The sequence below is a fragment of the Aulonocara sp. 'chitande type north' Nkhata Bay genome, linkage group LG5 (genome assembly GCF_057382095.1).
Source record: "Aulonocara sp. 'chitande type north' Nkhata Bay isolate Kocher_YH1m ecotype deep benthic linkage group LG5, A_spYH_male_GT1.1, whole genome shotgun sequence".
NCBI classification, from domain to species: Eukaryota; Metazoa; Chordata; class Actinopteri; order Cichliformes; family Cichlidae; genus Aulonocara; species Aulonocara sp. 'chitande type north' Nkhata Bay.
The window spans coordinates 28,569,010-28,806,156 of record NC_141348.1 but is presented as its reverse complement, the minus strand read 5'-3'; the positions used below and the strand labels follow the sequence as shown (position 1 = coordinate 28,806,156).

The window sequence follows — 237,147 nt, the reverse complement described above, 5'->3', positions numbered from 1 at the left end:
CAGCAAAGGAGCCTAAGTTAAAGATCGAGTAAACAGGGCCCCAACTTCGCTTCTAAAGTAGGAAGTGGTAATCATGATTTCAGTACAGTACTGTAGGGGGGGGCATTTGCTCAATTTCAGGAGCTACACCCAGGCCTGATTACTGCCAGACCTGCAGAATCAAGACATCAAGTAATTAAATAGCAAGTTAAAAGGTCTCAAAAGCAACCCAAGAATAGATGATAAAGCCACTCACATCTATGATTCTGGGTTACAAATCCATTTCCAAGATTTTTTTTCCAGTCAACCACGGTGAAGGCCATTATCCACAAATTTAAAAAACGTAGAACAGAGGTGAACCTTCCCATGAGTGGCCGATCTGTCAAAATTACTCCATGAGTGCACCAACGACTCATCCAGGAGGTCACAAAGAACCCATTACAACATCTAAAGAACTGGAAGCCTCAGTTATTGCACTTAAGGTCAAAGTTCATGATTCAAAATAAGAAAGCAACTGGGGAAAAAACACTCACAAAAATTGTATGATTACTTTTTCAACATATGCCGCGATGCAATGCAATTTTCTGCTGGAAAATCTTGTTGGTGAGCATACATATCAATGCTACTTTGATTGCACCAGCAGCCAAAATGCTCTTGCAGAGTGAGTATACACACCCTAGCAAAGACACAATGACATAGCTGCTACTTGACCCTGCCTCAACATTCCATGAATCCCTAACTGATAGAGTAGGGGGTAGGTAAGATTTTTTTTCCCAGAGGGCCGCACAGGCTTAAAAAATCCAAATGAAAAAGTTGTTATATACATTTTAAATTAGCCTACATCTTGCCAGTTGTATGATATGTACTACTGCACTACTACTAGGTCACTGATATTAAAAAAAAAACAAAAAAAAACAGCACTGAATTAAAATTAAATAGCTGTGTGGACCCAGTGCAGTCATTCACCTCAAGATTCCTTCATCAGTGATTACACTCTGATTTCACTGGCATTTGTTTTGCTTTTCTCTTAGGACATCAGGGGTTAGATTGAGATGGTTCAAGGCTGATCCCTGCCCTCGAGCATTATTTTACCCATGTGAGCTATAGTGCATTTGTGAGATGGCATGAAACAAACCTTATCTGTTCCCACCCCACAATCCATGGGACCCAAAGGATCCCCCGTCAACTTCACAGTGCCAGATACCACAGGACACCCCCAGAGGTCCCGTTTCATGACCTGACAGAATAAAGCTATTTTGGTGGCATGAGCGGTTTTGATATTTAATTTAGTCATACTAAGCAGTCATCTGATGCACAAATACACTCGTAAAAAAATCCTAATTGGACCCAGTTCATGTAAGAAATACATACTAGACAAACTAGAATATAACAATCCAATTAATCCATACCAGAAAAAATAAGTAGCTCAGGAATGTCATACAGAAAAAAAAAAACCTGCAATGGATTTGGTTGAGTAAATGTAGTAAAGACGTTAACTAAAGTTCCACATGTAATCACCTGTCAGGCAAATTTCTTAGCTACCTAGTTAGCGACTACCAACCTCTTTGTCTCACTTGCCTCACAAATTCCATCTTATTCATACCCGTCACCACATCCTCTCATTATCTAAGCCCTCGCTGCATCTTGTCCATCCTTCCTCTTTCAATCAGACTACTCTCCCTTCTCTCCATTTTCAAGATACCATCTGGAGCTCAAAGTAGGCTCAGATGACATAAGACCTGATCTTCCTACATTCATTTCCTTCTCGCATCATCCATTCATCATCCATCACTACCCTGCATAACTAAACCTTGAAAACCTTGAATCGATTATTGGTACTGATGGTCCACATATATATAAAAATATAAAGACAAGATGGGAATCGGTTGCATTGAAAATAGTGTTTGACAAATCTCTTCTTAATACACAGCATGTGAAAAGCCACTGTGTTTACCTTTCCCTCTTTATTTTTGTTAGACTCACATTTTACGACAGGATTTATCTACTATAATCTTTGCCATCAGCAAAACGAAGAATACATAGAATCTCTTTAGTACCATACCTCTGAGTGACCCCGTGGAATAAAAACAAATGGCATAACATTTGGATTATCATGACCATCTTTATTATGGCTTGTCAGTATCATTTTAATATTACATTTTGATCATGAATGAAAGCAGTTATTTGATTTCAACATGCAGATACAGAAAGAAAAGTATTCCCACATTGCTGTGTAAGTTATAATTCAATGTATGTGAATTCTCCCGGTCATATTATTTTTATTTGCAAATGTCACAATGATCTATTAGCCATGTAATTGCTTAACTAGAAGGACAGGAACCTGGTAAATTCAGCTCATGAAATTCACCTGACAGCTGGTAGTAATGTTTTTTTTAAAAAGTAACTATTATTTCATTGCCTATTACCTAATCTACATATTAAATGCTAATAGCTTCACATAACTTTTAATTTTGATTTCTATGTTGTGTCCTTTTAAATTCTGCACTCTGCACTGAATTAGCCCACAAGAGGAATGAGGTGTACACTGATACACAGCTCTTTCACTCAGCTAACAAATGTGAAATTCTTAATGTTCCCATTGTAATGTTGAAAATAACATCTTGCAGTTGAGTGCCTCCTTATTTGGATGTCAGCTTTCATAAAAGTCACCGGGGGGCTGTGCAAACACCTGCTAATGGGCCACACTAAGCTAATTGCAGTTCCCATAACTGTGTCGTCATGTGACACTGAGGTCACACAAAAATGCATCTGATTGTTTACAATATTTTGCTGCGTTGCTGTTACTTTCTCTAAAAATACGGATATTTGACGAATTTAAAGCTATACAAACTAGTTATTTTCCAGTGTAGCTGTGTTGCATTTGATGGGTGAGATCAGTATCAAATTATTCCTCATGGGTGATTAGCAAGTCCACCCTCTAAGTGCCATAAATGGTCTTCTGGCAGGCTTTTCTAAACTCTGGGGAAAGAGCATTAAACATTTAGAAATGATGAGGCTAAGACATCCTCTTATTGTGCATTAAGTGTTTTTGGTACACACAGTACTTGCACTGACTCGTTTCTATATAATCCTGAAAAATTGGTGAGTATGCTATCTTGAGAATTAACTATTAATAGTTATTAATTTGAATAATATCTAAAATGACTAACTTGAAATGAGAGGTTTTAGGATCATGATTAACAATCCTCTAATAAATATAGTTGGCAGCATAAAACTGCAGCTTCTTAAAAAGTTTCCCCATTTTCATTTCCTTCCAGGTCAGCAAATTATCACAAGATCAAAAAATACAATGTAATTTTTGAGATGTTTGATGAAGAAGGAAATGGAGAAGTGAAGACACAAGAGCTAGAGAGGATGATGAGTTTAACTGGAATCAATCCTACCAAGAGCGAGCTCATCCAGATGGCCAAAGATGTGGACAAAGAAGATACCTGCAAAATTCCTTGCTATGGGAATAAAAACCCTCTGTCTTACTCTGCAGAGTTCTTGAGCTACCCATAATTTCTCCATATGTTCTCTATAGTGATCTTAGACTGAAGAATAGCAAATATTTTCTTTGGCCATTGGCTGCTTTTTCACTCATTTTCAGCCCAGTTCTTGCCCCTGACCATTTTCATAGGATTTTTCTTTTGTTTGTTAAACCATTTCACCTCAACATACATTCAAGCATTAAAAAAGCACCAAAGTCAAGAGGTGAACCAGTGTTGTGTCTACATGTAACAGACAACGTATCTTTGGGCACTTTGTTACTAGCAGCTCTTCTCAAAAATGCAAAATTTGTTCTAAAAACGAACTTTGAATGTCCTCCAAGAAGCGTGGAAAACATTTCTTGAAGACTTCTTAAAGAAATTACAAGAAAACCTGGCAAAGAGAGTTCAGGCTGTGTGGAAGAATGAAGGTGGTCATACCAAATATTGACTCTCAAGTGTACAAACACCGTTTCTGCCTTATATACTAAATTTCAAATTATGTTTGAACATGTTTCAATAAATCACTGCACCTATTCATCATTTTCTTAGCAAAACATGCTAGGTATGGCATGGCTCAAGACTTTTGCAATGTACTGTATCTATCTAGCAAGTGGACATAGAACTTTCTAAGGTTCTACTTCTGTTGTCTGCTGATTGAGCTTTAATCAAGTTGTTGCAGTTGTTATGCTTTATTATACTGTGTTGCACGTAAACCGGTTCTATTTACATACTTTAGAAATGTCTTTTTCTACATCCACTGCACATTAATGTGCGCATTAGTGGAAGCTTCATCTCTTTAGAATCAGCCCAAACCAGACAAGTAAAATGCTGTAGCGATAATGTGGCTTATTCAACTTAGGAAAAGTGCTGATATGAAATTGCTGTTTGGTGTTTGTTGATCTGATAAATTAATCTTAAGATATTTGTGGTATTATCCTTTGTGCCTATTCGGGCCCAGAATTTTAATACACATCTTAATCGATTAAGGATTTATGAAGCAGCTTTCCCAGAGAACAATAATATTCCAAAATGCATTTAAAAACATTATGTATGCCGCAGTCTTACTGCAGGTTTCTCTGTGAATCACTAGGTGGCATTGTTTTACAGTGTGTAACCTGAGAAGTGTCTAGTGGTTTTATGATTATTTGCATTGCCGAATCTCCCAAGCAACCGAAAATACACACACACACACACACACACACACACACACACACACACACACACACACACACACACACACACACACACACACAGAGTCCAACATTTAAACTATTAAATTATACATTTATTTGTTAATTTTTGTAGAAATGAAATGCTCATTGTTCCTCAGTTGTTCCTAGTGTGATTTAAAAGTTTCTTGCATTTGTGAAATGAATGATATAATGAATTAACCATTATATGACCTGTGATGCACTGAAACACTGCATTCCTGGGATTTAACTTATGCTGAAGTATAGTTTTCATGTCACTTTAACTTAGCAAAACTGTGTTAGTTATGTTATGTGTCATTTCATCTGAAGAACTGGAGGAAATATTGCAATTTCCTTTCCTGTTTCCGATTTCCTATTGTCTTCCCTGCTCTCTTTACACCTCCCTCCTCCGTTTTCTGTCTGAACCAATGCAAGCTGAGACATACCCACAATTTTGATATATATCTGTAGAATACATCCCTTTAAAGGAGATATATTGCTTGGAGAGGATCTTCTTTAGGTGTAGTTATTATGTACTGTGTAATTAAAAGGGTATATGTAGCCCCTATACATGTAAATGTATTGATTTTTTTTATGCATAAAAATCACACATGGAGCAGATTAAAATGTATTATTTTTGCGATGTTTCAGGAAAAAGAGTATTTAACTATGAAAGCTTTCTGGGTCTCATGGTTCTATACCATGAAAGAACAAAGAACCAGGATTCTGAACTCAGAGCTGCTTTTAGAGTATTTGATAAAGAGGGTAAGAAATATATTGCCTGAACACGCTCAAGTAAGTAAAACACAACAAAGTTGTAACAAAGACATCATACTTCTCCACTCTTGTTACACGGCACAAAAGTTCCCTAATTCAAATCAAGCTATAACATATTCTGCGAAAAACACAGTAAGCATGGATATGCTAATCAGACTGTTTTCTACACGGGAGTGTTAGGGTCACATTAAGAATAAAAATATTATTGTTCATTTTGAGCATAAAGGGAGGAAAAAGGTCAAAATGTGGAGATTAAAGTTGCCACGACTGCTATACGCTCTACAAAATGCCCTGTGTAGACAAGCTAGTGAAATCATACTTCGGGATCAGTATTAGTAAAAAATAATTATTATTTTTAGCACATACACACAGTGTGAGAAGTATAACACCATTGAAGAGATGGTGCAGAAAGCTGCTTCTGGTCAGAAGGAAAAAACACACAAACTTGAATGAGTTGGCCAGGTTTGCAAAATAAAATTACTGGAAATGGACAGATGCAAGGGTGTCGATGGTCACACTCTCATCCAGTCGTGTTGCGTCACAAGACACAATAAGACAGCTCATCAAGTTGTTTCACTAACTCATCATACACAAGGTATTTTGTAGAGGGTATATCAGCCATGGCAGTGTTTGACTTGAAAAAAACAACAACTTTAACCTCCACATTTCATCTTCTTTCTCAAATTGGACAATAATTTATAATTTTCTTAATGTGGCCCTAATACGCCATCGTAGTTTCACTTAGTGTTAATTGGAATTTGTCTTTAGTATTTTTTTCATGTTTAATATCAATGTAGGCAGATGGAGACTGATTATGAAGGCATGTTATATGCATTCTCTTTTATATTTTATCATTTCAATGATTGTGATAAATTTTATTTTGTTCAAATCAATCAGAAAATGTTTAGTGTATCAAGTCATTATTGCTTTTACACATTTTATCTAAATCTACAAATGAGCTTCCTCTGAAGGGTGGCTGCCGGGTCTATTAGACATTGAGTTAGGAACTCAGTAATTCATGAAGGGTTTGAAACTCCTAACAGTCCACAATTAAAAGGATCCGGCTTATTTAGTTTTGGGATCTGACTAGGGTCCCTCTTGGGTGCTTACTCTGTGAGGTATTTTAGGCATATCCAACTAAGAGGAGATCCTGAGACAGATCTGGGTCCTTATTTTTATTTTTTCAGAATTTGTGGCAATGATGACTGGAAACTTGTTCAAAATGACCTGAAGAATCTACAGATTTTCTTAAAATCGACAAAAAAATGGAAAATAAAATGTGTTCAGTCACTTATCTGTGTGGTGATTTTTGTGCAACTGTGCAAATCCTTACCAGTGAAACAAATTTTTAATGCTAATTTCTTTGCTGGTTTCTTCTTCTGTTCATGTGTTCCTGGGGGAATTCGGGTCATTGAGGTTCGGACAGAAGACATCACAGGGTTAATTTCCTCAGACCTGCCACCCGGATGCAGTCATTCACACGGGTCTGACAGCATCTGGTGTGCAGTCCCATTAAATCCCATTCTCATCCTTGCAAAGCCAAACAGACAGCTGAGGGAGCCAACCACATTTATCATCTTGAAGCCATTAGACCAATTGCAGGGTAAAGGGGGAGGGAGCTTGCCGCACTGATCTCTGTTTGCAGCATCCCCAGAGCAACCTCTGCTGTGTGAAATACAAGAAAGGGCAAGACGACGGGAGTAGATCCTAGGAGGCTATCAAAGAACTGGAAAGGAAGATCTTGGGGGTTACCAGGGTAGGGTTTCTTTGACGTGTGGAAACCATCTTCAGAGAAAATGGCTGTTTTGTCAATGTAAACAGCTTGTCCAATACCTGCATTGCTAAAGGGGGAAGCAGAAGAGGAGGAGGGGCAAATACTGGAGCAAATGTTGCCTCTTACAGTGAAAATTCTCTGTCTTTAGCTGCCCCTAGTCTGCCGCAGGTCACCTCTGAGCATGCATGTTGTATGTTAAGGTACGTATGGATCTCTAATCTGAGAGGACACATGAGTAAGACCTGGTCCTGGTGGCAGGATTATTAGCTTCAGCTGTTAGTGCAGGACAGCTGAGATCCACTACACGTTAACTGAACATAACACGCATCCGTATCACATGGTAATACAATCATACAATCATCCTCACAAAGACCATGTAAAATGTTGCATGCTCCGTCTTTGTGGAGTGTAGGAATTGCTAACTGGACAAGAGCAATGACTGAATCCAGTCTTTGTTTTTCATTGGTTGGCTTCAGTTGCACATGTTCCTCATTAAGAGCACAAGCAGACAGGATGAGGAGGGAGGAATGGATCATATGTCTATGCCTTTCTGTGTCACCATATAACAAAATGGAAAGCATGTTCGTCTTTTAGCACTCCTCATATAATGTAAATCTTAAGGAAAAACTGCTTTGCACTCTCATGGGATGTGCATAGTACATGTACCAAGTCTTGGATGCAGAGGATATTTATGGAACCTGTGTGTGTGTGTGTTTGTGTGTGTGTGGGGGGGTGGATGTAAGTTGATTTTGATGTTAGAATACGCTGCCAACACATTTCCTCACAGTGCATATTGAAGTTTGAACGCTTACCATTCCGCTGAAATTCATGAAGCTTTTTTTTTCTGCATACCGATTTCCTTCTGTGCGTTTACGACCCACATCCTGCCCAAAACACCTACCACAACCCACTGGCACAATCACCATGGTTTGAGTAAATATGAGGGTGAGGGTTCCAAAAGTGAAATGTTAATTCTTTGCTTCTTCTTTTTTTTTTTTTTTTAAAGATCTAACTAAATCATGAGTAAAAAAGCAATAAGAAAATAGGATGTAAGCATTTTCATATATATGGTTATGGTTCATTCAATTCATTTTATCACATGAAACCTTCTACAGATTCATTGTAGCAAAATAGTTATCAGCTTCTCCTTCGTGTGTTAGGTTTTATTTTACAGATCTTATGGCCAAAGCACCGTCGATGCCTCAGGAGACGTCGGACCAGCACGAAGACACTTTTGCTGATCATGACACACACTAGAAGCTGAGCAGTATAACAGCATCTACACAAATAGTGAAGATCCACACTCCAGTTGGAACAGCTACACTCGAACATGGCTGCAAATGGAACTAGGACAACTACAAGTTTTTTCTCAACAACTGCCACAACCCCTACAACCTCCACGATCCCCTTCCTCTCGACAAGTCCTGGAAGCAGAGACAATATCACCTCAAGAATGTTAATGACTGTGACTATAACGACAAATGAGACCAATTTGAATGCCACCGCGTTGCCAGAAGTCGTGATTGAGAGCTCAGGCATGGGAATGTTGCTTGTACCTTTTGGCATCATCACAGTCATTGGCTTAGCAGTGGCAATAGTAAGGAATCATTTAAACATGGTCTCTTCAAAACCATTTCACACAGTATAAAACATAAAAGTTATTTAACTTTCTCCGTCATATCTTTGCTTCTCCATTCCAGATGCTGTATATCAGGAAACGGAAGCGGTAAGTTGCCACAACCAAGCAAGGCTGGATTACCATCTGTTTTGAGTCTTCACAAAAGGAAAATAATCAATTAACTCAACTAAAACATATCTTTATTAGGTATTTCATGGGTTTAAGCTTACATTGAGATCTAGTGCATAATCATTCCTGAAAAAAGCAAATCATTTGCTCAAATTAGTACCACTAGGATCACACAGAGGGCACCAAGTTTGGCTCAGTGTGTGTTCAACATGATTATTATGTTAATTTCAAAGTCTTTCCTCCCCCTTACTCATCTTTAACCTGTCATCACACAGGTTGGAGAAATTGAGACACCAGCTCATGCCCATGTACAACTTCGATCCAGCTGAAGAACAAGATGACCTGCTGGAACAGGAACTACTGGATCACGGTCGGGAAGGCAGCATCACAGGGCCCAACGCCAAGGTAGGACTGACAGTTTTTCTTTTTTTACTGTTTGTGTTTATTTTTATGTATAATCTGAAGATTTCAGTGCAGATTTTTTGTATGTTTTTCTTATGACATTGCTTTCCTGTTTAGTGTTTTCGCTGTCATAATTCTTTATTTTCTTTAATTCCTTTTAAGTTTTGACAATGGCATAGTTATAAAAGGCAAAAAATGGTAAAGTATGGCCTGTGTGTCGTTTCAACCATTTCTCTAAAACCCCCTTTTCTCACTACCCTTATTCTTTCATGCTGTCTTTGTATCTGTATCTCAAATAAACTACAACCTCTAATTCATTGACCTAATCTGCATTAGAGTATGTACATGGAGGACAAACAGCGCTACATCATACTGCCTTTTCCTTTGAACCTACATTCATATTACCTTTCACATCCTTTCCTTCTCACTCTTTCAACTAAATCCTTACACATAAACTACCCCAGGGGCCACATGAAGCAAACACATTTTCAGAGTTTTCAGATGTCGACTAAATCTATCCCACTGTGTCCTTGTTGATGTTGTGCATTAAATGCATTTGAAAGCCTAAAAATGGCTTTCAAACCTTAATATTTTTTTCAAAACTTTATTTTGGCTGTGTAAAACAACCAGGACAACGGCATCAATCAGTTTTATAACACATGCCGGTATTTTCATAATTCCGGATTTTATGATTTACATCATCTGTGGTCTGTGGCTTCTGGCACAGTCTGTGTAGGTGATCTTATTGTTCTAAAAGTAGCAAAACATTACTGGGAAAAGAATAATTTAGTTATTGTTATAGTTTCCTTCTGTCTTTTATTACTAATGACACTATAAAGCTTGTGTCATCACATGATCTTAATGTAACGGTTTTCGCTTTCCTGCTTTCTGCTACCGCTTTCCTGCAGACTCTTACAAGCTCCCAAGGGACAACACAAAGGCCCAGTCGTCTTGTCTTCACAGATGTAGCCAAAGCTCTCAACGCTTAACAGCTCTCTTCCATTGGATAAAATCAGTTTGCGAGGTTTGCTGGCCTCTATAAAGGGAAACCAGACTGTGTGGCGGAGCAACTGGAGCTCTGATGAAGGTTATCGTCACCATGCGTGGAACGGCAGCGGTTGCATGTATGGTGGAGAAGGGCAACGGGAAGCATCACGTATGATCTTGCACTGTTATCATATGGGCACACAAATGAAGTGGGATGCACTTTTTTTAAGGGAAAAAAATCATGTCATGTCATTGCTGTTAAAATATTCGGTAGCTTGTCAGGAAAGTTCTTCTGAGCTTCAGTATCTACGTCTATGTTTCATAAAAGAGAAGTGTATATCTGTGTTCTAGTGATTTTTTTTTTTTGGTCCTACATTCCTGACAAGATTCAAAGCTGGATGTGTTTCCATCCTTAAGTAAAGTGTTTCTCCCCAGTCGGTTTATTCTTTTGTGAGCGTTTAAGGATTGTCTCTCTGCGTGTGTGTACATTAAAGTTATTTAAACCTTTTTCTAATGAAATGTTCTTGTTGTACAAATCTAGAACAAAGGAGTTGATAGGTGATATTTTATTAATAAGTGATGCGCAGACGTTGAGTAACACAAATCACAAGGTAAAGAATCAAAACAAAATATATATCACAGGTTTGTGAGTTCTATTAAGGAAGTGGATGAGGACACATCAACACATAACATAACTACAAAATGGTGTTAAGAGTAAGGCATAAAAAGTTGATTTCTCAAGTTACACTTCAACCTTTTCAAGAGTTGAAAATGGATCAAGTACTGTATGTAACTATATAACTATCAGTAAAATCACAAAACATTGTCCCCATTTAGAGAGTAAATATCTAGACAGCTCTTGTAAAATAACACACATTGACTCAGCTGTAGTTAAATTAAAAGGCACCCTTTAAGGCTGACTTCCATTCACTTATGGTCATATGAATGTAGTGAGATGAGTGATGTGGACTACAACAGTACTAGTTTGACAGTTACTTCAAAATTTCATGATCCACATGACCTGCAGGTCTAATGGGAACTATTAGACATATTTAACCAAGAGTTTCCCCCAGAGATGACCCCGGTGTGTTGGTTTTCAGAGGTAGTCCAGGGAGCATAGTCAAAAAAAAAAAAAAAAAAAAGCAAAAACAACCCAAAAGCAAAAAACAAAATTAAAGTCAATGCAGATGAACACTGAATCAATATCTAATCCGGCTGCAATTTTGTCAACAATGCTGAAATACATGAAATGACTGAAATACAAAATATCAGTGATAATATGAGTACATTTTACGTGGAAGAAACATATATACAGTAAATAATGGTGATATTCAAGTAATGTGCAGTAATTAGCAACTTGTAAGTGATATCTAATTTGGATAAATGTTCACAAAACGACTTCTCAAAACATTTTTTAAACTACATGGAGGCAGGAAATTTCTTAACCTCTGATGTTTTAGACATAAAGGATTCAGTCATTTGTATGAGAAACATCTCCATGAGGGAAAAAAGACATCCTGAGCTCTCCAGATTATTCTATATATCTATGTGGCTACTTATGTTGATTCATGATAGAAACCAGATTTACTATCTACGAACATATATAATATATATATATTATATATATATATATATATATAAAATACCTTTAACGTTCAATTACTTTTTTTTTTGTAAATTTCATTTCCCTGCATTACTGTCTGGTGCCAGAGACAGTGCTGTGCAAAAGTCACTCATTTCTTTAAATTTTGCTAGGAAATTTGGAAATAAGTGCACCAACTTACTGAAACATTTAGACACATGGAAATACAGTTTCTAAGGAAAAAAACTCAATATTTGGTATGACCACATTTATTCTTTACCACAGCCTGAACTCTCTTAGGCAACCTTTTTGTAATTTCTTTAAGTAGTCTTCAGGAATAGTTCTCCGGGCTTCTTGAAGGACATCAAAGCTCTTCTTTTGTTCTGTTCTCTTTCAAGATGAGCCCACAATGCTTCAATAACGTTGAGGTCTGGGGTCTGAGGAGGCCAATCTATGACTGATAGTGTTCCTTTCTGTGATTTGTACCCAAAATTTCTAATTTGTATTCATCAATCCATAAGCCCCATTGACACCGATTTTTGGTCCAGTTTTTGTGTAATTTGGCATACCTCATCCTTTTCTCCTCGTTTCTGCCTTAAGAAGGGCAGAAAACCATTTCTGATGAGGCTTGAACACTAAATAAATCAGCTAAAGCATAGGTGTCAAACTCTGGCCCGCAGCCTAATTACATTTGGCCCGCGAAGCCATACCAAATTATTATTAGAGATGGCCTACTGGTATTATACAGCTAATATATATATCGTTTAGTATTAAGCTTTGCTTGTTCCATATTCAGTTTTCCAGCAAAACTTATTTGATCCATAAGAAAAGATTCATTCTTATATCTGGAGGAAGATTTTTTTTTCAATAAATATTAATGTTAGCCTGCAACTTTGTTCCAGTTTTGAATTTTGGCCCACTGTGTATTTGAGTTTGACACCCCTGAGCTAAAGGGTCAGGTATACCCTTCAGGTCCTGTATCAGGGCTTTGCTGGATTTTCTTTCTAGTAGATCTTTAGGAGTCACCTTGTTGGAGCAAAACTAGTATTTGCCTGAAAAACTGTTATATTTTGTAGATTCAACTAAAGAAGTCTTTGTTCTTTTTAAGCGCCCAAAGATACTTACAAAGAACTTATAATTGGTTATTTGCCAAGTTGTCTGTTATGTGTAGACACAGCACTCTTCATCCCTTGAGTTAGGTGCCTTTTTTATGCGTGAATGATTCCCAGCACAGCGTTTAGTGGTTTAACGAACAAAAACATTTCTATATAAATGGTCAGCTACAAAGACTGGATTGAAAGTAGCCAATATCCAAAGAAAAACTTTGAAAGACCTTCAGAAAACCTGGAGAACTATTGCTCAAGTCCACCTAAAAAATTACAAGAAAGTCTGGCTCCTTGTATGCAAAATATAGAAATGATGGTGACTTTTGCACAGTACTGTATTCATGGTGAAAAATACTACATTCACTTTTTCTGGTGGCATGCAGCTAGTTCTGAATTAATGTTTCTATTTGAAAATCTCCCATTTCGTTTTTTTTTTTTTTTAAAGATTTCTGAATGCAATGGAGATGAACTGAGTTTTATTTATAGAGTTCTTACAGACTGGGAGTTACCACAGTATGTTAGTGTGGACAAGTCTTAAACCACTTTGTTAACATTTTCTTAAGTAGAAAGTAGCTTCAACAGAAAATGTTCATTAAGCACCACAAAATAAATCCCATGCACTTTGTTGCATTGAGGTGTACGTACTGTAGCTATGTAGCTGCATGCTTTTAGAGGTAAGTGAAACAATCCTTTAAAGGAAGACTGTAAAATTTGCAACAAGATATGATGCACTTCCTCTCTATGAAACTAAATAAAGTTAAACTTGTTTAATTGATAGACCATAAAATGCACTCCCAATACCTTCAGTACAACGAGGTGTTTTGTTGCTATAGCCTTAGTCGGTCTGGTATGGCCGGTGCCTGAAGTTAGCCATAACGCTTATGTATTTCAGCACTTTGTGGTTATTTGCTGCCATGTATTAAGAGTGTCACACATACAATTTACAGTGTAAGAATCAGAAAATACATGATAGAATAAAAATGAGAAAAGAATAACAATCCCCACCCCACCCCCAAAAAACAAGTATTTCATGAGGAACTGCACCCTAAAAAGCAAGTATTTCATCAGGTTGTTGTAAACTATTGGCTGCATTTTATTTCCCAGGAGAGCAAACAAACAAAATCTCACTTCAGTTTATATCAAATACAGTTAAAAAAAAAAAATTATACTGATGCTTTTATTTGTACTCCCCGACTGGAGTGTAACATCTGCTTCCACATGTTGGCCTGCAGCCCTGAAAACCTCGTGTTTAATCGTACTGTATATCTGCACAAAAACCTGTGTGTGTTTGCGCGCGTGTGTGTGTGTGTGTGTGTGTGTACAGTAATTGTGTATATCACTGTTGAGGGAGCGAAGGATTACTTTGCAGGAGATCATTTTGTGTTACTGAGGTAGAATGAGAGATTAAGAAGCTGAAGGTAACTGAGGTTTAAATGAGGTCTTTGTGTCAAGGCATACTGGTAATGTCAAATACAGATCAGAAATGCACAACAAACACAGCACCATAATTATTTCTGAGTAGACAACATGTTCCTGAATAGTTTTGTACCTGAGGTTTCAATATGGTGTAAAAGCACTGTTAATAGTGAAATCCTGAGTGAAAAAAAATGACATGTCAACATCCTTGTTGACTAAATGATGTGTGAAGGGTTTCTCTTTTCTAAATGAAATATTCAAACAATTTCTCTCAAATCAGCTGCTGGATTGAAGAAAAACAAAACCCTGGATCCAATTTAATCTTCTTTTTTTTTGTAAGGAGCCCCTGCCCCACACCTCAAATAATTTGATATTTCATTTTCAGTTTAAACCTTTCACACAACTTTCATCATAATGACTTCAGCGCACCATGTCTATATTGTAACGATGTTTCATACGAGGGTTTGTGATATTTGATTTAGAAACATGTTTCAATAAAAACAATTCAGTTTGGTTCCTTTGTTTTTCTTAACCAGTCTCATTTCAGCCAGCAGCCTAGTCCCCTCTCCATGCAACCGCCGCACATACGCGCTCACACGCAACCATGCACACTAAGGGGCTCAGGAAAGCTGGCATACTTGTAGGAATAGTTCAATTTTTATGGGAAATGCACCCTTTTTGTTTTTCCTTTACTGCTTAAAGTCACATGAGAAGCAGGCACGTCTAAAACGACCACAAAAACTGCTTTTACATTTTTAGATTTCAGAAATGAGACAATATGTGTGTGCGAGCTTCAGAGATGCTGCAGGTATGAACGGCATATTTATATGTGAAAATGGTATGTCTCAAGTGCATTTCCCAAAAAGTGGAACTATTCCTATTCAATAAACCTTACTGAAAGATCAAATACTCCAATGTTAAAACACAGTTTGCTCACCAAAAATCCAAAACTCTTAAAAAATTTATAACAAATCCAAGGTATCACATCAGGAGAAGAAATTACTGACTGCAATTACTTTTGAGTGTGTGTGTGTCTGTGTGTTCCTGAATCCCCATCACAGATAGGAGTCAGATTTAAACCCCTGTTTATCGGAGGCCAAACCTTGAGGTAGGTAGAGAGGTGCCCTATCTACTCCCCTTCCTCCTGTGCTGCCGCCTGAGATGACGAGGGACCCTCCTCAGCCTCTTCTGAAGCGCCCTGGAACAGCAGGACACCCAAAAAAAAAACAAAAACAAAAAAAACCCAAAACACTTTTTCACTTTGTTGTTATCTCTTTTGGTCTACTGACTCATGATGCTCAAGCACATGAATCAATACTAGAAAACGCACGAGAATACAAGAATGACTGTTAAAATCTCATGGAGCGATTGCGTGCGAGGAAGCAGGTTCCAGCTGTCAGACCCAGAAATGTGAGGAAGATGACGGTTACATCAGGAAACCAAAAAGACAGGGGAAGAGAACAGTTAGAGCAGGTTTCCCCTCACTATATTGACTCATTCTTCCCCTTCATGTGTGTGCGTCTGAGAAATGGAGTCTGTCTCAACGGTTTCAGTTCTTAAAGCATCTCAACCCCTTTGACAAACTGCTTAGTGGAGAGGATGCGATAAGACACACGAGGGGCATCAAGAGAACTGCCCCGCTTCGGTGAGAACTGTTGTGCAACTTCATTTGAAATTCAAAAAAAAAAAAGAAGAAGAAAAAAAAGGGCTAAACGAACCAAAGTTACAGAGAAGCACTTGGTGTCACAAGATGATGTTTCTGGCGGTTTATCTGGGGAATTTAGCAACGGCATCTGTGAATTTTCAAGAATTTGGCATATCCTCATGAAGTCAGTGTACATGAAGCGCAAGAAGCATGTGCATTGGCAGCTTTGCTATCAAATGTGCTAAGGTAATGACTTTTTAAGTGGTTTTATAGTTGCATTTTAGTAAAAATGTGCCAAGGCCTGAGAAGGTTATAACATACACAAATCCTAGGAGTACTGAACTGAAACACAGCATTGCGCAAAGTGAAATCCATATATTTAAAAAGAGCAGATACGCAACATGCAGGGGAGTAAAAAGGATTCATTAAAGACAATGTGCTTCAGTACCCTGGAAACAAGGCAGTTTCGCTTCTTGAAAGTCTTTCCCTTTTACAATTGTTAGATTTTGGGGCACTTTTCAGAAGATGGAATTATTTGGGATGTTCTTCCATGAACAGATACAGAAAAATATAAGGAAAGGCTTTATTTTGACACTAAGAGGCATTTCTGTTCTGTCACTGGTGTCACTTGCTACTTTACCAGTACTGCAATACAGATCAACAGTACTGCAAATTTATCAGGCAGCTAACTGGACACTTTTCAGAATATGGACCATGAGCGTTATGGTGACACTTAATGCATTAAGTGGCAGCTGAGTGTATACATATAGCATAAAGGACTTTACTGTTAAAATGACAAAGCCAGAGGATGGGATTCTGTGCCACGACCAGTTTAAAGTCAACAGGCTGCACATCACTAAGCCTAATTTTATATAACCCGCGGATCCTAGTAGATTAGCGGCTGTGTTTCCATCATGTCTCTCTCTCTATCTCACTTTTATTGCTATCAGTAAATCCTACCAGGACTAAAGGCAGCTTAAAAAAAATAGTATCTGCAGCATCATGGAGGACATGTCAACACCATGTCATTTTAGGGACTTAAGTTTGTAAGTTACTGAGTATACTATATTAAATATCTTAAAGGGGGCAAATAACATTTAGTAGAAAATATTTATTTGTATTATATAAATATTCATCACTAGCTGGTGCAACTTTCTAGAAACCTTTATCTACTAGTTTCAAGCAGATTCAATATTTTAAAACTTAATGTTAGACATTTTTTTGTATTTTGCTCTTCGTTTTAGATATTTATCAATACTTGTGAGTAGACTGGTTATGTAAATGTACAGTGCATACACTACTTGCGCAACTGTTAATGTTTTTGTTTTGTTGTTTTTTACTCACCCTGTAGAGTTTGCAGGCCAGATTATAGCGTGTTGTTTTAGTTGCAGCTTCACTAAAAAGTACAAGGGACTTTTGAATGTAGTTTTTCTTTGATGATGAACTTTTGATATTAATAAATAAGATAAGCTATGCAAATCAGCACTGCAGGTCTCACAACATAAATGTAACTGACATTAGTCAAAAGGTAAATGTATGACACAAAATGAGATTTCTGCCCAACTGAAGCAGGGCTCACATTACACCACAGTCACAAACTCTGAAAGGGACTTATAATAATGCAGATTACACTGCAAGAGACTTCAATGATTTGATGATTGTAAATGTTTTAAGGATTCCGCCGCAAAGCCACTGCTAAGTTTGTTAAGCCATAAATTTGATATAGTGGGGAACGCGGCTGTGAATGTTAAGTGGTTTACTTTATTTTGTGAAGTTGTCTCAAGCGTATCTTAAACACAGGCCCTAATTCCATTATTCAAACAGCGGCACTTTCACAACAACAACAGCGTTTCAGTTGTGGGAACCTGCGTCTCAAAGTGCTACATCAAAACAAAACCGGACCACCCTACTGCCCTTTAAAGATTTCGTTTTCCTCACCTGCTGTTCTTCAGTTACTTCTAGCACTACTTTCTGGGGCTGTGAAAAGAGAGGCAGCAGAATTAATTAAACATGAAGGAAAACGAGCCCTCAAGGACTGCTCAGCTCCAGCATACACAGACACCTTGGAGGCTTTGGACACACATTTACAATTAACTCCATGAATGTCAGTGATTGCTTCATACCCATTTCCTTGGTCGCCCACGTGGTCGCTTCTCTCCAATGGGCTCTACTTTCTGCAGAGGAAGAGAAAAACGGTTGAAAACACAAATCCTGTGGTTTTCTTTAGAGTATTGTAGTTTTTCAATCTTCAATCCAGCAGCCATATTTATTTGCTAGATACAGTTTCCTGTAGGTCAAGGGGGGAACACCCCTCTCAGGAGTGGCACCATTTCCTTAATTAAAGAAACATTTTGGTGAATACTTTGATGGGGCTGTACAACTCCTGTTGGTAAAGTCAACAGTTGAAACAAAACTTCAGAATTTAGGAGTTGTATGCATGTACAGTGCCTGCACAGATGAACAATATGCCAAATTAAAGTTTTCGCAGGCATCAGCATGTGCAAAGTTTACTTGGCAACCAAGTAAAATGATTTTAAACAATTAAAGAGGAACGTTTAAATTAATATTCGTGGAGTTCTTTTCTTTAAAATCATTCTGTTTTGAGAAATGTTCAGGTTGAAAACACAAAGGATGGATTTGTGTGATTTGCCATGTCTAATTGCAGGCTTACACATGAAATACCTCTCTCTGCCATGTTGTAACAAGTTTAACAAGCTCAGTTGCCTGACAATAACACTTCCCCCTCACAGCTAGTGATGAAGAATAAAAAAGAAATCTTGTGAGTCTGATGTCTCCTGACAAAACAGAAAATTTTCAAATGATATTTTTCAGCATATTTTTGTATGATTAGCCAAATAGTTGATCCACTACAAGATGTGGATCAATGATGATGATGATGATGATGATGTCACACCTTCTACAGCAAGTTTTCTTTACTTTATTTTTAAACTACAGTGAAACCTAATTTTTTTATATGCACACAAATTTCTGTCTAATTTTACAAGCAGCAAAACGATGAATATTGGTTGGTTTATATGGGAAAAGACTAATCAAATCATTCACGAGTCTATTGCCAGAAAATTGCTGATCTTTACAGTAAAATAAGTCTTTAAAGCTGGTGTAAGCAAGGTGGTGTAAGGAAGTCCATCCACTCTGATACTTCCAACCACTTATGTAATGTAATCGTTGTTCCTGACAAGACAATGTTTTATTTGTCAGAATAATAACGCATGAGGCATAAAAACTGCAGTGATTTAACTTGAGCTTGTCTTTCTTTCTGTCTGTTTTGCAACCTCATTTTTGCCCCTGTGATGGCTGCTTTGTAGCCACAAAAGTATAATTGAATTAAATTGTATTACACACAAAAAACCCCTCACTAACACAGGTACATTGCAAAGTTAAGCCCACTAAGATTGCAAAGTCTGAATTATTTTTTAAAAAGTGCAGACACTGCCACTAAACCCTAAGCATCTGCATCCATTTCAGCTTTCTTATTATGCCAATTTCAATTATGTAATGTTTGGTTATTTGAAACAAATTAACTGTGATGAAATTATACTCTGATCAGTTTCAACCTTCAGTGCAGTTCTGGGGCCTTTGTTCTTGCTGCCTTTTGGTCGTCCTCTTGGCCGCTTTGGAGTTGGTGGTCCAACAGGCTCCTGTGAAGAAACATTAGATGCGGATCTAGTAGATGTAAACACGCCATCGGCTCAGTAAGGCAAAGCTCATCACATTCACATGCTTAATAAATGGAGTCCTACCTGCTGCTGTTTCCTTGGTCGACCTCTGCCCCTACGCTGAGGCTCAGGAGGTGACTGGGCAGTGCTTGGCTGAGGAGATGGCTCTTTGGTCCCACTGTTACTCATGCCTGCGTCTGTCCACCTGCTTCAAACTGTGTGGGCATCAAAGCCTGGAGCAGCGGCCTCGAGGGCTTAAAGAGGAGCAGAGTTGAGTATCAGGAGCTGGAGATGCGAGCAAAGGAACCTGGAAAAAATGACTCGTTTTGAATGCAGCGCAGCAATCGTCTCTGACAAATTTAGCATAATCAGCTCTATTATACCACTTCAAATAATTTTCTTTTTGCACAATTACCACAATGAGTTCCAATCAGTGCTTAATGACATCATTAACAGGATAATTCAGGATCACACAGGACTCTTTTCCAAGAGCAAGCGTGGGAACTGCTTATACATAAGCCTTGGCACCAAGTTCATCGGAACACAGACAGGGGTCTGGCAAATGCAAGGAAACATGAGAATGGTGTGCAGAGACTAAAAGTAGCACAGATATTCACAACTCAATCTACCATCCAAAATCTGCATCTACTGTACTACACTCCCCACTTCCATCTGCCCTCTGCTAGGCGTTGCATGTTGTATGTGTGGTGATGCGACATAAAACTTGTGCAACTCAGACAATGATTTGCAAGAAATGAAAGACGCTACATGCAAAAACTTAACAAAAAGAATTGAAACTGCTAGTAAATTTACAGTTTGGAGCCTGTAGTGCAAAACTGGGAAATAAAGCTACAGCTATTTGGATAATGTAAGAGTCATTTAATTTCTTATAGTAATGTGTAAGGTTTAGGTGAATGTATTTGGTTTGGTCAAAAAGATAGATTTACAAAGTAAATCTGTAATCTCTAAATAGGCCTTTACAGCTGATTAACTGTCTACTCAATAAAATGGCGAGAAATGGCCCTCACAGCTCCTGCAGCCCTTCAGGACGTCTTCGTGTCGCTTGGACTGCCTGACCAACATTCAGGTGGCTATAACGTTTGCATTATATACATTTGCAAAAAAAAAAAACTACTTTTCACGTTAAATCGATTTTCACAACAATTGCCAGTTAAGTCTTTGTAAAAAATAAATTAATAAATTAATTTTTAAAAAATCAATTGGTGAATTATTTTGTCGACTGACTTGTTTCAGCTCTAGTTGCAGCCCATCACGGGCCTGATTAATAGCACTGGTACTGTAAACATTGTATATTCCACTTTGATCACTGGTCGAACCATTTGTAAACGTGATGGGTTTATTTCCATGGGTAGAACAAACAATAAATAACCACTTAAAACTGACTTTTGGTAATGTCCCAAGGTGGTCGCTTACCACAACGGGCAGCTCTGCGAGGAATGTGCCAAACACTAATTGCCAACACAGCCTATCAAAAACGGCTGCACCGAAGCAGGAAGTCGGAGTAATTTGAGAAATACGTCCTCGCTTGAAACGATTTAAAGCCAAACGAGACGCACGACGTCGTTTCGTCGCTTTTAAAACTCGTTTCCAAACAGCTCAACAGGCGACGTGCACTTCTCTTGCAGCAGCAGACCGTCCGCTCAACTAGTCCGCGTTTGGCAGTCAAGTACGGGACTGAATGTACTTTTTGCATATGGGCGGCAATTGCAACCATAAAAACACATTCTTTTACAGCGTTTACCAAGGTGCGCGAGGCGCTCCTGAAGCGAAGCCGTGAGCCCAAAGCGTCGACTTGAGTTTGGTAACTGGCACATGCAAACGCCAAAACAACAGTCGAGCAACAGGCCAGCAGTGTTTTAAAGCGTAAAGTCGACGCTGACCAAACAACATCCCCCTGCTTCCATCACTTGCGCAATCGATCTCTAATGTGTTTGGGTTTTTGGACCGATAACAGGTTCGCCAAAGTGGATGAACCGTGTGCTAGAAAGAGCTGGAGGAAGAAGGAGGAAAAAAAAACATTGCCAAGGACAAAGGCAAGCAACACAGGTGCAAAACCTCTGCTTTCAAAAGCAGGACATACATTTAGGCTATAGGCTCCGTGTTCTGGCTGAGCAATCCTGCCCATGCAGCCAGCGCCAAATAACAGAGGGAGCAGAGGCGGTTCGACTTACCTTAAGTTGGTTTGCAGTTTTACCTGGAAGTTCACACACACTCACTCCACTTTGTGCTCCTGCACAACTATGAAAATCTTAGTGTATCGACCGTCTCATTGGCTGGAATGAAAGGGTAATCTCTCTCTCTCTCTCTCTCCCTCTCTCTCGCTCCCTCGCTCTCTCTCGCTCTCTCTCTCTCCCTCCCTCCTCCTAATCGGAAATGTGTGTGATCCCCCAGACGTCCAGTCACGAATACCCCAGATGCAGTATAGTGGGGGGTTGTAGCAGAGCTGTATGCATTGCATACTTTCTCTATTAAAGCATGTTTCAAGAAAGAACGAGGGTAGGAGGGTTGAAACAGCGGACCCCGCCCCTAAAAGCTCCCTGGACCACCCACTTAAGAGGGAGAAAGTCGGGCATCAGACAGGAGGGTCTGGTTCCGGGGTTCCCAAAGTGGGGTTTGGGGGCTGGGAAGTTCCCCAAAGAAGGGAGGAAAAGGTTCAGTTTGTTTCAGCAGAACAGAGTTGTGAGAGCAGACTGTCTGCACTGTTTCAAGCAAAAAGTTTCACTCTCTGTCCCTCTGTTATCTCCCCACCTACAGTGCTAAGAGATGTTAACTGTGTCATAAAGGAATAAAACATCAAATGGAGTTTCAGAAGAACAAAGTTTGCTCAGCAGCACTATCATATACATTTTCTTTAGGGGAAAATGTAACCCCGGCTCAGCTCATTTCAAAAACTGTGCAAAGAGCATTTGAAGTCATCAGCAGAAAAACTTATAGAGCACGCAAAAAGTTGCGATTAGATGCAATCTTTGGATTTTGTATTCAAGTACTTTTAACAAGTGTAGCCCAGTTATTAAAAAAATTATACAACTGTTTATTTTCAAATAATAATAATGAAATAATAATAAGTCAACATGGAGCATTTTTAGATTAAAAGATCCCTTTCTGTGTGGATTTCTGCTTTACATGCTGCCTGTGTGCAGCTGGAAAAAAAACCCTAAAAATAATATATTTTCAAGATGTAACTTTTTGCATTTACACAAACTGATAAAAATTGGATGGAAATGTTTGAACCACCGCAGAGAATACACATTCCAGGGGCAGCTGCTGCTGCCACTGGACCGCTCACGGAGTCATGTCAGGTGAACACGTTGGCGTACGACCAAAATATAAAGCTTTAAGTTAAAAAAAGATGAAGCACGGAGATTAGTTTGGGTGATTTGCAGTGTCACTTTCATCATGTAATTAATACATTCTTAAACTGAACATCTTGCAAAACCAGATAAAAATAAATAATAATAATTCAACCAAACGTAGCCTATATGTCTCAGGTTATTACCATAAAATGCACAAAAGCAAAATAAAGAAGAAAACATCTGCATGTTTTTTTATGGCAGCATTTATTACAGATTTCAGTCGGGTTTCCCAGCAGCTTTTGTCAACAGTTACTTAGAACTGGTAGTCATATACAAATTTTCATTAGTCATCTACTATAAATATTACTAAATGAAAGTGAACAGGATGACTCTGAAATCACAACCGCCAGTCTGCTGTTTCCAAACACTCTATAGAACAGGAGCATAACTGGCCATCATCAGTTAGACAGGAACGCGGTCTAAGCTTTTCTCTTATCGGGTTCTATTTCTGCAAACAAATATAAACATAAATCTTGGGATTATCTGAGATAAAAAAAAAAAAGTTTACGTTTTACTGAGAAAGACACAGAAAGATAGAATGGGGGAGAAGGTAGAGGTAGGGGGAGGAGGTGGTAGTGGTGGTGGTGGGGAGGAGGGGGGGGTCGCGAGAGAGAACTTATGCGTGTGTGTGTGTCAATGTATGAGAGAGTTCACTGGCCTTCCGCGGCGTGTGGTGTGTCTGAGATTCGGTTGGACTCTGATCTTGAGGTTTATTTAAGCTGAATTCCGTGGGCTCATCAGGACCGCGTTACAAAAATCCTCCTATAGAACTAGAAAGAATGTGCAGCGCATACAGTTCTGCATAAGGCACAAAGGCATGTCTTTAGAGGTGGGGGCAGGCATCAAAAGACAGGCAGAGGAGGGATTTCTTTAGAGGCTGGGGGCAAAGAAGGTATTTCGGAGTTCCATTCATTGCCAGGGAGAGCAGGGGAGGCGTACAGTTTTGCAATAAAGGGTGCATTTCCAGGGGATGTTAGGAACTCCGAAACTGTGCCGTAAACCTCTGCACCCCTGCTCTAACTGGAAGTTAATTAGGGACGATATTTTCCTCTGACTCTTCGGGGGCTATATTTGATTTGATTCATTTGAAAGCTTTTAAATCTTTTTAGAAGTTGGTGCAAAAACGGGCAAAATTAGAAGCCCTTTAATGCCTGTTTGCGATGCATAAACATTACAAAAAAAGGTTTTAAAAAAAAGAAAGAAAAAGTAGTTGTGAGCAGATAAACATTTATCAGGGTAAAGGCGAATAAAGACTGGAAAAGTAGTGGTAATAAAAATGAAAAATCTCATCGAAGTAAAACTGAAAAGCAGCTCACATTTTTATGATGAACCTTTTCCGCATGGCTTTTTATTTTGCATGTCAGCGTGCGTGATTATTGAGTTCTTATCATTTTGGCATATCTGTTGGTTTCTGGCTGCCAGCAGCAACAAAAAAAAAAAAAAACGAAAAAAAATGGATTCTGATCCACCTAATGTTAGTTATTGCGACTGAAAGGATTCATTAAATCATGCAGATGTAATGCAGACATAACAGAAGAAATCCCGAAAGATGCATTACTACAAAACATTTTTTTCATAATATAGTAATGTAATAGTAATACAAGTCATATAACACATTCTAATTATAAATCTGGATTTGTGTTAGGAATAGATTTTATAGACAAAGAGGCATCTGAGAAGAGGAAACGTGTACATGTTCAGCGCATGAAAAGGTCTCGCAAGTTTTGATAACACTCAGAATAATCAGTTCTGTGTTTAACGGCGCTCTCTCTTTCTAAGCCATCTCCATGACTTTCTTTATCCAGTCCACGTACATAGACACGCGGATAAAGATGTTGGGCTGCCCCGGGTGTCCACAGCGCCTCATGGGGATGATCACCCCCTCGAGTACCCAACAGTCCGTGTTCTGACACGCCAGAGGTCCGCCATAGTCTCGCTGCAGACACACAGGAACAACACTCCGGGGTCATTATTTGTCTCTGTTATGACTGACTGTCACTGCTGAAGTTAGAAACATCTTGCAGTCACATCTTGTCCAGTTCACTTCCATTATCCAACTGGTGACTGTGTTTGATTTATAGGAACATATAAATAACTGTATGCGCTTTGCTTAAAGTAACTTTCATTATCAAACAGTTTTCCCAACCATCAGTATTTGAAGCGTTAAGTCCTAACACGTTACGCCGTTATTTTGTGGCACTTAAGGAACATAGTTTGACACTTTGGGAAGATACTTGTGTTCACTTTCTTGCAGGGGGTTTCAAGTATCTGCACTTTTAACACAAAGCTAGACAAGCAGTTGGTTAGTTTAGCTTAACACAAACAGCGGCGGAAACAGCTGGTGGAACCAGCTGGATCGGCTCTGCCCAAACGTAATGAAATCCACCTACCAGGACCTTATAAACTCACAGCTTAAGAGAACATTTAAACAGTGTCTCTTAAACTCACAGTTTAAGCACGTACTTTCCCATTTTTAAACATCAAACTATTCTATTAATTTTTACAGCTATTAATACCAAAGATGGTCAGTGCTGTGTTTCTGTTATGACTTGGTTAAGAAACCACTTCAAGCAGGGGACCTTGCATTTCTCCTGTAACATCACAGCGGCAAAGTTTTGAAATGGTCCACCACTTTTACGCAGATACGTACCTCGCACGCGCCTACTCCAGCTTGGAAGGCGTTTGTGCACATCTCATTTTCACGAACACGACCTCTGAAGTATTTGTTGCACTCCTTGTTACTAATAACAGACATGTGGGCCACATTGAGGACAGCCTCATTACCAGTCCCTTGAAAAAGATTAAGAAGAAGGAATTAGTTAGCAGCTAATGTATTTAGAGGCACAGTGAAACGAAAAGGAAGTTGGACAGCTGTTGAAAGATTTTGAAAATAGCAGTGCCATCTGTTGCTCAGTAGCCTGGATAGCCCTCATTTAGAAGAAACATTACTTCAAGGGCAGAAACAAGATGCTCGTTCTAAGGAAGACACCTTTTATTAATTATTCGAAGTAGAAGGGTACTGCATGAAGTCGGCACTTCCGAAGGATTATACTTGCCTCTTGTCTCGCCCCATCCTGCAATTTCACACCTCGTCCCCTCGCTTACAATGTAGCGCTCAGGAGGGAGGCAAATCTGAGAGACACGCGCATTAAACTCGGCCGGGCTACAGAAAGGGAGGAGGAAAAAGAGTCAGGAGGACTTTTAGGTATATGTCTGTGTACATATGCATGCATGTGTGTGTGTGTGCTGGTGGGACTTGACAGTACACACTATTCCAGTTGTAGCATGACCAGTTGAGACTCAGAAGGTCCGCAAACAATCTTAGTGAGAGGGATGGTTTGCACACCGGGTTCTCCTTCTTGAGGATCACGAAACAGAGTTCCCATCTTGGCTGAATATCCAGGCAGGTCAACGTAGCTATGCACACATTCAGATGATTAAGCACTATCAATATATATTAAAGCATTTTTGAGTTTTGAAAGTTTGGAAATTATTTACTTATTTACTTTCCTGATGAGATTTAAATGAACGGCTTTTTCTCTCTATCATATCTGGATGGTAAATCTGAAGCTTTGTAAACTGAGAAACTGAGAAATTTAGACATGTCTTAGAAATATCCAAAGTCTAACAGTAAGTCAGACCTATTAGAGATTTAATTTAAATTTCACACTTTTACATGCACTCACCAACCACTTTATTAGGTAGTAATTAGGTTCCTAAAACTGTGTTAGGACCCGTTCTGCCTTCACCACATTCAGATTCTATTGGATTAAGTTCTGGCGACTGTGGAGGGCATTCGAGTAGTCTGAACTCACAGTCATGTTCAAGAAACCAGTTTGATCAGAAGATGGACATCGTCAGCAACAACATTCGGGTAAGCTGTGGTGCGTAAATAATGTTCAGTTGGTATTAAGAGGCCCAGAGTGTGCCATTACATACCACTACCAGCCTGAACCGTTGATACAAAGCAGGATGGATTCAAGCTTTCATGTTGTTTACTCCAAATTCTGACCCTACTATCTGAGTGTCACTGCAGAAATTGAGACTCAGCAGACCAGGCAACATTTTTCCAATCTTCTGTTGTCCGGTTAGGGGGAGCCCGTATCAATTGTAGCCTCAGTTTCCTGTTCTTAGCTCACAGGAGTGGCACCCGGTGTGGTCTGCTGTCGACAGGCTGCTGTGTGTCTGCTGCATACCTTGGTTGTTGTAACAAGTGATTATTTGAGTTACCGTTGTCTTTCTATCAACGACGTCATCTGGACCTTGTCCATGTGTAAATGTATTAAATTACTGCCATGCAATTGGCTGATTGAATATTTGTGTCAAGAGCAGTTGAACAGGTGAACGCTGCCTCTCTTTACTGCTCTAATATCTTTGCATGAATGTTTTGCAATGATCCCAGTCTTCTTCATGCTCTCGTGCTACTTTAAACACACAAACACCAAAATAATCTCTGGTCTTTTGCCATTGTTGTTCTCTCTGTGGTATTTTACACAAGTAAGAAAACCTCTGCATCTGGTTTAAACCAGTACAGACAAGCTGCACGCTGAAATGCTAACGTGGAGTTGTTTTTATTTGTGACTGGACATACAACTGGAATCAGTTTTCTCATCTAACGCTTATTAAGAATAAACATTTGCAAAAATGCCAAAAACTTTAGATGTGTGAAATCAGAGAGCACTTTTAAAAGAACCAGACTTACCAGGAGGAGAAACACTGTTTGGTGCTGATCACCCATCTAGCATTAACCAGGGATCCTCCACAGAAGTGGTTTCCTTTTCTGCACACACACAGGTCAGAGGTTACATCCAACATAGCAGAAAGCCTTTTACTATAACTGTTAAACACCATCAGCTGTCAGACTCACCTGTCTCTCAGGCTCACCGTCCAAGGTGAGTTCCCAGGAATCCCATTCACTATACGCATTATGGGACTCGAATGGGCCCGGTCTTCTCTCTTTCCACACTCACTAAACTCCACGTTTTCTGTGATCACAAAAAGGCGACTCAATACTGTAAAACATATTTTGCAGATGTTTGAAATATATTAGAAAGCCTGCTCAACTAACCTACTGGTTCAGTGATAGACACTTTCTCCCCAGCTGTGTAAAAACACCAACAGACTGAATGTTAAACTCAAACTCTGGATGAACCATCACCACACAGCCCAATAAAGTGCTACAAGAGACAGGTAGAAAAGATCTGTACCGCACTGTTTGATGGCACAGTAGTCAAACTCTGTTTTGTGGTCTGTGGTGTAGCACCAGGGTCCGTGATGGTCACCATCTGGGTTGCGACAATAGTTTTCTGTCAGATTGGCATCTGGATGCGTTCTTGGGTTTATCCTGGAAGATCACACAGATCTCTTAAAATATATAGGCATGCTAAAAATGCTGAAAACACGACAGTCCTTCTGTTTGTAACAATATTATTCTTTTTTTCTTGCTCAAGACACTGTTACCAGCTATTATGTTACAGACCACCTTAATAAAATATAAAGTATAGAGCCTATTTTTTAATAGTACATTTTCTAATGTATTCATCGGTTCGAACAGAAAACAAAATCCACTCGATGTTAGTATGAAGTGCAGATACACTTTCAATATAAAGCCAATTAGTGGTCATAGTCATACATGTGCATAAAATAAATCCTCTGCTGTTTAATAGCTTAAATGTTTATCTTACTTTGTCCTGTGAGGCGTGTTAACGTTCCATTTCTGGCAGGTTATGCCCTTACGAGTTTTACGCACAGTGCCTCTGTAGTTTCTTCCGTTTTCATGGTAACAGTCTGGAAAGAAGACGAAAGACTTCATCATCATTGCAACGGCCATTACTAAGTATGGCAGACTGTCAAATGAGCATAATGGGACAGAACAACACTGCACTTTGTCTTCATTTAGAATCAAAGCTACATTTGAGGTGAAGTCTGGGCATTACAAAGTTTCTTATTTCTGCCTTATAATAATGGTATGCAGAGAAATTATTTAATTGTTTAACAGAGAAAGAATTTTTCAACATGGTAGTTTTATTTACAATGCATAAATCATTTCTTTTAGCACACGGTAATTAAATTATTAAAGGGAAAAAAATGAATGACATATTATGAGCCCCTGAAAACTGACCTTTTTGTTGAGCCATAGCACAAACCGCTGCTGTGCAATGGTGTGATTTAACTTTTATATTACAAGCTTTGAGCTTTATAAAGTTAAACCTGAGGTAAACCTCTTCCAATTTACCCATAAGTGAGCTGCCACTTGAGAAAGCATTGTGCCAAAATCAAAGTTAAAACAAAATGGATTCACAATCTTTCTAAGTGTCGAGAATTAGAGTGAGAAGTATCATCAGGAAATTCAAAGAGCCGCACAGAACAAGCCTGGCAGAGGGAGAAAAGATTTTAAAGACTCGTGAGAGATGTCTCTAAAGATTTACAGTGGGGCAAAAAAGTATTTAGTCAGCCACCGATTGTGCAAGTTCCCCCACTTAAAATGATGACAGAGGTCAGTAATTTGCACCAGAGGTACACTTCAACTGTGAGAGACAGAATGTGAAAAAAAAAATCCACGAATCCACATGGTAGGATTTGTAAAGAATTTATTCGTAAATCAGGGTGGAAAATAAGTATTTGGTCAATAACAAAAATACAACTCAATACTTTGTAACATAACCTTTGTTGGCAATAACAGAGGTCAAATGTTTACTATAGGTCTTTACCAGGTTTGCACACACAGTAGCTGGTATTTTGGCCCATTCCTCCATGCAGATCTTCTCGAGAGCAGTGATGTTTTGGGGCTGTCGCCGAGCAACACGGACTTTCAACTCCCGCCACAGATTTTCTATGGGGTTGAGGTCTGGAGACTGGCTAGGCCACTCCAGGACTTTCAAATGCTTCTTACGGAGCCACTCCTTTGTTGCCCGGGCGGTGTGTTTTGGATCATTGTCATGTTGGAAGACGCAGCCTCGTTTCATCTTCAAAGTTCTCACTGATGGAAGGAGGTTTTGGCTCAAAATCTCACGATACATGGCCCCATTCATTCTGTCCTTAACACGGATCAGTCGTCCTGTCCCCTTGGCAGAAAAACAGCCCCATAGCATGATGTTTCCACCCCCATGCTTCACAGTAGGTATGGTGTTCTTGGGATGCAACTCAGTATTCTTCTTCCTCCAAACACGACGAGTTGAGTTTATACCAAAAAGTTCTACTTTGGTTTCATCTGACCACATGACATTCTCCCAATCCTCTGCTGTATCATCCATGTGCTCTCTGGCAAACTTCAGACGGGCCTGGACATGCACTGGCTTCAGCAGCGGAACACGTCTGGCACTGCGGGATTTGATTCCCTGCCGTTGTAGTGTGTTACTGATGGTGACCTTTGTTACTTTGGTCCCAGCTCTCTGCAGGTCATTCACCAGGTCCCCCCGTGTGGTTCTGGGATCTTTGCTCACCGTTCTCATGATCATTTTGACCCCACGGGATGAGATCTTGCGTGGAGCCCCAGATCGAGGGAGATTATCAGTGGTCTTGTATGTCTTCCATTTTCTGATGATTGCTCCCACAGTTGATTTTTTCACACCAAGCTGCTTGTCTATTGTAGATTCACTCTTCCCAGTCTGGTGCAGGTCTACAATACTTTTCCTGGTGTCCTTCGAAAGCTCTTTGGTCTTGGCCATGGCGGAGTTTGGAGTCTGACTGTTTGAGGCTGTGGACAGGTGTCTTTTATACAGATGATGAGTTCAAACAGGTGCCATTCATACAGGTAACGAGTGGGGGACAGAAAAGCTTCTTACAGAAGACGTTACAGGTCTGTGAGAGCCAGAGATTTTCCTTGTTTGAGGTGACCAAATACTTATTTTCCACCCTGATTTACGAATAAATTCTTTACAAATCCTACCATGTGAATTCATGGATTTTTTTTTCACATTCTGTCTCTCACAGTTGAAGTGTACCTCTGGTGCAAATTACTGACCTCTGTCATCATTTTAAGTGGGGGAACTTGCACAATCGGTGGCTGACTAAATACTTTTCTGCCCCACTGTAAGAACAACTACCAAGACACTAGTAAATGACTTAACCAAGTTAGGAATTGTTGTTTAAAAGAAGACAATTACTAGAAGCCTGCACAGGAATGGACCCCGTGTGGCAGATCAAGTAATAATGTCACTTCTGGTGAAGACTTCGCTTTGTCTTCCAAGATGACAACAACTTAAAACAAACGTCGTTTTTCGAGAAGACCAAAGTGAACTTCACTGAGTGGCCTGCACAAAGTCCTGACTTTAATCCCACTGAAGGTCTGTGGAGAGAGAACTGAAGACCAAAGTGAATAATAATCCTGCCCCTAGTAGTTTTGGCTTTTTGAGAAATAATTTCGTTGTTTTGTTTCAGAGTAAAATAATGTAAGCATCCAAAATTGTCTCTTTGCTGTTTTTTTTTTTTTTTTAAAGTATATTTGCATAGGAGGGCTAATAATTCTGTCCTCATCTATAGTTAAATGTTCAAACAGAGAAAAAGAAAAAAAGAAACAATTTCTGGCGACTCGTCAGATATTCCAGGGATTTGGGGCTCTCGCTGGAGGGGTCTTCATCACATTGATATTACAGCCCTGCACGTCCTCATATGAATATTCATACAGTCGATGCATCGTAAGGTCATCTTTATTCATTAATGCCAACAGGAGCCTGTTTGCTGGATTCATATTAAAATGGAGAAGAAGGCTAATACCCTCAGCTTCTATGTCGTCTGCACAGCGTTTAATTTGCAAGCAGAGAGCAGTCCTCATCGCTGGGACAGATGTGAAGCACCAGGGAGCCTCCGACCCATCTGGGTTACGACAGTAGTTCTCCTCCAAACCCCTGGATGAAATGTAAGATTCAGCTCATCATTGATGCATTAAATTATTGGTCACTGACACTGTGCCGGGTTAGTGTAGAGACACAGAGATCACGCTGAAATAACTAAGTTCTTGTCCCCCCACCCTTGAGTGAATGAAATGCTGCTAATCACTTCTGGCATGATGAGCGATCACAGCATCACAAAGAAGTTTAATATTCATTTCACATGCATGCTGCCACTCTGAGAGCGATCTGCTTTTAATGGAGAATTACTGACTATCCATCATCTACTGCCAACTGTCAGCAGAGAAATAAGATGCAAGAAATCTCACTGCAATGACGTTTTGACATTAATATTCATGTGCAATGCAGCGAGAGCACTATCAAACTAACAAGTTGTGACAAAAAAAAAAAAGACTAAATGAAAAGGTTAACCTTAACAGCGATCAACGCTTACTTGCACTCATATATGTTTGGGTAGAAGGGGTGCTCATGGGGTTGCTGGGCATCCCACCGCTGGCAGGGGATGCCTGACGTGGTCTCGTTGACTCTCCCGCGGTAATCCTCCCCGCGCCCACGGAAACACTTGGTGGTGAAGCTGGAGCGCTGGCGCTTCTCTACGTGAACTTCAGCTGGAGAGAAGGAACAGGTTAAAGATGACATAAACATCAACAAAATGCAGGAGAAAACGAAAGTTTGTTGGAATAGTCTCATGAGATAAAAGAACAACGTGACCTCATTTTTTAATGAATCACCTTTAAGGACCAAATGATGCTGATTTACAGCGGCAGAGAGAAACTACGCGGAGGATCAAATAAACACAGATATAAAAGAGGAGAATAATTACCTAACGAAACAGGATAAAAATCATGAGAAAATTAAGATGTGAAAGTGACGGTGAAAACACAAGAAGCTCAGGAAAAAGCCGTGGTTTCCACGTGTGAAGGATAATAACATGTTACATAATACTAATCACACCACAGGATGGCACTGTTTTATCGTGATCTTCTCTTGTGTCAATGATTCTCATTGGAAATCCCCAGGTTACACAACTTCTGTTGAAATTTTTGGGAGAACACTAATGCCCTGTTTATTTGATTTGTTTTGCTGGTTGTTCACGTTCTCTCTTAGTCCTTGAGTGTATAAAAAAAAACACACGTGGCCATCATCTACCTGCTTTAGAATTACAATTATTTTTTAAAGTATGGGCCTGTATGTCATGAATGTAATTTAAAAAACAAACAAACAAACAAAAAAACCCAATAAAACTCTTAGCTATTGTTAAAAGTAAGCAACATTTTAAAGTGCCTTTCATAGGCAAGAGTTACAAAGACCTACAAAAATACACTGGAATTAAAAGCAGTACAAAAAGGCATAGAAAAAAAAGGCTGGGGGGGGGGGGGGGGGGGTGTAATAAAACTACTATTACTACTACAACTGAAGCCACTATATCTGGCAAACACAGCCTGTTATACAGCCTTAAATCAATGAAAAAACACTTTTTAAAATTGATTCGTTTAAAGAGAATCATCGTCTGCCCTGAAATGTCTCACATTTCTGAACGCAATTTGTACAAACACAGAAAAGGTGATTTTTCTAGATTTAATTACAGCAACTTAATGAGACTCTCTAATCCCACCGTCTCAGAGTACTACAGGAATCAATTTGGCTTCCTCTTTCTTGCCTGAGGGACCCACTGACAAGAACAGAACAAACAAATAAGCCACAAGTTTAATCCAGTAAATTTATACAGTGAGAGAAAACATTACAGTAACATCTAGTAATTATCTTACTCGCTATATAAGCCAGCAATTTTGCTTATAAACATTTCCAAAAGATACTGAATTTTGGAGAAGAAAGAAAGGATGGAGATTTTTTGCCTTTCCTTTTTCCTCTCTCTGAAAAAGTAAAAGTAAAGACTCTACTATAGGATTTGTTCCAGTAAAGGTCCAATAAATGCAAGCTCTTACTACATCGGCTGATGTCACAGTTTTCCCTTTCCACCTCAGGGTCAGTGGTGTAACACCAAGGCACCGGAGAGGCATCAGGGTTACGGCAGTAGTTGTCATCTAAACTCTTATCAGGGTACCTGAAAAATACACATAGGCAGGTTTTTAATCACCTGGAAATGGAAAAAAGAAATGACTTAAATAGTTCAGGTGCAACAGCAAAATATGTTGTACAATGCTAACTCAGGTGCAAACAAAACAGTAGTAATGATTGCATACTTTTCAGGTTGGTAGATGTGTTGGTGAGGGTACTGCTGGTCCCATCTCTGACACTCTCTGCCATTCACAGTGTGGTCAACCTGGCCCCTGTAGTCCTCTCCATTACATGTGATGCACACCTCTGCAAGCAGAATGACTCACAAAGTGAAAGCTGCTTGAAGTAAAGAGAAACACACATTTTTTTAACAGCACTTTTTAACAGCTTCTATAATTGCTGAATAATTTTCTTAAAGCACATTTAAAGAATGAAACTTGAAGCTATTCATGAGGCAACTTGAAACAGTAACTATTGTAAGTGCACTGCTATCAGCAGGTAAGCCAAAAAACGAGTAACAAGTTTTCCAGTTCCACCAAATTAAAGTGCTAATTACGAGACATTTGGAGGAAATAAAGCTTACGTAAGGCTTTACAAATCTCACATTTGCAGTTTAGATAAGCAGGATGATGTGTGGTAATTTATGGGATGTACCATCTTTGCATTGGGGAATGTTGCAGCTTTCATAGCGTCGCTCCGGGTCGGTGGTGTAGCACCACGGACCGATCCGATCCCCATCCGGATTCCTGCAGTAGTTCAGCTCCAGACCATTGGTAGCTGTAGGAGTCCACCTGAGAAAAAAAAATAATTTTCAGTTAGTCAAACACTTTGGTACAACTGGTCGTTTAAAATAAAACAAACAATGCAGTTGAAGTGACAACTCCGAAATCTGGGAGTGTCAACTTCTAGTGTGGATGAATAATATAGACGCTGCAGCTGTTCTTAAGCCTGAGGGATGGATTCAGACAACTATGACAGAAAGTGACTGGGTTCAATCTTAAACACTTACAGATGTATTAATGGATTTTTACAAGCTGAAGAGCACACATATCTGACATAAATTTGTTTTGGTTATCACATGTAAATCTGCTATCATTTGCAGTTTTATCAGGCACACCTGTACACCTCCTTCACGGTGGTGTAGTTAGAGAACTGCTGGCCACCTGATGGCTATTACTCAGATATTCATCACGATTTAATCGCCGTCAGGTACAGAGAAAAGATCTGGCTCCTTACTTTGCTCTGAAGACTGCTTATGATATTTTGCTTATCAGTTTTTCTGAAGAAAACAGGCACCCACACTGGTGGAAATAAGGCTTAAAAACAGTGAAATTTAGAGATACCACAACAGTGAAAGGGGTACGAGCAGTAATGCACTCTGGCTTTCTGCCTTCAGTCTGGCTTTAAGGGAAATGAAAGACATGGTTATTCAGGAAAGTTTCTTGAATTTCCCACCTCTTCATCTCTCTCCCACAATTGGAAAATAATTATAAATAGAGCTGTGCTGTTGTTCACCTCTGAACTGAAAGTGAAATGCAGCACTTTATCTTCACAATGTTTTTTTCCAGTACAGTGAAGATGTAACTCACCTGTGATCGTGAGGAAATTTGGACCACCACTGTTGGCAGGTGAGTCCGCTTCTTGTGGTGGACACTTTGCCTCGATAGTCTTCCCCTTTACCCACAATGCACTTCCTTACATAGACTGCATAAAAAAAAGCAATCAGTGGTTACAGTATCGATGGGAAGCACTGATCTCTGTGATATCACCGATGTGAGTCTTACCCTTCTTCTCATAAAGATCACAGTTCACGTTTCTCTTCACTTCTGCATTGGTGCCATCACCCACCCAGGGCAGATGTTTACAGGTGACAACTGGACGAGTCTCATAGTTGAAAGCTCTAATGTTGAGAAATATTTTCACGTCAAAGCTCTTTACTTTCAGAGGATAAACCTGATGTCTGCAAAGTGTTTTTAAATTAATTGGCGAACATTTTAAAGTTATTTTTAAGAATATTATGTTTAACATTTAACAGACAGTATAATGAAAGCCCGACTGATATACTGGCAGGGATGACATGTCAGCTGATTGCCGATATATCTGTGTCAGCATTATTAAATAAATGCTGTCTTAACTAGACCCCGATTGGTAAAGATACAGATTTTAATATTGATATCAATACCAATATTTAATCATTTAAGACTATTCTGATATATCGGTTGATTTCTTTTTCTTTCAGGGACACAATTCACTGTTTGTTGTGTTTCTGGTGCTCCAAACATGTGTTGCAGACAGTTAAGTTCATATTTAGAAACTATGAAACAGCAACATGATGTGTTTGAAGAGTGTTTCTCCCATTTCTTCTTCTTTCTTTTAAATTTATTGGCATTTATAAATGTCGATGTTGCTGGCGATTACCTAATATCAGTAGATAGTAATGGCCCGCCATTATTATCTACTGTTCTAGTCTTAAGATGGCAAAACTATGGGGAAAGAAGCTGCAATGACAATGTTGATAGTCCAGACTGAATAAGGACTCATTCTGTGGTGGAAAGCCTCACATCATCTAGCCTTTTACTAATAAATATCTACAAGGCTAGACATTCATTCCAGGGTGGAAAGGTTGTGCAGCATACATCTTTAATGGCTTTAAAAAACAAGAATTGGGTGCACAGGTTTTAATTGACTCTAGATTTCTCAAAGCCCTGAGTCCATTAATATTTGGTTGAATGTCCCTTAGCAAGTTGCACCTCAACCAGATGCTTTTGGTTTCCATCAACAAGTTTCTCGCACAATTCTGGCTGAATATTTGACCACTCTGCTTGGTAGAACTGGTAGAGCTCATTCAGAATGGTTGGTTGGTTTCTTGGCATGGATCCGGCTTTTAAGCATAGTCCACAAATTTTTATAGTCCAGGAGGTCAGGACTTTGTTGTGGAAAAACATTCCAGAAGTTTAATGTCAGCCTGCTTTATCCTTCCAAAACTTTTCATGTGAATTTGTCCTGCTGGTAATTTCAACCATCTAGTTGCTAATTTGAGCTGAAGAATTTGGTGGTAGTCTGCCTTTTTCATTATTCCATCCACTTTTTGCAATGTGTCAGTTGTACTGGCAGTAAAACAGCACCAGAGGATGATGCTAGCACCACCTTCTCCTCTTTGTCATACTAGCCAAACAGCTAAATTTCTGTATCACCTAACCATAAAACTTTAATCGAGAAGGCATTTGGCTCGTCTGTATGGAAAGCTGCACATCTCAGTCAGCATGAAAGCGTCAATTTTGAAACGGGGGCTTCTTTCTTGGTTGACACTGTTTCAGTCCTTGGCGATATAACTGTGAACGGTGAGTCAGGTGTTCTTGGCGGTTCCTGGGTTGCTTCTGAACATCCTAATTAATTTCCTTTCATCTAAGGATAAGAGTTTAGGTATTGTTCTGGACCTTAGTAAAATTGTGACACATCAGAAAAGCTTGTACTTATGTGCAATTGTTTAAACTGATGATCTTAGAATGTGCAGTTGTTTGGCAATGGCTCCGTTAAGCTTCAGGAATGGACTTTCCAAAGCCTTGATGTTAACCCTACTGAAAATTTGTGCACTATGCTTAATCAGAAAACTTGAATAATCCCTAAGGAAATCAAAAGCCTTGGCCGTACCAAGAAGTCAGCTAAATGAACTCCATCATTTATGCCAAGAACAGTGGTCAAATATTGATCCAGAATTATGCCAGAAGCCTGTTTCTTTTACAGATGATTTTTTTGGCCTTTTAGCCTTTATTGGATAGAGGCAGGAAAGCAAGGAGAGGGCTGTGGGACTCGAACCTCGGTGTACTTCTCTGCGGTCATACGGGAAATGGTCGCCTGCTAACCCACTGAGCTAAACCAGCACCCAGAAGCTTGTTGATGGCAAAAAAACAAAAAAAGCCCCTAATTGAAGTGCAATTTGCCAAGTTGCACTTCAATCAGAAGCACCTTCTATTGACTAACTATTAATGGGGGTGTATACTTTTGACCCTGTGTGAATTAGAGAGAATTCAAAATATATCAAAAAAAGTTTTTTGCCCAATTCCAAATTCCCAAAGTGACAATGACATCCATATCTATTATGAGAATATGTTTTAAGTTCTTGGCCAATTTATAAGCAAAGTCCTTTTGCAAACTGTAATCTTTAAGTAGTTTAAGTGTGTTGTTTACCTGCAGTCCAGTGACTGTGAGCAGCGTGTGGCACAGTCCTCAAGGTTCAGGCCTGGTAAAATCTGCACTCGAGCAGAGTTCCAGGAGGTAGGAACGAGCTCTCGGCCCTCCGAGCGCTGGAAGTCATTCAGAGGACTGCGGTACCCTGTTCATGTATAACAAACCACAAACATAATGCTTACAGACTGATGTGGGGACCATGCAGTATCTGCATCTGTTTAGTCCTGGTTTTAACTGGAGAGCAGTGGCACCACATGGAATATTTGGGCAGGAGCCTGGACACATATAACCTTTGGACCAACGCTCTGCTGCTAGTTTGAGACAGCAGATATCCAGAAAAGGTTTGAACAGCAACAGTTACACTACTGGTAACTCAAACAGGCCCCCGTTAACACAGATACTGCCAGTATACACTAACGAAATGATAAAATCCATCACATACTAATAGTGGTGCTGTCAAAATGAAAATAGCTGTCTTTTAAAATAGTTTATTTGTTTTGAAAGTGCTCATCAGTGCAGCTTTAATTTCCCCCTCAACCATAAATCGATGGTTTTTCAACGTGATTGTTGTCACCTTGTCAACTATAAATAGATCAACAATCAACGATGACAGAACAACAGTGAATCAATGTTATTTCAATGTCAGTGTCAGGTTTCATCAGTATTTCAATGTTGTTTCAACATTGGTTTTGTGTTGACATTTCAATCCTGACGATTCTGATGGTTCCGATGGAAAATCAACATCTGTTCAATGTCTCCTTGCTATCTGGGCAGTCAGGCCTCATCATCTTTAACCAAATAGATTTAAACAACCAAAAATAATGAAAGTAGACAGAATAACTAAGAAATTAATCAAACTTACCAGTGACCACTCCGACAGTCAGGAGAATGCACTGCAGAAACGGTTTCATTGTTTGAATCGGTGGAAAATAAAACTATTATAATCACGTTATGGGGGTCAAAACGAGATCTCTGCTCTAAAATCTCCTGTATTTTGATGCCGTGGTCAACTTCAAACAACGAACAGCTCGACCTGACAGGCAGAAAAATACCCCCAGAAGCTCAGCACGATGTTAAACATCCACACAAAAAGTCTAAATCACGACCACCCACACGCCAGCGTCGCGCCTTTGCTCAAACAGTGGCCCTAATCCCCAAAACACAGCCGATCAATACATGTATTAATCATTAATGAAGAGTGGCACATTGGTCCTTGTTCATGAACCTTCTTCATGCCCCTCAGATATATAAATATTTGCATCAGGATTACGCTCAATATCCTGAAAAAAAAAAAAGAAAACTTGTGATTTTCTTTTCTGCCACAATGAACGCAATTCTCGCCACAAACGCTAGACGTCAGTAGGACGATTTCCAAAGGTTTTTCTCTTTCTCTTGTTTTCCGGGGGAGATAAACTGAAGCTAAGCTGCAGCTGGTTCAAGAACCTGTCTGACTTTCTCTGTTTTGCACCTTTAATCATCGGGGATTCACAGTCGGGTAAGAAAAGGGAAGGAGGGGGTTGTTATTCTGTCGCCACGTGTGTTTTGAATGATGAGCATAAAGCACCTAGATAGGCGAGTTCGATGTAAAATAAAAATGATCTAATCTGGACTTTGATCCGACTTGTTTAACCCGCAGCTGCGCACACACTTCTGTCTGCTGATTATGCGTCCGTGGAACATCCGATTAAGTCCACGCTGATCTTTGAAAGCACGGGGATCGTGGACAAACTTCTTTAAATAGTCTATTAATAGTTCTCCAGGCTTCTTGAATGACATTCAAAGCTTTTCTTTGGATGTCGGCTTTTGTTCTGTTCTCTCTCGATCGTGATGATCTCACACTGCTTCGATAATGTTGAAGTCTGACCAATTCATGACTGATAGTGTTATCAGATATGCTTTTACCAGACTGACAGTGTGTTTGGGATCATTATTGTGCTGAAAAATGTTACATAAAGTTACATGAAGTTTATCTTTCTGTGCTTGCACTTTGTAAGGAAAACAAAGCAAATGAAGTTACATAATTGCATTTTTATGGCGTACACCCATTATGGTTGGGAATTTTATTTTTTAGCATCTCCACAAGACTTTCTCTCTCTGCAAAGAAATATGGTCCTCTCTTGGAGTGATCTTTAATTCTGTCAAGAGACAAGAGAAGAGCTTCACAGAAACTGGCGGCATAGAAGATGATTGGGTTTTCCACCTGAAGGAACTAATATTGTTAAAGAGAAGGAAAAATGGGAGGTATAACAGAGTGGAAACCCATGTGAAACAACTGCTTTCTCTTTCTTCTGTTGTTGTTCAGGATGGCAGCTGTTAAAATGACGGAGGGTACAGTGCAGGTGGAGAGCTGCAACGCGCCACTGTTTTACAGACAAAGCGAACCTGTGACAGGAGGAGCAAAAGTGTCGGTTCTGCTTCTTCACGGCATACGCTTCTCTTCAGAAAACTGGCTCAGCATCGGCACTCTGGAGACGCTGGCCAAAGCGGGTTGCCGCGCGGTCGCCATCGACCTGCCAGGTGCGTTTGTCAGGGAACAAACACCATCTCCTTCCGTCACTCAGCTTTTAACTGAAAAGTCAGCATGACCAATGAAACGCAGCAAGGCAACAGGCTGCCACCGGCACATAAAGAGCTCCTAAAAGTCTCAGGGTCAAACTTTTGGCTCTTCGCTGTTTTGAATGCTCGCAAATATTAAATTGGGACTATTGACAGTAATACCTAATTGTGTGGCCCTATGCTAACCCTTCTGAAAATGAAAAACAAACATTAATTAAATATAAGCTGGGATATATGAGTTATAACTTGTTTTAATTTTTTGTTTGCAATTTATTGCTTAAAACTTTTATTTTAAAAATGTAAGTTTTTCAACAAAAAGTCTCAAAAACTCTGTTTCTTAACTTTCTTATTGTTGTTTATATTCTAAACTTTTTATGAGAGCTTTTTTTAAGCTAGCTGTGTCCTGTCGTTTTACCTATTTTCATAGGTGAAACTTTAACTTTTTGCATTATATTTATGGATATGTATTTGCAGTTGGCATCAGGACTTTGGCTTTGTTTGGAAAGTCAAATGTGCATGGGGGCTCAAATTTGAAGTGAACTGAATTGCTTCCATGAGTCATTGTTACAGCCCGTGTTCTGCTTGTTTTTAGAATCTGGTATTTTTGTCTCATGCTTTGACAGCCTCTAGTGATGATCTGGCAGGCACTCTACAATTTATATAGATCACTGAGGCAGCATGGGCCCAAAAGAAAAATGTTTGCCTTGGGGACAGTAATTACGTTAATAAGTCAGTGTCCATCAACAAACCTTACTCCTCTCCTCCTCTTCTTTTCTCGTGCCTCCCCTCTCTCCACAGAACTTGGTCAGTCTAAATCGGCCAAAGCCCCAGCGGCAGTGGGAACACCCGCCCCTGCAGGTTTCCTCAAAGAGGTGTGTGAGCAGCTGAATCTAACCCCGGCGGTGGTGATCAGCCCATCCCTTAGCGGGATGTATTCCCTGCCCTTCCTCCTCGAGCACCAGGCTCTGGTGCGAGCCTACATCCCTGTCGCTCCCATCTGTACGGACAAATTCACAGCGGAGCAGTACCAGAGCGTAAAGGTAGAGTCTGTGTGTGAGGATATGCCTCTGCTTGATATTCCTTTGTAGGTTCCTCTCCTGCAAAAGTTTTCTTTTTTTTCTCTTTTTTGGTATAGTATATGCACTGTCATTTCCTTTTTTAAAGGATAACTTGAGCAGCTGCGAATATCATCCAATTTTCCAACTCTTCTTTTTAAAAGAGACAGTGACTTTACCTGCACAGATGCCACTGGCTTTCATCCAGCTCAGAATTGTCTTAATGGGAAATCAATTGTAGGCACATTAGCCTGAAAAGCAATTTGTCTAATTTACTTATTTAGAACAAGCACTTAACAAAATTTGCTTTCCTTTATAAACAGTTTAAATGCAGAAGTTGTACATTCTTTTTTTATTTTAATCCAAACAATATTCTAAAGACTCAGCTCACACATTAAAGTCTCAGCAATTATAACGCAGCAAGAAGATTGGCACGAACAGGAGCAGTTTTTCTGTATAATGAGTGTTTTTAGTTTTAAAGGATGTTTTGCAGAGAATACTTTTGGATATCATATTTAATCTTTTATTAAGTGTTTTAAAAGGCACACTGTTGGTTTTATAAATAACAGTTAAACAGCTAACGGGGAATGTTAAGTGACCAAGTTTTACTTTACAAGAAAGATCCTAAAGATTTTAAGAAAAAAAATCAGATAAATGAAATTTAGCTATTTTAGAAATAAGATGGAGATTAGAAAACACTCATCATAACTGCTTAAGAAATTACAAAGAAGCTGGTCAACCCAGGGAGCAGAGCAAATCTGGTTCTGACAGTATGTTTGCGCTAATGTTGTAAACCTGCTCAACATTTGGCAATAAAACCCTTTCTGATTCTGATTCTGAAATCATTAAAAACCCAAAGGGTCTCTGCGCTTGATACAAAGAACCTGCTCCTCTGTCCTTTTTGTGACAGGTTGTTACAGGCCTCTGTATTTGTATCTCCACTTTCAGCAATCTCTTAGCAAACAAAGAGACATCGGAGCAGCAGAGTAACTCAAAAGATGGACAATAGAGTAATAAATGCAACTTACTGATGATAAAAAAGCATAAAACAAACATTTATGCTGTCATTAAGTGTCAAAGTGTGTTACAACTAAAATAACTAAGCCGGAGTAACTGCATTCATGTGTATTTCTGCAATGATGCAGTGAATATGTGGGAAACGATTAAGTTGTATTCACAAGTTCTTCAGGTTTTCTGATGAAGTAATCTGATCGATGTTTTGTACCAGTTAAACAAAAACTGGTACAAAAATAAATGCTTTTTATAACCTTTTACTTGTAATAGAGTTTGTTCATATTGCTGTATTTTTTTTTTAATAAGATGAGAGATCTGAACGTCTCTTCTCAGGCTGGAAAAACTAAGACTGTAGTTTTTCTCACTTTTATAATTCTTATTGACTACTAGACACATAAATCTGTTACACCTAAAATCTTTTAGTCTTAGCTTTTCACAGGACTTGTTTTGATTTCCTTCTTTCCGATTTTTTTTTTTTTTTTCCAGCTTGAGGTGAAATTTAGGACATCTGCAAAATCCCTTTAGCTATGGGTTTGAATTTAAAAACAAATAAAAGAGAGACAGATTTTCAAATGCCAGAAAAAGGACAGTGGAAATCACTCTGCAAAGGGCTCTTTTTTTTTCTTTCATTATTGTTGTGATTTTTGTGTCCAGGTCCCATCGCTGATCGTTTACGGTGACCAGGACCATCAACTCGGGGAGGTGTCGCTCCGTAACCTGAGCAATCTGGCCAATCACAAAGTGGTGGTGATGAAGGGAGCAGGCCACCCCTGTTACCTGGACGACCCAGACACTTGGCACAAAGCTCTTACAGACTTCCTTAACACGCTGTGAAGCTCTTTGCTGTGCATTAGCAGCGCGATCGCCAAGAATGCGGTCACGCATAGGCAAACACATTAATCACTTGGGAAGAATTGAACTCACGTATTCCCAATGCTTAACCTGATTTGTATGTTTTGATACGTCTGCAAATCGGGCCTTTTCTAATGGTGACAGCAGTTGAACTTTTCCTTAAAAGGTTGAAGCCTGAAGCTTTTTGAGAAATATTGTTTCTTAAATGAGAAAACCTGATGTCAGTCTTGAATCTGTACACTAAACACAAAGCTCAAGTCTGCAGCCGACTACTGAACCCAGGCGTGTAGGATTACGACACGTGGTTCACCCACATCACTGAACAGCGTCCAGTATTTCCACTCTGGAAACTTTGTTTCCTGTTTCGTTGTTGTAAAATATTTCGTTTGAGTAATTTTGGTTTAATTTAGGTGACTGAAGCTACAGTTCACTAACATCATATAAAATGACCGTGGTTGTTTTAGTGTTTGAGTGCACACAAAACTGCAAGTCTTCCAACGGTCACCTGGTCAAGGCTGCGAAGCAAGATAGAAATGTGTTAAACATGTGTCGCTTTTATGTCTCAGTGTTTCTGTCCTAATGCAGTTTATCTGACTTTGCAGTAATCATTACAGAACTGCCTGAAATCAGCACGAACGATGCCTTAAATTCGCCAAAGACCATTTTTCAATATAACTGAACCCAAGTTTTAATAAAAGAATGACACTTTATGCCTCACACACTGAAACTCTGTAATTATGAAGCAATCAGAAGGGAGCATGTTATGAACATGGAAATGTTCGTGATGTGTCTAAATGGCACAAACAGAATAAAGTTCAAAGAGAGCAGGCTGCAGGTCACTTTCATGTCTCTGCACCATGTTACGTTTGCCAAATGCTAGCTGCCTACACATTGCACTCATACACACCAGGGTTGTATTAATCGTCTCATCCCAGCGTTAGAAGTGAATATTTTTAATAAAGCATCATAATTATTATATATTTGCTTGGTTCTCAACAGACTGTGTTTTCTATTTAACCGAGGAGTTAAAGCAGGTAACGTCAAACTGATTTTACATCACGGGCCACAGACAGCTTCGACTTCAAGTGGGTCAGCCCAGTGAAAGTACATGAGAAACATGTAAAATTACAGTTTAGTTCATTACCCAGCTGATGTTTCTATAGATAGATGGGTAGATTGTGGAAAAGCGGGAACTTTTCTGTCATTTAATTGTTTATCTATTACTTAATGACTTTAGAATAGTATGAATAGCAATGTGGTGCTGTCTTTATCAATAGGAAAATCTGTAAAACCCACAAAAAACAGTTAAAAATCTACGCACTCGTTCACATTTTCCAGCCAGATTGGAATTTTTACTGGGGAATTTTTCCACCCCCCCCAAAAAACAAAACACCACACAATAAAATGAAGTGAAAAATATGAACATTATTTAATAACTGATTCTCTGTAATAAACAATTTGAAAATATTTTACAAGGAGTCACAGACACAATATTTTACAAATTTTGCCCTCTTCTTTTTTGTTTTCTTCTTCTTTTTTTTAAGCTTCATCTGTACAAAAGAATGGAGCGACGACATGGACTAGTGCCCAGAAAAGAAGGAGCTAAATCTTCCACACATACAAACATTCACACTCACACACGTACGAGGAAGAAAAGAAAAACCAAAAAAAAAAAGAGAAAACATTTTGACATCAGATCTCAAACTTATCAACAGTGCTGTATTCCTATATTTTTTTAAACTTCACTGAAAGTTTGACTGAATTTACTCTTTTTTTTTTTCTCTCTAAATTGTTGCTGTTATTTTTTTCACACACGTGTCAAACATGGTCACATAGCACCAGACTACAGACTACAGAATCACATACACACGTGTCTTTCCCACATAGACGCACCAACACAAAGGGTCGCAGCGAGGGTCGGTGGAGGGGAAGGGAGACGCTTCGTGAAAACCCGCATTAATCTACTTTAGGGTGATGTTTTAAAGCTGACCCCTCCCTCTCGTCCCCCAAGCTGGTCCAATTATCTATTTATGTTCCCTTTTTTTTTGGCAAAATTAAATTTGTCAAACCACAGAAATCAGACATGTGTGTCCCTTCGGAAGCTATTTTCCATCAGGATGCACACACAGACGTCACTAGATGTCTCTCCCACGACCTTCTGTTTACCAGGCTCGTGATGCTCTGTGGAGACCCACTCCCTGAGCTTGCCTCTGACATCCCGTCCGCTCACGAAAAAATAAATAAAATAAAATAAAAACACCTGGAAGGTGACGTCCTTGGCTTACTTCTTCCTGGTGTTTGACATCTCCCAGCGGGGGATGAGTCAGTGTCATTACATGGTTGCTTATAGGTGTGTGCGTGTGTGTGTGCATAATGTCTGAGTGCAGGTGCACAGAGTGTATTCAGTTTGGGAGTGAGATTGTGTGCGCACACAGTCAGGAAAAGGAGAGTAAGTTGCAGGGGGTACATTTCCACAGGCACGTGTAGCGTTCATTTACAGACAGTGGAAATAGAGAAATACAGACAGAATAGTGGCACAGGACAGAGACAAACAGATGGCAGAAAAGTGAAACTGCATCCAGCATCAGATAGTAACGGGCCACATTGGAAATGCTCATTCTGATTTTCATTGTCTTTAACAGTATGAATTTTGTTTTTCCTCTGATTTGTCCAGAGCTGAGCTGCAGTTACTGTGCCAGCAACATTTGTCACATCAAATAGTACCTACGACTGTACAGAGTGTCTAGTTAAGCTTCAAAATGTCAAGTGAATCATCCCACCTGAGCAAAACTACGGCAAGTCTCGGGTGGGATGTGAACATCGAAGGTCAGAGGCTTTTTTTTCTTTGTCTTGTTTTTTTTTTTAATTTTAAAAACTTCCACCCACTTTCAAGCATTTAATCAAACAGGCATCGATCGATAACTAATCATTCCGAGACGTAAAAATATAAAATTAGAGCTCACTATATTTACTGCATAACACCAAGAAAAAAAAAAGCCCAGGGGAGGGAAATACTTCAGGATCGATTTGTGTGTGAGAAAGAGGGTTATGTAGGGGTATCGGAGCTCCATACGTGTAACACTAAGGCATTTAGCGAGGTTTTGAAACAGAAAACACTGATGAACTACACATTCTTTCTGCCTCCTCTGCCCCCGTATATTAATATTTAAGCAGTCAACATGGATCTCCTTTTGTTTTCATAAAATCCCCCCCTTTTCTCCACAGCAACACTGGATTTGTTTTTTGTCTGTCGCAACACGCCGAGGAAAAACAGTTACACGGGCATCCCCCGAGCACTCCACGACTCATTTAAAAAGACATTCCCTTTGAGGGTTTTTAAACTAACGCGCATACATCCACACACAAACACATACGATTCAGGCAGAACTATAGCAGTCAGGTGGCCCTAAAAGAAAGGAAAAGAAAACAACACAAAAAAAAGCTCTATGGCCAGTTAAGTCGCTGTATACTGATAGTGTAGCTCTATACATGGCTTTGTAAAGGAACGGTATAGTAACTCCATATGATGACAGTCAGGTGGCGTTGGAGGAGTACAGCAACAACAGCCAAGAGGGGAAAATACATTAAGCCGAGCCAGTCAGTTCGATGGCTCTGTGTAAAGCTATTTCTTTAGCCAACAGATTCAGTCTTAGGCTCCAGTAGTGTCCAAAGCCTCAAAGACGGCTGCTTTATAAAGGTACTATACAGTAGCTCTACTCTTATACAGCCGGTGCGTTCCAAAACAAAGTGCATCAAGGCACTATGAAACAGAGCGGCTCCTAAACATGGGAGTCTAAAATGACTTTTCACACATGATCAAATGACGGACTGCGATGGATTACAACCACACTACTTACTGCACATGATCACCATATTTAGTGGCCTCTTCTGCACTTTTGTTGGAAATGTTGATAAGCCCCTATCCCCCAGCAGCGAATGGTTTTGAAGTTTGAACAGCATCATTCAAAGGTAATACAAGCACACACCAAAAGAAAAATGATTAGCACCCCCCCCCCAACCCAAGCACAGATGAGGAAGAAAGGAAGGGACAAAAAAACTGGAACTACTATGGCGGGGAGATTTGAGTGTTTGCTGTGTGACAAAAGTAAAGCACGAATACAAATCGCGGTTAGGAGCGTTAGTCGAGGTTGTTGGAGAAGCCTCATGAGGAGTGGCAGAGGTGAGCTTTTTCATCAGAGGGTGCAGAGATTTTTTTTTTCCCCTTTAAACATCAGTCCAAAGCCGAGGTCAGCGTGGTCGATTAATCGTAAAGGAGAATACTACACAACAAGTTCCTGCAGCAACCGAACACTGATTCATATTTTACAATAAAAGCCAGATAGCACTAACCTCAAATAGTAAGTATGAGGAAAAATACTTCAAGAAAATGAGATTACCATCGTGTAATTACATTAATCCCCAGTGGATGTCTTTTAAAAGCATTAATCTGTAATTATGAGTCAGCATTCAGCTGCCGAGTGTCTCCTCTTCCTCTCGAGCTTTATCCTAAATCTAAATCCATTTCATCTTCGTGTTTTGGCTATAAAAATAAGACCACACGAAAGTATATCTCATTTTGGCAAGTAGATATAGCGCATAAACTAATTCTTGTCTTTTTTACACTTAACTTCCTTTTCATGTTAAAACCTAAATATACTGTATGTTTAGAATACTCATCACTTCAGCAGTTTATATGTGACATTTTGTATACTTAACAGTTCTTTTATTTTTCTGCTATTTTTCTTCTATGGTGGCTATTACTGGCTGAATGGTCCACAGCCTCTTACAAGAGGCAAATGACAGAGCGATGAGACTCTGAGATGGAGGAAAGGAGAAGGAGGAGGAGTCCTGCTGTCCCTCTGACAGACAGAGGTGAAGGTGGACACGCAAACTCAGTTCTCCAGTCTGTGGTGGGAGGTCTTTGACGAGGACATCGGCCTGTCCTTTTCACCCTCCCTTGTCTGGATGGAGAAGGTGGTGGGATGGTTGTAGGCTTGACGGGGTGGTTGGGTGGCTTGATATCTTTTTTCTGACATTGCCTCTGATGATCCAAGTGGTCCAGCACCACCCTAGCTCATCTCGCAGATGAAGGTGAGGACGCAAATGTCTCTGTTTTCACAAAGCAACACAGACCAAAGCAAGCTGGGTAGCGCAGCGCTCAGGGCTTCCAACTCACCATGATGGGAAGTCCCATAATTACCTATGACTATACCAAGGTGGAGGGCGAAGGGGCTAGGAGGTGGATGAGGGGGGCTTAGGATGGGACAGAAGCTGAGGAGGGTGAAAAGGAGGACAAGTGCAGGAAAATGAAATTAATGTAGTAGGGAGAGAAGGTGAGGACTGACAGCTGGATAAAGCAGAAGCAGCTGAATGAGCAGTAAAGTGTAGAGGGATGGGCGGAAGGAGTGACCTCGCCCGCAGTCCGACGTGTTCTCCTGCAAAACCACAGAAAGGAAGCTTGAGTTATAAACTGAGTTTATATGAAAGTTCTTCCACCATCAAATAAACACTTACATTCAATAATCGCTCTCTGGTAACACTTTTATCTTACCTTCTATCTGCATCGAGCTCTATATTGCCAACAGAGTCTGAACAAAGTAATTTTCATTTAGTTGACTATACAGTGCTGTGAAAATGTAATCGCCCCCTTCCTCAGTTTTTAGTGTCGTTGAAGTGTTTTTGTATTTGCCACAGTTCATCAAACAAATTTTAGTATTAGATAAAAACTATTTTATTAAATGAAGATTTCATTTATTAAGGGATAAAGGCTATCCATACCTACCTCGCCTGATGTGAAAAAGTAATTCCTCCCTAAACCTAATAACTGGTTGTGCCACCTTTGGCAGCAAGAACTGCAATTGAGCGTGAGCGAGATGTAAATCTTTAAAAGTGTACACACAATTTTTGTTAGTTTTGCCTCAGTACACTTAATGCAACAAATTTCACAAAATCCCTTGAATTAAAGCATCTTGATTGTTTGATTTTTGAAATCCACTGCTGTGGTGTACAGAGGCAAATCTACAAAAACTGGGTCTTTATCCAGCAAATAATGGGCCTAACGGCATATAATTACCAGGTCAATACTTGATCTCAGAATAAAAATAGGATATTTTTTTGTGTTACATAATGAACCAACTGTTACCAGCTGCATTAGAAAATCAGAGAAAGCTCAAAACCCCAGCTGGAGCCAACTGAACATAGCGATAGGATTTTAGCTATGCTCTGGTGACAAATTTTAAACATAGTATATTTAACTAGCAAGCACCAGGATTCAATGCTAAATAATGTTTTTGTTTTTCTTCACAGTAAGGTGGATATTCATGTGTTGTGTTATCTGAAAATCTTACAGCGATGTTACTGTCGAAGCAGGTGGAGGGTCCTTTTCGATAGCGTGCCTCAGGCGGTTCTTTACATGGATCCTCCTCCTTGACTGAAAATTGACTCCATTAAGGAAAATGAAACTCCTTTGTATTTCTTTTTCTTTCTTCTGTGCAATTTTTCATTATCCGCCTGAGCACCAATTCCTCATGCAGCCCTACACATGTAAATGACTGGCTATAATTCATGCCATCAATCTTAAAAATAGCCTTAAAATGAATGTGAAATGTTCGCGTTTCCACAGGTATGGTGATGAGGAGAGAAAATCTAGAGATGACAGAGTGTTTCTTCTCCAGTGCCAGCTGGTGTACAATGTGAAGGGAAAAAAAAGGATACACTCCTTCTCCTCCTGGGATAGCTTCTCTATCTCGCAGGTGTTGCATGGCATCTTTTCTGCTACCACAAACAGCAAGTTGGTGTTGTTTATCCTCTTGGCATGAATCAGCCTGCAGAGAGAGACAGCTCTGTCAACAACCCCCCTCTGCTCACTTACATCACAGACTCATTTGCTAATGGATGAGCGAGATTCATGAGACAGTCTTATAAGGCTCATTTAGCCAATGATACGACGATTTCATTAGAGCTGATATGGGTTAATCATCAGCAGAGTTTATTAACTCCAACAGAAAGATGAATCTGTCTCACTAACTGCGTCGCTGTCACACCGCGATTCTTCATGCTACTTGTCTAAGCATATGCATGTCTGATTATGTGTGAGTGTTAAAAGTACTACGTCACGCATACAGACCTGGAGCAGTTGCCACAGTCCTGCAGTATGTAGTAGGAACTGCTGAGATTACTAAAGAAGTACTGGGTCTGGATCATTACACAGCTTCTCTCTTTAGAGTCGATTCCTTCGGCATCCACCTCATCTGCATGAAAAAAAAAGAGATGATTATCTCTTTAACTCATTTCTCAGATCTTATTTTCAGCTTAATGCCCAAAGATGTATGTCATGTGTAATTTTTTCACTACATTTGGATTTAAGGTTTATTTGCTGTTGGCTTAAAGCTCCAAATAGATTTAATCAAAATCTACTTTTAGCACTTTTAAACCTTTTTTCCAATATTGTATAAAAATGGTATCGTATAAAACATGTCACCCACCTGTGACAAACCAACTGTGGTATGCCAGTCCATATATGAACTGTTGGAATAAAGACCTGAGGAGACAGGATTTGTTTTTAATTCAACTTGTGGACAAAAAAATGTAACATTGTGCAATGATTAAAATCATGAGTCAAGCTTTTTTGTTAGCAGGAATACTGCACATGCTGCAGTCCAGGTAATGAGTATGGCAGGCCGTAAAACTTTACAAAACGAGTCACAATTACCTGACCACAGAAATAACTATGAAAACGATGGCAGTGCAATACAGTACAGTATAACATGTGATTGAAATGCAGACTTTCAGCTTTAATTCAAGTAATTTAACAAAAATATGTGCAGTAACTGTTCAGGTATTATACACATTGTTTTACATAGTCTCAAATTTTGAGAGGCATAAACTAACATTATTTTAAATATAAGGACTGTTTTAAATGTAGTCATTCAGCCTTTTTTAAGTGTGTGAAAAATACGCTCTGTTGGGCTGAGATCATTGAAGAATATACCATTTCTTTCCTTGAGAAATTCGTGTTTCTGCACTATCCTTCGGGTCATTATCCATTTTCACCCCAAAGCGCTGTCTGATAAGTTGTGCAGCATTTAGCTGAATCTGAGATTGAGAGTGTAGCCCTGTACACGTCACAGCTCATCCTGCTGCTTTAGCAGTCACAGCATCATAAAACACTACTGGCCCAGTTCCAGTGGCAGCCAAATATGTTCATGCCATAATACTGCCTCCACCATGTTTGACAGATGATGTGGCATGCTTTGTTTCCAAGTTAATGTTTGTTTCATCTGTCCAAATCATGGTCTTTGGGTATTTAAAATAACAGTGAAGAGAAGTAAAATATAAATTCAACACTTTGAATTAAATCCAAATATTATGTGAGGAGGGTTCACCTGGCCCAACCTTTTTCTTTTTTTTTTTTGTATTAACAAATTATGGATCTATGAAATAATGCTGGCTAATAACAACAAATATTATCAGTTTGTAATAAGTATAACACTTGCTGTATGTTACTATACATTAATAATCTTACCATGCAGCAGCTGATGTCCACCAAGCCAGGTTGGCAAAATCTGCAATAGTGGGCTACAGATACAGAGGGAAATAAAAAACAAAATCAATATTTAAGTTCAATCAAACACCCATTAGGCTACATTCGGGCTGCTTTTGGAATCAAACTATTCCTGCCATTGACGCCATATCCACTGACACCTGTGTGGAGAAAGTCTATAAAGTAAATGGAACCCACTTTAATATAAAAGTGATATCTCTCACTAGTTCACCCTGGAATCTGATATTAGTCCAATTAAACAAAAACTAATTCTTAAAAAGTCAGTAGCTGATCTGATTTTTGCACACAGACTTGCAGTGTGAATGCAGCTATAGTTTCCCCATACGTCCATGCATTGATTAAACTAATTGTCTTCTACTCTGCCTCCTTCATTTCACTCACGGTATCTCTCTTTCAAGTGTTATCTTACCACGAACACTCCTCTGGGTGCAGCTCCGGCTTCGCTGTTGGGCATCCGTTCACAAACAGACTGGTAATCAAATGATTGTTTGCTGTTGTAGAAAGAATTGTTGTAGAGCGCGTACATCAAGTAGGGGTCAACATCACTGAAGAACATGCCCACCTGTGGGGGTAAAAAAAACGAGGGCAAGCTCAGTGTAAAGCTAAGCGCGAGGCTACGATCAGCGGAAGAACGAATTCTTTTTTAATAAAACCTTGTTCCAGTCGTCCTTCTGATTGGACATGATTAGGAATCCGCCGTCATCTACTAAATAACACAGCAGATCCTGCGGACAGACACAGAAACGCACTGCTAACTGGAAGTACAGAGATAAGCTGGGGAGTGCTCAGATTCAGAAGGTCCAGTTAAAATTTGCATCAATACTTACATCACTGTTGGCTTCACAGTCCATTTCACAGCCCCTGTTTGGTCCACACTGTCACAGACAAGGAAAAAAAACAGTGTTAGCCAAATAAAAAAAGATTTATATATTACGTATATTATATTAAACATATGTATTTTACCGTATTTGAGCCTTGTCGGCTGTCTGTATGGTTGCTGGCAAGAATCTTAAACTTATCCGTCCAGGCTTCGAGGTCTAGCTTCACTCCGACAACTGAGGAAAGAAAGTTTAAAAGCTCACAGAAGAAAACGACAGGTGTGTAAAAAGAATAGATATATGCAGGGCAGAGACATGCCAACACAAAGTGACAAAATAACAAACTCAGACGTGTAATTATCTCGCTCCGAAAGCTTTTCTCTATCATTATATCTCAACAATTTGTTTCCTCTTTCAGAAGAGTACCCACCTGCAGGTTTGATGGTCTTCCCTCCTATTGTCATCTCCAAAGCTGTGCTGACCAGAATACCTACGGTGTCATTTTCTGGGTTCAGCTGCTCGTCCCTGGCTACAAAAAAGGGAAAACGAGCCAAGAGAGCGAGGTTAGAAACAAACAGCCTTTTCTATTACGAGGCGAGTTATATAACTCAAGACTAAGAGCATCATTCACCTGTTCGATAAGGCGCTCGGAAGATGTAACCCTTGTTGTCGAGGCTGCGGCGGTAATAGGTGGCATTAAACGGCTCAGGGTCTTCCTCCCAGGTTTCTGCAGCCCTAAGGTTTAAAACGAGAGATACCAGAGCTGTAATTGTCTCACGTATAAGCTGCCTGCTTTGCCTATCCCACATGTTTTTTGAAACTTAACAGCATACCACTTCAAAAGAGAACAAAGAGAAAAATGTATCAGAACTACAAAGCAGCTGGAGTCCAGACACATGGGCCTCGATGAAGAGTGCACTCACTTGTTTGGAAACACTCTTGTTATACCTCCATCTGTTGCAGCAAACACAGCCAGGAAGCCGTATCTAAATGTCAGGTGGAAGCAAAGACAGAAAGGGGATTCAAATCAATATCCAAAAATCTTAAAATGCACTTCCCTCAATACTGGCTGGTCACACTCACGTGTTCAAATCTTTATTCTTCCACACTTTCTCGACCAACTGTCTGATGATGCCCGTGTCCAGAATGAGGTTGTGAAGGAGCAAATTGTCACCTGGCATAAGAGAGATTAGAGAGTTTAATCCACATTAGGGGTGCTGCCATATAGCAGCTGATGATAGTCGTTATATTCAAAAAATGAAATATAGAGATTGTGTTAACACCACGGTAGTAATCCAGGACTGGTAACTGTCTGATTGACAGTGATGGTGTTTGAGGTGACACTGCATTAATAGCAGATGTCAGGTATTCTGGATCATTAGTTCAGCAGTTCTTCTACATTTAAAACCCGATGAAAAAGCGTATTTTATGGTTCTTGAAAAGAAGAAAAAACAACAACAATTTGGGCATATTTGACAGCTGCACTGAGGCGACACATGGTCTATATCAGATGCCCAATGTGGAACGTGTGGACCAAATCCCGATTTTAACTCTTTCCTCCTTGAAAGCCTACTAGGACTAACCCTTAGCACAAACAGGAAGCCCTCAGATAAGGGTTAAAATCAGATATGGGTAGCAAGACATTCGCTTACTTCGATTACACAAACATTATGTATGAGTAGGTAATGGATAATAGGCACCACTAGGCAGCTCATTGTCCTTCTCCTGAAAACACTTGCAGCACATTTTGTGGTACATTTGAAAGAAAGGCAGGTCAGAGTGAGGTCAGAGGTCAAACATAAGATGATTTGGATGCAAACTGAAATGTGATATATAATTCCCTATTTACCTATATGCTGTCAATACAAACAACCACAGGTAGAAACAAATATTTAAATAGCTCTATATATTGTTATTAACACTTTGGCATTTTTGACCTTGAACACCAGGTCAAAGATCAAATGTGATATATTTTTAATTGTGGTACTTTTTATATGTCGATAATGCACACCACACCTTTAAATAGGCTTTTGGTCAAAAAATCATTAAGTCGACTTTGAAGACTTTAGTGGATGTAAACAGAATTATGCTGGATTTTTTAACATGACCGCACTCTGCACCGCTACAAACTTCTATCAGAATTCATTCAAAACTTTTCCGGCCATCGTATTTACAGACACAAAGACTGCCAAAATCATAACCTCCTTGGCAAACAAAACAAAACAACCTAACAACTTTCTTCTACTGAGCTGCTGTGGTTATTACTAAATATTTCTCACCGAAAGCTTAATATTGCATTTGTTACGTACTATTTACAGCTGTGAATTAATACACATTTTCATCATTGGAGGATTTGCGACAGCAGGATAAAGCATGTGGGATTATCTCGAAATAAACTGTGCTCGTCACAAGAAAGAAACATGTCATCAGGTGCAGAAGTGAGGCTTGCTGATGCTTTTTAACTGTATCTAGGCAACAGGCAATAGGTTATATCAGATTCTGGCTACGAAGAAAATACCTATTAGTTGGATCACTGCTGTTTATTTTGCCTTTTTATGGGATATGTTTACAGAATATCACTAGACGAGCTCATGGTGAATTATTTAATGTAGAACAAACTGTGACTTTACTGTGTGGGTGAAAAGAAAATGAAACTCACATTGTTTGGAGTCTGGTGTCACCTTCTCCATTAGAGCAATGAAGTTGAGCAGGAACTCAGTGTTGTTGTTGGACAGTTCCAGATCATTGCAGTACTCCCTGAGGAGGAGACGCAGTGTTTTAATTCAAAGAGAAGGCAAAAATAGAGCTCGTTACTCTTATTCTGCCTCACTTGCTCCTCATAGATGGACACACAATGGAGATGAAGATGCACAAACCCATACACACATTACTTGATGCTATTGTGTGCCGCATGCACATGGCAAAGCTTTAATGTGCTATAGTGGTGTCAGTCAAAACAAAAGGTGGACTTGTACTGCAATACCGAGCATATTATAGGCTGTATGCACATGCAGATGATATTTTTTGCCCAATAGCTTCAGTAATCCTTACAATACATTGTGCAAATGCATTAATAATGCTTAATTTGTGTAAAACATGCAGCACCACAGTAGCAGCAGGCAAGAAGGGTTGATGTGTCTTCAGTGGTCTCGTGTAATGAGTGTAACTTGGGGAATACAATTTATGAATAATATATGAAAAAAAAATCAAAACCAGATGAATTTTATTCCTCATAAATGTAATTTTTGTCAAATGAACTTTTAACTATGAGTAAACACACCACTCAAAATGTAAAATCAAACCATACAAGAAACTTTGAAATACGAGGTGGAAAGAAAACAGGATGCAAAGACGGCACCGAAAACCGATGACCATTAACGACAGGCAGCAATCACAGACAAGGCTACCTGGGAGCAATGAATACATGTCCTTCAGACTCAAAAGTGTTTGGCAGCAGTGACTCAAAATCTGCAACAGAAAGGGGAAGATTATCCAGGAAGAGCAGTGGGCAGAGCAGTGGGGAGTTGTGGATAAACAGCAGCTGTTCTTCAGAGGTGCGGGGACGCAGAAGGGAGTTTACCATAGCAACACTGAGGTATCATGGGAACACTAGCGTTAGCCAATATGGTGCCTAAAAAGGAACCTGACTCAATGGAAGACCGTTTTACTTTCAGAAGCACTCACACTTTTGGTTTCTGGTTTGTTATTTTGCCGGCAAACATTTTCTGATTGTGTCGGGTTTCAATCTAACATATTTGGGATGTCGGAGAACTGACTTGATTTGTCAGGAAGTGAGTTCTCAGACAGGTTATCCACGGTGAGTGCTTTTAGATCAGGCAGGCATCAACATGGCCAACTATTGCAGGGGGGGTGGGTGAAGGTCCTGATGGAAGTGGTCACCCCTCAGACTGGCAGGAGAGAGGACTCGGAGAGACACATAATCAGAGGAAATGCATTGCATTGTGAAGGGCATGTCAAAAGGGCAACTTCAGTGAATCTATCACAGACAAAACAGAACACAAATATCAACCAGCAGGTGAGTCTGCGATGAATCCGACATGTCATTTTCTCATTAAGTCGTGACCTGCAACTGTGTCCAGAAGAGGAATTAAATATTCATTTGAAGAGCTAAAATAGAGTGCCCAGGTAGTTTTCCGCCCACAATGCCATGCACATCCGGGGTCAGCTTTATTGAGGAAGCGTTGGGCCGTGCACCTGGCAGTCTGAGGGGTGAGGAGGGAGGGAGACAAGCTGATGGAGATAGGGGGTACAGAGGGACGACATAGAAGTGAGGTGCCATGCCGACTGGCACCCTGACACCTGACAATATGGGAGGACCTGAGAGGGCAGGACACAGCTCAGACTGTAGGTCTGCAGTCTGCAAGCTGCAATGCTCCCAGTCATGAGATACTGCTGCAGCTAACAAACAGTGTATTTATATATAGATGCCTTTAAAAAAATCATGACTTCAACATATCCCTATTATACTGTAAAAAATGCCATCACTATCAATAGCTGATATATTATTATAGCTAGTAACTTGCACAGACTTACATTGAATAATTACAGATCTTTTAGTAGGGCTCGATGTGCCCAAATAACAATAGATATTCCACAAAATGTATACATATTTATTTATTTAATTAAATATCTATCAATACCTGAGTCTTAGTGTTAGACTTACTTAAGACGTTTATAAACTACACTGTAAGAAAAATACGGAAAGAGAAGAAGAAGAGAGCCAAAGAGAAATGGGGAAGGTGAGGAAGAGAAAAATGAGGGAAAGAGAGAAATGTAGTCAAAGCAAATGAAGTGGAAGAGAGAGGCAGAGGAAAGAAGGTAGACAACGTGTTTGGAGCTATCTACAAAAGGAAAAGGACTGAGGTGCAGGGAGCAAAAGACAAGTTTTAACAGAAAACATGAATATCTGTCTTCCTCGGGTACAGCTGTTTGTTTAATTATTTATTTATTTCTGATTCTGGAGCAGTGGATATGAGAGAAGGTGGTCGAGGTTGGGGACTGGAGGAGCCACTGTGAGAGATGTGGGATCTGAGCTGCAGCAAGAGAGTGAGAAGGAAGAGGAGGAAGGAGGGATTAGAGGAGAAAGTGGAGGAGAAAAAAAGAGGGAAAGGGGAGGAAATCCTGAAGGCAAGACGGGCAGGAACAGAGGCAAGCAGGCTAGGATGGGTGAGGGAAGGGAGGGGGGGGGGGGGGGGGTGTCAGCGGGAGAAGGTTTAGGATGAGAGGTGTAGGAAAGGGGAGGAAGCGGTAGGGAGTAGGAAGTAGAGGTAGGGAACGTGGACCAATATGGAGTATACTTGCCCTTGGTGTATGACACTGTGTGGATCCATCAGAGAAGGAGTGAGCAAGAAAAGAAACAGGGGATCGGGTGGGAAGGGAGGATCACAGACAATATTTTATTCAATTACTGTTTGAATAAAAATATTGTTTTCTTGAAAAAAAGAAACCAATTAAAGTCAAACAAGACAAGAGAGAAAAAAGAAATGAAGAGCAAACAACTTATTTGCAAGAGCAAACGAGGAAACGGAAACCAACGGAAGAAAGGAAAAACAAAACCAAACATGACAATCTAGGAAAAGAAAAAAACAGCAAAGACAAACCAGTAATTATGAGAGATAACCATGGGGAAAAAAATCAAATGCACCAGGAAAAGAGGGAAGTAATGGGGTCTGGACAAAGAAAGAATGAGAGAGACAACACGTGTCCCCATTCAGACCCACAAAAAACCCAAACTCCCACAGTTGACAAGCCAGTATCCCAGGCCATGTGGGAGTTTATCAGTTGAATGATTCCAAAGCCGAGAAACATCTCACACAGTCTAACAAAAAAATTAAATCAAATCAAAAATAACACACATAACACAAGGAAAAGTTCCCAAAATTATTTTTAAAAAATCATCATAAGGAGTGAAAAGCATGCATGTTTTCACAGTTATCCATAACATCAAATACTTTGAACACAGACGCTTCAGAATCATTACTTGGTGGAAGAAGAGGCGAGAGCATTTGGCAAAAAAAATAATAGCACAAAGGTCACCATTATTTTCACCTGAGTAACACAGTAAGACCACAGCTTTCACCTTTCTGTTAGTTCAGTTGTTTTTTTTCTTCAGCCAGTGTGAAGAAAAAACATCACCGTTTTTACAGCACAGCATGAAGACAGGAGGGAACGGGGGCAGAAGAGGAGTCGGGGGGACTCAGGAATGATCCTGCCTATCAGAGAGCATAGATAGAGCGAAGACAAGGAGTGAAGGAGAGGGGGAGGGGGGGGACTGGGCAGGTGCCTCCGCTCGGACACTCTCTATGATGATGTTGAAGACCCGGGACAGAGGACTGAACCAGAGCGTAAAGGTCATATTGGGCGGAGAGCAGAGAGGCAAGAGAGACAGAGTAGTAGAGACAGAGAGTGAAGGATGTTGGGTATACCCAAGAGTACTTACACTGCACCTGGAGGATCTGGTCACTTAGATTGGCCTTGATGTGGTTCTCACTATATGTAGGCAGTACCAACCCTAGACTGAGGTGAAAAGATCCAAAAAAACAGGAACACTTAATGCAAGATTATGTTAAAAGCCACAAATACACAAAATACATATGTGCTTTACTGCACGCCTAGTTTGCTTTTGCTTATTTTCTGTTCTCAAAAAAATCAAGTCTGTGCATATGCAAGAGGAAACCACTCAGTTCAGAAAAGGATTTTTAAGGCTGATACAAGTATTTGGTGATTTAATTTTCCAATATTCTGATACATTGGCCGACATTTTTTTTTAAGACACACAAAATTTAAAAAGATAAAAAAATCCTAGCATCTTTTACCTGCATCTAGTAATTTAACGATCAGCATTTATAGCTAATATTGATGATAATATCGGCCTGCCAATAAATTGATAAGGCTCTAATGCTCAAACAGACAGCTCTTTGTACTGTCAAATACACAACTCTAGGTTTCAGTAAAACAGCGCCATCTGCTGTGTTCAACCCTTCTGTTAGAGAGGGGTAGCCAATCGAAAGAAAGGAGCGGAAAGAGCTCAAATGACTTGTTTCAGACAGTGGATGGGGCTGTTAAAGGTAAATAAGGATTATTTGGAACTTTGAATCATCCAAAGCTAGTTTGGTGTAGTCCATGATTAAAAATATAGAGTTGGAAACCAGCATCACAATCAAATTCACGTATTGGCTGGAAACTGTGAGTTTGCTGTATTTCTTCTTGAGTTAAAGTGAGGCAGCTAATGGGAGTTTTGACACTATAGATTGTTGGCAATGATAACAATTACCATTAAAACTGTGGCCAACCTTCTTTAGGGAAAATCACTAGTTTAGCTGATGAAGATCCACTATATTCACCAGCCACTTGCTTTCTTTGTTTACTGTTTATTTGAATTCCCCTTAATCTATAAAAAAGATGGAACAGTCCTTCCTGGGCTCCACATAAATAATAATTACATTACAATATAAAATCTCACATAATCAAATAAGATAATAAAATCCAAGGCATAAAAAAGAAAAACAATAAATAAAGAACAATTAAACTAATAATAATCATATCGCCAAGTACCCCTGCATTGTATGAAATGCTAATGAAACAAGAAATACAGGAAGCATTTGTCTGCTGAGTGGCTCTGAGCAGTTTGTGTACAATCAGTTCATCAAAGCTTTTTCTCTGGGAAACAGCTGCCATCTGAAGCTACAAATGACGCAGGTAAACGCAGTAAGAGTGACCCTAAACAATAAAGATGGAAAAAATAGAAAACACCTCAGAGAGCCTGATTTTTATCCAATACTAGTGAGGCCACTGTGAAAGTACGTCACTTTTACCCTGCAATACATCACCATTAAGACATAATAGGTCATAAATTGTACAAACAGTCATCGCCGAAAGCAGAATTTAAACGGGACAGAGATGTCCCATTTCTTGATCTTTGTTGCCACGCAAGCCTAAAATAGAAGTCTTCACAGATATAATAGGAAGAGATTAAAACTCAAACAGAAAAAAAATTCTATGAGCCTTGAACTGCACAATGTAGGATACACTACTGTGCAGAGCTTTGGATGTCGGTTTATTTGAGTTTCACACAGATTCTTAAATACACTGGAATAACCATTTGAGTTGGATATTAATAGGACTGTGCAGCGAGAGCCTCATATGCACTCTGCCAGGACTAGGCACGCAGCCAGCAGACGTAATAAAAAACACAAATCAGGCATTTGTAGGACTACCGAATGTCATAAACTGTAATTTGCAGAGTGTTGCCTAGAGGAAATGTCATTATGATACAACTTCAAATGTTCAACCGAGTTTTGAGATGAGTAAACTAAGCAGTTAATTTACGCTACTCCTCAGAAATGTTAGCAAAGATAGAAAAAGAAGTGGCTTTTTAATTTTCAGTCAAATTCATTAGCGAGCCGCCATTAATTCAGGGAAGCCACTGTTCACAAACATTCATAGGCAGAAGCTGTCAAGCAGATATCTGAGACTTGTGACTCAACAATTTAAAGTGTAAAATCTGGACTTCACTCACAGGTTCAAGTTGCGCCATCTTTTTCTCTGACGGTCAGGTGATGCATGTTTGCATTTCCAACCTACCTGTAATCTGTACCCTCCACAGGGGTCCACGTGTACGTCCGCACGGCCTCGTCGATGTACCTCTGTTGGCAACCACAAAAAGGTAACCTTCACACCTCCTCCCATAATCGGAGAGTAACAACAGACACTAAACATACCGAGCGCTTCAAATTCATTACAACACCAGTAAGGTGCTACTTCGGATCATGATTGAGTTTCATATATTGATGACTTGCCTCATCAACTGATTTAATGAGCGTCTTGATTTTCCTTTGCCCTGATTTGCCATCAATCATCTGTCGGCGGATCTGAAAGGCAAGCGAAACACAGAGGCTGTGGCGTGAGTGTTCATAATGAAAGACAAAAATGGTTGAAAACAAGTGACAGTTAAAAGGTTAAATGTAACACAAATTGCATGAGACACAGGTGGTGACAGTCATGATATTGCACGGGAATAGTTCTGCACCTCCTCTTTGTTGCTGTCTTGCAGTTCTGCATCCAAAAAGTCCAGAGTGACGGGCTCCCTGAAGTTAATGATCTGCACAGAGAGACAAAGCAGTGGAAGATGGAGGAGGAGGCTGAACGTCAGTCAGCAGGAATAATGTCCAAAATTTTACATTGACAACTCTTTAGATGCACAGAAGTGTTAATAACTGGGTCTACCTTAGGCCGAAGGTTGGGATGCAGCAGTACATAACCATTTGGATCGATGGCAAAGGTATAGCCATTAGCTCCAAGCTGCACAGCACAAAAGGGAATTTTGAAATTATTAAAAAACCACACATATCTGAAAGTAACACAAGAGACATCTTCAGCGACATGCTCACTCTGTATGTAGGTGTCTTCTTTTTGATTTCGTTGATTGCAATGTCTACTCCCATGACTCCAAGGATGAGCTGGTTCTGTATGCAGAAGACATAAAGCAATTATAAGCATTTTATCCACAGCCGCCGCTAGTATCAGAGAATCAAACGGGGCTGGTGGCTGTGCCGTGAGCGTGCTAAGAACATCTCTATGCCATCTCTGACTTATCACTTTGTGCGCAATCTGATTAGCACATATTTTCACAGTCTATCTTAAACTGAGTCGGTTTGCTGCTTTAAGCCTTTGTGATAAGCTCAGAGTAAATACTTTGGTCATGGATACTGAAAGCTGGATGCATCTATGGATGTTAGTAGATAGTACAGATGAGTTGCTGTGATGTCTGTCGTCACCTCAGGGGGGAGGTGTTGCATAGAAGAGCAGCTGGGCGGACACCGTTACAAATGATTGATGATGGTCAACAACAAGAAATAAAACCTCAAATCCTTCTGCTCCTCCAACTTGTGTCTGTTTTTAGTAACTTTACAGCCCTACCTGCCTGGATAGATGTAAAAAAAACAAACAACCCAAAACATTATATTTACTAAATAATAATGATAAAGTGCAAAAGCACAGCTATTTTAAGGTCACATGCTATGTTGCAGTGTTGCTTTTACCCGAGAGCTTGCAGTATCAGCAGTGAGGTTGAAGACCGGCATTGTGCCGGTGATGACAAGGCCCAAACCCTAATAAAACACATTAGAAATCAAATTAATTGTATCCTTAAAGCACATGCCCAGATATAGATGACAACAAAAATATGAAGAACACTGTTTACCAGGGGCAAATGCAAGAGGTGGCCAGATGGGTGACTAATCCCACCATAAACCAAGGTATGGACACCCCACATAGACGACGTCATAGCCCCCTTTTTTTGTTTGTTTTGCAAAATTCCATTTCTTTCTCGCTGTTGTTGCCACATGAATTCTTTTAACGGCAAACTCATGTTTTCAGGAACATGAGTCCTGAGTTCCAACATATCTCGAACGCACCGTGTTTCTACATACCAGTCATGCCCGATTTAGTAAATGATAAGACCTCCCACCCCCAACAGGTTGCGGCAGATGGCTGGTCTTCCCAGAGAAAACTTCTGTCAGAGGTTTCTTCCTGTGAAAAACTGGACTTTTTCTTTCCCCCTGTCGCCAAGTGCTTGCTCATAGGCGGTTAAATGCTGTGATTTGATGCTATATAAATAAAACTACCGGTACAGTGAAATGGAATTGAATAAAAGTGTACTGACGATTTACAGCGATTTGCAAAAAATAAACCACTTTATATGCCAGCCAATGAAAGTACCCCCTGCTTTAAAAATAGTATGACTTCACCACTGCTTTGTACTGTCAGTGTATCAACTCCTAGCCTATACGTGCACAGGATATGCTTATAAATTCATTATGATTATAAATTCTTGCTTACCAGTGCATCCTGGTAGACGTTTGTCCACTGCACCTGCTTGGCTTTAGTCCCGGCGAGCACCATCGGACGGCCCAGGACATCCAGGTACTCCTGCACCAGCAAAACCACAAATGCTAGTACGACTGCCTACAGTATTCACACATAATCAAACAGCCATTTATAGTGCGTGTCATGTACTGCCATTAAAGCAGAGAACTTGAAGAGCCTTCCGACGTTCATCTGTCATAAAACTACAAGACCCTGACCGGCCTCGTCTCTATCACCACATAAAGCAGCGGGCCACCAGCAGCAGCCGTGTCCCGGTCCTGCCGCGCCATAAAGCCTCCAGTCCTGAGCCGCTCAAGGCCGTTTTTCATCATTATGAAGGAGCTATTAAAAACACATTAAGGGTGTCAATGGCACGACGTGCAACCATGCCATTTTCCCAGAGGCTTTCCTGTCAATGCTAGGAATGTGATAGCGTCCCACAGCAATTGTGAATAGAGGTGAGGGGTTAAGTCTACTAGTAATACATCATATTCATTATTTTCTTTTTGCCGTCTGAAGCCACCTCAAACAAAAACTGGGATGTCTTTTTTGAAAACAACTGATTGATCTGTGTCTGTTAGGAGATGCTTAACTGGTTAAAAAGTCACCTTATGACAGAGGAAAGAAATGGATGCCAGAAATATAATCTCACAGAGACCAGAAGAAGAAGGCAAAACTGTTGTATAATTAAAACTAACTGTATACTTCTGCCATAATAGCTTCTTTTTTCCTGAGTATCCTACTCAGCAGTCAGTGAGCCATAAAGTCATGTATCACCACAATATAATTAAGTGTAACAGGATCAGCAAAAAGCAAACAAAAAAAAAACCCAGCAGGTCATCTGGGTTAAATGTTAATTTAACAGTTTGCACATAACGACAAATTTCCATCCCTTCAGCAGCCAAAGGGGAAATGATATTGCAAAGGTCTGACCCCTGACACCATCTACCCTTGAAACACAAAAGGCGTGACCTGTATAAGCATGCAGCTACTTCAGTATCGTGATTTTGACCAGTTGTTTTCCAGCGTCTGAACAGTAAGGTGCTGACAAGCGTAACCTATTCTATTATTAGCTCAATAAAAGTCCGGTTTAATGCGCCACAGGGAGATATTCCATCAGGACAGTGACAGCCAGACCTCTTCACAGGATAGAGAGGGGGAATTTTCTGCCCGGCTACAACAATCTGGGAAACATAAAAAGTCAGCAACTGGAGATATCTGGTCCCCCACACACAAATGCAGACAGTGAACTCACCAGTCTGGTCACACAGAAGCCAAACATCCAAACTAATGCCTGCACTGTTATTGTTGCTCCACTGAGATCCCATACAAAGAAGCCAGGATATATAAGTCAAAGTATTTCCAACTATTCATTCATAAAAGTATGACTCAGGATGGTGAGTATAATAATAATTTTTTGCCTTCTGTAGTCCATCTGCTATTTGAATAGTACTATCATATTTAAGCAAGACTACCCGATGAGTGTGTGATACTGAAGGGCAGACGGTGGTTAAATAACATCTGGCCCCAGTGTGTCTTCTGGGCCTGCACAGAAAGCTGTAGTCACCCACCTTCAGAAAACCTATTAGAGTAAGTGGCGGCTCTCAGAATATAAATATGCCAGAGTTAATGGAACAGCTGACAGTCTATTCTAGGGCCTGATCACTCACCGGCACTGGGGGTGGGTGGGAAGCGGAGCATAGGGGAGGAGGGGTTTGGAGCAGCTCCCCCAAACAATGGAGTCAATTTCTCCAGCTATAATGAGGTTATCCCGAGGGCCTCTCGAAGCCCAAAGTGCCTTAAGCAAATGTGTATGTGTGCGTGCATGGGGTGGGCAGGGGACGTCTGCGGGCCTTCTACTTTACTTAGCGTTCAGGTATGTTCTCATGGAAAGACCACATTTGTTATCGGTACATCTAAACTCGTGTCACTTCCAATTTATTGCCATCCAGCTGTGCTTTCTTCTGTTCCTCAGGAACTCTTGAAAGCAAAGCTACAGTGTAATTATCATCAAAGCCAGCATGGCAGAAAAGTAAACTAAGTTCTTCATTTAAAATATCGTTTTGTGGACTTTTGAGTCCATGAAAGGATTCGGAGAGTCAGTAGCAGAATTATATAATTAACCTACAATTAACCTTTCTGAGCGAAAATATGCATCTAAATTAAAGTAAAGCTAAAGTACAGATCTTTCTGGAAATCTGCATGTATAAACATTTGCATCCCTTTGCTGTGGCAGATTGTCTTCTTCTTCTGTACAGGTGGATCAGCAAAAGCCATTTGATCAAATTTACGAATCAAATTTTAGGGTAGGATATCTTACACGGAGCTAGATTGGTTCCTTTCATCTGGTAGGATGTTTTTAAGCAACGTTCTGAATTTGCACAGCTTTTTATCTGCCAAATAAACATCTGCTGCTTTAAGCAACTTAAACTCAACAGGCGTGTGACCAGCCACACACGCTAAGGCTAGTGGTCAAATTATAGGATAAGAATGACTTTCATTGTTAACGTTTTAGTAGCATTTTTCTTCTAACATCAGAAACAGGATTTCACATTACTGTTTTCTTCTCCTTTCATTTGCTTCCTTTAGAGGACACCACAGCAGATCATCTGCCTCCTTCTTACCCTCTTCCTGACATCCTCTACAGTTGCACCAACCCTCTTCATATTGTCATTCACTACATCCAAGAATTTTCCATGATATTCCTTCAAATTATTACACAAAGATCTTTTGTGCTCCTATTGTCAAAGCTGGTGAAGAATCAACAGCCTGTAGAAGTGGTGCCATTACTAACTTTTAATTTTAAAAGTAGTATTCCCAACACCATTTTGCAGCTAATACAAACTCTTTATATCTTACCTGAGTGTTGATTCTGATGGCTCCAATAGATGGAATTTCAAAGTAGTAACCTGAAGATTAAGAGGAGAGAATTAATGCACTATCTCCACGCCGAGCTTGCATCCAGTCTGCTTCATGGAGCAGCCCGTGTCATACATATATTTTCAAAAATTAAACAGTCACAGTGTGCAGTAAAGTGATCCATTAAAGATTGGAGTCTAATCTCTTCATGTTATGAGGCACACTTAATAACACCATCTTCAGCTGATGATGTTGGGCACTGCAGGCATGGAGGAGCCTGTAGCCACTGACCCTTTCAGACTCGTGGCTGCGTTGCAGGATGTAAATGTGGTGGCTCATTGGGAATGCTGAGCCCAAGGCTCTGCTTCTGCTGATTAGGAATGGAGGAGAATGCCCGACTGGGTCAATAACCACGCTGCTCCTCAAGTTATTAAAGCCATGAATGTTTATACAAAGAGCTGCGAAATGGAGGCAGCATCCCCAGAATGTTAAAAGGTGGAGATAACTTTCATTATTTTGATACATTATGCGGTTTTTTTACTCGCCTGGTCTGCGTTGAAATTTGTCTCCTGTGTCTCATTCATTAGCGCACGTGCTCATCCGTACACATCTCTGCACCCTCAGACTGAGGTTCACATGTGCACACACGCAGGGCACAGCCATTTGTTACTGCTCTGTTAATAACAGCCATTGTCCAAGTGATTTCTGACTGTGTGCCAGGGAAGTGGTTATGGAGCAAAGCACGGCAAGGGGTGAAAAAAGGAAAATGTGTGCAGTGACCAAAATGTAAATCTCCGCTCTGCGCTGCAGGTTCAGTGAAGATTTTCAGTTACGGGCTTTATCAATCATTTATTTTCTTTGACTATAATTCAGTTTTCCTCAAACTCCTTCTTCACATTTAGGAAGTAATTTGGGTCTCTGTTAAGCAAATACAGTGCTTGGTGATAACACACTTTTTTATTCCCCTGCCATAAAAAATAAGAACATGTAAATGTTTTAGAAATGTGCCAAAAACTTATTTAAAATGAAAAAAAAACAAAAAACACTGAATTCACTGAACTGAGTTTGTGTTTTACACACAAATTTGAGCTGGTATACTGGAGTGGTCAGAAATTACTCAAGCACTCAAACTAATTTTTCTGTTCAGGAATCTGAGTAAATAACTGTAATTTGGCATCTTAGTAAAAAATAAATAGTGTGCTCTTCTATTCATTTATTTTAATATTATTATTATTTTGCTTTTTTAAATGGTGAATTTCAAAAATCATGTATTACAACAATAATCCAACAATAATTCGATTTTAACATGTGCTTGTGCATAACGGGGAATTAACAATCACAGAAAAATACAAAAATGATTTTGTTAAATACCAGTAATGTAAATTTAGGGCAGCTGTGACATTTCAAACCTTATGTTTAGTCATGGTCTAATACATGTTTTAAGTACTGGAGTCTAAAGAAATCACATACACTGATTACCAAATACATATCAAGCCTTTCTATTAAAAATAACTTTGATTTCTATAAAAAACAAAAAACTAATCATTGATGTAAACTTAAACACTGCGTGGCCAAAAACATCCACACTAATATTACACTAGAAAACTTTTAGCTTTGATCCTTTTTGATAAATATATGCAGTGTCACAACATTTATTTCTGTCTATAGCTCTTGTATTGATGATGCGAGAGTCAGACCACCGTGTAGTTTCGCGATCACAATCATTCGAGACATTTTTCCAGCCGTCCTCACAGATGATGGTTCACAGTATCTTTCCAGATTTCAATAATTCACTGAACAGGTCTTAACCCGGTTTTGTAGTTTCAGTAATGCCCTTAGATGTTTTCTTTGCTGATAATGTGAAGCTTCCAAAATGGAATAACATCTTTCCAATGTGCCTTCCAACATATTTAAGTAATGAGAAGTTACTCACTGCATCAGTTCGGGTTTAAATAACCCAAACTGTTGCCAGCCCAAACATATTAACCACTGCAGTAATTATTCAATGGAAGGCTCGTCTTCTCCTGTTTTCTTAGTTAAATCGAGGTGGTGACTTCTTTTGGGCCTGATAGTTTTTACTGTGTAAAGAAGAATGCAATCTCCTGCTCAGAAGAACAGAATAAACAGCTTTCTGATGACATCCAGTTTCCTTAATGCTTTTACTGAGACAAAGTATTTAAACTGAAGTTTACCCAGTAAACCCGTGCACCTAATTTCATGGTGTAATTGATTTTATTTCTCTTGGTGGTGGGCATTATGATTTGTGGAATATTGTACTTCTAACTTTGGATTAAATTCAACACTTTTGTGGGAGTATTAGGATCACCCGCGCGGCATGTGACGTTTGCTGTTTGTATCCTCGACTTCACCTGTTTTTTGGAGATAACTTTCTTTTCTGTTTTGGATTTTGTTACACTGTGTGAGAGCATGCCGAAATGGTCCCATTGTCCTCAGAGTCACAGAGAGGTTGCTTTCTTCTTAGAATGGGATTGCAGCTCAAGTGAGGCAACAACTAGCATCTTCAAGTGCCCTAGTTGTGCATGTTTGTGCTTGTTGGTGTGCATTAATGTGGTTTGTCGAATGTGTGTGTGTGTGTGTGTCATGGGTGAAGGGTTAGGGCCTGGAAGTGTCAGGGAGCTAGCTCTGCTGGAGTGAGATACCAAAGAGTAATAAGTACTGAAGATACGAGAGGACAGCTCCATTGAGGCTTGTGTGTCAACACTATTGTCTTATGCCAGCATAGACTTTAGTAGCATGGTAATCACTACAGTCATGAACAGAGGAGAGCTTGTTGGCACAGAGGCATAATCCTGGACTTTCCCCAGCCTGACAGGGAGATGGCATGGTAATCATCCTGCTACCAGACTCCTCCTGCTAATTAATAACAACTTCTGGGGAGATACTTCTGAAGCACGTGGCTTCACTGGCAATAAGCTAATCGGCACACAACTAAAGGCCACATAAAGGAGCAGTTTCAGATAAATCACAACACTGAGAAACAAAATTAAACAAACCACAACAGGCCAAAAGAGAAGCGGGTTAAAAACATAAGAGTGAGCTCGACAACAACAGCAAACTAGGCTGGAGACAAATGAGCTAAGTCAAGATGAGATGCATGAACACAAAGTAGCTCACAGGAAGACCAGCTGAGTCATGTGGGCTGTCAGACTGAGGGTCAGAGGCAGAGCTGCCTGTTTGCTGGGTTATTTCAGGGCTGCTGATCTCAGCATCATATGCCAGAAGACATTATTTTAAAGCAACTCAACAACAGATGGAAGGCAGTGTCTTAATACCTTATCTTTCTGAAAGCTTTAAACCTGTTTTATTTCAGAGCACAGTGAGCATCACTGATGGGCGTGGTTGGGTTCGGATGTGAAGTCACACTGTCCCGGTGGACACCTTTTATCACTGCTGCAAGGCAACAGGTTAAATCAACAGAATCAACAGGGTCTAAAAAATAAAAGTGACAACGTGTGATTACAAAGTTGCACTGTCATACTGAACTTATAGTCTCCTGGGGCAATGCTCTAGCTCTTAGTGTTTTTGGATTGTTTCAAGTATTTCCCATCAAAACAGTGACGCATTAACTTTAATTCCAATTCTGGGGAAACAATGTTGTTGGAGGGAGTCAAATCTACCAAGATGCTACTGGTTCTGGTAAAAAAAACAAAAAACTCCAGATTTTCAATCTGCTGGGTTTTCAGCTCCTGTGAGCTGAGTTTTTGTTTCCTCAGTCGTCAGTGGATGTTACAGCAGAACTCTGTGTCGACAGTCTGAGACCCAGCAGGAAAAGTTCAAGGTGCACAACCCCGTGAAGCACTCGGGATTGGATACTGCGACCGATTTAGCTGAAAACGGCCTTTTTATAAATGTCACCTCCTCTACATCTCTGGGCTATAGCTAGAGATCCAGCTCCCTTCAGCAATGACGATCCTTGCCTAAATTGGCTCAGTTTGATGTAAAAGGTGGAAGTTTGGACTTTCTGCAATATCAATTTGTTAAGCACTGGTGGTCAGAAAGGGACCCTTAAGGTGCTATCAAAAAATATCAGGCTTGGTTTTTGATTACTATGGGTGAAGTAGCCAAATTTTGTGATTGTGTATACACAATGTATAACAAAACTGACGAAGGTCTGGGACAACATTAACCCTTGGGGCTCAAATTAAACTTTTTGTTGGTAATGCACAACCAAGTCCTGCAGTGGTACTTCTGAGTAAAAAGAACTCATAAAATATGTATGTGGGGTAATCAGGTTGTTAGTTTTTAACTGTTGCAAATCTGCAACACCTGCCTTGAGAGGGTTAATAACGTTAATCTCATTAATTAAACCATTTATTCTTAAATAACTGAATATTTACTTGACTAATTCATCTTTTAACTAATTAAGGAACAACAACACAAGTCAGTGCACCCATGCTTAAATATTTTCTGCATGATATCAGTCTGGCACAAATCTGTGAAGAGATGTTCTGCCATTATTCACAGATGTTTCTTTTCAGATCCTCTTTGCTGCAGGGGTTGCACTTTAAGTTCTCCAGATGTGGGTGTTCTGTTGGATTCACGTCAGAAGACATACTTGGCTAAGTCATAGTTCACTTTTCTTGAAAAAAACAAACAAAAGATGTGCGATTGTTTGTGTCTTTTGCCAAGCTTCTTGACACTACGAGCCCACTCTTTATTCTGCATTTGAGTGAGCTCACTTTGCAAACGCCACCTCCTCTAAACCTCTGGCATTACTGCAGACCCATATCAACATGCTCCCACCTCCATGTTTCAAGGTCAGACCTATGCAGTCACTCTGGCATTCATTGCCAGGTCCACACCAAACACTGAAATCCAGACAAATGGCTTTTTGCTTCATCTGAATAAAGAATGTGTTGCTTGTACTCATCAGGCTTTCTTTTGTAAGGCGTAATTGCGCAATTTTGTGCCCTCTCATAAGGAAAAGTCCTTTGCTTAGTGGTTTGATGACTGCCAAAGCAGATTCTTACGAAAATCTGTTGTTCCAATATATGGTTGTGAAAATTGCTAATTGTACACCAACGCACTCCTGAGGTCAGCCGACAAGCTTTCAGGGGTTTACATCTTCAGGCAGTTTGTATTTCATTATCCCAGGACAAAAGAGGGAAAGAAAGAAAGCCGTGTGGAGTTTTCTTTTAAAATCTTGTGAAATCCAAAAACTGTGAACAGCATGTGTAATAACTTTTGTAACAGAATTCACAGATAAACAGACTTTTGGTGCAATGGTACTTGTAAAGCACTTTCCACTCTAGTTGAGCACTCAAAGCCTTTTCACGATAAGCCTTATTCACCCATTCATACAAGTGCCTTTTTCTATGCCTAAGTGCTTTAAACCTAATATTCACACATTCACACTCTGATGGGTGGATCGGGGAAAATCAGGGTTCAATATCTTCTCCAAGAACACTTCTACATGCAGACTAGAGGGACCAAACCACCAACCAGACCTCCTAAACCACAGCTGGTTTAGGATGATGCTGGTAGTTTCAATGCTGTCTCTCTATTCTATTTTAAACTAAAAGCTAAAAAAAATCTCCCAGTTTACTTCATAGAAAAAAAACAGAATTGAAAGGTAATACAATTTTGACAGTTTCATTATAATACAAGGGTTTCTACACATAATACACCAAATTTATTTTCAGAATTTTAGTTTAACAGTAAGCAGTATCGCCTCACAACATGGAAAGTTCAGACTTCCCCACAGTCTCATTCCCTGTAGATGTTCTGTTTAGACATGTTAGCTCTTTGGCAAGAACAGCACCCTAATTATTCTAAAAACGATCATTTAACACACTTTTCATATAACTTTAAGTAATAAGTTTACAGAGGCATTCTGTATTTTGAATTGTGCTCTGCAAACAAGTGGACACAGCCTATCTGTATAAATAATTACAGCATGGAAGTTCTGAAAAATAAACTAGGCACGCTAAATTTAGCTATTTTCTTGCTTTTTTTTTTTTACACTTCCCCCCTCAGAATGGCTTGACTAAGACAATATCATTCATCAGGGTCCAAAAGTGTTCTAATAAATAGCATTATATTGATTCGAGGGCATGTGGTGGATGTATAATCACGGCACTGCATGTTTTCAAGCACACATCAAGTATGTAGATGCCTACACTGTGATTAATGGGTGACACAAATCATTCCCTTTTCTTAGATTTTGCATACAAGTATGAACTTCTCCACTTACCTTTATTGGCGCATGCTATCCACTGCAAAGGGGTGACATCGTAGTTATGCTGGCCAACAGAGAAAGTGAAAACACGAACCTGATTGACGAAAACAACAGATAAAAGAGACGAATCACATCAAGGAAATTTATATATATATAAATAAAAAAGTAACTGACAATAATCCACAAACTTACTTACTGGCAATAAAGTCAGCATCATGTACATAAACTATACTGACTGACCTCACAAACATCTCCAACAGTAGACGACAGTGATACAGAAGTGAAACTGCAGATTAATCCTATATGACAGCATTCGTCATGAAGGAACCGCAGAGTAATGAATAATGGTAGAACTATGAAATCAGGGAAATGAAGGGTGGAAGTGACAACAAGCTACTAGTGGAGTATCTACTGGCTGTAATATTACAGGCTCTGATGATAAAGTGGCTAATTAGTCAGCAGGTCAGAGCTGTTAACACCAGCAGCTAAACAACAAAAGAGACGAAATAAGAGGGAAGGAATGCGAGAGAGGAGCGAGTTGAAGAAAGACTAAGGAGATTTAAAAAACAAAACAAATGGGAGTGAAGAAGCTTGGAGAGCACTTTATATGCACAGATTGGAAGGCTTGGCATGTCTGACTGTCTAGCTAAAAGATCTGTTTATGCTATATTCAGACAATGTCAGCAGAAAACAATGGAAACAGGGAGAGAAAAGGCTGTTTCTAGAGATGCGTGATCTCTTGGGCTGAACAGATAACATCCTCATAGGGACAAACTCACTGTTTTGTTGGGCCAGTTGTACTTCTCAAAGATTTCCTGTGCGCGATCCTCCCCGCCATCTGTAAACATCATTATCATCTTATTGCAGTTGGCCCTTGGGGCATTGCTCTCCTGTGGCACAAGAAACAAAATGAGAAGATAAAGGGAAACAAGGCAGGGAGATATGCTAAAAAATGCAGCAGTAAAGGGGCAAGCTACTAAAACATATCCACTGTATGATCCCAATGCAATAATTACAAGTACTTAATTAGCTTTAGTTATGTTAACAACAAAATGATTACAAAGTGCTTAGTAATTGGTTAATAATTGGTCTTTAAACCATATATTTGAGCTGCTAGATATTGTAAAGCTGGAAATGAGGTTTATAAAACATTGTAAATGGTTATTAAACAGTTTAACACTGATGGGATAGTATATTGCCAGGGGTGTAAATCTGACCTGGGCGCTGCGGTTTGTGTTTCTTTCGCTCTTTGATTTCATTTTCACTCCTTTTGTGGTTGAGTTTCAACCACTAAAGCTACTTGATTAAGTTCTGGAAAAGATTGTGCTTTAGGTTAAAACATTCCCCTTCTCAAAATCAAACTATAAAGGACACTTCAACATATTCACTAGAGAAAGTGGGAATCGAACCATTAACCTTTCAGTTGCTAAACAACCCGCTCCACTGCCCATCATTGTAAAACCAAGAGTTCTGAATAAGAGTCCATATGTGATCAAATCCGACCAGTACTCGTATCTATTATTCCCTTCCTCTTCATGTATTAATTCTTCTATATTTTTTCTTTTTTTCCTTCATCTGTTTAAAAAAACCTCCTCTAATCCACTCATTGCTTTACTGAAACATTTATAGATTTCTTACTTGGCAGCCAAAGGCTTCTTCACATTGGCGTAATTTTAGGATTGCATCTTAAGTATACAACCTTATTCTAGCATTAAATCTGGTTGTCTCGAAAACATTTTCACTGGCATTATAGTCCCCGCCACCCTCCTGCACTGCAGCTGTCATTGATATGCAGACCAGCAGCAAGTCAATCTGACAAGATTCTAATAAAGACAAATAATATTGCGACAATTACATATTTTTATTGTGCTTTTGTCTCCAATCACAGCAGTGAGTCATCTACAGACAGCGATTAAAAGGGGCCTTTTTATTTCTCATTCTGCCGGCAAAAGGGAAGTTGTGAGGGTGCGGGTATGGAGGGGAGATCACTTGGCTCCATGCCTCCGAGCCCACCAGAGGAATATAAAGTGTCTGTGGCTGATATCCTCTGGGCTGCGCTCATCAATCATCCCATCAGAGCCCATTAGGGTGGCAGCCTCCTAAAATACACAGCAGCATACGGAGCTGAGGCAGCACCTGTGTCGGGAGCACGTGGATCCCTGCTGCTGACAGACCTCGCCACGGTGCTGGCTGCTGAAAAAGCTAGCGTCACTCCATTGCTACCGCAGTTATAATCAGACTTGCCTTCAACACTGACAGCCCTCTGGAAATGTCTTACGCAAACCTCAGCCACTCACTGTCAGCTTTGTGTTATCACTGTAAATTCTGTTTTATTAATTGGATTAGACAGCAACGTCAGCCACAGACAAACAAGGCGCTCGAGGATCGCCTTTCCCTGAAAGGCTTGTTGGCTCTTACATTGAGAAGCTGTTCAAAGGCGAATGTGAAGCCAGATTTGTAATCTGTGGTCCCCTTAGCTTGCATACGCATGACGGCTTCCTTGAAGATCTTCTTGTTACGAACGTTGGCCTGGACCAAAGTCCTGAAGCAATCAACTACAAAAACGGCCTTTTCATTGAACTGGAAGGAGACATAAGAAGAATTGAATGATTTGCCCGTTTAAAAAACAGTTGTAAAAGTGCATATTTCTATGTAACGTATGCATGTGTGCACAGTTCATGGAGACAGGATGCAGACGTGGGTGTGTGCAGATGTAAGCTACCCTGCTCCTGGCTGGCAGTAAACACTGGTAATTACAACTTTCCACACCAAGAACAGGTGCACCTGAAACGCCAGTGCATTACACTGAACAGAAACCCAGCCAAGGTAATATAATCTGTCTCATCTCATCTACCAAATTAGCCTAAACCTGTGTATATGCATGTGCTCGTGCTCGTGTGTGTGGCATCTCTGCGCGCTATTAGCAGCATGTTTGTAATAGCATGTTTCAAATGATGTTTCTTCTCGAAGGTCAGCTTCAGAATCAATTAATGTTTTCAGGACAGATTGATGTAAACTACTACATGAGAGAAAAGATGGCATTTTCATTAGGTCGGTATCATGTCATATTTAAACTGGCAGACAAAGACAGACAGAATTACAGTGCTGCTTCTTCAAATGTTAGGGAAAGCAGAATCTTACATATCTATATTATTGCTAATATATATTGTAATATCGATATCACTAAAGCACTTCTGGATGGATGCAAACTGCATTTCGTTGCCCTGTACCTGTGCATGTGCAATGACAATAAAGTTGAATTCTATTCTATTCTATTCTATTCTAATCTGCGCCATATGATCAAGACAAAATTAATCTGTCACATGTGCTAATACATTACCATATATTATTATAACTAATTATACAAGCCCTTACAAGTGAAACCAGATGATTATTTTTGGTTCATTTGTATTTTTTTTAATGCATTTTGGGTTTGGAAGGAATTCAGAGCAAGTTTTTCTAAGCCCACACTTTTTTTTTATTTATAAGGGGAAAATCAGATGCTTTCCCACCCAGATTACCATGCTCATTTATTGCTCTTAGAGCTGGGATTTAGAGGCATACAGTGGCTAAGAGCAATGGATTATGAGGGATTACTGAAGGGAGTCGACAAACAGAGCCACCACACCGAGCAAGAGGACGTGTTTCTGTGCGTGTGTGTGTGTTTATGTGTTATCGGCCCTGCAATATAGAATAACACTAAGGTTCCCCTACACATAAGTCTCAATAGAAAACTTGGTAATAAGTAGAGTAAAAGAGGCAGACGGCCTCAATCCTACAGGGACAGCAGTGAGGGAGGACAAGCAGACAATGTAATGAGGAAAGAGAATGGTTTCCACAACAACTGGGAGCTGAATGACCAGCTTACTAACTCCCTGCTTGAGTACCACCTGCTTAATGAGTGCCACAAATATTTGTGTTGATGTTGTTTTCCGAAGAGATTCGTATTTGTGTTCACTGCAAATGTGGTCTGCAAGCTTCCACTTACACTAGCCACATTCACATAGTCATCATCTGATAAAGTGTCTAGCATCTCCACTACGGAGGTCTTCATGAGCTTCAGAGTGAGTCCGCTGACACTCCCACTCCTGCAGAAAAGAAGCAACGAAGCACTTGCACGCTCAAGTTATAGACAGACGTTTCATTTTTATTTTTTGGTCGTGTCTACTTTTTAAATCAAAATTGTGGGTTATACTTAGAAAATCACTCCATATTTGGACATGTATTCAATAAATGACATGCATATTTAGGAATAAGACCAACATAAAAGTAATTAAAGCTAAAAAAAAAAGGAGAATATGAATCTTCCTTTATGTTTGGTCTTTTGTCAGACCAACAGGTGGCACTAGCACCCTTCAAAGGAGGCACACACTCATACCAGAAGAAAAAAAAAAGGTTAAAAGAGAAGCGAGACACTCACACATCCACAATGATAACCATGTCCTTTGGAGATGATGCACCTTGGATATACCTGGACAAAGGGAGACAAAGAATGGGCTTTAATTTGTTCCCGTAATCTCTGAAAATTGCACTTTAAAAAGAAGCCAAAGTCACAATGAGCTGAGCCATCATAATATGGAGCAACCACGGCTCAGCCCACTTAAGCTACAGAATACTGAAAAGGCTTATGTGCTTAGAAGAGTTAATAAGTTGTTATATACTTCAGTGTTGGCTACAGCTTCTGCGAGCTGACTTCAACACAGATAGTCCTCTTTGCCGAACAACAATGCCCACTCTAAATAATTACTGCGTGAGACAAAGTAATTACTAGTTTACAGACTAAGTGTATAATAACATATTTAGTACAACTGGCTGTACTGATCTGCACAACCCCCTTTTAAGATGGCACTTTTAAAAAGACCTGTGAAAAATAAAAATGTATTCAGTATCACCAGAAGATTGACTCAATTATTAATTAGTACCAGTAGCCGAGTTACTATTTTTACAAGGGCTAAGTTGTTTTGATATTCAGACATACTATTTTACTGCTACAGATATTTATTTTACTTTCGACATAGATGAGCAAGTTTCTTGTTGTTCTTTTTTTTTTTTTAAATTGATATCAGTCAGGTCACCATAAGCTGTGCTGGAGACGTGCTGAGATTGCTGGAGTCTTGAATTTCAAGTAGAGTTTAGATGAAATCACACTTTGTGTCACTAAATTCCAACAGCATTAAAATTTCCAAGACAATTTGTTTTTGTAGTGCTAGTAATCTTGCAGCTTTCATTGATAATTATTTCATCAAATAATTGTAGGAGTCACATAGAAAATACATCTTTATTTATCCTGTTATGCTACTGTGACTCATGGAATCTACCGTGCAATATATTTAGTCACTTGATATTTACTGTAAAGGAGCAGCCTGAGTAGTGTTGACCTGCTCAGTGGAGAGCCTGTGCTGAGCTAAGTGCTGTCAGTAAAAGAAGATAGCTGATGTTCTGTTCCTTTGATGACTCATCAGTTGGGCGTCAAACCACATTATTTACTCTGGCAGGCCCTTTGTTTCTTATTTTTATTTATTTATTGGGGGTGGGGGAGGGGTGCACAAGCAGCTTAAGACCATTGTGCTTCATCTGCAAAGCAACTTCTAAAATAGGGCTTTTCTGATGTGTGCGTCTGCCACGACACAAGCCCACAAGGCAGACGCAGCAGTGAGCTAGCTGCCCAGACAACTTGCGTCCTGGAAGAGGCGCGCACATAACATCTGTCCAGCGTTGATAGAGGATGACATACAGAAGGAAATCTGAAATCCCCTCAGTCTCTTCCAGCGGCAATTAAATTCACATTTACCACTGATGCAAAGAGAGCTGAGATTGATGGACATTATATGCTTTTCTGTGGAGCGCTGGAACGAGGGAAGCGGTGGGGGTTGGAGTGGTGGTGGTGGTGGGGTGGGGGGGTTCAAATGTGAGCACTAGTTTGACATTCTGGGAAGCGAGCAGGCAAGCAGTTAGCAGCCGTCTTCGGCAGCGTAATCATCAGGGGTCTCTTACAGCTGATAATCAGCCATTCCACTGAGTGTGGAGAGAAGCCAGCTGCCTGTGGGCCAGAGAGGCTCTTTTCTTATGCTCGGCCAAGCTGATGTGGAGGTAGAGCAGCGGAGCCTCGGTAGGCCTCGCCGCAAGTCCCAGTGCTCCCATTCACTGGCAGGCGCCACTTCAACCTGCAGAATGACCTCTGACCCATTCTGCAGTGACATCTACCCATCACAGTGCCTGGGTTCTAATCCACTTTAAGACACGATCTGGACCTTACTCTGCAACCTCCCAGATGGAACCAGGGCGATGTACCAGCACTGTCTCCCGTGAGGTCGATTAACTGAGCATGCCCAGAGTGAGCATAGGCAAAATGTATGCATGCATAAAAGAGAGAGTGAGAGAGAGCGGAGTAGGAGGAGGGAGAAACCAATTATTTTCAATAATAAAGAATGCCACATCAAAGGTAGAACTTCCACAGCTCTCCAAAAGTGTGTGGCGTATGAAATCAGGCCTGGAACCATGAGGCATGCTGGCATGCATGACTTTTATCAATTTAATTACTGAAATCTTAATTTGAGGCAGAGGCAGGGGGGCTGAGACTCCACCACTTTCTTTTGAGCGGAAGGGGTTTGTGAAAGCGATCATCGATGCAGGACCGAAACTCGGTCAGAATGTGGCCCACGTCTCCAGTCCCTCAGGCTCGTGGATGGAGACACCCTGTCTGGAGATTGAGCGAGGGTCATTTGGTGACGGCTGATGAACACAGACCTACTGCAGGATTTCATTAACTTCTGTGGTCAGTCTATTTCTCATAGAGGAGAATAGTCCTTCAATGGGTCTTGGAGTTATTTTGAAGGGGGCTAAATGTTAATTGTAATGCAATGCAGACCTCTATTACTTAGTCATTATAGGTCATCTTCAGCTGCACCAATGTAAAATCTCACAATGGAAAACCGTGCGAGTTCTGGACGTGAAATATGGCGAGAAAATATTACTTTCAAGCAGATCGTTTCTCCCTAACTGTGAGAGAGGCAGCATTGATCAGCAGTAATGGGGTTTAAGAAGAATGTGCACGCAGTGATAGAGTAAGGAAGAGTAACACATGAGCAAGGATAGCGTCACTCAACACTGGAGCTATAGTGCTGCCATGGCTGATCTTCCACAAAGATTGTCTTAGTGTATCAGCACTCCTCTCTTTCTCAGCCTTTCCAGTGCCTGAAGTACAAATGAATTTTCTCTATGCCTCTGAGCAGAGAGCAACAGGATCAGAGAGAGTGCAATGGAGTCAAGAAGTTTCAGTCTCCGGGCTGATACGTCGTTCTACTGTTCTGACAGATAAAAATCATAAATCGAGGCCGGTATTACTATATAATTCTCCACATTTTGACTCATGGATCCAGATGTGTTGTTTCTGCATGGATTCCAGTCAGTAATTACCTCTCAGCTTCTGCCCACTGATGCCATTCTTTCCCTGTCATTACCCAGTCTCCTGCGTGCCAAGGCCAGGTGACAAGCAGATGGGCCTGGCTGGTGCTGAACGGAGCCCTGTCGCCCATTCTGTCCCCCGGCGACAGGACCGCCAGCCAGCAGACACAACATCTCGGCCTGTGTCCTAGCAGTCCATTCTCTTTTAGTTATGGTCAATATTTTACCACAGACAATGACCCATCAGAAATAGTGACAGAGGGTATTTTACTACATGTATTTCATATGACGAGGTGTCAGTTCTTGTTTACCCGTGAACAGCTCATTACAGTAGATAAACTAATGCGAAAGGTCTCCTTCTGAGTCCACCTCGTGAGCCCAAATTTAATTCAGCCTGTTCATTACACCTGTCCATTGCATCTAGGATGCTAAGTAAAATATTACACCTCATAAAATATTAAATGTCATATAGAAATGGCTACTAGGCATGCAAGGATCACTGTATGGTGGTAATAGACCATTTAGTGTGACTTGTGAACATTGTGACATTATGTAAACTTGAAAAAATGATTAATAAAAGGGATTTTGCACCTTGTTACAGTCCTTTATTTTGAAATCACTACCTTATAATGCTGCTGGAAAATTTATCTTTTTGACTGTTAGTTGGACAAAACAATTAATGGGCTGACATTACCTCCGAGAACACGTGAAGAGCAATTACTTCTAGTTGTCGACGTCTTGTTGAATAAAATATTCATCAAAAGCAGAAACCCTAAATTAATCAGTAAGGCAATAATCACTGGAGCGGTCGTTTAGGAAAGCATGCATGACATGTGACATAATAGCTAATTGCAACTGCCGAGGTTTAACTGGTTAGTGGTTATTTTAAATAAAAAGCAAAAGTATTGATTTTAACACCCATAATCACAAAACACATCATGTACTCTACATAAATGCATCCATACACTCACAAATATCGAAAATCAAGACACAGCCTGATTTGTGCGTGCAGCAGACATGTGCTCTTTACACTGAGGTGGAAGGAGGTATTGCTCTAAGTGATAAATAAATCAAAAAGAAATGCATTACACAAGCAATGAACACAATGACATATTCTACGTTGCGGTGATTGTGTTTTGCTCCTTTTGTAACAGTCTAGTAAAGGGAGTCTCATTGGAATTCATGAAGTAGTTGTATCGAGGCACCACGTTGTAAAATCAATACGTTAACTGTGCCGTGGGGGGAGGGGCATGCGTGTATGTGTGCATAACTCTCTCAGGAGATTGTGTTTATGCACCCTGACCCATTCACCGAAATGCTGTGCATTACATTTAAATTGGAGGAATCATCTTCTACATACATTTCAGAAACATGCACATGCATATAACACGATCCATGGAGTGGGAAAAAAAGGTTTTCTGTATTGTTGAAGTGAGTTGTGCTTATTAAACGCACTGTGCTGATAATGAGCTGCATGCATACACACATACTCTGTATAATGAAACTGACACTACAAAACGTGAGTTTTCCTCACCGCGATACGCTTGATAAGGATGCATCATATAAAATAGATATATGGCGAATAACCACAGATTAATGGGAGAATTGTAACACAGGGAAAGTCTGTTTATGCGTGTGTGTGTGTGTGTGTGTGTGTGTCCACGCGCACGTGTGTGTGTGGATGCGTGTCTGCTCCCTTATGCGCGTGGATTTGTGTTGTGCTGATGGGCTTATTATTTTATGGACTGCTGCTCTCTTAGTGCTCCTGTGGATGTGGCAGGCAAATAAAGATTGAATTAAGATAACAATATAGGAGGACAGCGCCCAGAGAGCCTGCAGGAGAAAAAGATGTTGTCTGCCATTTATTTAGTCCACTTTCTGTTGATTATTGGAAGTGCTGGCACCGAGATGATTCACATGTGCATATTTTCAGATATGCCTGTAAATACAGTTGTTTTGTTTTGGGTTTTCTTTCACCACTTTTCAATCTGAAATAAATACTGAATATTGAATTAGTCATGCACATTTCTTTATAGTAAAGTTTAGCAACCAAGTATCAGCCTGACATTGTTGTTTTAGCAGATGAAAGATCTTTTTTTAGTGCAAACCTTCTGATAAAAGCCTGCTGCATCACCTTCAGTAGGCCTCTCTTTTGACCCGGCTTCTACCTGAAGTCGGGAGAACAAAGAGAAAAGAGGAGGCAAAGCCCGGGGATCTATATATATTAGAATTGTGTTTTCGGGAGCTTCAGCTTCGCGGATTGACCGCCATAGTCATAATATTTATAAAGAGGTTAGATTGACTTCTTGAAGAAATCAATATGTGATACAGCCTACATGCTGTTGTGAACCTGGGAGGTAATGGGATCTTTGCAACGCTTGGCTAACAGGACTCCACGCCTGTCTCTGGTTATTTCTTTCTTCGCCTTTCACTTTCCCCATCTCCCTCTCCCTCACTTCAACCTCTGCTTCGCTTCCCTTGATAACAAGTGCAGACATTATAATGGACAAATGTTAATAATTAATGTCAGAGCAATTGGAAACAATTAAGTGTGTTGACTGGACCATTAATTTTCCTGGGGCTGTTGGTAGGGGAGCAGAAGGCGAGAAAGACCATCTGTAAAGGAAGGCGGCCCCTCTGTTTTTTAAAATTTATTAATTAATTATGTTTTCTTTCCACAGAAGACCACCTGGACAGCTCTGGCTAGGTCAGTCACACCACTATCAGTTACTCCCAGTAAAACTACAGGTTTACACTACAAAAGAGCTGCTGCTCTTTGATGGGACTCTTCTTATAGACGACATCACTCCTTATATTACTGAAGGATGGTACTGAGATTAGATCTGTGTATTCTCTGGCTTTACTGGTATTTGCAAAGGTGTAGAATCTATAGCATCTGACCGGTATCACAGCATGTGATCTGATTTATGTGTAGGAGGAAAAGGGCCGGTCGGTATGTGAGTAGAAAGTGTGTGTTTGTCACTTTTAGTCACTATTTGCGCACATTTTCTAGCCTGCAGGAAGCTCCAATGCCAGTGTATTTACTTTTGGTACACCTCTGTGTTGTGGGTTTGCTGTTGCTGTAAATGAAAGCAATTTAAAGTTGTACCTTGCATGATGTGAGATGAGCACAAAACTACATAGAATAGTACAGTTAAGTTAAGTCACAGTGACTTGACATGAGATGATAGAAAAGTTGAATTTCAGGGCCAGAACTGAAAAGCCAGCCACTGCACCATTCGTCATGTAAAATTATAGGCAATTTAAAAACTACTGAGACAACTGGACAGGGATAATTACTGTCATCAAAAATTTCAAATCTAGCATTTGTCCTATTTGGAACCAAGGGCCAAATCTCGACATTCCTTGAGGTCACTGAAATGGTGACTAGCCAAACAAATCAACAAATTGTGCAACGAATCTTAACGTGCAATACGTAGTGAGGGTTTAATAGCGATGTATCTGGGTCCAAACGCTCCTTTGGTTTCCAAAATCAAAGAAACTCTGAAGCACTACTGAGAATCAAAGACGGTCCAAATTCTTTCAGTTCCAATAAAATAAACAGAGTAGCTTTTCTCCCTGGTTTGACAAGAAATTTTTACTGCCAAGGCTTTCATGAAAAAGTCAATTTATAAGGTTTAGAGGAATCACGAGTTAGCAGGAAGTTAGCATATGCCATGTTCTGAGCAGAGTAGTTCTAAAAGACTAAAACATATAGCACTGCAATATGTTTTCAGTTAAACAGAAACACAAAAATACATTTTAATGGAATCTGGAGGGTTAATGAAATTAGGCAAGCTGACATATAATGACGTGCTCCTTGGTGGGGAACTAGGCTAACATAAACACACGACCACAGGGAAGATGTAGGATGAAGGTTAAACTTTTCTCAATAATCTTCATGTTAAGGATCATATGACAGGGAGAAAATGCCAAAAACAGGCTAAACTTCAGCCAAAAGAGCATCTAAAGTGATCCATCCACAGCACAAGGGTAGTTATTAATATGCTCCTGTGTGGTTTGGATTACTCACTGTGAAAAAGTCCTGATCCAAAGCTTGATATCCACACTAAGATTTTAGTCAGCCTGTGAGTGAGTCTTTGCAGATAAGTGCAAATATTTGGTGTCTGCTACACTCTGAATCCACAGGCTGTGGTGTACAATGTGTATAAGCTACAAATGTTAAAAATATAAACAAAACAGCCTCAACCAATAGAAACAGGGTTGATACATCTTCCCTTAACAAGTAGATGTAGATGTTTTTACTGCTTCACGCTGCTGTCTCTCATATACCAATGTGTAAATATTCATGTTATATAGGCTATTTTTAAGGTGATTGTTCAAAAGTTCAAGTTTGTTTCTTATGAAGTCTTTAACGTGAATAATTTTATAGCATCAGAAATGCCAGCACCTTATATTAGCTAACTCTAGATATTGCACATTATACTGTGAAGCTACTGGATGACATTTGCCCAAATGAGCTTCTGTTTCTCAAGATGCGAGATCACTTTACAAAAGGAAAACCTTTGTATGAACACTGGTAGACTTGACAGAGCTTTAATGTGCTTCAACAAATAAGGTGGCAATTTGAACAGGCTTTCAAATGCTAGTTAGCTTCTCACACTGAAATAGAAGACTATAGTTGATGAATCAATATATTCTCGGATTTGAAATTTTCACCATATGTGTTTGTAGTGTTGTATTTCCTGTGCATCAAGATATTCATTCTGTAGGGTTTTTTTTTATACATGTAGAGGAACCTCTGCCCACTGTCACACCTAACTTAAGCTCAATTAGAGCTTCTATTAGGAAATAACATGAGTTCAGGTGTAGCATGTGCCATTTTTCTGTTCCATCATATTCGTTTATTATCTGTTTTTCAAATTACAAATCTTAGAGAATATGAAAAACATGCTTTGTTTATGTGCTTTTTATGTGCTTTTTTCTACCTTCAGTTGATGTATCACAAAATTTTGGCGCCTATCGACTGGACTACCAAGCGTAGAAACAACTGTAAAATAAAACTTAGAAAATGTGCATAGCAGCAGCTACAAATGCACAATTCATATTTTTTTTACACATATACAAAAAAAAAAAAAAGAAGGGAAGGATTTTAGTCCTACCTAAATGCCACACAGACACATATATTGTGCTCTTCTTAGCTTCTGTACACCTTGCATCTGTCGTCGCAACGGATGCCGCTATCTACAGCTGCCACACGACGGGCTTACCTAACACCAGGAGACTGGTTTTGGAAAATGCGTGATTGGCTGACCTCTCCGGAGAATGTCAGTTGGGGAGACAGCACGTTAAAGTATAATCACACAAGTCTGACCTGACATATCATGACACTCCCTGCCACGGCTGTGCCATTCAGCGCGGCTGGGCACAAGTTGCTAAGCAACAGGCAACGGGAATGTCGAAATCTCCAACATGAGTAAAAGCTCAACAGAAATGACAGTGACAAACATGGACAACCGGGGCGGTGGGTGGGTGACAAGGTGTTCCTCTTTGCAAAAACCCCCCACTTCCTCTTGTCCACCCCATCACACATGCTCCTGCTGCACCGTCCTCGTCAACCTTCTCATCCGCCTCATTTCTGTCTCCGGGAAGAGTCCCCCAGTCACAACATGTGTAACAAGAATTAAAATCAGGTTTACTTCTGTTATTGCACTGACAGATCACCGACAGGATCACTGTTTTAACATGTCCCGCTAGACACTGCCTTGTGTTTTCCAGTGTTTTACATGTTTCTAGTGTTGCCTGATGTGACAGTGCAGCACAACTTTAGAGACTTAAGCCTGGTGTTAACTTAATTAAACTGTCGGGGAACACCTTGTTAGTCTCATGTTTGTACACTGTGATGTTAATGTTTTCATTCGGAGGCACAATCCGTGATCTTACTGTAAATAGAAGTGTCACCCCGAACAAAATCTGCTCTTGCTTGAGTGTTAGGCCCGTCTGCCACCCCTGCTCACCTTGCAGCGGCAGTGCCGTCTCTGGGTGTTGCTAAGGGTTACCTGCTAATTGTCTACGCCTGAGGAGGTGAGGATTAAGGCTTGCCCAAGGGTGGCTTGAAGTGAGAGACACCACTTCTTGCCTCCATGCTTTTTGCTTTTAGCTGATATTATAAGTCATAGTTATAAGTACTTGAATGAATCCAGTGTTAATCATTTTAAAGAGAGCACCAACTTTGAGCCAGGTCACAACCAGTCATTTAAACTCAATTATTTTCAAATATTATCAAATATATCATCAAATATTCAAATGTACCTTTTTAAAATACATTTTTTGTTAACAATTCTGATTTTGCATATAGATTTGATGCAGTTTATTAAATAGCTAGACCAGTTTTTTTTATTGTTTTTTTAAAGATTTCAAAACAAGAGACACAAGTTCCTTTGGGGGGTTTTTCTGTAGAAAGCCATGACTCACCTTTAATAGAAAGTTTGAGTTTCTCTGCATGTGCAGATCTACCTGTGCTAACACAGACTGCATTTACAGCATCATGGCTTGGTTCTCTCATGTGGCCTGAAGATAAATAAAACACCAACCCGAGGAACTGAACAGTAAACACGATCCCTACACTGCATTTGGGGACAGGCCTCTATTTGTTTGCATTGTTGTGAGACATCCTATAGACTCAGCTTTAAATCGACTACTTGCAAATACAGTAGTAATAATTGTCTGAGGGAATATGAATAGCTTTACGAGCCACCGGATGTGTTTATTTGATGCAATCTGCACTTGTTGATCAGGTTGGGTGCAGAGTAATCTCTCAGTTTTCACGGATGAATAAACTGAACCTTGATGGGACCTTAAAACTCCACTAGAACATGAAACGAGTAACTGATTTTATGTTTCATTTCATTTCATTTAGAAGATCGAGGCTTTTGCCTGAGTCATCGTTAGACTCGGATACATTTTAAGATATTACCTGTGGAATATTGAGTTTCATATAAACAGTAGCACAATAGAAAGGGTCGCTGGCGTTTGTTTAGTTCTGAGGTAGTTCTTGTTGACTTCGTCTGCCAGCCTGGCCTGACCTCAAACAGCCACTCACTTTGAGCTGGCTGAAGACAGAGATGGAAAATGGGGTCAGGTCTAATCAACATTGCTGTCATGATTATGTCCAGTTCACTCCAACCTGTAACCAGGCAACAGGCAGCGCTACCACAAAGCTGATGTGACAGTGGCAGGTAGACAGAAAGTCAAGGGGTGGACAGAAAGCTCGGGCGGGTGGGTGTTTAGCCCAACGCTGCCTATTTCTGTCCAGCTCATCACTCTGTATAGGTATTAGCATTTGAACACAGAACACACGTCAAAGTGGGCACCCGAGAAAAGGCATCATATATGCTCTTACTATATGTATACTACTGTGATAAGTCTGGAAACAGTCAATGATCTGATTGAGTTAAATATTATTCTCTTAGCTCTGAGCTGAGCACAGGACTCCTACTTCTTCTGTTTGTTTTTCTTCATGTGAAGCCAGTTAGGGAAATCCTCTGAAAATGATGTCCTTTTTAAATTCAAACGGGGTATTTTGAGCATTTTTATAATAGCTGCATCAATGTGAAGAGCATTTTAAATGCAATCACAGGTTATGCTGTTTCACCGAGCAAATAATTATAAGGCTTATGAAGATGGAATTACCACAGATTATTTTCAATATAAAAACAAAAGGCATATGCAGTGAAGTGACACAGGCCGCTGCCTCTGTTATATTAAAATGTGAAAATGGTTACAGTGCGCGTGTGTGTGTGTATGTAGAGGTTGAAAACAGAACACAATTTGCCATAGTCTTAAGATAGTACGGCAGGAAAGCTGTTGCTTTTTTCACTTTTTAATTTCACTCTGTTGCTACTGCTGATTTTTGCATAGGTTAGGAGTCACCTGAGCAAACTCTTTGCCCCTCAATGTTCAATGGGACTCACCTGGTAAGCACTCAAATTCAATACAAAGATGGAACACCCTGCAAATTTCAAAGTCTAACAACTTTATCTAAGAATTTAGAGGACGTTAAAAATAGTTACATTTTTTCATTAACAGGTAAAATGTGTTTACACAGCAGGAATACTTCCCGCTCAGCTGGCCCGAGCTGAGTTCATTGAATGATGATCCAAATTATTTATGTGCAACACTGTGCAGTGTTATAGGACAATAATAAAATTTTTGCATTCACCACTTACATATCTGGCTCTAAGTAAAGGCAGCTGTTTTCCTATTCTTCTTAAAAACACCAGCAGGCATTAATAATAGTGCAACAAAGCATGCAAATAATGACTTGTGGACAGGAGTTCTCTATAAAGAGGGCACTTACCATGGTCTTCTGCGGACATCGTATAGGTCAATCTTGTTGGGTGCCCTCCATGGAGTTGCTAGAGAGCACAAGAAAACAAATTATAGCCCATCCAGTGCACTGTTGGATGTTTCAGATCAGATTAGATCAAGGTAATCATAATTTCAGTCTCTCTATCAAGTTACCAGTAGAGCCATCTGATAAGAGATTGGCAATGTTCTCCAGCTGAGGAGCCCTAGGGTCAATTTAGACTCTATCATGCAGTAAGTTATGACTGAGGCATCACTGTTGACTCAGTACTCTGCAGCCTACCTGGGTAGTATCGTGTCATGCCCGTGGCACTCCCAAACACCTGCCAGCGGAGAGAGCTGTCCTCCCTACGGTTTTCAATGAAGACCCTCTCCAGTGCCTGGGTCCAGTTTAATTCATTAAGGATGACGGGGGCTGAGGGAAAACACAGAGAGCAAAGCACATGAGAAAAGACTCATTATGACTAATTGGAACAGATTTATGCAGGCTTCAGCCTTACACTGATTTGTTCTTTTCTTTAGTGATTTTTGCATTTTGTGGTGCACAATAGATGCAACTCAGGCACCAAAGGCTTTGTTATTCATCAAATTGCAGAAATACAAAGATGTAAGTAGACCCCATTATTTAAGGGCAACTCTCAATGCCTCTCGGCATGCTGATTTTCTGAGAAAAAAAAAAAGTAGTCACTTGTCAATACTATATATTATTACATGATTACATGATTTGCAGGTATTCAGGGGTCAAGTTCTGCTCTCCATAGTTTTGTTATGGTCTGTTGCAAGGTTGCAGTGCTAAAACCCCCCCACAGAAACACAGATTTCTACAAAGTAATCAAAAACACCGTTGCGCTTGTTCTCTTTTCAGCAGGTGTCTCCTGGATAAAGTTTTGCTCAGATGACACACGTACCAAGACAGGTACAAGGTGAAAACAACACCAGCCTAATGGCTGTTGCCTGCAAAGATAGTGGACCTGAGTGTAACATAACTGCAGCTTTTCTCTGTTACGAACCCAAAGGTCAACTCTCTTGCTGAACAACCTTGTCCACACCAGCAAAGAAAGCTTAAAACATAAGAATGCATGTATGCAGGCGGCTTGGCCGGAGGTCACGTCTGAGTATGGAATTAGTCTAATCTGGGAAATCTTCTTTGGAGGGCAGGGGAAGGATCTGATATGACCTTGGAGGAGGTCGTACAGTCATACTGTCACTAGCAGGTTTTGGAGAGAGAAACAACTGCTGAATGTTTGATAATAGGGGCCCATAAACTGTTTCTGCAGACATCCATTAGGGTGTTAGAGGATTTACGGGTGCTTGGTTATTTGGAGAGGAGAAACAGGTAAAAGGAAAAAGACTATTCAAGTCAACTTTATTAATATAGTGCCAAATCACAAGGTGCTTTATATAGTAAAGTAAATGCTTGTGCATGCACGACCAGATGCATTATTGTGCATGTTCTGAGCTGAAGCATAAGGTCATAGATCGCACATGTCAGACAGAAATGGATTTATAACTGCGGAAAGAAGCATTTATCATCTAGTCAACAATAGGTGGAGGAACACGACGCAAGTGTAAAACGCGCATCTTTTCTGCTTCCGCCTGTCTTCTGTTGTTTTTACGCTGTCGTTGTTTTGCTTGCACTCGTGATCTAAATCATGCTTTCCATTCGTGCATATCCCTGCGTGACGCAATGTGCATCCACACACACATAAGCCAAAAAAAATGCTTTCAGTCTGTGTTTAATAGCTAAGCTGAAGTCAGAAGATGGGGAGTGCAATCAGAGGTTTAATAGCCACCTGACTAAAGAGGAAACAAGACGAGGCGCTGAGCTGAGGAGAACTTCACTCGCTTCTCTGATTTAATTACTCAGCCAACCAAAGCTAGATAAGCCCCTGAACCGACAAGTCCAGCTTTTCTCAACCCCACGTTTGAATTTCACACAAATAAACGATCATTATCCACTTTTCCATGCTTTTCAATTACTGCTCAGTCTTTGACAACCTGTCAGTTTAAGAGGTAAGAAATATGACACTAGCCTTCCATCATTCACTTCTCACCTCCTTTACTGTGAGCGGTCACACATTATAGAAAAATATAACACTGTTTATTGTTTTTAGTTGAAAGCTGCCAAAGTCTTTTTAAAATTGTGGCTCAAAACAACCTGTATCCTGCATCCTAAAATGCACACACACACACACACACACACACACACCATAACGCAGCACTAAGCAACGTTTGGAGGATATGAAGGCCAAATTGCTGCCATCACCAAAGGCAGCTCCTCGACATGCTTTTTTTCTCGAAATTCATAGACACAAACACAAAAGAAGAATGGAAGAGGATAGAGGCAGCCCTGCAAATGGGCACAAACATAAAAACACATTTGGGGGAGGGGGGGTGATTGATGGAAAGAAACACAAAAATTAACACGAGTGACTGGCTGCTTTCACAGCAAGAAAGAAAGCAATTTCTCGCCCATGGGGGCAGAGGAAAAAAAATACCCAAAACAAACTTGATGTTCAACTGTTAAATTGAAAACCTAAGACGCTATTTAGGTCAAAGAACTGATTATTCGGTTTATTTTTAGATCGTGTAACAGCAAAGAACAAATGACGGATCACCTTTGACGTTGTTAAACACAGTTTCAGAGGTTCAGTTATAAGGTCTGAGTTCAGCAATATTTTGATGCATACATGATATATGCATGTCTTTACGTTTTGCTTCCAGGAGTCAGACATTTTTAGTCATTTTTAAAATGTTCTAAATGGTCTTAAGGAACAGTAACAGGCTTTCAGGAAGGTTTTCTTGACACTTCTTTAAACTGGCTGCTTATCCATACATTTTCAGTCTGGTCCTTGTTCATGACCATTTTCAGACGGATGTTGTTTTTTGGGTTGTTTTGTTGTTTTTTTTGTTAAGCCAATGACCTATGAACCATTCAGGCACAAAAAGCCATCTAACTCAAGAGATGAACCAGTGTTAACCAAATAACAGATGATTAAGAAAAAAAAGAAATAGGGATCTTTGAAATTGATGGCACTGGAGTTTGATCCGCCATGCAGTACCATCTGGATAGCATCTGATAGGCAAAAGTAAAAGCATATCTGGATAGAGAAGCACACAATGGAACACTATCAGCCATGGATTGGCCTCCTCAGAGCCTTTGTGAAGCAGTGTGGGAACTTAGAAAGAACAGAACAAAAGACAACCAACATCCAAACAAGAGCTTTGAATGTCCTTCAAGAAGCCTGGGGAACTATTTCTGAAGCCTACTTAAAGAAATTACCAGAAAGCTTCTCTAAGAGAGTTCAGGCTGTGCGTGAACAAAGGTGGTCATACCAAGTACTGCCTTCCAAGCTCTGTTTTTGCCGTATATGCTGTATTTCCATTTATGATTAGCTATGTTTCAATCAATCAATGCACTTCTTTCCCATTTTCCTTGCAAAATATAAAGAATTGAGGGTTGGTTCAAGAATTATGCACATTATTGTATTAGAGGACTCTATTTTCTCATGCCTTGTCAGTTATTTTGTGTCTGTGTGTGTGTGTGTGTGGCTATTTTGATGATTCATTTGTGAATGATGCCACTAACACGCCTGCTACAAAATAAATTGCATTCTACCAGAATTAGAAAGCAAAAGAGCTTTCTGTTCTGTCTCTCATAACTCAGTGTTTACATTCGCCAAGAATCCAGATGGTATGAAGAGCCAGAGAGATTAAAGCGGAGAGCGAAATTTGTGCGAATTGCAGTATGTCTGACATTATAACCATGTATTTTCAAACTTGCTGTCATCGCTTCCAAGACTCCGAAGCATTTCAGTGACACCAGTGGCTATATTCTACTGATACTTGCGTGGAGATTATCAGGGAACCAAACCACGCTTTTCAATTTCACCTGTGCCGTGCAATACTCTGTGGTCAAAGAGCCATCTGATTAATGTGTAAAAAAGTATTATCCTTTAAGCATTGGCTATCACAGCAGGTTACTGCAGCGGCAGCCCATGTGCTGTGAAGTCCTGGTGCTCTTATCTGAAGAAGCACCGGTTCTGTAATGATAGCTGTCCCAGACAGGCCAAGGGCAACGAGACATCCGGTGACCTCTGTTAAAACTAGCATCGTTTCAGCTGCCTCGACGAAGATCAAGGTAGTAACTGAACTCTGGTTTTTAAATCACAAGGAATTCTGACCTTTTTCAAATCTGTGTTGTTTTTACTGTTTTGTCTCATATTTATTTTCTTAAACTCTGTCATGTCATTCTGACCTATGTTTTATCTTATTTGGTAATTTTAGATGTACAGGACTTTGCTCAACTCACCCACAAACACACGATGTACTACTTCGTACTTGCTTTGCACACATATAAGCATGCTAACTCAGCAGCTATGTATGAGTTTTTGTTTACACCCTACTGTTGGTCAGTCTTGTTCCTCTAAAAAAGACAGAGCAGTACATTCACACTGCCAGCTGAAACTAAACCATTCATATTTGAGCCATCGCTACTGTCAGGCCAATTCAGCAAACACGCACACACATATTTACCCACATCTGCAGGTGATCTCTGCAGAAAAACAGGCACATCCCAGATAAGAGAAGCTAGCAAACTAATTCTCTTTGATTTATTCAGTTAGGATAAGCTGTGACTTCTCTGGACAGTTGATAAAAAGACAAATTTCCCCTGGGGGGGAAATATGCTCACACAGGCAGACAGGGCCTAAGAGGACTGTGTTGGCCTCATCTTTCACATGAAATGCGCCTCTCTCTGATATCTTTAAAAGGTAATTCATCAGCGCACCGCTCCCCTGACATTTAGAGCACCCTTGGCTTTGCCCCCTTTATGAAGCAAGACTGCACACCAAGTAGGGAAACAATTATGAGTGGGATTTATGGAGCATCTCTGTGTGAGATCATTCCTCATCTCCTCCCACCTCGATCCTGTGACCCCCACCCCTTAACTCCAAGTACACACATTACTCACCGTGATGTACCTGTGATAAGCAAACAAACAAAAAAAAAAACCCATCTAAAACAATATGTCCCTTATGTTCTGTGTTAATCCAACATTCAGAAACAAGTCGTTGCACCACTGCTGTGCATAGAGAGCAGAAAAATGACCTGCAGTATATCATCAAGCAACACAAGTGGCGCCTTCTAAGAAATCCATAATTGTAATGGAGCTAAATCTATTACCAGAGACCCTCTGAAGAGCCATAACCATCAACGCCGTCATGACCATAAGCATTATATATTTCTGTGTTTTAAACAGAGCGACTAAATGTTAGTGAATGGTTCCTGTGTTTTGGAGGCAGAGTTTTGAGCTTCTGGAAATTTTCTCTTTGTTTCATTCATGTTTGAGTTTTTGTTCAGTCACTTCGCTAATCTAGTTGGGTTTTAATTCCTTGTGATTTTGTTTATTATTTTGCCTTTTCCAGCTATAGCAGAACTTGTATTCTGAGTCTTTTAGTTCTTGTTTAAATTTTAATTTAACGATCATGTTAAACAAAGAGATTATATACCCTCCCAGTGTTCTAGTACAGTGGGGCAAAAAAGTATTTAGTCAGCCACCGATTGTGCAAGTTCCCCCACCTAAAATGATGACAGAGGTCAGTAATTTGCACCAGAGGTACACTTCAACTGTGAGAGACAGAATGTAAAAAAAAAATCCATGAATCCACATGGTAGGATTTGTAAAGAATTTATTCGTAAATCAGGGTGGAAAATAAGTATTTGGTCAATAACAAAAATACAACTCAATACTTTGTAACATAACCGTTGTTGGCAATAACAGAGGTCAAACGTTTACTATAGGTCTTTACCAGGTTTGCACACACAGTAGATGGTATTTTGGCCCATTCCTCCATGCAGATCTTCTCCAGAGCAGTGATGTTTTGGGGCTGTCGCCGAGCAACACGGACTTTCAACTCCCACCACAGATTTTCTATGGGGTTGAGGTCTGGAGACTGGCTAGGCCACTCCAGGACTTTCAAATGCTTCTTACGGAGCCACTCCTTTGTTGCCCGGGCGGTGTGTTTTGGATCATTGTCATGTTGGAAGACCCAGCCTCGTTTCATCTTCAAAGTTCTCACTGATGGAAGGAGGTTTTGGCTCAAAATCTCACGATACATGGCCCCATTCATTCTGTCCTTAACACGGATCAGTCGTCCTGTCCCCTTGGCAGAAAAACAGCCCCATAGCATGATGTTTCCACCCCCATGCTTCACAGTAGGTATGGTGTTCTTGGGATGCGACTCAGTATTCTTCTTCCTCCAAACACGACGAGTTGAGTTTATACCAAAAAGTTCTACTTTGGTTTCATCTGACCACATGACATTCTCCCAATCCTCTGCTGTATCATCCATGTGCTCTCTGGCAAACTTCAGACGGGCCTGGACATGCACTGGCTTCAGCAGCGGAACACGTCTGGCACTGCGGGATTTGATTCCCTGCCGTTGTAGTGTGTTACTGATGGTGACCTTTGTTACTTTGGTCCCAGCTCTCTGCAGGTCATTCACCAGGTCCCCCCGTGTGGTTCTGGGATCTTTGCTCACCGTTCTCATGATCATTTTGACCCCACGGGATGAGATCTTGCGTGGAGCCCCAGATCGAGGGAGATTATCAGTGGTCTTGTATGTCTTCCATTTTCTGATGATTGCTCCCACAGTTGATTTTTTCACACCAAGCTGCTTGCCTATTGTAGATTCACTCTTCCCAGTCTGGTGCAGGTCTACAATACTTTTCCTGGTGTCCTTCGAAAGCTCTTTGGTCTTGGCCATGGCGGAGTTTGGAGTCTGACTGTTTGAGGCTGTGGACAGGTGTCTTTTATACAGATGATGGGTTCAAACAGGTGCCATTCATACAGGTAACGAGTGGGGGACAGAAAAGCTTCTTACAGAAGACGTTACAGGTCTGTGAGAGCCAGAGATTTTCCTTGTTTGAGGTGACCAAATACTTATTTTCCACCCTGATTTACGAATAAATTCTTTACAAATCCTACCATGTGGATTCATGGATTTTTTTTCCACATTCTGTCTCTCACAGTTGAAGTGTACCTCTGGTGCAAATTACTGACCTCTGTCATCATTTTAGGGGGGGAACTTGCACAATCGGTGGCTGACTAAATACTTTTTTGCCCCACTGTATATGAGGGGTGTCAACTCCAGGCCTCAAGGGCCAGTGTCCTGCAGGTTTCAACCTGGGTCAGCATACCTGAATCAAATGATTAGTTCATTACCAGGCTTCTGGAAAACTGCAAGACATGTTGAGGAGGTAATTTAGCCATTTAAATCAGCTGTGATGGATGAAGGACTCATTTAAAACCTGCAGGCCTGGATTTGCCCACCTTTGTACTATACCACGCTCAGTGTGGGTCTCATGCTGCTGCATTACTCAGTTACTCGCAGTTACTTCCTGCTTTAGTTTGTTACTCACCTTCTAACTGTACCTTGCAATCAGTTTTACTGCCCTGTGTCTCATCTTCTAGTTCAGCTGTGTCTTGTTACCCTGACGTTTCCACTTTATATTATAGTTTCAGGGTGAATGTGTTCTCTGCCTGCTCGTCTGCCTCTGTTCTCTAAATGTTAACCATTTATTTCTCATGTTCCTGCTTTTGTTTATGCCTCTTTTTTTTTGTAGTTTGTAGTTATGCTTCTCTGTAGACTGTTTTCATTCAGCAAAACACCGAGATATGCATGGAAATATTAGTGGGTTAAGATGTAAGAAAAATATAAATATGTTTGTTTTGTTTTTTTTACGCACTATGTATTCAGGTATTTCACTAAATTGTAAAAGCTGAAGCTGTAAGAATGGGTTCGAACCATGAAAATGGTTGGAATGGTATGTTTGTTTTTTCTCTAGACTTTCAGATATCCACCTGTGAGCTTTTTTGTTTTCATACCAAAACAATTCAGATGAATAAAATGTTATTTGTCGTGCTCACATTTTTGAAGCGTTTCAATTACAAAATTCATTAGCAATGTGTATGCTGAGAAACAATATTGCTGGATAATTTCAAGACTTCACAGTGAGCACGTAATAAAAAAAGCATACTAAATGTACATTAAGTGAGAAACAAAAAGCTTCCTGCACAGTTCAAGGTAATCTCAGATGCATCCACCGCCTGCCTTCTCCTGCTTTTCGTCTTGTCAACCCAAATTGCTACTCCATATGCCCCCTTTTTCTTACTTCCTCTCTCCTGCTTTCTTCCTGTCCCTTCTTTTTATCACGTAGAGTGGCGTTTTGTTAACAATCTGTTAAGATTTGGTTTATATCCACCAAGGTTTTCAGGGTCGACTTAATAGCTTATTAGTTGAAAATTGACAAAGCCTTGAAAAGCCTTATAACTTAGAAGCTATGATTCTTTCAAATGTGGTGTGCATAGTCAATATAGAGAAAGTAATAATAATAATAATGGATTGCATTTATATAGCGCTTTTTCAGATCCTCAAAGCGCTTTGCAATGCCACTATTCATTCACTCTCACATTCACACACTGGTGGAGGCAGCTACAGTTGTAGCCACAGCTGCCCTGGGGCAGACTGACAGAAGCGAGGCTGCCATATCGCGCCATCGGCCCCTCTGGCCATCACCAGTAAGCAGTAGGTGAAGTGTGTTGCCCAAGGACACAACAACCAAGACAGACAGAGCTGGGGATCAAACCGGCAACCTTCCAGTTACAAGATGAACTTCCAAACCCCCTGAACCACAATCGCCCCACAAGTACCGCATTAAAAATTTAAAATATCATATTACATTTAACCTTTGACCTCTCCTACAAGGTCAATAGAATGATCTGAAGGCCAAAGTTTTAATCATAATCCTATGTAGAACTATTAAAACTATAATTCTTACTGCCATTGATCGTTATGGCAACTTAAAAGTAAATACTGCCCAGATGGTGAGCTTCCTTGGTGGAGGCTTGTGCTCTCAGACTGCTTCTTGTTGTTTCTGCAGCGTCCTCCATACTTATCTCCAGATACAGCGATGCAACACTCTGTTCACAGTTCTGTGCAGATTAAAAGCCATCGAGTTGGAGGTGCAAACAGAGCGTTACCACTGAGCTCGCAAGATCATCAGCTAAAGTATTTTTTTCCAATCCCCATGCATAACCTTAGTAAAACGATAAATTGAAGGTACTTGCAACAACAAAAGTGAAGATGGTAGCTCCAAATACTATTTTCTTTTCGAAGGCAGACCCTAAGAAAGGAACACAGTGGGTGAAGGCTTGCTTTACAAAAGACACAATCATGCAGAAACCCAAAAAGCTAAATAAAACCAGCGTAAATACAATATTTTCATCAATTTAAAAAAAAAAACTTGTATGGTGAAGTGGTTGCTAGATATGGGGTACTATAAAATTCAAGTAAAACAAAGTGAACTTAGTAACCAGATTCAGTGACTGAATCTTTCGGTAAAGCAGCCTCTTCATTTTCTCTCTACATTGCTTTAATGTGTAGTGGATGCCTAGCAGCAATTCGGGGAAACTGACAGCTAAGATTTTTGTTTTACTGTGATGAGTCCTCTGTCGTATCTCAATAAAGCCTGACTTCACTGTCAGCTCATTTTTTGCTCTTATCTTAAGGCTAACATTAAGAGGTGCTGTGTGAAGTCATTTAATATGGTTAACACTTTTTAAAACAGTTATTCTTGCTGCTGCATTCATGAATTTTGAGCGGTAAATATACCCCAATGGACCAATCACAGTACACCTGCATCGCTTAAATTTACTCCTATGCTGGAAATGTACCTATTTTATGTTAGGACCATAAAAAAAGAATCTAAAAACAGTTTCAAGAACCACAATGGACCCCGGCCCATGCAATGCAGACATGATAAACAGATTGGTCTGAGAGTGCCTATAGAGAGTGAAACAAAAGAGAATTTCTCTGAGGAGGGACGACTATTCAGTATGGAGAATAAAACAGGGGGGAGAGGAAAACATTTCACCGTACCTCAAGAATGCTCCTCCAAATACTTTTTCTAATTAAAGAAGAGCAGTAAATAACAAACACATGAAATGTAATTTGTGAGCCTGGTGGTGAGTGAAGTGGAGTTTGCTGTGCTGACTGTTCTAATTAGTGTGCAGGTAAATGATAGTGCCCCTTCAATGGGCACACACTATAGGGTTTGGATGGGTGAGATCGGGGAGGGGTCGGCGGAGAGAGAGCGAGAGATGGAGCCTGTAAATTTGGGAACAAAATAGAGCCCGCAGTGTTTATACGCCTTTCTTCTTTTTTTGCTTTAACTTTAAATCCCTTCCTCTTTTTTCCCCACTTTCTCCCTTTTTCCCCACAAATCACTTTTGCTCTTTTCCACACATTTAAATCTGGTTTGATGTTGAGAGGGGCTGAGTTGATCTCCAGTGTGGTGTGAGCAAGTTGACAGCGAAGCTTCCTCTACTGGAAGGAACCTGGGGCGTGAGAAACAAATAAAGAGCGCATGTACTGCATGTGCACAAACACACACACACATAACTTCTCACTGACAGCGACGACATTTTACATTTAACTGAGGCAAATCGCAAGCGTGATAGTTTTTTGCTTTAAGATGACAAATGTAGCTTTTTATTTAAACTTATCTGACGCAAAGACAAAATTAAACGGGGGTCGTTATTATTTCCTCTTCCTTTCTGAAGAAAACTGAGCCAGAACTCAGCTATGACCCTTTCATATACACCTCTCCATGTTCATTTTCAACATCAGCAGCAGTTTGACTGACAGATGTTTACAAATATTTCTTTTGCATTGATGCTCACTTCTATATATTTGATGCACATTAAAGTTTGCAAATTATACACATTCTGTGAAATTTGTCATTTGCAGAGGTGAACAGGATCACCACTTTCCAGAGCGGATCTAACCACAGACTAGTGTATTGTAACTTTTAAACAGTGAGGAGCAGAAGAAGCTAGTTTAGGCAAAAAACTGTAATTCCTCCTGTTAAATTGTATACCTAAGGAAATGTTGTCAATTGCGCATTGTTTATAGTTTATACTATTCCTGAATATTCTCCAAAGGATAATTTCTGTTGATGTCTAAGAAAGGCATTTTACTTCAGAGTCTGAGAAGTACAGAAATGTATTAGTGTGCAAATAAATATTCAGTTCATTTCAATTTTACTTATACAGTGCAAGTTAAAAACTGCAGTCATTTAAAAGGTGCTTTAGACTGTGAGGTAATTAAGTCAAATGTATTTATATAGCTTGTTTCAAGAAGAAAAATCATAGAGAGCCTCACAGCATACTATAAAATAGATAAAAATGTGTAGCTACAACAACTAAAAGAGACCAAACTAAGCAAAATCAAGCTTGCACAGGTGGGTCTTTCGCTTATTTTTGACGCTAACAACAGCGTGCTCAGATCTCAAGTAGAAGCGGATCGATTAATCAGTGGGCTGATTTTATTGCAGATGTTAGCCATTTACTGATCTTTTTGTAAAAGCATTTATAAATGCTGATAAATGAAAAGTGTCATCCTAACATAAAGCAAAGTTAAATTAAATAAAGGAGAAATGGGGGGAAAAAAAACACCCTTCAACCCTGTTATCAGTGTTGACATTGCATAGATTGTCCACCAGAGGGCACTCAGCAATGTTGGCAACATGTTTTGAAATGCCACAAATATAGCAGCCAGCTGATCCAAGCAGAATTTGCAGAATAAAAATAACAAATATTAGGGAAATCTGCTTCTTTTGAGAAAAGATAAAAAATTTGATGGAATAAAAGCAGGTATGGTTATTTCGCTGTTATACTGACACTGTTAACAGATGAGAAAAACCATTGTGCAACACACCTGACATGTTTATCTTATAGGGAAAATCTGATAATCCCCTATGAGCAAGCACTCGTTGACACTGGGGAGAAAGAACTCTATTTTAACAGGAAGAAACCTTCATTATAACCAGGTTTTTGTTCTCGCCTTTGTTGTTGATAAAAGCAATTTGTTATCTCAGGTTGGGTACACCCAGAAGGTTGCAATGCAGCCAGTGGCTGCATAAATGGTAGAAAATTCGCCTTAAAAAGTATGGCGTACTTTGAAAAAATATCGGTTGAGTGCAAAGCAAAATTTGCAATTTTGAATGAAGCAGTGGGTGGAAGACAGACAACCAAGTATAGAAAGGGGTGGTAACAATGGCTATGGTGTGTCCGTGTGTGTGTGTGTGTGTGTGTGTGTGTGTGTGTGTGTGTGTGTGCGCGCGCGTGTGTGTGTGGAGGATGGGGTGGGAGGGTTAATCGTACCATGCAGAACATTTAAGCTCTGCTCTTTCATCTGCACACACAATCAGCCAGTTGTAGCCATTCATTTCTAATAACCAAGTTTGTGACTGTGCCTGACTACAATAGCAAACTGACAAGATGACGTTAGGCTGCTGGAAAAGAAGCAGCATGCGGCGGATTTAAACTTCAAATTTCATGAAAGGCCTTCCCACATTCAGTGGTGGTTTCCTTTATTCCCTGCTGGGAACAGTGGCTGCTTATTCTCCAACTAGCACTAATGTATTCCCAAATTATGTGTACAATACACACACATTTGCACACAATTTAAAAAAAAAAAGTCTCATTTATAACATCCTATAATTTCAAATTTCAACATGCAACACTGAACACAAATGTCTATCTATCTATTTATAAATATGTAGGGGGGGGGGGGGGGAGCAATGCAGCATGGGAAAAGAATTAGTAAGGAATAAGTCACATAATAACTTGTTTTTGTGAGTCTGTGATCAACTTTTATTTACTGCTCTTTGTATATTTAGCCAAGTGCTTTCAACATATAAGCAGATGTGTCACGAGCTCTGTTGCTGATTTTCTAACCCCTACACAGAACAAACACCAGCACATCTTTGTGACCGACAGCACAGAAACAGTTTGCATGTTTGCTGATGTTAGTTGAGCTGCGTGAATAGTTGCATTTGAAATTAGCTGCCACTTAGAAAAATGCACTCTGTTTATGTTTGTGCCTTTTCATTAGCTAGCTAGACGCTTAAGTACAGCGACCGCAACTTTACATCTGCACCATGAACACATCACAGGGATGAGAAAAAAAATGCAATCATTTCATTATTTTCTTATTACTGAGCAGGTATCTCTGAAAGCAACGTTGGGCTGCAGCACACGCAAAATTCATTCATTCACCAGTAATATGCAGGAACCTGCCTACCAGATTTAATTGCTTGTTATGTGAAGGTGTCAAAAGCCGTTCTGGATCATTATGGGCCTCTTTAACCCCTGCATATATCCTCTCACTGCTTTTATACTTATTTTTTAATCAATATTTGTGCTTATTTGTTATGTGAGATTATGAGAGCCCTTCTTCCCTGCAGCACCCCACTACTTCTGCAACCTCTTCCTCCATGGGCAACACCAGCCACCTCAGTTTATTCCTCAGTGGTTGTGTTGTGATGTCCATTTTGTAATAGGCAATGATAATTAGAAGAAAACTGTATGAATGTTTGACCTAAGCTAATTAGAAAGTTTGCAGACTTGGCAGCAGGAATCAGCAGCGGGATAATGAATCATAAAATGGTTCATTACTGTGCTCAGGGAACACTCTCAATCTCAATAAACGGACATGGGGCCTAGCAGACAAATCAAACCAAGACGCATACCTCGCCTCATTTACTTGCTGAAAGGATCACAATAAAAAAAAAGGAAAGAAAATTCTTTTTTTTCCCCTCACTAAATGGTTTCTATTATTAAAGTGTTTCTTCTCCTCTCACCTCTTTTCCTTCTATCTGTTCTTCTATCTACACCTCTCTCAAAGTCCATCTCTAAGGACACCCATTTGGATGCAATAGAGAATACAAACTGCCATTTTCTGTAAAATAGTCAATTTATTCAGTGCATTAACAATGTGTGCAAATCAAAGCAAGCTACTTCAACTACACAGGGCATGCATGCTAATAAATAGCACACTATCTTCGATCAACTGTTGAACATTATGCTGTTCTTTGGACTGTACACTGTTCTTCCTAGTGTTTTCTTTTTCCTCTGGCCTCCCCTGAGAAATAAGTACTGAATCTACCCACATACAATGTTTCTGCACTTCAGACCCAGAGGACAACAAACCGCCCACATTAGTTTCCTCAGACATCCAAGGCACCTTGCAGGCTCCCACTGGTAGGACCACAGCAGAGCATGACATATAGATAACAATCCACTCTGACCGTGTCTGTAGAGCCGTCATAAAAACTTGATGTAAATTCCTTTAAGTGTTAGTTACAATATTCCACCAGCTCAGTAGTTATCTACTCATACATATACATGTGGATAGTTTACACACACATTAAAAGGAGACTACACCAACACACATACAGTGTTGAACTGTGCTCACGTGTGACACACTTTACCTTAAGATCGATCCTCGTTTCAAAAAGTAAAAACTTTTTGTCAGGACTTCATCTGTACTCAGCATATATATTATATTTTTATACGCCAATAAATTGCCTGGCAATGACACATTTTTAGCCTTTATGCAGCTACAACACTTTATGAAAACATCTTATCGTTTTAATTTCACAGCGCTAACACTAACTCAGCTTTGATTTATACATACCTAGCAATCACCTGGCAACAGGGTAAAATTGCCCATTTTTTTCCACATAAACTATTTATTTTTAACTTTCTTATTGTGATTAAGTACACCAGTTTGCCAGCAGCACAGAAGGGTCAAACAATGTACTAATTAACATAAATTAGCACTTTTTTCTGTTTTCGTTTTCTTATTTAAGACAACGGTGTCAAAATCAATAAAGCTGTGTCTTTAAATTGTCAGAAGCTGGTTGATCTGACTTTCCACAGCTTCGTCTGAAGCGATATGCAAAACCAGGGTATCAAACATAAGGCGGGGGGCCAGAATGAGCCCAGCAAAGGCTTTGGAAAAAGTGAAGGAAGGCATAGATGTCAAAGTCTGGGAGAGGCAGACTGTGTGGAGTGACGAAGAGGACCCAAAATGCGGACACCAAGGAACGTGGAACAAAACTTGAATGTTAACAGAAAGTGAGCCGTTTATTAAGGCTGGTAAAAGATTACAAAACAAAAGGCAGAGATGAAGCTAAACGATAACTTAAACTGGAGAAACTAAACATTAAAAAAAACAAGAAATGAAACTTGACATGGATACAAAGATACATGGAACATGGAAACGTGGCACAAAGAACAACACAACCTGACAATAAATGAACAGAAACACACAGACTAAGGCTACGTCCACAGGTACCCGGGTAGATTTTTCTATGCGTTTTTATCCTTTCGTCCACACGTAAACGGCATTTTCGGTCACTGAAAACTGAGATTTTTAAAAACTCCTGCCAGGGTGGACATTTTCAAAAACTCAGGTTTTGCATTTTCGTGTGGACGAAGAAAACGGAGAAAATGCAGCGCAACGCTGTGCGCCACGTTATTGTTTCGGTGAAATGGATTTCTACAATGGCGGACTTAGACAAAATACTGTTACTGTTAATTTTACTCTCTGCAGTGTTTACATGCTTACATATACACACACAGTTACTGTCCCTCCACACATAGGACTCGGTTCTGCTTCTATGCGCCATCTTTGTTTACTGTTTCCCACCAAGGCTTCTAGACTTCTGATTGGCCAACATTTCTACACGGTTAGGTATATATCGCCACCCGTTGCTTTGGCATGTTCCTAGCAGCGTTTTTGCCTTTACATGTGGACGGGATTTAAAAAAAAAAAAAAAAAACGAAAACAGAAAATCTCCGTTTTCAAAAATACCCGTTTACGTGTGGACGTAGCCTAAACAAGGGTGATTAGGGGAAGTGGAAACACACGGGGAAACAGCTGACAGTAATCTGACATAACGAGACAAAGGAAGCAAATCTGACTACACTGACATAGGACACATACCTTCAAAATAAAACAGGAAATATGAGACGCAGACATGGCAATACGAACTTGACAAGATAAGACACGCAGCATGAAACACATAAAGGGCTTGGGGAAACTTAAACACAGGGGTAGAAAAACACAAAAGGAATCTAATAAACAACTGAACTTAGCTAACCTAAAGAACTTAAACATCAACATCCAAATAAACTAAAACTTAAAACGCTGAGTCAACAGACCCAGGAACATGACAAAAATTTAAACTGTTAACGGTATTTTGATAAGTTTTACAGCTTTTACTGTTGATAAAGACCTCACCTATTGTCATTCATAGTACACCAACGCAGTTAAGCAATAGATAAACAATTAAATGACAGAAAGGTTTCTGTTTTTCACTATCTTCTGTGAATGAACCAAACTGGGCAATGAGCTGCCAGAACTTTTTCAGTAATTTTACACATTTGTCATGTCGAAAAACTGAGACATACAAAATTGCACTTTTTATATGAAGATATTTGAGAGATTAAATGTTTATTTAAAAGTCTTTACACTGTAAGAAAGGAGAGTTTCACTGTCCTGTCTGGTCCGCTTAACACTTTCAAGCTTGAACCATGAAAACTTCTTTTCTGATGAAATTAAAATAATGATGGTAATTCAAATATATGAGTTCTAACTTACATCAATAAAAAATATGATATAGCAATTTTGCAATTTATTGCTTGTGTAATTTCTTTTGGCTTTTTTGGGGAAAAAATGTCTCATGTGTCAAATATGACACACTTGGCTTCACAAGGTGTGGCCCATGATGTAATATTAGATGGACACTCCTGCTCTAAGAGCTGCAAGGATTTTATAGATCAAGCAGATTGAATTTACTTTTTAACATTAGCTAAAGGAAGCTCTACCTTTAGTATCTAAAGACTGATTCCAGGACATTTTTAAAGAATTAATGCACATTTGTTTAACAACGTGTTTTTCAATTGTGTATTTATCCGCAGCTAAAACACAGCACACATGTTCATAATGGAGTTGGCACAAAGTCTGCAGTTGGTAATCTCTGCACAGCAGACCGCACTATGGGAGCTAACTAAACAACATTAATAGTAAACATTTTCCACAGAACAGCGGAGCAAAAACTAACTCTGTGCACAGTACCACTCTACTCCTGTAGTCTCCACCAGCCTCAATCAAGAGGGCTTTATTCTCTGACTCATATCTTCAGTCAGGGGAACCAGAGCTGCAACAAAATGGCTCCGGGAACAATGTGCAGGCCTGATTGCTCTATTGTGAGTTAGCTGTGGCCTTTGACATCTCCTCCTGAACCAAGAGTGTCTAATTCTGACAAGATTTGTCTGGAGACACAGCTGGAGGGCATTGTTACAGACAGGTGCCATATACTGCCTGTTCAACAAAGACAGTGAAGAGCTAGACAATAACAGAAAAGGGGGGGGGGGGAGCTGCCACTGTGAGAATGGCTGTCTGTCTGCACATGCTGTGGTTTTTGAGTCTTTAAAGAGACAGGCATAGAATATCCAAAAGGTTAGAGGTGGATAACAGAGGGAGCATGCCAAGAGAAATCAGAGTCCCGGAAGGTGCGCGTGTTCGCTTTTGTCCATTTGGCAGCGACAGAGTAAGGAGAGTGTTATGTCTACAGGGCAGGACAGTGCCAAGCAGGAAGGGCAAGGTCCATGAGCAGGGGGGACTGTGCCCACTCATGACAAAAGGAAAAAAAAATAATAGTGCAGATCTGGTGTGAGGGAGTGACTGTCATCAAAAATCATGTTAGTGTGTTAAAGTGGAGGAGGGAGAGATTGTGTTAACATGCTGAGAAAAAGAAGAGAGATCAAGTTAAAACAGACTGTCATCTATCCGTGACCCACTGCTACCTACGAAAAACAGGCCTTTTGGTGCATCCAGCACATATGTGAAAGCTGCTGGCAGCTGTGCAAATCCGAAGGTGCATTCAGTGTTATGAATTTGCCTTCCTTTTCACCGTTTCGCCACCATCTCACACTGGCCATTCACACACATACCAACAATGTAAACAATAGCAGCAAAAAAGTTGTAACTTACAGCCTTTGTATATGTCTGTAGGAATCTGGACTGCACTCGAAGAGTAGTTGACCTTGTTTTTAAAATTGGGATCGTCCACAAACTCCAGTTCCAAAGACGATGAAGTCTCCAGTGGATTCTCCTCTTCCCCGTCCTCGGTCTGCAGACACACACGCACACACACACACACACACACACACACACACACACACACACACACACACACACACACACACACAAATCTAAGTGAGAACACAAATAAGAACAGACAGGAAAAAGATGGAGAAACACGCTAATGTAGAACCGTATTTTGTCACCTCGCTTATTGTGGTTTTACAGGACCTATTGTCTGCTTCCTGGTTTAGATGCTTCGGTTCTCGTAGGAGAACAATAGCAGGTATTAGCGCAGACACCAAACGGAGGTACTCATTAGTACTCCTGATGACAATCTCAGACACATGAGGTGTCGCACAAATTAACCCCAACAATAACTAGCACCTAGCACCACTTAATCACGGTTTAGTATACCGCCAGGACGAACGAGAGCAGCGCTGTTTCACTTCTCTCACCGATGAACATTTAACATTTAAAGAAATAAATAATTAGCATCTAATTTTTCTACTTATAGCATGTTCAGCGCCGAGAGTAAAGATGAGAAAGCTTGACACATATTACATTAGGAACTCTAGATATCAAAGAGAGCCTGAATATTAAAAAAAGAGCTAAACTGACATTTGAGCTTTTTATCTTGATAAGTTATCACTGTAGTACAATCTGTGCCTGTTAACACCGGATGAAGAGATTTTAGGTTGTGAAAAAAACAAGATATAAGCCTGCCGCCTGACTCTGTTTATTAGCTCATCTTGATCTGATATTACTGTGTGTGCCCTCTAAAGCCCTGTTAGATGCACTTTCTAAAAAACAGGTAAAGCTGACAAGTCAACGTCCTTGCTACAAAGTAAAAAGAAATATTAAATTTATGTGTACTCATGCACCAACCTGTGATACAGAAGTAACCCTCGGCAAACTCAGGCATCGTGCTTCTCTAATTCCTTTTTTATTAGTGATCCTTCATTTGATTTCATTCACTTAATGCTTGCAAAACAAAAAACTCATATCTCAGATCATTCTTCGTGCATTTGAATAGCCAAAGAGCAGCATTTCACATCGCATCGCTTTGATAAAGCAGCACGGGTTAATTGGACCTGACATGAAAAAAAAAGGTTGTTTTTTGAAGAAATTAAATCAAAACCCCACGTCCAGAGCAAAATTTGATTGATGGGCACACTTTAATTGACTATTAAAATGCAATTACAAACTGTTGTCGAAATGAGCCGAGCGATAGCTTTGCTGAAGCCCCATTGACAGACAGCAGAAGAGACGATGAGTATTGTGAGTATTGTTCCCCAGCTCAGGGGAAAGTTTTCATTACTATAAATAATATATTATAGCACAGGAAAAATATACATTGGGAAATATACAGTATGCTTGCACATATGATATTTAACCCATAGACCACTACTTTATTTGTGTTTTTAAAATAGTTAAACATTAAAACTAATGACCTCTCAAAAAAGTGTCTAGTTAAATCTAATTTACCTAACTGGCAATGTTTTAGAAAATCAATTAATAATGAGTATTAGTTCCACTAACTAAATTACTAATTCAACTTAAACTCATGGCACAATGTAATGTTTTTTGTTACAAGGTCACCTATACCCATTGTTTCTTTAATATTAGAGAGTTTACCTCCTCTGTTTAGTTATACTGAAGATCTGTTGCACACAACAAATGTAGAATAAAGTCTACCACAAATTTTGAGTTTGAATTTAAGAGGAAAGACTTATAAAAATACAATTCACGTGAAAAATATTTTGAATTTAGTAAACTGGTAATAAAATAGCGAAGTTCTGCTGCGGTGTAAAAAGAACTATGATTGAACGCATCCTGTCTGTAAAAGCTTCGAGTCTTGCCCTATTCTATTCTGTCTACTTTTGGAATAATTCATATTGTAAATGCAAACAGTTCTCTCATTTTCACAGTGCTCATATGGATCCTGCTGCTTGAGGTAACCCTGTGAAGCTTCAGGTTTTTAATACTGTCAAAAGAAAGACACCTACAAACAGCAGTAAGCAAAAACCACAACCAGGATTAATTCCTTTATAGACAAGCTTGTGTGTGCTTTTTTATGCTCTTTGTAACACCAATTAACCAGTGCTGCAGCTGAAATGTGGAAAAACCCTGATGTTCAGAGTTGTTTTGTATTTTTTCCCTGAAAAAAAAAATCACTGAGTTGGCAGCATGAATAGAGCGCATGTTGTTGTGCATTGATTACATGTATCAGTTTTGATAGCAGGCACCGTTTATTCCTTCATATTGTCAACCTGTGACTGACAGTTCAGGGGGTGCACTATGTTCATTACTGTAATTAAAAACCTGTTTTTGTTGATATGTTGTTACTGTAACCCTGACACAGGCAACCGCCTATGTCAGCCACATTGGCATGTGCCAGGATTTTTCAAAGTCTCTCTCTTTAAACACTCCCAGTTCATTAAAAGTTACAAACACAATTCTTACACTATCAGGCAACAACAACAAATACACAATACACATAATGTTGTCCTCTTGTCCTGGTTTAATGGGGCTTTTTATGTTCCAACTTCATAAGAAAAATAAACTGAGGCTAAGCTAGAGAGGGAGGTAATTTTCTAAGAAGGAAAACACATAAGAATTAGTTACTGTAAAAGCATGATCACACTATAATATTACTGGTTACACAGGGGTTTGATAGCAAATAGATGTCTGCTGGATTCATGTCAGTTTAACATATTGTTTCCGCTGTGAATCTGAAATGCTTTGAGCTTTGACTATCAAACAACAGTGAACCTGATTGGGTTAGGGATGTTGGCTTTTCAGCGGCACTAACTGTGAGTTTGTTTATCACTCAGTGTGACACTAATTCTGTCAATGTCGGGCATGGAGCCTCTTTTTTTTCCTCCCCTTTCTTCAGAAGAGCCCAATCATAATTAACCAAGGCAGTGTCTAATTAGGAGCTGAATAAATCCACACAGGAAAGACTGATTGGTTCATTTTCTTCAACCATCCACCACCTGTTTTGCCCCATTCATTACCCAATTTGTTAATTTTATCTACCCGTTCTCAAGGTTTAATTAAAGACTGAAGAGACCAGAGATGACATTTTAAAGCTTCTTTCTATCTCACCTTCAGCCAACCAGGGCTAACCTGAGACATACTGCTTGTGACCCTGTGTATGTGCTTGCACGAGAGAGTGCTTAGGTGGAGGGAAAGAAAAAAAGACTATGATAACCTAAGACTAAGATAATCCTTTTAAACAATGGCTGCTTCACAGAAAGCAACAATATGAGCACTAAACAGATGTTTAACATGCTTAACAAGTAGTGCTATTTGCATTTGCACGTCACATCTGAAAAACTGTGAAAAACCATTTCAATTTTGAGTCACAATTACACTAATCACACTTGTAATAATATATTTTATGTGTCTGATGCTTGTCCTCCAAGTAAATTACAACCTAGTGAGACATGATTGACAATATTTTTCAGCCAGGCAGATATAAGTATTGTGCTGAAAGCGGGATCACGCAGTCCAAATAATATTTGCATTTTCACCCGGGATGCTTTGTCTGCTCTCTGCCGAAGCGTATCTTATAATCTTTTAGGAGGTGAGAGGGAGCTGCTTTTGTTTGTTTTTGCAAAGATACAAGTGTTTTAACTCACGGCCACACGGGACCCAAAAGTCACATTGTTATTTCACATCCAAACAAACTCGCTATTTAAAAAGCTCGATAGCTGAACATATCTAAAGAGGCAAATAAAACATTCTTCAGCTTCCACATTAGAATGAACATCAGACATGCTTTGGGACATGACCGGTTTTTAACTTAAAATGAATCATCGCATTCCACATTTATATCAAGCGCACACTGACAACAGGAGAAGTTAACAGGGTACAGTGTAGAAGAGAGAAAAGAGCCTGCCAGTTACTTACCATTCTTGAAAACAGTCTTCAAACATCCCATTGCTCTATCATTAAAAGGTTTTTACTCAAGAAGTGGAGCTTAACTGAAAGAAAAAGTCATCGAGGGAGGAATCAAGATTCAGACAAGGGAGTACTGGTGGACTACTGTTGGGATTTTAGAGAGGAATGACCTCTGCCTGACTTATCCTGTCTTTTTTGGGGGTGGTGGTGGTTGTGGACTTGGTGATGTGGGGGTCAGAGGTGTGTCGCTGGTTTGGCCTCAGCGTGCCATGTTAATGATGACCGATGTTCTCCAATTAGATGCGCTGACAGGCCCTAAAGTGCTGTGTCATTAATCAAGGGAGTGGCGTGCACAAAGAGAAAATCACATCATGATTTATTGCTCCTCTGCCTCCCTTTCTCACTCTCTTCCCATCCTTTTTTTGTGCTTTGGTGATCTAAAGAGGATTCTTGCACTCCTCCTTGAAACTTAATCAATCAGCGGGCACGGGCTCCAAGTGCACCCCATCCTGAGGAGGAACTGCAGGCTGCAACCAGAGTGGCGGCCTGGTGAGACCAATGATTTGCTGGGCTTTTCTGCTTCTTTGAATGCCACTCATATTCTTCAGTGTGAACGGCACGAGTGATAGAAATTGTTCCCACTGTATGAAACTGCGATGTGACCTGTGTTTAGGTCTGAGGTGTCTCGATGAGCACAGAGGTCTGACAACCATCGTGGTCCAGAGGAAGGAGAAAACTCTGGAAATTAGACCGGAGGGAGGACATCTAAAATCACTGTCACATGCATGTCAGCCTAGCCCTGCTCTGTCACACCAGCTCACCATATAGCAGTGTCACCTCGCTAACGCACACAGACAGCCCAGGGGCCTATGACCGGAGGAAGGGGAAGGCGGGGAGGGGTGCATCAACACCAAGAAGGGAAAGGATGGGGTAGGGTTGCAGGACACGGTGGCAGGGGTAGGAAGTTGAGTGGGTGGGATTTGGGGTTTAAGGCAGGCAGACGTGTGCGTGGGAGGGGGTAGCAGTCCGTACTGTACTCACATAGTCTGAATCCGCTTTGGAATCGTAGTATGAAATGGCATTCTCCTGTACAGAAAAGAAAAGTAAAAAGAAAGATGATGAGAGAAGATATAGCAGTGCCTATATCAGCCCGGACCTGCGGTGGTAAGGTAAAGAGACTCATGGTTATATTCAATCACACTGTTCAGCATGAGAATATAATCAGCATCACAGAACACAGAGGAGTAGTGTGATGTGGAATGTCATGAGAAGGTGAGAAGATAGCTGTAGGATGTGCTGCATCTGGACGATGCTTTTGTTAATAAGATGCAAATGTACGTGGCACATGTTTGCGCTTTGTTTGAGACGCTATAGGAACAGTTTCTGGTGCTGTGGAAACTGTTGTCCCCTTGTGTGGCGCTGTGGCATGAGCTCAGATGTAACATGGAGTAAAGTGGTTCGTGTGCGAGCAAAAATAAACTCAAAACATTACTCTCTCTGGGAGTCTTATCAACCTCTGCTGGTTGTGTTTTCAGTCTAGGCAAACAGCTCTCGTGGGAGGGAAGAAACAGAAAAAGGAAAAGAATGAAAATTTATTGGCATTACTTAATTAACAAGTAAAGTTTGTGGTCACCTGCTGAAGCCCCAAATTCAGTTTTCAGCCTTTACCTGGCACTATTCCCAGGATGTTAGCTTCCCTGCCGCGCTTTTTCAGTGAAATGGCATGCTTATCTCCCACAAAGGCAGGCGTGAGGGCGGGCAGGGGCTGCGTGTATCGCCCAGGATCCGTGTGGCCTGCCTCATTATCATGAGAAGGCTGGCTGAGGATGCACTCTCAAGGGCAGCCCAGTGACCGCCTCGCCCACACTGTAAGAGCTGGTCATGGTCTGATGAAGGAGGATAGCTGAGCAGAAATAGAGTTTTCTATACAGGTGTACAAAGTCTTAAACAATGAGTACTCAGCCTGATTAATTTACTCAGTTTCTATTAGGCTCTTTCTTACTCCTACTGTTTGGTACATAATTATTCGCATCTCTCAGGTGCTCTGTGCATTTATTGATCTCAAGACAAAAACACACACCTATACACTCGCATGTATCTATATGGACAGGTCCTCTCTTTCAGCCAGCGCTCATCATCCCGTCATTCTCTTTCAATGTAAAAGCCTTTCTACACACAACAGCTGAGGTCTTGGCACGCCTGCAGCGATAATCAGCTAGTCAGTCATCAGCTCAGTACCAAACAATCCATCAAAGAAAGAAAAAAGCAAAACAAAACAAAACCAAAAAAAAAGGAAAAAAGATCAAAACTCAAGCTGACACCACACATGGGGTGGGTGAGTCTGGGCTCAGCTTGTTTGGGAAATTAGAGAGGACAAGAGAGAGGAAGAACAGGATTTCCTTCCCGACACATCTCCTCAACTTACCAGCACTCCCTGTGGCGCCCAGCTCTTTCAGACATCAGGAGTGAGCAAAGTAAGGAAAGGAGCTGAGTGGAGGATCAGAGCAGATCTTTCAGGGAGTACACTGGGTTAAGTTGGAGGCTCAGGCCAGGCTGATATGAAGGGATGAATTGTGAAGCGAGAGAGAGAGAGAGGACGAGCGATGGGTGGTTGTGGTTGGGTGCAGTGGGGAAAGAGCTGCCAGGGCTAAAAATAGCCCATGCCTCTGCAGAGAGAGAAGAGAAATGAAGTGAGAGCGAGAGAGGGACTATGGCAAAGCAACAGGATTGTTGTGTCTGCCAGCTGGATTGATCCGGAGCCCAGTCCTGCTTAGACTGGTCCCATGCTTCTAAAGAGTTTACTCTCACTGCTGCTGCATTACAAGTCATTATTCAGAACTGCTTCCTGTAAATAAAAGCTTGGTTCCTCACACCCAAGGAACACCGTCCAGCATCTTTACTCAAACTGTAGTTGCCTACTTCCCGATTACCATTTGAACTGCTGTTTTGCTATGTAGCCCTTATTAGGTCAGACGGTAATTCAAATGTAAAAACTAAATATGTGACTACATAACAGTTGCACATACTTCCATATAGGACACAAGGGGTGACTAATTTAACACTCATAAAAACGATACAGTCACTAGACCTCAACCTGGTTAAATGCATCTGGGCTATTTTGAACAGCAGCCTCTGCCAATGTCATCAAACTCCAAATGAAGTATTGTGTTTAAGGAGAAAAGTGTCTATAGTCTTTGCCACGGAGTAGTGTAGCTTTTCTGAGGCTCATTTAAAAAAAATTAACAGTTAATTTTCTGTCTTTTTGATGATATTCGTATCACATCTGTTATGATCCTGCTGCTGGTAAACATCATAATCCTGTTTGTTTTGCTGCATTCCTGTTTTGCAGCAGCATTGTTTTGTATTCCTAAAAACCAAGCACACCCTTTTTCTTTTACATTGTTGCAGCGACTGCTAATGCCTAAAAGCCCAAACTCACTGTTTAGTTCAGCTCGAGCCAAGCTGCATGACAAAGAGCCTTTGGCAACTTTGGCAAACAAGATCTAAGTAAAGGAGTTAAAAGTCATAAGAAGGTTCTGTCTGGCCTCCCATGGCCAAGTTCCCAGAGATGTGAGTCATCCTGGACAGCGCCGAGGCTCGACCTCTTGTGGTAGAGGCAGCAGCCAGTGGGGACAGACATTTACCCATCAGGAATCGGATTCATGATCACAAACACCACCAAAAATCAAACTCCTGACTATGAGAGCCTGCCTACTCCACCACACATCCAACCACTCACAAGCACGCACAGAAGACGGGTCCGAGGCCACCATGACCCTTTGAGCATTCACTAGGGTAACATGGCCATCTGCTGTGGCTGGTCACAGGCCTCCACGGGCTCAGGGTCTGGGTTAAACACACATCTCATACAACACCAAGCCAGCAATTATCCCTCACTGATCTCCTTGCCCTCTGCACACGGCTGGCTTACACATGCACGAAAAAATGTATGATCTTATGTCTACAGAAACTGGGTGTGTACATGCAAACTATAGCTTGCATGTACATACCCACAAAACAGAAACACACAAAGTAGGAGAAATTCCCACTGACACAGTGCTATCAGTAAATTAAATCTATCATGCTGAGTGGACCAACAAATTCAGGAGACAAACACTGAGGTCAGCTGATGATCTCCAGCCACTCCCCTACATCAATCTTCCCCTGCTCATCTCCTACCGCCCTCCTCCGCTCACCGTTATCTTGATCTGCTTCCTCTTTTCTCCCTTTGCCCCATCTCCCCTTCTCCTCCCCCCTGCCCCGTCTTATCTTCATCTTTTCCAATCTCTCTTTCCTCAATACCAGCCTCCTCTTGCCAATTTCTGATTTCACCAAAAGCAGCAGCGCGTAGGTTAGATGCCTACTGTTGCTATAGAAACCGCCCCTGTGCTCTAGATCACAATGTGACTTTGTCTCCTCGCCAGGGCTCCTATGCCTGCTCGTTTTTATGTCTGACCAGATACATGCTTGCCTATCTTTGCTTTGTTTGTTTTTTTAAATGTCTCTGTGAAAGGTTGTTCTTCTTCATTGTGTTTTCTTCTCACAGGTGATGCATGCTATTTCAAATTCGGCTATTGCTTGTAGTTACACATTTAAACTTCAATATCCACTTTCAGGTGAAGGTCAGAGCCCAAAATTTCATGATATGTGAAGAAGAGCTTGGCAGATAATTCATCTTCTAAAGTGCGTCATAACAATTCTGACTGAAAAATGGCTGGCACCTATAAAAGGATGCTAAATGTAGGGGTACATGTTATGACTGAGCACGGTCGCTGGGGCTCAATCTTCTGAATTTGAATCTGTGAGCTCTCTCAGCATGCTGGCTGCGACAGGTTGACATTTGAATGCGAGACAAGCGCTCCATCATCGGTGGGGACAGATTACAGTCATATTCATATCTCCTCTGGACACCTGCTAATGAATTTATAATTACAGAACACACTTTGTGCTTCTGCTGTGCCCTGGGGTGTGCACACAAGCATGGAGTAACACAAACACACACACAGACACGCACACACTGTGAACCTCTCTCTTGGCCCCGATAGTCTTGCAATCATTCCAAGCACCAGTTTCCCTAATGGAAGCTGACATTATATCAAACACAATAAAGTTTTTCATTTACTGCTCTTCATTAACCCACGCACATCAGCCCATAAGGTACACACTACCACACAAACACATGCACACATGCGCACACAGCTCAGTTAGTGTGAAAATTGAAGTAGAATAAAAAAGGAAAGCTGATACAATGTGATCCGACTCCAGAGAACTAATCTGTGAAGTTTTGCTGGAAACCAGTTAAGATGCTTTACATTTTCACCCCCTTCATATCTCCTTGGCTCTGATTTCCACTCCTATCTTTAGCTAGATACCAGTTTAGCACATGAACTGCAGTCCATTATCCGGCTGGGTGATGAGTGAGAATACAAATCTCTGACTAAGTCAGATTGGACGCTCGCTATTACAGTCTGATTGCACCTATATGAGAATATAGCAGGTAATTGTCTGGAGAATTCACAGCAAGTGTGCGAGCATCATGTCTCCCACCTCCTGCACGCTCTACCCAGGCAGCACATCTCATCTAAAACGTCACATATGTGAAATGTCACATGTTCAGACTTTATCCTGACTTCACTCTCCAGACGTTTGAACTTGATAAAACTGGACAATATTAGAAGGTGATTCTTTGCAGTAAGAGACGCTACCCTTCGTGTTTGGCACACGTCAACTCCTGTGCGCACACCACACACACATAATACAATTTCCGTATGTTAAGCAAGAAATGACTGACATCCAATTTCTTATGGAGACAGAGGAAATACATACACAAGGGCATTCATACTAAAAGGAGAGACATCCAAATTAAATCGTAATACGCCATCAGAAACTAATTTGTTCAGCTCGTTTTCTTTAGTATATATTTAGTACTATATTAATCATAGACATTTAAAAAAATTGTCAGAAATCTGAGGGGCCTTTTACCACTTTGATCTTGAACTGCAGAGGTTGCCTGTGAATAAAATATGAAACTTTGTTCTTTAGGGGAGCTGTTCTCGCTGCTGGCAGTGTTTTTTTTTTCCTTCTCACTGTATGCTCATAAAAAGTGCAGGACTTCCACCTATAGCAGACTGCATTTCTGGGGGAGGGGTGGTTGGTGCGGGGCATTGCCAGTCCTAGTGCGCTTGCTGTGGGGTGCAGCTGTAGAGTTATCAGCGTGGGAGCTATTAGTGCTGTGGCTTGAAGCCTTCGTTGTACTTACAGTAACATAACGAGTGGTCATCAGCTTGAGTAGTTCCTGTTCTGTCTCTGTATGTGTGCCAACTCTCCAGTCAGAATGAATACAGACAGGCAGACACACATTTTTCCAAACACACACATGCACAGAAAACCCTAACTCTCATTAACAGAAGCAAACTACATCTAAAGTCTAAAAATAAGAGGTGCAAACATGTTTTCATTTATGTATTTTTCTGTGGGTTTAAGGCAAAGTATTGCTAATGCCTTTTAACTTCAGCTCTTCAAGGCAGACTGCTGTTTGATGTGTCAGGTCCTTTTTTTTTTTTAACCAGTGAAGGTTAGAAAAATGGCTCTTTATAATTCCAAGTCAATGAGAAGAGTCAACAGGCAAACTGGAAATTAAACCGCTGGCCCGGAAGAATAAGAAAACAAGAGAAGGAGAGAGCTATTGAGCTGAAGTGAAACTCAGATAAAGGGGTGTATGATTGAGGCCTTGGGCGCGGCTGCCTCGCTCTCTCTCTCTTGCTCTCTCATTGGCATGCTCTGTATCTCGAGGCTTTTAAGCGATTAGGGAGCTGCTGAGACCATGGCGTCCAAGCATAGCTCCATGCAGATGTTCATTTGTATGCCAATAAACAAATGTGCCCCCAGATTAAAGCTCCAATACACAGTGCAAATTCAGCAAAGTGAATGACATTCTCCATGGACAACTCATCAATGTCTTGCTCCTCTTCACGCACAACCCCATGCCTCCTCCGAACTGCACGCTGACTTCAAAGACTGGCAATGATGGGCAAAAATCCGCGAGATATTAGAAGAAACGAGTGAAGAAAGAGAAGAGTCTTGATTATTTTAAAATGAAAACGAAATAGTTTATTTGAATACATTATATTACGTTATATGTCCCCCCAATTTGGCCCATGAATCTGTAAATTCCCTTCTTTAAGTCTCTCTTTGTAAACACCCTGCAGGTCAAAGATGCCAACTTTTTTTCTCCTCTTATATCCTTCCTCCCTCTCTTTTCCTCTTTCGTTTACATCTCTGCTGTGCTGTCTTTTTCTTTCAGAGCCTGACACTTTCCCTTGGTAAAAGCAGTTAAATCAGTCTGTGAATATTTCAATCCTGTGATAAGGAAAGAAGGCTTTGTCCTGCTGCACTCTGGGTAATGCTGCACTCCATTGTTGGCTGACAGGGCTCCATTGAGTAGCAGGTTTTAACGCTGATAGCATCACCACCCTGCATGGACACAGTGCCAGATAAAAAGCCTATCCAATGTGGCACACGCATGCCCACACCTCCAAACAAGCCTGCAATCTGATCATCACAGGAAAAGAAGGAAAGAGGTGCTGTAACACCAAATAAAGACAAATAAGATAAACAGGGCGTGACAATACTAACGCTATCATTGGATTCCCAAGGGATTTGATAAAGCAAATGCAATTACGTGCGTCTAACATTGTACGGCTTCCATAGCTGAAGTGACCAATCACATACACTCCAGCGCTCTGTGTGGACCGCCCCGCCAATCACACTGCAGCTTGGTATGACACTGGTTCTACGCTTATCTTAGCAAAATGTTTCCAGGTTGCATTTTTCTCAGAGGGCTGAATGCTGCTTTTCATTTCACTGATGTTTTTCAGCCATTTTACCACCGCTAGTCCGTAGAGTCCCTAAAAGTCACCACCCCCTCTTTACAGCCTGACTGAGAGTGCCCAATCAACAATCAGCGCCAGCCAAAGGAAACCTGTTATTTTCGACCCCATAATCATTTCCATCACATGCCTTGCTGTACCTCACAATGATTTGAACATTGAAATGACAAAGGGAACCCTGCTTTAAGATATCTGCAGATAGGAACCAAGGACAGCAGGGACAGAATTCATCAAGTGAGTGCTAAAACCCAAGCAGGAATCTTTCCTCAGCTGCAGCATAACCAAGCTCTCACCGCTCACAAAATGACAGCCTAGCTGATGAGAGGCATCACTTTCCTGGAAAGCTGTGGTGGCCTCAAACACAGAGAGAAAATGAGCAGGTTTCTTGCAAACATCCTATCTAATGGAGGCAAAATGAGACAATATGGGGCTGTACCTCTGCAGTTAATAAATGGGTATCACCAGAGATCAAGGCAAGAGTGCTTCTTGTGTACAAAATTTTGGACAAAACCTAGAGATACCTATAACTAGATAACTAGAGATAACTATACTCATACTTGGAGGCTAATTGATATTAAATTACCATCTGATTACATATTTATTTGCAACAGTGCGGCCTTGGCCTCCTCCAGCTAACATACAACTTTAGCTAGCCCCGCCTCTCACTAGCAGCTGAACACATGGACAGCAGCACAGCAAACTCAGTGAAGCACCTTAAAGAATGACAGCCCGGTCTTTATGAAGAATTTCATGATATCAGTAAAGTTGTTTCAACAACAGTCAAGTATCAAACAACTGTCATAAATACTGACTTGGCCAGGGCACACGTTAATGTTAATGTTAGCTGTTTAATTATTGGCAGCTACTCATGTTAGCCACCTGTTAAATGATCGTAAAAGTATTGCTTATCAGCTTTAAACCAAATAAAGGTTACCTTGCTTTGTCTGCGAGTCCTGCATTTGGCTTCTTTTTTGCCAAACCCCCATGACACTATGACTAATAATAAAACAATAAATTTGATGTGGGAGTTAAGCAGCAGATGTTATCAGTTTTGAACTGCAGTGGTAATAGACATGTTAATTTAACAGGATTATGCAATTATGTGCCTCTAAAATATATTATGCTTCTAGGCTGAAGCTGAGAAAGGTAGATATCAGTAGCTAGAATGAAACAACAGCAACTTACCTTAATTACAGAATTACAGGAAATAAATAGAGCTGCAGCTGATTACATGTGCATGGACAATATTGTACTAATCTTTGTTTACAAAAACTATACCTCTTATTTAAGGTTAAAAGGTTATTTTCCCTCTGTGGTATCAGAAATGGTATTGAGTATTTTCCTGGCTATAGATATTGAGTTTGAAATTCTAGTATTATGACAACCTTAAATGTTACATTGTAGAAAAGCTGAAACTTACATTGATAAATAAAGTTTCTGATATTTTTCTATCACTTTAGGATTTAGCAGATGTAAAAATTGTTATAGAGGAATAGGGATTTGACACTGAACTGTAACTAGGATTGAAGGGAATGGATGAATATATGATCAATATTAAGTGCAGTAGAAAAAGAAAGGTACCCATCACACTTATGTTAATATATCAGCAATTACCACTTGTTGGACTTGCAGGTAAATACACAGTGCCTAACTCTAACTGGATGTACAGTAGGTGATCAATATTATCTCTCTCTCCTCTAATTTCTAGTCATCTCTACACTGTCAGCTCTATAACAAAAGAAATGTATTTTTTTCAAGTCCCCAGGGTTGCTGTAGAATAGTTATCTATCAGTATATGATCTATTCATTTAGTCTTTAAGACTAAACGTCAACATCTCAAAAAGTGAGAATACTTGAATACAGAAAGCTGTATCTCAAGTGCTTATCAGTCCATTGTGACTTCGTTTTTTACTATTGAGCTCTGACCAGAAGAGCCAACAGGCAGCAGGTTTACCCTTTAAAATAACATTTCATGGGCGTTAGCCATGTGTTCAAATGGGAAAATCAAGTTCTGCAGCATAACTCGGTGGATTTCTCTGACTATTGATTCCCATCTCCTGAGAGGCAGAGGGATCGATCAGTGGGATTTAGACATGGGGGCCACTTTCTCAGCCCTCCCTCCTGGCCTGCATGCCGCATCACAGTTGAGCAAACTCCTCCTGACAGAAGGCTTATTGACATCTCTGAACTTTTCTTTCTCTGTCATCTTTTTTTTTTCTTAATGTTTCTGCACTTTAATGCTTCTTCCATTCTGAGTCACCTTACACTTTGTGATGTCCCCCCTGCTCGTGTTTTTGTGAAAAGGTGTTTCTTAAGGTAACAGCAACACATTAGTTATGAAACGTGGGGGGGAAAATACCTCAGAGAGATGAGAAAAGAGTCTGAGCGGGAAAAGGGGAAAAAAAGGTGAAAAGGACATTTCCACCTCAGAGCGCACCACTTAAACAAATTACAACGGTCTGCAATCAAGGAGCTGAAATTACCAAACTGCTGGGTCACCACAGCAACCAGAAGTCTGATCAAAGCTGTGAGCAGCACAGCAGTTGATAGAAAAATGAAGGGAGGTAACAGGGGAGGAGGTGCTAAAGGGATGGGAGAGCTGAGGAGACGAGGGAAACTGCGGTCAAAACACAGGTTTAGATTTTAACTGTACTGGCATAAGACTAACAAATCAGTTGATCAGGAGTGTCTTAATCAGCACATATTCTTCAAGCACAGATTACCAGCTTTCCTATTCTATCTAGGGGTGCAACGATACACAAAATTCACGGTTCGGTTCGGTTCGATACTTTGGTGTCACGATTCGATATTTTTTCGATACAAAAAAATGTTCATGCCTTTTTAATTTGTCATTTATTAAAATTATAAATATATATTTTAACTCAAAAGTACAGTTTTTAAATTTAACCCTAACCCTTGTGCGTGTTTTTTATTTTGACAGCGAATGCGCACCTGCGGACCACTTATGTGCAGCCCTGGTTATATAGCTCATATTGTAGCCACAGAAATTCTTTTGTCCATGAAACCATAAACCTGCACTTTCTTTTTGCCTTATAGTCTGATTTGTCATAACTTCTCCGTTTTGTGGTAAGCTTTTCTTTGGCTGTCACTTCTTCACCCTGACCTGTCTTATTTGGCTCAGCAGAACTGAAATGCTTTTACACACGCACTCACATAAGCTCAGCGATTCTCTGCGCGATCAACCTCTCACATGTTTAAGCTGCGGGAGATTTCACTTGTCATGTTTGCATAGTAAGCTAACGATTAATAAGACGATGTCAGAGGAATTGGTGCACAAATTATCATCACTCACAGATCAGTGCTGTCGCTCTCTATACACAGTTCGCGGGATTGCAAAGTGAAAGCAAAAAAACAAGCGCAAATTCAAACAGGATTTCAATATGTCACATATTGACAGTGGCTCACCGATGCCAATGACATAATTACCCAGCTACATTTCTGAAAGAATGCAAAAGCATTGACATATATTTTTCCTTCCTACAATAGCCCGACGGGCAGGGAAGAGATAGATTTTGGTAGCCCGACTGGAAAAAATCGCTAGCTCCAGGACGTCGGGCTAGCGATATTGCAAGCCCTGTATCTGATTGAGGAATCACTCATCTTTGGAAAAGAGAGTTTATTACAGAGAAATGTCTCTTTCCAAAATAAAAGCTATACTATCCGCTTCTTCTGGGCTATATTCTCAGCAGCATAAGGAGAATCATGTGCTAACAGCTGTCTAAATGACTCGGCTAAAGGTAGTAGCATGCTTGTTGTTTTGGTCTTTGCACTAGGATGATGTCGGTGTAAATGTGCAGTCATATTCGTTGTGTTCCCACTAGTGCTTTCAGGTTAATCTCGTTGAAATGACCTTAACGCCACAACACGGCAAGTCCGTTAACGAGCTACCGCTGATTGCCCGTGTGTGGGGCTAGACGGCCAACACGTTAACGAGCTAACTGCGCTAACACACTAGTTCCCACCCATGTAATTGAGCATTGCATGGCACATCCAACATACTGTTTTACTTTAGTCCATGACTCGCTTACCTTCAGGGTCATACATCACATGAAAACCAAAATAATTCCAAACGCCAGATCTGAATGAGGGTGGGGGAGGTCCATGTGTCTTGCTAGCTTGCCCTGCGCTCTTCCTTCTGACGATGCTGTCTGTGTTGAGTGCTCAGTGGATCTGCGTTCGACAGTGCAGCCTAGGCGGAGTAGTCGAACGCAGATTCACTGAGCGCTCAACACAGACAGCATCGTCAGAAGGAAAATTGATAAAATAAATTACAAATGTTGTATTGTTCGATACCGAACCAAAGCACTGTATCGAACGGTTCAATATCGATACGAATATCATTGCACCCCTAATTCTATCCTATCCCTTTTATCCAATTTCCTATTCCTATTGTTGTTGTGGTTGTCACTGAGTATGAGCACGAGTTATGTTTAATCCTTATTCTACTGAGCCCCTCACACCATCACGTTTGAAAGGGAAGAGACATCCTTTTCAAACAGCGAAAAAGCAAAATGTGTAGGAATTTCTGTCCATATATCCCATCCACATATTTTTCCCTTCCAGTGATGAGCAGATGGAAGGCCGTTCCATGGTTCAGGATTCAGTGATAACACTGTTTACGAGTTCCATTACGTGCTCGGCAGCCTGCGAGCACTCTGTCTCAGTGCAGCTATAAGGAAGTGGAAGGGGTGAAAGCTCACAATGGAAATAGATGCAGTTTATTTGTGACTATGCTTATCAGTGTTTGAAATAAGAACTGTGCGTTAAAAAACGGGTTCACACGGCTATATTCCAGACTTTTTTCCATCAGCCCTCTGCAGCGGAGACGTTTTGAGTTTGGTTCTGCTAACACAAGATGGATTCAATTTTTATTTACAAGGTCTGTAGCTGATGTTTGAAAAGAGGACTGGATATCCCATAAAACACAGAACCACACCAACAGTTTGATTACTGTTTTGAATAGCAAAAGCTATAATTACAGGAAAAATAGGCTTTATGCTGTCAGATTATGATTTGTAGATATTAAACTACAAAATGTCCTGGTCTAATCAAGACTCACTGTCCCATCAAGTTGATGGCAGAATTTGATGTCTGAAAAAAGTTGAAATAACATTCCTTGTTATTTTCAGCAGCCCATAAATGTCTGGGAACTGAGAAGACCAGCTGCTGGACTCTTGGGTCTTCCTTGTGGTATTTTTTATTTCATGATGCAGCCAGTGTTTTCAGTTGTTGAAAAGTCTGGACTGCATGCAGCCCACTTCAGGACCTGGACTTTTTATCTAGGAAGCCATACTTCTGTAATAGATATAGTATGCGGTTTATCAGTGTGTTAGTGGAATATGCAAGACCTTTCCTGAAAAATCCATCTGGACAGGAGCACATGTTGCCTTAAAACCTGTAATACCTGTCAGCACTGATGGTGCCTTTCCAGATGTACCAGCAGCCAATTCCATAGGCAGTAATCCATCCCCATCAGAGAGGCCCAGTTATGACAAGCTGCATGTAGGGCTGCTCGATTCTGGCAAAAATGATAATCACGATTATTTTCACTGAAATTGAGATCTCGATTATTTGACGATATTTATTTAACCCTTTAAGACCTACCATAGAACCAAGTCCGCCAGAGCTTATATTATTTTTTTTACATGCTGTAGTGCCATTTTTGGGAGCATTTCAAGTTGCTATACATCAATACAACTGTTATAGCCCATATTTTAATAATATGTATGCATTAAGTGACCGAGGACAAGCTGATGACTTAAGCTTGTCACTGGCTTGCCATCACCAGTGTGTGAATGGGTGGATGACTGGATATGTCCTTAGGGACTAGTAAAGCGCTATATAAATACAGGCCATTTACATAAGATGTAAGTACAACTCCTCCGGTTTCTTATGCAAAACAAATTATTGCGCTAGCTTACACGGTTCCGGTTCTACAGGGATTTAAAGGGTTAACAATAACAATGTATTGAATAATGACTTTAAAAAAATAATATAAAATAGTGTGCAAATACTGATAACAGTGCAAATGTTTGCAATATAAAAAATAAATGAAAAATGTAAACATCTATGTTTAGTGAACTTTGCAGTGTTGCTCTGTGGTGCAGCTACTACACCGTGGCAACGTTTACACACTATGTCTACTTGATGTCTGACTCTGCGATCCCATAATGTTTACACACCACTGAAGGTTTTTTTACCTCTCTTTTCAACCAACGGCAGTCACTCTCCTCTCCAAATAACTTCTGCTTAGCTTTTTGAGCTTCCCTTGGGTTCTCTTAATTGTTGTGACGGGTGTTCGAAATGCAGAGAGGTGTGCTCGATTTGCCACACGGAGCAGCGCGAGAGTAAAGCACGAGGGAGGGGCTAATAATCGGCTCAGTCATTTTTAATGATCGTTGAAAGCCCAGATCGTAATCGTGATTAAAATTCGATTAATTGAGCAGCCCTAGCTGCTTGGTCCCTACCCTCCTTTGTCCAGAGGATACGGTGTCTATGTTTTCCACAAAAAAGTCACATTTTACTTCTAAAAATGTTAATGTGAAACCACCTGAGGGCCCAAAGATAACAGGCATTTAAATATTACTTTCTGGCCTTGTCCCTAGTTCACAGAGATTTCTCCAGATTTTCTGAATCTTTAGATGATATTATGCACTGCAGATGACAAAATCTTTAGTTTTCACCACTTTTAAGGGAAAAACACTATTCTGAAAGTGTTGCACAATTTTAGTCAAACTGGTTTTTGCTTATCATTACTTCAGAAAAACTCCAAAATATGCTTTTTATACCCAATCATATTGACCTGTTGCCAATTAATTCCAACTTTTTTTTTTAAATGTGTTGTGTCACAGAAATTCAAAATGCACTAATATTTTTGATGAAATAGCAACAAACTTCTATGTTTTCTGTGGTCCACTGTGAGTAAAGTTGTGCATATCATTCCATTCTGCTTTTCAGATAACATCCCAATATGTTTATTATTGGTTTTGTACATTTATAACAAGCTAATTTACTGTCAGAGATATAAGCATTGTTGAGTGCTTTGTATAACAGCTAAGGTTAAAATGTGCTTTCTACCTGAAGACTATTTAATGTGAGAATCATCTTGAGTGGCAGCTTTGACTTTAATATCAGTCCACTTAAATTATATATAATTTAATATATAATTTTTCCTCTTTTTAAAACTCATTAACCTTGGTCTGTTTTATGCCAAATTACTAATTTACTCCTAACTCCTGCACATATAAACAATTCTTAATTGTTGGCACAGTAGTGTGTGCTAACAAAAAAAAAATCGAAACATCTTCCTTTTAGTTAATACAGTAAAATGAAGAGATAATAACAAGAGGCAAGTAACATTTTCAGATAACCACAGAAAAGGAGAAATAACACATAAGATTAACATGTAGAGAGGAGCCAGGGACAGGCACCCTTCATTTCTGTCTATTTTACCAGAATTTGAATGTGTCCAAGGCAGCCCTCATAAGACTAATGTATTCTGTGGTTAATGGAGCTGGTTGCTTCGAGGGCTGGGCTGAGAGTCGCCACAATGATTCTCACTCATTTCCTCTGAAGGGCCAATTATCTCAAATAGAGGCATTATTAAAGGAGCCGAACTTGGTCAAGTGAACAAACCCTTGCAGCTCGCGCTCCCAGCACTTCAGGTCATGTAACACCTCTAAGGGGACCTATAGTGATTTAAGGACATTTAATGTGGCTGGAAATACTGACTAAATGTAGCTACTATAGAAGGGTGACAAATTAAAGAAAAAAAACACAGTATGTTAGTGATGTCTGTTGGTGTTGATTAATATGAGTATCTGAAATGCTACAATAAGAATGAAATATTGTTCTTGCAAATCCTTGGTGACGGAGAGATTTTTAACTGGATTTAGGTCTGATGACTGAAAAAGGCCACACAGTGTGCTTTTTCTTATCAGATCATTTCAAGACCCCTCATGCCCTGTCATCCTGTAAGAGACCCCTCCCAGCACGATCAGAAACACTTTATATTGATTTGCACAATCCTTTCCTTTCAGATTATAAGCATGGCAGCAAAATGCCCCGACAGCATAACAAAGCTGCTGGGCTAGGGGTGGAGGGGGGTCAGGTTTTTCCTTTAATTTGTCACCTGTATGTACATGTGCTGAGAGCCATAAAGAGGTCACATGAATACCACTATTATGTATGAGAGTGGGTGGCTGAGTGGAGTTGAAGAGAGAGAAGCAGAGAGAGAGAGAAGAAGAGAAAGAGAAGGAGAGATTGTGTTGTCCTATGATGAAAGGCTTGATTGATTAGAGAGTGATGATTGCAGTAAATGGCCTGGAAGATGGCTCCATCTCTGTTTCCCGTTTTCTCCATCTCTTATACCTTCTTCCCTCACTCACTTGCTTTCTCACTTACACCTCTCTCACTCTCTCTCTCATTCCCGTCGTGCTTCTCTTTGTCACCCCCTCTTCTCCCTGGTTTCATCATGGCAACCCATCAACACAGCGCCTCTTTCTCTCTCTCTCTCTCCTAATGGCACAGCTATTAGTACTAATGCATTTCAAACATACAGCAGCTGCCACATCGCAATCTGAATGAAAGGACATGTCTTCCTCCAATCTCTCCAATCTCTGTCCTTTCTTCATCCAATCTTGTGTCTCGGTCCTAATGTGCTGCGCCTTATGTCAACTCTTCCTCAGATATATGACAGTGGTCATCAACAGCAACCTCTATACGTGATATGGGACGTGTGGCTGATAATAACATTGCTAATATACCTACAAAGTAGCTCGCCATATATATATATATATATATATATATATATATATATATATATATATATAAAAACACCCAGCACGCCCCTGCGGGCGGTTTATCCTTCAAGCTCGGGTCCTCTACCAGAGGCCTGGGAGCTTGAGGGTCCTGCGCAGTATCTTAGCTGTTCCCAGGACTGCGCTCTTCTGGACAGAGATTTCCGATGTTGTTCCCGGGATCTGCTGGAGCCACTCGCCTAGCTTGGGAGTCACCGCACCTAGTGCTCCGATTACCACGGGGACCACCGTTACCTTCACCCTCCACATCCTCTCGAGCTCTTCTCTGAGCCCTTGGTATTTCTCCAGCTTCTCGTGTTCCTTCTTCCTGATATTGCTGTCATTCGGAACCGCTACATCGATCACTACGGCCGCCTTCTTCTGTTTGTCTACCACCACTATGTCCGGTTGGTTAGCCACCACCATTTTGTCCGTCTGTATCTGGAAGTCCCACAGGATCTTAGCTCGGTCATTCTCCACCACCCTTGGGGGCATCTCCCATTTTGACCTCGGGACTTCCAGGTTGTACTCAGCACAGATGTTCCTGTACACTATGCCGGCCACTTGGTTATGGCGTTCCATGTATGCCTTGCCTGCTAGCATCTTGCACCCTGCTGTTATGTGCTGGATTGTCTCTGGGGCATCTTTACACAGCCTGCACCTGGGGTCTTGCCTGGTGTGATAGACCCCAGCCTCTATGGATCTTGTGCTCAGAGCTTGTTCTTGTGCTGCCATGATTAGTGCCTCTGTGCTGTCTTTCAGTCCAGCTTTGTCCAGCCACTGGTAGGATTTCTGGATATCAGCCACCTCCTCTATCTGCCGGTGGTACATACCGTGCAGGGGCCTGTCCTTCCATGATGGTTCCTCGTCTCCCTCCTCTTTCTTGGGTTTCTGCTGCCTGAGGTATTCACTGAGCACTCGGTCAGTTGGGGCCATCTTCCCAATGTATTCTTGGATGTTCCTTGTCTCATCCTGGACTGTGGTGCTGACACTCACCAGTCCCCGGCCCCCTTCCTTCCGCTTATCGTACAGCCTCAGGGTGCTGGACTTGGGGTGAAACCCTCCATGCATGGTAAGGAGCTTTCTTGTCTTTATGTCAGTGGTTTCTATCTCCTCCTTTGGCCAGCTTATTACCCCAGCAGGGTATCTGATCACGGGCAGGGCGTATGTGTTGATGGCCCGGATCTTGTTCTTACCATTCAGCTGACTCCTCAGGACTTGCCTGACCCTCTGCAGGTACTTGGTGGTTGCAGCCTTTCTAGCGGCCTCTTCATGGTTCCCATTTGCCTGCGGGATCCCCAGGTACTTGTAACTGTCCTCTATGTCTGCAATGTTGCCTTCTGGTAGTTCAATCCCCTCAGTTCTGACTACCTTCCCTCTCTTTGTTACCATCCGACTACACTTCTCCAGTCCGAACGACATTCCAATGTCATTGCTGTATAGCCTGGTAGTGTGGATCAGTGAATCGATGTCTCGTTCACTCTTGGCATACAGCTTGATGTCATCCATGTACAGGAGGTGGCTGACAACTGCTCCGTTCCGTAGTCGGTATCCGTAGCCAGTCTTGTTAATGATCTCACTGAGGGGGTTCAGGCCTATGCAGAACAGCAGTGGGGACAGAGCATCTCCTTGGTAGATCCCGCACTTGATGGTAACTTGTGCTATGGGCTTGGAGTTGGCCTCTAGTGTTGTACGCCACATCCCCATTGAGTTCCTGATGAAGGCTCTTAGGGTCCCATTGATCTTGTACAATTCTAGGCATTCCAGTATCCAGCTGTGGGGCATTGAGTCATAGGCCTTCTTGTAATCAATCCAGGCAGTGCACAGGTTGGTCAGTCTGGTCTTGCAGTCTCGGCTGATTGTTCTGTCTACCAGTAGCTGGTGTTTTGCACCTCTGGTATTCTTGCCAATTCCTTTCTGTGTCCCGCTCATGTATTGACCCATGTGCCTGTTCATCTTAGCCGATATGATACCTGACAGGAGCTTCCATGTAGTACTGAGGCAGGTTATTGGTCGGTAGTTGGAGGGGACCGGTCCCTTCTTGGGGTCCTTGGGGATCAGGACCGTCCGGCCTTCAGTTAGCCATTCCGGGTGTCTTTCGTTAACTAGCAGCTGGTTCATTTGTGCTGCCAGACGCTCGTGGAGTGCAGTCAGCTTCTTCAGCCAGTAGGTGTGAACCATGTCGGGCCCTGGTGCTGTCCAACTCTTCATACTGGAGACCCTTTCTTGGATATCTGCCACCGTGATGGTTACTGGACCCTGTTCAGGGAGGTCGCTGTGGTCTGCCCTCAGATCCTCTAGCCACTGAGCATTGCCGTTATGGGTTGCATCCTTCTCCCATATGCTCTTCCAGTATTGTTCTGTCTCCAGCCTTGGTGGTGCTGTTCTCTTATTGTTCCCTTGCCACTGAGAGTACACCTTTGCTGGTTCTGTGGAGAACAGCTGGTTTATTCTCCTGCCTTCTATCTCTCTGGTGTACCTCCTCAAGCGGCTGGCCAAGGCTGTGAGTCTTTGCTTGGCAGTTTCCAAGGCCTCAGGTATGGACAGCTTGCTGTATTTCTTAGGCACCTTATTTGTCGCACCTTTCTGCAACTCCGTTAGTTGGCTAACCTCCCTCCGTGCTACTTTGATCTTGCCCTCTAGCCTCCTTCTCCATGGAGGGTACTGCCCCTTGTGGCTGTTCAACTTGTAGCCAAGCATCTCACTGATGCCGTATTGTAGATCAGCTTGTTAGTGTCGGTAATCGTGGTTGTAGGTATTGCCCGTAGTGCTGCATTAACATCATCTAGCAGACCTTCTGAGGGTACTTCACGTAATCTTGGTAACCGGCTACGGGGGATCCAGGTTTCAAGCTTGGCCATGATCCTATTTTTCAGGTCAGTTCCTCTCGCACTCAACGATCCTTCTCCTATCGCACTTGGGGCTATGTACCCAATCTCGGGTGGGGGTGATGATATCTCCCCCCTGACCTGGCGTCCTGACTCCTCCTTGCCGTAGCATTTGTGTTGTACCTCGTCAATCTCTAGCTGTGAGAGCAGTCCCTTCTTTCGAATGTTGGAACACTGAGCTACTAGTTGTTTCGCCGTCATTGTGGATGTTGGGTATCGAAGAATCCATAGGTCCCTCATCCTATTCATGTAGCCCCTTCCGCCGGGGTTACTTGCGTAGTAGCATTCCAACAACGCCCTGTTTTCGTCCCTTGCCCACCGATGCCTTCTTGTTCCAGTAGCCCACTTTTCGTCAGGGTGCCCTGGTTCCTCAACACCTGACGCGGACCTTGTTGATCCGGGCGACGTCCGAGCCGGCATGCCTTCATATTTATCTGTCTCGCTCATGTCTGCGGTAGGCTTGCTTAGCATAGGGGGTCTAGCCTTAGGACCCTTACTGGATACAGACGCCCCAGGCAGGAATCGAACTTGCGATCCTAGATGGATATGTAGATAGATGATGGATCCCGAATCCTCTCAGACATGACTGGAAAAACATTGTATGAGGTTTGTAAATTCTTGCATTCTTTATTTACTTGTTACACAGCGTCCCAACATTAAAACTACTAAAACCAAACTTTTTTTTAGCTCTAGCCAGAAGATTGCAGAACTCCCCAAAAGTGTTTAACAAATGTCTAACTCGCTAATATCCACACTGAAATATGAAGTCATAATTACGTTGTTGGAACAATATCTGTCCATCTCCCAGCCCCGTCTCTGCCAGTAGCAAAATGTGAAATATAAGGGAAATTAGGGCTGTTCGATATAACAATATATATCGGATGACGATATAAAAACGTCTATCGTTTCATTTTACACTATCGTTTGTTTCGCAAAATAAACTGTTTACAGCCATATTGTTTCATCGTTTTGATGGTCACTGTAGTGGCTATATTAATTTCTTAAAGTTCTCTCTTTCTCTTATATTTAATATAACCACACTAAGGACGGACAAGCGCCTGTTTTTATGCGTTGTAGTTAGCAACAACAACGGTAAAACCATAGCGTGTCCGCTTGTTTATTTTCCACATAAACCTTTCACAATAAAGCTCAAGATCCTGTTGAGACTTTTCAAAATAAACTGAATCACGTGAAAGATTATGCCGAGTATTTATGGATGAGAAGCAAAAAAGAGCCGTCAGATGCTAAAAAATAAACCTTACTCAAACGTTAGAACAGGCTTTTACCCGCAGCATGCTGAGTAATAAATACTCACAAAGAAAACGGCGGCTGTTACAACCTATGTCTAAAAATGTATCGTTTCATGCATCTGTTAAAACACTCGACTCCAGCTACATGACGCGCAGCTGGAAACACTTCCCGCAAGTCGAGCTGCCCGATATTCACAGAATTTACAGAAAATGTAAAAATTTTGTGATTTATATCGTTATCGGATGATAGATGTCTTATATCGGGATATGAGATTTTGGTCATATCGCACAGCCCTAAGAGAAATGTTTTTTTCATGACAGTCAGCATTGTTTTGTAACTGAGGTATACTAAGTAACTAAGATATATTTCATGTTTGTAGCACATATGTTTTCCAGAGCCTTTAGCAGAGGATGCATCACCATCCTGGGCAATTGTGGCTCAAGAGTTGGGAGTTCGCCTTGTAATCGGAAGGTTGCCGGTTCGAGCCCCGGCTTGGACAGTCTCAGTCGTTGTGTCCTTGGGCAAGACACTTCACCCGTAGCCTACTGGTGGTGGTCAGAGGGCCCGGTGGTGCCAGTGTCTGGCAGCCTCGCCTCTGTCAGTGCGCCCCAGGGTGGCTGTGGCTACAATGTAGCTTGCCATCACCAGTGTGTGAATGGGTGGATGACTGGATATGTAAAGCGCTTTGGGGTCCTTAGGGACTAGTAAAGCGCTATATAAATACAGGCCATTTACCATGGCAACTACGGAAACTGACTTTTCAAAAAAGTGGCAATATTTTCAACTAAATCACCAAGTAGTTTGTATTGCCTAAAACTAACCAAGTAGTTTTTAATGATAATTAATGAATTGAACAAAATTATTAATGTATTAAAAATAGAAATTCCATTAAAAATCTTTGATGTGTATAATGCTAACTTGGCTCTCTGGTGTGAGCAGTGATTGAATTGCCCCACCAGCACCAACCCCTCTGACCTCTTAAGTGTGACTTTTTCACCTATTAAATCCGAAAAATGCTCATTTTCTCTGCATGGACAAGAATCAGTTCACAAATCAGTAGATAAAAATAAATTTGGGAAATTCATGTTTCAGAAAAAAAAAAACATAAACAAGTGTTAGATCTGTATCTGGAAATATGACTTAGAGGTTGTGACTACTGCATGAACTACAATGAGATGTGCTGCGTCTCCAGAGATCTACGTCTACATTTAAATTACAGGCCTCATTACGTCATTTTATCATATATGAAGTTCAAGTGAATCAGGAACTTCCAGATTTTGCTATGTATGGGACAGAACCTAAAACAGGACATCTGGCCCTTTTACTGCCCACCCCCAGTTTCTGAAAGAGAGCCAAATTCAAAATCACATTACCATTTCCAACTATGCAAATACAACAGATAATCACAGAATACAGCCTCTGTCTTTCAACAGCATATCTTATGTCTCATTTAATACACTATATTTTGATAATGGCAGTAGTTTTGCTGTTTCAACAACACCATTGTCCATAAGCCTAACGTGCCTGCAGTCTAAGCAGCATAACCTGACAGAAGAGATGGGGTATAAAGACTGGGGAAAACCTCCCTGCACATTTTAGACGAGACTATGTCCCATGTAAGTGGATATAATATAATTTTTGCATTTCTGTCATGCTATAAACATATAAAAGCGCTTCTATATAAAAGATTACAATTTTAGTGTGAAGCCAAGCTGCTCCAAAACCCCTCTAGCTGCAAATTCAGCTTCAAAAGTCGCTAACACGGGGTATGTATTCGCTGGTGTTCTGGGAGAAAAACCATTAAAAGCAATAAAACATTTCAGCAGCTACTTTGAGCGGGTAAACACCCAGGCAATCATATTACCAAGAAAAATGCACTTTCCTCTGCAGGACGGGATTTAAATGACACTCTAAACACCTCGCATGCAGACTTTCAGCAGTGGTCAAAGCTGTAAGACCCGGGACTGCTTAATCACTTCATTCTGATACAGAAATATTAGACGTTGCTGACGTTACTCTGAGCAGTTTCATAGTGCTCCACTGTCACGCAGCCAATTTTCAGTATACAAAACAGAGATATGTGATACTTGGCTCTAAAGATGTTGGTTCTCTTTGCCCTTAAGAGAAAAGCACAACAGCACTGAAATGACTCGAGTCGCCTGGGGATGACTCTGTTGCCAACACGGTAGCCGGGTGTCACAGAGCGATGGGCACCTGACCTTGAGAAATCAGCGGCAATCCAACACTTTAATGTCTATTTCACACACCATTTGATTCCAATGGATTTAAAACCCTGAACGACCATTTCAACAGTTGTTACGATCAACATTTTGACATCCATAATGTCCAGCAGTCGGGGTGGTCAGGCATCGCCTCTGCAGTTAAACCGGGAAAATGCTTGAATGTGTGTGTGAGAGTGAGGCGGGGAGAGAAGAAGTGAGGTCTTCCCACTGCATGGGTAACAGCTGCGATGGCAGCCGCTATGAGGAACAAGCGTGTCATTGAGTTTCTATGATGTCACTCTTTGGCGAGGCAAGCAGATGGGCTGGGCCAGGTACAGAACCTACCATTAATAAACACATACAAATGAATACCCACTCGCTGACAAACACAGCCACATTATGCATTTTCGACCCAGAGCAGAGAGCACGCGCACCCACACACACGAGCTCTACCAAAATGCACCGTCTCGCATGCATAAACACCTTTTCTCTTCATTTGACAGACTGCTCCACCCGCTAGTTTAAGATGCAACACATTTCGCCTAATATACCCAAAGAGCATGCAGCCCTAATCTAATTAGAGTGTCAGTCAGCAGAGTGTTCACCCAAAGAGAAATTAGGAGAGCACAAAATCTACAAACAGGAGAAAAAAAAAATCTTGCAGGGATGTGGCATATCTACCACCGCCACCACCTTTTTGTGATATTTTTTAATGGTTTCACAGTTGCCCCTGCTGAGATTCATTACCTGTTCTAATTATAAAGGCAAATGAAATCAGCTCAATACATTATTAATAGAGAAACACTATTAGGATTCATTTGCAGTATTTGCAACAATATGGTATATTCCAAATGTTTTCATGGCTGATTAAAGACACATAGGGAGGGGAAAAAAAAGGTTTATGAATGTGATGGAAGTGCTGAAGGTTAGAGTGCGAATGAGACTGGTGACTGGACAGAAAGAGATGCAAAAAATGAAGGAGAAAAGGCGAAAGAGTCGAAACAGAGGGACAGAGAGAGGTGTTCTGGAGGGAGAGGGTTAGTTTAAAGAGAGGGCTGGCTTTTCCACACGAGGAGGTATTGATGCCATATTGGACGGAGCTACTTATGAACAGGTGTGCTGTGCTTGGTCCCTGTGACCCAGGCTTCACTTCCTGCATGGTTACACATCCCATTGAGGTGCATCAGATCCGGGCAGGGAGAGGCAGGCATCAACCCCACTCAGGTCTAAGATGAAGGGACATCCACAATGCAGCTCTGTCCCTTGGACCAGCAGGGTGAGACGGAGGATTGCAGAACCAGCCCCACCCCAAGAGTACCGCTTTAGAGTGTAAGCAACCATGAATAAAAATGGACTTGCAGGGAAATAGGCTTCATAATAATTATTCGTTTTAAAATCAGTTAAAGCCTTTTCTCAAATATCCCCCAGGAGGCGTGGGGTTAAAAATCCATTTGTGAGAAGTGTACCATGACATCGAGCTTGTCTCCCTGGAGACAGAGGATGTGACAGTAGGGAGTGTGCATGCGTCGGGTGAGGCTATATATACATGCATATATGTGTGCATTGTGTGTGCAGGGCATCTGAATGTTTGCAAATTTGAGAGTCACTGGAGCACACCGGCTCAAAGACACACAAGCCAGAGTAATACCGTTTCTCCTTTTTTAGATTTCAAGAGCAGATGTCTAGTATTTTAAAAGGTCAGCTGCAGGAGAATGTAATGTTCAAGTTACTACGGCCCGCAAAACAAAAAGAGCAAAAGCTTTATATACCATAAAAATAACAACCCCAGAAGTAATTTTCAAGCAATTTTAAGTAAGCAATTTCAGGGTGTATGGATATAATGCTATGGTCATAATGTGCATTACTGTTTTTTGTACTAATCACCACATTGTCTCTGTGATGCTGATCACATTGTCATCAAAGGGTTACCTTTAAAGGTGTTAAATTGAGGGGAAATTGGAAAGCAGATGACAGGAAGATAAACCAGTTTGCCTAGAAAAGAAAAAAGGGAAAAAGGCAGAAGTCTTGGAAAGGAGGGAGAGGAGCGGGTGTCCTACTTTACCGTCACACCATCTTGCCAGACGTGTTCCTTCTGAAGCTGCTCTGCTTCTCTGGCCAGTTTCTACAAGGTAGCAAAAAGAGAAAAAAAATAGCAGTGTCAGTATCAGAAGTCAATAGAAAATTGATTTGTTTGTGTGTGTGTGTGTGTGTGGGCGTGTTTGTGTGTGCCACAGACAAACAGACAGAATGGAAATGGTGACCTTGTTCCCTATAAAAGGTGATGATTAGAACGGCAGCTGTCCTCCTTTAAGCACCGGTCTCACAGCACCAGGAGATGAGCATTCAATGTTTCCCCTACCACTGCCCTATATCCTCTCCAACTTACAAAAAATAAAATAAAATTTAAAAGACAAATTAAAAAATAAATGTTATTATTATTATTTTTATCTGCACTGAAATAACAATTATAAGCAAGAAAATATCCAATTTTCATCGTCTCAGTCAACCTAAAAACTGTTTGTTCAGTTTGTTAATGCTTTATTAATCTTATACAGTGCACTCTCTGTATTACAGTGTAGAAAATATCACTTTGCACTTGTATCTTCAAATCCATGTCTGTCTAATTGACATACTGTATGTAGTCAAAACTTTAGGATTTAATATTTAAATAATATTCACACTTGTTGCCAAGAAGCACACCGAGAGTCCAAATCCCCACCAAGGCAACTCACACTCTGGTGATAATTTAAGGCAATAGTATCATATTTTGTATATATTAATTTAATTTTCTTTGTTCTTGTTAAGTGTACTTTAAGACGTTCGTAGTGCAGTAAAAACGTATATATGACACACTGTTTGATTGCACAAACACTATGTAGGAGTGGGTAATGGGTAATAGGTACTGATTTGTAAATAACTGGACATGGTTTGTGAAATCTGAAAGGCTAAGGCTGTGCCATATCATATTGCCCACATTAATACTTGATACATTTTTACCTGATATGAAAGTGTCACATTACAATAACAAACATATGCATATGTTCCATGGTGTGTACAACAACGAGACAAGCCCGGGCATGTCTGAGAGCAAGAGCCGCTTGTCAGTCTCCAACGGCAATTAGGTATCTAGTTCTGCAAACTTGCAACCCAAACGTAAACAAGTCAACCAAACATCGCTTGTTGCACTCCATTCGACAGAAAGTTCAAATGGTAGATAGAAATTTCTTATGTGGTTACATGATGGAAAAGCAGAGCTTTAAGCAACTGGTTAAAAATCTCAACCCAAGATACAACATCCTAGTTATAAAATATTTTTCACTTTTATTATGTGACAATATTGTGCAGATCCTGAAGAGTTAGCTAATTGCTTTAGCTCTTGTCAAACTGAAGTGCTACATAGTTATGTTATGCTTTCACTAAATAGTTCCAGGGCAAACACTACTAAAGCTACTTTTGTGCGTATATTCCCTTCATGCTGTGTTACTGGAAATACTGCTGAGTCACTGCTATTGCACTACAATGCTGCTGCTGGCTCCTTGTTTCAGTAGATTCACACTTTAAATTAGGAAGTGCGCCATCTATAACAGTAGCCCAGAGATAAGAAGAAGGATGGAAAAAGTCAAGATAACCTTTAACTAATTCCAGGTGAACCTTTGAGCCAAATTTGAAGAAAATCCCTCAAAGGGCTCAAAAGATGTTCATGAAAAAAGACAAAGATCATAGAAAATGGATGGATGGATGATTTTTATTATAAAATTATTATTTATATATAAGATGTTATTACATATTGCACAGGTAATAATAATCTTATACTGCAAGTGTATCCATTTATTTGAGAGCTGAGACACAATGTAAACAAATGTGACATAGTACCATACGATGTTTACAATAAGTACTGGTGCTGATCCTCATCGCTCCAAACAAAGACTCATCTTGAATGGCTGTTTGTCAATAATATCCACATTTTTCCACGCATGCAGATAAGAGATGGACATTAACTTGAAAGGCAGTGTTTGCTATGATTTAAAATTGTTATCTTCAGCTGCAGTCAAGTTAAGAATGCATTATTTGATTTAGTCCATATTGACAACAGAAGTTTCTGTGCACCATGACTTTTATATTTAATGCGCACATTTCTTAAACACCAACGCGTATGCTTATCTTGTTAAACGTTCGAACACCCTGCCAGCACACACTTCTTTTTACTGTTTTTTTTTCTCTCTCAATATGCACAAATACTCTCCATCAACACAGACAAGGGTCACCTTCGTGATAACGTCAAATATGAAACTTGATTTCTTTCCCCTCATGCAGTGAAACAACAACGGCCAAATAGAAGAGTTGCTGAAAATCGTGTCATAAAATGTCAGTCAAAAGTCTGACTGAATATAAAGTGTTTTAACTTGAGCTTCTGTTACTATTCTGCTGACATACACATAATATTATCATCTTAAACTGATATTTAGCACCACTGCCCGTGATGTTCTTTCATGTTCTAACATCATTTGCTATGATGTGGTTCATCCCTGTAGAAACTTCTCTTATAGGAAGTCGTCCAAGTGACAAATACGCCTCCTACCCCACAGTGAAACTCACCCTCCTTCCCTCTTGTGCTTCAGTATCTAGGTTTCCCCAGCCCTCTAGGGGGCGATGTTATTTTCGTCACAGAATAGTGTGATCAGCCACAAATCCCAAGGCTCGAAAAATTACTAACCCTAATTTAGACCCCTGCTGCAAAGAGATCTCATTCATTTGCGGAGCTACACCGAAGGAGCCTGTCCCCTGCTATGAGAGCCTTTTTATCTACAAAAAACACGCAAGACATAAACTGTCATTATAGTGGAAGCTGTCCTATTTCTATTAAGTGCCCCGCCCACCCCATTTCTGCAGAAACAATACATCTCAATGCACGCACACAAGCTCTATGTGTGGTCATGCGGGATGTTAGTAAAGATAATTGCTTCGCTCTAAGCGTGTACACAATGTGATATCACTAGCATAATTTGTGGCGTGCGGTAGCAATAAATCTGGATCTTTAAAGCCACTTTTGCATTGTGCTATTAAGCACCTGAATAAGCTTTTAATAATGATTTCATTCATTTCCTGTTGAGACAATAGAAAGCTAAAACAAAGAAATAAGGATCTAATTAGCTTATTGAAATTATTACCAGAGTCCATTATAAAAAGCAGTAATTGCACAGCTTTTTGTTAAGGACGGTCAACTTCGCTAAAGGGCAGCACCACAACAATAATCTCATAGCTATCAGCACTCCCATATTCAATTCGGGACAAACAGAGGAGCCAAACAAAGATTTCACTACACTGTGGCAGCTCAGAGGTTAGCCACATGATTTCAAACTCTGTCTCAACACATGGTACACGTAAAGCTTTTCATTAATATGCAAATATTTGTGAAGATATAGTAGCAAGTTGCATTTTCTTAGCAGTCTTTTCTCAGTCCTCTCTTATGATCTATGATCTAGCCATTCCCCTCAGGATCTAGTCTGTCAGTAAGAATCTCGACTTTGTTCCTTCAGAAAATCCATTTCCCACCCCATGAGTGGCCAACACATCTTGTTTTTCCAGTTCTCTGTTTTCTCCAGCTGCCTTTCTCCTGGTCTTCTTCCTTCCTCTCGTCCTGGTAGGCAAACATTTCTCTGGGATCCTATCGCTTCTCTCGCTGCTTAATGCAGTCCCCGCTCCAAAACAGCCATGTGTCTTCATGTGTCTTTCCTTCCTCTGTGCTGGCCCAGATGGATGGGCAACACAAACAGCCAATGAATCACAGTGAGAGATGTGGGAAGGAGGGGGGCAGGGATATATCATCTATGCTGGTGGCTGGAGCCCAAGCAGCTTAGAGCACTGGATGAGCATAGTGAGATCAGCGCAGTACAGCACAGATAAGCCCAGTACAGGCCCACACAACACAGAAACTCAGCTACACTACAGCATACAGGCACAAATACATCAGGACAGTCAACAACATGAGCGTGAAGCGCTAATGTTACCGCTATTGTAACCTTGACACAAAACGCCTCACATGTTGGGCCATTTGTCACGCAGTCGTCGGGCAAGGTCAAGAACCATAAACACAACTCTGCGATCTGTAGTGGCGTTTGAAGTGCTTCTACCACTTCTGCAGACTTAAACAACACGCAATGGAATCTGTCACGTATGGGAACATTGTACGTAATAGCGCAGGTGACAGCGTAATTGTGCAAACAACCAAAGAGCAGACAGCAGCAGCTTGCCGATGCCTCCGCTGTCGTAGAACGCTGCCGGCGAAGAGCCGCGGTCCCTCACTGTGAACTCACAGAGCAAGAAGACGGCGAGAGAGAGAGCGGGAAAAAAAGTAACGAAAAGCTCAGCATGAGACGATTAGGATCTTTAATATTCATAACTGTTAAGTTTCCTCTCTTCCAGAGGGGAGCGGTTTAATCAGTCAAAGTCATGTTATTTCTAAAGGAATGACAGCACACCAGGGACGGGCAGCGTCATGCTGTGGTGAGCGCCAACTCGACACTGGGCCGCCGTAGCCTGTTAGGCCTTTCCACTGAGCATTAACTTAAAGGGCACTCAACACATTGCCGCCTGTGTGATCTGGAGGGTCTTAAAAAACAGCCTCACAATGCGTGTGTTTGACCGCGAGGACACTTGAGAAAACACGACACGGACTGTACATGTGATGGCGGCTTTGACTAAGGTACTCGACACATTCTCAAATGACCCCTTTAGCTCGGTTTATGCGAACACTTAAGTCACCTTGGAGACCAAAAGACTGTGAAATGACTCTGCTGAGGTCACTTAACCTTCTCACTGCGACTAATACAGCGAGGGAAGACCCTTGGTACATTTTTCAATGAGAGTTTTTTTTTTAAATTACAGCTGGCTGCAGACATAAAGGTAAGCCGGGTTCTTTGAAAACAAACAAAAAAATTATTTCTAAATATAGAACCGTTTTCTCAAGGGTCCTTCCAGCAATGTTGAATTAAACATCAAACCACAGCATCTCTATAGTCCTCCCAAGTATCCTCTGACACATGCATGATAGAGACGAATTTCCAGCACTGGTAGATCTACCAAGAGACAGTTTGAAAGGCATGTCACAGCTCCATAAAATATTGTTGTATTAGGAGATAAGTATGATATGATGATTAGAGTTTGAGTACAGACTGCTGTTTGTTATATCTGCTGATAAAATACTTCTTGCACTCACAAGGTCACAGATGTGTCATGGCCCTAAGAGCTGCTCAGTGTGCTGTAGTAATGCAGGGAGACGTAATGTCATGCGGCAGTTAGTCCATTAGGGGGCAGCAGACTGAGCGCCAGCAGCAGCAGCAGCAGCAGCAGCCAGTGGAGCCTGTCAGAGTGAGAGCAGTCTGCTTTAAGCTCTTCATTCTGTCTTCTCCACTCGGCCGGGATTAAGGCCAATCATAGAAATCACTGAGTCAGAACCGTCCCACAATAACAGATGGAGGGACTTTCCACTCCAGAATTTTAAAACATCACAGACAAACTCACTTTCACTCGGCCTCGCACCCTCGCCGCCACCATCCCCCACCGCCGCCACCATCTTTCATTCTCGCACCATCCTTTTATCTCTCCTCTCCGCTCGGCTGTTTTATCCTGCCATCATATGCTGTACTCCATTTCTCTCCATCTGTCTCAGTTTACTGCCCCCAAACTTTCTCCCTCCACTAAAGCCATATTAATTCCAACAACACACTCAAATCAACTGCAGAAAAGTTTAATTGACTTCACAGATTGGAGAATTTCCTCTGTGAAGTACTTTGAACTGGGAAAGAGCTGGAAAACTTATAACTTGTTTTGACTGCAACCCAGCCTTCTGACAGACTATCAAATTTCAAGATTGCCACGCAAAGTTCCTCCGAGGAGGACACTGATAATAACAATAGACGTTCCCCCTTTAGAGTTGCCAAACAATGTAAAAGTCCATAATGAGGTGCAATAATGACCCTTAATTCCAAGTCCCTGGTTGGTTAGCTACTGGCAGCTGGGTATTGTAGCCGCTATTAGCTAACTCTGACAGAGGATGTGCATGGATGGGTGGGAGACCCTGCCTTTGTTCTGTGATCCAAAGCACCCTGTGGCAGACCAGTTTGCAGAGGCTGTGTGTGTGTGTGTGTGTGTGTAGTGCTATTGTAGCATGTGCTGAGATAATCCCTGCCTTTGTTTCTCACCCATAATCTTCCTCCACCACAACGGAAATGTTAACACTGTCTTTTGCTTTTCCCCACTCATGGCAGCGCATTCCCAACTCCACTTCTGTTTCCACAGAGGCTGGATCTGGAAGATGTGAGATGTCACCTACCCACAGCAGCATCAGCTCACCAGCTTTTCAAAATCAAACACTCTTTTTTCTTTCTCTACACTCCACAGAGCCTCGCGGAAACACTACATTTCCAAAGACGATTGCCAGCATTGTGCGGAAGCTTCTGTGTAGTTCACTGAGACAAAAAAGGCAGCTGTCTTTACTCTGGAACAATAGCTGCTGCAAAGAGCTCCTGTAACCTCACAGTGGTTCTTCAGCGTTACGCCAAAGGGATCGACCTTGATCATAAACCCTTGTGTGCTAACAGATCTACTTCTAAGTTTATGATATGGATATAATCAAAATACGATTATGATAGAAGCAATATCACAGGAGCAAACGTGCTAATCTAATATATTACTGACTGCTGAAGTATCTCCATAAAAACAATTCTCGCTAAAAACTAATTCTCTTTTAATTGGGATGCTCTTTGTTTCATTTGAGATACACTCAAAATAATATGCATTTCACTCATTAAACCACAGTGCCTTTGAAGCTAAGTGGCAGGCTCATCATAGCACAGAATGAGGCCAAAGACCATTGTGCTACACATTATCATTCACTGGAGCTGCTACCACTGTAATTTCAATTAAACCTCCTATGGTATAACTGCTACAAACAAGCTCTATGTAGATAAAACGCATGCTTTCAAAACTATGAATCCACACAAGTCACCGTGCACCAATGCAGCACGCGTGCCTTACGGTAAAACAAGGTCACTGCAAGAACATGCCATAGAGATCTGCAGCCTTGAATGCTCACAGGTAGCCATGATTCCTACATGCAGAGGCCAGCAGGGGGCTCAGGGTGAGCGTGCAGACTGAGCAGTGTGTTGATGGGGCCAGGATCAGCTCAGTGACATGCGAGTGTCTGGCTGGTTGGGCTCACTGTCTATTGTTTGACAGATAGTCGCAGACGTGCCCAGCCTTTCCTGCTGTTACTGGCATCAACCAGACACAGGAGCAGAGAGGGAGAGAAAGGGAGGAAGTAACATTTCAGAAAAAAGGTTCTCCAGCAGCTCATAAAGCACTGACCTTGTGGGTGACTTAGACGAAGAAAGCTGCATACTTGTTGTCTAGTAAAAAAAGTGGTGAATAAAATCCATAAGTCAAAAAGAAGAAGCCCACTGACGTTCCACAAGAGAAAAAGTGAGCACATCACTTCCCTTTTACGTGGCACAAATGTTAACATGTTCATGGGGCTTCACAGACGACCCACATGTTGCGTCCACCTCCTCCTGTGTAGGTGGAGTGGGTGGGAACAGCATCATTAAGCATGTCTTCAGAGGTTAGAGTGACATAAGCATGCGGCATCACAACCAACAACAACAGAACAAGACAGAGAGCTCATGTCTGTACTCCGCCGCTGTTCTATATTTCAGCAATCTGTTATTTGTGTCGCATCATGACAAAAACCCCAATCATTGCCAAAACACACACGCACACATTATGTAAAAACACACACGCAAACATTTAAAATGAGCACGAAAACAGCGGCAGCTGACATCTTGAATGGAAGACAAGCATGATTGTACATGCACACGCTAAGGCGCACTTTTAATCACCACTGGTCACGCGGCGCACCGACACAGACTCCACTGAGATGTATGTTCATACTGTACACTTGCAATCAGACCAAAAGAGCCCTCATTAATCAACAGGCAATCAGTTATACAAGCATTTGTATGCTGTGTGTCCCTTCTCTGGCAGACGTACGCTGAGTGCTGGGCTTGGATGGAAAAACAGTTGGACAGTCAGATGTGTGTTGCTGAAACAAATGAGACAATGTAGACCATTTAATGGGATGGAGACGAGCAAACAACCAAAGCTTGAAATTGTGCAGAAACATGCAATAGCAGTGGGGGGGGGGGGGCAGTCTGACATCACTAGACTCTCAGTTAATAAGCATCAAGATCTGTTTTGTGAAATACTAAAGCTACATATGTTTTGATCACTGTGCTGTGGACTATTTGAAAATAATTACAAAATAAAACATATTTGGACTTGTTTGGGCGTGCGATGCTTTATTGGCACATCTGATCTGGGTGGGTGAATCAGCATTAAGTTTGCATGAACATAATGTTGATTCAGTTGCCATATAATTACTGTTATTTTGTCCTCGTTTGCTGATAGAGCAAGCAAAACAGTTCCCACACATAGTTGTAGTTTTTTGCTTGTTTTGATCAGATTGTAGTTTTCTGGTTAATATGACTAAATAACCCTCGAAAGATTTTTAGCAGACATGCACAACGTGTATCTTACCCGTTAACTAAGAGATGAATCTCTAGTTATTATGTATGGGCTCCAATCAGGTTAAGCCCGATCGATGTAGGATCTTTAAGATCGATACCGATATTTGGTAAAATCTGATATCACAGCCGAAATTTTTGTTCCTTTCAGACACGTGAAAGATAAAATAATAAAATGATTTTTTAATATGTGTTTCATAGGACTCCTTACTAAAATAATATGAGAGGACAGTTTAAAAATAATCTTGTTTTATTGTTATCATCATCCAATTAGCCCTGCTGTTGAAAATTAATGAGTGGCCTCTGGTGGACAAACTGTGTAACAGCAACACTCGCGACATGGCTAAAGGCAGTTTCTCATGCCTCCTCCTTAGTTTTTAAAATGTCCATTTATCTGCCAATATAAACAAAGACACCAGTATACTGTATTGCCACATAGCTAATATATCGGGAGGATGTCACTGTCCTATTGCCCCCATGCCTCCCAGGAATCATCGGACTGCCCATAAAGCCATTCTCCAGCTCTTATTCTTAAATGCAAACTAATATCTAACATCATCACCTGATATAGTTAATGTCTGGAGGTTAGGGTTGCATCAACATTGAATCTAATGTACTACAATATAGTTTTTTATGTTATGTTTTAAATATATTGATGCAGAGATGAAAAAATAAGAAAGACGGGGGAAAAGAAAGAACAACAAGAGGAGGAAAGGCTCTTTTTATTTTTTTGCTTAGAGCCATACCAATATAATCTCAGCCCATCAGCTTAGCTTGGCTCGTCTCACCTCACCTTTCCACAGCGATGTCTGCAGTTCAAGGGCAAACTGTATATTTTTTCTGTCTATTTTTGCCCTTTACTTCAATCAGCTTCCCTCTTACTTGAAGATTACTGATAGTTTAATGAAAAGAGTTATACTGCGGGAGCTTATAAGGGCAGTTCTAATTCAACTAAAAGGCCACGATGCGTTTCCTAAAAGCTATTTTATGTCTTGCAGATTTACTTTGCTCCCTCCCTTTCGTCTTTACGGCTACAAAGGGAAAATGTATGCTTCCTGACAAAACCACTGTCAGAGTGCAAGAAAGCTCAATGACAGCAGTTGGTGTTTGACAAAGTATATCACTGACAGCGCACGGCAGGTCAGTTGTTGAGGATTTACACATGTGAACACATGAATACAAACCTTCAGTCATATTTATCCATGCATACACACACGCACGCACGTGGACACACACACGCGCACATACCCTATCCAGTATTCCAGCAGACATAAGAGAGGAAAAACATGCAGACACGGCTGTCTCTCAAAGCAATTACAGCAGACTGAAACCAAATTAAATTTGAAGCCTAGAGCAACACTAGCGACTGAATGTCTATGACAGATATGACAGGGGAGGAAAGGGAGTGCTGCGGGACCAAAGGGTGGAAGACATGATGAAGAGAACGCCAGGTGTGGGTCAGAGAGGAAGAGAAAGCTACTTGGATAGAAGAGCAAATAGACAGAAGTGGGGCAGAGAGCTGGTCCCACGCAGAGAGCATCGGGAATGAACTCAACCGAGATTTAAAGGACGGTTCAGATGGTTTAGAACGCGTTAGCTCAAGTTCACTGCAGACACGTTCGAAAACACGCCATATGTTGTTGGACTGATTTGGCATCGTCTGTATAATAATTTCAGGAATTAACTTGGAGCTTTGCTTAAAACAGTAAATGTTTACCATAAAATTTCACATTTGCATCTGCTGAGCAACACTTTTTATCCAGTATATAAAATTTTGTCAATGACATACTGCAACTGTGACAGCACCCCCCACCAAAAAAAGTGTAGAGACCCAAATTGTATTATTTAACCGACAATATTATCCATATGAGTAGCTTTCCTTACTCTAATAAAAGTAATGGGAAAAAGAAAAGCTTCTAAAAGTTTGGAACTCATTCTGAAACCATGTGGTATGCTTTGGGACAAAGTATTGCAATTAATTGAGTAAAACATGCAAAACTCCTACAGTTCACAAGACTTCGCCAATGGAATTCCTGCTAAACGTAGTATATTTTACAACTTACCAAGTAATTATTTATTCAAAAATAATTATCTGAGAAGGCAACAAAAACTACAACACTATGAAAACGCTGAAATGAAAATGTTCTTTCATTGAATAATAAAAGCACTTCTTTAAAAAAAAACTGCTTTAACGCTGGAAACTGATGCCACGCAAGTAGAATTATACTATCTGTAGACCACTTAGCAATCACAAACATGCGCTCGTTACAGGCATACAGATTAGCTCAGTTTCCAGTTCTCCACGAGATATCATTTCACCATTTTCATTATTCTAGTCCAAGAAATGACAGGATTAGTTGTGGCGGCTTTTAAACATCTGATGTTATCTCGCTCTCCTGGGTGAACAATTAATCCCCCCTTATTTCCCTTCTTCTCATCACCCTCTCTCTCACTCCCCATCCAGGCCTTAACTTGCCTTCTTTTCTCTGTTTTTTCTTTTCTTTTTTTTACTAGAGAGAAATAGAGCTAAGTGGCCTGATGTTTGAGCTGTGTAAGTGGACACAAAATTAAGTTTTTGTGCCCCACAATTGGTGTGATTTGTTTAAAGAGCAAAACCAATACTACATGGATTCATAATCAGGTTTACTACAAGTAAAACTATGAAATGACTTTAACTGGCAATGTGCCTTCTGACTAACACATAAATGATACTGTCATCCTTGTGTGGAGAATAAGAATAAGCTCGCAGGTTTTCGTATGATAATGTCAAATCACATCTGGCTAACTATGTAAATGTTTGATCAGTCTGCTGTGGCTTGTCCTCATGCAGTTCATGCTCCTCAGCCACTGAGACATGATGTGTTGAATATTTAACCAAGCAGCGATGCTCAGAATTCAGCTGAGACTAACATATGCAAGATCTATATGAGGCAATTTGTAGAGGCAGACAGAACAAACAGAAAACTAAAGACGTAATTATTAAAAGGTTTGAAAACGTGTGTCTGTGACTATGTGCTGGGAGGTCCATCGTGACACAGTATGCAACAATATAGCTCAATTCTTTTTCTCCCCGATTTTAAATTCTCTCTCAAAGAATCCCAAAGCTTTCTTTTCATTACAGTGTGATGTGGATAGACTGAGAGTGCTTCTCTCTGAGCTGCTGATACACTAGGGTGACTGGTATTGTGGGGTTTTTTTCTTCTTCTTTTTTTGTGAAAATTAATCTGGACTTCAAAGTGTCATCAAAGAACCAGCTGAACTTAATTATACCATATGCACAGTATATTCTAGAATCCAATATGGGACCATTTCCTGTTTTATTCTGAATTAACTTACAAAATAAATGTAAACTGAAATACTGCTTTTCTTGGGTAAGTTACAGTGTGTACAATGCAAAGCTTACATATGATGTGGCATTGTAACTAAGTACCACTGCAAAGAAACCCTTCTGAATAACTTTTGTGCATATAAGTTGTCTAGCTGTGGCATATAGAAAAATAAAAGTACAACTGCTGGGTGCAAATAGTGCTCACAGCGTGTCAGGAGTCCTGCCATCACACACTGAGCCTGCAAATGTTGTAATTTAAAACCTTGCTGACTCATGAATACACTGGTGCCAAGCACACTAGATAACAGAATAAACATGTAAATAAGACATCTTTGTGGGGTTTGGAGAGCTGATTTTTCACTTTTCCTATATAAGATGGCATTTTGCCCATAACCTGGGCTTGATGAAGAGCAAATTATCACCCAAAAAGTAATTATTGAAAGATACCATTACAGTGTTAATAGCTACCATAGGATCAGAGTGGTGGATATCTATGGGCAGAAATGAAATAAACTGTCCATAACTGTGTTTTAACATGAAAATCAGATTACAGTGAGTATTTTATATGGAGAGAGCATAGACTGTATATAAAAGATGCTGGCAGCCATCATGATCATCCTCTGTGTGCCTGTCAGTGTTGCAAATGTGGCAGTGGGGTGTGGTTTTGGTTCAGAGGTTAGAAGTGATGAGATGCTACGTTGCACAGATAATGCATAATAATTGATGCAGGAGCACAATAGGGGCAACCTGTGCAAGCATAGACAGCGGCTGGTGTAGCCGCAGCCACAATACAACCAAGGAAGCTGACCCTGAGTGCAAAGTGCACGAGTGTATAAAACACAGTGGTGGATTGTGAACTGTTGGTGTAAATAAAATATGTAAGTAGTATGGGAAAGCATTTGTGAGTGTTGGGAAACACGCTGTAGACAGAGCTGTGCTGTCTCGCTACTCGGCTTGCCTCAACAAGTAGTTTGGCCATAGTCATCTTTAAAACCGAACTTGACTAAGCACAGACTGGACATATGTTTGTGATTTGTCATTCACAAAGTAGCCACACCTTATCAGGTTTATTGAGTTGTGTGTTTGCAGCTTGCTGGCCTTTTTAGACCAAGAGCTACACCCAGGTTTTAGGTACAATGGGAGTAAGTGCCCTTCTACAGTGTGTGCCATGCTGCAGACCAATCAACTATTTGCAGGCCTGTAAATGGGTTTAAAAGCAGAGAAGAGACTGCATTTTTCAATAAACTGATATAGTGCAAAAGCAGAGAAAGCAAAAAAAAAATGTGAAATCGTGCTCGATTTATTCCTGCATTTAAACTTTACTCATTCTCTTGACAATATTCACATTTTCTCTCAGTGGAAATGATTTGGCTTTGTGTGCATATGCTAAAGTGTAATGGTTTAAAGGTACCGTTTATAATTCTTTTTAGATTATCTACAAAAAAGATTGTGCTCATACTACACATGTGGCTAAAGACCAGGAAAATGCATAGCACGCCCAATATTCTCGCGATTAGTTATTGTCCGTCTCTGTACAGCTGACAACAAGCTGACTAAACGACAGCTGGTTATAAGCTAACATTATGCTAGCTAATGCAAGCACCAAATACAGCAGTGTTTACTGCAGCACAGAAAGCCATCAGACAAAAGTGAGCTACACTAACTCATTGACTCGTATCTGGACTTCCTTCGCAAAGTTTTACAGACAGAGTAAATAAACATGGGCACCTTGTGAATTAAATATCAGACTGACAGCTGACAGTCACTACAGATGAACGGTAGCTAGACTTTTCAAGTGGACTCGGGGGAAAAAATGTAAAATACCACAAATTATATAATTAAAACATGTTGCTTATTAGCAAGTTATTAGTTAGTTATTAGTTATTAGCAATATGTTAATAGCTATCATAAGTTAATAGCTAAGTTATTCAAATATGTTAAAATGCAGTGCGTACAAAAATGATTGGATACACAAGCAGTAGGAAAAACATGCCAACAAACATGGCCACAGTTATAGGGAAACACTAAGTGACTGGCCAGGCCATTAAGGGGTGCAGTCCTAATGTAATGTTTTTGATCTCTCTTGGCAGACTAAACACGTTTGTCCTACAGCAGCTACCGTAGCTAGGATTAAGCACTTGAATTGGGAGTGATAAGAAAACAGAATTTGTTGGCTAGCAGTGAGATTTTATACATTGTACCTTTAACCAAAACAACTAGACTATTTCTTTTATTCTAAAGTCAGGGATCTTTTATTTATCTTATCTGATTTGATTATTTTAGTGTATGATAGCAACATCCACATACATCAATCCACTGACGCTGTAAAGAGATTGGATTAAGAATTAAAGTTTAAAAAAAACTTAATAAAGATAGCAGTGGCTGTGATATACTGTAAGAGAGGAGAACTTGGATCATTTATGCTGACCACGAGAATAAGACACAGCTCTGGATAAATGACTGATAACACAAGGGGTAGAGCCCTGGGCCTACAAGAACGCTACCAAGTCTAATCAGTCTAACACGGCTGAATTACAAATACTAGAGATATCTCATACTTGAATTATCAGTTTTAAACACACACACACGTACAGATTCCCCAACTCAAAAGCGCACACACACATGCGCAAAAAAATCCATTCACATACATCTGTTTCTTAGGCGCTAAGCACTGTGCAAAGGCAGAGATTGAAAATACCTCATTTAAATCATTTCAAAAAGAACAAACTCATTTTTGAAAATGTGTCATGCACACAGCGGTCTGATGGCATATTCAGTATCATTACAGACTAACATTGGTCAAAGATTATAGCGGGTAGCCCATTTGGTCTGTCTGTGTGGATGAAGTCAATTTAGAAGAAGGCATTTCCAGCTTCTCATTACCCAAGTGGTATAGTGCTTTTCAAGGCACCCAAAGCGCTTTACAATGCCACTACTATTCATTCGCTGCCATATCGCGCCATCGGCCCCTCTGGCCATCACCAGTAGGCGGTAGGGTAAAGTGTCTTGCCCAAGGACACAACGACCAGGACAGAGAGCCCGGGGATTGAACTGGCGACCTTCCGGTTACAGATGCGCTTCCCAACCCCCTGAGCCACGGTCGCCCCAAGTGGTATACACTGCGCACCTTTTATCTCACCTATTACGTGCTAAAAATATCTGCTGTTGGAGAAACAACACACTGCAAGAAAGACAACTCCATAAAACAAAAAGGCAATGTGGAATATCTTAAATTACAGAAAAACCATTGAAGGAAAGAAGAAAGGGGTGAAAGATTAAAAAAAAAAAAAAAAAAACTCTACGGCGAAGTAGAATCATTTAAAAAGCACAAAGTGTGATTCAAGGAGAGAGAGAGGGAGCGAGGTAGGTAGGACTGGAGCAGTCTAACCTTGACAGAGTGCATCTTCTGACAAGCATCTGCCTCCTGTAATAATTTAGAAATAATCTCCATCCACAAAGGCCCAGCAGTCTGGCAGAGTAAATGCTCTGTGCCTGATCGATCACTCCGATTCAGCCAGCTGCCGGTCTCTGTGTGCGCAGGCCTAACATCGATCTCAGGCCTCCCCCCCTCTGTCGTACAGACGAGCGTGATAAAGTGAGGAAGACGATGAAAAGGTGCGAGAGAATGGAGATGGCAGTAGTGATGCCAAACTGAGAAGAACAAAAATGATACAGATTCAAAAGCTAATTTCAGAAACAGCAGCGCAAAGTAAAAAGAAAACGAAGCGAGAGAAAATTGAAAAGAAACATTTTATGACAAAGAAAGCAAATACATATCCACAAAACTGCAAGACAAAGAGAATTTGGGCTATTATGCCGCTTCCCCGTGATGCTTTGCTTTATGGCAAATATTATCCAGTGGACAACAGAAAATCCTTTTGTTACAAGCATTTTTTTAGTACAGCAGGTGGCCACCCAGTTTTGGAAAAAAGGAATACACACTAGCACACACATGCACACCCCATCAACACATCCAATTACTACTCAGCGTTGTGACAGCATTAACTGCCACTGTGCATTTGGCCCCTAGCAATTAATTGACTTTTAAATAGTGTGCCATTAGCACCAATTTAAATGAATAGATGTACTCCTCCGCCTTCACTTAGCACACTTTGCTGTGGTTGATTTTAAGAAACACCACCACTGTGTCATGTGAAATGGCAGTGCAGCAAGCAAGATCTCAAAACAGAATGGGGACAAAAAAAAGCCTCTAAAGTGTGTGATTATCATGTATACAGACCATGATTATAGTATCGTGTTAGGCATTCACACTAAGCCACCTGTGTGAGAGTGTGTGAGAGAGGTGTAGCCTGAACTTTTCAGGTTCTGTAAGACATAATGGGACAAAGAACTATTTTTTAAATTGATTTTAGTTCATTTTACTCACTAATATTTCTCTATAAAGGTCTGCTTGTTATTTGCATTTATAAGCACTCATATTATAGTGCATTCCAAACTATTTGGGTTTGCATGCTTTTACACACTAAATACCTACATTTGCTCAAAACTACGCTGTAAATATGCTTGCAACTTGCATATTTAGTTAGCAAGAAATATTGCAACTAACCATAGACTGTAAACACCTGATGGGCACAACCACTGTGACGTCATCCATTGGTTTGGTTACTACAGCCTGGAGGTTTGTACTGCATGTTGAGCGAGCCAGAAGTGGCCATATTTGAACGAGAGGATCGAGTGAATAATGCTAGCTACCTTGGAGAAAAAGGTGCAATTTTTGTCAATCCCAGTCTTTTTTTCTAAGAATTAAAACTGACAGCATACAGAAAGAAAATTCAGATTTTCTTAAATGCTATTTGTATTTATAATAAAAGAAATTATTGAACACTTTCTCCCAAACTTCAGTAAGTTACAGGATCTTCTCTTTCTTATTTTCAACTGGAAATAAAATGCTCTACAAACGAGTTGCAGTACGCCCACCGTTACCTGACATATTTACCAAACAAAAGCAGGTCCAACAGGTTTTATATGACAAAACAAATGTCAGTTACACCATTTTCAATGGAGTATATATGTTTATAACTTTACCAGATAACAGGACATTGACTCCTTTCTTTCTTTTAGCTTTAGCTACTTCGCCTTTATAGGCGTTTCTGAAACGCCAATTTTCAGCTGCAGATGGGCTATTCTGATTAGGTCTGATGTTACGAATGTTTCCGTGCCGGCTGACTTTGTGTCTTCACTCATAGTGAGGAGATTGAAGGTTAATGACATTTTAGTCTGTGTGTGTTGCACGAAATGAATCAGATCATAATCTGACTTACACAAGGATTGGCTGGTCACCCATCGGGGCTGGGAATGCAAGAAATCGGCTGATTCTGGTCCCCGGCCGTTCGAGTGGTGCAGTTCTGCTCATTAGTGCTAATATATACATAATAATATAATTTAATTAACAAAAACAATTATTCATATTGTATTATTATAGCATATTGTATTATTTATCATATTATTATGTTCTAGAAGACAGAGAGACCATAACCCTACCCGAACGGTCCAGTTTGACACATTGAATTTCTTAACAACGCATAGCCCTAAAGCTTAATACAAAGAAATAGTTGAGTTATACAAAAGTTGCACCTTCTTCAAAGTAAATTAGCTATATAGAGACATAAAATGTGTTTGTTTGAGGCTGTAGACATGTTTTTACGATGCAGGTCAAGGGGACAGACTTGCCTTTGAAGTTTCTGCTACTTGCAGAAGATGGTGCTCACAATGAAGGTACCATTATTTTGGAAGGCCTGATATTCAGGCTCATAGTAATTGCATGACATTTGTTTTATTTTGCAAAGAACACTTTGGAAAATCAAAACTTAATGCAGTGTTTAATGCACTGTATCGTGCTCAGTATTATAAATCTTAGCAGGGGGAGAGGGGGTCAAATGTTTGAGGCTTACTGTGATAAGCTGAACCTGAGCTTGTAAGTTTGTAATCAATGATAGGGATTAATGTGTATCAAAAAGAAGAAAAGAAGCTGGGTTGCTTTTATCTGAGGTCGCTAAGATTACAGGAGCAAAGGACAAACACAAAAAAGTGAGAGCAAAAAAAGAAAGGGAGCAGGCTGGTAAAACAGGCAAGTGTAGAGAAGAGAAGTGAACAAGAAGAGACAGTGTGAGATAATTATTATCACAGAGGTGGTTTTCCAAGGTCAATATTTGCGATTCTCCTCAACTGTCTCTCAAAAGTATAACTCCCCAACCCCCCGAGCTTCCTCCAGCACCTCCTCTCTCCTCGACTGCCTCCAGGCACACTCCTATCTTCCTTTCCCTTCTTCTTCAATTTCTGCGCCTTTCCTCTGTCACTCATCCAGTGGAGGAAAACTGTCCCATCCCTCTGGTCACTTCTTCGAATGAGCCAAAGCTACAGCTGACAGCGACCACATAGCTTTTCAAACACAGGACAAATTAAATGGTCAATAAACACACCACTGGGCCATTTCTCTGTGTAGTTTGAGGAGGCACCTGTCAGTCAGGGGAAAAAAACAAGGTAACTGAGCATCAAACCACATCTTTCAGCCCCTACTTCATTGGCCTGTAAGGAAAAACACCTGCCAATCATGAAAAGTGTTAGGTCATTATGTTAAGACAGGCTATAACAGGCTGACAGAGTTATGACAGGCTGTCAAAGCTCAAGACAGTGGGGCAGAAAACACGAATGAGGAAAAGGAGGAGGACAAAGGGCAACGGGCTGCAAAAGAGGGGCCGGTGAACCAGAGTTTGACAGCATGAATTCAAAACTCATCCTAAAGACTCGAAAGTACATACAGGACTAATATAACTTTAAGTGTCTTTAAACTTTTCCAACTTACTAAACTCCCAAAACAACAGACTGATAAATATTTGAGAAAGTGCACTTTTCTTCACTGTCTTCTCTTTCTTCTCACCCTCCAAATGATGTCCTCCCCACCTTCACCAAGTGCTGGCTATTAGTGCATCACTGAACCATAAGGGCTCGGTAAAATGTTAGTTTTCAATATAAAGTGCCATGAATAACTGTTGAGAACTGTTGCTGTATAATTCTTCCTAGATTAGCGCAATCAGGCCGGCCAGTCTCGGTGAAACTTTGCACAAACATCTACACACATACAGGAATTCTCAATGTGTTGATATTTTTATTATGTTATCATTTTAATTATTTTAATTCTTCCTTGTAGTAAGTTCATTTTATCATTTCCCCGTAAATGCAATCTCATGTTCTCCATTTGTGGTTATTCCACATGTTACGCTTAATGTGCACACGTCATTTAACGGTCACCAAAATTTCTAAATCATTTCTAAAATTTTCAATCACCACTAAATGCAGAACAAACTAATTGAAAAATCTAACAAAGAGTTTTTCCAAACATTTAGTAATACACAGTAAAAATGCAATTTCGTGGTAAAGCGTCCAAAATAAATCAAATATTTAACATGACAAAAACAGTTATTTTAAATGAGTTATTATTTAACTGTCTAATTCCTCTTGAACAGGTAGAAACACACAATTTAAGGTTCTGCCACAATTCTCTTTTTTACATATCAGCAAACTAGCATTGAAAATAAATGTTAAATCTAATTTAAAAAGTTAATATACATTTTTCTTAACCCAAACCAAAGCTTGAACCCCTAAACAGGTGCATTTGGCAAACGTTATGTCGAAGACTTTGAAAGTCGAAGCGGTCCCAGCGTGTGACCTCTTCGCTACCACTACCAATTCGCACACACATAAAAAGAGCATGTGTAAAACAGAAGGGAAGCTCTGGGCATTTGCTTCTGCAAATGTGCTTTAACACCAATAACAGCACTGATTCGCTCTTTTTTTTTTTTTGTCTAACCGCTATTGCAGACCAGTGCCACAACTGATATGAGATGATGCAACAAGCTGAGACAGACTCTGAATGGCTTCCACTTAAGAAACAAGCAACAGAAGAGAAGTGACAGCGCACTGCAAATGAATGCATACTTGGGAGAAATGGAACGGAGAGAATAATTCAATCTGCAGCCACCTCCTCCAGTCAGCCAAGGAGAACTGAGCTGAGGGGAAGGCGGAGGAGGAGGAGAGAGGGCTGAGGCGTATGATGCCTTTCTCCCTGGGCAGGGCTAGGGTGGCAGGCACCCAGATAAGCTGGGGCCAACCAAAGATTAACTGCTTGCTCTGATGGAAGAGCAAAATAAAGGCAAGTCGACCTCTGATTCCCTTGGCCTCTCTGCATGAGTGTCCTTACTCAGTGGGGACAAGTGGTGGGGATCGTGCACAATAACCATGATGAGAATTTTTAAACAGTCAACAACAGCCAAGGCAGAAAGAAACGAATGACATTCCTCCTGTGTGGAATAGGAGCTGCACGACCCCTCACAGCCTTTCAAACTCATCCCTTTTTGTCTTTAGAGTCAGACTTTTCATTTTCCCGCAGTCTTTCACCAGAGAATCATACAATAGCTTTGGTGGGTGCACCAGCAAAAGGCTTCTCTGAAGATCACTTCTAATTGTCTAAGCCCATTCAGTGTTGAAGCAGAGGAATTACAAAAAGACAGAAGTTTGCAGGTAAAACTGAGCGGTTCTGCAAGAACTGTAGTGGAGCCGTGACGTTGATCTCTTGGATCATTGCAGATTGAGTGCTAAGGCTCAGCAAAAGGTAGATCTTACCCATTAAACTTTCCTTACTGTTGGAGACCTGTGTAAATGCTTACACCTTCAAGAAAACAAGAACCACAAACCGCTCAGACAGCGAGCCTACAACCAGCAATGCAAGACAGTAGGTTTGTGCAATGAATATATTTTGGTATTACCTCCATATGGAAGATGGTTAAAGGTTGGGAGCTATGTGATTTTAATACTTTGCATCAGAGGAGTTAGCAAAACAGCCTTTTTATAGATATGAACAAAAAAGAACTGTCACATATCACACAGCTAATTATTGATGCATACAGCTTTGTCAAAACAACACAAGTATTAAATAAACTGTATCATAGTATTGCTTTACTGAACAAGGACAATACAGAGCAACTGAAACAATAATGGGAGAAAGAATTTAGGCATTGTGATATTCACGGATGTGTGGCAAACAGCTTGGACGACGCAATAATCATCTAATTCCTGGACCTGGAGGGATTTTCTAGAAAAAAAATTTATATGTTTTTTTTTGTTACTCCCAATCACAAACCCAAATTAACTGGAACTCATCTAGTGTGTTGGAGAGAACGTGGAGAAAACACAGCAGATTGTGGACACATTTTCTGGACTTCCATTCAACATTTTTGGAAAGATGTATCAGTATTTATTTGTAGGTATAAATATCCTTCTTTTTAGCTTGAACACATCCCACGTGGATTAAACTCTATGGATAAATACCTTCTAAAGGTCCTGCTGGCAGGTAGCAAAAAAAAAAAAAAAGCCATCACAAAGTTCTGGCTTCAGAAAGACTGACCTATATGCACCTTGTTCATTAACAGTGTTAAAAATTTACATACCCTGGAACAGATGACATGTTCAATAAGACTCCAAAAAGAAGTGGGAGAAAAAAGGTGGGAGAAACAGTGCTGCTATTCAGCCCTTGAAACAGACTTGTGTTAATCATGTGAGACGGGTAACAATTGTGTTTTATTTGGACCTTTTTTTAATTTTTGTTGTGTGATTTTTGTTTAAAATGAAACACCTAAATGGATCATTTTGGCTCCTCAAAAAAGCTATTATTGCTTAACTGATAAAACATCAGTACTTTGTGAAACCTCTACATCATCTGTGTTGTTGGATGCAAAAAAAAGTAAACTGTCTGCCAATTAGATTACACACATATATGCAGCGATATTTATCATCATTGGTGTGTAACATGCACTTAAGTAACCAGGTTATAATCTTCTAGTAGCATCCTTCTCAAACAAAAACGATATCTAACTAAGTGCATGTTATAGCCAGAGGTCTCAGACAGACAATGTGCTGTATCATTTTGAACAAAACTGAATAAAATTCAATGACATTTGCATTGACAGAGACAAAATGTATTGCTTTAAAAAGAACAGATAAAATTACACAAATGTAATCACTACATCCTAGGAAGAAAACGCATCTTTGTTTTAAAATATCAAATTAGCTTTATTGAATTGTGATTGTGACTGAATGCCCAATCAAATGCAGGTAAAAGGTGGTTTATTCTCTCTATGTCACATTAATGTATTCTCTGATTTCATGCACAGATTTCTCTCAGCATCTGGTTCCTTTCTATACCGTCTGACATCCTCTGTTGTGAGGTTGATACTTTCAAAAGCCTTAGTAAAGAGAAAATTGACTTGTCTGTCTGTATTAGCTAAGATTAACATAAACCTGGAGTTCTTGTATGTGTGCGTGCGCGTGTGGGTGAGTGTGTCTGTGCATGTATCTGGTTATGTAAGCACACCATACTGTGAAAACAGCCCTTGTTCTCGCGATCAATGGTCTGTCAGGAACTAAGAACTCCTTGTCAGGACACAAGCCCATTATTTGCCTTGTCCATTCCACAAGGAATAAAAGAAGGGGCTCGCTCAAGCAGAACCCGACACTCCATCACACTGGAATTAAGGCACAGCTTCCCAGGGTCAGAGACAGGCTATGGATATCAGGCTAGCATTCGGAGACAGGGATTATTTACCTCCCCATCAATAGCTACTTACAACACACAAGCAACATCCAGCCTTCCATTCAACGTCTGCTTAAAAGCAAAGACCTTGTCTTTGCCAAACATTGTAAATACGTCCAGTAATGTTCACTTTCACTGCAACAAAGTGCAAAGAGCCACTCAGGCAAAAAAAGAAAACAGTAGTGAATGAATATGTAATTATTGTAAAAACCTAATATTTGTGATTTGCACTGTAACTTTCCTCCATAGGAAGCACATTGCTTTAATGTCTCTCGGTTGATAATGCTGGCAGAGAATCAGTGGGGTGATGAGGAGGTTGCAGAGGTGAAGGGATCTGCCACAAGAGAGGGCTGGAGGACTAAAAGCAGAGTGGATTTCGACCTGCTTAGGATGGCAAACAATAATGCTATATTTTATTTTAACAAATCATTTTGTCACTCTACAGCAGGGTCTCGCCAAGAAAAGCAGATGGTCACACTGTGCATTTTTGTCTGTCAAAATGCAATTTTCTATTTGTAGCAGGCACTATTTTGCACAGTGCTTATTTCATTTTTTTCATCCCCAAAGTGGTATTACATATGTTTTCGGTTTGATTGCTGAGGTGCTTTTCAAAGGCCCCTTTCATAAAAATGATCTTTTTCAATTGTGCCCTCTAGGAAAGAAAACAACGAACAGACAAGAGTACTACCTTGCAATAAGAAAGAAAAAAAATGGGCATTTTAGCACAGCAATTCCTGATTCGAGTGTGTCTGTCCTTTTCTTTTCCCTCTCTGCAGATACAAATTTGCACATGGGAGGCTGGAAATATATGTTTTATGCGGCTTGGCTGCATAAAAGCACAAAGCAGTCATTTCTATTCATTTGTCTCTCGCTGACGGGGAAATGAAGGAGTGAAGCAGATGCCACTGCTACGTGAACAAGTTGCTTAAACACAGAAAGCATTTTTCCCCCCCTTTCGAGAAGAAGTTGGATAATTAGATGCTGAATCAACCCCCCCCCCCCGCCCCAACCCCCACCCCTCGACTTCCTGCCTGGAACCCATATTGTCACTCAAATGAATGATTTTGATTCAGGCAGGAACACAGCAAAAAATATAAATCTTCTGCTGTACACTGAGATTTGTTTAGAAGAAAAAAAAAAGCAGAACATTCAAATGGAGCTGAAAATTGTACATTCAGACCTAAAATAAATGTGTGCATTGGAGATGTGAAGAAAAGTGCTGGAGGCAGCATGCTGCCATGAAGCAGATCAGGTTCTGACATTTTGTCTAATGTGAAATGCTGCCAAGGAGCAGTGGGTGCGATGTTGTGACCTTTATCAGTGGGAATGACAGAACGACCCAATACTATGGATAGAATAATCTAGAGATACGACAATCTGTTTTTACAACACAATGCCATGACCTCCAGTGTTCCTGCGGGTGCGTGTGTGTGTCGTTAAGCCCGCCTTCCCGTTTGTGTGCATCAGTGTGCGTGTGTGAGACCATGAGGGTTGTTGACCTTCTGACGCATCTGTAGTGGGACACGGCGCAGTGACGCTATCGCAGGTGTTTGCGAGCGCACGGGTGACTTCTGCTTTGAAGGTTAAACAGGAAACGGCAAATTCTCTCAAGGCTTAGACGAAGTTAGTCCGCCATACGTCGAGCGAAGCAAGTGTGTCCATTCACAGGCTTGCGTGTGTGCGAGTAAAAGAGAGCGAGCGAGAGAGTGCGTGTTTGAAGTGTAATAGCTTTGCTGCAGGTTGTAACAGATGGTTGCTAATGGAAGTTCATAGATCTGAATGACAGGGGCCAGGGGATTGGGGATGAGATTATGAGAGGGAATGTGTGATTTTGCGTGCATGTGTGTATGTGCACATCCATGTGTTAGAGTGTGTCTATCTCTGAGTACATATGCACAATTACTGTGGGTCCCTTAGAAAGTAGACCATTTAGTGCTTCTAGTCCTTAGATTTTGGTCCACACCGAACTCTAATTATCGCAGAGACTGTCAGATATTTACGGTGCCATGAGAATGAATTCTGATGTGATCCTCAGTAGCTCTAACATGTGGATAACACTCATAGTTTTGAGCTAAATATCCACATAATATTATGTGAATATTGATTAAAAATAGGCAGAAATTTGGGGCAGAAAAAATGAAATCAATGTTTTTGTGCCACCTTTAAGTTTGCTCATGATTGTTTTCTTTGTTTTATTGTAACCTTACAATATAAAGCACCTTCAGACACCTGTTATAGAATAAAACGTAATTGAACTGAATTAAACTTAAGCGTGCTATAGCACCATTATCAGGTCAAATCTTTTACTTTGACCTGATAATCAAACCTATGAAAGTTCCTTTTCAGCTTGACAGCTGAGCAGCTTTCACATCATTCAGAAAAATATGTGAATATGTTACTGTGACTTAGTGAGACAATGCTGGATAAATACAGCCACATACAAAAATACACATCTTATGCAGTAATGATTGGACTTTAAATGGACTTATTCTACATTTAAACTAAGAAAACCCAAAACATCTGGCGAAATATCTTTTTCAAGGGACTCATTGAGAGCCTGTTAAATGTGCTACTTATTCATTAATAAGCATTCTTTTACAACTACAGAAATTTGATTTGCCAATCACTGCGCACTGAAACTTTTCTATTTTAACCCAAGTAGAGCTCGCCCTACTTCCCCTGTTCTTCTCTAATGGGACCTGAGAGTTATAACTGCCTCTCCAAAGGCCTACAGGAAATGGAAAACCAAATTACTTTGTTAGAGTCTCCTCTTTAATTTAGTTTCTTCACTTTCTTGCAGTGCTTGCGGTGGTGGTAGTGGGTGGGCTAGGGTTGCAGTATGTATCTGTACGCCTCCTCCAACAGCATATACCAAATGTTTCATGCATGTTAAAGTTCTGACTGGTGATTGGGTTCATTAGTTATTCTAACCATCTGACCTCCCCACAGCACTGCTCAGACACAGTCATTATGAAGCCCTTGTAATTCATTAAGCCCCCTAAATGAACACAAGCCATACTGAGGGGTGCTTGCTATTACTGAGTGGCATGCTGTGCGTCAAGGAGGTTAATAATAAGTATGTGGATCAAGTTTTAATACTGTGATGAGGCCAGGGCTTCAGGTTAACTACTTAGAGTAGATTACGATAGATGAGTTAAAGGATATAAAATATAAGCTATAAAAATAAGACTGTCAGACAATATTGTCCATAAGTATTTGATTAGGCATTTAAGTAAAATAAACAAATCACAATACCAAAAATGCATATATCAATATGGATATACAATAAACAATGCTATGTATCTACATAAGAAGATGACTTCAGATAATAATCACAGCAGACGTACAAAAATAAAATTAATTTATAAATAAAATCACTTAAATCCCATCCCAGAATGGAGAGTAAGGGAAACAAGGCTGCAGGGAAATCTGCCTCCCCCCTCAAAGTGGGAGACAACTCCTTCATTTGTTATTGCATCATGCAAACAGGAGGGACATAATCACTTTCTGCCAGTGGTGTAATTCATTGCAGTCAGAACAGCTGGTGCCATACTGCCGCTAGTTGGAATGGCAGAAACTTTCGAAATCAAGTCTTTCAAGTGATCTAGAAACTATGGCGATACTTTTTTTAAAAAAAAAATCTCTCTTCTAAAGGATGTATACAGTACAATTACAGCCACAGTGGGCGACGTACAACACAACGTAGCACAGAATAGTCTAGGTAACTGAAAAGAATCACCGGCAGTCGTACTGCAATCAGTAACCAGACACTTACTAATCCTTGAGCTCTAGTACCCTCTACCACTGAGGGCCAATCCAGATCCAAGTGACAGCGCTTGCTAGTCACAGCAGCTTCAGCAGGATTCTGATTTTTAGGACTGGTGAGCCTTTAAAAGACCGAGGGCTAAATTTAGCTGTTATAAATTGGTTATTTGTGCCGGATGCCTGTTCAATTAAAGCCACTCACTGAAGCATTTGAGATCTCGCTGGGATGATGATCCAAGTCATCAACCACAAACTCTAAGGAGGTGGTTGCACTCCTGATGTTACTGTGCTAACATCTGGAGTACAACCATCAGTAACAGCAATGAAACTGTTGATTTTTCTTTGTTGTTCTTTTGGCCCACAGTTAACTAATAAGCCTTTTAATTATACACTCGCTGGCCACTTCATTAGGTACATTTGTTCAATTGCTCGTTAACACAAATATCTAATCAGCCAATCACATGGCAGCAGCTCAATCTATTTAGGCATGTACAGAAGCTCAAACAGAGCATCAGAACGGAGAAGAAAGTTGATTTAAATGATTTTGAATGTGACACCACAAAGTCAAATAAGGACTACACATTTAACCTTAAAGGAGCAGAAAACCATGCCAGCTCACACTCCTGTCAGCTAAGAACAGCAAACTGATGCTACACCGCGCAGACTCACCAAAATTGGACAGAAGATTAGAAACCCACAGCCTACATGTGACCATGTCTTTCCCTTCATGACAACTGTGTACCCATTTATTGATCACTGCTTCTAGCAGGATATCGCACCATGTCACAAAAGGTCAAATCATCTCAAACTGGTTTATAGAACATGACAATGAGTTCGCTGCGCTTAAATGACCTACACAGTCACCAAATCTCAGTCCAAAGAGCACCTTTGGGATGGGGTGAAACAAGAGATTCACATCTGTATTAACTGAGTGATTTCATCATGTCAAAATGGATCTCCAAGTTTTCAGAATCAGAATCAGAATCAGAATACTTTATTCATCCCGAGGGAAATTAGGGGTTACAGCAGGCAGCACGCTAATGGCGCATGCGCACTCACAAAGGAGCCCCTTGCTGAATCTGTGCTATGAAAAATTAAGGCAGTTCTGAAAGCAAAAGTCCAATCTGGTATTAGCAAGGCATACCTAACTAAGTGGCCAGTGAATACTACATATGCCAGTATACAGAGAGAAATAAAAACAAAGCTCTGGGTAAATATGTTACTTCAAAAAAACATGCTGTCAGTCTCCAATCTTCATAAAGGCTTGACATCCTTTGATAAATATTTTTGAGCTGCCAGTTGGTTTTGTCTCCTCATATAGCGGATACAGCTTTGTGGTGGTCACAGAAGAAGAAAGCTGCTGACCAACAACTTGCTGCTGCCTTTTTGCAGTTTGATGACTGTTCAGTGTGAGCGGTAATTCGCGGTCTCTTTGGCAGAAATACCAGTGGGTATTTCAGATGTAATTTTTAAGCACTGTAAAAATGTCAGTATACTTCATTTTAACTCTGAGCAGGTCCAAATGGTCACACCTGTGTCAACACGTGCACGCTGACACTACTTTCAGCATGCATGTTGTCAGTGAGAGCCATGCATGAGAGTCATTGTCTTAGTGAATTATTTATGGATGCAATATGATGACAGATGACTCGGAGCGGATGATCCCTCCCCATCCCTGTGTCGTCTTGGTTTCCATGGTTAGTAAAGAGACGGAGGGCCATGCAGTCCGATTGATTAATTCTGTCAAGAACTCTTTTGTTTTCCCTGCACAGTGTCCAATCTGAGCTCTCCTGCAATCTTTCACAATCACTATCAGCATGACCGCAAAGTCGCAAAACATCTAAGTCAATGCACGCTCAATCATCCAGGTAAGGAAATCACAAAGAGCTGATTCTTTTCATCTGGACGTATAGGTGTAGCGTTTTCAGTGGGAGGATCGTTTCATCACTCATCTAAGTGGCTTCTTGAGTCTCAGCTGACTGCAGGTATCAACAACCTTATAAACAGTACATCTGCATAATGGCTGAAACTGTATCTCTTTGCAGTAGGTGACTCAGTCTGACACATTTTGTCCTGCTGTTATCGTGTGACTATTTGTGGAAAACTTTCTAAAGTTCTGTCATAAATGTGTGAGCTTCTCTGGACTCTAAATGTATGTAGTTAATATGAATTTCTGTGTGTATGAAAGACAACAGTTTTGTGATTTTCACCAGTTTATCACAAATTGCATGATCCAATTTAGTCCAAACTAACAGCAGACTGACTCTGTCTCATTGCCCCAACATTTTATTACCATCTTGGCAGACCAAAGTTGCTTTGAAGATGGCAGCTGAGACCATTTTCTCGTCTTCTAAGCAACAATTTCAAAGGCAACAAGATCACAAGTTCATTGCACATGGTCACAATAATTTTTAGGTCTCCAACCACTGCTTCCCCCAGTGTGACAGGTAGGATTAAGTCAGTCTATACAACATGTGATAACACACTGAACTGTATTACTGACACAGACGCTATCAAACAGGAAAAAAGTTTAGATGCTGTGAATGCTGTAGATGATCTTTTAGCAAGACATCAGCAGAGCTCCTCGAAAAGCTATACGTCAGGTGTGAACGTGCCAGGTGGAACGGCATCACACATCAGTTTAACTTTGGTCAAAAAGATGCTTGTTGCACATCTGCTGTCAACTTCAGACTAAATCATATTGTGGCGGAGGTGTGGCTCAGCTGCAGGGGAGGTGTGGCGCAGTGAGCTCAAGGGGCGGTGCCAGCCAAGTGAGTGAACAGGTGGTGGTGATGGCACTGACAAGCTCTCTACTGCTTTTAGTGACGCTGGAGTGGAGAGGACAGGTCTTTCCTTCAGAAGGTGTGAGCAACGTGGAGGGAGAGCTGCCGTCAGAAGTGGCCACTTCACACATATTTGTTTTCCAGAGCAGTGAAGTGAGCCACAAATTATTATTGTTTTTGTCTTTTTTTTTTACTTGAATTATATCTCTGCACTTGCTGCCTAAGTCTGCTTCCACTTTTAGTTTGTTTTTTAAACTTAATCTTTACACTGTCCCTTTGCTTTCTACATCATTTCCATGCTTTCATTTTCTGACTATCCCAACCCCAAAACTATCCCAGCAAAGTGTTGGGTGTGTTTCAATCAAACAGCCAGCAGGCCAGAGGCACTCATCCTTCAGCCTATAAGAGGTATTGGAATAGTTTTGAGATCTGTGTAATTGGATTAGACCAACCTTAGTCCCTTTTCTATTTCACCAGTCTCCTCTGTGAAATCATAACTCAAGAGCTTTGACAATGGTAGTTTTGCTGAGCAACAGCTGATGGGAATGTAGAATGATCTCTGCCTGTGGCTCGTGGCCTTGTCTTCCCTTACAGAGACTAAAAAGTCCCAGCAGAAGCCTGACTGACAGCTCGACTCTGCCTATCTTTGACAGCATACAGGATATTTTCCCGTTTCAGCTGGTTCTAAAGGGCCCCACTGATCTCAGGACTCTGTGGCAATGATATGGCGCATCACAGCGAGGGGCAATGGAAGGTATGAGAGCTAGCATCAGTCTGGGAGGTCTATCACACCTGTTTGGCTTTATACACATGACAGATTACATGAAGGGCTGTGTTCTCTTTGGCTGCTCTGGGTTAAAAGGCCTGTCAGACTGACACTTGCAGTATCAGTCAGGCGTGAGCCTGTTGCTCAGATAACACATGCACAAACATATAGGCAGACACAATGAAGATATTAAGCAGACAGACGTGCACATGCACACACTGGGGAGTTCAGATGCTACTGCAACATTTCAGTAAATGTGATCTCAGATAATCAAGCCAAAGTGAAAGTTTAAACAGTTACACAGTTACTCCAACCTGTAGCTCATCTTATTTGCATTTTTAGATGATACTAATTATAAATACTAGTTTGAATATGATCCAAATGTGTCTGATTCAGGGAAATAAAATGAATATGACAAGATCTGACAAATTAAAGGAAAAACCATAATAAAAATAAATAAATAAACGAATAAATGAATCCAGATTCATTTACACGGATGCTCTCCCTGGTACAAAGAGTTAACTTTGGATCATGTACTGGGTGGGGTATGAATAAAATGCAAAAGAGGCCCATATGATACTGATTTTATATCAAGATTGAAAGGGTAAAAAAATCTATGTCACATTGCAGAAGAGTTTCATTATTTGGGTTCTGATGGCTGAAGCTTCAACCTCAAAGAGTGCTCGGCTGGCCAGCGTGTCAATCGTACTCCCGACTTAATTGAAATCTCCATTTATAATCTATGAACACGGCTAGTGGAGAATTAGTGTAAATCGTGGTCCACATTTCACATTCGATGCGTGCGATACTCGTGAATTAGAATAACGGAAGATCGACTCTTCCTCAGGTGAATGAGAATGTCAGAGCGGGACGTGATCAGACGGCCAATAAGAAGAGTTCGTCAAAAATTACACCAAGAGGAATATTAAAGGAGGCTCGCAGTGCATACACCCCTCATTACAAAGACGAGTGCACATTTGAGAGTTCACTGGTGCAAATAAAAAGGCACTGTTCTACAGAAATGTGGAAAATAGTGATATGTCAAATGAGTCATCCTTCAACATATTCTTGACAAGTGGGTTGGTGCACGTGTGTATTTACTGAAACAACACTACAGGCTTGAACTGTTGACCGTCACGGTGAGAGAATCCAGCGCCACTGTTATACTGATAGGGTTATTTAGTTGGCACACTTCTGGCCCACTTGATCACTTATCAAGAATCAATGCAAGGTTGCTAAGAATTGATGACCTTTGTCCCTTGATGAAGCATTTGTATCCTAAAAGGGAGTGGTCTCGCCTGAGATTACGGTTTCACTGACTGCCGTGGATCTTGTGGTCACTAAATTTTTGGTGTTTCACTCCTGTAGAAATCCAGAGACTTGGAGAATTATTGTAAAGGTATTGAAGCTGGAGCGTGGAGCATGGAGACAAAACAGCCTAACACACTTTATTTTGGGGGTATTTTTATTTCGTATACTTGTTGTTTTAAAGCACCTTATAAATAAAGTTTATGCTTTTCTATTAAGGTGTCATTTGCCTTACTTTATTCTACAAATACAACATTAAGTAAATGTGCTTGTATCATCAGCTTATTATCGGAGAATTCATCTACCATATACAGCATGTTGAGTAAGTAAACTGCATGCTTACCCACAGAAAACTTTTCACAGTTTGTGCTCGGCATATAGACTAGATGACGCTACAGGTTATGTCACTAATTGGAAATAGCTAAATGGAAGTCTGTCAAGTGAAAACTGTTTTGATTTTCTCTGTAATGAAAAGTAAATTCTTGGAAATTATGCGGCTAGTACTCAGAAATTACCAGCGCATAAAATAAAGTGTTTCCAAAGTCTTCTAACATACATTAGTTTCATATGAGTACAAGTGAACAAGGACATCTTTTATATCTTCGAATGCGCATTAAGCAAAAAGTTGGAGCTCACATAAAACAGGAAAAAGTCCAAACACAAATACTTGTACCCCTCAAATAAAAAGTAACTGTCTAGATGTCAGGTTCAAGTCAAAAAGTCACTGAAATTAAAAAAAAAAAAACATCAGAGAGAGAAAACTCTTGTATCAAATTTCAACGTACCTCGTGCACAAAAAAAAAAGACAGCTTTATATAAAAATGTCCACCGGCAACATGCGAGCCTTTCAGCTAGCTGAAGGTTTTTGCCACATTTTAATTTTGGCACAGACCGTAGAATCAGATCATTGTTTGAGGAGATGGCTGAAGCCAGAGGCAAGAGAGGGAAAGCAGACAGATACATTCAAAGGAGGAGATTAAGACAAGGGAAGGAAAAGAATAAACACGGAGAGGCTTTTGACAAAAAAGTAAGTCAGCTTATATCGCTTCCATTTTTAGAATGGGGTAGACTGAGTACAGTGCACTTTAAATAATACATATTTAAATACCTATTTTGACAGTAGCTGTATGAACGCAGGCATACATCACGCTACTAGACATTAAAGTTAAAAACCTGAAGACCAAAAACATTCCATCTGCCATAAATTTCAAGCATATATTCATCCAACGCTTTATTTTATACACTTCAAACGCCTGATTGCCAATTAACCTTACAGGCATGTGTCAATGGCCTGTGGGAGGAAACCCACACACGCATAGGGAGAACGTATAGACAGGAAAAGCGTCAGCTGAGCAGGAGATTCGAACCAGGAACCGTCTTTCTGTGAAATGACAGTGCTAAACACTGCATCACCATGTTACCCAAATATACCTGTACGAGTGTTAGCTCTCGCAGGTAAAGAAAGTAAGAATTAGAAAACAAAACAAATAAAAACTCAGTAGACTGATTTATTTTGCTTCACACCTTTACAACTATACAACCGGAGCACTTAAATGAATAAATGTGCTGCTAATTTAGGAATTTAGGCCGAATCAAGTCAATGCTGAGCAGTGAGAAAGGCTTCGCTCTCCCTTATATATCAGTAACCAGTGTTTAGAGTCAATGTGCATTTTCTCATTAGTAATATAAACATGAATTACAACGAAGCACCCGAAGCATTATTTAAATAGGTTGCAGGAGAATAATTTCTTCGTGCACACAAACACACACGTGCGCGCACACACGCACACATTTCCTCATTTTTTAAATGTGTGGCAGGGAATATTTGGAACTAAATAACCATTACAGGGGGTAGAAACAGGCTGGAATATAAAACGCTGTCAACGGCGCGCTGAGCGGAGTTTGAGACCTTCTTATCTACAGACTGCATTAAGACATGGCTTTCACTTTCCTCCCTGTATGAATAATAAGTCCACATGAATTTATTTGCCCTACAGTCTTGAATTTTCAGTTTTAGCTAAAATAATAATAATGAAGAAATCATAACCTGCCTAAATGAAACATATTAGCTTGTTGCATACTTTGTGTTAACATTTATGTTTTATGATGCCATAATCACTCCATTTCTTCTTTCCCTTTAATCATCCGACTCCCTTTTTTTCCCGTCCACCTGCTTTCTTCTTCCGATTATTTTTTATTTTTTTTGCACACTCTTTCTCTCCCTTCCTACCCCTCCTGCTCCCTCTTTCCTTCCCTCTCGCTGGCTGCTCATTTTCAAATCTATGAATTTCTGAACATCATTTTCTTGATTTTTCCACGCCTCAGGGAGACATTCTCATTCCAGACCTTCTCTTTTTTCACCTCATTTCCTCCCTCCTGAGTCTGAATCTCCCAGACAGGATGTGAGGTGACAGCGTGGCCTGTGGAAGTTAGGGCGGGGGTGTGGGGCTTCAGTGTGTGTGTCCGTACATGTGCGTGCATGTGTGTGTGTTGAGGAAGGTGGAAGGGGTTAAGGTGGGGGGTATAGTCCAAAAAAAAAAAAGATGAAGAGGGTTTTTGCCGTTCCAAATTCAATCCTGGACATGACCACAGGAGACCTACAGTTACGTTTTCTTCGCTTTAAGGATCCAAGCTGCAGAATTAACCGTGCCTTTGAGAAACTTTTGCTCCTTAGCATGAATGTGCCTCACTTCCCACAAGACCTCATGCTCTTAAAAGATATACACTTCTGCTCCTTCAGAGGACTTCATAAATATCACTGCTTTGGCCTTGAGTGACCGTATTTGGGCAGAGACAGAGGGAAGGAAAGCAGACAGTCCCTCGGTCACCTCCATCTTTAAATGATGTGCCATATGGACTAAAGTCAAAGTATATCTTGTACATACCCACACACAGCGTGCTCCATCTAAGGCAAGGTTTGGAGAACTACAGTAAAGTGCAAAATTCTTGAGCCAACACTTGTTTCTTTATATTTTGCTGGGAAAATGGAAATAAGGTGCAGCAATTTATTGAAACGTGCAAGTATAACTAGAAATGCAACATATAAAGCAAAAACAGTGTTTGCACCAATCTACGTGTGATGAGCCTCAAAGTCAACATTTAGCTCCGACTACTTTTCAACACAGCCTGAACTCTTTTAGGCAGCTTTCTTGTAATTGCTTTAAGTGGTCTTCAGGGATTGCTCTCCGGGCTTTTCTGAAGGACATTTAAAGCTCTTCTTTGGTTTTTAGCTTTTTTTGTTCTGTTCTCTGTCAAGATGATCCCATACTGCTTCAATAATGTTGAGGTCTCAGCTCTGGGAAGGCCAATCCATGACTGATAGCGTTCCACTGTGTGCTTTTCTACACAGCTATCTTTTTACTGCACTGACAGTGTGTCTGGATCATTGTCACTGTCTATTGTAACTCTATCCTGACCTCTTTACATACTGATGACAATTTGAATAAAAATGTTCAAATGTTTAATAATCATCTGCTTGATGTAATAAGATTATTTTATGTCTGTCAAACTATGTTAATGTTTGGCTTTTTTTTTTATTGCAACAGGGTAACAAAGTACCTTCAGATACAATTTGCTAAGATGTCTGTTATTGGGTTCATGTGTGTTTTATGATTCACAGGCCAGTGTTAAGTGGCCCTATCAAACTAAAACCCTTCCTCAGAAAATAGTCATGTACAGGGACTGAACAGAAAGTGAGTGAAAAAGCAGCCAATGTGCAAAGAAAACCTTTGAATGACCTTCAGGGAACCTGAGGAACTATTGCTCAATAGTTCTATTGCATTTAATTAAGAGCGAGAAAGTCTGGCTCCTTTAAACCAAACAGGAACGAGCGGTGACGAGTTTTTCACAATTTTTCAACATATTTCTGCTCAGCAAAACAAAATACTAAACAGGAGACATTAGATTGGACTAATTCTGAAATGGTGGATTTTACAAACAGTCTTTTACTTTATCTCTGTCTATTTAAATTAAAAAAATTAACCGTCTCCACTTTCTCATTTATCTACTTGCCACTCATCTTCTTGGCGTTTATTCCCCAACCACCCCCTTCTCCTCTGGGTTAGAGGTTTCCCACTGGGAGAGTGAAACACATTTTTAACTAATCACAGCACTGCCTGAGCATAACAGTGGTAATAATTACATCCTAAAATGCGGGACATTGAAATGATAACCTTCTCACACACCATACAAACTATATTTCAGAATATACGCCTTCAACATTTAACAGAAAAATAAAACCCCTCAAAACTAATTTGAAAAACAAAGCATGAATACGGTTACCTCAGTTGTCGACAAAATATAATTAGCTCAAACTGTATTTTAACTGTAAAGAAAAACTATGCAGCTTTTTCCATCAAATTTAAAGAAAATCCGTTGTTTTGAAGTAAGTAGGAGGAAAGATTAACTGCAACATAAAAACAATGCATCATTTATAATGTGCAGGAAACTACTCAATTATGGATGATTGACCAATGTTTCTGTCAAGTATTTAGCATTTGTAGTCACAGCCAAAAAAAGACATCGTTATTGTAATGCGTGCCTAAAACTCCTTAGATCCATCACAGCTAACTCTGATTTACAAAAGCAGGAGATTCTTCAAGCAAGTCTTAATTAATTAAATTGAGCTTTCAGAGTGCTGGCACTGAAAAATATAACGGCAGCGGATGCATTTGTATGCACAGAAGGTTCACCTTTCAGAAGAATCTAAAACACTCACCATGTATGTGTGCAGTGGGGCATAGCATGTGTTTGTGCACAGGTGTTTTAATACATGTGGAGCATCATCCTCTTACCTCCAGGGCTTTTCTCTTGCTGTTGAGCAGCTTGGAGATGTCCCGTGCCACCCTCTCCACCAAATCCCTGGGGTTGTTTCGCTTGATTTCAAACTGGCTCTTCTTCTCGTTATAAATCTGCAAAAAGAAAACACGGGGAATCAAAGGTCGGGTTATTGGAGACATTTGTTTAATTAAGAGTATCACAGAGGAGCAGGTTGCCCTATTCACAATGTAGCACAGAGAATGGTAAACATTTACTATAGAGCAGGCAGTAAGGAACCTGCCATTATGCCAGTAAGCCTCGGCACTGTAGCAGAATTAAACACAGAACAGAGCCTTAATGGCAAAGCACTTAGCTAGCTGCATCTGGCAGTTAGGCTCAAATTAAATAAACACAAACTCCAGCGGATTCTCACCACTGGGTGAGCACCTTGTATTTCGACTGTGTTAACCCTTTAGGCCTCTAACTCTGAGACAAGCAGAGGTATTCACAACTTGCTGACCAAATATCTGCAGTTCAATCCATTGTGTTAGCTACAGATTAACTTTAATCAATCTAGATGCATAATTTATGATCACTAGAAGATTATGTGAAAAAGGGAATTGTACTTATACTAAATCAGCAATTAGCAATCAATCAAGAACACTTAAAACAGCGACGGACATTGCAAAACACATAGAAAATCAGCTTCGGATGCCACCAGGGAATGGGATGTTTGATAAGGACGGATATCCCGAGGTAGAACTGTGCATACTTGGGCCGCTTAAAGGGACGGTGCTACAGAGATTAGTCTGCTCCCCTGGAAGAATTGTGAAGGCTGACTCAGCAGCCAGAGCTCTCTATAGGATCTGTAGACTACAACAGAGCACCACCCGAGGGATTACCACTTATCCTGCTGCCCTAAGACACCACAAGACCCATTTTCACTCCATAAAACCATTTTGTATAGTTCTTTTGAAGGAAGCCCAAAAAGAAGCCTGTTGTTGTTGTTGAATATGTTAAAGCAATTAGAGTCATGTCAGCCTGAAATGCTGCATTTGCAGGGTGTTTAGCTGGCCTCACTGGTACTACTGACTTCCTCAATCAGTCAATCACATACTGAAAGCTAAGAATCGGTAATAATTTAGTTTATACTAAACTCTTCATAAATAAGGACATATCACCGTGCATGCAAATCAATTATAAAATGAAGGTGCATGTTAAGCTCCACAATACAGAAAATCTGACGGATCTGACGCAGCATGAACACAAGCTGTCATAACTAATTCAGGAGATGCTAAGATGTCTAAAATTAATTAGAAAATTTCCAAATCTTCTTAAAAACAGCAGTCAGCAGGGTGCAGCATTGGGCTCAAGTAGCTGCTTCTTAAATACTCATCATCTTGTTTTTAGAGATTGATTTTTTCCTGTTGTTTTTTCAGCAAGGCTTCAGACTGGTTTAAAATCAAAGGTGGCAGACCATAAAGTCAAGGTTAACGCAACCCCCACCAGATCATCTGATCTCAGTGATCTGTCAGCCCACATCAGCAGATGACTGAACTGAAGCCTTCCTATATTTCTACAGGGAGTGCAGAATTATTAGGCAAGTTGTATTTTTGAGGAATAATTTTATTATTGAACAACAACCATGTTCTCAATGAACCCAAAAAACTCATTAATATCAAAGCTGAATGTTTTTGGAAGTAGTTTTTAGTTTTAGCTATTTTAGGGGGATATCTGAGTGTGCAGGTGACTATTACTGTGCATAATTATTAGGCAACTTAACAAAAAACAAATATACACCCATTTCAATTATTTATTTTTACCAGTGAAACCAATATAACATCTCCACATTCACAAATATACATTTCTGACATTCAAAAACAAAACAAAAACAAATCAGCGACCAATATAGCCACCTTTCTTTGCAAGGACACTCAAAAGCCTGCCATCCATGGATTCTGTCAGTGTTGTGATCTGTTCACCATCAACATTGCGTGCAGCAGCAACCACAGCCTCCCAGACACTGTTCAGAGAGGTGTACTGTTTTCCCTCCTTGTAAATCTCACATTTGATGATGGACCACAGGTTCTCAATGGGGTTCAGATCAGGTGAACAAGGTGGCCATGTCATTAGTTTTTCTTCTTTTATACCCTTTCTTGCCAGCCACGCTGTGGAGTACTTGGACGCGTGTGATGGAGCATTGTCCTGCATGGAAATCATGTTTTTCTTGAAGGATGCAGACTTCTTCCTGTACCACTGCTTGAAGAAGGTGTCTTCCAGAAACTGGCAGTAGGACTGGGAGTTGAGCTTGACTCCATCCTCAACCCGAAAAGGCCCCACAAGCTCATCTTTGATGATACCAGCCCAAACCAGTACTCCACCTCCACCTTGCTGGCGTCTGAGTCGGACTGGAGCTCTCTGCCCTTTACCAATCCAGCCACGGGCCCATCCATCTGGCCCATCAAGACTCACTCTCATTTCATCAGTCCATAAAACCTTAGAAAAACCAGTCTTGAGATAATTCTTGGCCCAGTCTTGACGTTTCAGCTTGTGTGTCTTGTTCAGTGGTGGTCGTCTTTCAGCCTTTCTTACCTTGGCCATGTCTCTGAGTATTGCACACCTTGTGCTTTTGGGCACTCCAGTGATGTTGCAGCTCTGAAATATGGCCAAACTGGTGGCAAGTGGCATCTTGGCAGCTGCACGCTTGACTTTTCTCAGTTCATGGGCAGTTATTTTGCGCCTTGGTTTTTCCACACGCTTCTTGCGACCCTGTTGACTATTTTGAATGAAACGCTTGATTGTTTGATGATCACGCTTCAGAAGCTTTGCAATTTTGAGACTGCTGCATCCCTCTGCAAGATATCTCACTATTTTTGACTTTTCTGAGCCTGTCAAGTCCTTCTTTTGACCCATTTTGCCAAAGGAAAGGCCGTTGCCTAATAATTATGCACACCTGATATAGGGTGTTGATGTCATTAGACCACACCCCTTCTCATTACAGAGATGCACATCACCTAATATGCTTAATTGGTAGTAGGCTTTCGAGCCTATACAGCTTGGAGTAAGACAACATGCATGAAGAGGATGATGTGGACAAAATACTCATTTGCCTAATAATTCTGCACTCCCTGTATTTGACAAATCTCAAATAGGGTGTCCTATTTAAGCTGCCCACAGTTACCGAACATCTACAAACTGCTTCAAAACCCACCAACAGCCCCGCCCCTCTTTTCTATGCTGTGTCTGACAGGCTGTCCTTCGTGCCTCCTCTGTACTGAGTGGTTCCTGCTCTGGCTGCTGCTACTCTGCCTGCTTCCGGTTATGAAGGGCAGAGAGATATGCTCTTCCAGAACAGAGGCCTCTAAATTGCTTCTAATGGAAATACCAATTTTCTTTTGACTAAAGTGCTCCTAAATGAACAGTAGTACTTTTTTTTAATGCATATCTTTTGTACACCAGTCAACCGCAAATGCTGACTATTACAGACTTTCCAGGGGTCCAACCTGCTATTATTGCATTGCCCCTGTGTGGTTGTATACTTTAGAACTGAGAGAAATTTATTAAAATATTGGATCTAATCTAATCACCCAGTATCTGCTGATATCTGGAATAACAGATGCAAAAATTTATGCACATAAACAAAACTAATGTTTTTTGCTCAAAGGTTAAAACTGAACGTTTACAAACCAAACACATATTTATTCAAGACTTGATGAACTTCCGATTTCTTGCTTGAAATTAAAAAAAAAAATCCATTTCTGTTGGATTGATGTGTTGCTGTGGACAATTAGGAAAGGAAATCACAGCCATCCATTTGATCCGTCTCTGTCAAGCTGAAAGCTGGGCAAGCAGCCAGACGCAGTCTCCCTCCACTGGCCCACTGAACATGCAAGCCTGAGAAGCTAAAACCATGCCAGCCGAGCACTCTGTTGAGATTGCCTGATGTTTAAGTTGGCCGCCCTCTCAAGCACCAGGGATCTTGCTTAGTTTCAAACAACACAAAGTGAAATGTGAAGGTGAAATCTTCTTTTGGCACACCACAGAGTCACTCACTGTTCAAGATTATTGTGATACATTGCCCACAATAAAAGTTTGACCACGATACAGCAATTTCGTGATACTAAAAATACTGCAAAATAGCTATACGTAACGCGTCACCATATCTAAACCTGGAGGAGAAAAACCTCCCTATCCGGGTCTCTGTCACAGGTGCAGCAGTGTGATGCTAAATTTATGGTCTATTGGTTGTGTCTGATTTGAAGGTATTTTGCCACAGAGAGACAACAGGGAGGGGTTTTCACCCTATGCAAATATTCTTGTGTGCAGTCCTCCAGAAACACAACAGCCCACACATTTGACCTACAAACAGCGTCTTCAAACATGGGTGACACTGTGCATTGGTCAAATGCTGATTGGTTGAAAGGTGAGCCAGAACAAAGAAAGGAGCAGTCTTCAGAGTGAAGCCTGAAAAAACATCAAGAATAAAAAAAATACAGCATAAGAAGCACAGACAACGGCTGCAGGTGACATGTTTTTGATGTTTTTAATATCTGGTTTTACTTCAGCTCAGCTTGTTATAACGGTCTCTTCTACGGTGGCCCTGAGAGGTCAAATGGACTGCTACTTAACACCAGCAAACAGAAAAACCCTGCAAAAGCACACAAAACAAAACGGAAGTCTTTCTGGGAACATAATAATGTGGCGAACCAGCTGTGGAAGTGACAGAAACCAGAACACGAGGGTTCATCAGTGTTGTCAGGGATTACATGATGAAGGTATTATGTGTTGTAATTGCATGATTCATATAATTTGCAGCTGCAGTCTGTTTGACCTCTTGGAGCTACCGTACTCTTCTCTACATCGGCAAGAACCAAGAACAGAACGAGCAAGAGTGTCCCACAGATGGGTTGTTTGTGACACTGCCCCCTGGTGACAGTAAACAGCTACAACATGTAGACAACAGTCATTAGCAGAGATGCTTAGACATCACTTTTCTCCCCAGTCACCTCTTCCAGCTCTTCGGAGGGACACCGAGTAGCTTCCAAGCCAGCAGAGAGTCTTAATCTTTCCAGCGTGTCCAGGGTTTGCCCTGGGTTGGACATGCCAGAAACACCTCACTTGGGAGGCATCCTCAAAACACCTCCGCTGGCTCCTTTCAATATCGAGGAATACCGAGCTCCACAGCCCAGAGACCATTTGGAGGAAACTCATTTGGTGACATAAATAAAATGTCAATTCAATTAGTTGTTTAAGTTGTCTGCCATTTTATCCTTATGAGTTTTTCTTCTTCTCTGGTTAACTTATATTGACGATCCCCTCATTCGTTTGATAAGGACCACAAGAAAGAGTCATGAATTTGTGAGTCTGGTGAGTTAAGCTGCCGTGGGAATCTTTTTTGAAGAACTTGTTAAGAAATAACAGCATCGGGCACCAGATTTTGATACCATATTGAAAAAGGAAGCTTGGAAAATATCGCCAAACCATTATTTTGTCCCACTCTGAATTCACACACACAGATAAATTACTCATTACCCCTGCTTCAGACCTTTTTTTTCTCCAAGGTGCAAGAAGCCGTTAATGGAATCTTATTAAACCATAAAACAAAAGCGAATTTTTTCCGCTCCATTGACAGACTACAAACCCCTGACTCTTTTAAGTGATGCATTTTTCTAGTCAATTTTAAAACCATGTCAAATTTGGTTTTAAATCAATATTCATTCCCTTAATGTGCGGTAGTACTTTCTGGGTCCGCCTCACCCTGGAAGATTCATGGCAGTCTCGGGGACATTACAAACAGGACTTTCTCTATCCTGATCCTTGAAACAAAACACAAAGAGAGAGATCGATAAAAATTCATAATGCTTAATGTACAAATTCCAAATCACTTTATCCGCCACGACTTATAGTGAGGTCAGTGTTTTTATCGTTCCTCGTTTGCGAATCCTCTTTATCAAAATATAGCTTTGGGGAGGATTTTTACAGGAAAGAGACACTGCTCTAATGCAACTGCCATCATTTAGGGAATTAAAAATCATTCAAATGGACTGCATAATTGTGCAGCGTCTGCTGCTATACTGCTATACTCATCAAACAGACATGTCGGAAAATGCACTCCTTAATTACCTCCTCAAAGCGCAGAGTCGGCTAACCATTAAGAAATTAAGTCAACTATTGTCATTGGTCCAAAATATATGAAAATTGGCTTGTGCAGCAAACATTAGGTTGGTACGTGCAGGTCTAAAATAAAAGCAGAACACCTACTAAAATCTCAAACTACTTGGATTCTGTTGCCCATAATACACGCCGCTGTTTGCCAAGGAAAAACACCTCACAGGGTTAGTGTGTGCTGCACCGCATATTACCATGATCTCTCTTTGTGGTGAAATTTGATCTACTTCACTAAACATTCCCCATAGCGCTGCTGTCTAAATGCATAATAAATTCTATTTTAATAATTAATTATATGTTAAATACATTGAAATTATAAGTTTTTTCCAGCTATTCAAGTTTGTCTGGTTAATGGTAATTATCATTTCATCCATTTGCCCCTTCAAGACCATATTTACATAAGTCTACAGATTAGATGTCAGTTAAATATACCTGTGCTGGCAAGTGCTCTTTCAGTTTAAATGAGCATGACACCGCTGCACTGTATCCACCTACACATCATGTCTCCTTCTCCGGTGACCTATGCCTATTTTTTTTAATCGTGCCCTGCTGTCACATAAGCCCTGCTGGTATCAGTTTCTCTCTACTTTTTTATTATGTTTACCTGATGAAAGGCAAACTTATCTCCATCATCGCTGTACATACACTCATAAAAAACCACAACAAATAAAGGCCGATAGTACTGTAGGGTACTCATCTATCCGACAGGTTGGCCATTACAATCTCCTTCAACAAGCAGATGAGGTTTCTGTTTACTCCGGGAGAGGATTGAGCAGCGCTGTCAGCTAGACTAAGCTCTGGCCGGCCAATGAGAATTGTGCTGGAGGAGTATTGGGTGTAGACTGACAGTGCACGGTAATGCTGGCATGAAGGGCCTGAGGAGCTTTAAATACCCTTTACCTAGAGGTTAGAGATGAGTGACCATCATCGCTGAAGGGCCATAAGTACATCAGCCTGTGTGAAATTATATTTGAGGGCTTTAGAGCTTGACTCGCTCAGGTAATGGGGCAGCTACCGGAGGAAAAAAAACACACAAACGCAGTCGCTGGCAACTCTTCTGAAAATCATATGCAGTGTTTCAGCTGAGGCAAACCACTTCAGGCACTCTGGGCTTGTAAAAATAAATAACAGCAGAAATATTAGAGGTCTGTTCACTTACTGATGTGCTGTGCATCTATAATCCAACTATAGCTATGAAATCCAACTAAGCCTACCAATATGAGTAGTGAATTTAACTGTACTTGATGCACATAATTGGATTTTTGAATATGTTTTGTCTAGTTTCATATAAAATAAATACAAAATAAGTACTTTATTCAGATATAATCAAGAATACTGAATTCAATACTGAATACTGATGCTGGTCAACACTCTCCACTTCAAATACTGCAGTAAAGCCTGTCCATGTTTTCATCTATTTCTATTTTTACACAGTAGCTCTTGCAGTACTTAGACCACTAAATACTAAAGCTAAACTAAAACTAAAAGTCCCCCCTGGAGCTCCAGTTTGGCATATTTACATATATCATGTGGAGAATCCCTTCCCTTCCACTGCAATCAGGATTAATGTGCATAAAAATACAGATTGTTATATAAACTGATTTAAATGGGACAATAATGTGAACATTTGGAAAATATAAGAACAAACTAAGAATCCTTCAGTGCGAATGGAAAGGTGAGCGCTGCATAGCTGCGTAAGGCTGACTCATTGTTTTCGTGGTCACTGTAGTCAGTCTTTTAAGGAAGTAGAATTTTGGTTCAGATGACACTATATCTGAATGGATGCTTACCTGACTGCATTGTCAACTGCCCATAATAAAATACACTTTGCCATGTTACATCATCTGCAGTAATACTGGTATAAATTCTTACGTGATCTAAAACTGTCATATCCCAATATCATTGGTGTAGTTTATGGTCCCTCATCCTTGTCTGGAGCCTGTTTGAGAGCAAGAGACACGTGTCACCTCCCGTGATGACTTAGTATCTAAAAAGGGAGCTCCTTCAACTTCTAAACAACTACAGTGCTATGCAAAATATACAAGAAAACTGTTCCCGCTAAAGGTGGAAACGGCAAACTTGTTTCACCACTGGAGACAAAAGCACACCTTTGAGCACAACCTGACTATGAAGTAGGAGATATGAGCAGCTGGTGATGTAAAGTAAACAAAAGACTCCACCGAGCATCGCTGGAGCACTCACTAGTTGCACTCCATTTGACAGAAACAGCATCAGTGGATAGAAATTACTGATGTGCTTACACGGTGAAAAAGCAGCTGCTTACAGTTCCAAAATATTTTTCAGTTTTACTATTTGACAATATTGTGCAGCTTACGATGAGATCTAAGGTTAAGTTACTTTAACTACTGTTATATTAAAGTATTAAGCAGTTATTTTATATTTTTACTTAATGTTTCCAGAGAAAACACTACTTAGTATACTACTTACATCTGACTTACACTGTGTCACAATAGATTTATTAGAGGAATCCACATTTTTACCTTCTGCAGGACCAAAGCAATTTTTGTGTAAATCAACCCCAGGGGTTTCCAATTCAAGTGATGTTGAATCCCAGGGCTAAAACCCAGGGCTGGTGATGTGGAGTAGGACTCTTTCAATCCAATATATTGTAGGGTACAACTCAAGTAAAAAAAAAAGAAGCTCAAGTAAAGGGTAAGGGTTAAATTGAATTCAGGAAGAGTACTTAAACTAGAGCTGGGCGATAGAACGATAACGATATGTATCGCGATATAACTTTTACTCGATAGAGAAATTAAGCTATCGCGATAGACCTCGCCGCTCTTGTCCTCTTAAAAAAAAAAAAAAAAAAAAAAAAAAAAGGTCGGCCGATCCAAATTCAGTAGCGCAGAGCCGAACCAATCACAGCCGCAGCGTCACGTCGCGTGACTTGTTACGTACAGCACAAGTGCCAAGCCGCACATGTGTTTGTTTGGGAAGCAGCCAGCGGGTAATGGAGCCAGCGCGTAATGGAGGAAATGAGTGTGCCGACTAGAAAAATCAACCGAGCGTGACCGAAGAGAAAACAGATGATGGTTCCAACGCCGGAGAGATTGTCGAACGGAAGAGCCAAAGAAGTTCCGTAGTGTGAAGGTATTTCGGCTATTTCAAGTCTGACAAAAAACAGAGTAGCGCCCACTGTAAATTGTGCCGAAAGCAAGTCTGGAAATACAATAAACTGGTGCATGCGTCACACTGTGCGCCACGTTATTGTTTCGGTGAAATGAATTTCTACAATACTGTTACTGTTAATTCTACTCTCTGCAGTGTTTAAATGCTTACATATACACACAGTTACTGTCCGTCCACACATACGACTCGGTTCTGCTTCTATGCCCCAGCTTTGTTTACTTTTTCCCACCGAGGCTTCTAGACTTCTGATTGGCCAACATTTCTGCACGGTTAGGAATCTAGCGCCACCTGCTGCTTTGGCATGTTCATAGCAGCGTTTTCCTTCATTTCTGCCTTTACGTGTGGACGGGATTATTTTTTAAAACGAAAACAGAAAATCTCAGTTTTCAAAAACACCCATGTACGTGTGGACGTAGCCTCAGTCTCTGACTGGAAGCGCTAATTCGTCATTCGGCTTTTGTCAGACTAAAGTAACTGTTAAAACTGTTTGAAAAGCTCAGCTATACAACAAGGAGAGATTGAGAATTTCCTTTTAGTTCTCAGTTTATTTGATATTGACAAAAGTTAGTCAGTTTTGTCTGTTCTTCTGTAAAACAAACTAAGATTTATTTTTAGAATTAATACTTTATTTCTAAGTGGAATTGACAATTTAGTCTGTTTCATTTGTTCTATTTTGAAACTTAAACGCTTTAGCGGCTGCCTTTTGTGTAGTTTGCAATATTTGCCTTTATTTAGCTGAAAAAGTCTCATGTTCCTTAAGTACATCTACCCTGTTGAACTTATTATGGGAAATAAATATTTAAAAAGAAGCTGCTGATTATTTCACATTTTACTTGTGAGCAACGGCACATTTAAATCTTACAAATATAGTTATTTGGCTTATATCGTGATAGATATCGTTATCGCCTGAAATGAAAAAAACATATCGTGATATGAAAAAATCTCATATCGCCCAGCTCTAACTTAAACTTATTTATTTCCCCCCACTATATAGGGCAGCTTCTGCAGTTCACATCACCACAATATAAAGGCAACAAATACAAATCATTTTATGCATTTATAGACACGAAAGTAGGCCGATGATTGATGTCCCCCCCCCCCCACTGAAAGATTAGAGGCATGGTTAAGTCCCATTTATAATACACAGACATGACAGCTCTGAGCAGCATTTTACAGTATAAAAATTACAATCAAAACAGACAAGATGTGGATGTGACTGTTAAGCGGTGCCCGTCCTTTTTTTGTAAAGAGGAATGATAATTCACGTACTGGAAAATGTGGAGCAAATTAGCAGCGTTAATCAGTTATGCTGTTGGCTGGAATCTGTGACGCTTAGACAGCTTTCTGTGCAGGCCTGTCATTCTCACAGGAAAAGAGGAGAGGTGGCTCTCCAGAGCGCCTCTGACAGCCAGTCAAACCTTCTGCCGCTAACGCTCACACAGGATACGACAGTATCTCTGCCAATCGCCACCAATATGCTTTCACTGGCAGTCGGGACATTCAAGTTCTGAAAAATTGCACACACAGCGAGAGATACAAATGTGCTTGTCTGCAAACTCACACCCTCTGTGCAGCGTCGCACATACTCACATTCTCATCATTAGCCCTGATGACTGGTTTCAATGTGCCAAGCCCTAAGTGTCACTGTAAACACGCAGATGGAAAGACAGAGGGTGACAAGACTTCAAAAAAAAAAAAGACTGTTAAAAAGTGGTATGCAGATTCAGCTGGCTTCAAATTTTCATCAAAGCAGTCCACCGCTCTGCAAGTCAATTTCCATACTATTTTTTTTTTAAATTGTTAATGCTGCATAACATTTCAGTACCGACTCATGTTATCACACAAACCTTGAATATTTCAAAATGTTCCTCCTGTCATCAACAGAGCAGAGGAAAGGCAAAACAGTGAAAATGATAAAAAAATGAAAACCATTTCTCTCTGCCTCTGACACTTTTTATAAAGACTTGTTTGTTGACTTTTTTTTTTTTGCTATGTTTGCCGGTAGCACTGATGTTCCTCAGCAGTGCTGATGTTATTGTGCCTTCGCCTGTGTCTAAAGGAGAGGACTGCTTATCTCTCTGTGAAGTCAGCCACAATAGGCCACGTCTGGCTGCGGCGACGCAGAAGTTGACAGAGACTGATGCCACATCATTAAGGAATATTAGTGGGTTCTGTCGAGCAGACCGGGCTTCCAGAGGCCCCAGGAAGAGTTCAATAAGAAAGAACACATAGGGAGCAGCGGGCCCTCAGAGGAGCTCGATAAGACACAACACACCAGAAAGCTCTTACAGTTCAATAGGACTCTGAGAGTCCAGTCAGATGCAGAAAAAAGCAGACCCTAACTGCTACTGTTAAGTTAGTAACACAAGGAGGTTTTCTATCCCTTTGAGACAGAGGAGGAAAAGAAATGGACAACACGCACCCAATTAATCTGTCGCCTGCTTTGATGACATATACTTTACTCCTATGTCCCTCTTTGCTCCTGTATACCAGGGCAGGCACCGCATCACGCAAACAGATCAGAATGTAGCACACCAGGAAGATGGTTCATACATCTGTATGAGCCAAAAACAATACTGAAGCTTTATGTTTTGCTGTTGAATTTTCTTTGAATTTCTGCAGTTTTCATTCAGTGAATGCACATGGACGGCCAGATCACAGCTGAGCAGCCATGACCAAACATGGCAGGTCTGTCAGCTTTTGAATTTCTGCACATAAAGCAGCATAAGGCTGAGAGAAACATTTTTTTGGTGTAGGGCCGTGCTGATGGATGATGACCTTGGAGACCAGAGATCTGAGTGATTGTCAATAGCTTGAGAATCAAGGCGATTTTAGCTCGCTTTCAGAATAATCCATCAAATCAATATCAGCATTAACAATTCATGTTCGGTTAAATATGCCTCGCTATTGTGTAACGTAAGCATCTTTGCATAAAACTGACACACAAGTTTAGGTCGCACCTTTGCCCCATTTGAAATCAAGGTGCGTGCCTGCTAATTTGATTTTAAATTTGTGCTTAAGGTAACTGTGTTTGCAGGGATACTACTTTATGTCCCCCTTAACAACTTTTCATGTCAGCAAAAGACTCACAGCCTATGTGTGGAGGAGTACCACTCTGTACCTGTGTGGGCACAGTGGAGGAGAGACAGACGCCTACTCACATACATCAACATTACATGTCCTCAGGACTATGGACTGGTGTTTTTTTACTCATTCGAGTACCTTACACTACATCCACAGCTACCTTCTTCACACATGTTGATCATATGTTTCTTTTATGCACTCAGGCTTAAAAAAACACTAAAGTCATCTCCTCTGTGGCCAAATGATAAGTAGCACTTATATAGCAGCATTCGACTCCATTTTGAGCGCTCAAATCAGTTTCTACAACAAGTCTCATCCCCCAGTCACACACACATTAATCGCTGCTTTTCACACACACTCACACACTAATAGGTGCCCTGGGAGCAACACGAGGTTCAGTATCATGCCCAAGATCTACTGATCCACCTGTAGACAACCTGCTCTACCACCTGACCCCCAGCCATTCCCAAAATTAAAGCTTATTTAAGGTGGCCTTATGGCCTAAAAATAACAACATCCTCTGGATTAAAAAATATAGGGACTATCCAGTGCAGTTAAATTGCAGTTCCTACGGTGCCTGTACGTGGCATGGCTAAACTGCAAATCTGTAAAGACTCCATTAATACTAAATGCTAAGATGCCATTCACTCCATGCTTTACAGGAGAGGCTTTGCTGACCCATCATAATAATGTCCAACCACACTGCAGACTACAACATGCATCTGTAGTCAGAGTCAGCACACTGAGCTGGCCCCTCTAACATCTACAGCATACAAGAAAAAAGGAACTAAGCAAGAATTGAAAAATATTCCACTTTTCAAAACTACAGCAACCAGCTCTGTGAAAGGTTGTGTATTGTTTTTTTTAAAAAGAGGTAAACACCCCCCCACCCAAATCTGTTTAAAATGTCAGTGTCTTTACCAACAATTACGTCGTAGAGAAGTTTCTCAAAGCAGTGGTGGGGGCATGCATATGAATGTTTGGTTAATGTCATTCCCCAAATTTAAGTGTACTTGTTTCATTTCAGCTTAGTGAAAGTGTCTGTGTACTGCATTTTGATGTCATTTATGGTCGCACAAGTTCCCCTCCCCTCGCTTTAGATGTGTGTTGGGGAGGGCGGAGCTGAGCAGACGCCACAAAATCTAATAGCTCTCCGACTTCAATCAAACTCAATTTTCACTTTTATAGAAGGCAAAATCACGGAAGCTGCATAAACTGCTCCTCTGGCTATCCTTGTCAGTGCTGGGAAGGCTGTGTGTGTGTGTGTGTGTGTGTGTGTGTGTGTGTGTGTGTGTGTGTGTGTGTGTGTGTGTGTGTGTGTGTGTGTGTGTCCTCCTGCGTAAACTGAAAATTGAAAACGAGCCCACATTTTTGTTTCAAAACTAGAATATCATTTTGTCATTTATTTGTTGTCTTTATACTTTTTTCATTAAAACATTGAAGGCAATAATTTGCAAATCATTGCTTCCTGTTTTTATTTACTCTTTACGCATCGTGCCAATTTGGTCGTGAGCGGGTTTGCGGGGCTTGTTTAAAAGCGGCTTTAGAAATGTTGGCGAAAAAACAGCTGCTCTACACATGAAATGCTTTCAAAGAATATTAAAATAGTGACAGAGGTGCAAATGAGCCTGGGTCAGCCACAAAGTGTCACAGCCAGATATTGTTGGGCATTGAGTAGAGGCGGGGGGGAAAAGAAAGAAAAATAAACATCTGAGTACAGCCTCAGAGGCAATCCAGGGTGCCTGTCCCAACACAAAGTAAATCAGAGCAGACTCCATCCGGGCACCCATCATGTGAGAGTAAGGCTGGGCTAAATATTTACATAAACCCCATGGGGAGAGTTTGAAACCGGAGCAAGAAAGAAACAGAAGGATGAAATCCGGCAGAGGGGGATTGGGGGTAAGGGTGTGTTGGCTTCTGTAACATTATCAGAGGGATTGTCATCCAGTGATACAAACAGGTTTAAACAAAGGGAAACAACATTTGCATACACACAACCAAAGCCACACACACGTGAACAAACAGCCCACAGAGACAGGACTTTGCATACGCTTAGCCTCGCTTAATCTCCGTGCTGACATAGCCTATTCACCTGCAGGTACGGTCTCATACAAATCTCATCAGACTATTTAAATTCGCCATCTTTCCCCACATTTTAGTTGGACGTGCAGTGATAGTGATCGAACAGAGCTTACTCGTGTCACATTTTACAAGATACGGAGGTCCCCAAAGTGTTTGCACTTGTAGTGATGTAAAAATCTGGGTCATAATTTACTCAACATTATAGCTCAACCATCCCGGAATAAAACACCCTTTACAAGAAGTGTCGCACAACTTAACTAATTCAAAAAAAGAGAAAAAAGAAGATTTTAAAAATGACTCTTTTAAAAAACAATGCATGCCAATACTGCATGTGGGGATGTGAGGGGACGTTCGCTATGCTGAACCGCAAATCTGACCAACTGGACAGATGGAGCCCACAGCAATCTTTTAACTGCCAGGTTTAGTATGAATTCATTAATTAGCCCTGTCAACACAACCAAAGGGTCATGCAGAAGTGGTGTGTGATCCCAGAATTGTTCGCTGAAAACCAGCCAGCCGGTTAGCAAATATCGGACTGAGGGATTCATAGTAAGTGACTTGTTGGAGCGGGGAAGGACGAAGGTAAATGTGGGGCAGCCTCACCCCTGCTCCTCTCCTCCCTTCCATCCTGCCTCAGTCAGGGTATTTGTCTTTTAGACAGAGATAAACTGCAGCCTTTTTATTAACTTGCTGATGGTAGGGAATTGTTTTTTCCATCCACTAGCTTTTCTCAAATAGACAGCAGCAAAAATATCCTCCCTATAATTCTTCCATCGCCCATTTCTCTTATTTTCTTGACTTCCTCAGCCCCCTCCCCATCAACACCCCCTATTCAATAGTTTATGCGGCACTAAAACTGCCTGCATATTGTCACAGTAATGTCTCTGTCAGGGCCTGCTGTATATCACACATACAATCATCCAAATTTCATCTCCCATCCCATCGCATTAACTCACAGCAGCAGCAAAGTAACATGTGATCAGTGTCAGCCTGTGCGAGAGCATGTGTGAGCATGTACCTTATTGGGTGGCATACGTGCTTCATTTTGTGTGTGACTCTAGATGTTGCGGTATATATATGTTGGTTTAATTAGCGTTTGAGTGGCTGTGTTTTCACTGTGTGTGTGTTTGAATGGCCACGGCGGTCCTCTTGATGAGGAGACAGAGCCCCAGGGGGCTTCTCTTTCTGTATTGTCTCCTCCACTTCCTCCTCATTTGACTAATTACTGCGCAACTTCCACGCCACTGATGAAGCCTGGCAGCTGTCCATCAGTCTGTTAGGTTGACTTGTTTTAAACCATTGATACGAAGGGTTAGCAGGAAAATGTACTTTGACAGGAACTAGACTTCTCTCAGCATGACTTTCAGCACATCCACAAATACTATAGCAAAGATAGCAGCTTTGGTTCATTATGTTTTTAAATATCCAATGTCCAATTGCATTATTTTTGGTTTGCAGTTCACTGCTCATGCTAATGTTCTTAGGTAATCTGTGACACAAAATATAGGCACTGCTGCTTTTACACGCAATCTGTCTGTTTCTGTCCGTTAGCTCATATCTATACAGCATCTGTTACACCGAAGCCTAATCTGTCCTACGCTGCATAAACTGCTCCTCCGGTCTCTGACCATCTCTGCCAAGCTTTAGTGTTAGATTTTAACCTGGAGTGACTATCCGTTTCCACCGCGCTGGACTATACGTATTAAAAAAATACTACCTTCCTGGCAGCGTTACTGCTTTTGTCAGCTCTTTAAATAAGACGAGTTAACCTAAATCTCCACTGTTAAGTTCTCCCTTGTAAAACATGAGTAAATATGAGATGAATAATGAGCTAAGAGTAAGCAACTTGCACAGCCAGAAACAGCCAAGCATGGATCAGCTATAATTTGGAGATAAGGCTTCATAGAGGTATTAGAGCAGCAGAGGTCAATGAGGAGCTATTATATAATTCAAATGGCTTAAAAGATGCACAGCAGTGGAATTCAGTACTCGTTATCATAAAATACAGATGATATGTCACACAGAGTAACCTTGCAAAAGAAAAAAAAATCTGCATCTTAGTAATGTTTATTACTGAGTCATTTTTTATTATGATTTTAGTCTGATTTCAAAATAAATGTTCGTTTTTAAGAGCTTTTGGGAATAGTTGCAAGGATGCAGGGTTCTCTTTTAGCCTTCAGCAGCTGATGTCTCAGCTGACACATGCATATGCATCTTATGGGGAACTAGAGGTTGCAGCTTTTAAATTGCTACAGTTAATGTACATCTGCAAGCTGCTTTGCAACTCTCCTCTTACACCTGAATTACATTTATGAACCTTTTTTCAAATCAACTTGATTACAACCCAAAACGCATTAGCATGTGGAGCAATTTAGGGTTCTCCGTTTTCCTCGAGAACGCTGAAAGATGTAGGCGGGAACAGTAAGGAAATTGCACCAGCAGCCTTACAATTAACAGGCGACCCAGTTAACCACCTGAAATACATCTGCCTAATCCTAGCAGCAATCTGGCACATTTCATCTTGCATTTCATCTTGTTTTAAAGCTTTTACCACGAACAAATGGAATTATCCCATCCATCTGTTGTTGTGCTCTGAGAAAAATATATTTTTGGCAAAATCTGAGGATTAATGTTTTATGCAGTGAACTTCTTGATTTAAGCTAGGGGACTCAACATGTTTTTGTCATTGGATGAAAAGAAAATCCTTAATAAGCTTTCAGCATATTGTTGGTTTTCTGAAAGGTAACGGAAACTCCTTTTTACCCTTTTAGCCTTAAAAATCTGACATAACAATAATAAAAAAAAAAAAAAATCAAGTTCAGGCCAGGAAATGGGCCAAGCATAGGTCAGACTAAATCAGAGTAATATAAAGAAGAATAAAGAATAAAAATCCACACTGGAATCAAGATGGCTTAAGGAGACGACTCTAACCTCACTGAGCAGCGTTTGAAAACCCCTGGTAGCCAAAAATCAGGATTGACTTACTTTCACTGAATATGAGCCGCAGCGTATGCAAGTCCTTACCTGGTGGGAGGAGCTTAAAAGACCTTGCCATTTCTAGATTTCTGCCTACTGAAGCTTAAAACACATCTCTTGATGCTGCCTTTAAATTAGCTACCAAATTTAAATCAAATGGTTGGTGAGTTAAGTTTAGCTTTTGACTCTGCAGGCCCGGCGCCTACCTGAGTGACAGCCGCTATGACAGCCATTTTATTCTGGCCAACTTATCTGTCTTACCACAGGCAGAAGAGAGCAGAGAGGGAGAAATCCAAAGACAATTTAAACTCACAGTGCCGATTACATTTCAAACCTCCCAGACTGAATATTTAACCCTCTTGCCTTTCGATAAGTGATAGGGGGATTTTCACTGACTCAGGAACTCAATTTAACCTCCCCTCTGAGAGACATGGCTGCAGAAACGTCCTATAGGCTTGCCCTTGGTGACGGCCAAACCTCTTCCTCCCTCCTTCCCGCTGTGTGACGCTAACAGTGGCTGTCTGCTGGGCCTGATAGAGAGTGGCTCCATGCTAAGTCATTACACACGGAGCACAGCCTAATTACACACAGACGGCCCCATGTAACCTGCCAACAGGGTTACTGCTCTTAGAAGTGACTGCATTAAGCATACGGCGACGCAAACCCTTGTGGAGAGATAAGGGACGGCTGGGATGTCTTCGGGTGGAGGTGGGGTTGGGGGCCCTTAACAACCCTCCATATCTAACCCGCAGAGATGTCAGAGTCGCATCCAGCCCCGTTCGCTCCCTCAGCAACTCGCAGCCCTAACAGCCCTAACAGGTTTGCAGTGACACACTAAACTGGACAAGCTCTCAGCGGAAGGCAGATAGTTCTCCATATTGAACATCACAGGGCCACTTTTACAGCATGCCAATTCCTGCCAAACTGGCTGTTTCCATGGAAACGTAGCACTTAATGACCGATAACAGAGAACGACCTGGGAAAAAAGGGAGTTGAGAGCAAGCGAGAAAGAGAAAGCCACTGACAGAGAGAGATGGCGAGAGAAAGACGGAGATCTTGTGGAACAAAAGAAGCAATTTAGTATCGGAGGACAGCGTGAAGCCTGATTATGTCGTCAGTGTAAATGATCATTAATTTCCTTCTGTCCAGCTGGGCCAGATTAATGCCTACCCATTCTGCAGGGTAGAAAGAGAGCCTGGGCTTAACCATTTCATGGGACACCCCTACGACAGCAAGCGTGGCCTGAAAAAGAGCTGTGGCTTGACCACACCGGCACCTATAACTGGATATACGTGGATAGTGGATACTGTCACTCTGTCAGTTTGCCTATTGTTTTGAATTTTTCATTAGTCTGGCAATGAAAACCAACCATCACCACAAAGTAAAACCAGAAAATAAATAATAATAATAATTAATGAGCTGGAAACTGTTTCATCAAATGCAGCAGTTCCTTGCATTGTCGTTTTTGTGAACTCTACTTCAGCTTTAAATATTTAGCTTAACCCAAATCCAGTTCTTTATCATTTCCATTCTCTTAATCTGCAATGTGCCCGAACCAGCAATTTATCTAAGAGCAGAAAAAAAAGATGAGATTCTGCATTTTCCACTACAAATCTGATCCAATCCATAATATTTTTCCATGTTGTTTTGAAGCTGGCCCCTAGTGGTTATTCCCATTAAAACAATGGTTTCAATTTGCTATATTGCAGCATGCATGAGGAATTAGGACCTCCAGTGCATGACTAAACTGATAACCAGAGAGCTTCTGTGTTAAATGAACCATTATTATAATATTCTGTGCATTTTTACACTAACTGAAAATATTAGCCTGATTAATTTAGAATATATAAACCTAATCCTACAGCTGTCATTAGCTATGAGGCCTGTAGTGATGACCTGTTAGTGTGACATTAATATGTAAATATTTGACACAACACTGACAGGTCAGATGTAAAATCTCACACGTGAGCACCAATCACATCACACTCACTCTCACACACACACACACACACATACACACACACACCATGCACCTTAATGTCTCTCTGCACAGCTTAGTCGGTGGTTTCCACATAACTGGATCTGATCCCTCTCAACAGAAGCAGCACACTGTTTGGCTGCTGAAAGCCCACACTTTCCCTCCTCTTTGCATGAGCTGATCTGATTATTCATAAAGCAAGCAATTACACATCCATTAAAATTGCAAATACAAAATCCAGGATTGGCAAAAGTTTCACGTGAATTAGGTTAGTTTCCGAAAACATCCGCAACCTGTGAGACAAAACGCATTCAAAAATAATTGTTGACTGAAATCCTATTAAAAATTTAGACCCTCAGAACCTGAAGACAAAACTGTGGCCACAAACTAAAAAGCTTTAAACGTCTCCATTCTTGAGTAAGTGTGCCTCCAAAGACACTGCCAATCTCGTATGAACAAACTGTAGTGTTTCCTCTGTTAAAAGCCAGTAGTCAACTAAAAGCTGGCTCTCCAATAATGGCACAGGGTGTGGTCAAGAGCCTGGTAATGGACCTGTAAGCTGTTTGCCAACCACGATTAAATCGTAAAAATAGGTACTAATTGCCTGGCACCAAACCGGTGAAACAGGGATGGTACTAGATTCCTGGCATTATGTAAAGTGTATACTGCATGTAATGCACTGTGCATTTCTACTACCTTAATAATGCATTCAGGAATATGACAACACTGTTTCCAATACTTCTTGTTCTTTCTTTACTTTTAATTCATTTACTGTGATACGCTTTGCTTTTCCCTGTCTTTTATCCCATTAGGCTGCTACTTGCCATCTAATGTTCACAATAAAAGTAGTGAGTAGTGACCACTGAAATACTACAGACCTTTAATTTGACAGTTACAGGAAGCACTGAGTTTGTACTAACAGCATAACAAACCACCTTTAACAGAGAAAACTAGGGCAGATCCTAAAATAACGCTTTATGAAAAAGATAATCGCTCAAGTCCCTGCTATGAAAGAAAAACGACTTAATATCAGCAATTATATACGAGCCTGCTTCAAATACAGGCCCATTACTTTTTCCAGGCAGGGTGACGTTACGTCGTCACGTAAAACATTGTTACTGTGTTTCTTCCAGAGACGGCTGGCAAAGATACAGGTTTCTTAGGTTCTTTCCAAAAAGACAACTGGTTGTAACTGATTACATTATGCAATGTGTGTGTGTGTGTGTGTGCGTGTGTGTGTGTGTGTGTGTGTGTGTGTGTGTGCGTACTTTGTTGGTTGTCTACCTGTTTTATGAAGTGTGTAATTGAGCTTTCAGTGTCCTGAATGTAAATGTTTAATAATAGTCTCATTCCAGCCTTTTCTTCATTCTTTCAGCCAAATGTGATGCTACATTTTACAAAGGCGTCTTTTTTTCACTGACTTTACATTACTTTGAGTTCTTACTGTGGCTTTACATAGTAGATTTTTGTTATTTGTAATCATCAAAGTCAACTTCCTTGTTAATTCCTATATGCTGTAATTACAGGGTTTACACAGGAAAATGAAATGTCATCTCTCTCTGACCCACAGGGTGCAACGAGAATGAATCAAAAAAATAAATGAAATTAAATCGAGAGCTACGAGATGTGAGATAAATAAGAATTACATAAGATTTATATTAAAACCTACAAATAATGTTTGCTCTTTAGATATAAAAATATGAGCTATAGGAGGTTTCTTAAAGGTTTATACAGCATTAAAGTTCTTTGTATAAACATATGAAGTATACATTAATTATTAAAATGAATCAATAAAAAACCTATAATGTGTAACTGTCCATCTTTATCTATAGTTTCACATGTACAATCACAGTATACTAATGCGTTATTGCTGAAAATATAGAACAAATGATTAAATATACAAGACAGAAACAAAACTAGTACTGATTAATTAAAACAACTGTACAATGAATACAGTGAACTTGAATGCTTACTCAGGGACAGGCACGACTAATAGTATCTGGCAAACCCTTTTTTTGGGAAACACACATAAGAGCTTTTAGCTTTTAGCTTCCTTGTGTTATCCTGAAAATTCTGACTCCAAACCATTTTTTGGAGCCAACGCTGCTTGCCATATTCCTTCCGAAGGAAACTCAATTTTGACAATTTAGAACAACAAATTCAGAGAGTCAGAGAGACGGCTTCAATTCCCCCGAAGTTGCGTGGCCCAAACGGAGACAACATTCAAGAAAGAGCTGTCGATCAGCATTTGTACAAAGCGTGTGACTGTGCAACGTTCAATGCCTTGAACACGAGGGCTGCTCTTTGAAAGGCTCTACAAACACACTATTAAAACAGAGATCAATGCAGGGCCTTCCTTACTATGTTATCATACGACACAGACACGCATGCTGGGTCCTAACGACTGCTTAGTACTCCTAAAAACCAAACAAAAACACATTTAACACAACCTTTCAGGATCAAGGCTAAGACCCTGAGTAATGAGCATGCGGTCTGTAACTGTGCCGCTCCTTTTATTTCACAGCTAAACACTGCTAAAGGGTTTGACTCACAAAAACATTTTTCACAAAACTAAGTGCAGAGAATTATTCCCAATGTCAAAATAATCCAAAATAATCCAGGTTGCCTTAAAATAAACCTTAATTTCAGCCTAAAAATGATCAGTTTTGAAAGTCACAATCTATTTTCTTTCTCACTCATAGCATCAAAATGAATATCTCTGGGACAGAATATATCATGGTTTGTTATCGTAAAGATTATTTATAAGGATGAGCCTTGGTTCTCGCTATGTCATCTATATTACATGATAAACTGCAGCTAAATGTCTGATTTCCTGCAGCAAGGCACAGAGCTGTGGAGATATACTGAAGAAAGATGTCACTGTTTCATCATTTATGTCTCATATGTATGCTCGAGTGTTTGTGTGTGGCAGAAATATTTGATGCAGAGCGACTGTGAACCAGCCTGACTGATGGCTGAAAAGAATGATCCTCTTTAGAGCCAGAAAGTTTACGCTTTGGTGCACAAATTTGAAAAGCTACAGTACAAAGGAAAATGTTTCATAAAATGCTCATTCTTCAAGCTGTAAGTTTCAATTTCCACTTTAGTGGCTCTGTCATTGTGGAGTCTTTAAGTCTGTGAAGAAAAAGGCGAGCAGAGTCTGACCAAGACTGTGTGGTTTCCTTTTATATGAGTTATCTGAGTATTATAAGCAGAATGTGGCATTTTTAAATCTCTAGTTCGACGATAACTTGTGGAGATACTTTTACCTGCACAACAATCATATAAAGTCTCTTTTACATAAATTGACTTATTTATTGTAACCATTATTTAGTTTGATGTTTCAGCTTAGTTTGGTTTATAAATGATCCCCTTCAGTCCATTGCATTAATCATGATCCATATTGATGATTGATTGGCCAATGTGGTGGGGCGTGGTCTGCGGTGCCGTGCAGGGAGGGCGGACGCACCTGCACGGCATCCTTAATCACGCCCGCCTAGTTAAAAACACGAGGACTCAGGGGTTGGTGGGTGTTGTAGTGTGACAAATATTGAATAAAATGGCTCAAACCTATGATCCCTGGACCCGCCGTGTCTCATTCACACCACAGCCAATTAATCATTTGTTTAGATACTGTAGCACAACGAAGAGTAGCAGGGAGAGGAAGGAGAGAGGAAGGTCTGTTTGAGCCAAACCCGGACTGCTGCATTTGGCTCTTGTGGCATATACACCTTCTGGTGCCTCCAGTTACTAGTTTTGTCTTAAATTGTCACTGATTAAAGTCACAAGCAATAACACCATTTCCAAAAACTCCAACACGTGCAACGTTAATAACACTCTTTTCAGGGTTAAATTAAACTAAACTATTGAGGTACGGTCACTATTTCTGCCTTTCTGTTCTACTTCAGTTGGACATATTAGAAATGACTTAGCTGCTCGATATTCTTTACTTATCTATTTTAGAAAGCCTGATGGTGAACTCAACTATTGTGTTCCTAAACCCCTACCACTCCATACCATAGTACCATTTTCAAATTCAAATGAATGTATTTGTGGAGTAATTATTACAGCAATCCATGCATTTTCTGCTTATCCAGTTCAGTTTGGCTGAACATACAGTGAGAGGCAGGCGACACCACAGTGAGACAGACAACCTCTCATACTTTCACTTACAGTAAGTTTACAATCACCAGTTAACCTAGTTAACCGAACATACATGTCTTTGGACTGCAAAGGAAAACAATCTAACTACACACAGGCAGCTGGTTCACTCAAACCCATGACGACATAAAGTTTTGCAAAATCACACACTGCATAAATACATCTTAACCCTTTAAGACCTACCATAGAACCAAGTCCTCCAGGGCTTATATCATATTTTTACATGTTGTAGTGCCATTTTTTGGAGCATTTCAAGTTGATATACATCAATACAACCATTATAGCCCAAATTTTAATAATATGTATGCATTAAGTTTATAGTAATTACATAAATTGCAAAAAAGTGCAATAAACTACAAAAAAATTGAAAATCGTTTTTGTTTTTTTAACATATATTTCTAGTTAGAGAAATTTAAGAGGCTTATCCCTCAAAACTGTAAATACAAAAAGGTTGCACAAAATAGTTTCCCACCACAGGAAATTTATTTTAAGTGTCTTCATAGTTTTATTTTTGAAATACACCAATTTTTATATACTGCAGGAAAAACGAAAATAAATATTATACTGCAAATTTGCAAAAAAAAAAACAGCACATGCATCAAAATAAACTATTTCCAGCAGTGCAATTTTTGTTCTATGCATTCCAGAAATGACACAGAAAGTCATAAAGTCAAACATAACTTTTAAAAACACCAGTAAAGGCTCGCTAGGCCCTGATGGTAAAAAACTATATTTCCGCAAAATGGCGTCACTTCCGGTTTCGGGCAGGTCATGCGATAGTTCGCGCTGATGGACGTAGGAAGTGTTACAAACAGCTGATCAGATCGCCAAAGCGTGTTTCTGGAATATTATGTTTTTGTTGCTGCAAGTGCTTTTTATGCAGTTTTTGCAAAGCTTTATGTGGAAGGAAACTGTGACCTAGGACAAGCTGATGGCATAAGATGTAAGTACAACTCCTCCAGTTTCATATGCAAAACAAATTATTGCGCTAGCTTATGTGGTTGCAGTGCTACCGGGATTTTAAAATAGTTAAGCAAAACAGAGCGTGCCTGCTCCGACCGGCTTTAAAGGGTTAAAATCTCAAGTTTTTATAGCGTAAAGTCAAAAAATATAAGATAATAATAAAATACACCATTTTAGTATCTAATGCTTCAAGGTCATAGGTCAGCGTGTTGTTAGAAAAGCAGGCGGATGTCAGCATGTAATAAAAACATCATTAAACATCAAAGTTTTAGTATAGCCTTTGCCTTTCAGGGGTGAGTTGCTCTCTGAGTGCGCTTGTTCCCACTGTCGCCAAGTGCTTGCTCACGGGGGGTCGTCTGATTGTCGGGGTTTGTTCTGTATTACTGTAAGATCTTTACCTTATAATATAAACCACCTTGAGGCAACTGTTGTGATTTGGTGCTATATAAATAAAACTGAACTGAACTGAATCAGTGCTAAGCACCATCCCACCTACTGTTATTATGTGACTTTAAATGGATTCTTAATGGCCAGAACATAGTTTAACCATTTAGCAAGTAAATCTCTCCCCCCCAAAATAATGCATTTTTTCAGCTGTTTCACAGTAAAAGCTATATTAAAGTGTGCCGTATACAAAAAGAGAAGTGCAGAGTTGACCTCAGCCTTGCCTATCAACTCACACAGAGGCTGTATAGTTGAGTCACAAAGAGAACTGTGACTAAAAGCTGCTAATTTGACTGCAGCAGTCCACTACATACAGAGAGACTCTAGCTGTGTTAGACACATGCCTTTTGAGACACCAGCCAACTGTATCTTAATGGCATGAGAGCCATAGAAAGAAGTGACTAAGAGCCAGTTTGAAAATAGACATGCAGACGTTGGTATGGCAAAATAGGAGTGACTAAACCCCAGAGTGAGTCTGGACCACGGAGCTGGTGTGCAGCTTCCATGTCTGCATGTCATTAGCTCATATCTTCTGGTCTCGTTGGCAGTGCTCAAACGCTAAGGTGTCCCAGCAGAAGGCTGAACTAGTCCACACATTTAACAGTGAATTTAACATTACAGACCCCAGAGGCCATACGGGGTTTTCATCACTAGGATTTCATCACACACACACAACCTCTTGAGCTACATTCACTGTCAAAATCTCTGCAAAAAATACACCACACTGGTGAACAAAAGGGGATTTCACTCTCAGTCTTCATGCTTCCAGATTCTTTCCTCATGTACACAAACTCAGATCTAAGCTCCACCCAGGCACATATATAAACACATGCTTCACTACACTTTTTTTTTTATCCTTGTGTCTATATCATATGACGAGGCTCAATCAGTCCTGGATGGACTATTCATCCTCCAAATTTGACACTGAATCCTACCCAATAACAAACAGCTTCATCCCTTTTCCCGCTCTGCAGACCATCTTTATCTGGAACAGCTACAAACACACATGCACGCACGCACAATCTACAAATGCACCTAGATCAGTTGAGCTGAGTGCACCTGAATAATTCATATCAGGAAAAATTTACTACGAGCCTTCATTATGAGCAGGGACAAATGCTTGTTTTGTATGGTACAAGAACTATGAGACAGCCCTTCAAAAAAATGCCACCCTATACGCAGTGACCCATTACCATATTATTGGCATGCAGAAGTAAATTACACCAGAAATCAGCCTGAAATTAACTCCGCAGAGCTGTAATAGCTTTTTGCATTCAAGAAAAACACAACATGACACACGGGAGCCTCAAACTAATGAATGGCATTGAATATAAAGCAAATGGCCTGAAATCACGCCAACGGAAGAGGCAACAAGTCGTGCTTCTGGTCATCTCCTCTTTTAGATATCAAAATTAACTTTAAAGGTAAAGTATGCAACACTTTCATTTAAAAAAAAAAAAACCTAAACAGACCGATACAAAAATAGTCCCTCTCAGCCATTACTCACAACCCACTCAAAGTGCGTATGCATATTCATCTAACGAGACTCTTCCTTCTGCCTCTGCTGTCTCCTTTCTCTCTTATTTTGCTCTGTTTTGGACATTGCTGGGCTGCAACCTTTGCTGAGAGGTTGTGTAACACCAGGCAGCAGCAATGTCCAGGCTGTGAGGGCAGAACAAGTAGAAAACACTGCAACCAGGTTACACATGAGCCCATATATAAAACAATCAATTTCAATCGCCAGCACTGATTAAAAAAATAAGTTTGACTATACAGAAGCTTTTGAGAATCCTGCTCACAGTATTTACGACCTCAGTAAACAGTTTATGATCTCGTTTTCTACGTTAAAGTCTTAACTACAACACAATGTTTATATTGTCCTAAATTATGTTTCCATATAGAACAGAACAGGTGACTGGCAAGCTGCTACCTTACTTGTTAGACGCCGACAACCAAAGTGTTTAAATAGACTTACAGCTGGTTAAGTCCATTTTTTTGCGTACGGTCTCTGGTTACATGACTGTCTCTGTCACTGCAGTGCTCTCTGCCTGTGTCATGAATGTATAAAGAGCTGCGTGGCCGCTCGCTTGATGCTGATTGCAAACACTTACAGAGCGGAGAAGCCACAGTGGACAGGATGACGGCGAGCGCCTCGGATGCATTCACACAAAATCCGGCAATGCGAAGCCTCGTTGCAGGGCAGTGTGAAGGTTTGCAGAGGTGTGGGTGTTTGTATTTCTGTTTTAGAACGTAGCCACTCTCAAACGAGCAGAAAATTGTTTAATTCTCTGATTCACTGCTTTGTTCTCCTTAATGCCGTTGCTTCCAGTCATTCGCTCTTTCATTTGTTCAATCACTCCTCGGTGAGCTGTGGAGCGTAGACCTGTACTACAGGTTTTATGTTTCTGTACTATGAATGTGGTCCAGTTCGTACAGGGGTACATCACCATGGTAACTAATGCTCCAAACCTAATCTGCTTATGTTCCTGATTAGAGATCAACAGGTATGCAATCACTGTCTATTGATCAATCAAATCTCCAGGAAACAGCGTCACCGTTCCTAGAAGTTCTCTTGAAATTCTGTCTAATGTCTCTGTGTTTCCCAGATGAGGATGAGTAATAAATACAGATTCTTGGATGCAATTTTATTCCTTCACTGTAAACTCACACGTTGCCAGCTTTTCTTCCTGCCTTCAAATTGGCTATGCTTCATTAAAATAGTAGCTCTTTCATACTGACTGAAACGTTTAAAGCACAGACATTCAAACCATGCTGTCAGAGTAATATTCTGGGTATGTTGAACTTGTTTTGTAGTGCAAGGTCCAGGTTTGAATGCTGAAAATTCCTTCATAATATCCCTTAAGGTCAATACTACTGATCATTAAAATAAAAGAAACAATAGGCACAAATCTAACTTTCTACAAAATACTACAAAAAAAGATCACTGATGCATTCCTAGAGCACTTAAGGTGTAATTTATCCTCAACTTCTACAATTTATCTCACCTTGAACTACACAGTGACGCACAAGAGCTTTCAAGCACACACTTTTCAGTAGCTCCATTTGCTTTTACATCAGTGGCCTTCATCAGCAGATGGAATTTGCTCAGCTGTCATCGAACTGTAGCTGTTAAATGTTTCCATTGCAGGTGATTTTCATCTTTGAAAAGCGCTGACGTAAATAACACAAAGAGCAATGGCTAAATTCCATTTAGCTGCTTTGGCTTTCAAGTCCTGGTGTTGTGCGAGCTCGATCATTGGTTGAGCTGGTTCACAACTTACTGGATCGCTGAGCGTGCCCATAAATAAAAGACAAAAAGTTTTTTAGAGTGAAGCAACACTGGGTTTCAGGGAAAAAAGAGTGGATTTGTTTTCAATGATACATTAAAATAACAAACTTGATCATAAATGTTGAAGATAATTAATGGGTAATGGAATAATTAGTCAGATGACCATTTATGACTTTAAATGGACTGTGCAGGTATACAGAGGCCCATATTCCACACAGCAACCACCCAGTGGCACACTGTGTTACCTAATGCAAGTTTATCATGTTAAAAGGCTAACTGATCATTAAAACAACCATTTTCCAATTATGCTAACACAGCTGAAAACAGTTATGCTGATTAAAGGAGCAATAAATGTGGCTAGTTAAGTGTCTGGAGCCTCAGCCTTTGTTGCTCGATTACAGTCTTAGAATAGCCACACAAAAAAGGAAAAAGGAAATTTCTAAAGAATGGAGGATATCATATAACACTGTGCACTAAGGCCTGGTGCACAACTGAGCACAAGGTCAGGAACATTAGTTAGTTTGAGACCGATGTCTCACAGGTCTTACCTGAAAAACACGAGTTATGAGTGAAAAGGAAATCCCTGAATCCTTTCTTTTGAGGAAAAGTTGCAAAGGACAAGAAGAGAGACTTTTGCCAGACTAAGATGTGGCTTTTTCTTTTTAGTGGAGTCACCTCTTCACAGGGTAAGGTCTATTCTGAGCATTCTGAACTTGTCATCTATGCTGGCCCAGTGGGCTTGTTCTGGTGAAACCTCACAGCTTGAAATCTTTTTCACGGTTTGGAGGATGGGTTAATGCGTTCTTTGTGATATTTTTCAGGCAGCTTTGCACAGCACCAGTTTTTTAACGCGTGGCAGCAACTGTAGGCAGCGCATGTGCCGAGGCTGTAATTCGTCTGTAAGTGATGGAGGCAGCATACACCCACAAGTGTTCTAGTCTAACCTGACATGCTGAAGGAGGAGGATGCCCACAAGCACAGGTAAAAGTTAACAACAACCCAACTCATTGACAAGAAAGAGTCAGGGATGAACAAAGGGTGATAACTAGAGCCTGTGGAGCGCAGACCTGTACTACCATAGGGCTCTCACCCTATGGTAGCTGGAACACCCTGGACAAGTAGCCAGCCTATGTAGGGCTAACACAGAAAGACAAACAACCAGTCGCACTCACATTCATACCTGTAGGCAATTTAGAATCGCCAGTTAACTTAACCCCACTAACTGCATGTCTTTGGACTGTGGGAGGAAGCTGGAGTACCCGGTGAGAAGCAAACACAAGGAGACTCGGGGGGGAAGGCCCCGGCCTGGTGGTGGACCTTCTTACTGTGAGGCAACAGTGCTAAATTAGTTTGAGACAGATGTCACTGAGCAGTGAAATGGGCTAAAATGGTTGCAGCAGTTAACATTATATAAATGCTTAAGCTAAAGTAATGTGAATAAGATTTCACCTCGTAGTAACGTTAGTAGGCTGCTCGGAAACCACCCCAACACTTCAGTCTGTGTCCTGTCAGTAAAGTACAATGTTAACATTTCCTGTTCTGTTCCTGTTCTAGAAATGAATGAGGTCCAGAATTTTTTCTCTTTACAACATGTGTGCTTCAGTGACCAGCAGAAAAGGCCAGACTTCTGAAGAGATTCGGTACAAAGAAATTCACACCAGAAATTCTGAAAACTGTAAAGTACTTTATTTTGTATAGCTTCCCTCTTTTTCACAGAAGCTACTTTGTATATATATAAATGTGGAAGTTGAATCTTGTCTGGCTGTAAAAAAAATAAAATAAAATAAAACACAAAAGAATTATTCCCTCCCTTGAAATTAAAACGGCAGAAAGAAAAAAAGTTACTCACTCCTGGCCCTGGCTCCACTGTGCCTCTGACTCACTCCTGGTGTCTAAACCAACCAATTATCATTCCTCATGAGTCCTGTGTTAACCTAACCTCCTAAACACAAGCCAGTCAGAGTCACTGCAGAATTCCCAGAATTCCCGTAGTCTTTTCAAAGTAAAAGCCACAATGATCCAGTTTTACTGTCTTGTTCTGAAAACAAAATGACCAAAGTCCAGACCTCATATCTGGATCCAGCCCTGCCTGCACTGTTGGTTTAATTTAAACATATTCCATTATTCTTATCTCATCGTGACATATCTTAAATTGTTCTTATCTTTCATCAAAAATTACGACTATCATTGCTGGATGTCATCACTTGCTGTATCATTTCTTGGCACTTTCCCACAGATGCTTGAGTCTTGTTTTTGTGTTAGTCTTCAATCAACTCTGAGTCCAAGCTTATTTTTTTTCACTGAGAGTCAATTTTAATTTATTTATTTTTAAACATTCGTCACTCCCGTGGAAGCACTTTGGAAAGCTGCACCTCTTCTGGCTTCCTCCTCAAACCTCAGACGCTATTATTCAATTTCGTACAGTCAGGCTTTCTCCTTATTTCTTGCGTAGAGGTGCAGGCTTCTCTCTTACAACATCATCACCACTTCCTCTGCTTCACCTAGATGTAAGTGTGTTTCCTTATATAGAGAAATGGAGGCGGAACAGTATGCAGATAGCATGCAAACTGTATGGAGAATGTACCAGGCTGAGAGCAAAACAGGTGGGTATGCACATTTCATAAATGCAACAATAAATTTTGCATGCAAACATTATTATTTATTTATTTTTCGCACAGGTTAAGAATGATTCCATGCAAATATTCATAAATAAGGCCGTCTAACTTGGAATAATGAGAGTTAAGTTGAGCCATATTATCCATTTTGTGCTCTTTTTTGTGACTCTGTCTTAACCCTGTAAAACCTGAACCATGAAGTAATGGCCAGAATTTTTTTTTTTTTTTTTACACCAAGTGTTTATTAAATCTTTTATCAATTATATTTAAAAAGATCAAACTGAATATAAATGTGCATATATGAGTTTTAATTTGTATCCTTTTTGCTACATTGTTTATCTTAAACACACAAAAACCTATAAGGGAGTTAGTGTTATGATTCAAAAATCACACTGATGATGTGGAGGTCTCAAAAACTCATGTGTCAAATATGATGTACTTGGCGCAAGAGGGCTGACTAATACATGTTTAAACAGCATTTTGGTAAATATAAGTAAGACACATAGACATATTATAGACATGACTAGAAAGTCTGTTATGCACAAATTTGAGTGGTTTTATGTAATTTTACATATGTTTGCATGTCAGTGAGGGTGTGTAGTATGATCCTGTCTGTGTGCTTACACGCTATAAATATGGATGGGTGAACGCATATGTGTGTGGGTGTATCTGTATTAACAGTGGCCCTATACACTGTTAAATTTAGCTGTCATGGAGAACACTAAGAGTATGACAAATAACCATGAGAAAAGACTTCCTCATATAGTACTTACAGCAGAGTGTGGGAGTGTGGGTGCAGGTAGCACAGCAGGACGAGGTAAGGTCTCAGTGGATTACTGAACAACCTCTAAAGGAGACAATAAGAGGCCATCAGGGGCGGAGAGGGGAGAGGCTAGATTAATGAAATATGAATGTGTTTACTGAACAGCTGTCATGGCAGCCTACTGATGGCTCAGGGATATTAAAAATACACGGCGCAGCTGATGGCTTCACCTACACTTCAGCGACCCCCGCCATCTTCAGAAACTACTCTAATCAGCATACAAACTCATCGCAATCACAATCACCCACAGAAATGATCATCATCACACTCTTCATCACTATTCCCATCCTCACCATCAGCCATCGCCTGTTCATCTACATTATCGCTTTCATCGCACGGCGGAATCACGCCGCTGCAGGAAATTGAAGTCGGCCAGATCAATAAATACAATATAAAATTAAATTAGCTGCCAAGATGAGGTGAAAATGTGAGAATAAGTGTTTGGAGGCAAAGGCAGAGGTAACGCTATCCAGTCGAAACAATCAAAAAACACATTTCGGACACAAGCAAACATCGCGGTGAGGCGACAGGCTTCCTGTTATGGATTTATGAAATGAGTTAAAAGAGGTGAGCCACATATGCTTTGATGTTTGTACCTGTGCGCGCGTCTGTGAGTGTGTGCGTGTGCGTGTGTGCGCGTGACCATGACATCATTTCTGCAGTGTCTAATCAAGGAGAAAGGGAGCCAGCTTTTGCAAGGGAGCTGTAATGTAAACACAATTGACCTGCTTTAATAAGAAAAAACACGATACTTGCACTTTGCCCACACTTTCACAGAGACACAGAACACCTTCACTCCACCTGCGACGATACACAGCCTCACCACCTGCTAAAACAGATCCCAATGTATCTCCGCTCTTTTGAAGTTTTATCTTTTCTCAGTGAAGGATGGCGATTCGCTGCATGGCAAAACTCCATCTGTTCATTTCAATATGAATGGGCATCTAAGTTTGGTGCCGCTGGAGCGGCAGAGATGTGAAATTGCGGATGGCATGCAGAGCGGCCCCGACACGCAGGGTTAATTCAAAACGCCTTTGATGTCTGCCTGCGTGTGAAATGAGCTGGTGGTCCAGGGTTCACTCATACACATTGCTGCACATACATACACGGTCGTACGCGCATACTCATCACACCTAAAAAAAGAGAGAGAAAAACTGGAGGGACCACTGATGTGGGCACGTGAATCCAGCCACACAGTAATCAATCAGCTCATATCGCATATTCTACAGCGCCAAAACACCATCAGAAACTCTGCCTCGCTGTGTTGAGAAGCAAATCCATTGCACTCTTCAGGATTTAACTCTTGAGCATCCCCAAAACATTCACTCACATACCATCCACATGACAATGGAAGCTTAAGCAGCCTGTAGGCAACAACAGACGGCTGGCTTACACACACAATACCTGTGCAAAGCAGACGCAGCTGCACAGCAGTAAATGTCAGGATGAAATTTTAACTGTCGTACACAAAACGTATCTGATTAAGCTCTTAGGTGTCAGTAACCCGAATCAAGCATTTGTTGTATTTTTCCCTCAAGCACTTTTATGATTTATTTCTGCTTCGCCAAAAGTTACAGAGCCTTTAAAGTCACACCTACACTGTCATTAATGTAATTATAACTCACAATAAACGAATGCATTTAGCTCGAATTCAATTAGATCAGCTGTGTCATTTCTAAATACACGCTGAGTGATAGTAATTACAGTGTTGATGCTAATGTAAATAGCAACGTCGGTTGTAACTCAGACAATTGGCCGCTGCATTGAAACCGGTGACAGAAAAAACATAAACAGAATTATTTATAAACAAACACACAGATTTGTGCAAATTGTGAGGTTGGAAGTCGGGGCGACTGTGCACTGCCGGATGCTTTTTTTCAAAAATAAATGACTTATATGAGCATTAAAATCATTTATTTACTTTTATGGTAGGATACTCTCTGAATGTGAAGATAATAAATGGCACAGCGGCACTGGCGAAACGTTTGATTGTGGAAAGTTGCTCAACAAGTTTAATGAGTATGCGAGTGCTAAACATTTTGAGTTTGTAATATTGGTTAGGAAAAATGGAAACGCGGCTCGTTATCTTTCAATTTCACTGTGAAATAACTCGTAAAGGGAGGTAATGGTGTTCTCTTTGTCTCTAATCAGTCTAATGTGTTGATAGCGATGCTTTTTACTACATCCTGCTTGGAGCTACGTCAGTATTTTATACTGACCGGCCTTTATGAGAGGCTTTCAGGTCCACAAGTTTTGATGGCCAAAAACGGCAACAGGAGGACCACATGCCCCTGTCTGCTTTTGTTATGGGGATCACTATGAAGGAGCAAGTGTGACTGAAGCAGTAAAAACAGGATGGGAGCTTAAAATTATTTTATTTCAGTTTTGGGTTGTTTGGGAATATAAAGGACTGGTTTATATCCAAAACAGTAGGGGTGGGGGGAAAAATCGATACTGTGTAGTATCGTGATATTTTGTTTGCTAATAATGTATCGATACAGGGACAGCAGAAATCGATATTTTGTTACAAAAAAAGTTTTTGTGGACTGGAACATGCTCTGACTTCAGAGCATGTTGATCAGCTCCTTTTTCTGAGCAAGAATCCTGACATTCTGACATCCTGACATTCCTTCACTGTCCAAATGTGTTTGTCATGTTCATTGCTGCCATAAAAAGTTTACTTATTTTCATTTAAGACATGTTGTATTTTAATTAAGTTTAAAACTTTTTTATTTAATGTAAAATTATATTTTGTTTTAATTTACTTTCAAATTCTTCAGTTGCTGAAGGGGCTGCATAGTTTTCACAAATTTCATAGTTCAGAATAGCTATAATTGTACCAGATGGTAAGTTGGACTAGACTGTAATACAAACCGTTCAGTTTGTCAACAATAAAACTGACTGAAATGAGAGAAAGACTGAGTGTGAGACTTTGTTATTAGATAAAATGAATATTAATAAAGTTTACCTTTATGTACAGAATCTGAATATCGCAAAATATTTTTAAAAATTGCAATAATATCGTATCGTGCGTTAAGTATTGTGATAATATCGTATCGTGGGATGTATGGTGATTCCCACCTCTACAAAACAGTGGCAAGACACTTACGTGAAGGAGACAAGGGGGCTGGAAAAGGATGGAGAAGGGTTGTGTAGGGTTGTGTCACAAACACAATGCCCAATGCCCAGAATTAGCCCAGCAAAGACCCCATCAGGCTGACACAATGCCTAATTTTAACTGTAACTTTTAACTATTTTTAACTTTAATGTTTTTACAGTGTTTCCTACTGACAAAAACCTCCATTATTGCCATTCATACTACACCAAAGTAATTAAGTAATAGATAAACAATAACAATTAAATCACAGAAAGGTTCATGTATTTTTTCACAATCTGCTATAGAATTTTCTTTTTCTATTCTATTTTCTTTCTATTTTTTACATGGATCATCAAGAGTACTAGTCAGCCACCAGCTTCTTCTGTAATTTTACACATTTATTTATAAGTGCTGACAGATTTCTTGCATTTACTACATCAGCATTTCTGTATTATATAGAAAAACTGAGATTTACTGCTGAAATTGCCCTTCTTTCGTCTCACCATTAGAAGTGGGCGGATCGATTCAAATATCAACAGTATCAATTCAAGCACTGTTATTGGTACTGGAATAATACTAGCGCAAATAGGACCGATATTTTGTTTCTGTCCTCCGCATGAGGCCAAATCATAGGTGTGTTTTACTGTGTTAACTTATTACTGTGGAAAGTCATTTAGTGGTCATTGAAATGTGTTCAGAATTTGATAATTAATGTTGATTCATCTCATAAATCATGACATACTGCTCTCCCCTACATAAGCTGCCTTTCAAATTTAAAAGTATCAGTAATGCTGGTTCTGTATTTAGCTACTCACTATCTCCAACTATCAAACCTTCACTTGGATAGCAAAAACATATATATTTAAACATCAACATCAAAATTGTAAGGCTGCGCGTGCACTCCCTCTTAAAGCCTATTTTCACTTACAAATTACATAAATGTAATTTTTAGAAGACACGGTTGCTATACTGTATGTTTTTTGTAAATATGGAATATGAATGCGTACACATACACGAGTGTATGCTTGAAGCAGCAATTGTACTGGTGGAGCAAATCCCATCAAACAACGGGGCCCTGGGAGAAGGGCCAGAGGCAGAGATGAGAGCGAGTCCAGCTCGAAGCCAAATAAGGGGGTGGACAGATTGCGGAGGGAGCGGGAGCTTCACTTCCAGCTTTTGAAGAGAAAGATAACAAGGCAGAAGACACGATGATTTACAGAATTAAAACACTGTAGGTAGCACTTCTGAAGACCCCTCTCAGAAGGCAGCAGAGAGTCCTTACTGCCTACATGATCAAAAATTAAAACAGTTTTCTAGGACTTCCACAGCAGTCCTGTGTTTGAGAACCACCCACTGCTGAGGCAAGCCAATTAAAGTTATTCAGAACTGTGACCAATCAATCACAGACGAGGCAGGTGGAGGAGGAAGAGAAGAAGAAGAGGACAAAACCTCAGAGACTTCGGCGCAACCAAACTCTCTCACATGCAAACACCCATAAAAAGACACAAATATATTTTGCTCACAATGGAGAATAAGCGTCACACCTACCACTTCACACATGCAGAAGCACTCCCTCTGCAGTGGAGTGAATAAAGCACTTCACACCTGGAATTTTCTAGGGCATCACGCCACTCCACATTACCAGTGCAACCCATTCAGGGAACTGTACCCAGTTGTTTCTTTCTGTCAAGCGCAGATAGCACCAAAGACATGTCATGTGGTGCCTGAACAATCAAACAGAAGAACCAATGAAAATCGCACAAGCATGTGAACACACGCTTCGCAAGTAATGCCAAGAGACAGAGACAAGGGGAAGAGATTTGCAGCATCGGCAAAATAAAGCATCTTCCTTTGACAGGGCTGGAGCTTTAGCAGACCCCCTAATCCTATTTTGACACATAATGCTATATTGTCTTCCTTTAAACAAGTGCAAGGCCTTCTCTTCTCCCCAAAAAGCCTCTAGTAGGATGAATGCATCGGCCTTTTGTCTTCCTTGAATTCATCAGGCAATTAGTTACACAAATATAGTCCCCTAATGTATCAGAGTGCATGTCAGTGAGAATCAGACACTGCGACCATCCTGGTTAGTTTCATGCTGACACTCAAGAAGCCATTTCCCCCCGGCTGGCTTCTCCTACTCTGTCCTAGTAATTCATTTCATTGGATGTACACACAGCAACAAGGTCCAGAGTTCAAATCCAGAGACTTTCTATGTGGATTTGCATGTTCTCCAAGTGTTTGCACAAAGACTAAAACGTATAAAACACAGAGACTCTTAATCTCGTTCACTTCCTGGTAAAATAAAGGTAAGCTGCTTCATGATGTAGCATGTAGCACTGTGTCTTTCAAGCCTGCATTATTGATGTCAGTCAGATGACTTTACCCTAGGACTCAGCGTTTACATCACAAGAAGGAAAAACAGGCTTTTCTTTGAAGTCAAGGGTGTCGAGGAATCTTCTGACGGTTTCAAAATAAAATATTTTAGAGTTAATATTTAATAACGATCATTAGAAAATCATACTGGATCAAATACTGGAGGTTTTCAACAGCTTTTAGCAAGCTGGGGAAAATATTAATCATAATTTAAAAAAAAAACAAAAAACAGACCTCATGTGAAACTGAAGACGGGGGACTGGCGCTACATAATCTGGTTCCACTTTTTCCAAACTGTCATATTTTTTATTGCAAAGCTATTTCTAGTAATTGCTCCTAACGCTAACCCAGAGATATCAGCATGCAGCCCAGGGTTGCACTCTGCAGATATACGTATGTATTTTCATTTATACAAACACCGCCAACCAGTGCCAGGCCATCAAGCTCGGGAGCTGAGGAATCCTTGTAACCTTCCCCGGTGTCAGAAAACCAATAAAAAGGCAGAAAAATAAACAGTGTGTGGTTGCATGCCCTTCTGTTCTCCTGTCAGCTCAGGGGAGGCTGGGGCTGGGAGTAATGGTGCTGACCAGCTCCCTCACACTGCATAACATTTAACCGACTTCTGGTTTTATGTGCCTCTAATGTCCAGTTATTTTCTCATGGTTTTATTTTTTATTTTTCCCATGGTAAATACACAGTAGCTGTCAGAGAAAGCACACAAACAGAGAGGCAAGCAGAATAAAAAGTCGTTTGCTAGCAGACTCTACGTTTTCACAACCCTTCGGACACCACTGGGACGGCTAATGAGACATCTCGATGGGGATTCGTCCAGGTTTAAACAGTACATCCTCGGCAAAAGCGCAACTGGAAAGAAATGTAGACAAACAATGGTGCATAATTTATTACTGTATCAATGCATCACAATTAGCCGTACTTAACCTCGGTGCTCTAGTGCCTAACGAAATGGCCCCATTATGCCACGCTCAATCTTAATTTAGCACTGTGTAAAAAACAAACAAACTGCAGACCCTCATTGATTTGACATTTCTATTCCATTGACATTGTAGTTGCATCAATACAGAAGGATACTACAGAAAAAACCCTGTTACATTACTATTACATTATTCCGTTACACAAATGGCGTTTCTAGTGTTTACCTCGTATTTCTCGCAACAAGAAAATTCAAAAGCAACAGGCTAAAATGCATTTTTAATGCAAACACCTTCATAATGTTCAGTTCATTCAGTGTTTTTGGACGTAAGCTTAAATTCTTTTATTTTACAATATTATTCTGCTTCTATCTAAACCAGCACACCCGAAACCACTTAGTGATGCATGTCTCTGTTCGCTTATCTGATTTAGAAGTTCTACATACATAATATTAAACATTTGTTCAATTATAAAGTGGGAAAAAGTCATGATTGCATTATATTCCTTACAACCTAAGCGTAATTTTATTTTTTTTTAGCACAGTTACTTAACTGTTTTTGCCCTACCATAACTTGTTTAGCATGTTTAGTTTTAATTACGGTCCAAGAGGAAAGTATCAAACACTTTGAGCGTACATAATAATCAACTGCAAATTTGGTGCCACAAAAATGCAGAGAAAGCCTCTATTTGTCCACAGCTTTTGCTGCTGATGTAAAATGTTTTTTAAAAAGCTGCAGTGAATTAATCACCCATTTTAACGGACAGAATAAACTATGGTGTACACTGACGTGAGCTACGCAATGACTCAGGGATACTCAAGCCAAACACAAGCCACGGGTAAAGAATACGAGAGCCAGAGAGTCAACTGTTGTTCAGAAATAGCCTCTGATGTTTCACACAACTAGATAACAAGTAGCTGTTGTGTAAGGTCCAGGCCAGAAGATAGAGGGGGAAGGGCAGAAGGAGAACAGACAGAGGAGGCCTGAGCACGCTCCATCTCTCATTCCTTTAAAGGTAACTGCTCGCATTGAGAGGAGGGACCTTTAACTCTTCTGTAAGCCATGTGTAGTCCAAGGAAGCCATTAAATCACAGAATGAATGGGATTGATCAGCCCTCACATAATCATCTACTGACGGATGAGCCTGCAGAGGGACTGAGGTGTGAGGTGTGTGTGTGTGTGTGGGGGGGGGGGTTGAAGCTGACATCAGCTATAGGAAAAAAGGAGGTGTGGTGTGAGAGCACAGGAGATGTCTAGCATAGGATTCCGCATTTCAGACAGATTATTGGAAATTTCTGTAGTCAGCAATACTGAGTAAATCCACCAGTGCACTTTAGAGAGATATCTGTTTGTCCAAGCTGGTTGTCTCGGCTGTGAGTAACCGTCTCTTTTTTTTGGAGTGGAGGAAGAGAGAAGGTTTAGAGAAGTAGAAAAGACATTTGAAATTGCATTCAAGTTCAAGTTCAAGTTCAACTTTATTGTCACTTCAACCATATACAGTTTAAAAATACACAGTGAGGCGAAACAACGTTCCTCCAGGAACCAAGGTGCTACAAGACAAGTTAGTGCAAAAAAAATAATAATATATAATATATCTAGTAATAATATTGTGCAAAAGAGCATTTACAGGTTGGTGTGTGCGATGGTTTGGTGGTGTAGGTCAGTGTGTTTGCGCTTTGTGTTGGTTAGTCAGTCCAGTCTCAATGTTTTGAGGTATTTGAGTTAAGCTGAGTGATAATGTTAGTGTATGTGTGTGTGTGCGTGTTTATCAGTCAGTCCCTTTTTGCTGAGGAGACGGATGGCTTGTGGAAAAAAGCTGTTGCACAGTCTGGATGTGCGTGCCCGAATGCTTCGGTACCTTTTTCCAGATGGCAGGAGTGTAAAGAGTGTGTGAGAGGGGTGTGTCCGATCAGCCACAATGCTGGTGGCTTTGCGAATGCAGCGTGTGGTGTAGATGTCCTCAATAGAGGGTAGAGAGACCCCGATGATCTTCTCTGCTGTTCCCACTATCCGCTGTAGGGTCTTGCGGTCTGATATGGCACAGCTCCCAAACTAGACAGTGATGCAGCCGCTCAGGATGCTCTCAATAGTTCCTCTATAGAAGGTGGTCAGGATCGGTGGTGGAAGCCGGGACTTTCTCAGTCTTCTCAGAAAGAAGAGACGCTGTTGGGCTTTCTTGTGCAGGGAGCTGGTGTTGAGGGACCAGCCGAGGTCCTTCTCCAGGTGTACACCCAGGAATTTGGTGCTGTCAACGATCTCCACAGAGGAGCCGTTGATGCTCAGCGGTGAGTGGTCGCCTCGTGTCCTCCTAAAGTCAACAACCATCTCTTTTGTCTTGTCAACATTCAGAGACAGGTTGTTGTCCTTACACCAGTCCGTTAGTCTCTGCACTTCCTCTCTGTACGCTGACTCGTCGTTCTTGCTAATGAGACCCACCACGGTCGTGTCATCAGCGAATTTAATGATGTGATTTGAACTGTGTGTTGCTACACAGTCATGAGTCAGCAGTGTGAACAGCAGAGGACTGAGCACACAGCCTTGTGGGGCCCCAGTGCTCAGTGTGGTGGTGCTGGAGGTGCAGTTCCCGATCCGTACTGACTGAGGCCTTCCGGTCAGAAAGTCCAGGATCCAGTTGCAGAGGGAGGTGTTCAGGCCTAACAGGCTCAGCTTTCCGATCAGTTGTTGGGGGATGATCGTGTTAAATGCTGAGCTGAAATCTATGTACAGCATTCGGACGTGTGAGTCCTTCTTGTCCAAGTGTGTCAGGGCAAGATGGAGTGCAGTGGAGATGGCGTCGTCCGTTGAGCGGTTATGGCGGTATGCAAATTGCATTGGGTCCAGTGAGGGGGGCAGCAGGGTCTTGATGTGTCTCATGACGAGCCGTTCGAAGCACTTCATGATGGTGGGTGTAAGTGCGATAGGGCGGTAGTCATTGAGACAGGACACAGAAGACTTCTTGGGCACGGGGACGATGGTGGTGGCCTTGAAGCACGTGGGGACAACGGCACTGCTCAGAGAGATGTTGAAGATGTCGGTGAGAACATTTGCCAGCTGATCAGCACATTCTCTGAGCACTCTGCCTGGGATGTTGTCTGGTCCAGCAGCTTTACGTGGATTGACTCTGCGTAGAGTTTTCCTCACCTCAGCTGTAGTGAGACACAGGACCTGGTCGTTCGGAGGAGGGGTGGTCTTCCTCGCCGCCACGTCGTTCTGCCTGTCGAACCGAGCATAGAAGTTGTTAAGCACATCTGGGAGGGAGCCGTCACTGTCACAGGCAGGTGGTGTCGTCCTGTAGTTAGCGATGGCTTGTAAGCCCTGCCACATGCGTCGTGTGTCGCCGCTGTCCTTAAAGTGGTTGTGGATTCTCTGGGCGTGTGCGCGCTTCGCCTCTCTGATGGCCCGAGAAAGTTCAGCCCTCGCTCTTCTAAGCGCCACCTTATCTCCCTCTTTGAAGGCAGAGTCTCGGGTCCTTAGAAGTGCACGCACTTCCGCAGTAATCCACGGTTTCTGGTTGGGTCGTGAGATGATGATCTTGGAGACAGTGACGTCATCGGTGCACTTGTTGATATAGCTGGACACTGATGATGTGTACTCCTCCAAGTCAGTGAAGTCGCCGTAAGTTGCAGCCTCTCTAAACATGTTCCAGTCAGTGCTCTCAAAACAGTCCTGAAGAGCAGAGATGGCCTGCATATAACAAAACCAAATCGAACTGACCAAATTGAACCAGAAGCTCATCAGCAATGTCAACAACATAAAGAAAAGACGGCTTTAGCGCTGCCGGTGCACACGTGCACGCTCATGACTGTGTGCGTGTGTGCACTGGCAGCACTAGAGGCGAGAAGGTCTGTGCTGCACTGAGATAAACTTGCTACCAGCATGTGGTCGGTGGTGCCGACTGATACAGTGTTGACCATCCGGCACAAAGATACAAACAGAGTGAGAATGAGGGAAAGGAAAGAAAGAGAGCACAAAAACAAAAACAAAACAGAACTTGAATGAAAACTGATTGAATCACATGTCCATTAATTGGCATTAAGTCCTTCCACCCTACGTTAACATGTGGGTATATTGATCTTGATGCTGCTATCAGGTTCCCAGCAAAGAGCAGTAAATGGCAGGCAGACAGGGCGTGGAGGCGAGCTGTCAGATCCTCAGAGTGCAGCGTTATAAACTGATATGTATAAGTCTAAATCATTCATGCTGATTATTATCTTGTCATTAAAATTATTATTATTTTTTTTTCTAAACTGAATTTGTGGAAACTGCTCTGACACGATGGGCATGTGTGTGATTTTTGCACGTTTATAAAAGTTCATGAATATACTTAATTACATGTACTGAAGTACTCCACTAAAAGTCAGTGGGAAATACTGTAGTTTTAACAGCCGTGCATTCATTTGCTGCATGGTCAGGATGTACTTGAGAGATTAAAATTTTACATAAAAAGGACCAGAGCTGTAGGAAAGCCCTCAAAGTTTACTTAGTTTTCTTTAGTAGTCATGGACACAAATCTCTATGGGGTTGCATCAGGAAGGGCATCTAGCATAAAAAAAACCAAATCAAACATGCAGCGCTCCCACTGTGGCCGCCCCTTGTGATTAAGGGAGCAGCTCGAGCTTTTTTTTTTTTTTTTTTTTAATTAACTGGAGAATAAATCAAAGTAAACCAGTCTTGGGACTACCAAAGCATGCTGCACACAACTGGCCAGAATAAGCATGCAATACTTGGCCGAAGAGAAGGGAAAAAGATCATTGAAACAAGCACAATATTTTAATAGCACAAATATGAGTAATTAAACTTCTGCTATATGAGAGGGTGCCTAGGTTGGTCACACACAGGTGAGCAAATTCATAATGAAAAAAAGTACGGCAGCACTGAACTGCAGGCTTCCTTTAGACACAGCCGCCGATAACATACAATAAGCCTATTTATGCACAGCAGACTAGAACACATCCAAATATGCACAATATTTTACCAGACCCAAAAGTCCAATTTGGGCAACAAAAAAGTCAAATGCCCTTTTTGCAGCTTAATGATAATGTTAAACTGCTCGGCAGCACCTCGCCTTAAGCCAAAGCATTATCTTCATCTGCAGGCACGGTTGTAACACCCCAAATGTCACTTTGCACTCAGACATTTAGGCGATAAATTTCCAACATGTCCAACATGTTCAAAATGTGTGTAAGGACATTCATCAGTGGCAGTATGTGAGTCTCTTTGGTTTGTGGTAGAGTGTAACCATGTTTCGAGGAACTATCACTCAGACGATAGTGGGACAACTGCAAAAGTTTTCAGCCTCTGTGAACAGCTGCATTGAGCTTCTTAAAGCTGCTGCGTTTTTTATAAGCTGGTTATCAAAAACTTTAAAAGAAAATAATCTTACTGTGCTATTATGATAACTGACCTGATAGCTTACTTAGAAAAACGTGTGATGTCTAGCTACTGGTGACTATGCTATGCAATGTTATTTTGCAATGATGCTTGCCATTTATTTTTAAGGCAAATTAAAGGCAATTTTATTACTGAAAGTGTTTTAACACGTTTATTTAGTCATCTATGTATTTCTTTTCCATTTGGCAGAGGTTGCTGTGATATTTAATGTGCCTTTTGCAACAAGGATAGCACCCTCTCTTTCTGCAGCCATGAAATTTATAAATACAAGATAATATATACACATATATGTATTATAAAGTCTGTGCTTATAATTACACAACCAGCGTCTAGTTAGACCTAGTGTACTCTGCCTTGTTGCAGACCAGAAGTAAGTTGCTGCATAGTTACCCCAAAGATTTTGCTCAAACATGTCTCAGATTCCTATAAATGAGTATCTGAATCCAAAGGGTTTGGAATATTTTTCAGTATTTTACAAAAAAAAAACAAAAAATGAAAGAAATGGCCCCCCCAAAAAATTAAACAGAAAATTTGTAATGTAGCACGTTGTTTCATTTCCTGTTCATCTCCATAAACCCTCTGTTTACATCCCGTCACCTACTAGCTGTGGCTGAATCAGTCTTAGTTAGCTCTGCTGCCCAAACAGTAATTCTTTTTAACTCTTAGTGAACATATTGAAGCTAAAAAAATCTCCCTACGTGCCTCCAACTGCAAAAATCTACACAGAAGAGAGACGGTGACTCAGATGAAATGGAGTACGAGCACAGAAATGTCAGATTCTTTAAAAGCACTCTGTGAGCACACCTGCTAGTGCTAATGCTAGCCACCACCTGGAGATGGTGAGCGTGAGGTATCTGAGTGCCACGCTTGTGTTTTTCTTTATAAGGCATAAGTGCAGACATGACTAATGTAGTTAATGCACAGGTGTCCCATAACCAGTTATGCTTTCATCTGTGTTATTGTGCGCTGTTGCCAATTTTGCTATCATTTGTTGTAAATCTCCACCAACACAACTGTGTGCAGTAGAGCACAGGGGTGTGTTTTAGTGGTAATTTCATTTAGGTGACTACTGTATCGTGCAATTGTCTGTTGCTGGTTGCTTTAAAGCTTTATTTGCTGCTGGCATATCGTGTTATGGCTGACAATGATATTGTGAGATTGAAGGAGCTGCTGGTGAGGAAAATTAGGGGCCAGTTTTGGCTAAACTATGTTTTAAGCAGCCGCTGTAAATATCAGAGTGGCAGCACACTTTGAGAAAAGGCACAAAGAAGGCAGGTGGCAGACTGAATAGAAAGAAGAACTTCACGATGCACTGTGATAGGCAAGGCCTATCATATCTTTCACTGGGGCCAGGTTCTGACAAGTTGCACTAGATTTATCCAAATGTTGTACACCCTGTCCTCTGTGACTCTGCAGAGCTGGTCGAGACATTCAGGGCTCAGTCAGGCTAGAGTAAAGACACTCAGCCTAAAACAGAAGTCTCCCTAACACCATTCAGAGCCTCAGATATGGAATAAGAACACTTAGGGCTCATTGAAAGTCGCCAAAGTGTGGAGCATGTAGCGATATAAGTTGTAGCTGGAGGTGTGTGAATCACCCAAGCATACCTATAAGTTGTTATTTTCCAATTGCGACCCTAGCCTTAACCAACACACAAATGCAGTCTCGTGTAGTGGATGTTACTTATAGTGGGACTTTCCTCTTAAGTAGGTATGCCCTGCAGAGGGGGTTACTTGTAGTGGTCATGTCTCGAAGGCATTCCCGCAGAACACACCAATCAAACCAAGTCCTTCTGCAGTCACTGATTACTGATTGGCAGCTTTTTCTTGCTTGGGACCATATCTTTGAGTCTGTCCACTCCATCCAGCTGATTGGTTTATCTTGAATTGCGACATGAAACCGCAGTTTTTTTTAGTTTAAACAAAGCAATCAGTCCAACGAGGGCTGCAGGAGGGCAAGCAATTAGCCATTCGGAATCATAGAGGGGGCTATTGTGTAGCTGCTGTGGTTAAATCCACGTAGATATATCGACCTTTAGTGATGGGAGAGGAAAGTCAAGTTAGGTACACCTGTTCAGCGGCTTTTTAAGGCAGATATCTAATCACAATGACAACAATTCAGTGCATTCGGGCATGTAGACATGAGCAAGATGAAGTTCAAAATGAGCATCAGAATGGGGAAGAAAGGCTTTTATTTTAGTCATTTTCACCATGCCATGGTTGTTGATGTCCGACAGGCTGGTATGAGTATTTCAGAAATCGTTCATGCACTGGGACTTTTTTCCTCATAACCATTTGTAGGGTTTACAGAGAATGGGCTGAAAAAGATAAAATATCCAGTGAGCGGCAGTTCTCTGAATGAATACGCTCAAATCAAACCTCAGATCTTCTCAAACTGGTTTTTTGAACATGGCAATGAGTTCGCTGCACTCAAACAGCTTCCGTGGTCACTAGGTCTCAATTCAAGAGAGGACCTTTGGGATACAGGAACTGTGTGATGCAGTTATGTCAATATGGACCAATCCTGTTCTATCATTTTGTTCAATCTATAAACATAACAAATAATCAATCAGTCATATATTTGATTCGCCATTAAATCTTCAGTGTATTGTTTTATTTTGTCTGAGCAACCCCCCAGCATGCAGCCAAAATATTAAATCTTCTCACTTGATGGGCTTTTAACCAGTAACTCGTTTTTATTTTTGCTTTCAAAAATAACTCCAATAAATCTTCAAATATCTAAATAATTATTATTATTGGATTAATGGAATTTTTGCAAGTCTGTATCTCTGATTAACCATCTGTAACGACAGTATGTGGGCGTGGGCGCGCTGCTCATGTGTTCCCTATTAAAACTGCTTTGAATAAGCCCGAGGATAAGAAAACAATGCCAGTGTCCACCACCGCCTCTCATCATCACCACGTACTGTAACACATCAAAAGCAGCGGCACGGAGGATAATGAGGAGGATAAGGACTATAAACAGCATCTGTCTGCTCATATTTAAATTTACCAATTCTCGTCCTTTCCCTCTATCATTTCATCCATCTCAAGTAGTTTGACACTAAATATACACACAAAATCGCCTGAACATCAATCTCAATTGTCAAGCCATCCTTCATTCCTTTTCTCTCTAAAAAACCCTCCTCCGCTCTGAAAGCCGCCCACTCTCCTTGTCTATCTGCGCTCTTCCATTTGAAACTTCCAACTCCTCCAGTGCACTCACCCTCTAGCTTTCTTTCACTCCCCTGGGCGAGAAGAACATCTTGACCAAACCTGGGCCAAATATATTAGAGTGTGATTTTATTAAACATTTGAAGAGCTTGAATCTTCTTATTTATCTTCAGAGGGACCTGAACATTTGGAACAGAGACGCACATCTGTGAGCTGCTTTAAAAGTCAACCAATTCGGAGCATGTTTTTTTTTTAAGTATGTTTATTGAGATTTTTTGATATAAGGAAAAAAAGGGACACAAAAAAAGGGACACAAAAAAAAAACAACAGACAACACAACAGCAAGGGCTAAAAAACACAAATAAGACAAAAGATTACACTGCAAAGACAAAAATACTACTTCAACACTGGCAATAAACAGAAATAAAACGCTAAGGTGGTAGGCTAAGTTATTGGTGATCGATCAAACAGGACTTTGTTTTAATACATGGTCTAAAAATGGCTGCCCCACATCAAAGAAATTACTAAGTTTGTCCGCTAATGTGTACCTAGTTCTCTCCATACGCTTTACTAGTCCCTAAGGACCCCAAAGCGCTTTACACATCCAGTCATCCACCCATTCACACACTGGTGGCAAGCTACATTGTAGCCACAGCCACCCTGGGGCGGACGGACAGAGGCGAGGCCGCCGGACACTGGCGCCACCTCTGACCACCACTAGTAGGCAAACAGGTGAAGTGTCTTGCACAAGGACACAACGACCGAGGCTGTCTAAGCCGGGGCTCGAACCGGCAACCTTCCGATTACAAGGCGAACTCCCAACTCTTGAGCCACGATCGCCTGATTTTGAATTGAGGTACAATATCCGACTTCCAGAGAGTCAAGATAATTTTCTCAGCAATTACCATTCTGAACAAAACTGTAGTTTGTGCAGCAGACCTGAGGTGTAAAAGGGAAGAGGAAGATCCAAACAATGCAATTATTGGGTCTGGCTCTAATGTGCAATTATATATATCAGAAAAACATTTAAAAATGTCCAACCAATAGTTATGCAATTTGGGACAAGTCCAAAATAAATGAGTGAGAGAGCCTTCTCCAAGTTTACAACGATCACATATCGGACTAATAGAAGGAAAAATCCTGTGCAGTTTAGTTTTTGTATAATGAAGTCTGTGAAGCACTTTGAATTGAATTAACTGATGCCTTGCATTTATAGAGCAAGAATGGATCCTACACAGACTCCTCTCCCACACCTCATCTCCTATTTGCAAACCAAGCTCCTCCTCCCATGCCATCTTCAAAAAGTCAGATTTAAAATTGAAATACTCAGAAAAAGCTTTCACAAAACCAACAACCAATTTTTTAGAATCCGGGGAACTCAGAAGGAGTGTAAAAATTGACCCCTCTTCCGGAAGAGATAGAAAATTAAGAATACTCTGACGAACAGTTTCTTATCTGTAAATAATGAAAAAAATGTGATGCAGGGAGAGAGAACTTGTTTTGCAACTGAGTAAATGATGCAAACTGCCTGTCAATATATATAAGTCTTTGAGAGTAATAATACCTTTCTGTGTCCAGACCTCAAAAGAGGGATCTAAACATGAGGGTGGAAATGCATGATTACAATATACAGTATTGGAGTGTGGATCGAAGTGTCTGGTAGAGCACAACCTTTTTTGATCTGACTAAAGATTTTAACGCAGTTCAAAACTGTAAAATTATTGACCTTGGTTCGCGGATTAGAGGACGAAAAAAGAAGAGCAGGGAGGGAACTATTCTCAACCCCACCACTCTCTATGACCACCCAAGGTGGGTATCGGCAGACATGACCTTTTTGTACCCTTCCTGCCAGTAAGCAAGAGTTCTAGCATTTGCAGCCCAATAATAAAACTGAAACAATGGCAGAGCAAATCCACCCTTAAGTTTAGACTTACATAGATGAACTTTTGATATCCTGTGAGTTTTAAAGCCCCAAGCAAATGGTAATACTACTGAGTCGATCACTTTAAAAAAAATTGCTTATTCAAAAAAATAGGTAAGTTTAAAAATAAATATAAAAATTTAGGAAGGGAAACCATTTTAATTACATTAATGCGACCTACCATGGAAATAGGGAGAGCCCTCCATTTCTCAATGTCCTTTTTCAATTTTTCAACTTGTTCAAGATAATTCAACTTGAAGATCAATTTAGGATCCTTAGGCAAAATAACACCTAAGTATTTCAATCTGTCTGTAATTTTAAAAGGCAAAATTTAAAAAAAAAAAAAATCAACATCCAAGTTTGCAGTTAAAGCCACAAACTCACTCTTCTGCCAATTAATTGTATAACCTGAGATTTCCCCAAACGACCTCACCACATCTAAAAGTACAGGAACAGATCGCTCAGGATTTGACAAGAACAAAACAACATCATCCGCATATAAAGAAATGTAGTGCTTGATATTCCCCAATCGGACAGGGTCAATAGAGGGCTCATTCCTAATGGCTACTGCAAGAGGTTCAATAGAAATAGTGAAAAGCAAAGGGTTCAAAGGGCAGCCTTGTCATGTCCCGCGGTGTAAAAAAAAAAAGGCGCTGATCTATCTTGGTTAGTAAGAATGGAAGAAGAAGGATGCCTATATATCATATGATATAAACTGTTCGCCTAAACCAAACTTCTCCAGTACCCAAAGCATATAGGCCCACTCGACCTGGTCAAACGCCTTTTCAGCATCTAAGCTCAGTACTGCGATCGTGGAAGCTCCCCAGTGCCTATGATACATAATATTCATCAATCTTCGAACATTAAAGAAGGAAAACCTCTGGGGGACAAACCCAGTTTGATCCAGATGGATAATTGACCCAACATGTCCATTTAATCTGTTTGCCAAAATTTTAGTGAAAATTTTCATATCCAAATTCAACAAAGCAATAGGTCAATAACAAAGAAATATTAGCTTCATATAGCGTACGGGGCAATGCTTGAGCGGAGCATGTTTTTTTGTTGTTTTTTCCTTATTTACTTGTGCGACTTCGGACTGTCTTGGCCTTTCTCTCTCTTTCACCCACTACCTCGCTTGTCAGAGAAAATAAAATCTCGACCGAGACCAACTGAGCATGCCACATTACATTCAACTTAGTTCCCTTGTCTCTCCCCATGTAAGACAAACTCAAAAATAATTTGCACACACTTTACATTTTTTGTCTCTGAGAATAAACTGCGCATGAAGAGGAAGGGGGCGCAGAGGGAGGCAATCTTGTTACCAGCCGGCATAGCCCTGGGAAGATTTCTATCAGACACACGTATAGAGAGAGGCATCCATTTAGAAAATGGCTTTTCTAGGCATGCTGGGCCATTTAGCACACCCTGTGACGACTCCTGTTTGGGGCAATGATAAATGTTCTTTCGCACCCGGCCTGTGCACACAGTCAGGCCACCGCATACACATGCACGCACAGCCATATGGGCACCCCACGCAAACCATCGCCAGGCAGACGCAGCGTTTTCAGAAGAGAGTGGCTTCACTGGGTTTGGTCCACAGAATAAACTCGAGTCACCGCCAGTGAAAATTAGTTTAAATCCACAGAACTTAAATCCTACTGAGCATTTAATGTCATGTCAACACCACTTTGCAGCTTTAGGAATCATTAAGTTCAGGTTCATTCAGCTATACATGCTGAATGAGTTTTATAATGAGTAGTAATATGACAGCCTTTTTTGGCCATTTCCAACATTTAGTGAAGAAAAGAATGGAGTAATTTAACAATAATCAGAAATCCAAAACAAAACATAAAAAATTGTAACATAAGCCAACAAATCTAAGGGGGATATTGCATCAGGAACATTGTGTTGCAGGTCATTATTGACGGAAGTGATCGGGTCGTGACAGCCGTCCAAACTGCTAGTTAAACCCGAGCCATGGGATAAAACAAATTGTCCGTTTTACAGCCTTCCTCCTGACAGAGACATTACCCATGAAGTAACAAACGTGTTTGTGTGATTTATGGCAGCAGCATTTCTTTTCAATGACAGCAAACATGTGAATGTGAAGAAAAGTGACTTATTGCTACAGCTGAACTGCACTAAATGTGAATGTTTTCTGTCTTTACACTACAAGAAAGTGGGGAAATGTGGAGGGTTTTTATTGGTTACTTTTCAGTGGATTTACAGACCCGGCCAACTTGAGATCAAAATTGGCAGCAAATTATCACCAAAATGCACAAGCTGAGTTGTTTTTTGTTTTTTTTAAAAAGAGGGTAGTACTTTAGTAGTTTATTAACCTTTTAGATCAGTTAAAGGGTGATCGGCAACTTTATACGTTGAGAAAACTCTTCAAACTCTTTAGCTGAAAAAGCCTTTCTCCACCCAGTTTATCCCCATCTACACCACATTTAAATCAATAATGTTTTAAAAATGACAATATTCTTGAGATAGAATACATTTTTCAGATACTTTGACTTTCAAACAATGAGTCGCCTTATTTTTAAAGTCTACTGCCTGTGTAGATATCCACACTACCCAGTGGGAGCAACAAAAAAGCAAAAGGCAAATATTTTAGCAGGTAAACACTCTCTCTGTGTTTTGTTTACACTGGATGAGTGCTAAAAATCAACCTGTCTCTATCATGCTGTCTGAGTGCGCGCCTGATATCCACTAATGGTCATTACCCTTTACAGCAGCGCGATTTCTGTCAGCTTACTTCCTCCTCTCTGGGATCCATCAGTGTCGCCACTATACTAACAGCTGTCATGGAGCCTGAGATCTCTCAGCTCAGCTCCAACCACAAGTAAAATACTCATCATCCAGGTTTTTATGTGATTTATAGACACAGAAATATGATTCATATGTAATTTTGCTGATAGTTCACTATGCTAAATACTGATAAGAATATAACCAGACAGGTATAATTATGTTTAAGTTAACCAATATAATAATGTGAAAATACAGCAACCATTCTAAGGGCAGGCCTAACTGAAAGCCTGTGTAGAAACGGCCTTAAGAAATATGAGGGTGTGTGTGTGTGAGGAATGACGTGCCACAGCGGACGCTCTGATCTCTGAATGTCTGACTTTAAAAATGTATGATTTCATAAAATTTACCAGATGAATAAAGGGAAGACATTGGGATGATTTCGAGGCAGTCAGGACTGGGCGAGCCCCCTCACCCACATCGGCTTCATCTGAACTCTGCGTTACGTACTGGGTAAGACTCATAGGATCAGAGGCTAGGACCTTTTTAACAGAGAGCTGAACCAGACTTCCTATAAAGGGATCGTGGGCCCTGCAGATCAACATTGCTATCGCACTAACCACTGTTGCTGCTGGAATTAAAGCCACAGGCTCCGTACTGGCTGGATGAATCATTTTCATCTACACAGCAATAATGAAGCATTTATTTCAGGGTGAATGACAAACTCTGGAAACGTGGCCAACACGCGCACGCAGCACAAATATGATGAAACTGTGTCAGTCACACTATGCTAAACCATCTGCCTATCACAGGACAGACACATGGTGCAAAAAACCAGAAGGAAACACTTAAATAGACACTTAAATATCCAACACCATAATCATGCCTAATGTGTGTCTCGATTTTTTAAATGCTTATTTCAAATTAAATGAGCAATCAATCTAGAGGTTACTAGAAGTTAAGGGGGATCCGGCCAAAGGAAAATTCTTGACAGCAAAAGATGATTTGGAAAAAAGGCAGTCATCTCCACTCGTGAAGTTATGTCACACTAATATAGAAGATCACTGCTTCTATATTATCTCACTTCATCACTCAAGTCAACACAGTACCTTAAAGATATCCACACCCTCACGCTGGACCTTGAAGAGGAGTGCAATCATACTGATTAATAATGCAGGAAAATGCGGGGCGTCACTTGCAGGCGTGACGTCAACTTACCGATCTCATCTGCTGAGCTCCGGTGACGTGCTGCAGAACCTTTTCCAGCTCCTTCTCAATGCGTCCAGCCCAGTGAATCATTCTGCAAAAGTAAAGTTAAGACATTTTCAACATTATCATTTCAACATCATCACGAAAACTTTCATTTCTCTACCACTGCGTATAAGTGAGTGCATTTGCAAGACGGCGGCAGTGTGTGGCTCTCTTTCTGCTGGAAAACTGCCACACTCTGCCCCTTTTGGGATGCCTGTCTGGAAGTATCACTATCCTATCTCCAGTTAATGTCTGGGTTGGTCATCAGCATCTTCTCTCCCCATCACATCTTGCATGTATGTGTTCCGTCCAGGACCGGCAGCGTACGTGCCTGTCTACGCTCGGCTGGGATCAGCGGTTCTACAATAAAACTGCTCAGGTCTGACAGAAGTGCAGCCTAAGCAGGAGCTGATCTCCGTTAGACGGAGCCAAGTTTGGAATTAAGAGATCAAACGACTGGAGCTCATCACTGTATATCTCTCAGCAAGCAACAAATGACTTAATGGATGAAGATTTTTACCAGATCACTTTAGAGAAGCAGCAGGGGCCAACCTGCCAACCAAGATTCATGCTGAACAACTCATGTGAAAAGCCAAGAACAAATTTTCACAGAAAAAAAGGAGAACCAAAAAAAACCTATTATGAAAGCTCATCTTTCAGCAATCAGATGAATAAATTATGTCATGTGTTTGCTAGCCAACCGCTGATTCCATGCCAACCTTTTTCCTTTCAGCAGCCTGCAGATAGCTAATCACTAGCATCAACAACACAGCCGTTTGTCTTTTAATATGATGACGGAGACAAATGTCATCTTTAAATGTCAGATTTGCTCTGAAGACAAGAGGGGAGACAGATTTATTAAATTGCACAAATCTGCCAAGTAGTGACAGCGCCCGCCATAATCACCAAGCCAGAGCGGGCTTCATCAAGCGAGTAACAGCAGAGCAAACACGCCAGCGAGTGAGCAAGTTCCCTGTGTTTATAGGGACCGTGATTAAAGGAGAGCAAGAGGGCCTCTAAAAGGAGCAGAGAAGGGGGGGAAGCTGTGACTATAAAAAGGTCATTCAATATGAAATGAAAACAAGTTTACAGTGAGAACAGAGCTGAGCAGGACACAGTGATACTAACAGTGAGGGACAATACCTCTGTCCCCGAGCCAGGCAGACTTCTTACGCAACCTCTTTAGTCTGGATACTACACACAACATGATAGATAGATAGATAGATAGATAGATAGATAGATAGATAGATAGATAGATAGATAGATAGATAGATAGATAGATAGATAGATAGATAGATAGATAGATAGATAGATAGATAGATAGATAGATAGATAGATAGATAGATAGATAGATAGATAGATAGATCGATCTTATATTACAGTTTGGCAGTAACTTAATATTTTCATTTACCTTTTCATTGTGTAATCTCTAACATTATTGTGTCTCATATTGTGATAAAAGTATCTATAGGTCATTTATACACACGTGCACTGATGCACAAAGGCCTGGTTTCAGTCTAAGTTGAATACATTTAGCACTTAATATAACATCTGTGCCATATTTATATTCTGTGTGTGAACAGACTACACGACTTGCATCGCACCAGGTCAAATAAAGCTGGAATAACAATGTTTTAAAGCACAAAGCAAGAAGTTGGAGACTGCGTGGCAAAAAATATCTTGCAGTATGAAGTATGTTCATTCAATAGCAGCTGCAGAGATAGCAGGACGCTGTTGTTTGGTAAATTATATGCATTACTGTGGCCTAATGCTCAGTGAGTGCTCGGAGACCTTCTGCATTATGAAAGCTGTGATCTCTCTTCAATTGACAAAAGTTGTCATAATGCACTACATGAAAGCCGACTGGTGCTCTCTGGCTCTCTGTAGTCCAAAGCAGCAGTACAACTTTGCCATTTGCCTTCTTGTGTTTTGATTCGTCTTAGTTGTTTTATGATTTATGTTAGCCAAACATTATGGAAAAGCAGAAAGTGTGATGAAATGAGTTTGGATGGAAGACCTGTGTGAGTCAGACCCATACTGTCACTACGCTCATTCGGCCGCAATGGATCTCATCATTCGAAGTGCCACTCTCATCTATCTATTAGGGCAGAAGGTGGGCTATTTTTGTGTGTGGTCATATCATCTGGTGCAAAGTGCTGATGATATTTTGACTTTTAGATTCCAGTTATCAACTTTTTTTTTTTTTAAAATGAGGAAATAACTTCCCTGCAGCTACCTCTCAGTCTACCACAGACACCTACATACACACTAAATTATAAGCATAAACAACACTTCAGTGTAATATTTAGTACTATGCAGACCATACTGGTAGATGGCAAGCTGTAGAAAACGCACACTTTCTGGAGACTGCTGTGAAAACGAAGCGAGCATCCTTATACGTGCATTTCTTCAGCTAGACCTCGAACACGGAGAAGCTCTGACCCGTGCATGGGCGTGTTTGTGTGTCTGTGTGTGTCAGCAATATACATCAAATAAACTGCCACCATTGCTCCCAATACACTTCAATTAACTGTCAAATTCTGGCAAATACCACAGTGATGTGGGTGACCCAAAACCCAGTTTAGAAATCTCAAGAGATGACAGACTGCATATATAACCAGCCCTACAGAATATTTAGCTTCTCTTTATCTGCTTAAACAAGGACACTGGGAAAGTAAGAAATAATGACACAGTTTCTCTATTAAAAAGGAACAACAGTGTATAGTTAAAGAAAACGTAGTTTTGGAAAATAAACGTGTCTTTAAACGGGGGGAGATGGAAATTAGGGTTGCTTAAAAGTCATAATAAACTGAATTTCAGGGTTTTGTTTGCAAAGTAACTCGGGTGTAAGATAAATTAACTGCATCACTTACAGAGCTAAAACAATCAAATCAGTGATCCGGTAAATTGTAGTTTTAAGTCAATCCACAGTAGAATAAAAGATAACTGATTTTTTTTTTTTTTTGAAAGTCACCTTGGCCATCGAATTAACAGAGCCCCGGAGATTTTAAAGACATGATCTGGTTGATGCATCACACAGGAATCATTTCTGGGAGCCTGACTGACTAAACAGCACTTCGGGCTACACACAGTCTTCGCATCAGATCATCACGTCATGGTTATTATAAAGAGGGCGACATTTGGAACGATACTTCAGTGTGAGCCTAACTGTTGCACTCACGAGGGTTTATTGTTGCATAAAGAGGATTATCGGAACTCTGAAATACAATCTTAAGTGAAGTAATAGCCATTGAAAGAAAAAAAAATAGGGAAAAATATTTTTTCGGGGGTAAATTACTGACTTTCATTGAACAGTTGACGGTGCACAGGTGGTAAACTGTCGCGGTAAACATTTGGCTTCAGTCGCCTTTGCGCGTCCTTCAAGGTGAAATTATTATAATGTTCGCATAAGAGAAGGGAATGGGGGTATAAATGCTAAATATTCCCCCCAACAGATGTGCGCTGAATAATTCCAGAAATAGCTTTTTTTGTTGCTGTTGTTTTTTGTTTGTGTGTTTGTATTTTTGCTTTATTTTTTGTGCTCTCCTCACAGCTGGATGCTTTACTACTTTCTGCGCCCTGCGGTCACTTGTAATGCTGCCCTCAAGTGCGTCTAAATTTCGAGTGTGACGTTTCCACATTTAGAGTCTGAAACAAAATGAGCCATTAAAAGCAAAAACAAAACAAAAAAACACACCCTGAGGTGAGATAGATATGATTACTTTCACGGTGCGAGTGCTTTTAGAGACTTTGTAGAGGACTGCGTCTAAGCGGGATATTCTCCCTCCTGCACTGACAGCAAAACAACACTCGGACTATCTCTTTAATATTTTTGTATTTTTAACTATCGCTGGCACTGTGTTTTCTCCCCCCACCTCCTTTTTCTTTCGCCACATGTGCGTACTCCATGTTGACTGTCACTAGCGGAATAAGACTTTGGGCTTTAATGCCAGTGCCCACCAACACCACCACAACAACAACACAAGCCGTGTGAGAATGACACTCATAACGCAGCATCGGAGACGGAAGCTGCGTCTGCGTGTCAGCATCAGGGACAGCGGCTCATCTCGCACCAAGGTAAGCGCCGCTTCATGTGCAGGCTCGTCTGGGGCCACCTGTCCTAGTTCCGCACTCCGCACCCCCCCAGTTTATCCTCCCCACCAAAACCGTGCAGGGTACTTACGTGTAGTGCTGTGGGAAGAGGTGGGTCCCGGCTGTCGGCGTGGAGACGCATATGATAAGTACAGTTTGGATTGTCAAGAGGCAGAAGACACCGTACGACTGTGCGCAGATCGCCATTTTCCATTAAATATTCAAGAAACTGAGATAAATAAGAGAAGGACCGGAAGGACAGTCTCTCACAGCTGAGCTAAGAATAACCGAGCTCCGGAGAAAGTGTGTAGTGGGAGGTGATGGTTGGCGGAGGCTTCTGGACACTTCAGCCCGGCAGTGAAATCTCAATCAGAGACGCACACGAAGAATTGGCAGCTGAAGACACGGGAGATCAGGATCAGGAAGATGCTCTGCCGCGGCTGCCGATGTGCCTGGCTGCCTATTTGCGCGCTCGCTTTCCTCCCTCCCTCTCCGTCGCCGCGCACATTTGCTCCTTTTCTCTCCCAACGTCTCCAATGTAACAACCATACAAGGTGAAGCTGGTCGCTGTGCCGCTTCAATTTTCCCATTGTGACTTTCAAAATAAAACAATGTGACGCCTTTAGGCCAGTATCCAACAGAAAAGAGACCAAAAACCTGCCAAAAGTGTTTTTTTAAATCAGAAAATACCCGAAATTCAGCGGTCTTACATCATATGAGCATTTTTTGACCACATATGATGCGCTTTTTTCACCAACTTCGAAAATTAGCTGCTTTTTTAAAGGAAGCTCTCTGGCTAGATTTAAGCTTTAGAGTTGTAGGATTTTATTTTTGTAAGCCTGGTAGCTCAACTTCCTGTAATCGCCTCGTCCATCTGTGACACTTGACTCAGCTGTTGGCACTGGCGGCCCTTCCTCCATTCAAACAACCTACTTCTGTGCAACAGACGGGGGCGCGCATCAGGCCACCTCCTCCTCCTCCTCATGTCCAGTTCATACTCTTGTGTTTTCACCAGACTCGAGATTATGATCAGAAACCAAGGTGTCATTTGGGGTAATTGGAAGCATAATACCAGAGGGCCATGTTATATTAACTAGAGTATAAACAGTCAGCAGCAGTGGCCTTGGGGCTGCTTCCCAAACTATATTTGTTCTACTCATTAAGACCTCTCGTCCAGTGGATGAACATTTAAATGGATGCAAGGAAAATTAGCCACCTAGATACCTAGCAATAGTGTTTCATGCTCTCACCGGCTATTTGGTAACGAGGGGCTTTGAATTTACAGAAAGGCAGGGTCTGGCTCCTTGTTTCTCATAAATAGCAACCTCCCATTATCATAAGCTATTTAATAGGTCATATTTGAGTGGAGCAACTTTTCCTCTGGACATATAAGTCAGATAGCATTCATTTTAAAGGTAAACAAGGAGGAGAAATGCACAGAAACCTCAGAGTAAATGTAATTCAGCATGAAGTTCCCCCCTGGAGAAGTGACTATCTCCTTCTATCAGCTGTGTGCGTGTGTGTGCTTGTGTCTTTGTATGTGTGCAAACATGCACACCTGTACCTGCTTTTTTACCTTTTCCTGCACTGCTCTGTTCTCTGATCTTCCTGTTTCCATAACTGGAGGGCACATTTGCACCTAAACAAAACCCATATTTCAGATACATTCATACAATATATAGAAACGGTATAGTTTCTGACTTAAGGTGTGCCACTTCATATTTATTCTCATTACTGCGATCAAGCAACACTATAAAATCCCAGAGTTTAGGGATTAAGGTGCTCAGGGCTTCGGGTTTGGGTTTTTTTCCTGATTTTTCCAGTTGTCTGCCAGTCAAAAGCGCAGGCTCGGGACACTCGGTCCCCTTCGGCTGCTCCTGGGGGAGCCATGCATCTCTCAGCTCATTTGCTGGGCACAGAGAGACAGTCGTTCTTGTAGCTGTGTTGTCCTTGGCTCAGTCATTCGGCAGGGGACACACAGGTGCTCTGCTACAGAAAGCCGCACAGCAGTCGGCAGGGTTGCTGCACAGCATTTCTGTCTCTTCCCTGACAGAGAAGACGGGGCTGTTTTGGTAGAAAGGACACACTGCGGGGCATGGACCTCAGCAGGAGGGGGAAAAACCCACCTGATGGCAGGGATGAAGAGCTACAGCAGCAGCAGTCCCCTGCTCATGTACATAGTTGTCACGGATCATTCAGTCAGAACAAACATCTGTTTCTCAGGAAATGAGGAAACAAATACACTTCTATAGTTCCCAGAGCTATAGTTTTTTTTAATCATATTGAACATCTCCCTCTCATTCAAACAAATGTGTAGCAGAGAGGCAGGAAACGGTCATGTTTTGATACATTACTATTCCCCACGCTGGGAAAAATAACCTTAATTGATGGCTACTCTCACACATTAATTTACACCATTATACTCCCCATCGTCGCATTAATAATAACAGCAACCAGATACCGGTAGGTTGGCTGACTCACACTAAACGTTTGTGCTGACTCACTGACACCCCTGGTTCAATCCGTCCACTCAAACATACATTAGGCCAACGTATCTCAATTCACCTGACTCAAAGGGCCAGGACATGGAAAAATTAACTAATTTTAAATGAGCGAACAGTTTGTAGATTTCTCTCAATAAAAGAGCTGTCCAGAGCTGGACTTTTTTTTTAATCTATGCAAATAAAATAACAGTGTGTACACATACCTTTGGGGACCAAAATAACACTGGCAACCAATTTAAGTAACACTGCGTGTTGGCTGGGTCATATTCAACAATGTCACACCTTAAATGCAAATGTAATTTAATTCACCCGTACTTGCAGTGGCGTTCGTGGGCAGAAGAGAGGAAGATAAAAGAGGTGATTGTCACCCTGGGGCCTTGGATCTCATTGACCACGCTGCAACGCTTATAGAGAATCCACTCTTTATTATAGCTGATCGATCAGGCCAGCTAAGGGATCTGCTCAGTGAAAACACACAGATCAATGGCCTCAAGCTTTGCTGAGCCTTCAGAGGGTGAGAAAAGTAGACAAGAGGCGGGGCTCCGCTACATAGGGTGTCTCCCATTGGCCGTGCGTTTTGGTCTGAAGTGATTGACCTGCCAATCTGTTACACTGCAAAAACTCAAAATCTTACCAAGTATATTTGTCTTATTTCTAGTCAAAATTATCTCATTACACTTAAAATAAGACACAATCAGCTACAGGGCAACATTTCAGTAAGCTAAAGGAACTTGTTTCAAGACAGTGAATCTTGAAACTAGAGAAAAACTAGAGATTTTTCACTTGTTCCATTGGCAGATTTTTTCACTTATTTTAAGCTAAAATATCTTGTATTAAGTGAAAAAATCTGCCAATGGAACAAGTGAAAAATCTCTAGTTTTTCTCTAGTTTCAAGATTCACTGTCTTGAAACAAGTTCCTTTAGCTTACTGAAATGTTGCCCTGTAGCTGATTGTGTCTTATTTTAAGTGTAATGAGATAATTTTGACTAGAAATAAGACAAATATACTTGGTAAGATTTTGAGTTGATCCTTGTGAGTGTTGCAAAAGGAGGCAGGATTCGTAGCTGTGTATTGGACTCCAGCTTCCTTTCTGAGGAGTGCTCTCCTAGACAGAGGCCAAGTAGGTTAGAGTAAAATTAATCACTCCTTGTTTCCCTGTCTGCAGGCCTCAGGGGAAGTCACCAGTAAAGGCACGCTCCACACATCCAGACAAGTACACACACATACACACAGAGATGCACTGGTCTCTTATCTCACTTTTCCTCCACCTTATCCATCGTTCTCTCTCCCTTAACCTCCTCCTCCGTCTCTTTCTGTGGCCTCTGTGCTGACGTTCTGGTGGGCTGGACAGAAAATGTGAGGCTTCACCCTCTGTAAAACCGACTCTAGTCAGCATGCTGAATGCTAAGATTTTATTTTTCTGATTAGACAATGACTGTGCATCGCATTCAGTGCAGATGATAGAGTCAGTTGCCCTTGAGAGAGAGCCCCAAGGCTCTCAGAAAACTTCAATGATCCTCTCAAGTGTTTCCTGTAAAAAAAAAAAACAGCATGATATACTGTCACTCATTTGCCACATGCTCTCTTTGAGAGTATTTTTTTAACCATAGCAGAGAAAAGGCACTGCGCCCTTGTCTTCCACGGGGATGTACTGAAAAGATCAGCAAAGTGATTCCAGTAATCAAGGTTATTTTCCCTTTGTGTCTCTTTTACTTCGCTCCCTGCTCACCTCACAGCTTATCCCCCTATTTAGTTTTATCCACTAAGAAGATCAGGAAAAAACCTCCAAACAAGACATTTATTTTACATAAATATTTATATAGCCCACCATGCCATATTATTTGCTTGGCTCTATAACACAGTGTTTTCCTACACGACCTAACCGCTTTGTGAAAAAATCAATAAGGGAAATCCCTGATTCAGGCCCCAGTGCTCTGTATACCTTACTGTAAAATACAAACATACCCAGAGACGATGGGCTCCAAAGCACTCTGGGACTTTCGTGCTCAAATGTCAGAGCGTTTCATCCTGATGATGATGACTCACTCCCCTCGTTCTTAGTCTGCATGAAAGAACAACAGCGCCAATTAATGACCCAACCTCAACACGTGCAACAGTACAGTAAACAAACCCTATATTAAATTCTACAGCAGGGCACACAAACAGCGCTGCGATATTACAAGTAGAGATGTATTTGCAAGAAATATGAGCATTTAAAAGCTACATTTTATTTTATCTCCCCCGGAGAATCTTTCCCTGCCTCACCCACATAGGCAAGTGGTCGCATGTGAAAACAGAGCAAGACTCAGCACTCATTGACATGCTCTACTAGAGGCCTAATGGCCCCTGGGTAATGGCCTCTTTGGTCTTCAGGAAATCCTCCCTCATGCATACATCAAAGCTGGGATTGAGAAGGATAGAGAGTGAAAATAGAGGGGAGGAAAGAGACATCAGTGCCACACAGGGAGAGGAGATGAAGAAACACACGAAAGGAAGTGCTGTAGTTCTGGTTTATGACATTCATAGAAAGGTCAGTCCAGTATATTTTAGACTTGCGGTTCGTGTCAGCGTAGTACACCAGGGCTATAGCAGCACTGTTTGAAGACAGTTTGCCTTTGGTATTGACTGAATGTTTCTGCAGACTGCTCAGATTTGTATTCTTATTTAGCTATTTTTAGCTATCTTGATTTAGACCATAACCTTGTATGACTATTTACATATACTATAATTAGCATTTGACATCTTTGGGTTCTATGTCTGAAGAAAAAAAAAACTTTTTACAGTCAAAATCAGCCTTATAGTCACTTCCATTTGGCCACTGTAAGTCTGTTGCCCAAACAAATAGCCAAATACTAAAATAGTCAAAAGACAAAATTGAATTATTGTAACCATAAAATAATCAGATTTTTGAGCAAAACTGCTAAAAAATTTGCTGCTTGCAGCTTCTGAAAGTATAAGCATTTTATGCTATTTGTCATACGTTTCAATATACCAGATATTATTCTGATCTTTTACTGTCAGAAAATACAAATCATACATTGGCTTTATTTAGAATTACACAATAGTCTGACTGATTCAGTATCATTCTGACAAAATAATTGATCGCTTTAAAAAGTGCCAAAAACCCCGTATTGATAGTGACAGTCATAAGTTGCAGTATATCATTTATGATCCAATATTAGATCTCCTTATCCTCAATCCACCATTATTCTCTTTTCTTTCAATCTCCATCACTCTTCAGTCTCCTTTTTAAAAACTCGTTTTGCTGACATACAACATCCCAGAGTTGACAGCCAGCTGCTATAACACGAGACCTGTAGCCCGTCGTGGCACAACACCCCCTGCCTCTCCCTCTCACTGTCCATGAGCCATCTGCTTACTCTGCATATTGCAGATCTGTCAATGCTGCCTAATTATAATGCACAGAAAAGTGCTCATCGTGACCCTGGCTGTGTTTGCAAAAGTTTTGCCTTGTTCCATATGGTACGAACACAGAAGGCACCTGTCTGTATGTGGCTACGTACCCATCTAAATGTGGTCTCTATCCTGTGCGTTCATATAGCAGAGCAGTGTCAGCTCACATTCAGAGAAAGCTCTGACTTCTACATGTCCTACGTTGTGAAGTGGAGCATGTGATTTTTGCCTCTTCGCAACAATTTTCAACTCATCTCCCAGTTCTGTCTTCTGGTGAAACTCAGAAACCCTCCATTCAAATGCTTCTAAAGTTTAATCTATTTTAAAAATCAGATGAAATGTGTTGAGTTTATGTTAAAAAAAAAAAAAAAAAAAACTCAAGCAGGAACCACTACAATCTGCTCTACGGTGGGATGCCCACATCAAATGGGCCTTCAATATGTTGGCAGTGACTGAAGTGCTAGGTGTTGCCATACAGAGCACATTAAACAGTGTCAGTACTAAAGAGGCAAAACTAACAGGCCTGTGGTGCCTTTGGTGGTTTGATAAGGCAAGTGGGTGGTCCTGTCTGAACGTGGTCTACCCCTCTTCTCTTGTCACTGTGGAGTGAGAAGTGCATAGTCGCTTGCCCGCCCTGCCGTCACATTAAAGCGCATCTTAATTGGCATTAAAACTGGTGATAAGAGCTTAATGAAGGAATTAATAGATAACACACATTCTGGAGCTTATTCGCCATAGTCACACTGACAGACACAAACACACACAGCTGTACTCAAACGGGCAGATTTTACAACCCAAGACAGAGCGAGTGAGGATTCATGGGGAAATAGGTGGCCTGCAGCGAGAGGCAGTACCAAGACTGAAAGCCTGTAATACATCACATCACCATGAATGACAACAGCTAACCTTCACAGGTTTTACAGCTGGAGCATTGGTTTGAATGGAAAAAGCATGTGCTGCAATCACTCTAGGCTTTTAAGAGGATTCATGGCATGCTTGTTAGTCGGGTCAGAACTGTTTTGGTTATTCACCTATTAACAGATACGCATCTATTAGAAGTGCAATTTAAACTGATTAATACAACATACAACAGCATTTCATAGACAGAGCAGGTCTGCAGTGCCCAGTATACCAAAATATGCAACTAAAGCACATGCAAAGCACAATAATTACATCGATGAATCTATTATCTGCAGATAACTTACTTGTTGTTAGTTCTACTGAATGGTTTAGGTTAACCTATAAGTGGCTTACTTTCACATTCATGCAAACCCGCAATACACAGTAATTTCAATTAGTTTCTACATGAACATGCAGATTTTGCAGTTTTCACCTCGTTACAGGTCAACTTACCTTTTAAAAATGTTTCAAATGAAACTTAATTCTGAGTAAATACCAAAGTCTGGGGCTTAAAAGTGAAACCAAAAGCTGCAGTTCCCCAAATGGCCACTTGAGGCTGGCTCCAATCCCTTGGAGTAGTCTCCATCCAGCACTGAAAAATGAAATCAACACATGAGGTCAGGGGTGGCGAATTAATCTCAAGGGGCCATATAAGAAACTGAAACTGTTATGGAAGGCCACACCAATAAGAGGAACTCAGTTCTGCATAAAATTAATTTTATTTCTTTATAAACTGGTACTGGTTAGAGTACCAGTTTATAGTAGTACTGGTTCGTACAAGTGCATAAAAGTTAGACTCAATATCTGCGTTAGAAATGCAAAGAACAGCAGATATGTGATTATGACTGAGGAAGGATCTGTATCTTGATTTGGTGAACTTCATCAATGAGAAAGTTTGTTCACACATGAAGGTCGATCCAAGGAGAACCAACATCTTCATTGCAAGCAACTAAGTGAGTAATAATGTTGCTCTCCAGTTAGTTTGAAAGAATCTGTCATTTTCCCGTGTAAGCCTTCACCAGGCTGTACATTTAATTTAGTTTATTCCTCAGTGGTAGCCTACGTCACCATTTTCAGTCTAAAGAACCTCCAAAATTGCAACAACCTACCTGCAATTCACTGCTAACTGTTTTAGTTACAACATAAACAATATAGTTAATTTTTGGCACTGACTTATACAACACCTCCTGGTGTATCCATTTCAGTTCTGGATTTATTTCAGTCCCCTATCTTGCATCTGTTTCAACAATCCCAAAATTTTCCCTGTCAGAGTTGGACAGCCATTGGTTGTAACATCTGCCAGTTTGTTCCATTTCAGTCCCAGCTTATCCAAGCATGCACTTACCTCAAATCACTCCATGCCTAGTCCCTTTTATTGAACGCTTTGCTGCCAGCTCCTCCATAATCTCAAATACTTTCATTATCACATGTACGAAGATGAGTAACTGGGCTGTATTGCAGAGATCACAGTCCTCATCCAAAGCCAAAGAGAAAAAGTCAAGATTGTCTGCTTTGTTTTTCAGCTGAAGCTCCATATTTCCCGCGGTGTCCTCCATCCGTCTTGTTACGAATTGCCTGGAGAGGTGCACTTTCTCAAATGTTTCTTTGTCTTTTTCTCAGGGCATATTAGCGTGACAGACCCTCCACCCTCCACCAAACACTCTTTGATAAACACCCCATTAGACTTACTGTTTTTTGTGATTTTGTGAGAAATCACAAAGCTGGTCTTGACTGCTCCATCCCTTGAAAAAAAAAAGGTTCAAATGTACATGATCTGCATCAGTCAGATTCCTGTATTTCTCTGCATGTTTGGTCTCATACTGATGATTCAAATTGTAACCCTTAAAAACATCGGCTTTCCAGAAACTGAGCACACACGTTTACCTCTGACTTCAGTAAATCAATACTTAGAAGTAAATGTCTTGTTAAAAACTCAACATTCTCCATTTTCTTTTTTTTGATGTGACCTAATATCTTCTAGGGATGACAAACGAACTTTCTCATAAATGCA

At 40.6% G+C, this 237,147-nt stretch overlaps 5 protein-coding genes and 1 long non-coding RNA gene across 13 annotated transcripts; 3 read left to right on the top strand and 3 right to left on the bottom strand.

Moving 5' to 3' along the window:
* Positions 1-7,048: 7,048 nt before the first annotated feature.
* lg5h3orf18 (linkage group 5 C3orf18 homolog) lies at positions 7,049-10,854 on the top strand. 3 transcript variants are annotated; one of them, XM_086292780.1, is made up of 6 exons: positions 7,049-7,411; positions 8,372-8,808; positions 8,912-8,937; positions 9,234-9,363; positions 9,523-9,558; positions 10,269-10,854. In XM_086292780.1, exons 2-5 carry the CDS (start codon positions 8,542-8,544, stop codon positions 9,526-9,528), a joined length of 429 nt encoding a protein of 142 aa, XP_086148906.1. In that variant the 5' UTR covers positions 7,049-7,411; positions 8,372-8,541; the 3' UTR covers positions 9,529-9,558; positions 10,269-10,854. The 3 variants fall into 3 exon arrangements, with proteins under 3 accessions (XP_086148906.1, XP_086148905.1, XP_086148904.1); XM_086292779.1 differs by having other exon boundaries at positions 9,523-10,854; XM_086292778.1 differs by lacking the exon at positions 9,523-9,558 and having other exon boundaries at positions 7,050-7,411.
* A 19-nt stretch (positions 10,855-10,873) lies between these two features.
* On the bottom strand, positions 10,874-22,143 carry LOC147330878 (uncharacterized). 4 transcript variants are annotated; one of them, XM_086292782.1, is made up of 6 exons: positions 21,966-22,143; positions 19,858-20,027; positions 19,672-19,755; positions 18,220-18,270; positions 18,035-18,073; positions 10,874-15,649 (listed from the first exon to the last, which is right to left on the bottom strand). In XM_086292782.1, exons 2-6 carry the CDS (start codon positions 19,960-19,962, stop codon positions 15,581-15,583), a joined length of 348 nt encoding a protein of 115 aa, XP_086148908.1. In that variant the 5' UTR covers positions 19,963-20,027; positions 21,966-22,143; the 3' UTR covers positions 10,874-15,580. The 4 variants fall into 4 exon arrangements, with proteins under 4 accessions (XP_086148908.1, XP_086148907.1, XP_086148909.1 ...); XM_086292781.1 differs by having other exon boundaries at positions 19,858-20,080; positions 21,966-22,142; XM_086292783.1 differs by lacking the exon at positions 21,966-22,143 and adding an exon at positions 21,536-21,663 and having other exon boundaries at positions 19,858-20,080.
* A 1,189-nt stretch (positions 22,144-23,332) lies between these two features.
* mst1 (macrophage stimulating 1) lies at positions 23,333-39,334 on the bottom strand. Its single transcript, XM_086292775.1, has 18 exons — positions 39,066-39,334; positions 38,204-38,348; positions 35,800-35,915; positions 35,605-35,719; positions 34,670-34,806; positions 34,201-34,321; positions 33,943-34,061; positions 32,430-32,604; positions 31,863-31,993; positions 28,832-28,934; positions 28,355-28,491; positions 28,216-28,248; positions 28,015-28,132; positions 27,850-27,927; positions 26,418-26,564; positions 26,204-26,310; positions 25,798-25,937; positions 23,333-25,083 (listed from the first exon to the last, which is right to left on the bottom strand). The coding sequence occupies exons 1-18, from the start codon at positions 39,112-39,114 to the stop codon at positions 24,922-24,924; spliced, it is 2,133 nt and encodes a 710-aa protein (XP_086148901.1). The 5' UTR covers positions 39,115-39,334; the 3' UTR covers positions 23,333-24,921.
* Positions 39,335-39,546: 212 nt separating this feature from the next.
* On the top strand, positions 39,547-44,654 carry abhd14b (abhydrolase domain containing 14B). The gene is made up of 4 exons (XM_086292777.1): positions 39,547-39,698; positions 40,506-40,720; positions 41,558-41,799; positions 43,483-44,654. The coding sequence occupies exons 2-4, from the start codon at positions 40,507-40,509 to the stop codon at positions 43,660-43,662; spliced, it is 636 nt and encodes a 211-aa protein (XP_086148903.1). The 5' UTR covers positions 39,547-39,698; position 40,506; the 3' UTR covers positions 43,663-44,654.
* Positions 44,655-45,085: 431 nt separating this feature from the next.
* On the bottom strand, positions 45,086-228,833 carry cacna2d2a (calcium channel, voltage-dependent, alpha 2/delta subunit 2a). Of its 3 annotated transcripts, XM_086292772.1 has the most exons (39): positions 228,409-228,833; positions 224,193-224,274; positions 171,645-171,761; positions 135,778-135,837; positions 111,688-111,732; positions 106,648-106,786; positions 89,022-89,153; positions 88,731-88,788; positions 77,427-77,477; positions 76,995-77,094; positions 75,425-75,586; positions 73,786-73,896; positions 73,022-73,100; positions 66,808-66,857; positions 63,922-64,011; positions 63,123-63,191; positions 62,472-62,546; positions 62,308-62,382; positions 62,111-62,182; positions 61,881-61,952; positions 61,666-61,727; positions 59,522-59,598; positions 58,384-58,398; positions 56,469-56,529; positions 55,721-55,818; positions 54,145-54,235; positions 53,985-54,047; positions 53,693-53,796; positions 53,492-53,590; positions 53,207-53,298; positions 53,071-53,118; positions 52,897-52,968; positions 52,653-52,805; positions 52,205-52,257; positions 51,165-51,220; positions 50,807-50,930; positions 50,395-50,504; positions 50,028-50,110; positions 45,086-49,115 (listed from the first exon to the last, which is right to left on the bottom strand). In XM_086292772.1, the coding sequence occupies exons 1-39, from the start codon at positions 228,522-228,524 to the stop codon at positions 48,993-48,995; spliced, it is 3,339 nt and encodes a 1,112-aa protein (XP_086148898.1). In that variant the 5' UTR covers positions 228,525-228,833; the 3' UTR covers positions 45,086-48,992. The 3 variants fall into 3 exon arrangements, with proteins under 3 accessions (XP_086148898.1, XP_086148899.1, XP_086148900.1); XM_086292773.1 differs by lacking the exon at positions 58,384-58,398; XM_086292774.1 differs by lacking the exon at positions 111,688-111,732.
* Positions 200,301-201,698, top strand: LOC147330875 (uncharacterized). Its single transcript, XR_015129248.1, has 3 exons — positions 200,301-200,590; positions 200,726-200,885; positions 201,459-201,698. It is a non-coding gene; the product is annotated as an uncharacterized LOC147330875 (long non-coding RNA).
* Positions 228,834-237,147: the final 8,314 nt, after the last annotated feature.

Coding starts and splice junctions, on each gene's coding strand:
- lg5h3orf18 (XM_086292778.1), top strand. CDS start 8,542: ATGGCTGCAAATGGAACTAGGACAACTACAAGTTTTTTCTCAACAACT. Junction 8,938..9,233: donor TATATCAGGAAACGGAAGCG/GTAAGTTGCCAC, acceptor GTCATCACACAG/GTTGGAGAAATTGAGACACC. Junction 9,364..10,268: donor TCACAGGGCCCAACGCCAAG/GTAGGACTGACA, acceptor GCTTTCCTGCAG/ACTCTTACAAGCTCCCAAGG.
- LOC147330878 (XM_086292782.1), bottom strand. CDS start 19,962: ATGAGTAACAGTGGGACCAAAGAGCCATCTCCTCAGCCAAGCACTGCC. Junction 19,756..19,857: donor GACCAAGGAAACAGCAGCAG/GTAGGACTCCAT, acceptor GTTTCTTCACAG/GAGCCTGTTGGACCACCAAC. Junction 18,271..19,671: donor GCCCCAGAACTGCACTGAAG/GTTGAAACTGAT, acceptor CTTCCTCTGCAG/AAAGTAGAGCCCATTGGAGA.
- mst1 (XM_086292775.1), bottom strand. CDS start 39,114: ATGAAACCGTTTCTGCAGTGCATTCTCCTGACTGTCGGAGTGGTCACT. Junction 34,807..35,604: donor AAATTTCCTCACGATCACAG/GTGAGTTACATC, acceptor TTTTTTTCTCAG/GTGGACTCCTACAGCTACCA. Junction 34,062..34,200: donor CACATCTACCAACCTGAAAA/GTATGCAATCAT, acceptor TGTATTTTTCAG/GTACCCTGATAAGAGTTTAG.
- abhd14b (XM_086292777.1), top strand. CDS start 40,507: ATGGCAGCTGTTAAAATGACGGAGGGTACAGTGCAGGTGGAGAGCTGC. Junction 40,721..41,557: donor GGTCGCCATCGACCTGCCAG/GTGCGTTTGTCA, acceptor CTCTCTCCACAG/AACTTGGTCAGTCTAAATCG. Junction 41,800..43,482: donor AGCAGTACCAGAGCGTAAAG/GTAGAGTCTGTG, acceptor TTTTGTGTCCAG/GTCCCATCGCTGATCGTTTA.
- cacna2d2a (XM_086292772.1), bottom strand. CDS start 228,524: ATGGCGATCTGCGCACAGTCGTACGGTGTCTTCTGCCTCTTGACAATC. Junction 73,101..73,785: donor ACAACTGGCCCAACAAAACA/GTGAGTTTGTCC, acceptor TTCGTCAATCAG/GTTCGTGTTTTCACTTTCTC. Junction 66,858..73,021: donor GATAGCATGCGCCAATAAAG/GTAAGTGGAGAA, acceptor CTTAATCTTCAG/GTTACTACTTTGAAATTCCA.